At 40.4% G+C, this 288,358-nt stretch overlaps 7 protein-coding genes and 1 long non-coding RNA gene across 18 annotated transcripts; 6 read left to right on the top strand and 2 right to left on the bottom strand.

Annotated features, from left to right (window-relative positions):
• The first annotated feature begins 121,482 nt into the window (after positions 1–121,482).
• On the top strand, positions 121,483–128,545 carry LOC130564548 (uncharacterized). 6 transcript variants are annotated; one of them, XM_057350676.1, is made up of 10 exons: positions 121,522–121,684; positions 122,324–122,362; positions 122,463–122,602; positions 122,677–122,896; positions 123,771–123,933; positions 124,022–124,076; positions 125,965–126,042; positions 126,463–126,543; positions 126,938–127,018; positions 127,595–128,545. In XM_057350676.1, exons 1-10 carry the CDS (start codon positions 121,570–121,572, stop codon positions 127,712–127,714), a joined length of 1,092 nt encoding a protein of 363 aa, XP_057206659.1. In that variant the 5' UTR covers positions 121,522–121,569; the 3' UTR covers positions 127,715–128,545. The 6 variants fall into 6 exon arrangements, with proteins under 6 accessions (XP_057206658.1, XP_057206661.1, XP_057206657.1 ...); XM_057350675.1 differs by having other exon boundaries at positions 121,483–121,684; positions 122,680–122,896; positions 126,938–127,712; XM_057350674.1 differs by having other exon boundaries at positions 121,521–121,684; positions 126,938–127,712.
• Positions 128,546–128,701: 156 nt separating this feature from the next.
• On the top strand, positions 128,702–141,597 carry scn2b (sodium channel, voltage-gated, type II, beta). Of its 2 annotated transcripts, XM_057350680.1 has the most exons (6): positions 128,704–128,927; positions 137,288–137,454; positions 137,542–137,752; positions 137,937–138,132; positions 138,220–138,287; positions 138,523–141,597. In XM_057350680.1, exons 1-5 carry the CDS (start codon positions 128,846–128,848, stop codon positions 138,227–138,229), a joined length of 666 nt encoding a protein of 221 aa, XP_057206663.1. In that variant the 5' UTR covers positions 128,704–128,845; the 3' UTR covers positions 138,230–138,287; positions 138,523–141,597. The 2 variants fall into 2 exon arrangements, with proteins under 2 accessions (XP_057206664.1, XP_057206663.1); XM_057350681.1 differs by lacking the exons at positions 138,220–138,287; positions 138,523–141,597 and having other exon boundaries at positions 128,702–128,927; positions 137,937–138,136.
• Positions 141,598–154,281: 12,684 nt separating this feature from the next.
• scn4ba (sodium channel, voltage-gated, type IV, beta a) lies at positions 154,282–178,901 on the top strand. Of its 2 annotated transcripts, XM_057350871.1 has the most exons (5): positions 154,282–154,814; positions 168,033–168,196; positions 172,459–172,678; positions 176,328–176,457; positions 177,602–178,901. In XM_057350871.1, the coding sequence occupies exons 1-5, from the start codon at positions 154,721–154,723 to the stop codon at positions 177,693–177,695; spliced, it is 702 nt and encodes a 233-aa protein (XP_057206854.1). In that variant the 5' UTR covers positions 154,282–154,720; the 3' UTR covers positions 177,696–178,901. The 2 variants fall into 2 exon arrangements, with proteins under 2 accessions (XP_057206854.1, XP_057206855.1); XM_057350872.1 differs by lacking the exons at positions 176,328–176,457; positions 177,602–178,901 and adding an exon at positions 175,157–175,272.
• A 3,395-nt stretch (positions 178,902–182,296) lies between these two features.
• tmprss4a (transmembrane serine protease 4a) lies at positions 182,297–199,679 on the bottom strand. 2 transcript variants are annotated; one of them, XM_057350869.1, is made up of 13 exons: positions 199,586–199,679; positions 192,008–192,062; positions 191,732–191,872; positions 190,866–191,018; positions 190,410–190,539; positions 188,952–189,065; positions 188,714–188,751; positions 188,249–188,414; positions 187,193–187,362; positions 185,129–185,224; positions 184,888–185,030; positions 184,616–184,765; positions 182,297–184,510 (listed from the first exon to the last, which is right to left on the bottom strand). In XM_057350869.1, exons 3-13 carry the CDS (start codon positions 191,841–191,843, stop codon positions 184,499–184,501), a joined length of 1,284 nt encoding a protein of 427 aa, XP_057206852.1. In that variant the 5' UTR covers positions 191,844–191,872; positions 192,008–192,062; positions 199,586–199,679; the 3' UTR covers positions 182,297–184,498. The 2 variants fall into 2 exon arrangements, with proteins under 2 accessions (XP_057206852.1, XP_057206851.1); XM_057350868.1 differs by lacking the exon at positions 199,586–199,679 and adding an exon at positions 196,817–197,169.
• Positions 199,680–204,268: 4,589 nt separating this feature from the next.
• LOC130564974 (uncharacterized) lies at positions 204,269–213,073 on the top strand. Of its 2 annotated transcripts, none has more exons than XR_008964315.1 (4): positions 204,269–204,411; positions 210,699–210,827; positions 210,950–210,977; positions 211,691–213,072. It is a non-coding gene; the product is annotated as an uncharacterized LOC130564974 (long non-coding RNA). The 2 variants fall into 2 exon arrangements; XR_008964316.1 differs by lacking the exon at positions 204,269–204,411 and adding an exon at positions 209,097–210,537 and having other exon boundaries at positions 211,691–213,073.
• Positions 213,074–217,195: 4,122 nt separating this feature from the next.
• On the bottom strand, positions 217,196–222,691 carry il10ra (interleukin 10 receptor, alpha). Its single transcript, XM_057351088.1, has 7 exons — positions 222,173–222,691; positions 220,854–220,968; positions 220,589–220,761; positions 220,362–220,504; positions 220,016–220,169; positions 219,807–219,919; positions 217,196–218,877 (listed from the first exon to the last, which is right to left on the bottom strand). Exons 1-7 carry the CDS (start codon positions 222,234–222,236, stop codon positions 218,029–218,031), a joined length of 1,611 nt encoding a protein of 536 aa, XP_057207071.1. The 5' UTR covers positions 222,237–222,691; the 3' UTR covers positions 217,196–218,028.
• Positions 222,692–235,858: 13,167 nt separating this feature from the next.
• Positions 235,859–250,661, top strand: tmprss13a (transmembrane serine protease 13a). Its single transcript, XM_057351920.1, has 13 exons — positions 235,859–236,025; positions 238,485–238,650; positions 239,434–239,547; positions 239,645–239,845; positions 239,969–240,095; positions 243,143–243,238; positions 243,357–243,400; positions 243,608–243,770; positions 244,486–244,655; positions 244,756–244,854; positions 244,976–245,118; positions 249,756–249,911; positions 250,052–250,661. The coding sequence occupies exons 1-13, from the start codon at positions 236,008–236,010 to the stop codon at positions 250,064–250,066; spliced, it is 1,512 nt and encodes a 503-aa protein (XP_057207903.1). The 5' UTR covers positions 235,859–236,007; the 3' UTR covers positions 250,067–250,661.
• A 236-nt stretch (positions 250,662–250,897) lies between these two features.
• fxyd6 (FXYD domain containing ion transport regulator 6) lies at positions 250,898–273,325 on the top strand. 2 transcript variants are annotated; one of them, XM_057351406.1, is made up of 10 exons: positions 250,898–251,247; positions 252,356–252,439; positions 261,420–261,473; positions 267,627–267,650; positions 267,792–267,821; positions 269,442–269,516; positions 269,964–270,000; positions 270,125–270,174; positions 271,322–271,359; positions 271,443–273,325. In XM_057351406.1, exons 3-9 carry the CDS (start codon positions 261,425–261,427, stop codon positions 271,348–271,350), a joined length of 294 nt encoding a protein of 97 aa, XP_057207389.1. In that variant the 5' UTR covers positions 250,898–251,247; positions 252,356–252,439; positions 261,420–261,424; the 3' UTR covers positions 271,351–271,359; positions 271,443–273,325. The 2 variants fall into 2 exon arrangements, with proteins under 2 accessions (XP_057207389.1, XP_057207388.1); XM_057351405.1 differs by lacking the exon at positions 252,356–252,439 and having other exon boundaries at positions 250,902–251,247.
• Positions 273,326–288,358: the final 15,033 nt, after the last annotated feature.

The raw sequence follows: 288,358 nt of genomic DNA, 5'->3' as shown, positions 1-288,358 counted from the left end.
CAAAAATGCACTAGCAGTTTAAACTCTGGGTCATTTTTCGGATTTCCGTCTGAATTTGGCCAATTTTAAATGCACACCATATCCGCATAGAGTGGTGTAAATACAAAATGTTGGTGTCATATTCCAGGAAACCCCTCCAAATTTCATAAAACACTGCTGAAAGTGATAAACATTATTGTATGTGTTGTCAGTCCTATGAAAAATTCTCAACAAATAGAGGAAAAGGTCTATCACGTGGTATTCAATTATTTTTCTAAAGCAACTCAAGTGTACTTTTTTCATAATTTCCACCTGAATTTGGCATACCCAATTTTAAACAGACCCCATCCATAAAAATGGAATATGTTTTGCGTAATTTCACAGTAAACCTCTCAAAATTGCATGTAACACAGCTGAAAGTGCATGTAAGTGTAATGGTGGGATGCAGTTATTAGCTTAGATATTCTATGGATGTGTTGTTTGTTAACAAATATCAATTTCATACATCATAATTCATTCGACTTGCATGTTAAAATATCAATAAATCCAACTGGAGATTTATATTCTGTAGAATAAGAGCTTTCATTTGTAATATAATTTTAACATGTTGGACATATTTGAGCGTTATGAAAAATGTTCATGATCATAAACATACATGATTTTACAGGGGCTATGACATGGGGATATGATTTTCAGCCTAAATAAGTTATTTTATGTACGATAAATGCCAAAATGGTGCACTGAAACTAGAGACTCTAAGCTTTCAAATGATACCACATATGATATGTAGAGTTACAGAAATGAATGTAAACATTAAGGGGAATACTTTTATGACGTAATTTTGAGTTTAACAATGTAAAATAAATGGCAACCCTACACAAAATATGTATGTGAATGTAAAATAAATGGCAACCCAACACATAATATTTATTTTCACAGCAACCACATGAGAAGCTTCGAAAATGTTTAATAAAAAACATGGTTACTAATGTAGCAAATGAACCATTTTGCTACAGTAACCTTATACAGTAGTTTGGTTATTAGTACAAAAACCATGGTATTTGTACTAAAAATGTTAACATCTTATTTTGAACACAACAAATGACATCCACGCAGCATGTGTTCTGTGTTACACTTCCAGACAAAGATGAAAAATAAATAACAGCCATTTCCCATTGATCATCCGGTGTATCTCTAACTGTGCAAGCATCATAAAGGTCATGGGTTCAACTCCCACAGGGTGATATATAATTATAATTTCAATGCACTGTAAAACACTTTGGATAAAAGTGTTGCCAAATGCATAAATGAAGTGTAAAGTAAAAAAACAGAATATCACCTAACAAGACTGACAAGGTTGGAGAAATGTGAATTTTTTCAATTGTCAGGTAAAATTATATTTAAGAGCATCTGGGCTTTGGTCGGTTTGGCTTATTTGTTAAAGTTTGGCATTCATCCAAGCAGCTAAATTAGCTCTCAAGATGGAAATTCCCTATGTTTACCTTATTTAAATACTGGAAAGCACACTAGTGTCACACATTATTTGTTATTATATTTAATAACAATTACTGAATATATTTAATTAATTTTTTCCACCTTTATAATTTCACATGTAATTACAATCTCATCACATTAGAGTAGCACCAAACACTCTAGAGTCATGAGACTCAGAAGTCGCTGACAAGCTGCCATAATCATCTACGTTTGTGGTTAACAAGCCATAAACAGGCTTTAGAAATGTATGTGCACCCAAAAGCAATTTAACAGGGTTAGTAGCCTGCACACACAATGTGTAATAAAAGACATTATTTACCCCCTGAACACATGAGAGTGGCTGAGCTGATAATGATCTTGATTTGCATTTGCATATATTGTACATTAAAGTGCATTGAATGATATAAATTGGAATAAACTTCCATTTATTCTTGAGTGATGAATATCATTACTAGCTCATTCCTAGAAGGGGCCAATGGTCACTGAACATATACGATTTTTGGAAATAAAAATAATAATATTTGTATTTTTAAAAAGAAATGCCAACCATGCAAGGCATTTTCACGTAGTCCAGTCACGTTTACTAGAACTTTGTTCATAACCTGTATGACGTTCTTTCTTTTGCAGAACACAAAAGAATTTTGAAGAACGTTGGTAACCAAACAACATTGACCCCATTGACTTCCATTGTATGGACACAAAGCCACTGAGACATGTCTCAAATTATCTTCTTTTGTGGTTCACAGAAGAAAGAGTCATGTAAGTTTGTAATGACATGAGGGTGAATAAACGATGGCAAAATATTTATTTTTGGATAACCTACCCCTTTAATACATGGCACAACTAAAAAAGAAATTGTTCATATCAAGAATTTAGAATTAAGATAGTGAAAAAGCTGGCACACTATATTGTCTCGTTAATTAAAGAAATTAAACTGAACACCTGATTTCATTTTTTGGGGGGGGGGAATTGGAAGGTTGTGGAATGCAATTTCTGGATGTTTATGTTCAACAGAGTTTACTTCCAACTCTGATCAAACACACTGAATCAGCTAAGTTCTTTAGGGTTATGTGAAAATTACAGCCATGTGTGAGCAGGTTTGGAATTAAACCCTGCAGGAAGGAAGACATTAAGGAGATGAGCTTAAAATTGAGAAAAGATTCAGTGTACTAAACTATAACGTTTATCATTGCATGCTGTGTACTGTATACTTCACAGTTTTTATAATTATATACCTGTATCATACACAACCGCGTGCAGTATACAGTATTAGTAGTATGCTCTGTAGTAGTACGCTCTGTGGTAGTAATTCCAACTCCGTGGCTGCAGTGACATTTTTGCTTCGGCAGGAAACACCGCTGCAGCAGGCTGGACTATCTTCTCGGAAATGCTCTTTTTGTAAGGCATTTTACATTAAAGAGTTTTAAACCCATTATGCAAATAGACGGCACAAATTAAGTACGCTTGCACAAGTCAGTTCCTCCCTACACACATCTACAGAAAGAAACACGGCCTTATACTGCAAGAAATGGATGACGGAACTAAAAAACACAACCAGAGGGGCAGACAAGTCATTTTGCAAAATTGGACCCTCTTTGATGACTTTTTGCAGCCTAACTCCATAGTTAGCTGCAGATTGCTGGTATTCAAAGACTGTGCAGATTCATATTAGAGGCCATATTACTGGAAGGTTGAATTAAATTAATTCTTTTGTCCTACTGAATATTTCATCTATACTTTGGTTGAGGGAACAAAAGTGGCTTCAGATACAATTGCACACATTGGCAATGTCAATGTTGTCCAAATGTAGACCTTTATAGCTTTAAGCGCAGCAACAGATAAGAAAATTATAACACTTTCGCCTCAAGACGACAGAAACAACACAGCATTCCTCTGCTTAAGAAATGCCCAACCGGCCACCTCAAACCAGTTTGTTCAGACCCAACTTGCTCTTACGCCCTGAGAGAAGCTTTTGAGCTTGCTTTAAAAGCCAAGATTGCAAGAAGTTCAAAGTGACCAAACAATGGTCAATTTATGTGCTGTGCCTAAAGCCATAGTGCAAGAACAGAACAGCAGATAAATAAAATGCAACAGTGCCCAGATGCAGCAAATGCGCCGCTCTTTGAGGCAGTCCACCGCGGGAAAGGCTTTGAAGTGCAATGTTGAGATCATGCTACCAAAACCCAATTTATCCAACACATTCAATGCCAGTGAGGCAATGGGAGTCTGGGCATGGAGGCCAGAGTTGTTAAAGCATTGCAGAGGAATCAAGGAATCGCATAATCAACCTGATATTTTCACATCTGATGAAAGGCCAGATGTGTGACTGGAATGAATAGTTAACCAGAGGGAATGGAGAAATTAGCAAGTACAACCATGGTTGCAGGTTAATGCAAATGGATTTGACATGTTTGTGCACAAAAAGTTAGTATGCAAGCATCGATTGGCACAGCAATTACTGGACAGCAATCCAAATAAATGTCACAAACATGCACAAACAGGCTTCAAGATGTTTTCTACAAAGCATGGATTTGAGGCTTGCTGGTTACCACCACCACAGCTCGGAAAAATATCTTGTGAAATATCAGTCAGAGACTTACATTTCTAGGCGAAGGAAATTAAAATTTTATCTTGCATTCAAGGCTGTGGTGAATAACAGATTTAATTTATCAAGTCGAAAAAGACTCTGTGCTACTGAAAAATCTAACTGGACGTAATAAAATGAATCAACTAAATACGCTGTTCAAAACTGAGCTGAGCTAAAATTTTGTCCTCAAGTATTGTCTTTTTGAGGACCAATAAGCAAATATAGCTGCAAGTTGCATTTAGCAGAAACAAGTGAGTATTGAAAGTGAGAAAGCACTTAGTGAGGACTCAAATTGAGTTTTTAGTTATGTACAAACAGTACAATCGTTAGAAAAGTTTCCTGGTCACATCACTGTTTTACTCATCTTTTATACATAATACCATATTGTATCAACTTTCAAGTCAACTTTGAGGGAATTTTGTCACTTATGAAGAGAAGACCTTCTTCAAATTTTAAATATGATGCTTAATCAAGGTAGTGGGTTTTGAATGTTTTGAGTATTGTAAATTTACCCACTAGTTGCTAAGCAACCCTCACCCCATCCATGCCAAAATGACTTAAAATGCAATTAGCCAGAGACCCTTCATAGATGAAAAGTTTGGTGAGTTTCCACCACCGGCAGGCACGTGCAGAGATAGGGCTCAACCTGTGCAGAGCACATGCCCTTTTTGCCCTTATACTCCGTGCCCTTTTATGGTGGTGTATTTTTTTCATTAAATCAGTGCTATAGGTCACCCTTTACGTCTGTCTGCCTGTTTTATAAATATTTGGCCAATGAAAGGTTAAAATGAGCTTGTGACTAAATCTTGTTGGATATACGCTCAAACTGTCAGTAAAACCTCATGGCTCCACCCCCCTCTGTCTTGACTGAACTGCAGTTCTTTCCACAGCAGCTGAACGGCTTGCAAGGGTAATGTTGTCATTAAATAAAGGTCTTGTTGTTTGAGCAAGTACAGCGTTTTCTTACCGCAAGAAACATTATGTCTAAAATGTTAATTTTTATGTATTTGAGGTCTGAGACATTTGGAACTGGAGAGAGAGGGCTAGCATTTGCGTACACAATAGCCTGTACACACAGTAGCATTTCATCTTTTATCAATTAGATTTTGGCCAAATGTATTTTACAACAGGAAAACTGAGCACCCATATACAACAACGTTGTAACCTGTTGATTAAAACGGTGATGTTGGTGTTTTTATGACGACGGACAAAAAGCACATTTGCACACATTCGCTGGTCAAAAACACTGTAACGTTAACTGCATTTGAGTTTGACGCAAAGCCACTGAGTGATCCTCTTCACCTTGGTAAAATATATCTAAGACATTTATTTTTTAATTTATGATTGATGATAAACTTCATTTATTAATAAATCGTATTGTATGATCGCATGGTTAATTCATGTTCACGCTGTAAAAACTTGGATTTGGAAGCCGCTTGAAACCAGCTTTTTTATATGTAACGTTAATCAAAACTTGTAATATGTACAATTTCACCATATGATGGGTTTTCACAGATGGCATCACCTTTTCAGAATAACGCTTTAAAAATATTTAACGCAATTTTCTCTCATCCTTCTAGCGTTACATTATACAATCACACTCTTATTCATGTAATAAGCCTTTAAACCATTTATGCGTGATTTTAAACGGTTGCTTTGACGCGTACAATATAGAGACAGCTAGCTGCGACACAATGCAACGCTACAACGGTCCGGTCTGGTGTAGCCTATACTGTACACTGTCATGATTCTGCCTCATCATGTCATGTCTTTCTTGATCTTGTGGCAGAGTCATGACAGGATCCCTTGTTTAATGTGGAGAGAGGCATTTTGACCCTTATGCGTTCCATATGCTCTCTCCGATCTCGTCACTGTTCCCGCCCTCTTGTCTCTTCATTATTGATTGTTAATTAGTTCATGCCCCGCACATGTCCCCTCTTGATTTTCTCCCTATATAATGTCCTTGTGTCTCTTGTCCTGTGTTCGTTCGTACTGGTTATTCAGCGTGTTCGCACTGTCTGTACTTTCGTATTGTATGCCTTGCCTTGTTAGCCGTCTTGCTGTCATGTCATGTCCTGTCCTTGCCTTGGTGTGATTTAGTTTGGTTCCTGTATTCCCGTAAGTCTTGTTAGCCAGTTCCTTTGTTTTTCCCGAACGTGGGAAGTGTTAATTTTCTGTTTTGTTATTTTGTCCTTTCCTTGTTTGATCCCTATTGTGGGTCTTTGTTTGGTATATTTTTTGTCAAATAAATCCTGGTTCTGTTAACCCTTTACTGTTCCCTTGCACTTGGGTTCTTCCGCCCCCACACCCTGACAGAACACCTTATATATACACGGGCTAAAGGATGATTCACTGATCTCTGTCAGAATGTGTCAGACAGCGCACCAGTATTACGTTCGTTCATGAATGAACAAACATACACAAGATTATGCCTTTAAGCACATTTTGTTTAGTATTTTTGTAAGCACAAAGCAAATTGGGGAACGGATCAGATCTGCGCAGAGCGTCAGCTCTTAAAGGGGCCACATTCTTAAACTTGCTGCTGTGACTCCTGTCACTAATGATAATCTAAGAACAAAAGAAAAGAAGAAATGAATGTGTTTTTTGTAGCTTTCATGAGTAGTCTTCTGTATTTAATTTAGAATTTAGCAGTAAAGACTGTAAAGTGTTTGAGAACTTCAATCAATTTCTATATATGTTCTACCTGTTAGACTCTCTGTTATTAACAGTGAGTAAATCTAAAGCTTTTGAGACTATTATTTTGTTTGATTTAATTTGTCATAAAGTTGTGACCAATAAAGGGCGGGGTGCCCTTTTTCAGTTTCAGCACATGCCCCTCAAATGTTCTGTGCACGGCCCTAATCACCGGGATACAAAGTTCTAACTGTTAAATGAAAATTAAAAGTAAATATTAAAAAGCAATGATTTAAAGCGATGAGACAAACAAATGTTAAACTAGGTGTGAATACAATCGGTTAACTTGCCCTTTATGTGAAACCTGGTCGAAGCTTATTAATAGTTTAAGCTGGGGAAAATAAAGCATTTTTTCATGGAAGAAAATAATCAAATGCAGACTAGAACATGATATTAAAGCACAGTAAAATGTCACATTTATGCTAATGAGAACTTCAGAGACCAATTACTGTAAAATCTCTCTCGTGGGGGAAAACAGTGGTCATGCACATGAGAGATGCTTCCCTCTTAGTAAAACAGTAGATATCTATAATATATTAAACTAACCTCTCATTCTCTTCAAGCTGATAAAACATTTTGACACTATACATTCAATAATGATCATATTAATGTAAAAATGCACTCAGCTGACTTTGACTGAGATATATGATTGGCATATTACACCGCAAAAATACATTAAACTATTATTTATCCCTCAAATGATTATTAAATGTATAAATAAATGCATTCAAATGTCCACTACATCTACTTTTACCCTGGTGATTTTTGTTATTTGTTTGTCACTTTTCCTCTCACAAAAATGAACCATGTTTTTATTACAGTAACCATAGTTAAACTACAGTATTTATAGCAGAACTATGGTAATACAAATAGTACAATCTGCCAAAGAACAGCGCAGTTTCTCATTCACTTCTATTTTATGGTAAAGAGTATTTTGTATAAAAAAAGAAAGTCGAATGGTCTTGAAATTTATAATTTCACCCTCATGTCTTTCTAAGCCTGCATGACTTCCTTTATTCTGCAGAACACAAAAGAAGATATTTTTAAGAATGTTGGTAACCAAACAACATTGACCCCCATAGACTTCCATTGCATGAACTCAAAACCCCAGATACATTTCTCAAAATAACTTATTTTGCATTCCAAAGAAGAAAGAGTCATATATATCATGGGTCAGAAGGACTCAGATGCAGGAAAGTATGGGGAAAAGGTTTATTCACAAAATTAACCCCACACAACAAAACCCCACGTGCAGTTGTAGTGACAACACACGGGACAACAGCCGGGAGGAAAAAAACAAAACACAGGTACAGAGCGTAACAATATAAAGGTTTTAAACGACGTGAATGAATATCAGAACTACCCTATAAACTTTGAAAGACATTAGTTTTAGGCAGGGCCGGATTATCCAATGGGCCTTATGGGCACAGGCCCATGCGTGCTCGGGGCCCAGGTAAGGGGAAGAAAATTTCACATAACAGCGTTTCCGCTATATTCATTCTGCTGTGTGCTTCTCTGCCCCGCGCACATGGAGGTGCGCACACAAAACAGTGTTTCTAACTTAGGAAGTCTGTCTCTTGATTTAGTCACTTTTACGAGAACTCTAGCGGCTTTTGTTCAGAAGAAGCGCATAGAAACAAATCTAGCGACGTCTTGGATAAACCTTAGCTTTCATTCAGTGGGAAAATGTCGCCAGTGCTGCCCCGCGAGCGCGAGGTCTCTCTTTCCCGGCGCAGGGATCCCTTCTCTCGGCGTCACTCTGTACTGTGAGCGGCAGGAAGAAGCAGCACAGTATGACAGGTGACCCGTGAATAAAATGAGTACGAAACAGCGTTTCCAACAACCTGTCACTGTTATCGACTGTTTGGATATATAAATATGAAAAAGTTTGTCAGTAAATATGCACATGGTTACCAGACAGAGGCTGTATGAGAGAATATAGCCAAAATCACCGCTTTTTATGCTGAGTTGTTATGCCATGAGTCTGAACTGACAACAGAAACTGAAAATATGTCAATGAGAACGGCGTTATTGTTGAAAACATAATCTATGAGTTGAAATACCCTCGCGGTTGTCTTGTATCTTAAAAGGTCATCATTTTTTTACATTCACGTTTCCTTGCAAATTATGAATATTATATTGATATAATGTTGATCAGGCCTAACTGCCTTACTTTACCAATATTTAGCCTTCATTATTAGGAAATCCGCAGTGCTTTTACATACATTGCAAAATGTTTACATACACACAAATATGATAATGCCGTAATATATTGGCTAAAGAAGTATACTTACTGTATAATAGCCTACTCGTTAATGCCGTCTACTGTAACACATTACACGCTTACATAAGAACGTGAGTCAGAGGTGCTTGCTAAATAAAGTTGAACAAATAGACAAATTACTCTTATAGTATACGTATTCATTGACAAAGATGAAAATATTTGAGAATTGCACTTAAGACCTTTCTATAATTTATCTCAAGAAAGTTCTTATATTTTCTCTTGAGAACAGTTTTGCATGTCCTGCATGTTTGTGTGTGAATTATGGAAGAATCTGATAGAACTGAATTGATAGAGGTGGTAGTGTGTGCTGCTTGCATATGCCAGTGAGTTACAGTATGCAGGGAAAGGTCTTAATATTGTTGTTGCTGGTCCAGAAAAGCATTGTTGCAATCATGTGGCGTAAATCCTGTATGATGGAGGATGTGTACAGGTGTTGATATAGTCCTTCAGGTTGTGATCATAGTTTGTAACTTGTCAATGTAATCCTGTAAAAGATAGAGGTGTTTCATACACATAGTACCCTATAGGCTAATTTAAAACTTTATTGTGCACACATGTGTGTATGGGGGGGTCCATAAGACACTTGTGCCCAGGGGCCTCTGAATTCTTAATCCGGGCCTTGTGTTAGGCATTTTAAATGGTAATATTAGCATATTTATCAGAGCAGGCATGTGACATCAAACATTTGCAGTTCTCCTCTCGCAATTGAATGATCATCCAAACATTGTTAATTGCACCCAGTTTTACTAGAGCGAAACAGGAAACAATCTGTTGTCATGATGTCAACGACACATTTCTCATTCAGCCGCCGACTTCCAATTTATGAGGTAAATCAGAGTTTACAAACCACAAGAACGCAAAGCATCACACTGCTCATCTGATCAGCCGTAACTACAAACACTGCATCTTCAAAATTTCCCCTGACGTCCTATAATGCAGATCTTTATTGGCATTTTCAAGTCTTGTAAATAATGTTAACATTTATGATCTCCAGGTCCTTTGATACGTCTCATCTAAACCGAGTACAGGAAATGTTCCACGCGTCGCCTTGCCTATGACTGTAATTCAATAAATGCCTGGGTTTATAAGTCGACTAGTGAGATTCGTTCTCCTTGGATTGCGTGAAAAGCCGCCCCGGGAGAGCGGCAGACTAGCTCAAGGCCTGGATTAGACTGCGAGTAAATCACGCTGATATGGGCTGAGAAAGTGAATCTACATCGTCTGACAGGGGACATCAATCACCGCAGTGATTCGCGGCTTGTTTGCTAACACACATAACCAGAGCCACCCCGCAAAAGTGCATTATCCCAACTCTGCAAATCTGTGACAGTACAATCCATATGCTGGGGGTGGAGAAAGGTGTACATCCAATAGATAAACTACACTGGCAGACAGCTGCCATGTTGACTTAGCCCGAGGCTTTTAGTCTTCAATGTGCCGCTTTGAAGTGACAAATATTGAGCTATTGTCTTGGACTTTGTGACTGGTCTTAAAATTAAAACTTTAAGAAAAAAATGTTCAAATTGATAGTTTTGTTTATTCACATGAACTTGTTTTAGTGGATGATTCATTGAAGGATTTATGCTAATCAGGTGCAAAGAAAACAACGCTGAATGTGATTTTCACAGCACAATTCCCTTTTCTCGCAGGCTGGCTTTGAGTGCTTGGCGGTGGAAGACGCAGCAGGAGACAGGAATCTGGCAAACTTCACCAGGTCAGTACACCATCGCTCTACCGCAGTAATTCAGACACCTGGATCGGCTCTTTAAAATGCTGAACGTGCATTTAGACTACAAAGCACATTTGGATATAATCTTGGTAAAATTGCTCGACTGATTTGATCATCATTTGATAAATTGCTTCGGCCAACAAAATGAACACAAACAACAAACAAAATTTTTGTTGAACGCCTAATTTTCATGAGGAGTAACACAATGTTAACTACATCAGGCAGATATCACTAAGAACCCCCCCCACAAAAAAAGAAATGTATGTTTAGATCTAACCAATCAAAAGGATTAAAATGTTTTTGTCTACTTTGACAACACACTATGTAATCATTTAAAAGTACAGTGTTTTTTTCCATTTCCTGAAAAACAGTGAATTTGAATAGGTTTCGGGACAGCGATGATGGACCCCTATAAAGGTCCCCCACCTCTCAGCCCACCAGCTACGGCCCTGAGCTTAGAGTCGTAACTGTTTAGTGCATATTTCTTAAATGTCATACTCATAAGCCCTTGCAGTGAAGAGTAGGATGAGTTTTATATGACAGGAAAGCATTGCTTGTATATTTGCAGCACGAGAAAGCTCAAGACGCAGCGGGATCAGAGAGACACGCGGACGCGGTTTGAGATGATTTTCGCAGGGGTTCTGTCGCTCAGAATTCACGAGATTGGATCATTCTTCATTCCTCTCACGTTTCGAAAAATGCGAAAAGATTGATTGCAAGAGAGGCAAGCAACCTTTTGGCGGCCAGCACAAATAGCTACGAATTACAGAGTGGTGTGTAAACGAGAGGAGAGAGATGAAGAGAGGGTTGTGTGTGTGTGTGTGTGTGTGTGTGTGTGTGTGTGTGTGTGTGTGTGTGTGTGTGTGCGTGCGTGTGTGTGTGTGCGTGTGTGTGTGTGTGAGAGAGAGAGAGAGAGAGGGTGGACAAAAACAGAAAAACAACGAGGCTTCTGTGTAGAAAATCTGTAAATAAAACTAAATAAACAATATAGATAATTCTGTGTGACATGTATAATATTTTATCATTATCGTACGAAAACATTTACCCTGCAAGATATGTATTATGAATAATAGAACTATCAAATTTGTGAAGTGTGAAATACATTATTCATGAAGAATTTCTTTAAACAAAGATCCTTGAAGTGTTTGCACAGAGCTTTTGATAAAAAATGGCCTAATGATGTGTATTTACACAATAGCTTCAATAATATCAGTGGAAAGCTGAAAGATTTGTAAGTAAATGATTGCAGATAAATGTAAATGTAAAGATCAAGTTTAACAGCACAAAAAAACTAGTAAAGTGCTGTATTAAAGTGTACATAACATGAGATCATGAAAATGACATTTCATGCGGTGTGTAATGTTGCCGTGTTTGAAAGTAAGCAGTCTGCCAAGTTGTAAATCCAAAGGGTGAATGAATAACAAAGTTACTGGCTTGGACAACAGGGAGTCGACTCTGAATCACAAAAAGGAGTCGTCCCTAGTCCGATTCGTGAACCGCAGCACATTTACATCCCTACATACAGTCCCCGCCTACGTTTTGCTAGGACTGCCCACGAAAACTTCACTCTTCTCCCCCAAACACTGTAGCTCATGAGCTTCATTCGCGGTAGACCAATCACAGCAGACTAGACCATCTGACCAATCACATCAGACTAGGTTAGCGGAAAGGAGGGGATTAGACAGATGAATCGCGGAACGAATCATTGGAGAGTCAGTCAAGAAGTAAGGTAAGAATAACTGCCTATTATAACGAAATAATAGTATTTTTACAACTTCTATGTACATAAACTTGTTGTTGGACACTCCATAAACCAAAGTAGGACCTTAAAATTCCCTAGTTATGTACACTTTAAAGTCATAGAAAACATACTTGAGAAATCGAGAGACAAACATTTCTCTTTCAAGTAAATGATAGAACAACTTTGGAAACATGTTACTAAGAGTTTTCTTTTTTTTTAAACTCTTTCTTATAAATAAATTTAAATTCAATATAAAATTATTTCGCAATGCTAAATTTACAACTTCACTGTGAAAATAAACAACATAAACACAAATGCTATGTGGCCCAAACCTAACTTGCTGTAAACCTCCTCAAAGAATCAATAACTGTAGTTTTAATTTAATTTAATACAATTATTATACAATAAAATATTTATATAAATTAATAGTACTGTAAATTAAATCTAAAATAAATTGTTATATTATAACCAAACACAAACTGGAAGTTAACATGGGGCCAGGCACGTGCGTGTCATGAAACCATCTAGAGAATTGTGTTAGCAGCACAAAATGTTCTGGGTTTTAATCCCAAGGCACACAAATATTGATAAAAGAAATGTAGAACTTCAATGTATTGTCGATAAAAGCATCACAAATGTATAATTTTAAATTTAATATTGCAATAACTCTAAAATAAGAGTAGACAAAACGTCTCGGTTACGTTTGTAACCTCGGTTCCCTGATGGAGGGAACGAGACGTTGTGTCGAACCGACAGATGGGGTTCGTCCTTGAGAACCAATCGCTTCCGACTTCTCTTAGAAAAGGCCAATGAAAATTGGCGAATGAAATTTGCATGCCGGACTCCGCCCGTTATATCCGGGTATAAAAGGGAGACGGCATGCCTCATTCATTCACCTTAGTTCTGAGGAGCCTGAGACCTCTCATGACTGCTGCAGTGGACAGCACGTGTTGTGGCAAGAGGACACAACATCTCGTTCCCTCCATCAGGGAACCGAGGTTACAAACGTAACCGAGACGTTCCCTTTCTGTCGGTCGAACCGACAGATGGGGTTCCAATGGAAAACGCCATAAGACGGTGCCCTGTCACAATCTCAACGAAGCGACGGTGACTGGCCTGGGCGTGTCAGCCGTGAACGCTAAAGCGAAATTGTAACCTACCAGTGGGTAGGTAGGGGGTCCCAGAGCTTTCTAGAAAGGTGGGAAGGCCCCTACCTTCGGCCTCACAGGCGGCGGCCTTGTTTCTCTAACAGCGAGAAGCCGCCCGAAACCGTAAGGCCACTGGGTAAGCGCTCAAGTGGGGGATGCGCTACAGAGACCACTTCCTAACGCAGGGAGGAGACTAGTGGAGATACCAACATGGTCTCACCGATGGGGGAGAACTCATGGGAAGAAAGTGCGGACTGAAGGAGTTAACCGCGAGGTGGAGGTCCACCTAAGGAGGTCATGGGTTACCAAGGTGGGAACCAGCATAAGGATACATCAGACGGAACCGCCCTGCTGGGGGGTTGCAACGTCTGGTAGCACTAGGTCCGGTTAGAGCATGTTGCGAATAACTCAGGTGATACCCGGCCTAAGGGGCAGGGCTGCTCTGCCCAGCCCGCCCACAGGAGGTGCTTACTAGTGATGGATGGAGTGCCTGTTCTTCACCCAGTGGGGGAAGAAGGGAGGCTAGTTAGTACGCTGACCCCCTTAGGAGAAAGGGGGGGGATGTACTGTCACAGGCGTACACCCTACCGGTCGCCGGTCTTGCCTGATGCTTGCAAGACTCGAGCTGACTGGTTTTACGCAGAGGCTGTACGACCTCGCGAAGGTGATGGGTGTAGCCCAACCCGCAGCTCTGCAAATGTCTGCCAGAGAGGCGCCTCGAGCCAGTGCCCACGAGGAGGCTGTACTCCGTGTGGAGAGAGCTCTCACCCAGTGGGTGTAGTCGATCTTAGGACAGGTACGCCATCTACGACACCCATGATCCAGTGCGTCAATCTCTGTTTGAGACAGCCCTCCCTGCTGATCTCCAAAACAGACAAAGAGCTGCTCAGAGCTACTGTGGCTCTGTGTGCGGTCCAAGCAGAGGCGCAATGCTCGTACTGGACACAACACGGATGAGGTTGGGTCTTCCTCCCCGGTGGGGAGCGCCTGTAAGTTCACCACCTGGTGTCTCGGGGGAGTGGTGGGAACTTTGGGCACGTAGCCGGGCCGGGGTCTCAGGATAGTGTGAGAATAACCGGGCCCGAGTTCTAGGCAATCTGTGGACACGGAGAATGCTTGTAGGTCCGCTACCCTCTTGAGCGTCCTCCCGAGAGCCGTCTTCATCGTGAAGTGAGAAAGAGCGGCATCTCCGAGGGGCTCCAGGACCGCATCAAGGTCGTAAGAGGGTACAGAGCGCGGGTGATGTCCTTCCCGCGCCCCTAGGAACCAAATGATCAGGTTGTGCTGTCCTAGAGACTACCAGCAACTGGGTCGTGATGAGCGGCAACAGCGGCTACATACACATTCAGTGTGGAAGGGGAGAGATTATTCTCGAGTCTCTGGAAGGACCGCATCCACTCGATCAAGCAACTCCGCGGGTCTTCTCTCGAGAAAGCACCAGGATGAGAAGAGGCACCACTAGGCGCATCGTCACCTAGTGGCCAGGGCCCTAGCCTGAGTAGTGGTCTAAACCGCCGCAGGGGTTTGGCCACTCAGGATCTTCTCGCTCCGTCCAGAGGCCAGACATGGAGGTTCCAGAGGTCTAGCCCGTGATGCCATAAAGTGCCCTTCCCCTGGGAAAGCAGGTCCTTTGTCAGGGGAATTGGCCAGGGGGGAGGTGTCGTCAAGAGCATTAGCTCCGAGAACCAAGTCCGGTTGGGCCAGTATGGCGCAACTAGTACACTTGATGCTCCTCTTCCCTGACCTTGCACAGGGTCTGTGCAGTGAGGCTCACTGGGGGAAGACGTACATCCGCTTGTTCCACGGCCAGCTGTGCGCTAGAGCCTCCGTGCCGAGGCAGGGAGTACCTTAGCGGCAATGGGTGGTGTCCAGGGAGGCGAAGGGGTCTACCTGAGCCCGCCCTGACTGTCCCAAATGAGCTGGCTACGCGGGGGTGGAGTCGCCACTCTCCGCGAGGCGTAACTGACGAGAGAGCACATCGGCTGTCTGGTTCAGGTCACCTGGGATATGTGTGGCCCTGCGGACTCCACAGGAGGAGGCGTCGGGCGAGTCGTGTTAGCTGCCATAAGCGAACTCCACCCTGGCGGTTAAAAACGCTACGGCAATTGTGCAGTCCGACCGGACCAGCACGTGCTCGTTCTGCACAAGAGGTTGTAACCCCTTCAGTGCGGGTAGCACATCCAACAACTCTAGGCAATTGAATGCCTGCGCAGGCGGGGGCCCGTCCATCGCCCTGACACTGCGTGCCCGTTGCACACGGCACCCCAACCCTGCAGGGAGGCGTCTGTCGACCCCGACGCGTCTCGCCTGCCCGAGAGGGACCCCCGTCCGTATAAAAGGTCATTGAAGACCAAGGGGTTAGGGTGCGTCGGCAGAAAAGCGTAATCACCATCCGCCTGCTGCCGGTGTGCCACGCTCTCCAGGGAACTCGACTCTGTAGCCAGTGTTGGAGCGGTCTCATGTGCATCAACCTGAGGGGTATCACCACCGTCGAGGATGCCATGTACCCAGGAGCCTCCTCCCGCTGACTGCTTGAAAAATTCCAGGCAGTACAACACTGACTGAGCGCAATCGCGCTGAATGGAGACAGAGTTGAGTTCCATACCAAAAAAGAGTATGCTCTGCACAGAGGAGAGCTTGCTCCCTTTTGGTTGACCTGTGGTCCCAATCGATCTAGGTGCCGGAGCACTAGGTCCCTGTGTGTACATAACAGATCTCACAAGTGTGTCAAATGAGCCAGTCGTCGAGATAGTTTAGTACCCGCACACCTCTCTTCCTGAGGGGAGTGAGGGCGGCTTCCACGATCTTCGTGAATACTCGTGGGGACAGGGACAGACCGAAGGGGAGGACTCTGTACTAATATGCCTGACCCTCGAAAGCGAACCGTAGGAACGGGCGATGACGAGGGAGAAGAGACATGAGAGTAAGCGTTCTTCAGGTCGATTGCCATGAATCCATCTTGACATCTGACAGATGCCAGGATGCGCTTATGCGTAAGCATCCTGAACGGCAGCTTGAGTAGGTGCCTGTTCAGGGTACGCAGATCTAGCGACCCCCGCTCTTTTGGTGACGATGAAGTACGGGCTGTAAAACCCGTTGAACATCTCGGCTAGAGGGACGAGCACGATCGCTTCCTCACCAGAGGGGTGGCGACCTCGGCCCGAAGCACGGGGCATCCTTGCCTCTGCTGAGGTTAAGAGGATGCCCCGAAACTTGGGCGGGCGTCCGGGGAGTGGATCGCGTAGCCGAGACGGACCGTATTCCGTAGTCACCGTGACCGTTTGGGAAGCTCTTGACAGGCTCCTAGGGACCGACAGGGAGGCTAGGGGTACGTTCTGCTTCATCGACCTCCCGGGGGTGGTTCGATGGCTGGCAGTACGGATCCCTCGCCATGGGGGGGACCCCCGGGGAGGAGATCGGCTCTGCAGTTTTACCTGTCTGGCGAAGATGTAGCACAACGCACCATCGAATGAGAGTGCTTGGGCTGATGATTATCATCGACATTGGGTCTCGCCGCAACGTCGAGTTGCCAAACACCGTCGTGCAGAGGGTGAGAGCGGCTGTGATAATACCCAGACGATATGTGGCACAAAGCACCGTCGATTGAGAGTTCTTAGGCTGCTGATTATCCTCGACATTGGGTCTCGCCGTGACGCAACGTCGAGTTGCCGAACACCGTCGTGTAGAGGGTGAGAGCGGCTGATATAAACGCCCAGAGAGGGAGAAAAACTTTAGAAAGGTATTCTCGAACTCCCTGGGGTCTTCCCATGAGGGCCGCATTGGCTTTCGCCGCGGCTGCTGATGGGGTGGTGGGAAGCAGACGGTGCATGGGATCTCGGCGGTCGAGTCGCGGCTGGGGAGGACATACGTGATATCCTCTATCTGCTCCCTAACTGTCGAACCTGACAGTATCACCAAACAGCCCCCCCTTGCGAGATGGGTGCATCGAGAAAGCGGACTTTCTCAGAGTTACTCACCTGTGCAAGGTTCAGCCAGAGGTGTCTCTCCTGGACCATAAGTGTGGACATCGCCCGACCCAGGGCCCGCGCGATCACCTTGTTCGCCCGAGAGCGAGGTCGGTGAAGCCGCGGAGTTCCTGCATAAGCTCTGGGTCAGTCTTACCCTCGTGGAACTCTCTCCGCGCATTGGCCTGCAGGATGGCCATAGCATGGAGAGAGGGGACAGCTTGGCCCGCAGCAGAGTAAGCTCTCGACACCTCAGATGCCGAAAAGCCTACGTGCTTTGGACGGGAGTTTAGGTCGAGCCCCTTGGGGACATCGACGTATCCTCTAGCTGCCCCACCATCGAGGGAAGAAAGGGTGATGGAACTAGTTGACGTGTACGCGCCGAAGGGGGCGTTCCAGGTCATACTAGGTTCCTCATGCACTTCCGGGGGAACACGTCACTGAGGGCGAGTGCGGCTTGGAGCCGCTCTCTAGCCCGAAGTACCGTGTATCCAGCCGCGAGCGTTGGGAGAGGCAGTGCGGTGCACCGCAACCCAAAGCCGGCGGCCCGGGAAAGCATGGCTGACATTTCGACATCCGCTTCTTCCTGATCTCGACCCCCCGAGGGAGGGAGCTTCAAGGAATCGTCGGAGTCTGATGCCAGTAAGTCACCCTCCGATGCTGCAACAGACACCTCATCATCACGTACCGTGTCCGATACGTAATTGAGGAATAAGACGGCGGATCGTCTTATGGGGAATGGTCAGACGAGTAAAGCGAGGTGCGAACGGTCCGCGAGCCAGTGTCTGTCGGATTAGCGCTCACAGTAATCCTCATATCACCCTCGCTGCTCGCCGTAGTTGGCGGCAGGGCCTTAGTCCTGCCGTCATGGAATGGGAAGCAGACAAGGTGGTGGCTGAGTCCCGTTGGAACACAGCCACCCGTGACGCAACGTCTGAATCGTCAGCCGCCCGCAGTGCGGGCAGGACGTATCCACAATATCTGCCCCAGCGTACTGGAAGCAGATATCGTGTCCGTCCCCCTCATCGATGAGTGTGTTGTACCCAAGAGAACAGCGGGACATGCCACGCTGGAGAAATTTGCTCTTTTAGAGAAAAAACTCGAACACTTCTGGAACCGCCGAGACGCCCAGGGGAAGTCGCTGCAGGAAGGGACAGTCCGCTGCACCACGTCGTAGAGCCGGCAGTCTTGTAGTGAAGTCTGTTGATCACAAGCGAAGGCTCCGAAGAACAAAAGGTGAATGAATGAGGCATGCCGTCTCCCTTTTATACCCGGATATCCGGGGGCGGAGTCCGGCATGCAAATTTCATTCGCCAATTTTCATTGGCCTTTTCTAGAGAAGTCGGAAGCGATTGGTTCTCAAGGACGAACCCCATCTGTCGGTTCGACACAACGTCGAGAGACCGACAGAAAGGGAACTGCTTTACCCCACAGCACAACCAGTCAAAGCTCTCAAAAAAATGCATGTTCCCATAAGGAAGGAGAGAGTATTCGTGCGATGGTCTGTGATTAGGATACGCTCTAATCCCTGTCGGTTAACAGCGCTGGAGGGAAAATTCAAATCTGCTGGATTTACAGCCCCCTTTAGACCCTCCGGCTTCTCCTGAATGTTGGGACAAGCAAAGAATAAGCGATTTAACTCATCTTACATCAATTTACTTGCAAATGCAATTCAGACTGTGGGAATGAGAAGGCAGGCAGCTGACATCTGTCCTCCGATAGGTGACGTTCGTTGATGTCCCATCCATTCGATTAACATGCTGAATGTGTGCGGTCGATTCCGTTCTCGTGTCCCCAGCGACTGTGCTTTACAGGTGAAGTGCTTCAGTGTGCCATGGTCTGAATGGAGCGTACCATCTTACCTTCAGGGGCAAAATCTCTTCAAGTGGAGATTAAGATCGGAACGATAGCCTCTGGCGAGTGGTTTCAAAAACCTTACATCACACTTTAAGTTCACCCAAAAGAGAAAAATCTATCGTCATTTACTTACTCTCTTGTCATTTCAAACCGGTATGTCTTTCTTTCTTCCGCAGAACAAAAAAGAAGATATTTAGAAAAATGCCGCTACCCATTGACTTGCATTGGTTTTGTGTTCAAACAATAGAAATGAATGGGTGCCGGCGCTGTTCGGATACCAACTGTCTTCCAAATATCTATAACCAGAAACATATCCAGAAGTCGAGAGCCTGGATCACGGTGGGGGAGCAATGCAGAAGTCCCAGATTTGTGCATCATCATCCCCAAGCTAGCATCCAGAAGCATCCTGAAAGCTGGGGAATGGGCACATTTCAACATTGGCCAACTTGTAAATGTAAATGTAAATGTATTTCCTTTCAAATCGAGGCAAAAAAACGAAACATACGAACATGCACTATAAAGACCATTAACACTATTAGAGGGTGCAGTTCATTCTTAGCAAATGAATTAGCTTGTGTCTACAGTTCTTGTGCTGCAGTTATATAAGAATCAGCTTGATTATTATGTATCTTCCTGTAATGTATGTGATATAACACACACAAGCGAATGAGCTGAGCCCCGCGACATGGGACAGTGGTGCATACAAATGAATACATCGATATAAGTAAGGAAACTGAAATCGAATACATATGGCTTGGTAAATTGGTCGGAGGCTGGTCTGGGGATGTCTACATTAAAAATGACCTGTAAGCAAAATCCGTAAAAGATGAGGAAAATAAAATGCAATTGGCTCCTATGTCCTATGAAACATTCATCTAGGGCATGCATACGTTCCTTTTCATACGTGAACCAAAATAGCATTTTCAGATTTCTTAAATCAAATCATAAAGATGTTTAATGCTTTTACAGCCAGTGGTAATCACAAAAACAACATTCAGATATCGTACCCGTGTAAAAATGTACACGCCTAAAACGTGCATGACTAGACAATTTAACCCGCCATCGCTGACAATTCTCCCGTATTTAGGAGTTAATTACATACCCTGCACAGAAATGCATGACATTAGAAATCTTTTTCAGCTCATAATGAAAGAATGAGAACACAAAAATGGAGGGAACGTCGGCAGCTTCCTGAACGCTATATTCTCCTTTCGCACACTGTAATCCAAGCTTAATTATCCGTCTTTTAATTTTGTGCAGCTGTTTGGCATTCATACTTGTGCTGTCAATTTTATCAGTGGATCTCATCTGATGCGCATTGTATTTCAGGTATCTGCATGATAATGCAAGGTTTTGATATCACTTTTTTTATGTAATATGCATAGAAAACAGAAAAAAGAAAACTACATACAAAAGGTAACATTTTCTACTAAAATGCTGCTTCTCTGTAAATACAAGCCCTTGTTTACCCAAAATGATCATTGAAGGCCATAAAGGCCTATTTGTACCAAAAACACAAAAACTATAACTAAAACTATAACAATAACTATATTGGTTTCCACACCAACAATTACGTCATGCTTATATTACATTTTTAATCTAGAAGCCCTTTAAATTGAAATGGATTTTGATTGGCTGTCTATGTTTTATCGTTCATCAGCTGGGAAAAAAACGCTCTGAAAGTGATACCAACAATATCACTCGTCTGTATCGTGGTATAGTTGGGTACACCGCTTTTTTTATTTAGAAAAAAATAAACATTCTCTACAGTTATAGCTATTGTTTATGTTGTGTTAGGCCCAAGACAGCGTGAGACATAATAAGTTACAAAGTATGGATGTGGAAAAATACACAAGTACGGGATGCGTAACAGGATTAAATTAAAGATGCGAAGATACAAGCAGATAAGGAGGAGATGGGGATGGAGGTGGGTTTTAAGTGCAACACGATTAAGCAGCTGATAAGGAGCAAAGAAATGCAACTTAAATAGGATGCAGTCTAGTGTGTGTTGTATGACCATTGGTTAACGCTGATTAGCTGTACCTGATGTGATCAGCTGATGCAAGCTGAACTCATGTGACCTCCCAGAACTAACGCTACGCTTGATTTCTGTCGGGACCACTGTCATCAATTATTTACGATAGCATATATTTAGTTTAGTTAGAATGAAACTGTTCTGGGCAAACTCTATGAAGGTAAATTCGTGCCAAAAAGATTTGCATGCGCAGGATAACATTTGTAAAAGCGTACGTGACATTGCAAGCATAAAATAAATTCGCATTCACAAACAAGTTTATTATAGTATAGTGTAAATCAAGCTGCAAGCGAAAGAAAACAAGTTTTGCAGCATTGTATCATTTTTCGTGAGCGTAATTCATGTGTTGTGAAACGGCAACTTCATATTACATCAAATAATTATGATCTGTATTCTTCTGACCTCTGTTTTTTTCCACGCTTACACCTTGACACGTTTTTTGCTCTGAAATATGGCCAAAAGCATTGAGAGTCTGTAAACAGAGGTGTGCGTGCAAAAACAATGGTGTTATGAACTGCAAAACGGATTCATCGTGCAGAACCTGTCTTTGAGTATGTAAAATAAATCTGTTGCAAACATCTTGCCTACGCAGGCGAAAACTGTTTCTTGCAATAAACCGATGTGTACGGTTCCGTCTCGCTTGTAGCTGCGCTTACACTTATGGCACGATTCTCTCACTAATTTGAGTTTGCAAGCGTGAAGGGGGAGGCGGGGCTACATTCTTGTGACCAATCAAATGAGGTTACTGATGACTCATCGTTTTCTCTTATCTGATTGGTTCAATAACGCGTCAGTCAAGTAGACATCAGACACTTTAATGCATGCACCCAGACGATCATAGATATCTAATACTTAATATATACGATTCATTAATCATTTAGCTGATTGACATGTGTTGATACTGAATTCTTAGCTGGTGTCTTGGAAAGAAAACGTCTTGGTTACGGATGTAACCTCAGTTCCCTGATGGAGGGAACGAGATGGGGTTCGTCCCTGAGAACCAATCGCTTCCGACTTCGTAGAAAAGGCCAATGAAATTGGCCAATGAAATTTGCATGCCGGACTCCGCGCCTGGATATCCGGGTATAAAAGGGAGACGGCATGCTTCATTCATTCACCTTTGTTCTGAGGAGCCTGTGACCTCTCACGACTGCTGCAGTGGGCAGCACGTGTTGTGGCAAGAAGGACACAACGTCTCGTTCCCTCCATCAGGGAACTGAGGTTACATCCGTACCCAAGATGTTCCCTTTCTGTCGGTCTCTCAACGTTGTGTCGAGCCGACAGATGGGGTTCCTATTGAAAATGCCACAACAATGTGCCCTGTCACAATCTCTAGCGAAGCGACGGTGACTGGCCTGGGCGTGTCAGCCGTGAGCGCTACCGCGAAATTGTAACCTACCAGTGAGTAGCTAGGGGGTCCCAGAGCTTTTCTTGAAAGGTGGGAAGGCCCCTGCCTTCGGCCTCATAGGCGGCGGCCTTGTTTCTCTAACAGCGAGAAGCCGCCCGGTACCGTAAGGCCACTGGGTAAGCGCTACTTCCTCAAATGGGGGATGCACTACAGAGACCACTTCCTACCGTAGGGAGGAGTTTAGTGGAGATACCAACATGGTCTCGCCGTTAGGGGAGAACTCATGGGAGGAATGTGCGGACTGAAGGAGTTAACCGCAAGGTGGAGGTCCACCTAGGGAAGGTCATGGGTAGCCAAGGTGGGAACCAATCATGAGGATACATCGGACAGAACCGCCCTGCTGGGGGGTTACCACGTCCGATAGCACTAGGGCTGTGCAAAAATATCGATACATGTAACTATCGCAATATATATTTTTTCCGATAGTGTATTGATAGTGATACCTCTACTATCGATAATTTTTATTTAAATAATGTCATATACATACGGTCAAAAGTAAGTGGAAGTGAGCATGGCGAAAAATATAAGAATGCTTGGAGCTCTCAGAGCTGATGTGTGGGTGTGCTTTGCTTTTCAAAATAAGTCATGGAGTAATGAGTTATATCAAATAATGCTGTTTGTAGGCTGTTTGTAAGTCATGACACAAGTCACTTAGCTATAGCTACTGCAGTGCATTAGACAAAAAGTTTATTAAGAAAAGTAACAATGACATTTATTGTGCTTTCACGGATGTGACACCAGCACATTTACAGCACGGATGAACCAGGGGTTTTATACTGCCCATGTTCAGTGTTTTAACTGTAATGCACCACAACAGCCAAGTGACTTGCGTGAGCCACCTTATTCCCCTGTGCTACCCACTTGAGGGGCGCAATCCACAGTTTGAGAACCCAAACCTCTGATCTAAAGGTCCATGCATCGCACATCATGGCCACTCTGCAGTGGTAAGGGATGTTTTTACACTTATCCTTACAGAAAACTCCCGGTGGTGCACATCATGTTGTATTTCTAGCTCTACTTTTTACATTTTCTATTTAAAGTATTGCAATTTATCGCAAATGTGTATCGTATCGAAATACATAGCAATATATTGTATCGTGACCGATCTATCGTGATATGTATCGTATCGGGAGGCACATGCCAATACACAGCCCTAGATAGCACTAGGTCCGGTTAGAGCTATGTTGTGGATAACTCAGTTGGTACCCGGCCTAAGGGGCAGGGCTGCTCTGCCCAGCCCCCCCGCAGGAGGTGCTTGCTTAGTGATGGATGGAGTGCCTGTTCTTCACCCAGTGGGGGAAGAAGGGAGGCTAGTTTAGTACGCAGACCCCCCTAGAAGAAAGGGGGGGAAGGTACTGTCATAGGCATACACCCTACCGGCCTCCGGTCTAGCCTGATGCCTGCAAGACTTGAGCTGATACCGGTTTACGCGGAGGCTGTAGGACCTCGCGAAGGTGATGGGTGTAGCCCAACCCGCAGCTCTGCAGATGTCTGCCAGAGAGGCGCCTCGAGCCAGTGCCCACGAGGAGGCTATGCTCCGTGTGGAGAGAACTCTCACCCAGTGGGCGCAAGCAATCTTAGGACAGGTACGCCGTAGTGACGGCATCCATGATCCAGTGCGCCAATCTCTGTTTGAGACAGCCCTCCCTGCTGATCTCCAAAACAGACAAAGAGCTGCTCAGAGCTCCTGCGGCTCTGCGTGCGGTCCAAGCAGAGGCGCAATGCGCATACTGGACACAACACGGATGGGGTTGGGTCTTTCTCCCCGGTGAAGAGCACCTGTAAGTTCACCACCTGGTGTGCAGGGGGAGTGGTGGGAACTTTGGGCACGTAGCCGGGCCGGGGTCTCAGGATAGCGTGAGAATCACCAGGCCCGAGTTCTAGGCAATCTGTGGACACGGAGAATGCTTGTTGGTCCTCTACCCTCTTGAGCGCCATCTGGAGAGCAGTCTTCATCGTGAGGTGAGAAAGAGCGGCATCTCCGAGGGGCTCCAGTACTGCATCAAGGTCGCAAGAGGGTACGGAGCGTGGGTGAGGCGGTAGCCTTCCCGTGCCCCTTAGAAACCAAATTATCAGGTTGTGCTGTCCTAGAGACTTACCAGCAAATGGGTCGTGATGAGCGGCAAAAGCGGCCACGTACACGTTCAGTGTGGAAGGGGAGAGATTACTCTCAAGTTTCTAGAAGGACAGCACGTTCCCGATCGAGCAACTCCGCGGGTCTTCTCTTCGAGAAGAGCACCAGGATGAGAAGAGGCACCACTTACAGGCGTATAGCCGCCTAGTGGCCAGGGTCCCGTCCAGGGGCCAGACATGGAGGTTCCAGAGGTCTGGCCTGGGATGCCATAACGTGCCCTTCCCCTGGGAAAGCAGGTCCTTCATCAGGGGAATCGGCCAGGGGGGAGCTGTTGTCAAGAGCATTAGCTCCGAGAACCAAGTCCAGTTGGGCCAGTATGGTGCAACTAGTACACTTGATGTTCCTCTTCCCTGACCTTGCACAGGGTCTAATGAGGCTCACTGGGGGGGAAGGCGTACTTCCGCTTGTCCCATGGCCAGCTGTGCTCTTGAGCATCCGTGCCGAGGGGGGCCTCAGACGGGAGTACCCTAGCGGGCAATGGGTGGTGTCCAGGGAGGCAAACAGGTCTACCTGAGCCCGCCCGAACTGTACCCAATGAGCTGGACTGCGCGGGGTTGGAGTCGCCACTCTCCGCGAGGCGTCAACTGACGAGAGAGCGCATCGGCTGTCTGGTTCAGATCGCCTGGGATATGTGTGGCTCGCAGGGATCTGCTCACCTGCGGACTCCACAGGAGGTGGCGTCGGGCGAGTCTTGTTAGCTGCCGTGAGCGAACGCCACCCTGGTGGTTGATATACGCTATGGCAGTTGTGCTGTCTGACCGGACCAGCACGTGCTTGTCCTGCAAGTAGCACATCCAACAACTCTAGGCAGTTGATATGCCTGCGCAGGCTGGGGCCCGTCCATCGCCCCGACACTGCGTGCCCGTTGCACACGGCACCCCAACCCTGCAGGGAGGTGTCTGTCGTCACCACGACGCGCCTCGTTACCTGCGCGAGAGGGACCCCCGTCCGTAGAAAGGTCATTGAAGACCAGGGGGTTAGGGTGCGTCGGCAGAGAGGCGTAATCACCATCTGCCTGCTGCCGGTGTGCCACGCTCTCCAGGGAACTTGACTCTGTAGCCAGTGTTGGAGCGGTCTCATGTGCATCAACCCGAGGGGTATCACCACCGCCGAGGATGCCATGTGCCCAGGAGGCTCTGAATTTGTTTCAGGGGACCCGCTGACTGCTTGAAATATTCCAGGCAGTTCAACACTGACTGAGCGCAGTCGCGCTGTAATGGAGACAGATTTGAGTTCCATACCAAGAAAGAGGATGCTCTGCACAGGGGAGAGCTTGCTCTTTTCTCGGTTGACCTGTGGTCCCAATCGATCTAGGTGCCGAAGCAATAGGTCCCTGTGTGTACATAACAGACCTCGCGAGTGTGTCAAATGAGCCAGTCATCGAGATAGTTTAGTACCCACACACCTCTCTCCCTGAGGGGAGTGAGGGCGGCTTCTACAATCTTCGTGAAGACTCGTGGGGACAGGGACAGCAGGAAAGGGAGGACTCTGTAGGAACGGGTGATGACGAGGGAGAATCGACACATGAAAGTAAGCGTCCTTCAGGTTGATTGCCATGAACCAATCTTGACATCTGGTAGATGCCAGTATGCGCTTCTGCGTGAGCATCCTGAACGGCAGATTGAGTAGGTGCCTGTTCAGGGTACACAGATCTAGCAACCCCCCTTTTTGGGGACGATGAAGTACGGGCTGTAAAGTCCGTTGAACATCTCGGCTAGAGGGACGAGCACGATCACTTCCTCTCCAGAGGGGTGGCGACCTCGGCCCGAAGCACGGGAGCATCCTTGCCTTTGACTGAGGTTTGAGAGGATGCCCCAAATCTTGGGCGGGCGTCTGGGGAGTTGGACCGCTTAGCCGAGATGGATCGTATCCCATAGTCACCGTGACGGTTTGGGAAGCCTTGTCAGGCTCCCAGGGACCGATCCAGGGAGGCTAGGGGTACGTTCTGCTTCATCGACCTCCCGGGGGGTGGTTCGATGGCCGGCAGTGCGGATCCCTCGCCGTAGGGGGGCCCCCGGAGAGGAGATCGGCTCTGCTGTTTTACCTGCCTGGCGATGATGTAGCACAACGCACCATCGATTGAGAGTGCTTAAGCTGATGATTATCCTCGACATTGGGTCTCGCCTCAACGTTGAGTTGCCGAACACCGTCGTGTAGAGGGTGAGAGCGGCTGTGATAATACCCAGACAATGTTGTAGCACAACGCACCGTCGATTGAGAGTGCTTAGGCTGCTGATTATCCTCGACATTGGGTCTCGCCGTGACGCAACGTCGAGTTGCCGAACACCATCGTGTAGAGGGTGAGAGTGGCTGTGATAAACACCCAGAGAGAGAGAGAAAACTCTTAGAAGTGGGCTGTTGGGACGGGGTAGGAACCGTCCCGGATCGACCAACCAGCGATGGAATGGCTGGGGTCGGGCCCAAAGGTATTCTCGATCTCCCTGGGGTCTTCCCATGAGGGCCGCTTCGGCTTCTGCCACGGCTGCTGACGGGGTGGTGGTCTCCTCTTCGATGCGTGGGGGGTGCCGAAACCGGAAGGCGTCGAAGAGGACCAGGGCTGCTGGGAAGCAGACTGTGCATGGGATCTCGACGGCCAGAGGGCGGCCGAATCGCGGCGGGGGAGTATATGCTTGATATCCTCTGTCTGCTTCTTTACCGTCGAGAACTGCGGCTCGACAGTATCACCGAAGAGCCCCCCCCTTGCGACATGGGTGCGTTGAGAAAGCGGACTTTCTCGACATTACTCATCTGTGCAAGTTTCAGCCAGAGGTGTCTCTCCTGAACCACAAGTGTGGACATCGCCCGACCCAGGGCCCGCTCGGTCACCTTGGTCGCACGTAGAGCGAGGTCGGTGACGGTGCGGAGTTCCTGCATAAGCGCTGGGTCGGTCTTACCCTCGTGGAGCTCTCTCAACGCCTTGGCCTGAGGGACCTGCAGGATTACCATAGCGTGGAGAGAGGTGACAGCTTGGCCTGCAGCAGAGTAAGCTCTCGACACCTAAGATGCCGAAAAACCTACATGCTTTGGACGGGAGTCTAGGTCGAGCCCCTGGAGGACATCGACGTATCCTCTAGCTGCCCCACCATCGAGGGAAGAAAGGGCGATGGAACTAGTTGACATGCATGCGCCGAAAGGGGGCATTCCAGGTCGTACTAAGTTCCTCATGCACTTCCGGGAAAACACGGCACTGGGGGCGAGTGCGGCTTGGAGCCGCTCTCAAACCAGAGGTACCATGTATCCAGAAGCGAGCCTTGGGAGAGGCAGTGCGGTGCACTGCAACCCAATGCCGGCGGCCCGTGAAAGCACGGCTGACAAGCAAGGGCTTCCCCAGCGTACTGGAAGCAGACCTCGTGTCCGTCCCCCTCCTCCAATGAGTGTGTTGCACCCACAAGAACAGCAGGACATGCCACCCTGGAGAAATTTGCTCTTTTAGAGAAAAAAACTTGAACACTTCTAGAACTGCCGAGACGCCCAGGGGAAGTCGCCGCAGGAAAGGACAGTCCGCTGCACCACCTCGTAGAACCGGCAGTTTTGTAGTTGCTATCTTGTAGCGAAGTCTGTTGATCATGAGCGAAGGCTCCGAAGAATAAAAGGTGAATGAATGAGGAACGCCGTCTCCCTTTTATACCCGGATATCCAGGGGCGGAGTCTGTCATGCAAATTTCATTCGCCAATTTCATTGGCCTTTTCTAAGAAGTCGGAAGCGTTTGGTTCTCAGGGACGAACCCCATCTGTCGGCTCCACACAACGCCGAGAGACCGACAGAAGGGAATCTTGTTTAAAATGTAATAATAATAATAATACTTTATTCTTATATAGTGCCTTTAAAGTGGCTTCTCAAGGCACTTTACATAAAAGCAAATGATAATACAACACACACACACAAAAAATGCAATAAAACAATTAAATACATAAAAGTCAGTAAAAAGCCAACCTAAAAAAGTACGTTTTTAGATAAGATTTAAAAATATTTAAATTCTGTGCGTCTCTGATATGAGGAGGCAGAGCATTCCAAAGTCTAGGAGCATAGGCAAAGCTCTGTCCCCTACACAACGTAACCGTGTCTGTGGGACTACCAATAGACCTGCTTGGGAGGAGCGTAGATGACGCTTAGGTGTGTATAAAGTTAAGAGTGCAGACAGATACTGAGGGGCCAGACCATGCAGTGCCTTATATGTGATCATGAGTACTTTAAAGTCAACTTGGAACCTTACCTGGATCCAGTGCAGAGACTTTAGAATTGGTGTGATATGCTCATTTCTCCTCACTCCGGTCAGGATCCTAGCAGCTGAATTTTGCACATATTGCAATTTGTTAAGTGTGGTTTTTGGAACCCCAGCAAGAAGGGCATTGCAATAGTCAATACGGGAGAAAACGAAAGTATTTATAAGCCTTTCAGTCACAGAAAGGGATAACATAGAACGGAGTCTAGCAATATTTCTGAGATGAAAGTAAGAGTTCTTTACGGTGTACTGACCACGAGAGACAAATGACAAGCTTGAATCAAATATTACTCCTAGATTTTTTAATTTGGCTTGTAGTTCCAAAACAGAGCCATCAACGTTTAAGAGTAGTGAACCAGCTTTACGAAGCTGATGGGAGGTGCCAATAAGCAAAACCTCAGTCTTATCACTATTAAGACACAAAAAGTTTTGGGACAGCCATGATTTTATCTCAGACATACAATGTGTTAAAAAAGGAACATCCCAATTTTGACTAGGCTTACAGTGAATGTAAATCTGAGTATCGTCTGCATAAAAGTGATAATTAAACCCAAGTGATCTTAAAAGCAATCCCAGTGGAAATATGTAAATGCTAAAAAGTAAGGGACCTAAAATTGAACCTTGAGGAACACCAGTACAGACAAAACCAGTCTCAGACCGGCTACCACGCATACATACGAACTGTTGACGATCGGAGAGGTAAGATCAAAACCATGTTAAGACAGTCCCAGAAACACCAAAGACAGTTTCCAGACGTTGGAGTAAAAGGTTGTGGTTGACCGTTTCAAAAGCAGCACTAGATCCAAAAGGATAAGAATAGAAAGAGAACCAGAATCAGAGGCTATTAACAGATCATTGGAGCCCTTGACCAAGGCTGTCTCAGTACTATGACATTTTTGAAATCCAGACTGAAGGGGCTCGAATAGGTTATTTAGTGTAAGATGACTGTGTAGCTGCAAAGCCACAACACGTTCAAGAATTTTCGCGAGAAAAGGAAGATTTGATGTAGGACGATAATTATTTAAATTATCCAAATGAACATTATGCTTTTTTTTAACCGGTGTTACAACAGCAGTTTTCAATGCTGCTGGTACAACACCAGAACGCAAGGAATCATTAACAATACTGAGAACAGCAGGGCACAATGAATCCAAACAAGATTTAAACAAGCTCGTAGGGAGAGGATCAAGCAAGCAAGTGGTGACTTTCATACATGATACCTCCCTAGTGAGCAGCTCAGAGTCAATTTGAGAGAAGGTAGAAAAGAATGTGCCAGAGAAACTAGATAAGCATAATGTAGAATAGGATACTGGTGTAGCATGAATAAATTTGTAAACATTGTCAATCTTAGAACCAAAAAAATGCAGAAAATCATTACACAAATGATTTGAGACAGGTAGAGAGGTGCCAACATTGACTTTGAGGAGTCTATTTATAGTTTTAAAGACATACACAGTCTAGGATTACTCTGATTGAAATCTATGATATGAGAGAAATAAGCAGATCTTGCAGACTCAATTGCAGCTCTATATTCCCGCAGGTGGTCTTTCCAAGACTGATAGAAAACATTCAGGCCTGAGTCACGCCACTTGCGTTCCAATTTACGGCAAGATGCTTTCTTAGAACGCAGGTCATCATTATACCAGGAGGCAGAACGAGCGAAAGAGACACTGCGGGACTTTAGGGGGGAAAAATAATCCAAATTAGATGCAAGAACAGTATTCAGCTGTAATATTTTGTCGTCAAGAGAAGCCAATTGAAGATCACTAAGAGAGGAAACAACAGATTCTGCAAAATCTGAGGGATTGATTGATTTCCATTTGCGAAAATTAACAGTGTGTGAAGATGATATACGAAGAAGAGGACGTTCCAGGTTAAAGAAAATTGCAAGATAATCAGATAGACCAATGTCAACAGGAGACAGCTGTGACACAATTTCATTGTTTGCAATGACAAGGTCTAATGTATGACCTTTGTCGTGTGTAGGGCCGCTACTAAACTGTTTGAGATTAAAACAGTCTAATAAAAATAGGAAGTCCTTTGTCATCATACAGTCATTTGTGTCAATGTGTATGTTGAAATCCCCTAGAATGAGGATTCTCTTGAACTTAAAACACAGCATTGACAACAAGTCAGCAAACTCCGACATGAAAGCATCATTTGCCTTTGGTGGTCGATAGACGGTAGCGATGGTGATAGCCTTAGGAGCGAAAATGTTCAGAACAAGGCACTCAAATGATGAGAACTGCGGTACACACGCAGCGCTGATGTTAAATTGCAGATTGAAAACCACAATAATTCCCCCACCTCGACCAGAAAGTCGCGGTAGATCAAACAGTCCGTACCCCCCAGGAGTAAAAGGTTAAAGAGGAGTCCATCATTTTGTTTATGCCATGTTTCAGTTAAAAACAATAAGTCTAGTTTTCGATCAATAACAATGTCCGATAAAAGCAGGGCCTTGTTGTTTACTGAACGTGCATTGAACAACGCAACATTTACGGGGCTCTGGGACACCACAGAAGGCAACTCCGATCGAACAAGTGATGAAAGATTACTAAGGACTGCACCTGTATGTGACGCTCTTTTAGTCTGTTGGCGGCTCATAGGCATGTCGTGAGAGGAAAGGCAGTAACTGCGGCCTTTCTTTGCCTCAGCAGGCCAGCGTTTTTGACAGAGTTCATAGACATCTTTTTGTAGCTTGTAATTCTGTTTTAAGTTGAGTAGCTGATGTGCGGTGTACCTTAAAGCCATGCTACGTGAGTCCAGGATCCCAGCAGTTTCAAAACAGTGAAGATTTATAGTGCTGCAGCAGGGTGTACTCCACCGAATTGGCTCCAGAGTCCTCCAGAGAACACAGGCAGATAAAAACAATAATCCAAAAAGTGTGGAATAGTCTCGCAACATTGCTAAAGCGAAGACAGCTGAAGATAGGAGGTTTTAAAACCCCGTGTCAACAAAAATACAAACAAACGGTGAATGGAGCGGCAGCCAGAGCGCGCCAGCGTACCCAAATGTATTGAATGTATTGAATTATCAGTGCTATAAATTCTATACATCACGTAAATCTGCTTAAACCATGAACTATAATTATACAATCTACAATTAAAACAGTTAATACCAAGTTTCTAGGTCTCGCGTTTATGCAGTGCTTCTTCCCAACAATACCAGAAGCCAAAATTTGATTTGGGTGACTCAAGTTCTCAACACGTTTTTATATTTTTAAACTATTTGTGCAGGAAATTTATAAAATGTGCATAGCTAATATGCATAGTATGCTAAATCATGGGAAAACCTAAACTCCAATAAGTCTTAATCAATTGGTTGTGGACTAAGCAGGTGGGACAGTCGCAAATGAAGCCTATCCAATACAGCATCCATCATCAAATCCTTAAGAGACAATTAAAATTACAGCGTAAATTCTCATACATTTGGAATTAACAGTTTTAATTATAGATTGTAGCATCAGTTCAATTGTTTAAGCACATTTGCATGATGTACAGAATTTCTATCCTTATGAAATTACCATGTTTTTGTAGTAGCAACCATGGTGTTAGGATTACCATTGGCAAACCCATAGTTTTACTGTGGTTAAACAATGTGTTTTTAATTTTCGTAAGGGTATGTAGTAGTAACTCAACACATGTCAGTCAGGTTAATGTTTAAAGAATCGTGTACAAATGAGATATCTATGATCGTTTGGGTGCATGCATTAAAGTGTCTGATGCGTTATTGAACCAATCAGATAAGAGAAAACGTCTTGGTTACGGATGTAACCTCGGTTCCCTGATGGAGGGAACGAGACGTTGTGTCGAACCGACAGAATGGGGTTTGTCTTGAGAACCTATCATCTTCTGAGTATTTAGAAAAGGCCAATGAAAATTGGCAAATGAAATTTGCATGCCGGGCTCCTCCCAGGATGTCCGGGTATAAGAGGGAAGCCGGCGTGCTCATTCATTCACCTTTGGTCTGAGGAGCCTAAAGCATCCTCCCCCGACCGCTAGGGTGGGCGGCCAATGTTGTGGCATGAGGGACACAACGTCGCGTTCCATCCATCAGGGAACCGAGGTTACATCCGTAACCAAGACGTTCCCTTTCTGTCGGTCTCTCGACGTTGTGTCGAACCGACAGAATGGGGTTCCTATGGAAAACGCCACAGCACTGAGCCGCATCACAATCTCTGTGGAGCGACGTTGACTGGCCTGGGCGAGTCAGACGAACACGCTACGCGAAATTATGACCTTCCAGTGGAGAGGAAGGGGGACCCAGAGCTTTACACAAAAGTTGGGAAGCCCCTAACACCGGCCGTCACGGGCGGAGGCCTAGTTCTCTAAATGGCGAGAAGCCGCCCGGCACCGTACGGGCCACTGGGTAAGCATTATTCCCCCCTGGGGGAAAAACGCTGCAGAGGTCACTACCTACCGTAGGGAGGAATTAGTGGAGACACCACATGGTCTCACCATCAGGGGAGAACTCATGGGAAGGATGTGCGGACTGCAGGAGTTAACCGCAAGGTGGGAGTCCACCTGGGGAGGTCATGGGTTGCCAAGGTGGGAAGCATTCATGAGGATACATCAGACGGAACAGCCCACGGAGAGGGGGTTACCACGTCTGGAGCACTAGGTCCGGTTAGAGCTATCTGGGAGATAACTCAACTGTTCCCCGGCCTAAGGGGGCAGGGCTGCTCTGCCCAGCCTGTCCCCTGGAACGGTGCTTAGTGATGGAGTTAGTGATGGAGCTTAGTGCCTGTTCTTTACCCGAGGGGAAAGAAGTGAGGCGGGATCGCCACTGCTCCCCCCAGAGGGGGAAGGGCTTCCGCAGGCGTACGCCCAACGGCTGCCGGTCCTACCTGTTGCCCTGCAGGACGCGGGCTGACACCGGTTCAACGTGGAGGTTGTAGAACCTCGCGAAGGTATTGGGCGTAGCCCAACCCGCAGCTCTGCAGATGTCTGCCAGAGAGGCGCCCTGAGCCAGTGCCCACGAGGAGGCGACACCCCGAGTGGAATGCGCCTTAACTCCTAAGGGGCATGGGCTATCTTGCGACCGGTATGCCAAGGATATGGCATCCACGATCCAGTGCTCCAGTCTCTGTTTGGAGACAGCTCTCCCCTTCTGCTGACCTCCAAAACAGACAAAGAGCTGCTCAGAGCTTCTGAAGCTCTGCGTGTGGTCCAAGTAGAGGCGCAGTGCGCGTACTGGACACAACACGGATGGGGTTGGGTCTTCCTCCCCGTTGGGGAGCGCCTGCAAGTTCACCACCTGGTCCCGGAAGGGAGTGGTGGGAACCTTGGGCACGTAGCTGGGCCGTGGTCTCAGGATAACGTGAGAGTCTCCAGCCCCGAATTCTAGGCAACCCGAGGACACAGAGAATGCTTGTAGGTCCCCTACCCTCTTGAAGGAGGCGAGCGCTACCAGGAGGGCCGTCTTTATCGACAGGCGAGAAAGATCGGCCTCTCCTAGGGGCTCGAAGGGGGGCCTCTGGAGGCCCTCCAGGACCACTTCGAGGTCCAAAGAGGGTACGGGGCGCGGGAGAAGCGGATTCAACCGCTCAGGAACCTGGTGACCAGGTCGTGCTGTCCTAGAGAATTACCAGCAACTGGATTGTGATGTGCGGCTATAGCGGCAACATACACCTTCAGTGTGGAAGGGGAGAGGTTCTTCTCAAGTCTCTCCTGGAGAAAGGACAGTACGTACCTGATCGAGCATCTCTGTGGGTCTTCTCCGTGAGAAGAGCACCAGGACAAGAAGATGCGCCACTTGAAGGCATACAATCTCCTAGTGGCCGGGGCCCTAGCCTGTGTGAGGGTCTCTACCACCGCCGGGGGTAGGTCGCTCAGGATCTCCTCGTCCCATCCAGGGGCCAGACATGGAGGTCCCAGAGGTCTGGCCTGGGATGCCAAAACGTGCCCTTCCCCTGAGAACGGAGGTCCTTCCTCAGGGGAATCGGCCAGGGGGGAGTTGTTGTCAGGCGCACCAGCTCTGAGAACCAAGTCCGGTTGGGCCAATAGGGTGCAACTAGTAGCACTTGATGCTCCTCTTCCCTGACCTTGCACAGGGTCTGTGCAATGAGGCTCACTGGGGGGGAAGGCGTACTTCCTCTTGTCCCGCGGCCAGCTGTGCGCAAGGGCATCCGTACCAAGGGGACTGTCGAATAGGGAGTACCAAAGCGGACAATGGGTGGATATGAGCTGAACCGCGTGAGGGTGGAGTCGCCACTCTCCGCGAGGTGACCACTGACGAGAGAGCCGGTCTGCTGTCTGGTTCAGGTCGCCCGGGATGTGTATGGCTCGCAGGGAGCTGATCACCTGCTGACTCCACAGGAGGAGGCTTCGGGCGAGTCGTGTTAGCTGCCGTGAACGAACGCCACCCTGGTGGTTGATATACGCCACGGCAGCTGTGCTGTCCGACTGGACCAGCACGTGCCTGCCCTGCACGAAGGGTTGGAACCTCTTCAGTGCAAGTAGCACAGCCCACAACTCTAGGCAGTTGATATGCCAACGCAGGCGTGGGCCCGTCCACCGCCCCGACACTGCGTGCCCGTTGCACACAGCACCCCAGCCCTGAAGGGAGGCATCTGTCGTTACCACGACGTATCTTGATACCTGCCCTAGGGGGACCCCTCCCGTAGGAAGGCCATAGACGACCAAGGGGTCAGGGTGCGCCGGCAGAAAGGCGTGATGACCATACGCTGCTGCCGGTGTGCCACGCTCTCCAAGGAACTCGACTCTGTAGCCAGTGTTGGTCGCATGTGCATCAACCCGAGGGGCCCACCCCCGCCGAGGATGCCATGTGCCCCAGGAGCCTCTGAAATTGTTTCAGGGAGACCGCCGGCTGCCTGAAATGCTTCAGGCAGTGTAACGCTGACCGGGCGCGCTCTGTAGTCAGTCACGCTGTCATGGAGACGGATTCGAGTTCCATACCGAGAAAGGAGATGCTCTGCGCGGGGGAGAGCTTGCTCTTTTCCCAGTTGACCTGTAGTCCCAACCGATCTAGGTGCCGGAGCACCAGGTCCCTGTGTGTACACAACAGATCTCGCAAGTGAGCCGAGATGAGCCAGTCATCGAGATAGTAGAGTACCCGCACACCTTCTTCCCTGAGGGGAAAGAGGGCGGCTTCCACGACCTTCGTGAAGACTCGTGGAGACAGGGACAGACCGAAGGGGAGGACCCTGTACTGATATGGCCATCCCTCGAATGCGAACCGCAGGAACGGCCAGTGTTGAGGAAGGATCGAGACATGAAAGTACGCGTCCATCGGGTCGATTGCCATGAACCAGTCCTGACGCCTGACGGACGTCAGGATGCGCTTCTACGTGACCATCCTGAAAGGCAGCTTGTGTAGGTGTCTGTTCAGAACACACAGATCCAAGATAGGGCGCAACCCTCCACCTTTCTTGGGGACAATGAAGTAAGGGCTGTAGAACCCGCTGAACATCTCGGCCGGTGGGACGGGCTTGATCGCTCCCTTCACGAGAAGGGAGGAGACCTCCGCTCGCAGTACGGGGGCATCTCTGCCTCTGACTGAGGTAAAAAGGACGCCCCGGAACTTGGGCGGACGTGTAGCGAACTGAATCGCGTAGCCGAGACGGATCGTCTTCCTCAGCCAGCCTGACAGTCTGGGAAGCTGAGACCAAGCTCCCAGAAACCGACACATGGGACTAGAGGTTTGATCTGCTTCATCGCCCCCGCGGAGGGTGGTTCGATGGCTAGCAGTACGGATTCCTTGCCGGGGGAGGACCCCCGGGGAGGAGATCGGCTCTGCTGTTTTTCCTGCCTGGCGATTGTCCAGCTCAAAGCACTGTCTGTCTGAGAGTGCTGAAGGCTGGTGTTTATACTCGACCTTGCGCTTTGCCGTGACGCAACGTCGAGTTGCCGTCCACCGCCGACCAGAGGGTGGGAATGGCTGTGAAAACCCAGAGAGAGAGGAAGCTCTTTTTGTGAGGAAGTGGGCGCTGGCCCCCCAGGGTCCCAGGGGGGCCAGCTGATGGTAGGGCCCCAGGGGGGACCAGCTGATGGTAGGACGGGGCAGGAACCGTCCCTATCTGATCCAGCGATAGAGTGGCTGGGATCGGGCCCAGTGGTAGTCTCAATCTCCCTGGGGTCTCTCCGTCAGGGCCGCTTCTGCTTCGGGATCTCGAAGGCCTGACGGCGGCCGAGTCACGGCGGGGCAGGATGTGTCTGATTGCCTCCGTCTGCTTCTTCACCGTCGAGAACTGCTGAGAGAAATCCTCAACGGTGTCACCAAACAGCCCTCCCTGCGAGATGGGGGCGTCGAGAAAGCGAACCTTCTCGGCGTCCCGCATCTGCGCAAGGTTGAGCCAGAGGTGCCTCTCTTGGACCACCATGGTGGACATCGCCCGACCGAAGGCCCATGCCGTCACCTTAGTCGCCCGTAGAGCGAGATCGGTGGCGGTACGGAGTTCCTGCATTACCGTTGGGTCGGTCTTGCCCTCGTGGAGCTCCTTCAACGCCTTGGCCTGATGGACCTGCAGGATGGCCATGGCGTGGAGGGAGGAGGCGGCCTGACCCGCAGCCATGTAAGCCTTTGACACCAGAGATGCCGAAAACTTACACACCCTGGATGGGAGTCTAGGCCGAGCCCTCCAGGTGGCCGCTGTCTGCGGGCACAGGTGCACCGCGACAGCACGCTCCACCTGGGGGATCTCGACATAGCCCCTGGCCGCCCCACCATCGAGGGAAGTAAGGGCGACTGAGCCTTTCTGATTGGAACGGGCTGAGAGGGGCGCGTTCCAAGTCTTACTCAGCTCCTCATGCACCTCCGGGAAGAACGGGACCGGAGATGGGCACGGCTTGGAGCCGCGCTCAGACCTCAGGTACCACGTATCCAACCGTGAGCGCTGGGGTAAAGGCGGTGCTGTGCACTGCAGCCCAATGCTCACGGCGGCCCGGAAAAGCATGGTTGACATCTCAACGTCCGCTTCTTCCTGGGCTCGACCCCCCTGGGGAGGGAGCAACGAGGAATCGTCGGGGTCGGATGCCAAAAGATCGCCCTCCGATGCTGTGATCGACATCTCATCTTCGTCACGCACTTCCGAGTACGTGGCGGAGGAACAAGACGGGGTAGGACCGTCTTTTAAGGGATTGTATTATGTACAAAATTGGCTACCCCTACATCAGCTCTCACTATCATGATCGCATACAATTAAAGGACTTACCAACTATGCGATTTACCTGAACACACTTTTTAAATATGTATAACTCGCGACATCCATGAACTCGGCAGAGAACTTCCTCCGTATATAGCGCCTCGTATATTAAATGTACGGTGTGAGAAATGTATCCCCTTACTTCTCAGTGTGATGAATGAGGTACGGTTTATGGGAACTGCTTGAAATGACTCGCGGCAACTTGAGAGCCCTGTTGATGAGTTTAAGCGAGCAGAGCGCAAACAGCAAGCACTTGACGAGAAACGCGGAGAATGAAAGTGTCACCCAAAGTTCGCAATGGTGGATCCGCACGGTACGCGGCTATCATGATTGTCTAGTTCATTTTCAAGGGATGATATGCGGTAAGCGGCAAAATGCGGGCAATTTCGTTGGCGGAGCGGATGCGGTACGCAAGCAGTGCTCGTGCATCCAAAATCTTGCACTTCCACGGGCATGGCACATTGTGGCAGGCGCAGCTGAAGATAAACTTTTATCTTTCTGTGAGCACCACGGTAGTCATATCTTAACGCGAGCTTTACTGCGTTCTCCTTTGTTTCCAAAGCGCCTTGACTTTGCGCTCTCCTGGTGTCTGTCGTTGCTAAGCAACCATGGGCTACCGTAGCCGTTGAGACGAGGAGGTATAAACAAAGGATATTTGGATTATATGCACTGAAAATACCTTGCAATAACTCTGCTACTAGATTTAGTTATGCTGTGATCATCTGTGTCTCCATCTTCATTGAGCTTTCTATATTGGCTGGTTGGTTGTGTCACATGACCTGCGGTGCGCTTGCGGCTTTCTGAAAAGTTGAGATTTTTTCATCTATTTCCATGCGGCTGCCACGCGTCTACATTTAAAATAACGAATATATGCGCGGAAAAGACGCGAAATGTGAATCGGGCCTAATGCCGGCTTCACACAGCATGCGTATGCAGAGCGTGAGCAGCGCGTGAGCAGTACGTAGGCAGAGCAGGAGCAGCACGTCGCCATTTTCCTTGTACACCTGCAGCATTAGCAGCATGCAGCTAAATGACGGCTTTTGTATAGCAGACTGTATAAAAACTGTTTTGTGGGTCATATAAAACTTTCCGTTTTTCCACCTCCACAATGAGACGCGTGTCATCCCTTCTTCATATATGTGACCCTAGATCACAAAACCAGTCTTAAGTAGCACGGGAACATTTTTAGTAAAAGACAAAAATACATTGTGTGGGTCAAGATTATCGATTTTTCTTTTATGCCAAAAATCATTAGGATATTAAGTAAAGATCATGTTCCATGAAGATATTTTGTAAATTTCCTACCTTAAATATATAAAAACTTTATTTTTGTGAGTGGATGGTCTGCCACAGTGCCTCTGATTAACAACTTCAAAGGCAATTTTCTCAATATTTTGATTTTTTTGCATTCTCAGATTCCAGAGTTTTAAACGGTTGTATCTCACCCAGATATTGTCCTATTCTAACAACTCATACATCAATAGAACGTTTATTTATTCAGCTTTCAGATTATGTAAAAATCTCAATTTCGAAAAATTCACCCATAAGACTGGTTTTGTTGTCCAGGGTCACATATAGTTTAACACTTGCTTTTGAGGTTTAAGCAAACGGGGAATAACCAATTAAGAAATGTAATGTGATCATCACTGCACGTCTTTGGTCAAATGTAACTTTTAGTGTATATTCATGTGTATTTTGGCCAGAATCAGTTCACTGTCGCTTTAATTGAGCATGAGCAGCACAGCAAAAATAGATTCGGCGCCGAAATGATCACTGCACTGCTGCTTATGCACCGCTTCTGCTCCACGAGCTATGAATGCTCTCATCTGTTAACATGTGCGCCTGCTCACGCTCTGCTTACTGTGCATTCAGACCGCTGCCGTCGAGAGCGTCAAAGTAGCCGGAAGTCGTTCATTTTCAATGTGAGCCGGCAGCGAGCAGCGGCGCGGCGCATCTTGGCCATTGAGGGCATCAAGGAGAGTTGAAATTAGTGATGAGTCGTTCTTGAACGATTCGTTCATTTTGAACGAATCTTTAATGTGACTCGGGAAGAACGAGTCATCTCAGGGAGTGATTCGTTCAGTCGCGCATGACCAATATTCTATGGGTCCTGTACTGGAATTAGTAAATTAACTAATTTCTCTGTCCAAAGCTGACGTGACAAAAGAATGTCACGTGACAAAAGAATGAACGACTCAAACCCGAAGACTCGGGAGGTGAACTAATCAATTCTCTTTCCGGCTCTGATTGCATTGGTTAAGCGTACGGGGCTGTCACGTGATGAACGAACGGCTCAAACCCGAAGACTCGAGAGGTGAACTAATCAATTCTCTTTCCGGCTCTGACTGCATTGGTAAAACGTACAGGGCTGTCACGTGATGAACGAACGACTCAAACCCGAAGACTCGGAAGGTGAACTAACCAATTCTCTTTCCGGCTCTGATTCCATTGGTAAAGTGTACAGGGCTGTCACATGATGAATGAACGACTCAAAGCCGAAGACTTGAGAGGTGAACAAAAAAATTCTCTTTCCGGCTCTGACTGCATTGTTAAAGCGTACAGGGCTGTCACGTGATGAACGAACGACTCAAACCCGAAGACTCGGAAGGTGAACTAATCAATTCTCTTTCCGGCTCTGACTGCATTGGTTAAACGTACGGGGCTGTCACGTGATGAACGAACGACTCAAACCCGAAGACTCGGAAGGTGAACTAATCAATTCTCTTTCCGGCTTTGACTGCATTGGTAAAGCGCACAGGGCTGTCAGCACGTGATGAACGAACGGCTCAAACCCGAAGACTCGAGAGGTGAACTAATCAATTCTCTTTCCGGCTCTGACTGCATTGGTTTAGCTTACGACGCTGTCACGTGATGAACGAACGATTCAAACCCGAAGACTCGAGAGGTGAACTAATCAATTCTCTTTCCGGCTCTGACTGCATTACGAAGCTTACGAAGCTGTCACGTCATGAACAAACGAGTCAAACCCAAGGACTTGTCAGATAAGAGGTGTGGTGAGCTAATCATAGACTAAAGACCCAGGTAAACAATGAATTAATCTTTTCTGTTTCTTATAGCATTATAGTTTTGTATTGTTTGTAATGTGATCAACGTTTGCATAAGTAGTAGATGTGTTAGGAAAGTAACATGTAACATTTTAATTATATTTTCCTAAAATGAACGAAATGAACGATATGACTCGAAAAAAGATTTGTTCCTTTTGCTGTATAAGACTCAAAGGTCTGTCAGTAAAATGATCCGAACTTCCCATCACTAGTTGAAATCAGGTCAACTTTATGGTAATGAGCTATGACGCGGTTCGGCGGCAACCAATCGGAACGTAGAAGTCAACCGCTTGAGAGGATTCCAGAGAATGCAGCCCTGTAAAAGTTGGTCTACGTCAGAGCGCCAGAGCGTCCACGAATCTTTCTACAGCGCTGTTGGCAGGGCGGCGCTCTCGACGGCGGCGGTCTGAACGCACAGTTACACGTGCTGTGTGGAGCCGGCGTAACCCCTAGTTTATGGCGTTCCATACGGTTCTAAAAAATGACTTTGCAGCACACACTCGTCTCACTGAACGTCTCACTCCACGTCTTAACTGTTTTTGTATTCTGCTATTTATTGCATTGAATTCAAGACGCAGACGAGACGTTGACGTAACGCAGACGTCACGTAAATCACGTGTGGCCGTGAAGCGTCTATGCAGACGTCACGCGTCATTCACGTGTAGCAGTGAAGTTATTTGTTTTCAGTTTTGCTAACACGTATTGTAACACGCTACTCTACACGGCTTAATGCAGAGTGTCTATGGCGTTCCATACGGTTCAAAAATATGACTTTGCAGCACACACTCGTCTCACTGAACGTGACGTCTGCGTCTGTCCTAGGAACTAATGTTTATGTGTTGTTTCCTTTGACATTCTGTTAATTGTGTTGCGCACTGGCAAGGATCAGCTGTCAATCTTAGTTTATGCTGTTTGTTATGCTTTGTGTAATGTGTTTGTGCAATACATTTAAGTTCAGAACCATTTTATATCTCATTATTATATGTTGTGCATGTTATTGCTGCTTTCTGATGTTTATATGGTTCTGATGCGATCGATTATTGCTGCTGAGTTTTCTGATATAATCATTGAAAACGTACATCATTGTCCATGCTGTAGCGTTGCATTCCTAGGGAATTATGTAATTGCTTACAGCAAAATTATTCAGCGCACTACTATATTATTGTTAACTCCATTGTGACTTTTGATTTGTTTGATTTGTTTACATGCAATTGTTTTGTTTTTAGCATTTGTTTTTTTCTGCAAAGCTCAGCTTTAGCATCTTTATCTTATCAAACATTATTTTACTTGTTGTTTAATGTGTATGCATTTGCAAGGTTTTACTAGGTTATTGGCAGATGTCATATTATTGTATTTGTGTTTATTGTAGTCATTGTGTTGAATATAAGTCGTGGCCTCATGGTTAGCGATTCGGGCTCGTGACCAGAAGGTCGCTGGTTCGATTCTTAGGGCCGGTGGTTACCGCCTGACATCTGCCTTTTTATGTAACTGATTTAAAGATATACTATAAGATGTATAGCTTGCATGTACTGTAAATCGCTTTGGATGAAAGAGTTTGCCAAATGCGTAAATGTAAATAAGTTAGGACCAGTCTAACAGAAAAAAAATTATGACTAACTTGTAAGACCAGTCTGAGCAGTTTATGCAACCTACACAAGTCTTGAAGAACGCTGAAGATCAAATTAAATAGTATCAAATTAAATAGTATGCTGTAATTATGGTTATAGGTAACATAAACTGCACAAAAACTGCACTACTGCGTGGATAAAATAAACCTTCAACAGTGGGCCAGTGAGATGTTTAAAGTTCTGCCTTTGACACGGCTTGGGGCCATCATTTATGGAATGAGACTGATTTTGACAATTTATGGTCCCTCTTGTTATTGTAGTCTCCCTTAGAATATATCACAGGTTTGTAAAAAAGGCGTTGTGTGCTTAAATTGGAAAGTTTACTGTTTTTTATTTGGTGCTGGAGGTAGGGCTGACGGTAAGTTTTTGTTTCTTACCGCGGTGAAGACGCAACAAATCATGCGGTTTGGCGGTTAATCGCACCCAACAACACACCTCCACAAATATACCATTTATAATATTTTTTTTCAGAGTGCAACATAAAAGAGGGTTTTTCTCCGCAGAAGCTGCAGAAAGAACAACAGGGTAACAATATAAACGCACTTGAAACTTGAATAATTTATCGTTTTTAACAGCAAATTATCATTAATATTATATAACTATTAATTAGGCTACATTTATAAAAACAACCTTTTTCAAAGCGCAACACAAAAAGGGAATATCGGGCTAGCCTGTAGTACAAGTGTTCGGCTGTTGTACAACTACTGGTCCGCTTTAGTGAATCGCAAGGTCTTAGTGTTTCGTGCGAGGAAAACCAACATGGTCCGTGTATCATCTGATCATTTGACTATTCCATTGAATATAACAAACGGAAAAATTACAAAATAGTCGATATTTCGTTTTTCCGGTTTTCTGTATGCACAAAAAACAAAACGATGTTTTTCTTCTTATTTCATCTTGAAACGGGAAATCCAATAAATAAATAAACCAAAACGAAATAACGACCCTAATTACTGTTTTTCTCATTTTTGGGTGATGTTGCACGGATTTCTCCGAGCGCGGCAGCGCGCCTGAGCTCTTCACGAATCTCGCGATCGATCAGTTATCATTTACAATGGCTTCACTCGAGCTGTACATGTTTCATATTCATCAAATGTTTTTAAATAATATGACATATCACGAGATATCGGAAAAGAGGCCGCATGCTCTCTGGGGAACACTGCAACATTATTATGGTCCCTCCGTGAGGTACCCGCTCTGGCATGTTACCTAAACAGTAGCCTAAACTGATGTAATGTAGTGCAAATGACTACATAAAAACCTCACAGTTTCAACACAAACTGAACATCTTTTATTAATTACTCTATAGCAGGACAGTAGTTTTAGCTGGGGGAACCTAATGAACTCGGTTGAGTGAGGTTACGGGGGGAGGGGCTGTTCGCATCACATAACTTATAAATTACAAAAGTAATTTATGGATTTACACATTTGCTGCTGCAAGCCAGCTGTGGCTACTTAATTGTTTACTTAAATGTCACATATTCAAAGCAATAATGCTAACAAACTTCGACTGTAAGCTCTGGAAAGTATTGTATGTGAACGTTAGGCATTGTTCAATATATATTTTTGAAATATTTTCCACAGTCATGTCCTCCTCTCTCAGTGTGACTCTTTTAGTGGGAGTGAAAAGTACAAACAAAGCATATGCAAATGCATTCATTTCCATTTCGAGCTTCGCAAGTTCACATGCAATTGATCCCGGTAAGCGGCTGTACATTGCGCATGCGCAAAGCGTGCGCGCGTAGAAGACCCTGGGAAATCACCCCAAAATGAAAAAACTATAATTAGGGTCGTTATTTCGTTTTGGTTTATTTATTTATTGGATTTCCCTTTTAAGGCTGAAATAAGAAGAAAAACATCGTTTTTTTATTTTTGTGCATACAGAAAAACGGAAAAACGAAATATCGACTGTTTTTTTCTTTTTCCGTTTGTTATATTGAATGGAACAATCAAATGATCAGATGATACACGAACCTACACGGTCCGGACCAATTTAATTTAAATAAACGAATATTCGTTTTTTTATTAGCTCAAATATTCGAATATGAAATTATTGAAAAATGCCCATATCCCTAAAGTTTATTTAATTGTGTTTGTTATTGTATTCATTGCTAAACTGATCCATTTTTGTTAACACATAAGTTAAAAGATTAGTAGAGAGGTGGGTGCCAATTTATTTTCTTTTGTTCTTGTTTTCTCCTGTTAGTAAGGAAGGTAGGGTATTTTGCTGTATTTTGGTTCTTTTTTATTGTGTTAGTCTAGTTAGTTACTTTCCCTACTAGGTAGAGTGTCTTTTGTTTATTATTTTGGCTTAACCCCCCTCTTGAAGCTTGAAACCCTTCAATAATTTTGTTAATAAAATAACTATTTTGCTTCCTTTGACATTTTAGTTTTTTTCAGATCTTTTTTTTAATTGAGTGATCTTAAGTCTTGCAGCTGACACACACACACAACACCATTTTTATTCTGTCACGTGCCTCCTTTTGAACCCTAGACTTATGGCGGTCCTAACAGGTACAGTGCCAGTGTCTGCATGGGAGAGGTGGCAGCAACGCAGAAGAAGGTAATGTCATGCGATCTTCTGAAAAGTATTAATTGTGTTAAGTTATATTTTTTATGTTAAATAACCTCAAGTTAAAAGCCTTAAATATAAAGAGGCATTTAGTTGCTAGTTTAAATAAAATCTTAATTTAAGATCAGTAAAATTCATGCGAACATGTATTTATTACTTGGCGGTGTGTTTATTGCTTTAACTAACAGTGGCAAACAGAAAGTATACAATTATTTTCTGTTAATAATTGTTTACATAGGTGCATGTCAGACTTACATTAACGTTAACAGCCAGTCGGGGGCGCTTGATAGCGCTTCACTAAACTCACGGAGGTGGAGCTGGACTAAATCAAGCTCCGTCCGTTTTGCGCTGCAGACGCAGACGTCACGTTTAGCAGGCGCAGACGTCACGTTCATGCAGAGGAATGAGTGAAGTGGCAGACGCAGACGTCACGTTTGGCAGACGCAGACGTCACGTTTGGCAGACGCAGACGTCACGTTCAGTGAGACGAGTGTGTGCTGCAAAGTCATATTTTTGAACCGTATGGAACGTCACGTTCAGTGAGACGAGTGTGTGCTGCAAAGTCATATTTTTGAACCGTATGGAACGCCATACTAGTTCACACTGCACGCATGAGCAGAGCGAGAGCAGCACGTATTTTTTTCACCGTGCATGTTATCAAATAAGTGCTTTCATACCGGGAGCAGGAGCAGCGCGTCAGCGTCAAGCAGGAGCGTCGCGTGAGCAGCACTGATGTGATGGTTTCGGCGCCGAGTCTATTTTTGCTGCGCAGCTCAAGCTCAGTTAAAGTGACAGCACACTTTAGATGGACAAATATAAATTGTTGCACAATAAAAGTGCTCAGAATGCACAGAATAAGCAACCCTGTTGTTGTTGTTTTTTGCAAGACTAGGAGTACGTTGCCGTTTATTCAAATAACAGACGTTGGCCGATGCAAAGAATTGTGGGTTATCTCTATCAACGAAGGATACAGCTCATGTGTCCTCCGAATTCCTGTCAAAGAAGGTCGCATTTGAAGGGTGCTTCCGGAGAGTCCTACCTGATTTTATAAAACGAGACAGCCTTGATGACGTAGCAGGCTTCAAATGAGACCTCTGGAGGACGCAGCCTTACGAAATGAGACACAGCCATAGACTCTAACGACATCCCGAGTTATTTTTGAACTCACGTGACCTGCCAGAACTAAGCTACGCTTGATGTGGACAAATGTGTGGGGCATTAAGAGCCACGCTAGCTAGCGGCCCTTATGTTCCGAAATTCCCTCAAAAATAATTGACTAACAGATGCAAAGCCATCTCCATGTGACGGAAGTTCAAAGATTTCACTGAAGGCTACTCACAAACACTGTATAGAGATGACTGACAGCAGGACTGCGCTGTTGAGATTACAAAATGACTCAGGCCATTTGGGGCGACTGTCACCAGCAACTAAAGCAGAGAGTGTGCAACGGGTTGTGGCATTTTCCGGAAAGTCCTGAGTCTTCAGCGCCATCAAAGGATGTTAGGTTAGTGTCTAATGAAAGATTTAAGAAATTAACTGTGACAAGTCAAAAATCACCAGCGTTTAGCGGCTTTTTTGGGGGTCTTCACGTGTTGACAGATAGGGTCTGTCGTATGATGTAAAGACCAGTGGGAATTTGTCCCTGTTAGTATTATCTATCATGTCATAGCAAATATTTGAATGAGGAGAAACTCTGTCTAAACTGTTGGCAGGTTTTTAAATCTATAAAAAACATTATTTACTTTATCGTTTATGAAAGAAGCTTATACTTAAGATAAATGTGGGGCAGAATTTGAATGCTTAATGCAGTAATAAATTATTGATTAAACCAAGTGATATATTACCAAGGATATTTTAGAGACAGCAAATTAGTGAATAAACTGGTAAAAAGCAAATCTTTGATGCAATCCAGGGACACAAAATAAAATAAATATAATATGTTGTCATTTAAACCCCGACTAATGAGAAGTAATTAGGGTTTTTTGTAATTTCATAAAGTATTCATGTTCATAACCACCAAATTACCACATCCAAAAAAAGACCTCCAACTTACAGTTTTCAGGAAGTCAGTTGAGCAGAGTCATATTACAATGAATGAACATCCGTAAAACATGCACACACACGCACACGCACGCACGCACACACAATAACAATACCACCAGCCAAAAGAATGTATGTTCCAGTACAGAATATGTTTTTGGTTTAATTAAAATTCTAAGTTTAAACCTATAAATCTTTATTTGAGGGGGGGCGCAAAGTGATGCACTCTACACAAAGGGGGCCTTACAATGAAAAAGGTTGAGAACCACTGCTGTAGAGGACGTTAAGTGGGTTTCTCAGTCCTTCATCAACCGGGACCCTGACAACATTCCCGCTACTGCAAACCCTATCCCAAAATGTCTAATATTATCCCTAAAACATGAAAAAAGCAAAAAGCTTTTTAAAAACAAATGTATCTCCATCCCTAAAAGTAAACCCACACACTCAACTAGACACAGTCATTCTTTGAGAGTCGGGTGACAGTGGTTTTGAGGATAACAGTGAGTGCTGTCAAAGAGATGGACAGCATCCTCCACCTAATGTGACCTTATCATCTCACTAGCAGGCAGCTAGTCAAGACTGCCGGAGCCATGCGCTAAGGCGAGACCTCTCCTGATGGAGTCATGTTTAAAGAAAGCAGAGTTCACTTAGATCACATCAGTCTTCCGTGTGTTAAGTGCATGTTAAATAAGCTGTTTGGCAGACTGTAAGGGTCAGAATGGAAAAGAGCACGTAAAATGGATATGAAGAGCCCATTGATGGCAGGGTCAAAGGAGTCTATCCCAGCATCTTGGGAGAAGGTAAACCCCGGATAGATTGCAAGTCCATCATAGGGGCACATCCCTTTCAATTCAAGTGTAGAAAGCAAAGTAAATTGGCCACGCCCGCTGTTGTTGGAACTGGAATGGCAGAACTGTACTGAAATTTAATGTCACCACGAAATCTAAACTGACCATTTTTGACCAATTATAATAAATGTTTTTTTATCTGTTTGGTTTCAAATATCTTCTTTTGTGTTCAACAAAGGTATTCTGAACGGTGCACCAGTCCTACCTGATGTGTTATTTTTGTTACTTAAAATTTAAATAAAATGAATAAAAAACAAGGATTGAATATAGCGGCGCACTGAGGTCAGTATCGGCAGAATGGATTGCTATCTATGTGTGTTTCGGACTATGACTCAGACTATGAGTAACAGCTACCAGCCGTTTATGGACAGCTGAAGTCATCAAACAAACCCAAGGCCTGTGCTGGGCTCCCAGGGAAATGTCACAAGACTCATCTCTATATGCCTCACTGTTTACACACCCAATCACGTACAGAGGAAACAGGAGATCTTCCTTGTGTTGATATTTTATCAACTTTTCTGCACTAGTGGTTAAAATGTCCTACCTGAAGCTCTATCATTTTACCAACACAGAGTCAACAATCCATCTTGCCACTATTATTTCACACGTGGATACAAGAAAAATGAGTGACCTACAAAATCTTCCACCTACAAGCAAAAACGTGTCTAAAGACAGTATAACAAAATTATAAGTAAAATGCATTTTTCTATGTTTTGCACTGTAGTTAAAAAAACAAACATTAGTGCTGTTTAGCAAGCCTTAAAGAGATATTTCAACCAAAAAAAATAAAATTCTGTCATCATTTACTCACCCTCTTGTCATTTTAAACCTTTATGACTCTCTTCCTTCTGGAGAACACAGAAGAAGATATTTTTAAAAATGTTGGTAACCGAACAGCACCGGCTCCCATTCACTTCTATTGTATGGACACAAAACCAATGCAAGTGAATGGGGGCCAGTTACCAACACTCTTCAAATTATCTTCTTTTGTGTTCTGCAGAAGAAAGAAAGCCATTCAGGTTTGAAATAAGAAGAGGGTGAGTAAATGATGACAGCATTCTCATTTTTGGGTGAACTATGACTTTAACTTAATGCTCTGTAAAGACTTCATTGTTCATTCGCTCATACTCACGCCCACCCCATTTTACCCAGCCCAGCCCTAGAGAAAGCATTTGCTTCATCCCTTTCGCTCATGGCACATGTCACCACCGACTACGTTAGCAGTCAGATACGGTTTGCTTTAAAGAGTCTGCTTTGATAACCGATGTCACAGAGGCTGTCTCCAGCATCTCTGCCTGCTCTTAGACTATGCCCTTCATTTCCCACAGTTATATTTCCAATCATTTCCTCTTCCTGCTACACAGACCCAGCGGGGAGCTCATGCTGTACCACTGGGAACGCCTTAATGAAAAAGCCTGATTTGAGTGTTTTCATTTAAAAGCACTGATTTCTTATGGGACGTCTATAAAATGTTTTTAATAATCCAGTCCAGCATTTCATCAATATAAAAAGACTGTTTAGAATTTAGTCAAACAGTTAAAGCGTTAGTTTACCCCAAAATGAAAATTCTGTCATCATTTACTCACTGTCAAGTTGTTCCAAACCTGTAAAACTTTGTTGCTATGCTGAACACCTACAAAAAAAGATATTTAGAAGAATGTTTGTAAACAAGCAGTCACTATTGACTACCATAGTAGGAAAAAAATAACTATGTTAGTCAATGTAGCCCCAGAATTCTTTAGTTCCCCAAATTCTTTAAAATGTATTTTTGCGTGTAATACATAAAGAAATGTATACAAGTTCGGAAGAACTTGAGGGTGAGTAAATAACAGCATTTGCGTTTTTGGGTGAACTGTCCCTTTAACACTGGTTAACTTGTGGTGTATATTTGGTTTAGAACAACTAGAGACTCAACATGTGACTCAACAAGTACAAAAACAGAGTTCATACGTAGGTGGACTGGCCACAAAAAGAACAAAAATCACACAAAATCTGCAAAGTATTGATGTGAAAAAGTTGTACTGATGGTCATCGATGACCTCCCCAAGTGCATGTTTGTGGGTTTAGTTTTAACATTTCAAGGGTTCTGTAAAAACTCAATGATGCACCATGTCCTTGCCTACACAGCCTTATCATTTTTGAATGTGGGAAAGTATTTGTCATCTACCTGAATGCTAATAAACAATACACTGGAGTTTGATGATTTTTTTAAACCCAGGTATAGCACTTTCCCTTTCTGTCGGTCTCTCGACGTTGTGTCAAACCGACAGATGGGGTTCGTCCCTGAGAACCAATCGCTTCCGACTTCTTAGAAAAGGCCAATGAAAATTGGCGAATGAAATTTGCATGCCGGACTCCGCCCCCGGATATCCGGGTATAAAAGGGGGACGGCGTGCGTCATTCATTCACCTTTTGTTCTTCGGAGCCTTCGCTCATGATCAACAGACTTCGCTACAAGACTGCCGGCTCTACGACGTGGTGCAGCGGACTGTCCCTTCCTGCAGCGACTTCCCCTGGGCGTCTCGGCGGTTCCAGAAGTGTTCGAGTTTTTTCTCTAAAAGAACAAATTTCTCCAGCGTGGCATGTCCCACTGTTCTCATGGGTGCAACACACTCATCGAGGAGGAGGACGGACACGATGTCTGCTTCCAATACGCTGGGGCAGATGTTGTGGATACGTCCTGCCCGCACTGCGGGCGGCTGACGATTCAGACGTTGCGTCACGGGTGGCTGTGTTCCCACGGGACTCAGCCACCACCTCGTCTGCTTCCCGTTCCGTGACGGCAGGACTACGGCCCTGCCGACCGCTACGGCGAGCAGCGAGGGTGATATGAGGATTACTGTGAGCGCTAATCCGTCAGCCAATGGCTCGCGGACCGTTCGCACCTCGTCTTGCTCGTCTGACCGTTCCCCATGAGACGGTCCGCCGTCTTATTCCTCAATCACGTATCGGACACGGTACGTGATGATGAGATGTCTGTTGCAGCATCGGAGGGTGACTTACTGGCATCAGACTCCGACGATTCCTTGAAGCTCCCTCCCTCGGGGGGTCGAGATCAGGAAGAAGCGGACGTCGAAATGTCAGCCATGCTTTCCCGGGCCGCCGGCATTGGGTTGCGGTGCACCGCACTGCCTCTCCCAACACTCGCGGCTGGATACACGGTACATCGGGCTTGAGAGCGGCTCCAAGCCGCACTCGCCCCCAGTGCCATGTTCCCCTGGAAGTGCATGAGGAACCTAGTACGACCTGGAATGCCCCCTTCGGTGCGGACACGTCAACTAGTTCCATCACCCTTTCTTCCCTCGATGGTGGGGCATCTAGAGGATACGTCGATGTCCCCCAGGGGCTCGACCTAGACTCCCATCCAAAGCACGTAGGCTTTTCGGCATCTGAGGTGTCGAGAGCTTACTCTGCTGCGGGCCAAGCTGTCCCCTCTCTCCACGCTATGGCCTTCCTGCAGGCCAATGTGCGGAGAGAGCTCCACGAGGGTAAGACCGACCCAGCGCTTATGCAGGAACTCCGCGGCTTCACCGACCTCGCTCTCGGGCGACCAAGGTGATCGCGCGGGCCCTGGATCAGGCGATGTCCACACTTGTGTCCAGGAGAGACACCTCTGGCTGAACATTGCACAGGTTAGTAATACTGAGAAAGTCCTCTTTCTCAATGCACCCATCTCGCAAGGAGGGGCTGTTTGGTGATACTGTCGAGTTCGACAGTTAGGGAGCAGACAGAGGATATCAAGTATGTCCTCCCCAGCCGCGACTCGACCGCCCTCTGGCCGCCGAGATCCCGTGCACCATCTGCTTCCCAGCAGCCCTGGTCCTCTTCGAGACATCGAAGGTGACTCTCATGTCTCAATTCTCCCTCGTCATCGCCCGTTCCTACGGTTCGCTTTCAAGGGTCAGGCATATTAGTACAGAGTCCTCCCCTTCGGTCTGTCCCTGTCCCACGAGTCTTCACGAAGATCGTGGAAGCTGCTCTCACTCCCCTCAGGGAGAGAGGTGTGCGGGTACTAAACTATCTCGACGACTGGCTCATTTGACACACTCGTGAGATCTGTTATGTACACACATGGACCTAGTGCTTCGGCACCTAGATCGATTGGGACCACAGGTCAACCGAAAAAGATCAAGCTCTCCTCTGTGCGTAGCATCCTCTTTTTTGGTATGGAACTCAACTCTGTCTCCATTACAGCGCGACTGCGCTCAGTCAGTGTTGAACTGCCTGGAATATTTCAAGCAGTCATCGGGAAGAGGCTCCTGGGCACATGGCATCCTCGACGGTGGTGATACCCCTCGGGTTGATGCACATGAGACCGCTCCAACACTGGCTACAGAGTCGAGTTCCCTGGAGAGCGTGGCACACCGGCAGCAGGCGGATGGTGATTACGCTTTTCTGCCGATGCACCCTAACCCCTTGGTCTTCAATGACCTTTCTACGGACGGGGGTCCCTCTCGGGCAGGTCGAGACGCGTCAGGGTCGCAGACGCCTCCCTGCAGGGTTGGGGTGCCGTGTGCAACTGGCACGCAGTGTCGGGGCGATGGACGGGCCCCTGCCTGCGCAGGCGTATGAAATTGCCTAGAGTTGTTGGATGTGCTACCCGCACTGAAGGGGTTACAACCTCTCGTGCAGAACAAGCACGTGCTGGTCCGGTCGGACAGCACAATTGCCACGTGCTAACACGACTCGCCCGACGCCTCCTCCTGTGGAATCCGCAGGTGAGCAGATCCCTGCGAGCCACACATATCCCAGGTGACCTGAACCAGACAGCCGATGTGCTCTCTCGTCAGTTGACGCCTCGCGGAGAGTGGCAACTCCACCCCCGCGCAGCCAGCTCATTGGGTACAGTCCGGGCGGGCTCAGGTAGACCTGAGCCTCCCTGGACACCACCCATTTCCCTCTAAGGTACTCCCTGCCTCGGCACGGATGCTCTAGCGGACAGCTGGCCATGGAACAAACGGATGTACGTATTTCCCCCAGTGCGCCTCATTGCACAGACCCTGTGCAAGGTCAGGGAAGAGGAGCATCAAGTGTACTAGTTGCGCTATACTGGCCCAACCGGACTTGGTTCTCGGAGCTAATGCTCTTGACGACAGCTCCCTCCTGGCCGATTCCCCTGACGAAGGACCTGCTTTCCCAGGGGAAGGGCACGTTATGGCATCACGGGCTAGACCTCTGGAACCTCCATATCTGGCCCCTGGACGGAACGAGGAGATCCTGAGTGGCCTAACCCCTGCGGCGGTTAAGACCACTACTCAGGCTAGGGCCCTGGCCACTAAGCGACTATACGCCTATAGTGGTGCCTCTTCTCATCCTGGTGATCTTCTCAAAGAGAAGACCCGCGAAGTTGCTTGATCAAGTGGGTGCGGTCCTCCCAGAGACTCGAGAATAATCTCTCCCCTTCCACACTGAACGTGTATGTAGCCGCTGTTGCCGCTCATCTCGACCCAGTTGCTGGTAGTCTCTAGGACAGCACAACCTGATCATTTGGTTCCTAAGGGGCGTGGGAAGGCTACCACCTCACCCACGCTCCGTACCCTCTTACTACCTTGATGCGGTCCTGGAGCCCCCTCGGAGATGCTGCTCTTTCTCACTTTCGATGAAGACGGCTCTCGGGAGGACGCTCAAGAGGGTAGCGGACCTACAAGCATTCTCCGTGTCCACAGATTGCCTAGAACTCGGGCCCGGTCATTCTCACGCTATCTTGAGACCCCGGCCCGGCTACGTGCCCAAAGTTCCCACCACTCCCCCGAGACACCAGGTGGTGAACTTACAGGCGCTCCCCACCGGGGAGGAAGACCCAACCCCATCCGTGTTGTGTCCAGTACGCGCATTGCACCTCTGCTTGGACCGCACGCAGAGCCGCAGAAGCTCTGAGCAGCTCTTTGTCTGTTTTGGAGATCAGCAGGGAGGGCTGTCTCAAACAGAGATTGGCGCATTGGATCATGGACGCCGTCACTATGGCGTACCTGTCCTAGTTCGCCTACGCCCACTGGGTGAGAGCTCTCTCCACACGGAGTACAGCCTCCTCGTGGGCACTGGCTCGAGGCACCTCTCTGGCAGACATCTGCAGAGCTGCGGGTTGGGCTACACCCATCACCTTCGCGAGGTCCTACAGCCTCCACGTAAAACCGGTATCGGCTCGAGTTTTGCAGGCATCAGGCAAGACCGGCGGCCGGTAGGGTGTACGCCTATGACAGTACCTTCCCCCCTTTCTCCTAAGGGGGTCTGCGTACTACTAGCCTCCCTTCTTCCCCCACTGGGTGAAGAACAGGCACTCCATCCATCACTAGCAAGCACCTCCTGCGGGCGGGCTGGGCAGAGCAGCCCTGCCCCTTAGGCCGGGTATCTCCGGAGTTATTCGCAACATAGCTCTAACCGGACCTAGTGCTACCAGACGTTGCAACCCCCCAGTAGGGCGGTTCCGTCTGATGTATCCTCATGCTGGTTCCCACCTTGGTAACCCATGACCTCCTTAGGTGGACCTCCACCTCGCGGTTAACTCCTTCAATCCGCACTTTCTTCCCATGAGCTCTCCCCTATCGGTGAGACCATGTTGGTATCTCCACTAGACTCCTCCCTGCGGTAGGAAGTGGTCTCTGTAGCGCATCCTCCACTTGAGGAAGTAGCGCTTACCCAGTGGCCTTACGATTCCGGGCAGCTTCTCGCTGTTAGAGAAACAAGGCCGCCGCCTGTGAGGCCGAAGGTGGGGGCCTTCCCACCTTTCAAGAAAGCTCTGGGACCCCCTACCTACCCACTGTTAGGTTACAATTTCGTGGTAGCGCTCACGGCTGACACGCCCAGGCCAGTCACCGTCGCTTCGCTAGAGATTGTGACAGGGCACAGTGTTATGGCGTTTTCCATAGGAACCCCATCTGTCGGTTCGACACAACGTCGAGAGACCGACAGAAAGGGAACGTCTCGGTTACGGATGTAACCTCGGTTCCCTGATGGAGGGAACGAGACGTTGTGTCCTCCTTGCCACAACACGTGCTGTCCACTGCAGCAGTCGTGAGAGGTCTCAGGCTCCTCAGAACTGAGGTCAATGAATGAGGCACACCGTCTCCCTTTTATACCCGGATATCTGGGGGCGGAGTCCGGCATGCAAATTTCATTCGCCAATTTTCATTGGCCTTTTCTAAGAAGTCGGAAGCGATTGGTTCTCAGGGACGAACCCCATCTGTCGGTTCGACACAACGTCTCGTTCCCTCCATCAGGGAACCGAGGTTACATCCGTAACCGAGACGTTTTTAACATACAAAGGGATGCATAAATGTTTTAATGCAACATTTAAATGAAACATGGGCATCCTGTTTCATTTTTAGCTGTCGGCAGCACACAATAAAAGTCTTAATGGATGTGTCAATACATCTCTGATCTGATGCATCATTGATGAATTGTCTCCATGACCTGAGGGATGGATACAAGGGCATCACAAGTATCGTCCTATTTATGAGGATAATAAGGGTGCTGCATCCAAGATCAATAATAAAGACAAATAAATGAGTTTAATAACATTCATTTACTTTGATAGACAGCAGGTTATTGTTAGCACTGAAGAGTAAGGGAGGAAAGGTTATACGTTTTCCTGGAGGAACGCAACAAAGTCTGCGGTGACCAACTCTATAACACAGTATTAGCATTTTTGGTGGATAAGTATTCAATAAAAAAGCTAATTATGACTCAACAGCTGTTCAATTTGCAATTGATTGATTTAATTACTCCTTTCAGTGAATCCCCATCTTTTAACATGTGGTGGTCTTATTCACTTTCCCCATGTGGAAAATTAGCAAACACTTAAAGCTGGAATTCTAAAGCATATGCAGTGATCCATGATTAATTTGAATTTAGACTTTGTTTTCACCCAACAGATAGTCTGTTCTACATTCAATTTGTGTTTTGAAAGGTCATAGGTTTAGTAAAAAGTTAACATCAGAGCACTTATTTTCTAGGACAATCATCGGCAAATAAGTTTTAAGATTTTCTGTTTATTCTTCTGCGTTCATTTTATTTTTCAGTATGAACCACAAAACAGAGAGGTACTGTATGGTGTTGCCCTTCATCAGCTGAAATAGCCTATAAATATTCAGACCCAAAAAAACTAAAACACAAACAGTTTGATATGAGGAGTCCTATATCATTTCTGAAATCAAATCGTTTTACCTTGAGCTGAAGTTTAGGAAGCTGGTTATGATAGAAATATATTCAGTGAATAGTTCTATTTGCAAACAACAACAATAAACCTGCCCAAAAATATATTTAAAACAATAAACCATCATAAAAACAAAACAAAACAAAAAAACAGTAATGCCTAGTTTTACAGACAAGGCTTAAAGTCATAGTTCACCCAAAAATTAAAATTCTGTCATCATTTACTCACCCTCAGATTGTTCCAAACCTATACAAATGTCTTTGTTCTGCTAAACACAAATGAAGATATTTAGAAGAATGTAGGGCTGAAACGATTCCTACAGTACACACGGAGCACTGCGTTTCCCCACGGACCATTATTACTGACGCACAGCCCGCTAAACTCTGGACATGTTATGTAAACACATAAAATGCTGCAGAATGAATTACAGAAAAATATACAGAGGGCAGAGGTTTTTATTTCTGCTCTGACAACCGCAAGACTGCGACAAACACTGTGCGTGTTAGAATGGTGAGAGAACATTGTGCTTGGTATGTTCGTTATCTTTAAAGCTAACTTTTAGGACTTCAGCCGGCAAAGTTGATCCTGTCTGACTAGCGCGTGTCCCATAACATTTACAATACCTATTATGTCCAAAGGCTGAAAGCAGTCTTTGTGGCTGTTTAAACGCATGCGCGCCTACTGACAGGGCTGTACAGTTCGACATATACTGTATTTATTTACCAGTGCAGCACGCATGCGATACAGTTTGGCAGGTGCACTTGTTTGTGTGAAGAGAGTTTGTCGTTGTCCTTGTTTCTGTGTGACGTTAATCAATGGAGAACATCTATTTTACTAAGTTTTAGTCTATTTTGCGAGTGAAACTTGTTTTCCGGCTGCATTGAGTCCATATAACTAAATGTGGATGCCGAATCCTGTTTTTAAAACAGCGTGTCTGAGTGAATTAACTGCAGTTTAACATGCTACACGGTTATGCTCATGGATTTTTCTGCATCGGGGCTGTATGAGGACATGAACACGAACTTAATTTCCAGTGTTGCTCTGAGAGTTTATTTCACAAACATTTTACTGTTTGAGTGAAGCTATCGTCAAACACACACTAAAAAATAAGTGTCTTCTGACGACCTGCCAAAATAAAAGTCTGGTTAACTACATTATTTTTGTGTGGACAAATATATTACTATTTAATAGTAAAAAAATACAAAACAGAACTTTGACAAATTAAAACTAATGTAGGTCAACTAAATGCATCATATAAGCTGAAGTTAGTTGTTTACCTTTGAAATGAGTCTTTCTATTTTATTTATGTTTCTTATTTATATATTTGTATTATATTGCATTTTGAATGTAATATGTATGCACTAAATGGGTTTAGTTTTCACAGATGAATGTAGGCAATTTCAGCAATAAAATCTCAATTTTTCTAAAAAGGAAACAAATTAGTTGTTCATTTTAAGAGACCTGTCTTATTTTCTCTTGCGTATTTATTTAGTATTGCTCTTTAATAAAGGAAAAGTACTTATTATCCAACTACTCGATTAATCGATGAAAAATTCAGTAAAATACTCGATTACTAAAATAATCGATAGCCACAGCCCTAGAAGAATGTCAGTAACCGTTTTGGGCAAACTATCCCTTTAAGGCTAGTCCAAAGAGTAAGCTGTATTAACTGAAAACAACTTGCCATGACATATCTTAAAATATGTCAGTGCCACTGTCTCAAGATGTATACCAGAAACATCTTTGAATTTTTATAAAAGCGACTTCAATATCCTAATTTAACTGGGACATAGTCCAGACTTAAGCTAAGCCTTGTCTTTGAAACCGGGCCTAAGAGTATTTGTCTCGCGAGTCTTGAGATTTCTGGTGTCTTGAGACACCAATATTATGCTAACTGCACACACACTTCAAGCCTGTGTTTAAAAGAGGCGATGATCATCAGGTTAAAAAGAGAAATAGTCTATACATACCAAGAGGACTTTATTACATTTGATATTTCCATCTGGAAAACCTCAATTTAAGTTTTTGCTGTGCTGTATTTCCACAGACATCTAAACAGACAGCAGTGCATTAAGAAGTTATGTATTTTTTGCTGTGTAAGGTAGCGAGGCCTTAATGCTGCCATGCATTGATTGGTGAGACATATGTATTATGGTCAATGAATGGAATCAGACAATAACAGTAAAAGCTTTAAGATGAAATTAATAAAGACAGACCTTGGCAGGCTGAGAGAGAGAAGGAGATATGAATAGAAGGAGAGAGCATGAGAAATACCAGACAACGAGGTCGCCCACTGAATGCGTGACTGTCCTTGAAACAAACAGAGGATGGTGATAAGACATTGAGAAATGCAAGAGGAAAACATTGAGATGGAATTGAAAAGCCCAAAACTGTATGGAAAAGAAACCAGTTGCAGTAGATGCAGCAATATTTAAAGGAATAAAACCAAAAGGAACAATTCTATTACTAATTACATTATTTATTATAATAATAATAATTAGTGATACTTTTGAAAAAAGCTCACTATTAGTATTGCCTCATACTTATTAGTGATGCTTTGGAAAAAAGCTCACTATACGCCAGGGCTAGTCAACTGGCGGACCGCGGGCCAAATGCGGCCTGCCAATCATCTTTTCCTGGCCCGCCTTAACATTTCAAATAAGTGGAGAGACTTTTAAGAACGGTGTGCTTTAAATGCACGTCCCCCTGAGACGCCACATCTTTAAGAGTCCAAAACGCTGCTACATTCAAAACGAAAGTAATTCCCGCGGCTCATAATGTTTTACGTCTTATAAAGCGATTTGATCGCTCAGTCCAAGAAACTTAATGTTATTTACAACGTTATAATCAGCAATGCATTGCACAGCCACAGGCAATCGGTTTGCGCACGCGATAGGTCGCGTTCTAAAACGCGTTTTGTGCCCTTGAAAGTAGGCTAACTGTAGGAAGGGTACACCACGTGAACGGTTGTCTCAGATAAGGGGAAACGGTGTTGTTTTTATTACTGTTTATAAGACGCTAATTTAACGTCACAAGGGGCAGGGATTACTTTTGAGTTGAATGTATTTGCGTTTTTTACTTTTATTGATTTAACTTTAATTAATTCAACCAAATATCTTCAGAAATATCTTCTTGAAAAAAACAATGCCACCCACATCTCGATGTACTGGAGGACTGTGGGTGAGTAAATTAGTAGCAATTGTTGGGTAAAGTAACGCATTAAGGAATATAAAATACAATTAAAAAGACAATATCCCTTTTAATTTAATATCATGAAAAGGCACAAATACTGGATGCAAATTATTTGTGTGCATGTTTTAATATATGGCCTATAAGTAACAGCAACAAAAACAGTATAAAAGGAACGAAATGCAATAAAAAACAGAAAAACTAAATAACAGAAGAAATGAGAATATGGTAAAAAACTGGCCCGCATCCTATTTATACTTTTGGAATCTGGCCCTCAAAGAAAAGTAGTTGAAGACCCCTGCTATACGCCCTGTGCACTAGCGTAGCGACGAACTTCCACTGTCGCCAGAAGTCAGGATGTCAGTTTCTGGTTTGCTCTTGCACCACACAAAATGTCAGTGTTTACAAGATGTCTTAAAGGTCTGCCAAAAATAAGCATTACCGTTGTAAACTATACAAGCAAGCGGGACAAAGAATTCAAGCTCTACATATCGAGTTATATCCACAACTACGAGGATAAGTAGTTAGTGATGCTTTGAAAAAGCATAACTATTGTTATTCGAACATGCATACTTCTTATAATTAGTGATGCTTTGAAAAAGCATAACTATTGTTATTCGAACATACATACTTCTTATAATTAGTGATGCTTTGAAAAAGCATAACTATTGTTATTCGAACATGCATACTTCTTATAATTATTCTTGTTCCGCCAAAAGTTTGGGACGATACTTGTCCCGCAGCTTTTGACGTAGACCCATGAATGAATACATCACATCGACGGGCCTATTCGGGATTGGTGTGCTATGACTTTTATAAGCGATTGGGTGGGGCAAAATTTCCGTATACTTATAATGGCACCCATAGACTCCCATTCAAAACCTAGATACCTATATATTCACACGTTATTTTTCGCTTTGGACCCATGAATGACTACATCAAATCGAGCGGCCCATTGAGGAATGGTGTGTGATGAGTTTTGGAAGCGATCGGGTGGAGGGGGTGCGATAGGGGGGCGAATAAAAACCGGAAAAATACCATTGACTTAACATTGCGCCCAAATTTGACGGTTCGTAGCTCCGAGTGAGGATATCGTAGAAACATGAAAATAATACACGATTTGAAGAGGCTATCAGGCTCTGTAAGAACATCACTCACAATGGGGTGTAAGTTGTCCCCCTGGGGTGTAAGAGCCTCACAAAATTCCTTTCTACATTGATGACATGAGACATCCACGGTTTGCCACGAAAGCATCACTCACAGTTTCTTTAGAAAATGTACTATCTTTATTATTCTTGTTCCGCCACTTTTTCGGCACGCTACTTGTCCCGCAGCTTTTGTCATAGACCCATTAATAAGGGCTTAAATCGAGTGGCCCATTGAGGAATGTTGTGCTATGACTTTTAGAAGCGATCGGGTGGGGGGTGTTCGATAGGGGGGGGCGAAGAAAAACCCGAAAAATCCCATTGACTTAACATTGCGCCGAACTTTGACGGGTTGTAGCTCCGAGTGAGGATTTCGTAGAAACGTGCGGGTTACCACATTTCAAGAGGCTATCAGGCTCTGTAACAACATACATCACAATGGGGTGTAAGAGCCACCCAAAATTTCCCATTGACAGGAAACATGCCTATATAAGGATTAAAACTGTCCCGTGTTGAATATCTTCGCACTACAACCACTTAGAGAAAATGGGGTGGGTTCATTTTACTCAGGCAACCAATCAGTGTCACATGATCGTCATGAAGCTATTAAGCCACGCCCATAGCAACCATTTACAGCAACCTAGCAACCGATCCCTTAGACTCCCATTATAAAAAGTCCAGGTGGATATCTTTGCAACACAGTATCGTAGAGACAAGGGGGTGGGCTCATTTTACTCAGGCAACCAATCAGTGTCCCAGGAAGTTCATTACGCTACGAAGCCACGCCCATAGCAACAAAACATGTTAACTTAGCAACCGTTTAACAAGACTTACAGTGAGGGAAATAATTATTTGATCCCATGCTGATTTTGTAAGTTTGCCTGCTTACAAAGAAATGAAGGGTCTATAATTTTTATGGTGGGTTTATTTTAACTGATAGACACAGAATATTTTAAAAAATCAGGGAAAAAATGTTATATAAAGGTTATACATTGATTTGCATTTCAATCAGTGAAATAAATATTTGATCCCCTACCAACTATCAAGAATTCTGGCTCCACAGATTGGTTATGTGCCTATATGGACCACAGATTAGTCCTGTCACTTTAAGAAAGTACTCCTAAGTCAGTTTGTTATGTATATAAAAGATGCCTGCCAACATAATCTGTATCTTCCATTTTAACCTCTCCACCACCATGGTCAAGACCAAAAAGGTTTTAAAGGATGTCAGGGACAAGATTGTAGACCTGCACAAACCTTGAATAGGCTACAGACAGAAGCTTGGTGAGAAGGAGACAACTGTTTCTGCGATTATTTGGAAATAGAAGAAATACAAAATAACTATCAAATTCCCTTGGTCTGGAGCTCCCTGCAAGATTTCCCCAATGGAGTAAAGATGATCATGAGAAAGGTTAAAGATCAGCCCAGAACTACATGGAAGAAGCTTGTTAATGATTTAAAGACAGTTGGGACCACAGTTAGCAAGCAAACCATTGGTAACACGATATGCCACAATATATTGAAATCCTGAAGCACCTGCAAGGTCCTCCTGCCCAAGAAGGCCCGCCTGGCTCGTCTGAAGTTTGACAATGAACATCAAAATGATTCAGAAAAGGCTTTGGCGAAAGTGCTGGCACTGCTGTGAGACCAAAATTGACTCCTGTTTTTGGAGGGAGAGAAATGCTGACTATGACCCCAAGAACACCATCCCTACAGAGAAGCACAGTGTTGGAAACAATATTATTTAGGGCTTTTTCTCTGCTACGGGTATACAGGATGACTTCACCGCATTGAGGGGCTGAGGTACGGGCCAGTGTACCGTAATATCTTGGACGAGAACCTCCTCCCCTTAACTACATCACTGAAGATGGGTCGTGGATGTGCCTTTAACATGACAAAGACCCAAAACATATTGCCAAGACAACCAAATAGTGGCTTAAGGAGAAGCACATTAAATGTCCTAGCCAGTCTCTAGACCCTAGTCCTATACATCTGTGAAGGAGGCTAAAACTCCAATTTGCTGAGCAACAGCCAAGAACCCTTAAAGATTGACAGAGGAGTGGAGTAAAATGTATCCTGACACATGTGCAAACCTGGTGACCAACTATCAAAAATGTCTTACCTCTGTGCTTGCCAACAAGGGTTTCTCCACCAAGTACAAAGTTATTTTTTTTCGGGAATCAAATACTTATTTCACTAACTGAAATGCAAATAAATTTATAATCTTCATTTAACATTTTTTCGCCTGATTTTTTTTTTACATTTACATTTATGCATTTGGCAGACGCTTTGGATAAGCGACTTACATTGCATTATCCTATACATTTGTTTCTAAGTATGTGCAATCCCCTGGGATCGAATCCACGACCATGGTGTTGTTAGCGCCATGCTCTTAACATTGATCTACAGGAAAGCTAACAATTTTAATATTCTGTCTCTATCAGTTAAAATAAACCCTCCATAAAAATTATAGACCCTTCATTTCTTTATTAGCAGGCAAACTTACAAAATCAGGGGATCAAATAATTATTTCCCTCACTGTATATCTCTTCATAAGAACAACGTAGAGACATGGGGGTTGGTTCGTTTCACTTGTGGCTTGAAGCATCATCAATTGGCATCTGCCAAGCCACGCCCATAGCAACCAAACAGGTTAGCCTAGCAACCGTTTAGCAAAACCTATATCTCTGCATCTGAACATCATAGAGACACGGGAGTTGGTTCATTTCACTCGTGGCTTAGAGTATTATCAATTGGCAGATGCCAAGCTACGCCCATAGCAACCAAACACACTAGCCTAGCAACCGTTTAGCAATATGTATATCTCTGCATTAGAACATCGTAGAGACAAAGGGGTTGGTTAGATTCTTCGTGGCTTAAAGTGTTATCACCCTAGTGCCCAGTTCCGTGGTTTGCCACAAAGCATCACTCACATTTTCTTCAGAAAATGTACCTATCTAATTTAGTATTATTATTTATATTAACTGTTACTAGCTAATTGGTATGGATTTTGTGTCATTCCATTTGTACGTTTTAATAAATTCTGCTTTCGCCCCAAAACACATGGAGTCCACATGAAAACAACAACAATAATAATTTATCATCATTAACATCATCAATAACAACACATCATCAACAACATCAATAATATTATGTTATTAATATGCTATTATTATTTTTATTATTATTAACTGCTACTAGCTAATTGGTATGGATTTGTGTCATTACATATGTACGTTTTAATACAGTCCACATGACTAAATACATAATAGCTACTGTATTATATGAACAATAGCTTTGAGTTATTGTTCACATAACCTTTCTCCAAACCCAAATTTAAAAAATGGAGTTTGAAACTTTAATAGTGTGTTATGTGTATGATTATGAACTGCTATCTTTGAGATCCGTAGAATAAAAATACAGCATACGGGTTTGAAATGACATTAGTGTGAGTAAATGGTGACAGAATTTTCATTTCTGGATGAAAAACTCCTTCAGGGAAATACCATTTTTTAATCTGCGTCACTAAAAGCATGTGAACAATAAACCAAACTCTCATCTCATATCGAGCTTCAACATTTGATGGAGAGTTTCAGGGGAATAGCTGGCCATAACGGTACAATGCTCTTCATGATTCCTTTCACAATCTCACACTCTTTTCAAATATATATCAGTCAATCCATCTGGTAAATTATTACTATTGATAGTGGTAGGCTCATACTGTACTAGCGCACGAAACTGACAAGAATCGTTGGGGGGCCCATAGCCGCCAATGAGAGAAAAAATCTCACTCTTCACACTCGAAAAAGCATCATAGAAGTCGGTCAATTTTTATGAAAGCTGTTTAAGTGAGCCAATCCCAGAACCATATAATTTGCTGTCAAAAAACCACAGCCATTACGTTTAATTGACAGTTGGTGGAGTTGGTGTGGCTGTCTTGAAAATCATCATGCCATGGCCCAGAAGTCAAACAAAACAAAAACACTGTTATATAATCTCTGACAGAGTCAGGACATTACACAAAACTACCTATTTGCACCTACAGTATATCATATGTGATCCTGGACCACAAAACCAGTCAGCACGGGTATATTTGTATCAATAGCCAACAATACATTAAATGGTTCAAAATAATCAAAAATCATTAGGATATTAAGTAACGATCATGTTCCATGAAGATAGTTTATAAATTTCCTACCGTACATATATCAAAACGTTATTTTAGCGAAATAATGCAGCAAAATCGCTAACAAAAATGGCCGGAAACACGCCTACAAACTTCACTCGCTGATGCCCGCTGTAATAATCCCTGCCTGTGTCTTCCCATTCATGTTGGACTTTTAGTTTGTATGCGTCAGTTCCTGTTTTCTGTTTAGTTTTGTAGTCCGTTGTAGTTCTGTTTCTCATTGGTTGTGTATTCATTAGTCTCAGGTGTTTCTAGTTTACTCTTGTTATCCATTGTATTTAAACCCTGCTGTTTCAAGTGTCTTTTGTTGATCGTTGTTAATGCACATGTTTGGTTTGTGTTTGGATTCACTCGTGGCCGTTTATGTTAAGCCTTGTTCTTGTATTAGCGTGTCTTCATGTTTCCTTGGATTTACCTTACCCGTGGATTAAATTAAATAGACTTTCTACCTGTACATGGATCCGCTCTTCTGTTTTCCCGACGCAAATCATAACGCCGGCTCTTTGAGAATTACCCACTCAAGTTTGGTATCTAATTAAAGTTAAGAATTTAGAAGTTCTGCTTTCGGGTTCATTTCCTCACCACAACGGCATTACAGCGGTAAGCCAATAGAAAGCGTTAAAACAACCCTGTTTCTGCTTAGCAACAGCCTGCTACAGCGCCTCTGATGCACAACTTTAAAAGACGATTTTCTCAGTATTTTTTGCACCCTCAGATTGCAGATTTTCGAATAGTTGTATCTCGGCCAAATATTGTCCTATCCTAACAAACCATACATCACCTTTTTTATTCAGCTTTCAGGTTATGTATAAATCTCAATTTAAAAAAATGACCCTTATGACTGGTTTTGTGGTCCAGGGTCATTTTGAAACAATTGGAAATCTTAAAAATGTCCCTAACTAACCCTACCCTATTCAATCCCCCAATCCAATGTTAGGATGCCCATGCATGTGCAGAATCATATTTTAGAATAAGCATTATTTTACCATGGTACTCAAAAAGACAGAACTTCTAGTCTAAACACACCAGATTGACAGAATGTAATATCCCCTCTCTCTGGATTTACCATTTCATACTAATGTAGCTACAGGAAAATATCAATTTCTTTTTCTCTCTCTCAATTGTCTCTTCTGCATAAATCTTTTTCTTTTCCTAATCCCACGCTCTGTTTCTTGGCAATCGCAGAGATCTGTCTGTTCTTGGTCAAAGCTTCTAAACACTGGCATTAGAACCACAGATTATACATCATGACCATTCAGGGGCTTATGTTTACTAATGGCATTATATGGATAAGGAATTTACTAATGTTCCTACCAGGGTTCTGTTTACATTCAATTATGTGATACGTTTTACCGCCAGCAATAATTATAATCCAAAATGTGGCGCTGGCCGTTCTCCTCATCACAGTGGGGGTTTACGCTGTTTCAAACATAACATAGCTTATGTAGGCCTATCTGTGATGGGAAAACGTTCAGTGTGCGATGGGATAATCGTCAGGATAGCAACAACTCCATTATTTAGTGATCGCTCTTTAATAACTCATGAGACTTTACTTTTTATTTCAATTTGAATTGCAGATTTTAGGATAAACAAATCTGAGCACAGTTTGAGACATTGTTGAGATTTCTCAGGGAGGCGAGTTTACTGGAAAAAAGCGTGATGCAGTACTCATGCTTTTTTATAATGGTGGATGTAATGGCAGTTTATAAATCATATTATTCAGAAACTCCTACTGGCCATGTTGAGCTCATTGTACCTTATGTTTTCTGTCATGGCATCGTGACCCTGTCTTTGAATTTGCATCGGGAGTCAGCAGGAGTTCTTGCCAGTGGGCAGGCATTTGTTTTCCAGCAGAATGATGGCTTTAGTACACATGAGGAACGAATGGTATACAGTAAACCTCGGCAGCATGCAGACAGCTACGACAGGATTCATCTGACATGGTGATGCGAGAAAGAAAACGGATGAGAGGACAAAAAATGCTGAAAGCTTGATTTGGATGGTTTTGAACACAGGATTTAGAACACAACCATTTTTTATTTGATTTAATTTAACAAATACAACATTTTATGGATAAGTATTTTTTATTATTCAAAAAATAAATAAATAAAAGCATCTGCCTAATGAGTAAATGTGTAAAGTGTAAATGTATGAAGTTCAGCATCATTTTACATATGGGTGGAAAAAAAATGCAATAATTTAGGATTATCAGTTATAGGTAACTTGGTTATGGGAATGTTTTCCCATCAGTTGAAATCTAATTTTGGCACATGTGAGAATTATTGCAAACCACCACAAAAGTAATGAAGTACAGTATCACCCGGAGACTGACAGACACTATGGGGGACATGACTGTTTTTACACCATTAATGACTATATGTAAGCAGCACAAATGTGTAAATGGAGACAGGCACAGATTCGTTTCTCACCTGCGTCAGCTCAGCTGTGCTGACATCCTCTCCACTCACACATGTGCCTCCCATCAACACAACACTAGACAAAGAACAAATACCATTACAGCAAAGTCGTTGTGAGGTTTTTCTCACAATCACACACCTACAGTTGAGCTCAAAATTATTAATATAGGTAAATAATATCAAAGAAGTCTGTATAAAATAAATAAATCTGTATCATTAAGATTTTGGAGCTTTTCTTTTTTTTTAATCACAAAAATCAAACTTTTCATTAGAGAATAAGAATTTTAATGGGGAGGAGAATCTCATTATGAAATAAATGTTTTTTTCTCTAATACACATTGCTTATAATTATGTCATACCCTTTTATTTAATACTTTTTGCAACCTTCTTTTTGCCAAGATAAGAGCTCTGAGTCTTCACCTATAATGCCTGATGAGTTTAGAGAACACCTGACAAGATGAGAGAACATTCCTTCATACAGAATCACTCCAGACCCTTCAGATATCTGCTCCATGTTGATGCTTCTCCTCTTCAGTTCTCCACACTCATTTTCTATAGGGTTTGGATCAGGGAACTGGGATGACCATGGCAGAAGCTTTGTCTTGTGCTCAGTGACCCATTTTGTTTTGATTTTGATGTTTGTTTTTAGACCGTTGTACCCTGTGTGCACCAAACCAATTTTGAGTGTTTGCTGCTATTTTTTTAGTTTTGTCAGAAACATTTGAAAAGTAACGAACACAACTGGAATTTCAAACAGGATTTGTTCTTTGGTCAAATGAAACAAAAAGAAAAGCTTTTTAGCAGAAAAATCTGTAAATCTGTTTTTTTGGACATTTTTTTGTAAAATTACGCTTTTTTACAGTAATGCTATTTTCTTTAAGATTTGTTGAAACTTTGCATAGAACGTATGGTTAATAATAACATATTGTTTGATGAATCCCTTTATTTAATTTCCTCACTTTTATATTATAACTTGCTTTGCACAAAAGCCCTGAAGCTCTACAAATGCCTAAATGTAAATGTTTCCACATTTTATTTAAAGACATGAGAGAACATGAGGAACAAGACGAGAACATGACCCAGACCGGACTTGAACTCTGTCTCCCGTAATCACCACAGCTCAATACAGTGGACCGCCTGTGCTCACCGCAAGGTCAATATTCGGCTATTTTTCTCCACAACAAATGAGTAGATCTGCAAGCTCTTTCTTCTACTGGAACAGAGGGCAATGAGTTGGCGCCCAGACTCAAACCCACATCCTGTGTGGTGAGCATCATTTCTCGTCAGCACTGTGTCGCGGATATTGCGTGTTATGGTTTGGACCACAGTGTTTTATTTGTGATGTAACAAATGTCAGTGCTATTTTTTTATTTATTTTGTTTTCCACTTTAAAATTTACTTAGGCCAGTTAGTGACCTGAAATTAAAGCAGAATGTCACTACTTACAAATGATGAACTAACACCAGCACATTAACATGAATGTCATTTCACAAATGACACGCACATTTCTGGAGGTCTTTTATCACTGTCACTTTACTCTCCTCAGATCAATGTTAGTTTTTTCACACAAAAACATGTTTGCACTGTGTAATGAGAGGGTTTGTATTGCTAATAGCATGTTTAACAACAGCATTATAGCAATAGCATAATAGTCATTGAGCATTCATAAGAAAACGCAGGGCATATGAAGACTATAATATAGGGTCGGACTGCCTGCTGTCATAATATGAGCTTGTCATTTTATTCCAAAACTCACTGTCATGACATAGACTTCTAAACATTCTCTGTCAACATAGTATCTTACAGATCAATTTAGACTTTGCAGGCAGTGAGGAAAATAAAACATTCACTACACATTTTATCTCAGTGATGCATATCTAAATGAAACACAATGTATTTTTGACCGAGACATGGAGGCTGAAGGTAAAGTTCATCCTTGGACACTTTTCAACACCAATGGTAACTTTTTCATTATTTGCTGTCTTAAAGCAATATTTCACCCAAAAACACAATTTCCCCATGTTTTACTCACCCTCAAAGCATCCTATTTATATATGACTTTCTTCTTTCAGAATAATGCAGTCGGAGTTGTGATATCACGTACTCTTTTACTTTCAAGCTTAGAATGGGAGTGAAATGTGGACAATGTTTTGAAGTTCCAAAAAACGCATCCATCGATCGAATTGTTTTACATTTACATTTACATTTATTCATTAGCAAACGCTTTTATCCAAAGCGACTTACAAGTTGGGTAAACAATGGAAGCAATTGGGTGAGCATTAGGACAACAAAAAGCATAAGTGCAATAAAACATGTCTCACAAAGCCTACTACCTTGTACAGAGCTAAGTTTTTTAAAGATTTTTTTAATATAGATAGATAGATAGATAGATAGATAGATAGATAGATAGATAGATAGATAGATAGATAGATAGATAGATAGATAGATAGATAGATAGATAGATAGATAGATAGATAGATAGATAGATAGATAGATAGATAGATAGATAGATAGATAGATAGATTTTAGTAGAAAGATAGTAGATAGATAGAGTAGAAAGATATAGAAGTCAGAAATGATCGGTCAGGTGCTGACGGAAGAGATGTGTTTTCAGCCGATTCTTAAAGATGGCCACAGAATCTGCTGATCTTGTAGCAGCAGGCAGATCATTCCACAAATGTGGAACCGATCCAGAGAAGGTTCGTGAGAGCGATTTTTTACCTTTTTGGGATGGCACCACAAGACATTGTTCGTTTGCAGAGCATAAGGATCTGACGGGTACATAAGTCTGCATTAGTGAGTGAAGATGGGGGGTGCCAAACCAGTGGTGGTCTTGTAGGCCAGAAGCGGAGTCTTGAATTTGATGCGAGCAACTATAAGGAGCCAATGTAACTTAATGAAGAGAGGGGTGACGTGTGCTCTCTTCGGTTCATTGAAGACCACTCTTGCTGCTGCATTCTGGATCATCTGTAGAGGTTTTGTTGTGCAAGCAGGAAGTCCAGCTAGTAGCGCATCGCAATAGTCCAGTCTGGACAGAACAAGAGCCTGGACTAGGACCTGCGTAGCATGCTCTGATAGGAAAGGCCTAATTTTCCTGATATTGTAGTGGATGAATCTACAGGACCGAGTGGTGTTGGCAACCTGATCTGTGAAGTTTAGCTGATCATCGATCACCACTCCCAGGTTTCTGGCCGTTCTGGAAGATGTTATGGTTGATGAGCCCAGTTGAATGGAGAAGTTGTGATGGATCCTAGGGTGGGACGGGATTACAAGCAGTTCTGTTTTTGCAAGGTTCAGCTGCAAGTGATGGTCGGTTTGTGTGACAGTGTTATTAATGATAATGTCTTGCGTTATCCCTCGGCTACGCATGAACCAGAGGGTTGTTGCTTGGGCAAATGAGTTTCTGGTGACGAACACTGCATATTTTGAATTTGTTCACCAGACTCCTTTACGCTGCCACGTTCGTCACCGAAAAAATGTAAATCATATACAAATAGGATGCCTTGAGGGTGAGTAAAACATGGGGAAATTGTGTTTTTTGGGTGAAATATCTTAAGGGGGGGATAAGGCTATTTCATGCATTCTGACTTCTTTACAATGTTAAACATGCTGGCTTCTCATGCTTAACATGGTCAACTTGTCAAAAAACGAGTTGGGTGTATGATGTAGTATTTATGTGCTCGATACACTCCACCAGGGTTCATACAGGTTTCTGAACGTTTTTTTTCCAACAAGAATTCCGGTTACGTAACAAGCACGCCTCCTGAAGCTTGACTGTTTTCGGAAATAATCGTACAGCTGTATCTGTTTTTTTTAAATGTGATCAAACTAAAGACTCTTTGAAGATATAAAGTATGCAATACTACTCTATAGGTACTCAGGATTAATATGAGATTGGCAGAAACTGTGTGTTACATCCGCTTTAACATTCACTGGTATTATATTATAAACTCTGCATTATGTACAAGTAGCCAAGAAAATATATTTTTGGCTGCTGGTTGATATTAACAATTAACTCACACACAACCTCGGTCACAGGCAGTTAAATTATTAAAATCAAATTAACTGCCTCAATTTATGCGCAGTTAACTCTTGTCAGTTCTGATCTCTGCGGGGCTGTCAGTTTTATTCATAATCTAATATCTGTGTCACGGTTTCCCTCTGTCTCTCCATGTGTTCTCCCCATGGACTTCATCACCCACACTCCTCCACGCTCCCGCACCTGTGTCTCGTCAGTATTCACCACAGCTATCAGCGATTACCTCATCACCCAAGCTCCGTCGCCGTAATAAATGGCGTGGACGCCGCGGGTCACCCTAGCCGGCGCCTCGACGCTCACCCGAGCCAACGCCTCAATGCTCATCCGAGCCTCCCACATCCGAACTCGCCAAGCTGGATAAGATATTGCGAGAGTTCGACCCCCTGTTTGTTAAAGGGGACCCACAGTAGTACCAATTGAGCTGCTTAAAGGGGACCCTTCCAAGTCGTCAGAGCCTTCTTCCAAGTCCCCGCTGGTCCCGTCCGGCCCTTCCAAGTAGCTTGAATCTCCCAAGCCTTCAGAGCCTCCCAAGTCTTCACTAGAATTGTTTGGGGGGCTCCCTCCGGCCAAAACCAGGCCTTCCGATCGGGAGTACAGTCCTGGATGCTTCCCGTCCTGTCTTGTGTTCCCTGCTACAGCCTCCAGGACACCCACCCCCCCTCCCCCAGTTGTTACGGTATAGACGCGAGGATGCGCCTCCTGGAGGGGGGATGATGTCACAGTTTCCCTCTGTCTCTCCCCGTGTATTCCCCTTGGACTTCATCACCCACGCTCCTCCATGCTCCCGCAACTGTGTCTCGTCAGTAATCACCACAGCTATCAGCGATTCCCTCATCACCCGGACCTTCTATATATTCTCACTGTGCTCTTGTATCCCTTGTCTAGTCTTACATGTTATGTTTAATGTTAACCTATTCGTATAGTGATATTCTCCCGGTCTTGTTTCCTTTTATCGTAACATGCATACTTTCGTCTGTGTTTCCTGGGATATTCGATGACAATCTGTGTTTTTTATGGGCTGATGTTCATTTCCTGTGGTTGCTGAAAAATCTCTTTACAACCTCTTACATACTGAAAATTGAAGTGATCTTATTATCTCAGTTCTTTTAGTCTGAATTCCTCCTTGATACCTGGGGGTATAGCCAATATTTTCATAACAATGTTTGTTGACATCCTGATAGCATCAATAAGTGGTCTAAATAATAATAAAAAATTAGGAGGCATGGCTTCGGAGAGAACACTAAAACAAGGCTGGAATATTTATCTTTACACACTTTCAATGCTTTAAAGGTCCAGTTTGTGAAATTTCCAGCAAATATGAGCAATATGTATTAAAGTAAGCAGCAATATTAATTAAAAAGTATTTTTGGCTCGCCCATATATTTAACACCCTTTAAAGGGGACATGCAATGGTGTTTCATTTATTCTGACTTCTTTACAATATTAAACGTGCTGTCTTCTCATGCTTGACATGGTCAACTTGTCAAAAACGACTTGGACATGTGATGTGGTATTTCTGTGCTAGATACACTCCCCCAGCATTTTGGAAAGATTTTTTGAACATGAAAATCTGTTTCATAACAACTTTTCTTAGTCCCTTATTGGGCAGTTCTCCCAGAAAAGCACGCCCTCGACAAGGCAAAATAAATAGCCAACCCACGGGTCAACCTGCTTACCATCAAGATTGGCTGCGCCGTGGACCTGTAGCTGCAGCTCGTTACTCTTGCGATATTGAGAGAAGTTGAGGTGTGTTTGTTTGTTCATGGCATTTCAGTGATGGATTATACAAAACGGTAGATATAACATTGGATTTGGAGATCATTTTAAAGTGATAGATGGCACGGTCCCAGCGCTAAAAGATGCCGGACATGAACCGCACGCGGTAAGTGAAACTGAGTCATATGTCTGTGTTTTGTTGGCAATGGGTGTGCACGTGCTTTAGTTCCACCCCCCGCATGTGTCGTATGTTGTCGGAAATAAGCCTACAGCTGTATCTGTCTTTTATAAATGTGATCAAACTAAAGACTATTGGTAGATATGGTATATATTTGAAGTGTGCGATACTATTCTGTAAGTACTCAAGATTAACATGAGATATGCAGAAACTGTCTGAGTTATGGCCACTTTAACGCAGTGAAGTGATAAAGTTCTGTCTCTTTTAGCCGGTTATTTGCCACTCCTGCTTTTGACAAATCTAAAGTCAAACCCAGCAGCTCACAGCACAGGTGTGAAGCAGGGGGAAGTAAAAGGGGACTGCCTGCCAGAGCGTGAACCGAGGGATCATCCATCTGCTCTCTGTCTGAGTCACTGCTTACACCAGCACCGGCTGCTGTTCTCCAACTCTCAAGGGTGATTATGGGAAATGAAGTCTTCGACAGCTCCTGGTTCCCGGGGGCTTTTGGCCCCGGAGTTGCACTTTTAGTTGTTTGTGCAGCTCACCTCGTGACTCGGAATCACTCAAGCGATGTTCTGGAGGTGCTAAAGCCTACCTCTCGCTGTCTGATGATGTTTGTTGTGTCTGTGTAATATATCCATTTTTTATTTTTAAAAATTGACAGAGATTCTAACCAAAAAAGTTCAGATTTAAACATAAATGTGTTTATACACTGTACATATGAGTTAGCTACAAAACCAAATGAGATCAATGTTAAAAATTCAGATTCTCTCCTCTAATCACAGTCTCCCCGGAGATTCGATCTAAAGAGGCTTTACATGAAGCAAGCACAAAAACTCAAGGCTCAAGCTTTTCGTTCAACATTCAAAACTCAGCCCATGTGGTGAGCCGGGCACGCAAGATATTGATTTCTCATTTAAATTCCTCTGGTCGAAATGAGTCCGGAAATGAAGACAAATCAATATCATAGATTGCTTATCTTTTTTTCAGGCCATCGCTCCGGCAAGACAATGAGTGGCAGAAAGGAGGGAGCGGGTGCGTGTTCAAAGATGTAACTATTTATGATCAAGCACTCAAACCGAGGCGTGTCGATAAATTTGATCCGGAGAGAGCTCTATCCGTCAGTCGCTGTGAATACGGCGCAGCAGGATGGGCCACCGCTGGCTGACTCCATCTTTGATCCACATTTCCACTGAGACTCAGACACTAACTCTCGAGTCGTGACTAAGCCCCTGGGGTGACCATCCGCCAGGGGCTTCTCCGCCTGCAGGGTATTTAAAGCAACATTGTCTGGCTTGCAAGTGAAGAATTGACACATACACAAACAAGTTCTCTTCCAAAACCTGTTAAGCTATCGTGTTGCCTTCTGGTTTAGGCAAATGCATTCTTATGTGTCTCCTATAAATAATGTCATGACTGTTCTATGGAGTTTCTTAGACTCAACATTGCAAGATCAGTCCATTTATAATCAACAAAAATCTCCACAATGTATTCATGCCTATGTAGTGGGACGAACAGCGTGGGTTGCCTATTAACTAGTTCCCGAGCTTGTTGTACGGTTCGTCCAATCACATGTCCCACCGGAACGTATAACAGGGGAACGTTCAGGCATTCTTGTGTGCCTGCGTATCGCTGTGCCCCTTGTCCGAGGGCCGTCCCTTCCGGGTGTAAAGTCCTGCTTCCGGGCGTAAAGTCCTGCTTCCGGGCGTAAAGTCCTTTGTTGCTTTGATTAAATGGCTAGCATTGATGCATGCTCGTGTGTGTGTGTAATTCATATCTTTACTGTCACTACAGTAGTTGGCTTACAACTACGCAACGCATCTCCGACTATTGATGCTGTTCTCTGGCTCGCCACACCGTTAGCTGCTGTGGAATGTGCGATTGTGGTTCAACCTAAAGGTATGTGTTAGTACGGTAGCTTGGACTGTGTTTAAGTGTGTGCCGTGGTTTTAATGTTTTCCTCCTCACAGTCCTGTGTTGTGGCGTCATGATGCCTCATTGGAAGAGCCTGTATGTTGTGCTGGCCTCTTGTAGAAGCGGGTCATTTTTGTTCCTTTTTTGTTTCAAATTGTTGTTTAACTTGTTTACTTTATTTACTTAAGTTTCTTTTGTTACAGGAGCTGAGGCCCAGGGCAGGCAGCTAGCTTTGCGTGGTGGTGGTCCTTATCTCACTGAGTGCTGTGGATTGATGCTTGACCCTACTGTGTGTGTGTGCGTGGTGTGACGTGCACCTGGTGATACGATTTTGTGATATAGAAGTGTCATACTTAGTCTCTGGTAAACCTTGCTCTCCTGTTTAAGCTGTGTGCGTGATGTGTGCTTCTTGGGTTGATGCTATGTAGCCTTTTTAAACATATTTGTTAATTGTGCCTAATAAAGTTTTGTATTTTCCGATATCCACGTCTTGGAACCCATTCTTCACACTAGTGAACCTGTGTGCTCCCTTTTTGATTCATTTAGTTCCCTGGTAACAGGGTGGCGTAGTCTGCTACATTGATCTTGTTAGTGTTCCCATACCACTTCGTCACACCTATATCTGAGTGATCCAGTTTCATCCCCTCTGAGTTGCGGAGAACAACGTTATACACCACCTTCAAAAAGAAAGATGGCGGTAATAAAAAACACTTTAACTATGCTTTCACAATACTATCAGACCCACTCAGCAGCATGGTGAAGAGAGCCGCTTAAAACAACCGTCTGCAACATGCTCACAGAGCACCTGTTACATCTCAATCCTTCGAGAGCTCCATCTGGAATATACTGGTGTGTTTGCATTCAACTGATTTGCATGTTAATGCATATTCATACATTATACATTATTATCTGCCTCATTATGCATCATCACTGATTAAGAAGTAATTTCTCCTCTCTCAGCGTTTTGTGTCCTTTGTAATGCATTACGTCAACTTTAAACTACCCATTTTTAATATAAATATTGAGCTTTAAAGGGATAGTTCACCCAAAAATGAAAATTCTGTCATTTACTCGCCCTCAAGTTGTTCCAAATCTGTATCAATTTCTTTATTCTGTTGAAAACAAAAGAAGATATTTTTAAGAATGTAGGAAAGCAAACAGTCCATTCCAATGCATTCATTATTAAGTCCCATATATTAGTATATAAAAACTAATATATGTTAATAATAATAAACTGTGATAAAAAATCAAGGTTATCACATAAAAAAACATTTTAACTTTTCCCAAATGTACAAATATTACTGTTGTATTGTTTAAAAGTGAATATAAACTTGTTTTCTTTGCAGTATTTGAGGTCTAAAAAATACTAATCTTTTCTATTATTTTGACCTGTTTCTCCAGTTTTCATTTTCTGTAAATAAATGGAAATAGAAACAATATTTTTATCTCATATTTGGGAGAAATATTGTTAGTAGTTCACAGAATGAAACAAAACATAATTTTAACCTAAACAAATACCTATAAATAGTCAATTTTAAAAACAGAAAAATGGTCTGTGAAATGGTCTCTTAATTTTTTCCGCGGCTGTACTAAACAGGTGGGGCGAGTATGGGTGTGTTGAAGACACGTATCCAAGCGCCTCAGGGTCCCCTTGTGGATAGATTTTCCTGATGCCTGTGTGGAGATGACAAACAGCCAGCCGCTCAAGTATGTGGGCATGTTTCTTCAATCCCTTTTCTCATAAGTAAGGCATCATTATATATCAAGAGCTCTTTGCAGCAGATTCTCACTCACTGTGGGGCCCTTTTCTTCCAAGCTAGTATCTTTCCGTAGTTTATTACCTCATCTCTACCAGTCGCCACATTCAAAACCTTATCTGCGCTCTCATCATTACCGCCCTTGTCCTCATCCTGCCTCCCACGCATACTTTATGTCCCGATTTATTTACCTATTTATTCTGTGACCGCGGCGCTACTGGAACCTCGAGGCATCTCCCGTGCAAAGTGCGACGAATAGATCTCGCATGAGTTGTCAGCAAGTTGTACTTCTTGCATAGCCAGGCACTTTTTTACGCCTTAATCTCGACCATCACCGGACGGAGAAAGTCTATTATTTGGCCTGTAAAATATACTGTATGTCAGGCGCCATTACAGTATCTGCTGAAACTGCTGGCCAAGGCGATCACAACAGATGCGGGGGGAAGTAAATCCTCTCACACGGGCAGAAACGATACAGAGGGTTTCGTACGTTGAGAAAAGAGTTGGCCAGTGCAGGCGAACGTTTGCAGTTTTTTTAAACAGATTAAGACCTCTTCATTTTTATCCTTCTTTTCTATGCATAATGCTTCAGCAGTTCACGCATCCTTTTTCTGTCTTTTCTTTTAGATGGGAGATCGATCTGTTGTGTTTTTGGATGTATTCTTAAAAAAAGAGGGAGAAGAATGGAGAGAATGGTGTTGGTGAGTCACAGGCTGTCAGGGGGCTCTATTGTCCATACGGGGGTCCTGGGTGCCATTGTAACCAGCTTTCAAAATCAGCAGGCCTGGATTTCAACCAGTACAATACACTGGCATTGAAAAGGCAAGACATAGATGAATTTACACCATAATGTAATTATCTCATTGGTGTATTTTCACACCAGCCTTTTGCTACATTGTATGTAAAGCGCAAATCTGTCTTCTCATCCTGATGCAGCCAGCTGAACACAGAGACATCAGTGCTTATATAATAAACCCAGTCAACAGATTGAAATAAAGAGAAGGCTCTACAGAATATCTCACAATAGGGGAATTAGTGCCGTGTTTACCAAAATGGCAGGTAGGTTGGGCATTATCTTTGTCTGATTATCATACCCGTGATGTGCGGGGTGGGTGGTTTGTGATGTAGTGTAAATAGGGCACCCCTCTGTTATAAACCTTTTTAAATATTTCAATTACTTTATATCTAACATAACATGATTTTCATGTCAAATTCTTACATGTAAATCAATATATTTATTAAGAACAACAATACAGGCTGTTTAATGCACCTCTGAACGGTATCATTTTAATTTCAATTTTGCATGAAAAAATTTTTCATGTCAGACATGAAATACTGTCATGGTCAACAGGAAAGAACCCAGATGCAGGCGGCAGTTGCGGAGTTAACAGAAAGACAAGATTTATTAAAAATGCAAAACAGGAAACAAAACAAAAACCCTCGATGGGGGACAAACACAATAACCAAAATGCTTTTCAAAAAGACAAAGAAAAACTTCCTGCTATGGGGCAAAACAGAAACTAAGGCAAAACTAAATAAACTCACTCTTCAGGAACAAATGCAAGGACGAGGCAAGACAAGGATGCATGAACATGAGGTAACACCAACACAGCAACATAAGCATGACGCACAGGTACAGGGTACAACAGACGAGCAACAAGACAATGAAACATGAGGACTATTTAAAGGGTACACAAACGAGGGATAATAACACAGGGCAGGTGAGGAACATAAGACACGGCAGGAAAGCAATACGAGAAACGAGAGGGGCGGGGCCAATGACAAGACCGGAGAGGACGCATATTATGTCAATAATGATGATAATCTGTTCCTCTCCACACAAAACCAAAGGCTTTGTCATGACTCTGCCACAAGACCAAGAAAACCATGACAAGGTAAGGCAGAGTCATGACAGAAGCCCCCCCTTTAATGAGCACCTCCAGGTGCTCACCAAGGGGTAGACTGACGTGAGAAGACAGACTGTGTGACAGACAAGATCCAAACACACATTGAAAACATAACTAAGGGCAAACATGACACAATGACCACAGGATTGGGGTGAGACAACAAAAATAACAAACATGGGAGGGGGGAGGGTCAAAACAAGGGTTCATGGGGGGCAGTCCAAAAGGGGGAAGTCCAAAAGGGGAAGTCCAAAGGGGTTGGGAATCGGGGGAATAGTCTTAGTCCCTGGGGGTGCTCGCATGTGTGGAGTCCCAGGAGACTTAGCGGCCGACTTGGCTGCCGGCTGGAAACGGCTAGGGGCCGGATGAACTGCCGGCTGCGGTGCCGGCTGAGTCACCGGCTGGAAGGCCGGCTGGAACGCCGGCTGGAAGGCCGGTTGCTGCACCGGCTTGGACGCCGGCTGCTGCACCAGACTGGACAACAGCTGGACTGGACTGGACACCGGCTGCACCGGACTGGACACCAGACTGGACACCGGACTGGACACCGGACTGGATACCGGCTGGGACGCCGGCTGCTGCATCTGCTGGGAAGAGGCCCGCGCTGCCCACCACTGCCTCTTCTTCTTCAGCCGAGCCACCTGCCAGGAGGTCGGCTGAAGGAAAGAGGCAAACGGCACGGCTGGCTCCGGCTGGGACTCCTCGGACGTGGACCCCCGGGATGCTCGACTCCCCCGCTTGCCAGTGAGGCTCGTGGACAGTGGAGAGACTGCAGAGGGTGAAGAGGATGGCGTGGCGGTGCCCACAACCCTGATCTGCAGGGAACCACCCTCCGGGATCGTGACCAGCAGAGATGGGTAGCTGGTATATGTTGAGACCGTGGACTCCGATCGCTCCATGGCGGACAGCCACACGGCGTCGAAGTCCAGCTGCCTCAACGCCCTCATCTCCGTCCTCGAGAGTGGATTCCTGAGACAGGAGTTGAACAGTACAGCAAGCTCCTCCTCCCCAAAGACGCCATTCTCGGCGACGTCCAGGAACCTCTCCACATATTCGTCCACGCTCTTGCTCCCCTGGCGAAGTCCGCAGAGGAGGCGAGCTAGGTGGGACCGTCCAGTGTTCATGCTGCCTACTGGGTACTTTTGTGGCTCGTCCATTCTGTCATGGTCAACAGGAAAGAACCCAAATGCAGGTGACAGTTACGGGGTTAACAGAAAGACAAGATTTATTAAAAATGCAAAACAGGAAACAAAACAAAAACCCTCGTTGGGGGACAAACACAATAACCAAAATGCTTTTCAAAAAGACAAAGAAAAACCTCCGCTATGGGGCAAAACAGAAACTAAGGCAAAACTAAATAAACTCACTCTTCAGGAAACAAATGCAAGGACGAGGCAAGACAAGGACGCATGAACATGAGGTAACACCAACACAGTAACATAAGCATGACGCACAGGTACAGGGTACAACAGACGAGCAACAAGACAATGAAACATGAGGACTATTTAAAGGGTACACAAACGAGGGATAATAACACAGGGCAGGTGAGGAACATAAGACACGGCAGGAAAGCAATACGAGAAACGAGAGGGGCGGGGCCAATGACAAGACTGGAGAGGACGCATATTATGTCAATAATGACGATAATCTGTTCCTCTCCACACAAAACCAAACGCTTTGTCATGACTCTGCCACAAGACCAAGAAAACCATGACAAGATAAGGCAGAGTCATGACAAAATACATCTAAACGCGGTTTAAAAAAGTACGAGCAGTTTGTCCCTTCATGCGTCCCGTAGTTCGGTTGTTTTAACTTGGTTTATTAGTTAGCAGCATGTTTTTATTATTTATTTACATGGATGGATGGATTTACCCGTGTTTGCATATTGCAGTTATTATTTACAAGAACTGATTATGGGAAATATTAGAAATAAACTCTATTTTAACTGTTTTTATTCAGAGTTGTCTGCAGAACACAACACTCTTTTCATAACACGTTTAAAAAGTGTAACATGAACAGCTAATAAGACATAGAAAACATTACTTCTGCAGATCAAGCTGTAATGTAATGTTAGACTCTACAAGCAAAAGATCTGGATGGAACGATCTGTCGTCTCCAGTGAGTGGACACAGGCTGTGAGGAGCGGGTGTTAAATGGAAAACGCGGAGTGGAATATGCGGACCTTTAGCGGTGTAAAGAGAACGTTTTTAGCGGGATGTGAATACTCTCTACGCCACTTCGGCTACCGTTCAGTTTCACCTACCGTTAGACAGCCCTATGTCTGATAATTCCAATTTTGCTCATTTTGGTCACAATTTAGTCTATTTTTACGTATTTTGAGAATGGAGTCATACATCTTGAAGAATAAAATCATAACATTACCATATAGAAGTAGTAATATGTTAAATGCACTACATGTCATCTAATTGACTACATTACTGAAAAATAAAACAAATATTTGCTGATTTTCAGCCTATATATTTTGATTATACTGTATATGATAGCATCATTGTGAAATAAAATTACTCATCCCATAATAGAAAATCCCAGTCATACCACCAAACCTTAGTGACAGGTATAAATAAAATATTCAGAAGTGAATTCCCAAGCACAGTAAATTCAGGGCATAGCTGGGAGTACTGGAGCCTAATTTCATGCTCTTCACTCTTACACACTTTCAAGTGTGTGTGTGTGTGGACTTGGTTTGTGTATGTTAGTGGGGACCTAAACCTGAATGCACACCAACTCATTGGGACTCGTGTCACTGTGGGGATCAAAATTGAGGTCCCCACGGGCACAAAAGCTTATAAATTGTACAGAACAATAATTTTTGAAAATCTAAAAATGCAAAAAGTTTTCTACAATCTTTAGGTTTAGGGGTAGGGTTAGGGGATAAAATATACAGTTTGTACAGTGTACAACTCATTACGCCAATGGACTGTCCCCACGGAGATAATAAAACATACATGTGTGCGCGTGTGTGTGCGTGCGCGCGTGTGTGTGTGTATATAAGACAGGAAAAGCAGACAACCACCTGTCACCATTCTGAGGTTTTCATTTCCCACATTTCGATATCTCTACATCAGGAGGTAGTTGGAACTAGCTGTGCTCCTAGGAAAGTGTTGTCAGATTTTCTTGAACAACAACCAAAAAGCAGTAAAACATTTCTGGCTGCAGATGTTTAATAAAGAGACTCAACCCTCCAGTAGCATCAATTTATGTACTTGTAAACTATAAGCCTTGCTGTAATACCTTCACCAGCTAGCGCTCATCCCCCCCTGCTGCTTTTGTGTCGATGTTTTTGAAAGGAAGCACAGACATCTGTCTTTTGTCTGCTCGTGTCTGTAAGTGGATGTAAAAATGTACAACAAAAGTTGCGATGATGAGAAGCTACAGTGTAAGCTACAGAGCACAACTATGCAGAGTGAGCTACAGACCACAACTGTGTGTGTGTGTGTGTGTGTGTGCGCGTGCGTGCGTGCGTGCGTGTGCGTGCGTGCGTGCGTGTGTGCGTGCGCGTGCGTGTGTGAGGCAGCGAGAGAGGAAGAAGCAGACAGACAGATTCTATAAAAGGAATTTTCTGTGCAGTCCAGCATAATGCCCCAGATCTGGGCTGCTGTGTGGTCAAAGGAAGATAGACACATCAGAAAATCTCAGTGTGCTATTGAGTGCAGCTTGAAAACCATCAGTGGCACCTGCCAGCTCTCCACACAGGTGTTAAGCATTGGCCACTGATGTGAGAATGCATTCAACTACTGTACATGCAGTAACCAAGAAAAGGCTTACTATATATCAGGCATACATACACACACATGACCCAGTCTGTGAAAACCCAGGTGAAGTCATTTTTTTATTTACATTATGTAGGATGATTTAATGTATAAAACAGTAAAGAACATCCTGTAACCTTGATATCTTTAATATTGACTGATTAAGGTCAAAGATCATAGTGCGATTAATGGTTAAAATCAATATATAATGTTAATAATATCCATTTATAATAATTTTTAATAATAATGTTATATAATGTTATAAATATTACTATTACTACTACTACTATATTAACACATTAAATTAGAACAATATGGCCCCCCACTACAAAATCATGTATGTAACCAATTATGTATAAATTATGGTTTTATGATAAAAATGTTCCATCTTTTATTAGGGGTATATTGGTTTCATAGACCGATGCACACACTTGAGATCAGAGCTATCCTTGACATGACGCTGAATGGTCTGTGTGCTACTTATCCAGTGTGTGACCGCTTCAGACACTTTAATAGTGTTTCAACCCCGTCACACTAAAAACTGATGCAATATGTGGCAGCATGACAAATGAACTCTTATGCCATGATGTGTGATTTCTTGCATTCAATTTAAAAGAAGTACAGTTAACAACAAATGAATATAAAAAAATGTTTAAATAAAATTATAATCTGACCACACCCGCAGTTCAATTTTAATATCACCTTTACTGTAATGTAAAATGTGTTCAGTTTTTTTAACGTGCCTAATCAAAGCAATTCATTACAACATTGTGATGTTACATAATGCAATAATAAACTCACGCCAGTGCTGAATATTCAGCAAACCACAGCAATAGCCCAAATTATAACAATCACTGAACAAGCTCGAACATTATCCTCAATTATTTCCACCGTCAACATGCTGTTAACAGAATTGATTACTGATCGCAACCTCTACTTCTCACAATGCAAATTACAATAGGCGGGTGAAAGCTAATTTTCTAAATATGCCTCACAAACAATATTCAATGACGAATCATTTGGCGGCTGCTGCAAATAGCGTCTATTCATTCTTTACTTTTCTTTAAATTAATTTACTTTTTCAGCCAGGCACAAAGATGAACAGCCCTCTTGGTACTCTGAGGCTCCATAATGATTCATAATCATGTGCGTCTCATCCTGGGACCGGAGGAAGTGGGTCAGCAGAGATCAGGGACTGTGTTCGCCATACAAGTAATTTAAGATTTAATCTATATTCTGCTCCTACCCGTGCAGTCGAGAGTCGTTGCTCGAGATAATTTTGCAAACGCAAGCGGAAAACAGTTGCATCACAGGGACACAGAGAGCTCCCATAGGGTTTTATTTACAGACAGTACATCACTTCGTCTATTAAAATACCTATGATATCAGCCAAATGCAGATAATGTACATTCAGCATTGCCGCAGATTTTCTTTCCTGACCTCTCGATCTGACCTTCAACGGTTTACTCTGACTCATCATTTTTGCATGGAGGTTTAAGTTGTACTACAATGCCACAAGATCAAAATACAAACGGGAATGTGTTTCGGATTTAGAAGCTCTATTATGTAACATGTGAAATCTACACAGTAATGCTAATCTAAATATTTGCCCAAACTCACGATGAGAAACATGAGAAAAGCTAGGTGTATATTTATATACACTGTATTACCGGCTAATACAGTGTATATAAAAAAACATAATTTGTCTCTTAATAGTTCACTGCACCCTCTCCATTTACCTTCCTCATCATTACAGTCGACCTGTGGTTTTAGTCGAGTTCTATAGAGGAAATGTGTAAACATAATTTGTGGTGTTTGATAAGGCAAACATTACTTTTGCTATGACTCGTGCTATTAAACCTTGTCACATAACTCACCCTGGACTGTGTGTGTGCTATAAACATTAATGGTACTTCATGGAGCTTAGTGGAAAGAGGCATGTCATCACTTTCTGTGATCTGAAGTAATCTGAATAATTGTCATTAAAGTGATAGTTCACTTCAAATTCTGTCATTATTTATTCATCTTTTGACTTTCTTCTGTAGAACACAAAAGAAGATATTTTGAGAAATGTCAGATTGATTTGTGTCCATTAAATAGAAGTCAATAGGAGTCATATCAATATCTCATTTTGTGCTTTGCAGAAGTAAAGAAAGACATTCAGATTTGAAATGGCATGAGTGTGAGTAAATGATGCAAGAAATTACTTTCATTTTGGGGTGAAATTTTTTTCCTTTAAAGCATTTTTTCTGCTTCTTAAAGGCACAGTATTTGATTTTTTTTAGGAGAAACCAGGGCAGACACTGCACCATTGACAACCCCCTCTTCATGCATTGAGGAGACACGTTACAGTTGAAGATCAGGTATCACAAGCAGTTTCTGCCAATCTCATATTAATCTTGAGTACCTATACAGTTGTATTGCATACGTCGTATCTTCGAAGAGTATTTAGTTTGATCAAATTTATAAAAGATAGATACAGCTGTACGATTATTTCTGGAAAGACACGAGCTGCTGGAGGCAGGTGGTGGGACGGAACTACAGCACGAGCACACAACACATCATCGAATTAATCTCTTAGTTTTTTTTACATTGTGCACGTACACGCCAATTGCCAACAAAACACAGACATATGACTTAGTTTAACTTAAGCCCTATTTGCACGGGATTAATATTATCTGAGGACCTTGTGTGATTTAGAAATGACCTCCCCACATCTGTATTTCATGTGGCGCATTCGCACAGGATAAGTGAAGCTTATATAAGTGATATAAGTGATCATATAAGTGATTTTTACTCAAATTTACGGATTTATTTCCTGGATATGATGGCAAGGCTTTGCTTATAGTTTGTATAGCCTATAGTTGTATGGTGTATAATGATATATGACCGTACCTGTCAGCATTTGAGACTCTCGTAACATTTGAGACCCGCGATCGCGAACCGGACCGAATGTCTCAAATGTTACGAGAGTTTCCATGAGAAATAACAAAACGGGAGACTCCCAGCCAAAACGACAGTGTTTGCAGGTATGGATATGACCCAGCACCCGAAATAATATCAAAACACTTCAACACAGCCTCCATTATTCGCAACCGGTGGGTAAAACCTTGAAAAATTATATATGAGCCTGCCAAATAACAGAGATGCCGATTCGCACGGGGCTAATATTATCACAAGACCTCGGTGTTCATCAAAATATGGTAGGTAATTTGCGGGGGAATTTTTACTTTACAAATTACAGACATGGCCGATTCGCACAGGATTAAGATCACAGACAACCTCTGCAATTCATACAAATGACTAGAGGTCCCCAGTGTAGCGGTTTTAGCTAACGTTATTATATTGATGAGCAAAGCTCACCAAATATGGTTCTCCACCAGATCTTTCAAGATCACATCCATGAAATGAGTTATTTAAAACATCAATTTCAGTCAAGGAATTAGTTTAGCTCAAAGGAAAATACGTATAATAATCGTGGTTAAATATACATATTTTACAGTCTCTGATTAGTAATATAAAGCATAACAATACTTGCATGCATTCGTCCAGCGAATGCCTCAATGATATTATATACTTTACAATCTCATGGCCATAAGTAACGTGACTTTACCAAACAGGATTTAGAGCAAAGGTAGCGAATCGAAACACAGTAGAAGGGACCAAGCTTGTGAGCTTGAATACAGAAAACTCATCACAAATGAATATATATGGTTGTTTATTAAACTCTACTCTACATGGTAAACAAAACAATGACGATCGCATAAAACAAACAAATACATGAAACACAAATGCGCTAGGAAGCGAGGAGAGAGAAAGAGAGAGAGAGAGAGAGAGAGAGAGAGAGAGGGCATGGCAGCGATTTCTGAACACCAATAAAAATCATCTTTAACAAAGAGGCACAGACTTAACGCAGCTATTCTATAAATAGAAAAGGATACTTTCAAGCTCTGTGCTGGACCGATATCCGTATGCGTGTGTAGAGATGGAATTGTTCAAAAGGTTTCAGAAGGCAGTCCTGCAGAAAGTTGTGGGCCTCGTGATCGGCCGCATGGCCTAGCCACGTGGCAGCAGAGTCCATTGTTCCTTCTTCTCCCGCAGTGGGGGGGAGAGGGCAGTATCCGAAGAGACGCCATGAAACAAGTTTTAGCGCAGAAGAGAACAGAGGAAGAGGCGTCTTTCCAGAGCAGGCTTGATATTTAACCTCATGAGAGGGCATGCCCACCTGAGTTTGAATCGACCAATCAAGAGTTGAGCAGGGAAGAGGTTCTTTGTCCACCCCACCGCTAATTTGCATCTTTATGACCTCCTGGCAACTTTACAAAATATCATTCCAAATTATAACATAATGAAAAGAAAGTGTCCTATGGTCACACAATGTATATAACCAAGGAGGAATTGTAAAGACAAACATTTATATATCAAATATGCTAAGGTTTGAAGTGCATCAAGACATGATTCATTCGGCGGTACGAATACAAACAAAGCCTGCATTAACTTGCCTATTTAACGATTACAGATTATTTAAAAATGGCAAGAGCAACAACATATAACCTAGATATTTAGACATATTTATAGAAAAGGACAATTGACAACACTCCAAAGAAGCAAATCAGATGGGGGCCTTGGGGGTTTGCGCTCCTTTAGCTTCTCGTTATCCTAGTTATATTAAAAACCCAATTGTACTTTCCTCTTTGAAAATTTGGAAACAATTCAGGCAAAATTTCAAACTTTCAACACCCATCCCATTAAGCCCTATTTGCAACAACCATCTCTTTCCCCCCTCTAATGCAGACACAGCTTTCACTTTGTGGAGGGAGAGAGGTCTGATTCATTTTTCGGATTTATATTCAAAGGGCGTATTTCTCCGTGTTAAATATAATTTACCCCAATCTCATATGTTTCGATACTTCCAAGCACGGAATTATGCTCGCACACACTTTACTTCTTTCCCTCAATCTCCAATGGGATCTCTTACTATGGAGGTACTCTCTTTTCCAATGGCTTGTAGTAGGATTTTAATATTATTTGACCTCATATCTTCTTCAAACATGTCCTCCCTGGTGAGGGTTAAGAAGAGTTGGGAAAGGGAGCTTGGCTTTGATTTGACAGATGAGTGGTGGAGGGAGGCACTGATCAGGGTCAATTCTACATCTTCTTGTGCTCGTCTTAGTTTAATCCAATTCAAGGTTCTCCATAAGACTCATTTCACAAAAAAACAAACTTAGTAGGCTATTTCCAGGCACAAATGATATCTGTGATAGATGTGGGTTATCTCCAGCAGACCATGTTCATTTGTTTTTTTCTTGTCCCAGATTAGTCCATTTCTGGTCATGTTTTTTAAATCGTTAAATGACGCCTTTAATACCGAGCTAGAACCCTGCCCACTGATATCCATCTTTGGGGTACCTCATACTCCAACTAGTCTCACTAAGAAAAACTTGGATGTTGTTGCTTTCGCCTCGCTCATAGCCCGCAGACACATTCTACTGCATTGGAAAAGCCCAAACGCTCCTTCCACTACTTCTTGGTTAAGCGATTTAATGTCTTTTCTGTCATTGGAAAAAGTTAAATATTGCCTAAGAGGCTCAGCAGCCAATTTTTATGAAAGATGGCAACCCCTCATCATATATGTAAACAGCTTCACCTCTCTGGACCCCAACTGAATCAATCTGATGCATCCAATATAATTTTATGTTATCAGACCTTTTAGTGAGCACACTATTGTACTATTGTTTTTACTATTATTGTTGATTTTTCTTCTTCGCCTCTCTTTGTGTATTGTTCTATTCCTTTTATTTGTTCTCTGTATTTAATATTTGTCGCCACCAACTGGTTGATTACCTGTGCATTTTATCCTTGCTTAATTGTTTGTTTATTTTTTTGTTTTCTCTCCCTGTATGTTCTTGGGAGATGTTATTTTTCTGTTATTTTTTTGTTCTAATGTACCATGGAAAAGGAAAGAGTGGAAAACAGCCGTGGAATAACTGTATATCTTGTATTAATGCTTGCGAAATGCTGGTCTCCAATAAAAAAATATATACAAAAAATAAATAAAAGGACAATTGAATCACAAGTTCCTATTTGTCAGAGAAGTTTCTCTGGTTAGCCTCATATGTTAAGTTTCACATGAGACAGAGAGAATTCTCCCCTCTGCTTTGAAGCTTAGGGGTCATAAAATATCCCACAGAGAAACAAAAGGGGGTTGATGGCTCTTTCTGTGAGAGCACCAACTCAAGTCCAGACCCCTGGAGCTAGGTTTTGACTCTGGTCTTTTGAGGTTGATATCAAGAAACCAGGAGAAAGGGGGTTGGAGGGGGTTGATGGCTCTTCTTTCAATGACTCCGACCATTTGGCTTATGCTAAATTCTCTACACCAGGTAATACTAATCCCGTGCGAATAGGGCTTCACCGCGTGCAGTTCATGTCTGGCATCTTTTAGCACTGGGACCGCGCCATCTATAAGTTTCAAACGATCTCAAAATCCAGCATTATATCCACCGTTTATATAACATCCATCACTGAAATGTCGTGAACAAAAACACACCTCAAACTTCTCTCCCTATCGCAAGAGTAATGAGCTGCAGCTGCAGGTCCAAAGCGCAGCCAATATATAAGCGGGTCTTCCTATGTGCGTCGTCTGGCTCGTGGGGGGGAGGGTATTTCTTTCGCCTTGCCGTGCTTTTCCGGGAGAATTGACCGATAAAAGGAATAGGATCTCTATTACGAAACAGGGATCCAGACTTATAAAAAACTTTCCGAAACAAGTTGGAGTGCTGGGGGAGTGTATCAAGCACAGAAATAGTACGTGATACGTCCAACTCGTTTTTTAACAAGTTGACCATGTTAAGCATGAGAAGCCAGCACGTTTAACAGTGTAAAGAAGTCAGAATGCATGACATAGCATGATACCCCATCTTTAAAATTGTAAATGACGCTGGATTCAAACATTGTTGGAAACATTCAGAATAATCCAAAGAAACAAATGCAACACTTGCTAATGTTTTTGGATATTTCAATGCAAAAATCGTACATATTGTGCTTTTAAACCAGCAGATGTCGCCAAGCGTGCAATGTTTTACAAACTTCACAACAGTAAATAGTTGTGCAAACCAACTGTTTTGAGATGCTTGAGATCACTACCCACAACACCGAGGCAGAGTGTCAACTCTGTTACAGTCTATTGCAAAACTTTAGTTTTGTATTAGAGCTCCATTCATGTAAACCCTCTTTGCTGTTTATATTTGTCACTGTTACTACGCCCCCCTTTCTCTATGTGCTCGTGCATGTTCTCACCTCCAGTCGTATGTTGTGTGCGAGCGAGTGGGCGTTGTAGAGGAACTCAAGAGGTTTGGGACACGTTCTCACTCTCTTTTCAACTCCGTCTTTATCTCTTTGGACTGTGAAAGCAAATCGCCTCGCTTTAAACCTCCCTCTATTCACAGCTTCCAGAGTGTAGGCAGAAGAAAAAGGGAGGAGGAATAAAAGCTTCTCAGGATGGCCTTCAGTTATGGAGAACTTACTAAGCGAGGACAAGAAAAGAAAAAGATGAATATAGCTGTCATGATCACAGGCCAATAGAAAGCTATCTTGCACTTCTGCTGACATTTTCTTCAAACTGCCAGGCCGATCGGGGATTATTGTCACAATAAGAAACTCTCGGGTAGGTCAGAGTATTTCTAAGAGTGTTTCAATACAAATATCCGACCGCACACCGTGAGGGTGAATTTATAACATCTGCCACAGATATAAGTACTACGGTTATCAGAAGCCAAATCCAAACTGGAGATCATAAAATTCCAGATTGCTTTTTTTATATGCAACAAAAGTAAATGTGAATTGGGGCTGTTCAGCTCCAGAAATGTTGTCAATATAATTTTTTAGGCAATTTAGCGGCATCAAGAGGTGAGGTTGCGAATTGCAACCAACAGCTTACTCCATCCCTCCCTTACGAAGCACTACGGTGGCTGACACAGGACTAGGATGTTGTCACATTTTGGCTTCTTTGCTGAAGGAGATAACGTATTTATGAAACACGCTCTGTAGAGCAGTTTGTCCATTTAAGGCTACTGTAGAAACAACATGGTGAATTCCATGCAAGCAGACCCGCGCTGTATGTAGATAGAAATAGCTCATTCTAAGGTAATAAAAACATAACGCTTCATTATGTAAGGCCTTTATACACCTCTGATGACATAGTTATGTATGTTATATTGCATTTCTGTGAATAGATCCTCCAAAAAATTACACAAAGGACCTTTAATGGTATTTTATTGTTGACAATGTTTTTTTGAAAACTTGCAGTTAGCCGAGGTTCTCATTGCATCCTAATGTTGGGCATGAAGTGGGCGAGAGCTGCTTCCAAAAAAAAAGAAGTAGGAATCAACAGCAGCTGGTCTTCCTGATTGGATAATCTGTGTATCGTTGGTCCGGGCGGCCTGCAATATGGTAGCAATTTCATCGCTAAGTATGCATTTACTGCACAATGGCACTCAAGTTAAATAAGGGAAAGACATAAAGGTTATTGTTCAGATCTAATGACGTAAGTGGACATAAACATCAATTACAAATCATCCCCACAGGTGAAAAGCCTCTCGTTTTCAAAAAAACTGCAGCATTTACATCTTTTGTTACATCATAATTCCGTATAGTGTTGTTTTCAGGGTCGTTGGAAGAAATCAGGGCAGTTGAGTTTTATGTCAGTGGTTCAGAAGTGGAAATGAGTTCCATCAGCTTGTTTTTTGGTCCTCAGAGCCCTTCTGATGCCAACAGTCACCAAGAAACTGCCACTTCCTCTTCGAGTCATTCAACTCGAGCGGTATTGCATCTCTCACTCCATCTCTGTCAGACAATCTCCCGTAAACACTTCACCCCGATTGCCGGCGGAATGCTGCGAGATCATTTGCTGAAACACCAAATGTGCAGGATTGAAGGAATAGTTCACCACAACAAAATCCTGTCTTATCTTAGTCACCCTTGTGAAGCTCTGAACTCAGGTTTTAAAAAGTGAAACATGAAAAGATGACAATTTCACATTTCAAACGAGTCGATGCCCCTAGTGGCTAATGCTTGTACCACAAATGTTTTTCATGTGTTTAATGTGCCTTGGTTAAAAAAACGTTGACACTAAAATTATAAAGGAAAAATATTTTTAATATGACAAAAAAACTTGTTTACTTATGTTTTCCATCTTGTTCTGGAGAACATGGAGTGCTGCCTCAAACTGGCTGTCGATATTTTCTTGAGCCACCATTGTAATCAGCAAAAACTACAATGCATTTGCTAAACAAGGATTACATTTTAAGAAAAGGTTTCTTGTCTAGATTCTTACAATGTATAACAGACAATTTTTACCTTTTGTCATTCACATCAGGAGAAAAGCCAGCAGGTGTAGACAAAAACAGCCTTCTGCCACCTTAGAAATGTTCCCAAATTATGAAATATTCTATGTGTTGCTGACGCAGAAAAGCCTATTCATGCATTTGTGACCTCAAGACTTGACTACTGTAATGCACTACTCAGTGGTTGTCCTGCATCATCAATAAACAAACTACAGTTAGTTCAGAATGCAGCTGCCAGAGTTCTTACCAGGTCCAGAAAATACGATCACATAACCCCAATGTTATCAACCCTTCACTGGTTACCCATTAAGTATCGTATTGACTTATAAGTTCTTTTAATTACTTATAAAGCCTTAAACGGTTTAGCCCCTACCTACTTAACAGAGCTTCTATCACATTACAATCCATCACGCTCTCTAAGATCTCAAAACTCCAGACTTTTGATAACACAAAGAACTAAATCCACCAAAGGGGGTAGAGCTTTCTCATACGTAGCACCTAAACTCTGGAATAGCCTCCCCGATACTATTCGAGGGTCAGACACACTCTCCCAATTTAAATATAGATTAAAGACACATCTTTTCAGCAAAGCATTCACTTAATGCAAAATATGCTCAAAGTCACTGAGTGCAGCTGTGACACGTCAGAGGACCTGGCCCTCCCGGCTGAGACTGGTTTCTCCAGTTTTTTTTCCTCCATTAATTTATCATTGGAGTTTGGGTTCCTCGCCACAGGCAGTGTTGGCTTGCTAACCGGGAGACTGCATTTATTAGATATTATTTACTAGAATGATCTTGCTTGTTCTATAAACACCATGCACTGTGCTGTGTTTTACCTTTTCTGTGTTTTTCTTATTTTCTCCTGTAAAGCTGCTTTGGAACAATGCACATTGTGAAAAGCGCTGTATGAATAGAATAAAATTGAATTGAATTGAACTGTAGAGCGACACACATATGAGTAATATTTTCATTTTTGGATATTTCTTCAATTCTCATCTTGAGGTCTGAAAAAATGCAGTTCACATATTTGGCAAATCAAGGACAGTTTTAATTTTGTACCTCTATAAAAAGCAAGCACATTTCACATGTAAGAGAAGAACGTTATAATGCCCAAAGGGGAAACAGACAAATGGATGAAAATTATGCTTCTTAACAGGAACACGGTTGCGCTCACATTTCAGTGGCGAGTACTCTGATTCATTTCTCTTGCTTATTCCTGTCTCCACTCTTCGGCCCACGGATCTCAATGCTGTAGGACTAACTGCCTGCCCCCACTTAGCAAAAGAAAAACATTCTTCTTAACCCTCGGCTGTTCAGAAGCAGACAGAGAGGACATTGCTCCTGTGTGATGCTAAAATTCGGCCACTTACTGTGTTGTTTGGCATGTTAGTGTCAGTGTACTTACTAGTTATAATGTCAGAAAAAGTCTATGAAATGAAATGAAACCGCTCCTACAGTGCATTATAATCATGTTACATAATGAAGTAAGCTGAGGAATAAAGAATCAGTTCACCCAAATTTAAGTGTTTCTCTTATAAAGTTGTTGTGTATCTGTAATGGGATATTTCAGGCAAGAAATTAAATTTCCCCATGTTTTAATAACCCTCAAGACATCCAAACTGAATATGACTTTCTTCTTGAAGAATAATGCAGTCGAAGTTATAATACCACGTATCATTTTACTTCCAAGCTGTAGAATGGGTGTCGACTTTTTGAAGCTCCAAAAAGTGCATCCATCGATCAAAGAACTGCTCGACACGGCTCCGTGGTCTTAGCAAAGGTCTTGTGAAGCAAATCGATGCGTTTGTTTAAGACAAATATCCATATTGACAGTGTTATTAACGTTGATGTCTAGCTTCCGTTATCCCTCGGATGCGCATGAACCAGAGGCTTGTTTTCCCGGCAAATGACAGTGATGAAAGCTCCTGCACAGACGATATGGTGTCATGGCACACCTCTATTAGGAAAAAGTCAGAAATAAACAATGTCAGGACACCAGGAGGTAAGTCCACTGTGCACACGGGATCCGTCTAGAGAATGGCACCAAGGCCCGACGTCTCACAGGATCCGTGGAAGTGCGATGAGGTGGAGTCCGGCGGGGAGATCACTCGACCCGAACCACCGCAGGTGAAAGTCTTTAGCCCCGCCGAACAACTGAATGGTGTCCGTGGGAGTGGTGTCCGGTGAGTGGGGAGAGGAAGGTCCGGGGCACCGACGGTGGAAGCTGGAAGAAGTAAACAGAGAACGGACAGTGGAAACTGGAAGTACAGCGGGAAAACAAAAAACGTCAGGTGAACTTAGAAGCTAGAGACAAAACTAGGACTGAGGATTAGCTAAGACTGAGACTAAGAATACAACTGCTAGCGACTAGCAAGAGGTAACATCTAGACTGGCATAAACATGCAACGGTCGGACACAGGACGAGAGAACGAGAGGGATAATAAAGGGGAGCTGATAAGTGGGGGAATTAGGCAGCAGGTGTGTAAATCGAACAGATGGGAAACAGGTGTGAGTGATCAGTGCGGGGAGAACCCTGAGAGGGAAACACGAGGACGGGGTGATGACGTAGACAATGCGTGTGAGGAGACAGAATGATAACCACACACGTTACAAATAACAAACACACCCTCCGTGGCAGATGACGCACAGACAAGACCGGGATCATAACAATATGGCATCCTCTTGGAGCAAAATGAAAAATGCCACATTCGTCACCGGGACTTATGACATGCCTGCGTCATTTGCCAGAAAAACAAGCCTCATGTTCACGCACATTCGAGGGATGAAGCAAAGGGTGAGTAAAACATGGGAAATATTGTTTCTTGCATGAAATATCCCTTTAAAAGACGGCTACGTTGGCATCACTACACAAGAGGATCAATAAATATTAAGAGCAGACAAAACTGTAATCAATGTTTGCATTATATTCTCCAAGCACAAGAATTACCATAAGATGTTATACGAAAGCTCGCACAATCCTCATTACAAGTGAGATCTAGTTGCAAAAACAAAGCCTTGAAACTGATCGTTCACGAGATGACATTGACTCTTCACACACATTCGTTCCCTGACACAAACACATCTCCAATTCTAACGCCTCAGTACATTTCAGTCTTGACAGGGATCTGTGAAAGAATCATGTCAAGATGTTAACGCAGCTGTAAATTACATAAGGGTGAAGCAAGGGCAGAACATGCTAATACGCTAGTTCTTGGCAAAGAATTGTCTCCCCTCATCCTTTATCAGCCATGTTCAACGTGACACATGAAGTCCAAACAGGAAGTTCGCATCTCTCGCAGTCGCAACACATAAATTGGCGACGTGTCGCCCTCGCTGCGCTTGTAATGCAAATCCCAGGGCCGAGAGATAAGAGACTGTCCCACTAGATAACGCTAGCTCAATTTGCACTGTGCAGAATAGACCAGAGATGGATTCAGTCTCATTGGCCGCCTATCAGCATAAAGAGCTCTTGCAATCAGAGGTTTCTTTCATGTCTGGTGCATGTATGCCTTTATCTGTGTTTGATATATCAGATCCCCTAAAAGCAATGAAGATACTGAAAACATCTTCATACTATGAATCAAAGGTGACAATGGTGAAATAGTTTCTCTTATTGCAGTGTGATGTGCACAGACAACTATAAATAAGCCATTAGAGTTGACAAGAGTGTAAACACCTTGGCCCTATGGTGCTTTCACTACAGCTTAGTTTGTTTGAGTGGTCTTGACATGTGAACGTCTGGCTGAGCCAATAAAACTTTTATGGCTCAGAGATTGCTCTATTAAAGCTCAGTAGGTTTGATGGAGTTCTCAGCTGTGTTTCATTTACAGTAGGTATAAACTTAGTCGTGTGTTTCTTCTAAACATGCTTCAACATAATAAAAGCAGAAACAAATGAGACTACATGTTACAATGCAATAAGGACAGGGAGCTATAAAATGAAGTTAGATTGTACATGGTTAAATAATGTTATTTTTGGTAAATTTGATGTGAAATCTTTAATATAGATTTTTGATTGAGCTCAAGTGACATCTCTTCTGAAACTCTAAATGGAAACATCTGTGAATATTCTGGGTCTTTTTTCTCAAGAGAAATATTTGAGACGCAGGTGACTACATCAACACTTTCCATTTGCTCTATTTAATCTCAATGATGCCTTTGAGAAACAATTAAGAAATTAAAGAGATATTTGATGACAATTGACATATGAAAATACTTCTTTTTTGCCTTTTTGGAAAAACAAAACAAAAACAAAACAGTAAAATGCATCTTGTTGATTCAATTGACCCTTCGCAAAACCCCGCCCCTCTTCGTTCCTGTTGTTATGTCCGACAAGATTTCGGTACAAGCCATGCACTCCCAGTGTAAATTTGTGCACTCAATGGGGCAATAGTGAAGAATTTCTGGAAAATTACATGCTGATTTCAGAGAGAGAGGTCTGCAATATGCATTCGAGGGAACATTCAGGATTTGAGATAACTAACAATAATTATACCTATATTTGTGTCCACAATAGCAGATGATAACTTTACATTAATTCTAAACTCGCGTGATGCAGTAGGCTACTATACTGTCACACAAATGGATGTATACTGTATAGCTAACCTAAATGTGGTGTATTAAGTTACTCCGAAATTCGTAGTAATGAAAATTTTAGAGAGACAGAGTAACTTCGGGCAGAGTTTTGGTCGGCCGTGATCCTTCTTTGTGAAAACGAAAGTAAACTGTTAGTTCAGTACAGAAAAGAATAACAGTCCATCGGTGTCTTAACCTTTATTTGTGTTAAATACAACAAACACAGTACAGCTGTTGCTTTACGACTTCATTGCTGAAAACGTCTTTCCTTTAAAATCACAGAAAATGCTGCTCTCTGAAGGCGCACTCATCACTTCACAGGGACGCAAAGCATATCTTTTCAGCTTTCTCATACTTGTAGTATGTATGTAATATATCAATAAGTAGTATATTCTGCCTTAAAACACCACTTCCCGAAAGCTCCTGTCTGTAATTCGTGCATTAAAGATCGGGTAACATGCGCAGTTTCTGCCAATCTCATATTAATCTTGAATGCCTATACAGTAGAATTGCATACGTCGTATCTTCGAAGAGTATTTAGTTTGATCACATTTATAAAAGAGAGATACAGCTGTACGATTATTTCCGGAAAAACATGAGCTGCTAGAGGTGGGACTAGTGGGTAAAGTGGGATGGAGCTACAGCACGGGCAAGCAACACATCATCGCATTAATCTCTTCGTGTTTTGTACATTATGCACGTACACCCCGATTGCCAACAAAACAGATGCAGCGCAGTCCATCTTGACCCAATGCAGATAACCTTGATGGTAAGCGGGTCTCGCTCGTCGGTTGGCTCGTGGGTGGGCTTTTTCACATTCACCTTGCCGTGTTTTGGCTAATAAAAGGAATAGGATCCCTGTGACAATAAAGGGATCTAGAATTAGAAATAACTTTCCGAAACAAGTTGGAGTGCTGGGGGAGTTTATCAAGTACAGAAATACTACGTCGTACGTCCAACTCGCTTTTAACAAGTTGACCATGTTAAGCATGAGAAGCCAGCACGTTTAACAGTGTAAAGAAGTCAGAATACATGACGTAGCATGTTACCTCCACTTTAATGATCTCGTATCTTGTATCTGTATTGGTTTAGTTGTGATGTGAACTCCGCTATTCTCCTTCATTTAGAATGTCTTTTTAAAAGTTAAAACATAATTATTGTTTATCGTTATAGAGTGAACGTCCATTAAACCTGGGTATATATCTCTCCGTTTACTTTTACAATAATTAAAACTCAATTTTTTCATATTAATCACCACAGCTCTACTACGCCAAGTTTGTTGTACTGGTTCGTTTGTCGGACAAAATGGCGGTCAGTCACGGGGGCACATGATATCGGCGTTATGATTGGTCAGATCGCTTGTCAATCAAACTGCTTGCAAAGGGTCAATTAATTATACACATGATATTGTAAACATCTTAATATTAAAACATAAGCCACAATAATCGAAGATTGAGGTTATGAATACATAGGAATGCACTCTTACAGAGATAAAATAGTGCAAGACTGCATTAAATACAGTTCTGTATTTAATCCTTCTCAATGACAGTTCCAGCAAAAGCAACCAATGACAATGTGACAGAGTTGAGTCTGGAAATAATAATAAATCTTCATGCAAATAAGCAGTGAGACGACAATTCCTACCACCAGTGAAAGTACAGACAGTGTTCTGCTAAATATAACAGTCCAATACAGCATTCAATTCATATCAACAGAGACTTCATTGATTTCATCGCCATCATTGTCAACTGTTTAACAAGCTCAACGTCAAGTTTAGTTCATTACTGCATCGAATCATTCACATTTCCTTAAAGCTTCAGCCAAAAATGACTTTTCCAAATGGCTCGGCTTTTCAAGTGCTCTCTGCAATAAACCAGCTTCTGTGAGCTGTATCAATATTAATTCATTCCGCTTCTTGACCTTACCAGGGGCTCATTACTGGACAAGCGGGGTCAGTCTGCGTTTGGCGAGTCTGGTCACGGAGCGGTTGGTCTCTAATGAACTGGATGCAGTTCAAACAGGCCCACACAATATCACAGGCCTGGCCCATTATCTTTCTGCCAATGGCACTAACAGGGGTGCCAGTTGTCTGTAGAGCTGCCCTCGGCTGCATGAATAGGGTAAATGTACTGTAGAATATAAAACATACATACAGATAACATGTGTAGTGGAGTCAAGGCTGTAGGTAAACACTCTACATCAAGCTACAGAATAAAAATGCAATATTATGTGGACTAGACATTTTATACCTTTGTTCGGTATTACTGTACACCAGGGTAGTGAAGATGCACTGTAGTGTTGCAGGCATGTCAAATCACCATGAAGAAAAATGTACCTTTATCTTTTCCTTTGACTGGATAAAATAACACTCAGTTTATGCTGCGTAAGCGTCATACTATGGCAAGCCAATGGTGTCACAATTACGCTATAGATTAAACGCGTGTATGTCCGAACGGCGTTTTAAACAATATTTGCGCCGCAAAATACGGCCTTGCGATTACAAGCGGCATAAAAAACGTGCGAAAAGCCATCTATAGCGCCATATTTAACGACGTTTTAAGGCGCCCCGAAAAGCACCGCCTTTTGCGCTGCTGTCTTGCCATTTAATGCTGTAAAAATGCTGATTTGGTTGCACAGAGCGCGTTTTGCCTGTTGTATAATGAGCCCCTCCCACTGATTTCCACAGCCAGTAAATATGCAGTGTTCTCACCCAATCACTGATGAACTGAGCCAGACCAGACCAATTTACCACTGATCTTGTATGAATGCCTTTGAATTTACAGGATATTATTATGTGCGCAGTGTTACCTCTGCTAACATTAAACATATCATAGCTTGCTTTCTAAAGGAACGACTTTTTCTTTTTGGAAATGTAAAGTTAAACGAGTGGTCAGCAATCATAGCATTCCAACCCCATTGTATGTATCCATGCTTATTACATATTGCCCAGTTAATTGCTTACGTGAAAAGCAAAAAACTAATGGATGATTTTATTAGCTAATTTCCAACGCCAGAAATCATTCCTGGTATAGCCTAAGGAAGGTTAGCCAGAGTTAAAAGTAAAAATGTTTCTTGAAACCAGTGTACGCTGCATTCTCTTTAAAGGTGCTTATGCGGTTGTCTCTGCAAGCTCTTGCTGTTAACCTACTGGTTAGCTCGGTTGGCTCACAATTGCATGTTGTGTCATTTGCTGATTCGAGTCTCGCTTGGATTACTGGCTGATTTTTACATTGTTGGTCTTGTTATGTTTATCTGTAGGCAGGGTATTTTTTATTTATATTTCAGCATTTAATGCACGGTCAATGTATAAAGAAAGTCAGGAATAAGAGCTCTTTTTCCACAACAAATTTAAATTATATTCTAGGTTTCTTCATCTCTAACCCCAGACAGTCCAGACAGCCTCGCCAACAGCCTTTAAATAATCACCTCAATGCACATCATTATCTGCGCACTTAAATTTCAATAGCATGCGCCCACTCACATTACCTACGGGACATATTCACACCAATTCCTTCACATTACAGTATAACACAGCCTTGCCCTTTACCTCCTTGAAGAGACTGGCGCTATACCGTACTGCGGCGCAAATACTGTTTAAAACGCTGTGAAATACAGCGTTCGGATATAAACGCGTTTAATCTATAGCGTAATTGTGACACCATCGGCACTGTCGGTACACGATCCGGGATGCCTGCACGATCCGTTCTGCGCATGCGCATAATGACGTAGTAAACGACGTCACGGTTTCCCTACACTATTGGTATCAAGCATGCGATGAAACACTTGACGGCCAGACGGCACAACTGGCGGCATATTTTTGTAGGCTACATTGTGTTTTTCATTTAACAGTTCATGGCGGGTCTATTTTGATGTTTTAAAATGTAGCTTACGCTATGCATTACGATGTGTTTACGTGGTTGCCAATCCAAAATAATAAAGGAGTTGTTACATGAACATACACGATTTTGGTTACATGTGGAATAAAGTCTGAGTCTTGAGAGTCTGTCACTGCAAACCTTCAGTTTCCTCCATACTCCCCTTTGCGATTCATTGCTGCATGGCATTAGGCCTACTTAACTTGCTGTGTTTCGATCTGAGGTCAGTAGTATTGTCAAAGACGGTTTTTATTAAAAGCTGCTAATATTAGGTAACTTCAAATCGACTCATTTTGTATTAGTATGGGTCTATATATAGGCTAATATATCTATCTATATAATCTAAATGAGGAATAATCCCTTCAATGGTGTTTACAGAACACAATAAGGAACATAATATGCATTTCTGCCTAGACTATCTGCACTTACATGAAGAAAGAACTACAAACAAGTCTGGGGAAACGTTACAGAGTATTTCAACGCATAGTGTGCACACAGAAGTGACATGAGACCAGAGGTGGACAGTAGTGAAAGTCGCGGTACAAAGGTGCTCAAGCGTGGAACAGATCGTGCAGTGTCGCCGCTAAACAGAATTATCTACTACGTCATTATGCGCATGCGCGGACGGATCGTGCAAGCATCCCGGATCGTGTACCGACAGGCGCCATCATACGCACGCGCAGTCGCGCACTCGTGTGCTCTGACGTAAACAGTCTCACGTGGAGAAGAATGGGGGAGGGCGGAGCGTAAAATATGAGTTTTGTCACGCCAACTCTCATTTACGTGTTTATGAATATCACATAGAAATAAATAGCCGAACTAAAGCGCCAAAATTGCATGGATTTTATTGCCATTTGCATTCATGACAGTTGAAGAGTAAGCTTGGTCGGCTAGCTATGCTAACTTTGCATCTCGTAATTTAACAAATAAAATACAGCAATCCATATAGTTAATAATGGCAGTGTGGCAGAACAATTATTTTGATTTGAAGTTGGAGATGAAACGCAACACAATCGTATCTTACCACAGAGTGCTGCGTTTAAATGTCTATTAAAGTGATTAAGCCAAGCGGCATTGGCGCGACAAGACCGTTAGGTGGCAGTCATGTCACAATCACTGATTCGGCAGCTGTAAAGAACATGAGACGCGGCTGCTTGTGTCAGGATGAAAGGGCCATTTATCACTTTACCTTATGTTACAAATACATTCGACAGCTAAAGGAGTACTGTATGAGAACCCCAGACTCAACTCTGTGCATTTACACAACACTGCAAACAAATTAATTTTGATTGATGTTATTTAAAAGCCAAGGCTGGTGCATTACAGTATTGGCCTACTGTACTGTGTACTGTATGTGATTAACGCAGCGGCTTCCTACCAGTCGGCATTGGATCGATACCCGCTTGGGCAGGCGAAGTTTATTTTTCAAAAATGAAATTGTAGTATTATAAGAATACATGCATATGCTTAGAACAAAGTATATTATTCAATTCGTATTCTATCTTTAAGCTGCAGTAATTATAAAGAAAACCAGTGTAAGCCAAAATGTAGCAATACTTAGGCTATGTATTAGTTCTTTTTTATTTAATCAACATGAAGAGAAAAAAAAGAATATAAAACTCATCAAGCAGTATCAGTGTTTATTACGCGTATTCCATCAATTTGTCTGTTTAATTATTTTACTTTACAATTAATAGAAACATGCAGTTTAATTTCAATATAGCTAGATCTATAGAAGATATTTATTTCTTGGCCTTTATTTGTTTGTGGCCTACAACAGCCACAAATAAGCATACAATTATTATAACCGCTCTGTGGACGTGTAAATTTGCATCTAAGGCAGTCGAGTAATTATTGTTCTTTAAACACATACAGTACAATACATTTGACCGCATTCCATATCACTTCGCCACTTACAGAAAATTGTAACTACAAAAATTTAAGGCTGTTGCCTACAGTCCAGCACATGGTCTGTGCTTGATCTGCCATTTTTAACGTCAAACTTTTTATAATTAATGGAAATATGCAGTTTAATTTCAGACACGCTACACATCACATAAAACCTCATTTGGGAATAGTGTATATTAATGGTAGACTGCATGATTTAGATAAATCTGACTTTAGGACTGAGTTTAACAATCAAATTCACTGTGTTTCTAAAGATGACGAATCTTGTCATCTTTTTTCTTTTTGTTACTTACTGACGTGCGGATAGTATCTGCGGCAGTGGCGGAGCCAGAGGGGGGTCCAAGGTGGCACTGAACACCCCTGACATCCAATTGGCCACCCTGGGTGCCACCCCAAAATTTGATTTGCTACTTATGTTGATTGACATCTGATTTCACCTTTCGTTGAACAACACTTTATTATTTTGACGTTTGGGGCCCATGCTTGCACGTGACGTCACCGCACACGAAATTCAAGCGAGTCTAGTTGAGAATGAGAACGGAAAAAAGTTGTGCTATAGATTGTACATTGCGAAATCTGAGATTTATTTTTAAAGACTGACGAAAGAGAGAAAAAAATCAAACGCTGCAATTTTCTAAACAAATGGAATATTCAAAAGTACCCGCTTGCTTGCTAGCCATTTCAAGTCCGACCCAGCCCGGTACGTTTTTTTGTTGAACCATACCATTATAGTGTTATCTACCTACTTTCTAACGTTAAACTTTTAAATGTTTCGTAAATGTAAAGTTTTCCCAGCGTTTTCTAACCTTAGATAAATATAAACAGTGTTGGGAGAGATCCTCTATTTCTTTTAACATTCTAAGCAGGTGTACTTCATACAAACTTTTTGAAGGAAGAAATAAGTTTCCCTCTTTAGCCTTGGCTTTAGGATTCCTAAACAACTTTTCATTGTGTAAGTTTATGTTAGGCTCCATTAACAGATAGTAAATCGGTTCCCAACATAACATACATTGATTACGTCAGGGTCGGAAATTAACAGAGGCTTTGGAAAAAATGACAACAAGGTGAACAAATCTGCTCTCCAAGTTCAAGACAAAAGAGGACAAATAGTCCATGCATAATAAAAAACTAGCTATGACGGTCGCAATCTAAATAAGATTTAGGTGAAAATGAACGAATGTGGATGACCGCTTTGCTCTGCTACAGCTTTGAGCATTACAGCCAATCAAGTTCAGGGTATGAATATTCTGACCAATCAGAGGCGTTTAAATGATTCACCGGTGAAGAAGAGCTGTGCTGAAGTGCGTCACGCTCAAAAAGTTTATCATTAACCACGTACAGATACGATGTAAGAAAGAGATTCATTAGTCAGACTCTTTACTGTATTACCTGAAGCCATTGAGTGTTTTAGTGATGTTGGATGTTCTTTGTTTGTTTTCTACATATTTCCCGTTTGAATAACTGCGTTTTATGGTCCTTAGAGAATCAAAACAGCAATAAAACAGCAATACAATAATTCATAAACGCTTCTCGGCTTGTTTTGTAGCGTGTAAAGCGTGTGACAGGTGTTCATGTATCCTAATATCTGAAAGTAATAATCAAGATGACAACATCAAGGGCAATAATCAGCATCAATGATTTTTTTTAATCTTGCAGTCCTATGGAATGAGTTTATGTTTTATCAGATATATGCTGCTCTGATCCACATCAGTTTAAAGACACCTCTGGCGCTGCTTTGTTTCTGTTTAAATTAAAAAAGTTATCAGGGTTAAGCTATGTTTTCAATATTTTCATTATTTATATTTTATTGTTTATTTCATCTACATACATTTAGAAGTAAATTATCACTTGTACCTCTTATCAGCAATCCTAGGATTTAATTTTTTATAATTTGATGCCAGGTCAGGGTTAAACACAAATTTTCTGTCATGGTCTGTGGACCCCCTGAAGTAGCCTTGGCCACCCCGTATATAAAACTCTATCTCTGCCACTGATCTGCGGGACAATTCTCTTTACATGTTTGACCATGCAGTACAATAAACAGTTCTTACACAAATACATTGAGTATTTAATTTTATTGACTTCTTAAATTGCTAAGAATTATTACTTTGTTGCAGTTGGACAATATATTACATAGCAATGGCTTCAAATAATAGGGAAAGAGAGTCTATTTGAATGGAGAAGTTCGTTAAGGCGATCCCTTATCGCCTTCCAGTCACGGGATGTGAGGTCATGAAATTCCTACCAACCATTTATTCAATTGTTTGCCGCAGGTTTTTAGGTAAGGTATTTTTCAGAGTTTACAGAACCTACCCAGTCTTGGTAAATGTTGTGTGGAATTAGATTCTTAAACAAAAGCGCAGCAGAGCGTTCTGGCCTCGCTGAATCTAGGTACAGTTTTTTTCTCTTATAAAGTAAACCTTTATTTAACGTATCTTTGTTGGTTCAACCCACTCTTAATCTTTAGGTGTCCTCACATGCTTTGTTCTAGCCACTTCACAACTTTCACACTGATAGGCCAGTTGGGTGTCGGGCCTGTATCTCCCCAGATGTGAATCACACAAAGTTAAGAGCAAGTTAAATCTGTATCTTTTTTCATGTAAATATGTGGGCTGGAATGTTTTTTAAAACTTGTTTGTAACTAGCTGTTAATGACGCAGCTAAACCTTGTCTGTGAAACCGGGTCTTAGAATAAAAAAGTTATGCATGAGATCTATGATGATTTTTTTATAAATTAGCATGGGTCTCTTAAACATAAATGTATGTACAGCAAGTAAACTGGGCATCTTTAGCTTAATCATCACCATTACATGTGTTCACTTCACTTACTAAAATCTAGTATGGAGTAAAATATGTTTTATCATATTTAATTAAACACCTGACAAATTAACAATAAGTTGTACTTTCTGTTTATTTCTTATTATTGGTTGATATTTGAAAAAGTTATTAAACTTATTTTTTACACTATAACACTGATCATCACCGTGATACTACCGTCTACCGTAATAAAAGCTTCATCAATTACCGCCACATAAAAATGTACTAAACAAGCCTGATGTAGACCTATCTTTCTGACATGACTTTAATACTGCTCCTTTTTAATAGGCTGTGTTATTGAATGCTTTTCACATTTTTATGGAAATACAGTCCTAAATCAGACTATGAAATATCAGAAGTACTACCGTTTTAAGCAGTCAATTTCCCCCGAATATGAGGGTGCCATATACGAGTCGATGTCAATAGCACATGCTGTTCAGTGTTGCTCAATTTGACACAGTCTCTTATTTGAAATCTCTTGGCAAATCCACGATCAGAGTTCAAGTCAGAGACTTGTGGTCGGAAAAAAGACCAAAACATTGAATGTGAAGCATCTGAGCTTATGAGTCTTTTATACTTCACTTCATAGTGACCCTTTTGGCAATTACATTTTACACAACAGTACCGAGCGAACAGAGAATCAAAGAAAGGGGGGAGACAGGGGACCAGAAAAATGTTGCAAGCTGGATTCAAACCTGCATCATCCACATGAGCACCAACGCACAGAGGAGCTTATGTGGACCTGTAAAGCTCTGCTCTATGTGTCCCGTTCGGAACTCAAACAGATGGAGGAGACTTCCGACACTGACGAAAGGTGGTTTCCCGACCAACAGAATGCGATGGCAAACAAACGGTTGGTAACCCTGCGTCAAATCTCCCATGCCGGACCGATCGTCGGGTTGAAGGCCGCTCGTCGTGGATGCGAGTAAAGCCGAAACAGCAGCAAACTGTTTTACTCTGGAAAGCTTTTAGGAATAGAGACAAGTGGTCTTTTGGACTCGCTCATAAAGGCAGTCTGTGCCAAGAATGCGGTACCGTGACCTGAGGACTTTTCCATCTCTTCAAATGCGGTAACTGTCATATTTTAACTAGAACAGTTATACTTGCATTTTGTTAAAAAATAAATACTCATATTACATTTAGTGGTTTCTGTAATACCGCTGTGGCTTCAAAGAACGATTCATGTAATGACCATAGACTAAAACAGGTAATGACTATATTTTAAGAAACAGATACAGATCACTTTCTCTCGTGCCCCACACTCCCCATTCTTCTTAAAGCGTTCACGCCCATTTTAGTTGCATTTTTCAAAACGAAAGTGAGGTAGACTGTAGCTGAAAAATACAGCTCTTCTTTCCATTATGGTATTTATTCATTCATTATTTCGTATGTAATTTTTACTGTATACTTACATTTGTTAATTTAGTGACGCATCAGTTACGCACTCGCGGTGAGTTGTGGGTAATACTAGCCGTTAAGAGTGTGCATCATTCTGCACTTCAAATTTCTACCGGAAGTAGTAGACCATCCGGGAATCTTTGGAATACTCTTTTCAACATACTACGATTTGGGACACACCAATTCTACTTTCAAATACTATTACGATGGATATTATGCTGATTGGAACACAGCAACAGTTCCAGGAAATGCCAGTGGTCATATTCTATTGCTGTTCTTCAAACCTTTTCAGGTATTTTTATGATAATAAAGTATATTTATAATGATGTTTGACGAGTGTTGCTTTTTCAAATGCACGTTATAAACGATTCACGTAATGATTTTAGATCGAGCAATACTTCCTACTGATTAAATTACTTTTAAAAAAAATAATTCCACACAGTTTTATAAGGTAAAATTTAATTAAAAAACAACTTAACACAAAAATTAAGAAAATCCTACTAGTTATTTTTTTTCAGTGTACTTTTACTCAAGTACCTGTACATTTCTAAGAAAAAAATGTACTTTGTTACACTGGGTGACATCCCTATCATTATTTAGATGCATTATGAAATGCAAAGTTTGTTTCACAGGTGTGTTCGGTATTCGCAAATGAATCCTTCCAGTCGATTCTTTAAGAACTGAGTAAACAGTAGGCAAACTGGTCTAAAATTGTTCAAATGAGTTTGAATCATTCAGGTCAATGCACTGAATCCTCTGAAGCAGTTTCTTACTCGTAAAAGAAAATATGTACCTCATGCAATGCTTTCTTGTTCTTTGTGTTCATATGAACCTTCTATCTTTTGAAAACAAACCTAAAACTGCATCCTGATTTTTGCCTGTGCGTGTGTGCGTGTGTGTGTGTGCGTGTGTGTGTGTGTGTGTGTGTGTGTGTGTGTGTGTGTGTGTGTGTGTGTGTGTGTGTGTGTTGGCTGTTGGCTGTGGGCATTGAGTAAGGTTCGTGTGGGCGGATGTTGTTCCCGCACACCCCGGCAGAGGTGTAAAGAGTACCTGAAAACCATACTTAAGTAAAAGTACAGATACCTTGCAGTGAAAATTACTCCATTACAAGATACAAGACACCAATTCCAAAACGACTTGAGTAAAAGTCTTCGAGTATCTGATTTGAACAGTACTTGAGTATTTTACTCATACTGAATGTAGGCTCAAAGAAGCACTAGTCCTCAACATGTCAGTGGAAAAACTAGAAACAGTCGATTTGTGAGGAGAGCAATCCATTTATTTTCTTAAATCATAATAAGACTGAACACCTCAAAATTGCAACAAATCATGGCCGACACATAACCTACGTCATTACAAACACCCAAGTCTCATTTAAGCTCAAGTGCTCATAAGTAAACCAAACTCCTTCAAAAAGGTCTCTTCAATATAACGGATAAATAAAGTAATGTTAAGTAAAATCAAAAAGTCAAAGCCTTTTTGCACTGGACATGCTGGTTTGGGCCTCATGGCCAGCTGCAGTCATGTCCTCATTTCACATACACTGTTAGCCCTACCTGCCATTTCTACAGTAATATATTGGCAACACTGTTGCCTGCTAGTTACTGTAGGTGTTTTACAGTAAACTACTGCAATGGCTGTTTGAAGATACATTATAAAGAATCTATTAACGCACTTAAGTCACACAGTCTTAGATGAACAAGTGTAAATAACAGATGAACACAATAAATCTGTCAAGATTTCACCAGAGGAGAATTAAACACAAACATCAATAACATCTTCACATATTACAGACACCACTTTCACTTTATTTCTGTCATCTGTGTAAGATCTTATTGAGATTGAACTCAGTTCATAGTGGTTCAATTTGTTTTAAGTCACCATTATGGCGATCAGTGTTTGCTTTGGTTGGACTCTTTGACTTTCTTGTAGCTTTAAAATGTACACTTATACAATAACACTGAAAGGGACTTTACAGGAACCGCAACTTTATGTTTGCTTAGTAACTGAAGATACATCTGAAAGAATTCAATCATTAAATAATAATAATATAGCATTTAAGATTTATTAAGATATGTTTGGTAAAGTGATTACATGTTATAATGGAAAGATCTCTGTCAGAAAATCTTTCTTTGCAATTGAGACACAGTTAGACACTTGACATACAAACCTCATCAATGGTGACAAACAATCATGAATGAGTTTTGTACTATGTACCCAGCATGCATTGCAGCATGAAGCTGTTCAGTTGATTGTCACCATTGTTGAGATTCATATGTGATTGTTCATTTCTCTGTGTCCGACTCATTCTATAGGTTAATATTTTGTCTATATAGTGTGAGAGCACTTTTGAAAATTGAAATACTATACATTCTTTTTACTGGTTTACATCACTTCATGGCAATAGTCCCACCACATGGTCAAATTTTGAGCAAACATGTTTAGAGCACATTTAGGAAGAGTTAGTTTTAAAAATAAGAGCTTTTATAGATGTGTGACCTACAGTAACTAGCTGGCAACAGTGTTGCCAATATATTACTGTAGAAATAGCGGGTAAGGGCTAACCGTGTGTAAACCGCCAGCGATTTACATCTACCTGATACTGCACTCATATTCATATAAAGAAGCCATGTTGACAAGTTTTTGTAAGTTAGGGCAAAATCCACAAGATTGTAGTACCTTCATTGCCCTGTAAATGGCTATATTAATTATAAGATAGGTGCCATGCAAAATGTAATGTGTAATTGCATTAGTCATTACAAATGTAGTGGAGTAAAGAGTACATATACTTGTTCAAAAATGTAGTTAAGTAGAGAGTAAAAGTTGCTAATATCTTTAATACTCAGTACAACTACAAAGTAGCCAAAAAGATACTTAAGTAAAGTAACTAAGTACATTTACTCCAATACTTTACACCACTGCACCCCGGTGCAACACGATCTCACCATTTAACTTGGCAATACCACAATCAACCCTTCCAAAACAGCGAGGAAACTCGGAGTCATATTTGATGAACAGCTGTTCTTCAATGATCACATTGCAAAGACAATGCGGTCATGCCGATATGCCTTATTCAACATTAGAAAGGTTAGACCCTATCTCACTGAGCATGCGGCACAACTCCTTGTCCAGGCCCTGGTAATCTCAAAGTTGGACTACAACCACATCTCTCACAACATTCAAAAAACTACTTAAAACCCATCTCTTCTGTGAATACTTGACAGACAAATGAGTTAAAAAAATACCTAACCCTCTCTCTCTCTCTCTCTCTCAGCAGGTAGTGGTCTGGCTTTTGTTGAAACTAGTAACTTTGTATTAGCACCTATTGTATTATTGCTCCTGTATGACATAGCTCCTTGAACTCTCTGTAAATCGCTTCGGATAAAAGCGTCTGCTAACTGACTAAATGTAAATGTGTGTGTGTGCATGTATAAAGATATAGATATATATAAACTGTCAAGACACAGCTACAAATGCTCGCAGAAATCTACACTTGATCACATTGTAAAAACAGAAGGGAATATGCTGGGTGTCTATTAAAGACAGCAACAAAAGTTGGAAATCCAGTACATTTTCATCTGGACTCGAGTCTTCCCAGCCTGGTTATAAAGAATGTTTTTGCCCAAAGAAGAAAGGAGGAAAAGACAAGTAGACAAAAATGTAAAAAACAAACCTATAACACAAATAAGATTAAGTATTTAAAACATGTATTTTTAAAATCATTTGTTATTTTTTTTAAACATTCAAGGTTTAATTGATTCGTTTGTATGTAAATTAATACAGTTTGAAAAGATCTGGAGAAATAAGAAAAGCAGGAAAAAACAAAACTAACTGAACTAATAAAAAACTGAAACATTATGGGGCAGTTTCCCGGACAGGGATTAGCTTAATCCAGGACTAGGTTTTATTTTAATTAGGATATTCAAGTCGTTTTAAAAAACATACGTTACAAAAAAACATTACAGTGTGCATCTTGAGACAAAACAATCGCATTGATATATTTTAAGATATGTCAGTGCAGGTTGTTTTTAATCAAGACACCTCTCACATTAAATTAGTATGGGACTAGTTTTAAACCCTGTCCAGGAAACCGCCCCTAAATGTTAACGCAAGTCACATGTTGGAACGTAAACAAACAGATTCAAACAGATGTCATACTGTCTCATAAAACAATAAGCTTACATACACACGATTCCATAAAATGAGCTACATTTGATCAATTCTCCAACATCTGACTGACAAATTATTCACCACAAATGATTAACATCAGTTTCCCAGTTGAAATAAGGGCAAGGTCTCTGTGGACATTTGCAGTACTGCTCATGCCTCATTAAAGAGAGCCGTTTAAAATGTTCTCCTGGTGGTTCATCCTCCCACCCAAGGAAACGAAAACAAGAGCGTGACATAAAACCGCACGTTATGCCAATCCGGTCAGGAGAGTTATACAGTCCAGGCATTAAAACATGCAGATCAAAACTTTAATGACATTAGCAGTCAACAAAACTGAAAACCATTGAATGCAATGGTCACTACAAATACTAGCATCTTTATGCTTGGCATTAACTCTGTATTCCTTTTGAAGACCTTAAGGGAGTGTTGGTCATAAGCCCAGACATGCTGGTAATGAGCATCACTGGCTGAAATCGAGCAGATCTCATTTTTTCTAAAGGTCACTGTCAGCCTCAAAATGCTGGGCTGGATGAGAATGTTATGTTCCAAATCCATCCCCTCTCTCGCTCCCTCCTACAGCGCTGTGCTCTCAGGCGGATGTCAGATGTCTTTCAAAACGCCACTTTCTGACAGGAGGCCAGTGTGCCGCAGGAAGCAGCTTTCAAAGTGATGGGCCCCGGGCGCCGGAACTTTGGCCTGATTCGGCCCTTGAAAGAGCGGCAGATGAGGATGAAAGATGAGTGCTAATACCATAATACACAAAATCGTGATTGCTTTGTTTCCAAAGTGAGGCCTGATATGACTCAAAGATATTTCATTTGGCAAATGAAGCTCTGACAGTTTCTTCAGACGAATTCTGTAGGTTTCAAGTTTTGTGAGGTTTGTCAGTTGTGTTAATACACGCATGAAGGAAGAGAAAAAGTCTTCTGCAATCAGAAGTCAAGGATTTCAATGTAAACCTGTACAATGTTAATCAAAATTCTTACTTTTTAGATAAGCAATACATATTTCTATGCTTGCGGTATATCAACAATTGTCTATTTGAGGAATTTTACTAGAAAAAAGTGGATATTTAAATTAAACAATTGACAATTACAGTAAAGATGATGGTGATGATATTGCTGCCGCTGATGATGGTAGTGATAATATTGGCGATAATGAAAATTATGTTATTGATTATGGTGATGATAAGGATTGTATCAATGAATATGACAATAAAGTTGAAGATATTGATAAGGCGGTACTGATGATTACAATAATGATTGCAGTAATGACCAGTGTTGAGTGTAACTAGTTACTAAGTAATAAGTTACTGTAATTTAATTACTTTTCCCTTTAAAAAGTAAAGTAAAGGATTACTCTTATTTTTCAGTAATTTAATTACAGTTACTTCTGATGTAATTGAACTAAATACTGTGTAATATATTCAATAGTGGAAACGACATCCAAATTATAAGTCTACTTTAAAATGTATGCTTTCCTTCTCACATTTGTGTACTTTGGTCAGTTAATTGTAGTTAATTAATGTAGTTATATATTATTTATTTGAATGAATGAAATAAGTTGTTTCATGTCTATCCTTGAATCAATTCTTGTCAATGTTGATATAGGATATAGAAAGTAATTAGTAATAAGTTATTAAATACTTTTTGGGGAGAGTAATTTGTAAAGAAATCTAATTACACTATTGAATATGTAATTAGTAACTAGTAATCAATTACTTTTTTTAGAGTAACTTACACAACACCGGTAATGACAACATTGATGATGATGGCAGTGGTGGTGATGATATTGATGAAGATCATGATGACAATGATAGTGGTAATGATGATCATGGAAATGATGACAGTTATGTTAATGATAATCATAATGACCATTGCGGTAATGACAACGATGAGGAAAATAAAAAAACAGCAATACTTTACTGACCAACAGCACATAGTAGTAGCCTGAAAAAACTCTAGGGCAACTAATTTATAATCTTGTCACAAAATTAAATCTAATTAAATTTAATTACGACCGTTTTGGCATTCTAGAATCTCTCACAAAAGCCAAATCATGCAACGAAAATTAGATGCGCTATTCTATTCTTCGCTTCGCCAGCTGATTTCATGAGAATCTACAAAACGCTTTAATTTGTTTATTGTTTTATCCCCATTATTATCGTGTCGGTCTGTGCTCTCAGGTAGGGTTATTGTCAGAGATATTTCAGAAAGGGCTGCTGTCACATCATCTACAGAGCTCCGTTTGTCTTCGCAGAATTGACCAGCCCTCCATGGTTCCCATATCTCACGCTTTTTTAGCAGCGCTGTTGACCAGCGGTTTTCTCCTCCTGAGCCCCATCCTACACTTACCAAATTTCACAAAAATATTTTTGGTGTTCCGCTGTGGCTTTAAGGATATCATTAACTCTGCAGGGTTTCGGCAGTGAAGGGTCACCAACAGGGATGATGGGCATCTACTTTTAAAGCATAGCAGCTTGACCTTGAAATAATGTCTGTTTTATTGTTGGAGATGAGTCCGTACAAGTATATTGCCTTATTTTTGGATTGTGCTTGGGCCGGACTAATGCACTCAGACAATAGATGTATTTTTCATTGAAAATGTATGCAAGCTGTGTGTGTACACTATATCCTCAGATAGTGTGCACAAACATGGGAAAACAACCACACACAGACCAGAACACTTGCGCACGGAATGAAGTTCTGTTCAAAACCTGTTGGCTCCCTTGCTTTCTAACACACAGGCAGCTTTCTTCAAAGGTAGCATTGTGACTCAATTGGAACCTCATTTGGAGTACTCTACATAGGGAGAAACACCATCATTTTCAAAACTGTTGTGTTAAAAACAACAATCTCTGTGTCTAGTTAATTTATTTACCACAAAACAAACACGAAATGACTCATAATGTCTTTTTAAAAACACATAATGTGAGAGTGCATTATTAAATGAAATAAATATTAGTCATGCCTTGTCCACAACCTAAAACGATAAGGTTTCTTGAGAATGAGAAAGTTCTCTGTTCATCAGAAATAGAACAAAGAAATGTATACAGATTTGGAACAACTCGAATGTGAGTAAATGATGACAGAATTTTCATTTTTGGGTGAAGTATCCCTTTAAAGGCATTTTACAAAGCATTTACAAAGCCTCGCCTTCATTGAAAGCTACAATATATACATTAGGAAGCATTCTTAATATATTCAGGAAGAACGTGGAATTATTGTGTTTTGCACAAATTTACAGAGTCTGTGCCAGCTCTATAATGTACATGTTGTCATCAAAGCAAAAGGGTTTGATGCTTTCCATTCAATTGTTAGGCAGAAAATACAATTTGTAGAAATGCAAAATTGAAGCACTTGAGTACTTTTGGACTGTTGGACCTCACTGTTTTTATTAACAAAATGTTTTAACAAATATTATAACATCAAAAGCATTATAAAATATTCTGAGATACATGTTTATCCCATTGAACTGACTCTGTTAGACATTAAGATCCATGGCAGGGAATGTGTGCATGTCAACATTACATATCCATCATTAACCTTCATTGATCAAGACTGCATGTAGATCACTGAACATCCAATAGATTCTACCAGGATTATACCGGAAAAACCGTACACAGATAGTATTTTCTGTAAGGATAATGCCTACATGACTGTGAAGAGAGTGTCTGTGTTATATAAACATTTGCCTGAGTAATCTGTTTGTTGTCTGTCAACAATCCTTTAATCTCATGCCCTTCCTATGTTTGTGTCCGCGTGCGTGTTAGATATATGAACAGAGAAATAGGGTAAAAGAGAGTTCAAGTGGACAGACACGAAGAAAGATTTTGAGAGATAAAGTTTCACTGAGAAAATTAAGAACAGTGTCATATTTCCCATTCTGGAGATTATCTGTAAAACCAACACAAGCCGATCTGTCACTTGAATTTTTATGTCAAGTGAGGAGTAAATAAACCAGTTTTCTCATTCATTTTTATTTGCTTGTTTGTTTTCTTGTTTTAAATATTAATTTTATTTATTATTTGCGTTATTTATTATATCCATTAAATGGTTTATTATGAGATACATGCAATGGTTCAAACAACCAAGTGTGGATTTTTTAAAACGGATTTCCAATTTTATATTTTGGGGCTGGTACTTTAAGGCAATTCATTATTAAAAACACAATTATTGTATGCCCTTTAGTCCGTGTATGTGTGTGTTTATATATATATATATATATATATATATTGAAATAAAGTTTATTTCTTACCATCAGAGGAACTTCATCTTCAAGAACCATGTTTGTGTTTTTGTGAGTCTGATGTAACCACAGCCCCTGCGAATACACGCAACAAGCCTCCAAACCACATTTACATACTGCAGTCTGGTAACGTGAACGATTCTTATAGTATACAATCTTGCATTATTCACATATTCATATATGCAACATTATGCAGTAATATAATTCAGTTGATCCTAGTATTTACATCGACGGCCACTATAAGTTTTACACATGACGCAGGCCTGAGGAATACCTATTGATGAAGTAATAATAATATCCTATAAAACATGTCCACTGATTATTTACATGGCTGTGGTTTACGGTCTCGCACTAATCTCCCTGTGAGATAATCGAGCCCTCCTTTGATTCGGCCTCCAAGGTGAGGTGTGGACAAAGTGCCCATCAGCAATTTCCTCCTCTCATCGATTCTCCTGTTGTTCACTAAAGCTCTGGAGGCTTGTTACATCTGGCCCAGGATCAGTTCACCTGGCATGCGTCGCACATACAAATGCAGCTGAGCGCTACAAAGTGGACCAGATTTGAACATCCAGGGCAATCGAGAAAAGAGGTCTCCTGATCGGGCGTGTGGGGACGTGTGCTTTTGCTAATCCTTTTATAACTCTTCATCACTGTGAAAAGCCTGGTGGAATATTCATGGAGTAATTAGAGGAATGCTAATTAATTCCTTATAAATTATTAACAAATTGCTGACACACGTGCTAACATCTGTTTGTCTTGGGGTTGCAGGTTGGGTTTAGGTATTTAGTGGTGCTGCACTGCATTCTAGTGGCTGAGGATGGTATTGCAACACATGCATAAAAAGTAAATATCTTCTTTAAAAAAAATCTAGTGGTTAACATACATAAAACAAGGAACCATAAATCCTAATTTCCCAAAGGTCTGTATCGTCCTGAATTGGTTTATTCTGGGACAATGAGGTATATGCTATATTATGGGTGTTGTAATATACTAATTGTAATAAACTCTTCATATATACATGTTATCAGAAAGACGAAGCTCACTTTCTCAAAAAAAAAAAAAACATTTCCAAGAATTTTAAATCAGGGCTGCCTGTCAAATCTGAAAATATAATAACTGCAGTACCTTATTCCATGGTGGTAAACCTTCATCCACAGTGACTTAACATCCCTTCAGATGTGATTATGAATTTGCTCATCTCTTCTAAGATCAAACATCTTATTCCTGCTATACACCAATTAGTATTGGAGTAATGAGCGTTTGTCTTGAGTGCTAAAAATGTGTCTTTGCATATTGTCAAGGGCGTCAGAAGCATTTAGTTCATATTTATTGTGGGCGTTTGGTTTTATCAATGTAAGACTCACAGCTCTCAATTTAAAATCATGACGCGTAGTGAAATGTCTAAATCTTACAAAATAGTACCTATCAGGTCTTAGCTGCTCAAAATTACAAGAGTAATTCAAATTCATTTTTTACTAACCAGTCTTATCTTTTAAATTGTGGTGAATATTTTAGGGTTGGGTATGATTAAGTGGATAAGGGGAGATGGAGAGGAACCCAGCTGATTCATACAAGCTGCATATGAAAGTACAGCAAATTCCTAGGCTGCATGCTGTTACAACCATCAAGTTACACATGGTTCAGTGATGAATAAAGTGTGTATAGTGTTCTCTTATAGGTTTCACAGCAAAAAAACAATTTCTATAGCACTTTGGCACCATATACCAGGAGATCAAGATGTTTCGACTAACTACAGTATTTTTGATGATACAACAGCGGACATGATGTTCTAACCGAAGGTTATGGTGGAGGTCAGGCCATGCTGACATCATAGTCAGCAGGAGCACAGAAAGTCACTGACTGCTTAGATGGGATTATACTACCCATATCCACAAGTAGAGTTTATGGTACAATATGTCAAGTAGTTGGAGACAGCTTGGGGATGCATTCGATCCTTGGTTTCACAGAATCGTTCAGTGGCAATTACTTCTGCCGTTTATGTTTGACAGAGAAAGCAGATGCCCAGTTTATTTACAATGAGGATGATGTTAGGGTAATTTTGCGTGATCGTACAATTTATGAACAGCACTGCAGTGAGTTGGAAACTGACCCTCAACTCAAGTCAACACATGGCCTGAAAAGACACTCAACAGCCTGCAGTTTTTCATGTCTGCCACAACTACGCTCTAGATGTGATGCATGATCTCCTAGGAGTTGCTCAATTTGAAATGAAACTACTGTTTGATACCTTTCAGAAAAGTTTGTCACGCACTGTGAGTTGCTCTCTAGGATATATTCATATGACTATTGGTATTTAGAGAGAAAAAATCGTCCTACCAAAGTGAATTTAGAGCATAGTGGAAACAGCATAGGTCTCTATTCAGGCCCTCTGTCTTATCAAAAACGTTCCATTACTGTTTGGCGATGTTGTACCACTTGGGGATAAGCATTGGTATTTGCTTTTGCTCTTACGTCAGATTCTCAATCTGGTTTTGTCCCCGTCTATTTCTTAAGGAATGACTGTTCTCCTCAAGTACTTAATTATTGAGCACCATGAATTGTTTAAAGAATTGTACCCACATAAGAACCTGCTGCCCAAACATCATTTTATGATCCATTATCCGGCCTGCATTCGAAAAATTGGTCCGTTAGTGCACATGTGGTGCATGAGGTTTGAGGCAAAACATAAAGTTTTCAAGAATACACAAGAATTTCAAAAATATTACCAAATCTTTGGCAAAACGTCATCATATGTCAATAGGCTATCTTTGGGAAACAACACCATTGACTCAAATTGAATGTGGGCCTATGAAAACATTGTGTTGGGATGATATTGTGGGTGGCGAAAAGTTTGCAGAAGTGCTACAAAATCCCATAGAGACAGTAATGCATTCCATGACTGGGTTAAAATAGATGGGACAGAATACAGACAAGACCTCATTGTACGCAATGAAATTAAGGATGAAATTCCTGTTTTTAGTCAGATTCGGAAAATACTTTTAATTAACAACACTGTGTATTTTATTGTTGATAAGCTTTTCACTGAACATTTCTCAGAGCATCATCGTGCATTTAAAGTACAGAGAGACTATGGGTGGGGCGAACTTATTAAAGCTAATGCTCTAAGGTTCTACAGACCGTTTGATCTTCAGTGTGGGTCAGATGGTGAATATATTGTTCCTTCATTTGTGTTGGTTTGAGATGTTTATTTGTTAAAAATAAAAGATCAAACTGAGACAGTATGTTGGCTCTTCTTTAATTGATTTGTACATGTATTTACTTTATCATAATTATAGATTAAATTCAATTACCTTAATCAGGACATGTATAAACACTAAACTAGTGTCCACTAAACTCGCATAGTGTTAAACTATTGACACATTATAGTGTAGTTTCAGCACTTATTTGGTGTAAATGGAGCCTTCATGGAATGAAAAAGCACACTAGTGGTGTTAAAACTGAACACTCCAAGTGTTTTTATTACACTGTGCTAGACACTTTTTAAAATGTTAATTTAACTCGATTTAGTGTGGACCTATATAACCCCCCCAAAAAGTGTTGATTTTCACACTGCTGGTGTGAATTTAACAATCGGAAATTTGCTGTGCTCGTCAAAGTTTTTCTCAGTTATATAAAGAAGAGATGTTCCTGTGGAGTCGTGAGCTCAGTTGCTGAGCAACCACCTTCTCCAGAGATAAAACACAGATGTGAAATAGACTGATAATTAAACAAACAACAAGGATCTGCTTTCTTAATTGGGTGTTAAATGTCTGCAATTTCACAGACTCCTGGCATGCGACTTGGCAGAAAACATTGAGATTTTTACATTTACCAACTTTGCGTAATGATTCTTTACAGGTGCAGGATAAAATAGATACGAACATTTCTTTGCTATCAGTGTGTCAAGCTGTCAGAGAAAGCAACACAGACTGCTACTGTAAACTGAGGAGAGATCCTGACTCTCAATGACTGCATGGCTCCTTGAAAGTCTGGTTGTTGAACGACACACAAACCCACAGTATTGTTTAAAACGATTCTGAAAAGGCATCTAGTTACATTCTGTGATTTGTACAAATGTAAAAAAATAAGAAAAATAATAGCTATCACACACACAACATCTTTAATGTCTAGTGAAAAAACCAGTACCCTAGGAAAAATTAAAAGTATAATACAACCTCTGGTTGGGTCACAGTAAGCAGACAATTATAAATGCTATGTTTGGTAACAAAACACAAAGTTTTGTATTCAGTTTTTGCCTGTTGTACGGTTGTCTTTGCATTACAACACTTACAGTCTTTGTGCAGCAGAGGGCGCTATAACGTTTCTTATATTCTGATATAATCTTCAACAAAACTGCGAGTTTGGCGTGACTGTTAGTAGCTATTAGTCTGAAAGCATAAAATGAAGGTTGTGCCAGACAGGGCCGTGCAGACACCTTTAAAGGGGCAGGTGCTCAAAGTATAAAATATTTGCGAGACATTCCTTGCTGATATTCGTAGAGGCGTCTGTATTGATAGCAGCCAATGCTGTGATGCAGTTTTGAAAAAGAAACTGAACAGAAAAGACCACTTTAATGTTTAAAAGGTTCAAAATATTTTCTTTGGATCCATTAATAACTCTGGGATTAGAAATTGACGTGTGCTATTGTCCAAACTTTAGGATTTTTCCTCTCATATGTACAGAATAATAAAGAAAAGCTGTTAACTCTGTGTAGGACATGGTCACTATTGGAAATAAACATGGCCCCTGTATCATGACGTATTATATTGTAAGATTGTAGGCAACAGGCTTTAAAACACTGTGGGCTGACATAACTTACAGGGAGCAGCTGATTTTGAGAGGGTTGCTGGGGATGTTGCTGCTCATACTGGAGGTCATCTGAGACTATGGAAAGTAAAACGAACATGGGACATATATTAGCTGATCAAACAACAGTTATGTGACCATGACAAGATGTAAAGATTGCTGACAGTGTGTGCAAAGAAATAATAAGAAGATGCATCGCTTACAGAGGCTGCTACACACCAAGAGCTGCAGGTAAAGCACGTAAAACGTGCGTGCGTGCGTGCGTGCGTGCGTGTGTGTGTGTGATGATATTGAAACTGGAATGCTGAAACCAAATACAAATAACCCCCAACACTCTGCACTTTGGTGTCAAGTCAGGTATATTATTCATTTTATATTGACATTGACATTTATTTCCAGAGGGATATTATTGAGTTTACAGGCTATGGTGTTTTTTTTCTATTGTTTTTGTTGTTGTTGTAGGAACAAACATATTTTTGTCATATTAAAAATAAAATTCTATTCTAATCCTGTTCTGAATTTATTCATTTTTAAATGATAAAGACAATAAAAATAGTAGGCCTGTTGATATAATTCGGAGGATGAAAGAATCAGAATAAACATGTTTTACAAGTGCTGTGATAATTATTTTGAAGGCACTCTATGCTTCTTAAATAAATACTGTAGTAATAATAACTTTTCTCCCCCAAACAGCAAGAACGATTGATGTGAACATGCGAACGCTATCTACCCTGAACGTATCAGATCGTCCCGAACTCCCTGATGAGGTCGTCAGGTCATCACGTGGTCATTTTATTTTAAATATATATTATTATTAATTAATTTTACTTATAGTTAGATTGGGAAGGCCTTCGTAAAAGGGCCTTTAATTACAAAAAAATGCCTCTAGTCTGCACGTGCCAGACCTGTTTGCAATTTGCTCTCACACGCAACACATTCAATGAACACTGCCATTGTTGCATTTTAGCATGAATTGTAGAATCACATAGATGAAAATGCCAGCTCATTTAAACTTATTTGTATTACATGTGTTCAGTGACAAATGATGAATCTGATGAAAAATTCAACCATTAAACACTTCGAGATTCAGATCGCTGACGAAGCACTATTTCAACTGGATAACAGCAAGTTCTAAAATATTATAATTGCACACAAGGGGGCGGTAGAGACCCGTATTTCAATAAAAAGCAAGCATGGTATTTTCTTTTCCAAGCTCAATTAAAACCAGACTTACTTAGACTTTTCAAATACCTCTTTATTACTGTCTGACATATTTCATTGTTTTAAACTATAAGGGACGAAATTCACAGGTCCTGTATAAAGGATAGTACATGCAAAAAAATGAAAATGCTGTCATCATTTACACACCCTCTTGTCATTTCAAACCTGTGTGACTTTCTTTCTTCTACTAAACACAAAAGACATTTTAAAGGAAGTTGGTAGCCGAACAGCACTGGCCCCCATTCACTTCTATGTGGACACAAAACCAATGCAAGTCAATGGGTGCCGGTTTACAACCTTTTCAACATATGTTCTTTTCTATTCTGTGTGAGAATGAAAGTCATACAGGTTTTAAATGGCAAGAGGGTGAGTAAATGATGATATCATTTTCATTTGTGGGATAGTGAACTCTCATTTTAAATGTATTATTTATAGTTTAGTTTAGTTCATTTTGTGTGGTTCTTTTAGATTCAGATCAGTTGAGTTTGTATGTTGTTTTATAGGAACCATTGAATCTAAAAGCACATTTTCTATTTGGGTATCATTCAAATTCTAAATAATTTTATAAATAAAGTTTGGGTGGACTTGACGTCTTTTGAGACTTCTAAAATGTTGTTATTCTTCAATGTCTAATGTAAAATGCATTTTTTTTATGTCCTTCTTCAGGAGTGTCATGCTTATTTTTCTCTATCTTCCTTAATTTTGTCAGTCTAACTAAAAAACAACTAAAATGAAAACAGACAGCTGCATTTACAGCACTGATAAACCTTTTATCTTTCAGCAGAATTTAGCTTGTGGTCATTTGTGTATAAGAATATGCATGAATGTAAAAACGCATTATGTGTTGGAGCGCATCACGTGTAGTATGTGAGGATGTGGTTGCAGTGTTTCAGATACAGATAACCAACCACTCAGAAGTGTGTCAGAAAGCACATCACAATGCTCATTAGACAATGGAGTAAATAATGTTTAAGTTATACTACCCTTTGTTCCTTATATGTCAAGTGATGTGGTACCTTTTCACAGCAATATTCATTTTCACAGGTAAGCCTACGCTGATTTTTATTTATTATTATTATTACGTGAGCAGGTATTATTTATTAGTTAGTTATTTCATTAAATGTCCACCCTTTCTGATGGACAGCGTATGAAACCCATGCTTGTGTGATGACAAGCCCAGACCAGAGGGTTGATGTTGGAACAGATGTCTGTTTGCTGTGTAATTTCACTCAATGTCCTGGACAACTGGACCCCAGCTCTCTTAATGTGGAATGGGAATTCAAGGTAGATATATTTTAGCACCATTTTCCTCAAACATTTGTCATAAATGCTAATATTGTTTTCTCATTTTATAAAAGCAGGGTATCTCATTTCAGCCTAAAATAATCCTCTACCAAATTGGGAATCGGACCGCATCAACTCCTGGTCACCATGTGCTGCTTCAGGGAAATGTGAAGCTGGGGAGTTTTGATATTGTTCTCCATTCAGTGACACATGAGAACAATGGAACTTACATGTGCAGACTGCGGCGTGATGGCATTTTCTACAAGAATAATACACAGCTTATTGTCCACTCAGGTAATAAAGTTTAGTTTGTGTTTACTTTTTTATTTGTTTGCTTGTTTACTTTTTGTAGTGATTGTAAGTTTATCTCAAATATTGAAAAAAGTTACTTTCATGTAATGGATAGGCTGCACTTTCTGTGTCATTCTGTGTACAACCAATGTAAAACAATTAAAATGCTATTTCATCAAATACCTTTTAATAGTAATTCAAAACTATATTTATGAACTTGGCAGCACAGGCAAACACTAATATAGGCATCCAAGTAGAAGCCTGTTCAATGTAAATTAGTTGCAAAAGTCAACATTTTTTGAATGGGGAAGTAAAAAAAAGAAAAAATGCATTCATATGCATTGAAATGTTTTTCAACAAACATAACTCGTCTAAACACATTCTTTCTAACTCGAAAATATTAATTACCTTTAAAGGATGTTTAAAAATACATATTTCTAAGCGTATTTTGTCTTTGAGCCACACAGTAAATTGTCCAGTAAAATGGATTATGTGAGGTGCATGAGATACAAATATTGTAAAACAATTGTATAGTAAGTACTAATATTAGATATCAATTCCTATATTTAACCACATTTAGCTGCCCAAGATCAGAGTAATGTCAAGTAATGCCCCTTTTCATGGTTTCAAGTCTGTTTTCATGCTACATGTTAAACTAGCCACACGATACACAATAATTGCTCTTTTAGTTTCACCAATTTTCTGTATGTCTCTTGGTGTCATACCCGTTTAAATAAATAATTCACTCAAAAATGAACATATTGTTTACTTAATCATTGTGCTATAGTTTACTAAAACTATTGTAAACATACTTTGTTTTATATAAGTAATCTGAAGAGTTCCAACCTTAGTTCCTCTCCTCTTCTGAATTCTTTAGCCCCACTGACCAGAAGAAACACTCCAGGTGTTGACAACGTGGAGACCCATCCTCCCTGGTGGGTGGCAGTGGTTTCGGTGGCTGGAATTGTGCTTCTCATTGGTACAGTATTTTTGGGGAGGAGAACTTGCAGGTCCCCCCACCAGAGAAAGGATATCTTAAGGTACCATGTCATTGTAAACACACACTTTGCAGATACAGTATAGCAGGGGGCAGTTTTATCTTATTTTTGATCTACACTTTTCATCTAGGCAAAATATAGCAGAGGTTGAAACCAGAGGTCAGACTGCTGACATCAGATACAAGGTAACATATCTGTGAAACTTTCACACATCTGCTCTCATTTCCGCTCTTAGTTTCTTGTCTGTATTTGGTTACATGCTCATTTAAATTTTATTAGCGGTGATGTTCAGTACTGACATGTTCACGTCTAGAAACCGTTATGTGGGCTTTAAGTATGACATGTAGTGCAGGTTGGTCACCCGTGACAAAGTTATGTATTTATTTTAGGGCTGTCAAAATTAACGCGTTAATAACAAACGCAAATTCCTTTTAACGGCACTCATTTTATTAACGTGCGATTAACGCAGCGCGCATTTTCTGTTTGAACCTTGGCCTTGCCCGTAGTTTGAGAAAGTAAACGATGCAGCAGCAAACAGAAATGGAGAAATAAATAGGTCTTCTGAACGTAAAATTCATATATAAAACGATGTCTGATGGTTCTGTCGACAAGACTAAAGTGATCTGCATTTATTGTCGATGTGAATTAAGCTATCACCGCAGCACGTCGAGTTTAAAAGATCACTTGAAGCGAAGCATACAACTGACGCAGAGAGCTCTCCTCCTCGCGGCAGACCACACTAGATTGTTTTCAGCAGAGACGGATGGACAACTCCACAAGCAACAGACTCACCACATCGATAGCTAAATGGGTGGCTACAGCATGTAGGCCAGTTAATGTAGTGGAGGACGAGGGTCTACTTGAAATTATTCGCATCGCATCTAACGATTACACATATGAACTACCTTCGAGAGCCACTGTTACAAGCAAGATTCACGACTCTTACGAAGAGGAGAAAGCGAAAGTCGAGGAGGCGATAAGACAGACAAACACGGTTGCGCTCACCAGAGATTACTGGACTTCCCTCAGTAACCATAGCTATGGGGGTCATGGCTCATTATTTTGACACACACTGGAAACTACAGTCGTACGCTTTGACCGTCATGAAGACAGACGAGAGGCACTATGCTGACGTTTGCGCTGAGCACTTTCTGCAGGTAGCCAGACAGTGGAATATTGAATTCAAAATTAGCCCACTGACCACCGATAGTGCACGCAACATGATTGCCGCGGCCAGGCAGCTTCCGTTCGAGCATATGCCTTGCATTGCACACAGCCTCCACCGAGCTATCACAGTTGCGAAAATGTAAACATGCTTGTGTAAGTAAATAGCTCAGTGCAGAGAAAGAAGTAATGGGAACCTGTGTTTTTCCAGTTTTTTTTCATGTGTTTAATAGACATGTACAAGTTCTTTGAAAAACATCTATGACCTTTGAAACATGTCTAGTCTCCATGCTCTATGTTGAGTATGGTTTCAATAATAATAAACAATATACATTTGCATAAAGCATCAATATTTGTCCATGCCCATGTTGATTAGAGTATTAAAAACTTGAAAAGTATTAATTTAAGGTACATTTATAATGGATAAAAATGTGCGATTAAGTTGCAATTAATCACGAGTTAACTCATTACAATCATGCGATTAATCGCGATTAAATATTTTAATCGATTGACAGCCCTAATTTATTTATAACTGTGAATTAAAAAAGTCCTTTTAGAGTTTCCAGTTTGGACTGTAGTTTTTAATAATAAAACACAATATTAAATCATTATTAAATGGCACTCTGACTTGATTCATTTAACACCAAGGTATGTTATTTAACGCCAAGGTATGTTCAAAACTAATAACAACAACAGGTGTATTCTTTGATAACTGGCTGTCTGTACATTATTTACATGTTACGTGCAAATATGTGCCCAGTTTGGTGAGTTTTTAATCATTTTAATACATGCCAGGCTTATTTTCCATTCTACTTTATATTAATATTTGGACAACAAAATCCCATGTTTCTAATTTGAAATATGACCAAAGTTTAATTTCATGATTGTTTTACATGTTTCATAATACAGGTCACAAACCATTCCATGCCTGTGGTTGACATGGGGACTCAACCCAGCACCCCAAATGCAGACAATGTTTACGCTATGGTATGTAAAACATTTGGTAATTTGTGAATACAAGACCCTACCAGTACAACTTATAATATTTATTTTGTATATATGAAAGAAGTAGTTAAGCCCAAAATAAGCCCCCATTGACTTTCCATAGTCATTTTTATTCCTATATGGAAAGTCAATGGGGGTTTATTTTAAAGTGAACTACTCCTTTAACTGTTTAATATCTACTGGTCACTTTTTAATCTGTTTAGGGCTTTCAAATTCATTTTATTACTTTATTGTAATATTTGCAGAACAGAACCCAAATATCCGTTTAGATTTTTTAAGGAAACAATACTATGTCTGTAGGCCAAACAATTTAGGAACTTCTACCAATTTAAGAGTTTCCTTTTTTCAGCCTCATGCTCATGACAGGGCTTAGTCATATTTGTTTTGTGCTTTACAATCCAGGTCACAAACAGTTATCTGCCTATTGTTGACATGGACAATCAGGCAAGCGCTCTAAATGCAGAAAACATCTATGTTACTATGGTATGTAAGATTTTCACAAGACAGACTGTAAATACATCATTAGCCATTCCATTTCCAGTATTTTACATATTTTCTTCTGCTGAGCACAGACAATATTCTCTAGAGAAATTTCCCCTCGCTCGCTGTAGGTCCATGCAATGCAGCGAAATGTGAATTTAATAAAATGGTCACACAGCCTTCATAAAAGTAATACATTTGACTCAATTAGATTAAAAAATATATTCTTTAAGTGAAACAACAGCTTTAAGACAACAATTAATATTTGACATTTCTGTAGTAAAATTGCATGCCCTCCAAATATAAGTGATCAGGATTTGGAGCTATTTCATTGTGAATTAGGTTTGTTCTTATAAAAGGGGTGCAGCTTAATCAAGTTTGTTTTGTGTTTTATTAGGTTACTAACAATTCTTTGCCTGTGGGAAAAATGGCCAGTAAATCCAGCACTCAAAATGCAGACAACATATATGTTACAATGGTATGTAAAACAGTAATGGTTCTCCTTTTATGGAAGGACTCACACATCAGTTCTTTTATAGTGACAAATAGCATCATTCACCCAAATTTTTTTACAGTAGTTCAAAATTCTGTCATCATTCACTCGCCCTTAAGTTGTTCCAAAACTGTATAACATTCTTTGTTTTGTTGAACACAGCAGAACAATAAATGAAGAATGTGGCAAACTAAACATTTCTGGGGCACCATTGACTACCAAAGTAGTCTTTTTTCTCTACTATTGAAGTCAATGGTGCCCCAAAACAGTTTGGATACAAACAATCTTCCAAATATCTTTCTTTTGTGTTCAGCAGAATGACGAAATTTCATTCTTGCTTATTCAAAGAAGATATTTTGAGATATTTAAAGTTCAGAAGAGAGTCAGATTTGGAATGACATGAGGATGAGTAAATGATTAAAAAGAGGCATTTTGGGGTGAATTATGATGTCCATGTGTCTAATACAAACCTCTATGCATATGCAAACTGGATTACGACCATTGAGTTGATGTTACATATCAAATAACAAAATATGTATGTGTTTGTGTGTACGGAACTAGCATGGTTCCCCATTCACAACAAATGCTGCCGGCAAGCCAAACCGGAACCGACGTCTTACCTCTGACTGGAAGCCTGATGACGAGGAACCTGTATCTGCCCATTGCCATCAATTTATATAGTATTGCTTAGTGTAAGACTAAATTACAGATGAGTCACACACAGAAACTTTTTTATGCATAGACAGTAAAAGCAAATTGCTCTTGTGAGATGTAGCAAAAGTATGCTAGCAACATTAGCACACATACTTAAGAATGACTTCAAGGCACTAGAAAAAATAGTCACAACTGCATTCAAAAAAAATCATAAAGAAAATAGAGGTAATTTATAAATTAGTCATATGTTACCCATATGTTGCTTATCACAGTGTATTGGCAGCCTCAGTTTTCTGGCATTCATAAAATAAACCACATAATGGATGGTATCCTTCTGCTGTATGGTTTTACCACACATTAAAACATGAATAATGCAAATCATTCATTTATTTTTGTAAGTACCGTTCTCTGCATCGTGATATCATTATTATTCAGCTGTCTTGGTGTCCTTTTTCATCATTTGTCAGATGTCAACAGTGGTCAGTGCTGTTTAGTTTTTGTGCATCTTTGGGCATCTTCAGCCACTCGACCTTACCTCTTTATCATCTCACCAGCATGAAATTGCTACTTGTTCCAACACGGTTTCTCTTTGTGAATAGGTTACCGAAGAAACCCAACTGCTGTCTTAGTTTTATTATGTGGGCGCTTGTATTTGCAGTAATGTAGCATTATTTTTTACAGGTTTACAATAAAACACCCACCACCACCTGTATCTTTTCCTTTAGCTCTGCTCTTTCCACTGCACTTTGATGTACACTGGAGAGAAGATGGGGAGAGGCTTCATCTGTTTTTGGTTTAGCTGCAACGGCCGCATGGAATTTTCTTTCCTCCTGAATGAAGAAGGAAATTCAGTTTAGATGCATGATGACGTTTACACCTGTAATGTGACACTTTAGGTGTTGATTTTTGAAAAGATTATATAAAAATCAAATAGGGTGGTTCATTTTAACCCTTAAAAATCCATGCACAATTTACAAACCGCAACCGTAATATCAACCAGTTCATCCTCTACAGACACTGCCAGCCATACCGTAGCACAAAACAAAAACACATTCCGCTCTTTTTCTATGATTGTAACAGAGAAATAGATCTCAGGCGTTGTTAGTTTAGTTTTATTCTGTATTATTATTATTTTGTAGTTTAGCGTCAGGGACGAAAATGCCCATTTTATTGCAGTCTGGGAGAATGCAGTGGGTGGAAGCTTTGAAGTTATCCTGTGTAGCGTTGGTGATGTTTTGGGGTAAGTACACAAAAATCGCTTCTGTTATGGACAAAAATAACACAAATACAATTATTTCGTTAAAATGATCAACCATTTTCTGTGTTTGTGTGTGAGGGGGAATGAGAGGGTGCGTTGTGTAGGCTATTGACGTGCGTGCGGATCATAACGCGTGAAGTTCAACCTGAGAATCGATGTCATAAATAGGCTTGATTTAAAATAATATACACCAACCAGTCAAACAGATGTTTACGCAATCTCTTCTGGTTTCTTGGACGCAAACAACCTTTGCTATTATCTCGCAAATGCTCTAAAATCAGAAGTGTGTCAAACACCATGGTGTGTGGTTATGCTGACGGCCTTAACACACAGAAAAAAATACTACAGGTTCCCTGTCCCCTGTCAGTTACAGGATATTAAAACCCTGTGTGATGTCTTTTGTATAGTGAGCATCATCAGCAACATTACTGTGCCGATGCTGTTGACATTGGGTGAGCGCCATAAAACGCCATTTAAAGGGGTCATGTCATGCTTTTATTCTCCATAAGGTCATTAAAGAATTACATTACATGTGGACATTTCTATAATATTTATAAAGTGTTTTCATCAGTCTTAATTTAGTCATACTAGACAGATTTTTGTGCTTTTGTGTTCTTTTCATGTAAATGCCCACTGAGGTGAACTACTGTAACATATTTGCATAAGAACTATCATTGTTCCCTTCAAAGTTAATTAAGAAAAACGAAACAATGTGGTAACACTTTACAGAGGTATTTATAATTAATAAATACATTTATTAAGCATTTATAACATGTGAGATAAAAATGGCTCACTATTTGGCAGGTATTTCGTTAGAATCCCTTTTTATTTACACAGTTATAACTGTAAATGACGTATTTGTAACATTTACAATGTGTAAATGACTTATTAATCAATAATGAACACATTTACAAATGCTTTATAAAGCGAACCTTAATGTTAAGCGTTACCAATAATAGAACCACATCAGCATTTAGCCATGAAATAATGTACACATGCTTATGTATATGTACATTATATGCATTTCTGTATCAATATGTTCAATATTATATCAATTTTTACCTATTATTATATTAGGTCTTATGTTTATTTAAGAACACATAACAAAAATATTAATTACTCCATTTTAACTAACATAAACTAACAATGAGCAATACATTTACTCTTTGTTCCTGTAAAAATCTGCATTTACCAATATTTTTTTTTACCAAAAGTACCTGTTAACATCAGTTAATGCACAGTGTACATACACAATAGTAAAACTTTTTACATCCAGATAAGTTGAATCGGCTAATACATTAAAGAGGCAAAGCCTATTAAAACCACAGTCAGAAAGATGGAGCGTTTACTACATGCTGGTCTGCATCTACAAAAACTGCTGTGCGGTTTGTATTGTACATTTGGAATAAAGGAATTCTGGTGTAAATACAATGTAGTTTTTCTACACGGCCACTAGAGGGCGTAGAAAACATAATTTCAGTAATGCTTCAGTAGTGGGGGAAAATGACATGAAATGATTTAACCAAATGTCGTCCATGCAATCTAATAAGACATAATACATAATATAGCCATATTTAAGATGGGATCTAAACCTATTAAAAATATTAGAAATTGTATGATTAATTAATTCAACATTGCATGCTCAGTTGTCATGTGGATGCCTGTAGTTCAAGGCACTGAAGCGATCATCTCACCCTCTTTTTGTTTTTCGGCCACGATTCAAGATTTAAGTGGGCACAGCCACTGCTAGAGACTAGCTCGTCTCATCATTGGCCTATTAGATTACCACTGGATGCTTAATGGTTCAAAGACTGAGAATGGTTTCAGATAGACAAATAGGCCTAGATCCTAGCTTATAGATCTGCCTAACCATCTACGTTAACTACGTGTGTGCGTGAGCCCTCTACCAATGAGTTTGGTGTGGTGTGCATGCGCGCGTAGATAGCTCCGTGCTAACAGTGTATTCTCACATATTTCTGGATTTGTGCCGCACTATACGCATGTCGGGTCCTGATCCCACTGTCGGAGTTTACTTCGCGATAACAGTCACGTGATTGGAATGAATGATTTACTAGTTTAACGCTCCAAGTACTCACTGGGTCTCAAAGCACATCCGCTATCATTCACCACCACTTCTCTTTTATCACTCTTTTGTGGTATTAGCTTCTTCGTCGCATATCAGCACAAATGTCATTGTTTATCTTTCGTTTTGTCATGTAAGCTGTGCACAGACGAGCATCTATGCTTCTATTGGCTGTGACAGAACCCCTCTTAAACGACGAGGAAAACGTAAACATGTTAGGGCGCGTCCACATGGAGATGCGTTTAGCTGTATACGTAAATATTTTGTATCGTATAGGCATTTCGTCCAGACAGATCCAGCTTTTGGGAGCTTGAAACCGCTATTTCTTGAAACCGGGTCTGCTACATCACGTAACAGCAACAATAACAACAATGGCGGAGTACATGCTAGGTTTCTTCGCATCCACCAAGTCATCTTCTCCGTTTTTAGTGTATCTCTGTGGTAGAATTACAGCGCCACATACTGGTCTGGCATGTATACTACATCGTTTTGAGTCTGTTTTAGTGGTTTTGTTGTGTACACAGATATTTCTTGAGACGACTTCGTGTTTACGGATTTTTTTAGAATGAGGAAAAAGATTGGATAGGGAAGGCTCTGGCTCTTTCTGTCGGGTCGTTGTGAATTTGCACTTTGCATTTTATTTGCACTTCCTGTCTTCACTTCCTATAAATAAGGAAATTAGGCATGCAAACACGCCCCTTCCACTTTTCAGAGAATAAAAATAAAATAGATGGAAAGTGGTCAACGCTGGAGATGATCTATCATTCGTTGCGTGTTACTTTACATACATTGCTCCGAGGACCTAAATCTGCTCTTATATTTCCCCACCAGTGTGTTTTAAAAAATTGTCAGTCGGTGCCAGCGTTGTTGATTATTTTCACAGAATATTTTCTAATAGCTACACTCTTATAAATAAAGGTGCTTAAAAGGTTCTTCACAGCGATGCCATAGAATAACCACTTTTGGTTCCACAAAGAACCATTCAGTCAAAAGGTTCCTTAAAGAACCATCTCTTTCTATTTTTATAATCTGAAGAACCTTTATTTCGCCTTTGGGGAAACAGAAAGGTTCTTCAGATGTTAAAGCAACACTATGTAGTTTTTCGACCTAAAAATAATGTCTCAAAAATTATTTCAGTGGTAGAACAATGGACGAATTATACTGACGCTGCTGCCTGTGCAGCCTCCTAGCGGCTAAAACCACACCCTGTAAATTTAGTTTTTCGGGTCGGTACACAAATGGTTCCAAACGACGTTTCTGCATTCGCCGGTTTCATCAGCTAACTAAACAAATAACATGTGTTGCGCTGCCCATGGGGAAGCTTATACAGCGACATTATTTACAACACTGGTAACAGACAATTGCGCTTATTAACCACATTGGTATAGCAAAAGTTGCTTTAAAGGTTCTTTATGGAACCAAGAGATTCTTCTATGGCATCGAAGAACCTTTTGAAGCACCTTTTTTTAAGAGTGTATATAATATATCAAATGCGGTGCACTACTGTATGACAGTAAAAGCATGGAAAGCTGGAAGACATGTTAGGAGGTGATCCATTGTGTTTTAAATGATTGAAAGTTCCATCAATGTCTGGGAAAGAGTTAAAAAAGTTGCTAGCCAGCACCATCATTTTTATCAGGTTTTTTTATTTTATTTTGTCTGGCACCCAGAATATTTTGCAGCATGAATACATAAACATCTAATATAAAGGAAAAAAGTGTTGTTTTTGTCAACAACTGAATGTGGAAAGATAAGAGTTGTATTTATGGAAACATTTCAAACAATAAACTGAGAATTGTAATTTTATCACAGACTTTGTACAGCTCAGATTCAGAACAAGTATTGATTTTGGATCCATAGATGTGCTGCATTGTTTCAGAATATGCGTAACAGCGCCCCCTATCGTAAAACAGTGGCAACATGGAAATCCAACATTGTTTGAAAAGCGAAGACATTTAAAAAAGACAGATTGAAAAAATCGGGGAATATTGCCAGGGAAGCATTGTGTCATAAATGACAGAAAAGCTTGTCAGTGGTGAGGAAATAGTTAAAATGCCCCCCAAAATGTGCTTTACTACACCTTCTGTATGAATATATCCCCATTACAGCAAGTTTCATTTGTATATCACCGAATTATTACTGCCAATGTCAGAAAAAAATAAAATAAACACCTTGCCTGATTTCAACTCACATTTAAACACTGACCTTTGTTAACAATGCACACCATATTACAGTCCTCAATTTATTGTGGCATGTGTTTGCTGAAATAAACAATGGCTGCGCGGGGTTCCATTTTGCGCTGCTGTAAAGTTAGTGATGCATCTGAGCACGTCATGCCCTTGAATGGCATACACAATGTACCTTTTTCACAACACTCCTTTAATGTAACCTTCAGAGAAGCAAAAAACAAAAAGAGGACACAGACGTTGCAGGGAGGGTGTAGGGATGAGGTTTGTCAGGGATTGTTGTGAGAGAGAGAGGTAGAGCTACACTGCAGTATTTTATGCCTACAGCACGCTTCGCAGGGATTATTGGTATTCATAGACATCAGATTGGTACAGAGCTGTCGTCTGGGACCCCCTTGTACTGCTTTTGTCAGACCCCTGTTTTCATGCTCATATAAACCCAAATGTCATGTTGCATAGTTCGCAGATGCTTAAGATTCGTATTGTTAGTAGCTGTTTAAGGGTTCAGCCCATGCAGCTATAAAGTGCATGAGATATGTGAAAGATTTTAAGAGTGTCTGCAGTGTCGTAGAGAGCAGTGAACTAAATATACATGAAGGTTAAAGGGTGGGTGAGGCTGATATTGACGTAGTGACGGCATTGAGTAACACACCCGGCTGAGTGCTGACTCTGCATGTGTGTGTGTGTGTGTGTGTGTGTGTTTCTGCTGAACGTGCATGCGTCTATGTGTGTGTAAATTTCACTCACATTGAAAGACAGAATGCAGTGACCTGATGCAGAGCTGCGTGTGTGTATTATACACGATATATGTAGCTCTCCATGTAGATAGGTATCGTAGTATTAAAGTCGACTTGCAAAACAAGTATAAAAAATACTACTAATAATAGTAAAGTGACACTCTGGATTTAACCAACTGAAAACTGTAATAGTAAAAAATCATTTGAAATAAATACAATACATGCAGTTTGCACGTGTGCGCATATGTTGCAATGTCGAGCAGCTGTAGTTCTTGCTCTCTATCCACGAGGACACCTGATTTTTCTTAAGGGAGGGTGTCAGACTAAACTGCAGCACTTTGAGGGACGGTGGGTGTGTGGAGGGGGGGAGGGCTGTGACGAAGTTGCTGTTACTGCTGCAGAGAGCCGGCCGATAAACCATCACTGCAGCAGCAGTGGGAACTTGTCCAGAAACAAAAAAACTCCAGACTGCAGAGGAATGAAATGGTGCAGAGCTGGAGAACACACACTCACTTTACCATAAAAAACACGCACACGCACGCACACACACACACACATATTCAACTGTGTTGTCTTTTCATCTAAACATTTGTGCGTCATGCTTATGATTGTGAATGTATAGATCCTCGGCATGAAATAAAAAAATATTTTCTCCTAATACACATCCTAGTTTTATTGTGTACCTTTCCGTACTTGTTATTACATATATACAGATATCTTTGCGATCTTTAAAAACAATGTTGGGTTTTCCTCTTACATCATCTTTGCCAAAAAGCTGAAGTGAATAACTAAACAATAGCCAAATAGCTACCTTTCTGTTTTAGAGGAAATAAGAGAAAACAATGATTATACCCCAAAACCGGGATGCATCAAGATAAAAATTAACTTGACTTCATGGTGTGGGTGTGTGGTGTTTCAGGAGCAGGTTGGTGCTTAACTACAAACTTTTTGCCCTTCAATCAGTTCTCAAAGAACAAAAGTCCTGCCCTACATTTTTTCTTCATGAAATTCCTGCTTTGGTGGGAAATACATTCATTTTTTACCTAAAATGATTTATGGAACTAAATTTCCTGTTAAACAATCAAGACCCATCATCTCCCTGCAACTACATAAATAAACATTATGCGGCCCAAACATAAGTTCTTCAAACATAACACAACTTCTGGTAGACCTCAGGAAAGAGTCAATAACTGTTGAGTAGTTTTAATGCAATTTAAAACAATTAATATACATTAAAATATATGAATCAAAAAGAGACAAACGTTCTTTTCACAAATAAAATCCCATATAGCAGTAAATTTGATTAGAGTAAATAAAAGCCTTTTACTAAAAAATTGTCAAGCTCTAATACCTTTTTATTTTTCAGAAAAGATTTGTTAATTTTTGCATAATTTTAGACATTTCCTGCAATTTTTTAAAGAAGTAATTGACTTGCATTTTCATAATAACAATGATCAAGAACCCCAATAAATTCAAATGTAGCCTATTTTTCATCGGAGGCATAGGCCTGGCCCAAAGTTAACTTCCAGTTTATGTTTGTTTATCGGTCTGGGCTGCGTTTCCTGATAACGATGGATCTTGGCACTTAAGAGCGTTTTCTACAAGCCAGTTTGCGAACGTTCGTCATCGTTTCACGTGTGTTTCCCAAACATGCACTTAACAATACTGCATATAGCAGTACTTTAAGTGTTTGTCAGGTGCTGAAATGTCACCTTACACAATGGCTCGTTTTTGTAGCACGCGCTTGTTTTCGGAATGTTTAGGCTAATTATTGTGACCCGATGTACATGTGGTAGGCGAATATTGTTTAATGTTGTTAAACATATTTTTTGTGCAACATGGACAAATACTTGTTCTACTTGTAGATACATGACTTACAGTATCTACTGTAATTGTGCAATGTATTCTGCACGTTCCAGGGAAAGTAAAAAGTTAAAATAAAAAGTAAAAAATGCTGTCTATGTGTTTGTTGAACCACATTTTATTACACTTTTGGGTGGTGTTTATGTGGCAATTTCGAGTTAAGTTTTTATTAGGGCCTATGTATTATCTAGCTTACACATGTCCAAACAAAATGTTTATTGTACACATACATTACCAGCACTTTATTAGCCTAATAATAAGCACAAAGTGTGGCCATTATGAATATGAACCTTTCAATTAGAGAACGATAAAGGGAAGAGCTAATCAATCCAATTTCTCGGCAAATCAGGCATTCAGTTTCTTTAAGTATTGCCTGCTGAAGTTGTTGGAACATATGATAGGCCGTGTCTGATATATAAGCTTTGTAACAGCCTGAAAACCTTTAATCACATAGTTCCTCTAAATAATTAGAGGATAGTTCACAATAGTCTCAAAGAGGAAATCATGGCTGCACTAAACAGCAGCAGGAGAAAGACAAAGACACTGACAACCAGTTATATTATTATTATATTATGAATGTTCAGTTATTTATTTTTTATTGTACTGTATTTTTTATTTATTTTGTTTAGTAATAAAAAATTAAACAAACAAAAAAAGGAAATAAATAAAAACATGATGTCACACATAGGAGTGTTTAAGATTACGCGCAATTCTCCGGTTGTCCTGCAGGTGACCTCATAAATCTGCCTTCTTACGATGCACTTAAGGATTTACGATTACTCCAGAGCACCCATAGATCTACGATGATTTTCAAGTGCTACTTAAATTACGAACCTTTTGGGAAACGGTACATAAGTCTTAGATGATTCGTACTATTGGTTTTACGATGCACTTAGCCTTACGATGCTTTTGGGAAACTCAACCCTGGCTAGTGGCTAAAAATAATAATAATAAAACTATTTATATATTATTTAATTTATATTAATAAATGTTTATATTAATATTTCATTGTATAATAATTGTATTAAATAAACCATTTGTTTAATTTTATTGTATGTTAATTTTATAAATAAACAATGTAGGTCGTGTAACGTGTCACATTTAAGTTTAGCCAAGTAATGTTTTTTTCTACTGCTAACCAAAAATAATACTGGTTATTACCTTACCTGGCTAGCATACCTTTAACTTTGCTCATGTAATTTACTTGTTATTTCTTTTGCTTGTTATCAGAAATAATCTACAGTGAATGTATTTTTAACTTCGCGGATGTGTACGGGAGTTAAGTTTGGGCCACGAAAGCGCACATGCGGAGTAACATTTGTTTATGTTGTTGCTTTGAAACCGTCTATACATGGGCCTTAAAATCAAGACATTTTGTATTTAAAGTACTGTAGATAACACATGCAATGTACAGTCAAGTCCGTCACCAAACATATGGTTGGAATTAAACCTGTATATCTTCATATCTCATAGCCTGTCCAGCCTCTTCCATGGATGTGTTAGTGCCACAACAGATCAACGCTCTCAACGGCACTAAGATCAAAATTCCCTGTTCCTTCACATCATGCTACAAACTGGACACCAGCAAGTTTGCCATGAACTGGACCTATCAAGAGACAAGCAACAGCACAGAAGAGATGGTGAGAAGAAAAAAGGCTATCCAAAAACTGTAACTTAATCTTACCAATCAAAATCATAATCTTAATCAAAATGTTGTATTCTTCAAGTTTATGACTTACAAGAACAAGATAACACCCCTGAAGTCCAGCCGATTTGGAGACCGGGTCGTGTTTACTGGAAATTTGGAGAAGAACGATCTGTCCATAACTATCTTAGATGTGCAGCTAACCGATGAAGGAATCTACAACTGTTATGTGCGCAACCCCCCAGACCGCATTCTGGGTCACGGTGCAATCCAGTTCTTTGTGCTTACTGAATGTAAGACTTGAACATGTAAAAACTGTAAAACAAGGTTTTCTAGCATTTAAGCTCACTTAAGCTCAATGTTATAAACAGCTTCTTGCTTATGTGCATCTATAATTTTCTATTTCATTTCTAATTCTTTCTTTATTATACATTAAACTACATGCCAGTCCGTCTATCTTCCTGTTTCTATGTGCAGTGCCTCCTCCGAGAGACTCGACCATCGCTGTTGCCATTGGAGCATCTGTGGGAGGCATTCTTGCTTTGCTGATTCTGTCTATGGTGGTGGTGAAGTGCATTCGCAGACATAAGAACCAGGAGCTGATCTCAGACGAGCAGAAGATGGAGGAAGAGGGCAAAGTAGATGGAGAAGGAGGGACAGAAGAAGCCACAAAGTAAGAAAGTCTGTGCATCTGTTTGTCTGTCCTTTCTTGGGTGTTTCTTTTCTGTTAACTGTCTGTTCACTTTGAATTCTGAAACAGACAGCCCTAACCCAGCTGCTACATCCTGAAGGTCTAAGGGTTGGTGGAGCCCTATCATTCTCATTCTGGTAAAACATAGCTTAATTCAAATTTTGATGTACGAAACTATTTTCTTTTAACAGAGGATACATATATTTAACATCTCGTGGGCGAAATAGTGACAAAATGTATAATTTGGAGATATTATCGTGTACCTGGAGTTAGTCATAATTACCGTTGTATCAGTGGTAAGCACTGGTGGTTGAGTTTCCTGTAAACCGTAAACACATTATCACAGTTTTCTGTCTTTGTTATGCTTTACAGAAATGTATGAATCTCCTGCCTGAAGATGCTATGTCAATCGTGTTTGACTCTTCGTCCTGTAACCCATCTAACATTCCAAAGGCTTGATTTTCTTGTACAGCCATCAAACATGTCATATTACTGTGGGAAGATCCCTGTCACAGTATCAGGTGTCCAGTCACCAATGAAAAATTACACAGGGTTGCAAATTGCCTCTTTCACTCAATATGCCAGGTTAAGATGTAACAGCATTTTTCCCTTCAACTACTGCCAGTGGATTAGCCATCCAGTATTTATGCTGAGCATTTTTATAGCGAGTTTACAAAAAGTGTTATTAAAATGGACAAAGCACGCAAAATTCTCTTAAAAACTGCCAAAGTATTTTACCCTTATGATGTTTGTAAGTTTTGACAATTTCTTGAAAAATCGTTGCAACCTGGTCTCATAGGAAATACGTACCTTTGAACACTTTTTGCAGCACCACAAAATACGGACCATCAGGAACATATTGCAACCCGGTATCACAATTTCCAACAACAGTAACGTTAACAACACCATATTATATTATATTGCAGTGTAATGATTTTGAATTTAATCAGACGTCGCATTTTGTGTATGTTTATTATTTCATGTGCACGAATTAGTCATATTCAAGCATGTAACCCGACCTCGCCCCTTATCCTAACAGTTTATATATTACACAATATAAAACACAACAAGTAACTGGAAGAAACAGCTACATATGCTGTTTATTCAAAAAGTGCAATTATTCTATGTGTTCCGAGGCCAAAGTATAAACCCAAAAGCGATCCCCACTCCGTCCGCCGAAAAACTCTGATCCAGAGCGGCTGCGCGCAGTGACAGAATTAAAAAATTGCAGCCGGAACGTCGTTAGATACGTTATGAAACACCATTGGCTGTCCCGCTCCAGTTGCATCACGTACTAACCTTGAGCGTACACTTAAAAAAAAAGACGCAACTGAGCGTATTCCTGGAGCGCGATCGTCAGCGATTAAAACCTGCTATGCTCACACAACGATATCGTACGGCTTTAGAAGACTCGAAACGCAACGCGACCTTTTTGTAATGCTTTTATACTGTAATGCTTTTGGTCAGTGTTTGCAATAAATACCCGTGTCTGACTTCTACTTCACTGTTGCGTGTTTATGTGGTTGGGAAGTGGGTAGTTTAAGGTTAGGGTAGGAGTGGTGTTAGGTGCTCAAAAATATCTATTAAATTACAAATAATAAGTATTTGTAAAATCATTTCAGAGGCAAATCGTGACACTGACTTGCATTCTCTAGCGGACCATTAGCGCCCCCAGTGGACTTTTGTGTCTCAAAACTAGCAATATGTACCTGATGGTACGTATTTTGTGGCGTTGCAAAAAGTGTACAGAGGTACGTATTTCCTATGAGACCAGGTTGGAAAAAGCACTGCCCTCAACTTTCTCTCAACTTTCTGTTTGTGCGTGTGTGTGCATGTGTGCCTTGTCATTGTGCTAGCTTTCTCCTATTGCGTCTGAATGTTATTACTTTTTCATAATCTAGCGGGTGAAACAGCACAAGATTTAACAGTTTTATGTCTGGAACATGTTCAATGTTCCTAAACTGCATTTTGCTAGTTTTAAAATAAGCTAGAGCATGTCGTGCATCAAAACATATACAATCATTGCATGCCAAATTTCTTTACATGTGACACTGCAACGTGATCCCTCAGTTTGCACAATATACAAAAAATTGCTTTCACACATAAATATTGTCATGTTAGGTGCAAAGTGTGAAAAATGAAACGTTCGGGTGGATTCTTGTGTTTATAGATAAAACCAAAAAACCTAAAGAGAAATGGTATTGCTTATATTGACTGTGTTTGATATGTTTGTTGTAGTGTGAAATTTAAAACATGTTGATTTATTTTATCGAGATACGTATTAGATGTAACATTAGAATCGCACTTCATCTGATAATCAAATTTCACAATCAAATCAATAATAAATAGAATCAAAAAATAATAATAATCTGCTGTAAAAGAAGGAAGACATTTTTTAAATGTAATAAGAAATTTGTGCAAATGATTAAGTCAATGGGCCCTATTTTAACGATCTAAGCGCATGGTCTAAAGCGCACAGCGCAGGTGCACTCAGGGCGTGTCCGAATCCACTTTTGCTAGTTTAACGATGGGAAAACTGTCGGCACGCCCGGGCGCATGGTCTAAACGGGTTGTCCCGATTCCCTTAATGAGTAATGGGTGTTTTTTGGGTGTAACGTGGAGTAAACCAATCAGAGTCTCATCTCTCATTCCCTTTAAGAGCCAGTTGCGCTCGCGCCATGGCAGATTCGCTACTTACACGGCGGAATTTGCAAGAGCAAAGACTGGGTGCTTCTCCAGAGAGGAAACGCATCTGCTCGCGCGCTTTAACCTCACGCACGAGCAGATGCGTTTCCTCCACCATACAGGACAATCTTTATGTAGGCTACACAATAATAATCTTTTCCATTGTAATCCATTTATTTTTTTACATTTGGCATGTCTGTGTGCTGCTGCGCTTCCCTCTGTGTAATAAGTACAGTGAAAGTACATTGTGGACCTGACCAGAGGCACATTTTCTACTAACGCGCTCTTTAAATAACAAAAAAAATTGCGCCGTTGACTTTAGACTTTAGATCAGGTATGAGTTGGTCTATGGCGCAGTCTATTTCCAGTTCCTCAAAATAGCAACGCGCCTACAATGCGCCTGAAAACATCTCTTTTTTAGACCAGCACGCCCATGGGTGCACAAATGACCGCAAATGCATTTGCCATTTAAACAATGCGGCGCAGGACAGGAAAATGCGAACTGTGTTGGGCTGAACACTTGCGCTGCAGCTTGTGCCGCTTTGCGCCGGGTGTATGATAGGGCCCAATGTGTTAATATAGTGTATGAAATGTATACTGTAGGCCCAAAGTGAATATTTAAGCAAAATAAATACATTCAATGTATGAGTAACAAAGATTGCATTAGATACAAAAAAAGAAGTTTAGTATCGTTGCAGACTTTCCAAAATCTTGTCCCTCCATATATTTTTTATTTTAAATAAATCATTATTATTCACTGTGTTTGTTGTTGGGTTTTGTAAATATCTAACCAATAAAACTTATTCAAAAGTGCTTGTCAACTTTGACAACACAGTGTTTAATCATTTAAAAAGTACATGGTTTTTACATGTCCTGAAAAAAATGGACAAACAAGGTTTCGTAAGGACAGCGATGATGTGCTATTTTCACTTTCTTTCAATTGCTGGTCCTAAAATATATCTTTTTTTATTTAACTTGCTGAATTCAGGTCTCTGTGAGTAATAGCAGAATAACTGCAGGCATGGGCGTAAATTCCGGGGTGGGGCGGAGGGGACACGTCCCCCCCATCCGAGGGTTGTTCCCCGCAAAAATCTTTAAAAATCGCACTGTCTATTGTGAAAAATATATTCATGTATAAGAAAAAATACGAATGCAAAAAAATGCGTTTTAACTTTAGAAACAGTTGAGTTCCCCCCTCCCCTGCCTCACAGTGGTTTGGCCCACTGCCTGCTTTCCCCGTTCTCACCTACGCTACTCATTAGTCAGGTATGCTGCTCAGTTCATGTTGAACTCCAGTAAGTAGGCTATTTTATTCACTTTAAATGAAGTGATTCTCTTTAATGTAGTTGATGCTGATTTATTAATAAATTAGTTGTGGCAAAAAATGCTGATTATTGACGTATTTTTCCATGAATCTGCTATGTTAGCGATTAAAACATTACTTAGCTAGTTAACTAGCTTGTTGCATAGTGTGTCACACACTGCAATTAACATGACGAAGCCGTTTCCCATGCATTGTTTTATTTGTGGCGACCTGGCATGATGTTAACATTAACGGCCACCGATTATCCACCGATCCTTGCCATTCAGCTCCCGTGTCACACACAGTCGCGCAGTCATGATCCCGGTCTTGTCTAGGTGTTATCTGGCACGGGGGTGTGTTTTGTTTTTGTCGCGCACGTGTGCTCCGTTGTTCGACGGTAAGCCACGCGCTCGTGTCTGCGTCATTCACCCCGCCCCTGTGTTTCCCCATCAGGGCTTTTCCCGCACCGGTGGTTCATCACTTCATCACTCTAGCACCTGTAGCTCATTTCCCTTTTAGTATTGCTCATTCCCCTAATTTATCTCGCACCTGCAGTCCATTCCCACTCTTTAGGTTTCTCTTTATCATCCCTTTCGTTCCCTCATCTTGTGTCTGACCGTTGCGTTCTGTTAGCCAGTTCAGACTGCCCTAGGTCTAGTGAGTCTAGCCTAATAACCCTAGTCTTGTCTTCCCACAGCACCTTGCTCTTGGAATCTTCTCGGCTAGTTATTTTGTGTTTTCTGCTGCCCTGTCCTCGTTATCTCTCCATTTAACCCCTCTCTAGTTCTCGTTGGTGTCCCGGACTGCTCTCAACTCTACCACCAGGCACCGTCTGATCGGACTAAGGATTGCACCCCTTTCGGGGACCGTTAACTTCTCTCACGCTGTGAGTCTTCGGGTCGAGAGCTCTCCCCGTATCCTGACCGCTACTCGTTTCTTCCCTGCAGATCTTATTAGACTCTTGGCCAAGGACTTCACCTCTACGGCGGGTTGTGTAGTTCCCGCAGTTCACAGGATCGTCAGTGGTGCCTAAGTTTTGAACTATTATTGTGTGCTCTGATTTAATAAATCTGTCATTTACCCCGCACTTGAGTTTGGTCCTTGTCTGCCATGACAGAACGGTCAGACCAACAACACGACTCAGCGGGGTCGGACTCTCTAAGATCCGCTCTCCAGCAGCAGGGAATCATGCCTGGACAGCAGGCGGCCCGCCTCACCGCTGCCGCCCAGGAGGTTGACGCCCTCCACGGACAAATGGCATGTTTGCGTCTCCAGGTAGCCGAACTTCTCCGCGGGGCAGCCAATTCTAGGGAGCCTGCCACCTCTCCTACTCGCGGGTGTCCCATTGAACCTGAGCCCTATGCCAACACCACACTTCTCTACAATGGAGACCCCAACTCCTGCAGGGCTTTTCTTTCACAGTGCGCCCTGGTCTTTACACTGCAGCCTCGTCGGAACGCCGTCGAGGAGGTGAGAGTGGCGTTTGTACTAACCTTACTGACGGGACGAGCTCGCGAGTGGGGAGTTGCGTCTGGGAAGCTCATGATCCCTGTTGCCGCTCCTTCCGGGACTTCCTCACAGAGATGACGAGTCTTTTTGACAGATCGGCTCAAGGGGACGAGGCGGCCGCTCAGCTCTTCCACCTCTCTCAGGGGAGAGGCACTGTAACGGACTATTCCATCCGGTTCAAGACATTAGCAGCCTCCTGTGATTGGAATGCGGGGGCTCTGCGCTCTCGGTTCCTCGACTGTCTTAACACCGGCATCGCGGACGAGATCGCTGCATTGGATCATCCCCGAGATCTAGAGAACCTCACCAATCTTTGTCTACGGATTGAGAGTCGTATCAATGCCCGGCGACTCCGGGACGTCGACCGGGATGTCAACCGGGACGCCAACCGAGACACCAGCTTTCCAGGTACCACCCACAGTTCACCACCGGAGGCAGAACCAATGCAGCTCGGTCGTTCACGTCTAACTCCGATCCAGAAACAGCAGCGCCTCCTTCAAGCACTGTGTTTTTACTGTGGCAAGGCTGATCACCTGGTGGCACAATGTCTGTTGAAAGCCAACGCCCACCCGTAGAGCGCAGAGTCCGGGTGGGCGCCATCTCTGCATCCTCTCCTGTTTCTAGCACCCAGCTGCCATTCCGCCTCTCCTTCGGCAATGCTACCCACTCTGGTCTAGCTCTTGTGGACTCTGGCACCGAGGGGAATTTCCTTGACGTCTCCGAGGCTCGGAGATAGAAGATTCCGGCCACCCCTCTGCATCGCCCCATCTCAGTCTTGACGTTGGCGGGACAACCCTTCTCCACTATTACTTACGTCACCCCTCAGAAGCCTTTTCCTTTCTGGTAATCACTGTGAGAGAATTAAGTTGTACATCCTCGATTCCTCCAATAATCCTATCATATTAGGGCATCCTTGGTTGTCACAGCATATTCCTCACATAAATTGGGTTAACAATTCTGTTTCAGCGTGGAGCCCTTTTTGTCATGTGTCTTGTCTTGGTCCTGCTCCCTCTCCTGTTTCTGTTTCTCCTGTGTTTCAGGTCGACGCCGCTGATTTGACCGGGGTCCCGGAGGAATACCTTCGGTCCGTAGTCAGCAAGTCACGGGCCACCTCCCTTCCTCTGCATCGCCCCTACGACTGCGCCATCGACCTCCTCCCACGCACTTCTCCGCCCAAGGGTTGCCTGTATTCCCTTTCCGGTCCAGAAAGAGAGGCTATGGACAAGTATCATGGGTCATTGCAAACTGGGCTCTTTCGTCACTCATCCTCGCTGACCGGTGGAGGCTTCTTCTTCGTGCAGAAGAAGGACGGCTCCCTGTGCCCCTGTATTGATTACAGAGGGTTGAACGAAATTACGGTAAAGAATAAGTTTTACCCCTTACCGCTTATGTCGTCAGTCTTCGAACTGTTACAGGGAGCACGGGTCTTTACTAAACTAGACCTACACAACGCCTATCATCTGGTCCGTATCCGCGAGGGGGATGAGTGGAAGATGGCATTTAATACACCATCGGGACATTATGAATACTTGGTACTTCCGTTTGGTTTGACCAACGCTCCTGCCATCTTCCAGGGTCTCGTCAATGACATGTTGGGAGACATGATTAATCGTTTCGTCTTTGTGTATCTGGATGATATTCTCATTTTTCCCCATCTCTCCAGGAACACACCCGACACGTTCGAGAGGTCCTCCAGCGCCTACTTGAGAATCAACTCTTTGTAAAGGCGGAGAAGTGCGACTTCCACTCCAATACCATTTCGTTCCTTTGCCACATTATTTCCCCCCGAGGCATTGAACCCGACCGCACTAAGATAAAAGCCGTTGCCGAATGGCCCGTTCCCGACTCTCGTAAAGCATTGCAACGGTTCCTGGGGTTCGCCAATTTCTACAGGCGATTTATCCGTGGATTGGGCCAGGTGGCCACGCCGCTCACAGCATTGACTTCCACCAAGGTCCCGTTCATATGTAATCCCCACGCACAGGTAGCCTTTAATAAACTCAAGTCCCGTTTTGTCTCTGCTCCTGTGCCATGTTTTCCAGATCATGAACGTTTATTGTTGAGGTCGATGCTTCCGATATCGGGATAGGCGTGGTTTTATCCCACACGTGCGCATACCGGTGACAATTTAGTGACTTTGGCACTATATTTAGCGAATTTCAGACCCCTTTTGTCCACAAAAGGTGCACAGCGTTCATTCATTTGGAAAAGGTCGTTGCATCTATTTTGTGCAGTGTGTGCGCGGCGGATAAGATAAACATTCAGTTGACTGAAACTTAGGCAACTCATCAACGAGTACAACACAGAATTTAAGCACCTGCCACTGTTACTGACTGTTTGGGTAGATGATCATGAACATTGATGGCTTGATTCTAAACAACTTAAAAAAACATTGCAATAAATAGTTTGTAGAAAAATCTACTTTTTCATTGAACCAGAGAGAAACTTTAAAAGTAACCATAATGAGTCAGTTTCCATGCTACAATAATGATAGTAGCAAGGCTTTCCTCTGTGTTCACATATCTTTATTAGTAAAATTTTTACTGTATTATTTGTGTCCCCTTCAAAAATTGCTCTTGAGAAATTTTATGTTTATTGTCCCCCCTACTGTTAAATGAAATTTACGCCCATGACTGCAGGTGTGGTTTATAACTTTAACTTTAGACAAACTACACTAACATTTGACAAAATATTCAAGTACATTTTTGTTTTAATTTTCAATTGACTATTATTGTTTTAAAAACACAAATTTAAATAGCTAAACAAAGGCTCAGGAGGAACATACTAAGCTATTTCCTGTTTTTCCGGCAATACTCCATCTTGTTAGTCCACCTCTAAGCCTTGTTACCTGCCCTATACAATCTTCTAAGTTAGTATTTCTATAGGAAGGTAAATAAGAGATGGAGTTAAGTTTATTTTAGAAAACAAAACATTTTTTGCAGATTGCAAGCCAAAATTACCCTTTTTTGCTAATGCACACTTCTAATTTTGTTATCTAATGTAATGTCTCTTACACTGGGTCTTTTTAGTGTCCAGATAGTTTTGGGGGGCACTGTAAGAAATATTGCTAAAAAGATCAAGGATGCACATGAAATGCTAAGAAAGCACAAATAATGAAAACACTAATCTAGGCGAATTTCTAATTATGAAACACAAATGGAAAATGCAAACATTATTGATTACCACATTAAATTCACTCAGACTAATAATAATCATCTCCTATTTTTGTTTGGAACATATTGGCAATGTATTTTGATCGTGGTACAAACTGTGAACTCAGTTTTGGTGTGTTATAAGTTATCACATTCTAGGTGTTTTAAAAATTATTTCAGATCCCATACAATCTGCTACATCTAAGCATTCGTTCAGCCATCATCCACAGGGTTACAGTATCATATTCCAGCAAATGTGAGAATGTTTTAAATAATTTATGAACAAATTACTATATTCTGTCTATATACTGTATGAAGTAGCAATATATGCTAAGTCTCATATAAAACGTTCTGTATGTTTAAACATAAGCAGGCCAGTATTATAAAGATGTGGGTTAGAACACTTACTGTACATTGAGCTCAGTAGCAAATCGTTTTTCTTTGTGCTGCCAAAAAAGAATAGTGAATATACAGTATAGTGCTAAGTTGTGTCATTCACGATTTTGTTGTTTTTGTTTCCAATATTGGTTTTATTTCAACACCTGATCATTCCTTTGATTTGCTATAAAGGCCAAAAGCCTGGAGCAACAGTCATTTTCTGCCCAATTTTTGCTCAGTCCAATCCTGGTTTATGTTAAAAAATAACTAAGCCACACCATTTGTTCTAGTAATGTGAATGATGGCTCATATCATATGACTTACTGAGAAGAAGGGTGCACATAGCCCGCCATGAGATAACATCCTAAAGACTAACATCGTAAATGTGATCATACTGATCATACTCTTGGAGGTTGGCTCTTTTGGCCTTAGTCAGCAAGCAGCTATTCAAACACCCTAGTAACAGATAAGTCATGGCTTAGCAACCAGCCAGAGCACCATAGCAACCAATTTTATAGAACTTTGTAGAGTCATATGGGTGGGATCTTTCGATCCTGAAGGCCTACAGTGGCCATATCTCAGCAATACAAGATCATGGAGATGTGTTGAGGGCTCTTAAGACTGGGCAGTTTACTTTGGGCCATTATGAGCATTATGAAAATATCATAGAGACATGGTCTCAAGCACCACTTACATTTTTTATTAAAATTGCATTTCAATATTTGTAATATTTATGTTGACAACTTCATATACTAACATGTACTGAACATACTGTAAGCACGTAATGCCATGGTAATATCATGTGTTTTGTACATGGTAGCCAAAACACCATGGTACTTCAACAGTATTTGTTTGTGAAGGAATGTATTCCTTATTAATTTTGTTTGATGTGTTATGGATTTTAAAATGCTATGACATTTACTTGTGCACCATTATTGATTTTGTCAAATTATGTTATTAATATGAAACAAAACCATTATTGTGATTATGTATCCAAATCCAATTAAATTTACACACAGTTCTTTTGTACACATGTGCATGGGGATTGTGAATTTCTGACATTATTTATCACGGTTCACAGTTTTGCAGTTGCGTCTATATTTGAGTAATGTAAGCAAAACTGCAGACCCATTCAAGTTTGTTCACCCCTAAACAATATACAAAACCATTAGCATGGTTTGTGAAATTTAGTTATACATTTTAATGGCTGGTACTTTATTGGAATCATCTTCATCTCTGAATATCTTCTACAGAATATGACAATGATTGTGATAATGACACACTATGGTTACAATGTAATGGTAAGCATGATGTTGGGTCAAGAAAACAAACATCACTTTGCACTGCCAGGAGCCTGATGTTATATTGAAAATGAAATGTATACTGACAGAAATATGTTGTAACCATGAAAATTATACTGGTATATTGTTTTGCCTTGATGTTTTCTTTTACTTATTTGCATATTCATTTTTACACACGAGCTCATGCAAACATAATGTTCCTATGGACATAAAGAACAGCAGCGTGTCAGCGAGGCTGGTTGGAATGGTTTGGGGACCAGTTTTTCATCATGCATGCCTCTGTTTCAGTGTTTAAAACATATGCTTGCACTGCACCATAGTTATGAGCTGCCTCGTTGATCGCTTTTTTCAATAAAAGTCAAGAAACAATGCATTTGTCTCTGTTCCCCTTTTAAAGCAGTTGTCTTAAATATTAGTTTTTTTTTCATCCTGAAAATGAGATTTAATATTTAAAGGAACAGTTCAACCAAAATTGATAGCAAAGTTTACTCAAAATTGTAATGTTATGTTATAGAGCCAGAGATTCCCCTTTGTTTCACAGAAGAATGTTAAACGTTTTAAAAACAATTTGAGGATGAAATGAAAAATGAAAGTTGCCATTTTTGTGTGAACTATTTTTTTTCACTATCTTATTTAAATAAAGTAATTTTATCCACAGGTACGTATGTTGTTACTTATAGTTATGAAGTGGCTAATAAACTGGCAGCTTATTAATGTGTATAAATGCAGAATTTCACAAATATAAAATTAGATTTAGCTATTTTATACTTTATACAAGTCTATGAATGTTTAACAATGCAAGGAGGTTCGGAGCAGGTATGTTTTAGAGGAGAGCTGACAGAGGTGGTTCAGAGGCCGGTGTCTCTGCAGTGTGATCAACAGCTACTGCTGGAAAAAAATTGCTACACAAGCAAAACTAAAGGTGACTCACGCATGCGAAAATACACCATAGATATTCATCAAAGTGCCAAACTGCACCTGAACACATGCGGTCCGTGCTTTAAACCTGTAAAGAATCAACACACTAAACTGTAAAGCTGTTAAGTTGCTATCAAATCCGAGCTCTATCGTGACAAACTATGATATGACATAGCGTTTGAGTGTATGTGTCGATTCTGTACTAATAGCACAATTAAAATAAATGCGTAGGGAAAAGTTTGAGAGTATCATATTTGAAGGATTTTTTACAGGTTGTGCTGATTCACAGTTTGATTCAGAGGGGATTCACCATCACAGTGAGTAGGTGGGACAGCAGGTGTAATTTTAAACATCTGCTGTCTCCTTTTTCTTGTGATTTGACTTTGTCCCCTTGTTAGGAACATTTTTTCACAGTCATATAAAATCCTGCTCTTATTGTGATTTGCTATGAAGCGAGTATTGTCTGTGTAAAGAATCTAAATATTAAACTTTAAACTTTCTCCTCTATTTAAGCAATGGTTTATGGATTTTTGCTTCTCCTGGCCTAATGATTACATGACAGGTAACATACTGTACAAGAGTAAAGTGCAGAAAAAAAATGCTAACTTTCTAAACTTTCTAAGATTTTAACTAATTAAGTTTATAGTATTTTGTTAGGGTAAGGTAAGGTATAGTGTTTTATCAGTTGAAGGACATATTTCTTTCACAGCCGTAGTTGAAAAAACAACGCATTTTACTGTATAAAAAAATTAAACAAATCACATTTTGAACAAAACAATTATTTTTAAAATCTTTTTTTAAGATAGATTTCACAGTTCCTCTTAAAATGTGAATAATTTAACGTTTATATTTTTAAGTGTTGTCAATATAAGGTATCATTTGTTTATTTATTAACGCAGTAAATATGCTTTTGTATATTTGTAAATACGTTTTTATACTGTATGTCAACCTATTGTTCACATTTATCTCATTGGCTCACCTTTTTGCAATTGTATCCCCTTAAAACATTTTAAGTTTCAATTTCTCAATGATTTTACTACTGTAAGTTTGTCATTGTTACATTCCTCCAAAAGAAACCTTGTTACACTTTGCCAGTGTAAAAACGTGCTACACTATCTTCTATTATGCTTATTATAATCATTAAATCGGCCTATGTGTCTTGTGTTAATATCTTATTTAGCCAGTTTACTTTCAGTAAAAAAAACACTTCATTCATACATTTCATCACACAATGAACCTGTCTGCATTTAGGTAAACCACAAAGTTATTTTAGATAGTAACAGACCCTCAAGGTTACAAAAACACATTTTGGCGGTGAGCTGAGCTGTGTAAATGCATACTGTACAAACACAAACATGGTAAGAGATGTTTACTTACCCTCATTTGAGCAAAACGGTGACGCAAATAAATGACTGAAACTGAATATTACTGAAAGTTTGAAGTGAAATTCTCACCCTGCCCTACCCGTTCTCAGGCCTTCGTTTCGCTGTGCGGTCCTCATTAAAAAAAGTTAAAACCATCAAGAAATGTCAATCAGGCAGGTGTGCATCCTTCTCCGCAGTCTTGTAGTTCCTGGGACGCTGAAGATCTGAAGAACCGCAGCGTTCGACCCTGATTCTCGGAGAGTGTGCGAGAGAGATTTGGAGAGAGAAAGACAGAGGAAGATTGTAAGGTCACTGTTAAGCACTTGAAATGCAGAGACTGTCTCTCTCCCTCTCTATCTCACTGTTCGTCCCATCTCCTTCCCTCCTTCACCCCTCCCCTCCGCTCTTCTCCCTCCGGCTAAGTTTTGCAACATCACGCTCCCCTCGCTGGTGCAGTCCAGGAGAGTCTAGCGTCCTGCAGCCGTCTCAGGTGTTTAACTGGCACAGCTGTTTGATGGGCATTCTTGCGCCTGACGTCTTATAAAATGTTCCTGGTCCGTGCATATCAGTTGTTAGATGCGGTGATTCAGCTTGAGGCGTCTCGAATATAAATTTCAAGTGAAGTGTGCACAAATCAAGGCTTTTGAAGCACCAAATTAGCTTAGCAGTCCTTTAGACGTGAACCTTTAGTTGTGTTTTCTCCCCAAAACTGTAGCCAAACTCTATCTGGTTGTAATTCCTTCTTCTTTTCCCATTCATTCTGTGAGTCTCACTTGTCCAGTCTCTTTCTCTCTCTCTTACTGGTTCTATATATATAGATTGCATTATGGGGATTGCTTTCTCTCTTTCACAACCCCACCCTCACACACATGCTGTGATATGCTATCCCAAGGTCACATTGTCCTGAGTGTGTAGATGTGTGTGACCACAGGAGGTTGATATTGAGTGCTATCCTATAAATCACAATGCCCTACACTGACATTTTGTCAGTCGGACAGCCATATGTGTGTCTGTGCGAATGTCTCTGCTTGGATCAGATGTCTGTCAAACAGCTGTTGTCTCGCTTTGGTCTCACTTCATGCCTCCGTATCGAGCGATGGGACTGCTCATCTGGAAATTTTCCCCGATCAGCTTTACACAGCCTTTCAATTGGCAACCAGATAGAAAGAGGTGCACTTAGCTGGAACCTATAGGATCATACTTCACCAATGAAGTCTCTAAGGAGATTTTGTTCAAATGCATTTGCATTCCGCTTCGTTCTCGAAACATTCCTAAATATATCTCATTTGCATAGTTCACTTTCAAGGACACTTGACTCATTATGCTATCAGGTGAGAGCTACATTTTGAAAAAGACGGTGGATATTGAAGAGGTCATAGTTGTTATGAGGAGGACCAGGTAGACTGCAATAGATGAACCAAAGTGGCCATGGACTGTGTACCAGAATGGCCAGTTGTCAAAGTCTATAAAACTCTGACCGCAAGAGTCCCGTAACACTCACCTGTATATTCAGTTTACAGATACTCGTGCCTGATTCAGCGGTCAATTGAATTGTTGGGAGACAAGAAAAATCAAATTATCCGTTAGCTAGCCTGTTTCGAGTCAAACCTTTTTTCGTCTTAATTGGGTTCACTTTGCAGTTGCATTTAACCAGAAAGAGAGTATCTGACGACAAGCATTGAGCTTTTATATGGACTTTGAGGTCGGTGAAATGTGATATTGATACGATAAAAAAGCTGCCGCGTATGCCGAATGATTAAATTTTGCATTCTAACTAGATACATAAAGCCAGCCAATCAGATTGGAAATGCTTGGGACATCATAATGTTCATTAGGCTAAGATAACTCGCCATGTGCTTAACAATATGGTTTTAATAGTCTCAGCCTTAGACATCATGACCACGGACTGTTGGCTGAATGTCTTATGTATACGGCACACTTAACTGGAAACACTTCAGCCGATTTTAAGTCGTCCTCTGATTGGTTGAATTCTACAGGATTTCTGGTAGATGTGAGTGTTGCGTTTTTTAACGGTTGTCTCAAAACAACTCAAAACTGTCTGATCGAAGAAGTAAGCTGTCGTGTTTAAATTGGTTGCAATAAGAATTCATCACGATCGACTAAACACTAAATTCCTAACAGTATGCTAGGTTCACAGCACAAACCCATAAACGTTGTTGTTGTTGTTAACTTTTGACATGTTCGTGAATGTACACCGGTCTGTTACTGTGGGGACTTTCCACTCCTCTAAACATGACTCAGCACAAAATGAAACGTGATTGTTTGATTTGCCTTTCAGTCATATGACTTCTTGGGCGGTCCTTGGCAATTCAAAGCTTTAAAGGTTCCCAGACTTTTAGTATGGTGATCTGGCTACGCGAGACTAGTTTCTTAATGCATCTAAGTCCTGGACATTTAATCATTTTTCGGCTGAAGTAAGCAACAGCCATTAAACTAACCGTTCAAATTTTTACAAGCGTAAAGCCAAGGCCACAAAGGAAATCTAAATTGTTCAGATGCATTATTGGAGAGGTTAAAACGGCATCATAAATTATGCACATAATGTATTTGATATTCCGAATGAGCTCAGACGCCACACAGGCTTCAGCAAATGTCAATTACTTCACGTATCTTGAATATTTGGAGTTTTGTGTAGGGTTCCATCCGGCGTCAGTTCCTGGAAGCTTAATCATTGATTCAGTCCCGCGTTGTTGGAATCTGAGATAGCTTCACTCTTGTATTTCTGTTTACTTTGGGCTTGGCACGGCTCCAAGTAGAGAATCAGACACGGAGGAAATAGGTAGACACCCATAGGACAGAAAAATCACTAAGGATATCTCATTAATATCTCAATTTCTTCTCCTAGACATGCAGGTGTAAGAATCTAAATAGAGATCTAAGTCTCCTACTTTTCAGAATGAAAAAGAGGAGCATTAAGGATTTTCTTTCTTTTTACAATATTTATTAATTTTATTTGTTTCAAAACATTTATTAATTTCAAAATATTATTTATTTATTTCAATTGATTATTTATTTTTTTCTTTCAAAATAAATATTTATTTATTTCAAAATGTAAAAACATTTTATGTCCAGGTCCAAAGTCACAGATTTTTACTCTGGGCTTCCACTTTCCACTGGGCATTTTGTAACTCTTGGTGGTGTTCTTGCCTTGTTCCCCAGCTACACAAGAGTATTTTCCCCTAATATTTTCCCTGAGCAGTGCAGCTAAATTATAGAAGAAGGCAGTAAATATATAATGTCGAGGACAGAACTGAATGAAGACGTAAGAAAAGAGAAAGACAGAGATGGTCCCATATCAGACATGTGTTATACGAAAGGACCCTTGAAGGGTACATACCTCTCTTGAAGGTTTTATGATCTCCACAGATGTGATTAGTCGTAAAGACAACCCCCCCCCCAACACACACACACACACACACACACCCATCCCCGCCTCACAAACACTCGTGCCCTCCCTCACTCCACTCGGTCTATCTCTCTCCCTCTCGCTCGTCCCGTGCCTCTGCAGTGGTTCATTCTCTCCTGCGCCGGCTGCCGACACACACGCCACCCACCCTCTCCACCCCTCCTCTGGCTACTCATCCCAGCATGCTGCACGTAATCAGGGGTAAGACCGACAGCCTCTGCCTATAAATAAATGCAGCGTTTCCTGCGTATGCACACACGCTGAGTGACTATCAGCAAGCCACTGCCGGCAACTGGGAGTCACAGATCACAGGAACAACGACGCATCACATGCTCAGGTCCTCTACAGTTCACTCTGGTCCAGGACACACTGCGGAGGAGATTCAGGAGACAAGGAGGCACTCTTGCAAGACTTGCCAACGCTCTTGATTTTTTTTTGTCCCGGGTGACCCCTGCAACAACTCGTACCCATCCCACCCAAGACACCAACACATTTATCCAAAGACAGACGGTCAAGTGAGCAGACAGTCTGACATGGAGTTGCAACAAGGTAGAAGATCCTTCCAGCACAGGTGTGCACGAACCGGCGATGCATTGCATGCAGGTCTGGTCATCACACTTTTGATTGGTAAGAGTCTTTTAATAATACCTACTGTTTGCTCTGCTTGTTTACTTCTACCCTTTCGTAGTTACATGGGTGCCAAAATGCTGCAGTTTTGCATTGCTTGCACAAACTGAGGGGACCAAACAAGCAGGGTTATTTACTTGTTGCTGTGTCAGGTCACTTCGTTTAAGGTCTCTGTCTTTGGTGAAGTTACGGTTTGGTTAATTTAGGAGGGAAGATTGCATTAGGAAGTCAATGGGTAAGTGTGTATCAAACCCCTTGACTTTAATCTTTAAAATTCTATGACTGATCAGATTAATGCATGTCAACTGTAATTCAGACATGAATAAGCAATGCTTTTAATCAATCAATATTCAGTCACTCCCCAAGCTATATTCACAGGACTGTTAAAAATAGGGCCGTAACCACGATAGACTCTGAGGGGGAACACATCCCACCCAATATGCAAATTAGTGGCCAAATAATATGGGTTTTCTAATGACTACATCATAAAGTTTCACACTCAGTTCACTTGTAAGGATGAATATTTCATAATATCCTGTCTTATAAACTTGATTTTTTACTTTTCCATCCCCTTCACTGTAATATCTTATGCACCCCGTGAGACACCAAAACAAATATTGTGTTTGCTTCATCTGCAGTTTGCTGTTTATAGAATGCGCGGTTGCGTGCTTCGAGTGTCTTTATGATGTATTGGGTCGTGCGACTCTCGAGTATCACTGCACAGCAGCTATGCTGAGCTCAACACTTCGCTGAATTTTGCCTTTGAATTACATTACTTCTTTTTGAGCAGGTGGGCATTTTTCTTTCAAGCCAGAACTCCCCCCCTCACAACCCTCCTTTTCTTGAAGGTGAAATAGAGGCCGTTAAACTAGGTCATTTTTCCCCTCCCTTCGCTTTCTTCTTCAAAGCTTGAACTCAGAGGGTTAATATGCATCCTCTGCAGAGGTCCAAATGGGCACGTTTGATATATTGCTTTATGTTTCAATGTTGTGGGTGATAATGATGTCACACAGGATTGACTGTGATGTCATTGATGATTAGTCCATGAGGTCCCATGATGGTTTATGTTGGTTAGCGTTGGTCCAGGTCTACCTGCCTTTCCAGTTCATAAAAATACTGTATGTTTGTATTGCTGATTTAAAAAAGAGGCATTTTCCCAAAAGAGAGAGACTGGGCATTTTAAAACAGCAATTGTGTTAAAAGTTTATTTTGTCAACTTTTAGGAGTACTTCAGCATTGCAGATGATCTGACAGCTAACAGACCAACCACAATTTTTTAAACATCGTTAAGTCTTTAAATCAATACGTAAACTCCACAATCATTCTTTAATTTTAACCTTACTGTATTACAAACTTAAAAATGAAGAGTTTGTTTCTTACATACACGGTAAAAACTCCTGTAAAAAATAGAAATTTTCTGCCAGGAAAATAACAGTTTTTACATATATAATTGATTGCATGTTTTGTCTGGTAATTTTGCAATATTTTTCTGTGATTTGACAGTTTTTCACCGTATTTCAAAAATATGTGAAAATTATTTTTTTTACATTATGTTTGAATATCATTAAATTATAACAGTTAAATTACAGTTTTCTACTGTGTTATCCTGGTGTCAAAAATGGCTCTGCCCTCAACAAGTATTTAGCATTGTATTACCACCAAATGGACACTACATGCTATTATATTACTACTTACACTCATTAAACACATAAAGAGGACACAGTCTGTCTCCTGTGCAATCTGTGGTCAAATAGAGGAGTGGGTAAGAATAGTCCTCTATAAATAGTCCAAGAGCACATATGTAATGTCATGGCATGCGGAGCGTGTGAGGAACACTTGTGGTATCTCTTCTACCATCACCTCATGGTGGTAAGGACACACATGCCTGAAATCTTCCTCTCTGATACTCCACTGAATGATAGGATTTTGCTACAGTACAGGCCACTTTTTAAAGAGACAGTTCACTCAAAAATGAGAATTTGGTCACCATTTACTATAATGGTGTCATACTGCTAAATAATTCTCTAAATAATGTTCTCCATAATTTCAAAAGAGTTCATAAATTGTAATATTTATTTTTTCAAACATTTCAAGTCTATTGAACATTATTATTGTTTCATTTCAAGTGTTAATATTGATTTCTAAGCATTCATTTCTCCTTTCCTGCTGCATAGCTACTTTCCAGAATTGTTTATATTTGTTTTGTTTTTCTAGAGTTTCTCCTCTTTGCAGTCATTTTATCTCACTCTTTGTAAAGCTGCTATAAAGCAATATTTATTGTGAAAGTTGCTGCAGTACATATTGAAAATGTATCTTCAGGCTTACACATCCAAAATTACTATAAGTGTATCAACTTATTTACGTTTGAAAACATGTTGTCTTTATAAAACCACAGTATTTATATAACATATGTAGTCTTATCCTCCTGTTACTGTATGTGCAAATTTAGCAGTGATTTAACCCCACACATGTTTAATGAATTACTCAAATTTAAATGATTAGCTTTTTAACTCACATTTTACCAGCCTAAAATAAATAACTAAATAAAATATTAGGAAACCATAACTTTTTTATTTGTACTATATGCGTATATTATATTGCTGAATTTTCTGAATTGAGATCCCGCAGAAACCACAAGAAGCCGATGATGCTCATAGATGCAAATAGGTAGACACATTTTAAAAAAATATTCAAAAATAATAAAATGTGCACCATTCAAGCTATGGTTGCCATTATGTTTTGCAAAAGAAAGAAAGTCACACAGGTTTAAACAACACAAGTAAACAGTGTTGTGACAGAATTTTAATATCTGGTTGAACAGTTATTAACTAAGTACAGATCATTTCAGTGCAGGCATATTTTGTAATGGTAGTTGTTAGTCATTATTTAAAATACTTTATTATTTTTACTTTGCATGAACTGCAGTTTTAGTGATTTCTTTATTCAGTCTAAGAAGTATTTACACTACCCAGATATCCAAAACATTGTCAAAATGGATGCCAAGTGGTCTGAGGGAATTAGATTCAACCCAACAGTAAGAGCTCTGTGCGCTAAAGTTTGGGCACAATATGCTGATGTCACAGGCTTTTTCTGAACATTGTGTTCACAATTCGCTCTCTCTGTCTGTGTCTATCTCACTTCTCTGTCTGTATTTTCTGATCTCCATAGATTCCATTATGAATTTAATATCCCTAGTAAAAAACAATTAATTTAAAATGCATTTATTTCATGCTAAGTATTGTTTAAATGTACTAACATATTTACTTTTATGACATACTGATAAAAAATATAATTAATGTTATTTGGAGAACTATTTATACACAATGCACATTTCTTACATTAAGCCTGTGCTTGAATAAAAATGTGTTCTTATGTCACTTTTGATAAGGATTTTATGATTTTTTAATAAAATCAATCTTTCAATGCAATATATTTAAAGTGTACCTGAAGCATACTTGCAACAGTTCCACTTTAGCACAATCAAATACACTTAAATGTATCTTTAGTTGGACTACAGCACTATTTCTGCACAATTAAAGTATATTAAGTACGAAATTAGTTGTTCCAATTTAGCAGACTTCAAGTATACCAATTTAGTATACCACAAATACAATCGCAGTGTATTTTCATTAAGTATATAAGATGTAAATGGATTTGCAGTATACTTAGCATGAAATAAATGTATTTCAAATACATTTTAGTATATTTATTTTTCACTAGGGATGTTAAGCCATAACATTAAAAATCAAGTTTAACATTGTAATGAAATCCAATCAAGTGCTTGTGTGTATTGGAGACCACTTCAAAAAGGATGCCCATACAATGTATACTGTGGTATTCTCAAAGCCACTTAAATTGTATTGTTCTATTTCCGTGAGCTTTTTCAATCATAATTAAACTTTGACCCATTTAGCAAGATCTTCTTGGCGTAGCAGTTGTGCTACATTTTTTGGCATTCACTTCCTGACATTCCAATACTTATAGTCAAGGGATTGACTTGTCAGTGCTGTAGATAATGAGATATGTTAGCTGCCTGTAAATTGATGGCCTGAATAAGAGAAAGAGACTAGAGATACTTATGAGGGGCAGAATAATGGGAGAGAGGGGGATTGTTTTCTTTAATTAGTTTTCTTCTCGAGAGTGTTACTGAATGGGAGGGTGGGCGTTGGTTTAAGGGGAAGTTATTATGTGAATCAGATCTATGACAGAATAATGTGATTTCCCTTCAAGTATGTGACTTGTAATCTCATAAAGCCTAATGTTTTATATTGTTCTTCAGATTCTAGACTGTAGATCGTATAACTCTTTCTGTGAGTTATACGATCAGAAGTTTTTATTATAAAAACGTTTTATTTATTTTTGTTTAATACGATTATAAACTTTGTTAATCTGAGCCTGCGTGACTAGGTCTTTGTTCACACTCCAAAACTTGGAAGTGAAAGACACATTAAAACTTCATTCTTAACATATGATGCAGGTATACATAACCAAACTTTTGGTAAATACAGAACTTTACAAAATAGGAATAAGCACTCAGAACCGGAGTGACAAAGGTTTTAGTTTGTACACAACCTATCCACCAAATCCATAAAACTCTTGAAACAATCCGCACCATCTGCCTGCAGGTCATCCATCAATAAATATGGAAAACCACTTGACAAAGTGGCTTGTGGTGAACATGATCAGATCAACGTCTTCCCCACTGCAATGCTGCAGTCAGTACATTAAGTATGAAAAGGGCTGACGCATTAATGTAAGCGATAGCCCCGCCCTCTTTTCCTGTAGACTGCACTCATCGAGCCTCTCAGGGGGAATTAGGAGGAATGGAAGGAGATAGTGCATAGAGGTACAAATAGGCGCTTACGAGATGGATGTGGGCTAAAAGAGGAACACAATGAAAGAAAAACAAGAAATGTTTTATAAGAGGATATCACTGAAAGCGGGTTAAAACTATGACCTGAAACTCTCAAAAAAGTCCAAAACAATGTTATTTTTACACAAAAAAGGCTCAACCTTAAGGAGCTGAAAGGAACGGTTCACCCCAAAATAAAAATACTGTCTACATTTATTCACCCTCAAGTTGTTCTAAATCTGTGTACATTTCTTTGTTCAGATGAACACAGAGAAAGATATTTGGAAGAATGCTTGTAACCAAAAAGTTCTTGGCCACCATTGACTATCATAGTAGAGAAAAATACAATGGTAGACAAAAGTGCCCCAGTACTGTTTAATGCCCTGCATTCTTCAAAACATCTTCTTTTGTGTTCAACAGAACACAGACATTTATAAAGCAATGGGGTCAAATGGTGGTCAATAGGGTCCTGTTTGGCTTCAATTATTCTTTCAAATATCTTTCTCTGTGTTCATCAGAACAAAGACATTTATACAGATTTAGAACATCTTGAGGGTGAATAAATGATGACAGAATTTTCCTTTTTTGAGTGAACTGTTCCTTTAATATTATGAAATTTTACTTTCTAATCATTTTTATGAGTTTTGCAACCCTGTAAAATAAGTAAATGCAACCTACAAATGCAAAATACGATTATTTACTTCACATCATGCTGTAAAAGACATAAATCCAGCATCTGATGAGTAGTGCTGAGCAGTGCTGAAAAAAGGCAAATCACAGCTGACCTCGCCTGGAGGTAAAAGTGAACTCATCCTGAAACAGTCCTGTCAGCAAGAAGGAAAATGCAGGATTGAGAAGATAAATTATTAACTGACATTCATTTATTCTTCTGAAGAGATGGCAACTCATGGCAACTCGCGGGAAAATGCTAAATACATTTGTGTCTCATGACACTTTTTTGATAAAATGAAACTATTATATGGCTTATATACAATAATAACACAAGAGTTATATGGGTGTTCCCAGTCCTATGTTGCCCTGCAGGAAGCCTTTTTAGGAGGCAGCAGGAGGGGGAGACGTTGGAGTTTTCCCTGGCCCTGCTGGCTCTCCTGGAGAAAGTTAGGCAGAAATCACCTAATGCCATGTCAGATGCAGAGACTTTGTTGAGAGATCAGTTTGTAGAGTATGTGGCATATAGTTGCCTTCGTCGTAAACTTAAACAATTTGTTCGGCGGCAGCCTATTATGTTTTTCAAGGTGCGCAGTGAAGCCATCCGTTGGGAGCAGGAAGGGATGCCGGGTGGCACACGAGGTAGGAGTTTATCTGTTCCCTTATTCCCTTATAACTCCCTAGGATTATGGAGTTATAGTTCTACCGTTAAGGGCGAGCTTAGAGAAATGCTAAAGTCTCAACAGGAGCAGTTGAATCTGCTCTCCCAGAGTATTTCGCGGTTGCAAGCTACCAACTCTCGTCCGCGTAATCAATATTTTCGTAGTGTGCCCATTATTTGCAGGCGTGGTCAAAAACCAGGCCATTTTGCAAAGGACTGTGAGGGGGAAGCGTTTCGTCATGAGTGCCTTTGCACCCTGGTGTTGATTCAGTGGCCGCTGTGAGCAGGCAGCAACGATCTGATGAAAACTAGATCCCGCCATGCTGAAGAGCCACAGCTCGGCTGGGGTGATAACTGGCTCCAATGGTTATAATCCGTCTAGCTCAACATCCAATTTAATGTCTTCGTGCCCTCATCTCAATGTTTTAATTGGCGGCGTGTCAGTCCCCTGTTTGATTGATACCGGTTCGATGGTATCAACCATTACTGTCATGGTTCTGCCCCATCGTGTCTTGCTTTTCTTGATCTTGTGGCAGAGCCATGGTAGAACCTCTTGTTTCATGTGGAGAGAGGCGTTTTGGCCCTTTTGGCTTGCCATACTCTCTCCAGGTCTTGTCATTGTTCCTGCCCTGTTGTTCCCTCTTTAGTGCTCGTTATTAGTTCATGCCCCGCTCCTGTTACCTCTTGATTTATCCCCTTTATAATGCCCTTGTGTTTTCTATCCCGTGCTGGTTCATTGTGTGTGTGTGTCACTCGTTGCTTGTGGTGAGTTCAGGTCTTGTCAGTGTAGTCTAGTCTTTTGTAGTTATGTCATATGTTATCTTTAGTCTTGTTAGGTTTAGTTAGTCCGTGTTCCTGTTACCTGTCATGTTATACCCTTATTTGTTATTTTAACCCCACTTGGGTCTTTGTTTTGTAGTTATAATTAAAGTCTGTTGTTACCCACTGTCTGCACTTGGGTCCTCTATCCGTGTCTCACCTCCCTGTTCCATGACACATTACAGAGAGCTGTTTTGTTCAGTATTTTGAGCCGTGGAGTCAAGACCGATTGAGGTCATGTTCTTGGTTGCAGTTGAGAGCTGCAAATGGGCTTTCTATCCCGTATATGGGTTATATACAATTGGACGTCGAGCTTTGTTGAAGAGTAGTGCCGCAATGCGGGGTGTTGGTGGTCAGGGATCCTCCTGGTGGTTTGCGCTCTTTGCCCCAGGTGTGTTGGGAATGAACGTACTTGGGCGATGCTACCAGGAGCTCTTTGGCCAACATGGCCCTGCTTTGTTTAGTTTCCCTTAGGTTGTTGATGCGCCATGTTCTGTTTTCCAAGCTTTGCAGTATTGTCATCAAGGTGGTCAATGTATCGAGCGTACGACCAGAGTAAATTTGCGCAGTCCTCGGGCATGTCGGGTTCCGGGTGGTACTATTAAGTTTGTTGCAGCCACTTGTGCAGAACAGTTAGTAGGTAGTACAGTGTTGTTTGAGCCCACTGAATCTGGGTTTCCTGAGAGTTTATTAGCCTCCCCTGCTTTGGTGAGAGTTGTTGGAGGCACCGCATATGTGCCGGTGGTTAATGCAGGCAATTCTGATGTCCTGCTTTCCCCCCGTAGGGTGTTAGGCACACTAGTGAGGGTGCACGTGGGTTGCCCACCAGCGGGTGTCACTGAAGTTAGACCGGTTGTAGTGAGTGCTGGATCTCAAGCAGTTAGTTCCACCGTGTCTGAACAGATTGCAGTGTTGGATTTGACAGTGTTGTCAGCAACCGAGCAAAGTGAGGTTAGAGCCTTACTTAAGAAGCACTGTACTGTGTTTGCCGAGGGCAATGGCGACTTGGGGTGCACAAATCTTATCTCCCATGAAATCCCATTGTTAGACGATGTTCCTGTGCGGCAACGACATCTCCGCATACCTCCCTCAGAGTATTAGCATTAATCAATTGCTGGAGTCTCAGGTAATCAGGGAAAGTTGTAGTCCGTACGCTTCCCCGATTGTACTGGTTAAGAAGAAAGTTGAATGTCAAGACTAGACAGGGTGCGTTTCCATTACCCCGTATTGAAGAGTCGCTGGATGCGTTGACAGGGGCCTGTTGGTTCTCTACCCTGGATCTAGCTAGTGGGTACAATCAGGTCCCTGTCACAGAAGGGGACAAGCCGAAGACTGCTTTTTGCACACCATTCGGTTTGTTTAAATTTAATCAAATGCCGTTTGGGTTGTGCACCGCCCCCGCTACCTTCCAGCGACTCATGGAGAGGCTATTTGGAGACCAACAATGTCAGGCATTACTTTTATATCTAGATGATATTGTGGTGTTCTCCACTGTTCTGTTGCTCAGCATTTAGAGAGATTGGAGGTTGTTTGAAGTCGTCTTGAACGGGAGGGTTTGAAGGCCAAGTTGGAGAAGTGCTCTTTCCTCCAACGGGAGGAAACTGAGTACTGTGGATTGATGCTTAACCCTACCATGTGCATGTGTTGTGACCTGTGCACCTGGTGATATGATTTTGTGATATAGATGTTCCATACTCAGTTCCATACTCATATACAGGCCTTTTTTTAAATATATTTATTAATTATATTAAATAAAGTTTTGTATTTTCCTATATCCACATTTTGGAACTCATTCTTTACACTAATGAACCTGTGTGCTCCCTTTGTGGTTCATTTAGTTCCCTGGTAACAGGGTGGCGTAGTCTGCTACATTGATCTTTTTTAGTGCTCCCATACCACATCGTCACACTAGTTTCCGCCCGACGCAGTTCTCATTTTTCCGCCCTGCTCTGCATTGTTTAAATAGCAAATGCATTTGCGCTCATTTGTGCGCCCATGGGCGTGTTTGTCTAAGAAAAGGCTGTGCTCGGGGGCATTGTTGGCGCGTTGCTATTTTGAGGAGCTGAAAATAGACTGAGCCATATACCAACTCAAACCTGGTCTAAAGTCAATGGCGCAATATTGTTTTAGTTATTCAAAGAGCGCATTAGGAATATGCGCCTATAGGCAGGTGCACAGCAATCGTACATTCCGCTTATTACACACAGAGGGACACGCAGCAGCACACAATACTGTAGTGCCAAATATTATAAATAAATGGATTACAATGTAAAATATTATTATTGTGGACATGAAAATCCGGCTTGTCCTGTAGACGGTCTGCTTGCGCGCTTTAACTTCTCGCACGAGCAGACGCGTTTTCTTTCTGGAGAAGTGTCTGCTCTTCCGAATTCCGCCGTGTAAATAGCGAATCCGCTATGGCGCGAGCGCAACTGAATGAGAGATGAGACTCTGATCTTACAAAACACCCATTACTCAATAAGAGAATCGGGACAACCCATCTAGACCATGCGCCCGGGCGCGCTGACCGCTTTCCCATCGTTAAATTGGCAAAAGTGGATTCGAACATGCCCTGAGTGCACCTGCGCCGTGCACTTTAAACCATGCGCTTAGATCGCATGATCTAGCATGGCCCAGAGTCTCTTTACAAATGAAAAAGCACCGCAGGGCCAGCTGTGGCCAACTGCCTGTGGACGAAAGCAATAAACAACATGGACTGGCGAAAATGTATTGTTCAACAAAACAGATATATAGAGAGAGACAGAGAAAGAGAGAGGTATTACATTGATGTATTCTTAAAATAAGAATATAATTCTGCAGCGACATAATTAAAGACTGTAGGATTTAATAATTCACTTGAGGGATTAATCCAAACACAATGGCAAAGGAAATTATGAAATGGGATGGAGAGACCGCAATGAGGTAACAGTTTAATTACAACAGCTTGTACATTAGGTGCACTAAATCATTCCTATACTGTACACACAGGTAGTCATGCCTTTTAAATGGACAATTCATTCCAACATTCATCTTTATCTTCATTTAACATGTTACAGAATGCTGCCAAGTGTAACCGGTCCTACTCGCCCCGGTCTGCGCGGGCCTCGAACCGGCGACGGTCCGGATGGGAGACGGGCGCTCTAACGAGGAGGCTAAAGACCGCAGTAAACCTCACTCCCCGACCAACAGAGACTCTCTAGCGACAGACGCTAGAGCGTCTCTGTTGGTCGGGGAGTGAGGTTTACACACTGCACAGCTCTTCACTAGCTGGCCTCCGTTACACAAGCTCCAAAAATGACCAAATAAAATAAATAAACTTCAAATCAAGCTCTCTATAAAAGCTTCAAAATCTCATATGCATATTCAAATAAATATTCACTCTAAATGAGATTTTGCAAGATATATTAGTGAATATAAAAATAAACAAATTAATAAATAATGCTGACCATGTTATTTTTCTCAGACAACCATTTGATCTTAAGTACCTGGTACTGTGAAAGTATAAGACATTATTTTCAGTCTTTTCTCTATTAGCTTTGCTGTTTTCTAAGTAGGAGAGACATCCTTTGGACACAATCTGATCCACATTTCTGAATGTTTTGCTTTGGTGTGATGTGCTGGGTTTAGATTAATTACCAAAATCACTGGGCTGTTACATCACTCATTGTTTACCATTATAGTGGTGAAGAACAATGAAACTGGATTCCTCTCTTCTGCTCTGTTTTAACTGAAGGTTCAATATTTTGTGAGCCATAATGCATTTTCCAAATTTGTGTTGTGAAATAACCAATAGTAAGAGCAGAAAAAGGAAACATTTATGCATTTGACAATTGCTTTTGGTCCTAAACAACTGTGCATAGAAGCTACTTTAATGCTTTTACCTGCTTGCATAATGCTCAACATTATGTAACATTAACATTAAGAGTAGACATCAGGGTCAAAAAATTGATTGTCTTAAAAAGAAATGACTTTAAAAGTGGTGATTGAGAGGAAGGGAGGCATGAGAGAGAAAGAGCAAAAGAAAAAAGCCCCCATCAGCTGTCCATCTGACAGCATCATTTACTCATCAGTTCTGCGTGTGTTTGTGATGTGAGCTCTCAGCTTTAGAGTGGCCTCATTGATGAATAAGAGTCATATTGGCTGCTCATCCATCTCTGAGAGAAGCTTCAGGAATCAACAGCAGGAGAGACACGTGACCTTGGTGAGGATGCTGATGGTGTTGTTCTTGAGCTCCCAACAACCAGCGTCTTTTACAGTATACTGTCCTGCAGTGCTGCTTGATCTCAGCCTGCTTGTTCTAAACTTTACTAATCACTTTTTCGAGCATCATAGCTTTGTTATCATATCACAAAATTATCACTTTGGATTATGGTGTCTTCTGAAATAAGGGGAACAAGACATTAGACAGTAGCTGTGTAGCATACAGTATCTTACTGCTATAGATATATAGCCTAGCTATTATGTTTCATGCTAATTTAAAAATAATCCAGATGACTTCAAATGTCTTCTGAAGTGAAATGTCTGTGAGGAAAATGATAAATATTTGGTTTATATGGCACAAATTCTAATGAAAAGAAGTATATCCACGTGCTGGATTCAAATATGGCAGCACTTCGATAACTTCTAATCTCATTGGTTCTCAAATGTCTTGTGACAAGTCTCGCTAGACACATTGTGTTTACCACTATCTACAATATCAATATCATGCACACACACACACAGTGAAATCAAATATTGCGATGGGACGAGTGGGTTTAAAAATAGTCAGTCATGACCCTCAGACACATGCTCAATATCAGATCAGGGGTTAGAATACAGCTTACCCTTTAAATCTATCTCATCACACATAGTTTTGTGTTTTTTCTATTGCGATTTGGCACACAACAAGTTGGTCTGTTGGCTTGTTATAGTTTAAAGCACAAATATCCTCTTTTCTGCTCCTTGTTTCTATAACTTTTGTGTTTATGTCTACAACAGCCTCTAGCACTGACTGACCACTTGAGCTGTTTTGATAATGATAGCCGGTTCTCAGATGTGTTGTGAAAAATCACAACTGATAAGACATTATTCAACAAGTGCTGTGAACATAATGAGTCACAGATGACTGCACTTTCTCTTTCTCTCTCTGGAGAATGTTTTTGTTCGTTATAGTTTAAACTGTGTTTTGGGAATATTGTCAAAAGTTTTTAATAAATTGATATGTAAAAATGCAAACAATCATACAATAAAACACATTTATTTTATAATTTACAAATTTTATAACATTTATAAATTATTTCACCCACCGTTTGCCATTATCCTGCATACATTATAAGTTAGTTTATTTATGTCTCTTATACGTGTCGCTGTCAATCATTTTGTGTCAATCTTACTAATAAATGTTGTTTTTGCATTTTCTAGAGAAACTATTTTTCATTGTTCATTTGATCTAATAATACTCTTGAAGAATTATTTATTCCCTTTGAAGAGGTTTTCTAACACCTTGTCTACATCAGACGCAACAGGCCTGTGTAGACAAATTTTTTAATTATAATGAGTTCTAATGCCTTTTGTCGTGTCGCGTCATGCCTGCCGCGTCCGGTGTAGACACGGTGTAAGATGTTTGTTTTATTTTTTAAGTTAATTTAAGGGTGAAGAAAAGAAATGTCAATAGGTTATTGATATTTTTAATTGGACAAGCTAAAATGGCAATTTATGTAACACGAATGAAGAAAGTTGAGAAGGTCATTAATATTTAGATCTGTATGTTTTTTTGGTATGTTTTTTTAAATGTTTTGGTCAGAGGACTATCTTTGGAACATAAATATGATTTCATTGGCAATATACAATATTTGGGTATATGATGAGAAAATTTGTCCCATTGTTGAAGGAAATGCTGTTTTTTTTCCTGAGAAACTCATGTATTCTCTTTTTTTTCTGTTTGGTTTTTCGTTATTGGAAAAAAAGTTTTACAGAATTTTTCTGTTATTGTTTTACAGTTTTTCCACGAATAATGTCAAAACGGTCATTTTTAGGAATACGGGCAAATAACGTAAAATCACACCAAAAGACTGAAAATTTGCGAGAAAAATTGGGAAAACATGTAATTTTACAAAGAAAAAAATATTATTTTACGGTTTATTTTTTCGCCCCAGCTGCTAGAAATTTTCATTTTTCTTACAGGATTTTTTACAGTGTATTCTAACCCTAAATCTCTCTCTCTCTCTCTGTATGTTAGGAGTGTGGTATGCCCAGGCATTGGAGGTGACTACAGGGAAGGTTAATTTTGTGGAAGTTTTGAATGGAAGTTCTGTGCTCTTACCCTGCACTTACTCAAGTTGCATCGGGATTAAAAATCTGTACTTTAACTGGCATTTCAACGACAATGGAACAAAGATTCCGGTGAGACCCCCAATGTATCTCTCAACTGGTTTTACAAAACACTAAAACACATTAGGGCTGTGTATTGGCAAGTGCCTCCCAATACGATACATATCACGATAGATGGGTCACGATACAATATATTGCTATGTATTTCGATATGATACACATTTGCGATATATTGCAATACTTTAAATAGAAAATGTAAAAAGTAGAGCTAGAAACACAACATGCTGTGCACCACCTGGGGTTTTCTGTAAGGATAAGGCCGTGATGTGCGATGCATGGACCTTTAGATCAGAGGTTTGGGTTCCCAAACTGTAGATTGCACCGCTCAAGTGGATAGCACAGGGGAATAAGGTGGTGACGCAAGTCACTTCGCTGCTGTGGTGCATTACAGTTAAAACAATGAACATGGTCAGTATAAAACCCCTGGCTCCCCTTCAGTCGGTCTCTCGACGTTGTGTTGAGAGACAGACTGGGGTTTGATCTTGACAACCTATCATCTCCGAGAGGAATTTTAAAACGCAAATGGGCTTGGCGAATGGCACACGCATGCCAGTTCCCGCCCCGTGCATACGTGTATAAAAGGGAGATGGCGGCGGCAATTCACTCATTCTTTGTTCTTCGGATCCTGCGTGGCATATGATTGTCAAGCGGTTATCTCTTCACTGCTGGATTTACGACGCAGAACAGCAGACTTCTCCCTGCTGATAGCGGACTTTCCCTGAGCATCTCGGCAGCAAGCTACAGACCTAAAAGAGCAAATTTCTCACAGTTGCGAGCATGTCCTTGGGTGTGACAGACTCATCCCTGAGTCAGACAGGCATGACACCTGCGTCACATGCTTGGGGGTCAAGCATGTTGAGGCAGGATTTGTCGATCCGGCATGTTCTGTCTGTGAGAGCATGGCGATCAAGGTGTTGCTGTCACGGCTGGCTACGTTCTTTGTGAGCGCTGCCGCCACCCCGTCTGCTTCCCAGGCGAGTTCAACTGCCGCTTCGGCGAGGTCGACCGCTTCGGCGAGCAGCGGGGGTGATTTGGGGGTTCCTATGGATGTTGCTCCGTCAGCTTCGGCTTCGCAGACCACCCACACCCCAGCACGCTCACCTGGCTCGTCCCCTGTGCCATTCTTCCCGGAGGTGCATGAGGAGCTCACTAAGTCCTGGAATGCACCATTCTCGGTGCTTTCCTGGCTAGCGGGCTTGGGGGCTGTTACTTCCCTGGATGGTGGGGCGGTCAAAGGCTATGTCGACATCCCCCAGGTGGAGCGTGCAGTCGCTGTGCACCTGTGCCCACAGACAGCTGCCACCTGGAGGGGTCGACCTAGACTTCCGTCCAAGGCTTGTAAGCTTTCTTCAACACTCGTGTCGAAGGCTTACAATGCTGCAGGACAAGCCGCTTCCACCCTCCACGCTATGGCGGTCCTTCAGGTTTTTCAGGCTAAAGCCCTGAAAGACCTGGATGATGGGAAGGCCGACCCAACTCGCATGAGCGAGTTACGCACGGCCACTGACCTCGCGCTTCGGGCAACGAAGGCCACGGCACGTGCCTTTGGTCGGTCGATGTCCACACTCGTGGTCCAAGAGAGGCATCTGTGGGTCAATCTTGCTCAGATGGGCAACACCCAGAAGGCCCGCCTTCTGGATGAGCCCATCTCGCAAGCTGGGCTGTTTGGTGACACATAGAGGATGTGTCACAACAATTCTCCGCAGTGCAGAAGCAGACTGCAGATCCTTCCGCGACGTGACCACCTATCGGTCGTCACGGTCCCGAGCGCAGCCTACTTCCCAGCAGCCCCGCCCCCCCAACGGTGGCTCCTCCGGTTCCAGGGCCCTACCAGACGACGGCCCACCCGAGACGCAGACCCCCGCGGAGGAAGGCATCTGCCCCCCCATCAGCAGGCCGCTGAGAAGACCTCTAAGTGGCCCTGACGGGAAGAACCCAGGGAAGTCAACATCGGGCCCGACCCCGGCCATACCAGCGCCCACGGGTTGGAGAGGGACGTTGCCTCCGTCAAGTCCCCACATTCTCACAGAAAGAGAGTTTTTCACTGGGTTTTCTTCCTCCACAGCACCCTCGACTCAACGGTGTCTTGGGCGGACCAAGCTGCTGGCCGCAACCTCCACCGGACATTGCGTCAGTCAGTGACAACAAGCAGGGAAGTCAACAGAGCCGTCGACCTCCTCGGGGTTCCGCCCCGTGCGAGGTGACCGCTCTGTCAGTCACCGAACCAGCCTCCCACAGCAAGGGGAAGCAGATCGTCCCTCTGGTTCCACTGTCACGGTTCTTGGGCGCTTTGCAAGAGTGCACCAGCCCATCATGCTGGCTAGAGAGGATGATCCGTCTCGGTAATGCAATCCAGTTCGCCAGGCGCCCGCTCAAGTTTCGGGGCATTCTCCACACCTCGGTTCGAGGGGAGGACGCTCCCGTCCTTCTGGTGAAAGGTGCGATCAAACTTGTCCTTCTAACCGAGATGTCTTCCGGGTTTTACAGCCCGTACTTCATATTGCCCAAAAAAGGTGGGGGGCTGCGCCCCATTCTGGATCTGCACCTCCTGAACAAGCACCTACACAAGCTGCCGTTCAGGATGCTGACGCAGAAGCGAATCTTGGGCTCAGTTCATCACCAAGATTGCTTCGTGGCAATCGACTTGAAGGACGTGTACTTTCACATCTCCATCCTCCCTGGGCACCGACCGTTCCTGCAGTTCGCATTCGAGGGAAGAGCGTATCAGTACAAGGTATTGCCCTTTGGTTTGGCCCTGTCTCCTCGGGTTATTACCAAACTCATAGAGGCTGCCTTGGCGCCCCTCAGGGAGCAAGGCGTGCGGACACTCAACTATCTCGACGACTGGCTTATCTTGGCACACTCGCGAGATGTGTTGTGTGCGCACAGGGACCTCATGCTCCAGCACCTAGACCGTCCGGGCTTACGGGTTAACCGAGAAAAGAGCAAGCTCTCCCCAGCACAGAGCTCCTCTTATCTCGGTATGGAACTAGACTCTGTCCGTATGTCAGCGCGTCTCACCAACGAGTGTGCGCATGTATCCTCCCCTTGTGGTAGGATGTGGCCTCCATAACACACTCTTCAACGAGGAGAGCAGTGTTTCCCCAGTGTTCTTATGGCGCTGGACGGCGTCTCTCAAATAGAGACGAACGCCACCTCCCATGATGGCCGTCGGTACAAACCTCTCAGAATGCTTCTAGTGCTGATCCCACTGGAAGATTACGTCTCGCAGTAGCGCTCACTTGTGACTCGCTAGTCCAGTCAGTGTCGCTCAGCTTGAGGTCGTGATACGGCTCAGCGCCGTGGCATGTAAAGATAGGTCCCCAGTCTGTCTCTCAACACAACATCGAGAGACCGACTGAAGGGGAACATCTCGGTTTCATGCCACAACGCTTGGCCGACCCGCTGCAGCGACCGTGAGATACCGCTCAGGATCCTCAGCCCAAAAGATGAGTGAATGGCCGCCGCCATCTCCCTTTTATACCCGTATGCACGGGGCGGGGACTGGCATGCGTGTGCCGATTCGCTAAGCCCAATTTAAAATTCCTCTCGGAGATGATAGGTTCTCAAGATCAAATCCCAGTCTGTCTCTCTACAGATCCATTAAAGCACAATAAATGTCATTGTTACTTTTTGGAATAAACTTTTTGTCTAATGCACTGCAGTAGTCAAGTGACTTAGTGGGTCATGACTTGTGAAGCTTACAAACATCATTTATTTTATATAACTCATTACTCCATGACTTATTTTTAAAACCAAAGCATGCCCACACATCAGCTCTGAGGCCTCGAAGCGTTCTTATATTTTTTCGCCATGCTCGCTTCCACTTACTTTTGGCTGTAAAAAAATGTCACTATCGAAAAATAGAAAATTGCGATAGTTGCATGTATCAATATTTTTGCACAGCCCTAAAACACATTATACTGTATTTCATAACAGTAACATACAAAACAGGAAATTCTTTCCAAAACGCATTTGGGTACTGAAGCCATGCAGGCATATAGCTACTTTTTGACATTTTTGCTATTATTTTATCCAGCTTATCCCAAAGTTTTAGTGGTTTTTCACTCAGGTGTCCTTGTAACCACATGTCTAGTACATGACATTAACTATTGCTTGCACAAGTTTGTGCTATATTTCTTTAAAATTATTTTGTTATGTAGACTAATCTATTGACATATGTACTGTAGCTCAAATTTATAAGTATGGCTTAAGTGTGCAGATTCTATTATGGGGTCACTGAAAGTGATGCTGTCTATAATTTTTCTCATCAGCTTTGTGAAGCGCTCATTCCAGCTGAAGGTATAGAACCAAACGTGAAGATCGATCACGAGCGGGTGGAGTTTGTTGGTTCCAGTAAGCGAAGTAACATCTCCATCCTTCTGCACAATGTAACCTTTGAGGACCAGGGAGAATACATCTGCTTCGCCCGGAACTACAAGGAGAAGGATCGCAACCATAGTGCCACCTTCACTCTTTTTGTAGTGGATAAATGTCAGTATGCACACATGGATCTACAATAGAAAATTAAAATGTTGAATCTCCTCTTTCATCTCTAGACACTTCCAACGTAAAGATGCCAATCAGAAACAAAATAGAAGATTAGATTACACTTTACAGTGTAATTATACATTTAAGTACTGATTAATAAAAATTAATTACATGTACTTACTGTTGGGTTAGTATTAGGGTGTGGTTTAGGGGTAGTTACATGTAATCATGCATGATTTATAGTAAATACGATAGTAAATGCATGTAACAAGTGTAACAAGGGCACCGTAAAATAAAGTGTTACCGAATATTATTGTTTAGACTTTTCCCCATTAATTTATTTAGATCTTTAGGCAATATACGGGTCGTTCAACTAATCAAGAGACCATTATAATAATCTTTTTCATTTCAGAAATGCATGTCAGGAAGCCAAAGCAGTATTTAGGTGCTCATCAGATTCCCGTAAAAAAAACTGAAATTTTCTGGCAGCTGTGGCGCCAGAAATAAACCGTAAAATAACTTATTCCTGTAAAATTACATTTCCCCCTTTGTTCTTGTAAATTTGCGGTATTTATCTGTACATTTTACATTATACGAAAAAAAACAGTGTTTTTTACACTGTGGGTCATTCTCACAAAACCATTTAAAAATCATGGCAGTGATGCCTTTAAATATACAATATATAATTCCGTAACACGAAAATGATCATAATAAAGACTATTGTGTTTACCTTGTGCAAAGAATAATTTTAGTCTGCTAATAAATGACAAAATGTAAATGTACCATATAATGAATTATTTTTTGTATTTTGTTGCATTTTCTGCTGAAAATCAAATTACAGTAACACATTCAGATGTCTGAGTGCATAATATGTTGTAATTTAAACAGAGTAAAATATAAATAGTTGGATGTTATAATTCAAATAACTAGAGGTTCTACTGGATGTTCTCAAATGACAAAAAAAAACATTGACAGAATAATCATGTACAATAAAAATGAAGAAATGCTGGAAAGAGGAAAGGATTTCATGATGGAAATGAATGTTTTAAACATGCCAGACCTTGTTTTTAATGCCTAAAAAGGAAATGTTAAGCAAGTATTTAAAAAATATGTTTGACTTCACCCGAATAATGAATAATGACAAATGAAGCGAAGCAAAGAACAACATAAAGCAGCATTAAAACACAATGTTGGTTTGAGTTAGGAAATACAGTATCTGATGTACACTGTAAAAAATGAAAAGTTGACTTAACTTAAAATTTCAAGGCAACTCGCTGCACAGCTTTTTTGAGTTTACTCAACTTTTGGCCAAGTATTTCACCTAACTGAATTATCTGAGTAATGTCACGTGACTGTCAATTGAAATAAATAGTTGAACCAACTTAAAATAAAAATGCAACAATCAAGTTTCTGAGTTCACTCAAATACGGACTTAGTTGGCCCAACTCAAAAGATTATGTTTTATATAAAATTAATATATAATTGTTTTATTATTATTTACACACTCTTAATACTCAATTCTACTTAATAGATATGTTATATACACACTCTGCTTATGTAACTGCTTAAGCTGTTTGTGTTTTAAACATTTAGTGGACTCCCTGTGTCATTTACTTCAGAGCTCAACACTGAGCACATGAGCCTCAATCATGGTAACAATCATCAAACATCATTAAACATCATAGTTAAAAAGGAACTCTAAATACCAAAGGTAACTTACAATGACAACAAAAACAAAAAATATAGCAAATTGAAAATTCTGCAATGCATGCTGGGAACTTTCAAACACTAGAATTGTTTTTTGAGATTACACAGTTTGGCAAGTTGGTCAAACTTCTTGACGCGCTTTGGACAATCACTTAGATATCTAAGTACAGTCAACAAAAGAATCTTTGTTGGTACCACATTTAGACTCATTTTGTTCAGCATACTCAAAATAATACTCTTCCTCTTCTACTAAAAAACTTTGTTCAAATTACTTTGTTACCTTTGTTGGGTGAACAATTTGAAGTTGTATTTTTTACAGTGGGGTTTTAGCTAACGTTATTATATTGATGAGCAAAGCTCACCAAATATGGTTTTCCACCAGATCTTTCAAGATCATATCCATGAAATGAGTTATTTAAAACATCAATTTCAGTCAAGGAATTAATTTAGTTTAGTTTAGTGATCAAATATACATATTTTAAGGTCTCTGATTAGTAATATAAAGCATAACAAATACTTGTATGCATTCGTCCAGCGAATGCCTCAATGATATTATATACTTTACATTATCTCATGGCCATAAGTAACGTGACTTTACCAAACAGGATTTAGAGCAAAGGAAGCGAATCGAAACACAGTAGAAGGGACCAAGTTTGTGAGCGTGAATACAGAAAACCCATCACAAATGAATATATATGGTTGTTTATTAAACTCTACTCTACATGATAACAACCACGTGGCAGTAGAAGTCACTTGTTCCATCCTTTCCCCCAGGGGGGGAGGGCAGTCTCCGAAGAGACGAGAGGAAGAGACGAAGCCGGAAGAGCAGAGAAGCGTGGACTTCAGAGCAGGCTCGATATTTAAACTCACGAGAGGGCAGGGCCACCTGAGTTTGAATCGACTAATCAGAGTTGAGCAGGGAAGAGGTTCTTTGTCCACTCAACAGCTAATTTGCATCTTTATGACCTCCTGGCAACTTTACAAAATACCGGGAAAATCACATGGGGCAGGTGAGGGGAATGAAACACAAATGGAAAGCTAACGGAGAAACAAGGTGGCGGGGCCAAGAGACGAGACACCGGAGAGAATGCATGACACGTCAAAACAAAACAATGCCATGCTCTTCTCCACATTAAACACGTGGGTCTGTCATGATCCTGCCACAAGACTCGAAAATCATGACAAGAAGAGGCAGGACCATGACAGAACCCCCCCTTAAAGAACGCCCCCAGGCGTTTCCAAGGGGGCACACCAACGTGACAAGACCGACAGACATGAGGACAGACACCATAAACATAGAACAGAACAAACTAGGGGCAGAGCTGACATGACAACGAAGGGGTTGGGGTTTGACAACAAAATAAACATAAATGGGCGGGGAGGGGGAGGAATGGGCAGGTCGAACTTGGGAACACTAGGCTTGGGCGGGACAGGAGGTGGGGACTTAGGAGGGGCTGGGGCATGCTTCCTAGAGCGGGGAGGAGGGGTAGGGCGCCTGGACCGAGTTGCCGGCTGGACCGCAGAGGAAGAGCCCTTCCGGCTCTTCTTCTTCTTAGAACGGGCCTCGAGACTTGTGGCAGGTTGGAGTGAAGTGGCAGGGAGTGTGGGAGGCTCCTGGATGGACGAATCGGATGCAGACTCCCACGACTCCCTCCTGCCGCACTTGCCACGAAGCCCGGTGGCCAGAGCAGGGTCTGCAGGGCGTGGAATGGATGGTGCCGAGTCCTTCAGGGTCACCATGGCCAGGGAACAATCCTCCGGGATTGTGGCCAAATGGGGCAGAGACTTGGCTGTAGGTGAGGTCCTGGACTCGTCCCGGTTAACCAGGAACCTCACCATATCGCGGAAGCCCTGGGGATTCAGCAATCGGGTCTCACTCAGGAATGTTACAATATGACATGCTGTATGACATATCCCGTATCTTGCTGTTGTCTTGTCTTTGCAGTAAAAGTAGTGGACAACACATTGACGCTCATCATTGTGTCTGTGCTGGGAGGCGTCATAGGTCTGATCGTCCTCATCATGGTTATTAAAGCTGTGGTCGTGGCTGTTCTCACCAAGGTCCAGGAGAAGAAGTAAGTCACAGAGTTTCTGATTTTTCCCATTTAAAAACAATTCAATTGTTCATTTATTCTAGTCATAAAGTACATTATCTTAATTTTATTGGGTGAAATATTAAACTCAACGTTTTAAAAGATGGTTTTACCTTTTTCACAATATCACAACCACTTGAATTTAAGGGTGAAATTTATATTTTTTAACTACTTTCCCATTATTGTCATTTCTTTGTATCCTATTCCACTGCTTAACTCTACACATAAAACTGTACATTTATCATATTTTCTTTCATGTTTTGATTTTAAAAGCAGTTATATGGACCCCTAGTGAGCATGCTGACAACATGCACTAGGCACAAGACATAAAAATAATCCAATGGCAAGAAAAGGTTCTTCACAGTTTGTTAACATTATATGAAGCATTGTGGTTTAGCTGAGAATAACGTGGTGATACACATAATCAGGAAGAGGTCAACTGGATTGTTTTTTGTGTGTGTGTGTTATTCCAAGCACATACAGTAATGTAACATTTCACATGCCACAATCATGAATCAATGCCTTACTATAAGCAAAACTGCATGGGACATAGAACAAATTAAGACCAACAGTGTCCAACAAAGTGAAAGAATCTGCGGTCATCTTCTAGTCTTATTTCTGATAAACTGTGATGTCACGCTAACGGAATAGAGCCACAGTGGTCTGGTGACTTTGACAGGAGCCCAGTGATAGCAAAATAAATGTCAATAACACAGCATTCTGAGTGATGGTGATGAATTTTCAATCAGACAAGTCTGACATCTCCAGAACATGACTGTGCCATTCAGGAGAACTTAAAGCACAGTTCACATAAACATCCTTACCCCAGATGTTGCACAGTGAATACAAAATGTCTCTGGAAATGCTTTTTACAATATGAATATAAACAAGATTTGTAAACCACTATGTGAGTTTGAGAGAATGTCATTTATTTGTTTGTTTGTTTGTTTGTTGGTTGGTGAATTATGCTTCAGAGCATTTAAAAGATTCTGGAATGACACCTGCAACCGATTTTGCAAGCGGTGTATTACTCAAAGTATATGTTTCATAGACCCTCAAAGTGTCACGTTGTAGCTTCAAATATGTATTTTCTCATTTTTTCCCATCTTTTCTCTTTATCTTCCAGTAAAGAATGCCTTGTGAGCTCTACAGGGAACGACAACACAGAAAATGGCCTCCCTGCCTCCAAAGCAGACACCAAAGCGACACCAAAGGCATGAAAAGAACTATGTATGTGTACATATATGAGCACACGTATATATGTACACATGCATACATACATGTAACAGATCGAACGAAAGTCATAACAATGGACAGTTTGTTCTTATTATCTTATAAAAAATGCTACATATAAATATGTTAAAAAATATATACTATATTTTAGATTGTGCTTGAGGAAAAATATGAGATGCCATGTGCTGGATCATACACCCTGACCTGAAAAAAATAACTGTACAGAAAGCATTGATTGATTGATGTTGCATTGGTGTGCCTCCATTCTGCTCTGACTTACCTGTGACACACACACACAAACTGCCTTGTACACACTGCCATATCTGTTCAATGCTTCACAGCACAAGAACCACGTAACCGAATGTTTGCGAAAACTTCCAGTGTGACCTTATACACCTTCACACTGCATTCCAGACAATCCCGAGTCGACACAAAACGCTTTTGTGGAGGAATAACAGACACATAAAAGCAGAAAATAACCACCGGTGCCTCATAGAATTGGAAAATGTTTACCACAAACCCAAGCAGCTAACACACAGATTTTTAACCACTCCCACTAATTTTACAAGTGATTATTAGGTCATAAAGAGCAGGATGTGAGGGCACCATCAAGCCAGAAATATACTCTACACAACTATTACACATACATATGCAATGCAAGAGCTTGGTTCTGTTTTACATAATGTGCATTGCTGTTGCAGTAACGAACCTTTGTACTCCAGGGGCGATAGAGGGAAAGTTATTGCTCTGCCATCAGAGTGATAAAAATTATTGTAAAAGTTGACTGTGCCATAACTGAAAATATAGCACATGCTTGCGTTTTGCATTTGATTCTGACGTATGTCAAAATGCAGTCACACAGGACTGTGAGCTTGAAGCATTTGCGTCTGTGTGTTTGCGTAGAGTATAAGTCCTACTGTTGTTTGAAGGTAAAAGACTTTCCACCGATGCAGATATAAGGGGTATACTGTATATATCCAGGATCCAGTCCTGCGCTGTATTGTTTTCTTTTGATGTGAATTTTATTTTCTGCTTTAGATAAAACACAGGTGCCTGTAAACGCTTTAAGCTTCACATGCTTCCTGGGAGCCTTCAAATGCTATCGAAATAACTTAATTAAACGACGCTCACGTAAAATGCAAAAAAATAAAAAACAACAACAAAAAAATCTTCAACACAAAAATATACAAAAAGATAACCCCCAGAAACCAACTCCCTGTAGAAAAAGAATGCTGCTGCTTTTAACAATTATAACCAATAACTTTTCTTAAACGCATGTGAACAATTTTATACATCTAGTGTATGTTTCCATTTCTCCAGACTGTGTTTTTCTGTCTTTTCTGACGTGATCCGGACTTCACTATCAGTGCTTGTATGCAATGCCACTCTTGCTAGTACGTCTTGTATGTGTTTAACATACAGTGTAGTTCATCGGTAAAGAATATTGTGCCGTCCAAATGTCACAGCTAGGGCACCAACCAGATTCGTATCAGATCTCAACGTTGTTTAATTTTGACTTGGCATCTGAATTAGCAAGCTAGCATATAACTTCTGTGTGCTTAGCTGCACTTAAAAAAGACACTAACTACTCCTTACAGATGCAATGCTAAGGATAATTGTTTCATCATACTACAGAAAATACAACAGTAATGACTTGCGATAAGGGTTTTACTACAAATAAAAAAACTAAAATGGTAAATTCCCTTGTTTCAGCAGAAGCTAACTAGCATTTAGCCTAAAACTCTCATAGGCTACTTGGAGTAATGACCAGCTTGATGCTAATTCGAATAATTTTTGCAAATATAAAAGGAATTTAGTTTATCAAAACAGGTCAATATTTACAATATTACAATTATTTAGGACTCAAGTGCCATAAAACAGAACAGTTGGAGGAACATGGATAATTCACTTTTGCGTCTGTCATATTGTGTAAACGCACGCCTCCTCCTATCATTCAAAACGCACGCCTCCTCCTGTCATTCAAATCCATGTTGCCAAATCAGGTAACTGTAAATGTTAATGTATTGACAACTTCATAACATGCAATGAATGTCACTTTGCAATTACACCGCAAAAAATGCAACAAAACCCTCACTAGTCTTCCCGCCATAACCCAAAGATGAATGTACGTGGTGGTTAAAGTTATGGCATAGCAAGAGGGATTGTTTCTGGGCACTTTATTCATGTACATACAGTAAACGTAACTGTGTTTAGAATGCTATTATAATTCTAGGGCGAAAAGCGATGCAGGGATTTTGCACAGGATATTTGAATATACTGCTGAATGCCTGTGGTGGTGTTACTGGGATATGAAATATATGATATCATATGAACAGGAATAGATAGTTTGAATGTGTGCACATATTTAGAAGTCTTCCAAAACACTTGACTCTCTTTTAGAAATCAGGGGCTTCAGCAATCTCAACAGTTTGGGATGCTATTGACAGAGCAGCATGACATCTTTTATTTGTGTGATCGACGTTTGTTAATCTGAATCAAATAAAATAATCTGAATAAAATAAAAAAATGTTTGTCACAGTTAAATTTGAGTTCCAATCATAAACAAAACAGGTTTGAAGCAATATGTAGGTATATCATGACATTTTACTTTCAGGTGAACTATTCCTTTAAATGGTGTCCATGAATTGGAGAAAAGGTTTAATGCTGCTCTGTGTGTCAGGTGCACTGTACAGATGTATTGTAGGTCATGTGGTTCGTGTTCAGTGTCCTGTCTGTTGTTGAGAATCCAGCTGTTGTCATCTTTTTGCTCGATCTGAATGTCTGGAGGCAGTGTTGGTGTCTCCATCACTTGCTCTCTCTCTTTCTGACACTAACACACAGCAGCTAGTCAGTTTTTAGGAGATCTCACTTGGCCTTTTGAATTCATTTATGGTTAACTTTTTTAACAATTTTGTGCTACTTGCAGCTTTGTTGCCTTTTGTGATTCGCAGTGGGGTTTTTTTAACTGACACATAAAGAAAGAGATTATGTAGAGCATCAATACTGTGAAAACAAAAGAAAGACAAATGTAATAAATAAGAAATAGGCATGTGGGCTTAAAATAGTGGACTGTTGTATGGAAAATAAGCAACGTGAACTGATCTTCATCAGATTTCTTTAGTATTATTATTATATTGCCTTTTCTTGTTCTGAAGTTTGAACTATTTTGCTATTCCATTTTTTGTGGTTTTACACAGATTTTCTACTTTGCTTTAGGATATTTATTGATTTGGTGTGGTGTGTAGCTGTTTAGCCATCTAGATGTGTGGTTTCTTGATAAGAGAGGTAAGGTTACTGTATGTCTGCAGGAATGGCTGGGATTCAATGGCTGGGAAATCTGGGATCGGTTAGTAATGTCTGCGCATTAAAAGCAGGCTGCATATCTGTGCATTACACACATTCGCAGGTCTCTAATGTGTTTCTCTGTGGATCCGTGCACTTGAAGGGAAATCGTAAGGACATTTAAAGAGACATGTCTCATTTAACAAAAACACATTCACGCTCAAGCAGTGCCGGACTTAGTGATTTGGGGGCCCTAAGCAATTTCAGGCATGGGGGCCCCAACAGTCGTACTATGCCCCCTTTTAAAACCCTTATTTTGCCATCTCGTTCTCAAAACGTTTTTCTCTACATTTTTAAATAAACTGTAAGTCACATCTTACTGTCTGTAAATAATTTGTCTCGAGGTGAAATAAAAACGAATTCACAAATAAAAAAACTAAATTCACAAACAAACTATTTACAACATCTGTTTACACTTTCATATTATTTTTGTGGTCTTGAGACCTTTCATGCATTTTTAGAAGACACATTTCTACAGTTTTTATACCCATCTCCACTGAACAGATTGGACCAGTCACCAAAGATTCGACAACAAAAGCAAACTACACTATCATTTTTTACACTGTACACTGTGACAACGGCACATTGTCATTTTCCGGGGCCGGGAGAAAACATACCTCTGTGTCTAGGCTACTGTGCCAGAGAGGTACTGCAGCTGCTGTGGGAGCAGCACTGATTGTGTTAGCCATCAGTGGAGTTTGTGTGAAACAAGTTTTGGAAGTTTGGCCACATTCTGGGGGAGGCAAATTCACGCAGATGTAGTAATAACGATACATTTTAATGATTGTATCTTCCTGACCATACGAAATATGATAGAAAACGTATATGTTATACATGCTATATATAAACTTCTGGGTATTTGTTGGAGGCCCCCTGGTTTCCTGGGGCCCTAAGCGGCTGCTTACCTCGCTTATTGGTTACGTCCGCCCCTGCGTAAAACGCTGTCTCACTTATTACAATGCATGCAACATTTACAGCTAGTAGAATAAATATTTACAGCTGCATTTTGATCTTGGTTAAAAAAAGTATATATATACAGTATATTAGACTTATGTGGTATACTTCAAATGTGCTTTATATGCACATGTCTTTTCTCTGTATTTTGCAGTGAGAATTTGCTCTTCTTACAAAAAGACATTTTCCAATGTCACAAAACCTCTTGCACTGTTTTAAGATTCTTGTACTATATTGATTGGAGAGTTTACCGATCTGAAAATCTGATCCTATTCAGGCACAGAATTTTTACTTTTTAAACGTTGGCTCAGAAAATATTGACTCTAAACTGGATTTCACTGCCTGGATGACTAACTCATTCTCACTGCCAAGCCAAGAGAGTATCAACACATTCCAAGACACTCTGTCTCCCTCTGGTGGATTTTAACACGTACGACCATTTTTAAAAGATCAAGTATTCCAGTCACATTTGCTGTGTTCAGAATTAGCATACTGCATACTATACAGGACACACTGAACGACGGCAACATTTTGAAAATTGTGATTCGAAATTGAATCCATAAAAAGATCAAATACCCATCAGTGCAGAACGTTCCCTTCATTTTAATTCACTTCCATTCCGTTTTTGAGAAAGGATCAGAGAAAGGAATTTGAATAATGCCCGAGCTGCTAGATTTTGATCACCGGCTCCGACCGAGCACTTTAAAAGCTTACAAGCACAGACATCACGTACTCAGAAAAAATGAACAAAAGATCATGTATGTACAGCTGTTTGTCTTTAAATTTCCCTTTGTACCAACATCTGTCATATTCCCTTCTCATTACTATGCACCTCAGTAGATTTCTCTGGATTGTATAGAATAAACTAATCAATATATCAAAAACAACATATAAAATAAAGGTTTGCATAAAAATATTACTTGTTTGTTGTCTTTTGTTTACTATAGGGAGTCAAATTTGTTATCCATTGGGAAGTTAATAGTGAGAGACGAAACTTACTGTTTACCCCTTTTATTATAATAAATCAACATGACCAACAGAACAAAATGTGTACAATATTTACAAAGAAATAACCTTAACTTTTACAAAGAGGGTAAATTCATCTTATCAAAAGCTTCCGTCAACACTCTATTTACACACATTTACCATACATCACAAAACAATGTCCATAAATTAACAAAATCAAAGTATACAAAACCATGTATATTTTTAATTCAAATAAAAACATACATTTTCTGATCTTTTTAACAAATATTGAAAGCTATTTGAGTTTCACAACCCAATGCGAATAATTTAATACTAATCCACAATAGTTCAGGTAACATGATTCAATGACCATGCCCACAGCAGCTAAATATGGTGTCACTCCTGTTTCGAGTGTTTAATCCCGTATTCTGTTCTCACAAAATGTGATTATTTCCAAATGTGGCATTCCACAACTAAAGTCACTCCTGAAGAATTCAAAGTGAGAACTGATTTTCATTAAAACAGCATATGAACATAAGTGTAAAAATCCCATTAAAAAAAGTTTCATGTTTGTCTTGTAAATTTTCTGCAATTTAAAGTTTTTCTTTACCGTATTTCAAAAATAAGTGAAAATCTGTAAAAACAGTGAAATTCTGTACATTTTCAAGTTTTTTTACAGTAGGCCTATACATGAAAAATCTGAAAAATAACATTTTTCCACAGTTTTCTTGAGAATTTGCAGTCTTTTCTGTAATTTAATGCTTTTCACCGTATTTCAAAAATACGTGAAAAATCTGTAAAAACAGTAAAATTCTGTAAAAACATTTTTTTTACAGTTTTGTGCTACATACATTAAAACAGTTATCTGTCTACCATACATTAATTTGAAAAATCTTGTAACCGTATAAGGAATCATAGCAACTTCAGGTGTGATTCCTATGTTTCGCGCACTCAAACATGGTTTGCAGTTGTCATGCCCAAAACTGCAATATGCACAGTATGAGGTCTCTATATCACATACCACAAAACAATCCATGATTACGTTTCTCAAGACCTCAAATGCATCACATAGACGCTCTACTGCATTTTAAAGGCACCGATGTATTTTTTTGGCAGAGCAAAACAGCTCAAGGATTTGACATCTTCGAGACAAAACAGCACTCTCTTGTGGCTGTTGAATGCATTTTACTGTGATTCAAACTGACAAAAGTGCATTGGTGCAGTCCACAGAAAGAGTGACTGTTCATTAATGTTCATTAACAGTATTTAGTGTGCATATGAATACATTATTTATAACGTTGTGCAAAATTATTCTAATGGCACCTTCAATTGTTTCACAAGACCCTGAGTGCAGACCACAGATTCTCACAACAATTCCTTGAGGTTTCCAAAGATTAAATTAGATTTTGAATTCCAAGTTTTAAACCATATACTGTACGTATAGTGCACGTTTTTTCTCTTTTTGCGTACTGATGATCTCTGGGAATCCATGTTGTGGGTTTGTCCGAGTGTGTCCTTTTTCCCAAACTCATGGAAACTCCTGAAAGCATTGGACAAGCATTAATATTCCCAGTCCTATGGCTACATAGACATTCAAGTGCAATACTGTTTTTCCAATAACACCTCAAGTTTCTCAAAGTCTTACCTGCATGACTGAGTGGACCCAGTCGATCATCTGGTCCATGTTGGTATAAACACCAGGACGATTTGCCCTGGCACAGCCCACACCCCAGCTCACCACCCCCACCAACATCCAACGCCCAGATGAATATACCAAAGGACCACCACTATCACCCTGAGAGAGAGAGAGAGAATTCAAGAGGTTATTGTTTAATACCACAATAACGCTTATCAGTTAGGCACATCATTTAACCGTACAGAGAAAACGAGAAGACTGTCCTCTCCTGGCACACATACCTGGCACGCATCTACATTGCCCTCTAGATAACCCGCACAGATCATCCTGAGACTTATGCTAGATCCATACACTGTGGAACTTGAACACTGTGCACTGTCTATGAGAGGGATCTGAGCCTTCTGTAGGTTTGAAGACAAACTACCTGCAGAAAAACATCCAGATAAGGTTAAAGACTTGATGAAAGTGAATTTGATATTGAGGATGTATGAGGATTCCGTGATAAGAAGGGATAAAGCGAACCTTTTTCCTTCACATGTCCCCAGCCAGTTACAACTAAGTTGTCTCCTGCTTGGAGGCCGAGGTCCTGAGGAGGAAGGCACACGGGCCTACGGGTTTCTGAATATAATGAAAATAAACATTACATTTACAGGTACAATTGAAGTGTTTTTAATTGTACACAAGTTGTTGCGTTGAACTTAAATATACGATTAAAGACTGTATATTTTATCCAAAACTGCTACAGTATGCAGTTACTACAATGCACAGTGCATTTAAGCAATACATTTTATCAGTATGTGTGATTTTATGTACTTTATGTACATAAACATTTTATGTTTGATATGTACTTTAAATAAAAAGTATAAAAGAAGTGTATACAATGTGGTGTAATTGTGTTTATTATAATTATTATTATTAATGATATTATTTTTTATGAAACTTTTAATTCATTAAAAAAATAAAAAGTATACAAGTGTATGAAATAAGGCGTGATAGTGTTTTTTTAGATGTTGTTTTTTATTAAACATTTTAATTAATTTTTGTCAATAATAATAAAAAGCATAAAAGAAGTGTATAAAAGGTGGTGTAATGGTGTTTATCTATGTTTATCTATTGTTATTTAAAAAACAGAATAACACAACATCCAGTTTTTAAATTCAAGCTAAATCAGACTCATTCTATCAAATATTTTTTTACATGTAACTCTTCTTCAAAACATGTAAAACATTCGAATTGTGCTGTGTAAAAAATGAACATGAACTTGTTTTAGTGCAGTGTAGAAGGTTTGTTATTTTGAACATTTCGTTGTTGCAAAAAATAAAATTAATTTGGAATTTGGGAGAAATTTTGTCACTATGTTACAGAATAAAACAAAAATGATCTTTTTAGAATTAGAAAAAGTAAATAATAATAATAATAAAATATTTTTCCAGTGCTATATAATCCAAAACTATTATTATATTATACATGTGACTTTTATGACATCATATTACAAAAACTTTTACACAAGCAATTTCTTTTCATTCTAAAATCTTGATGCTGAAAAACAAAAATCTATGAACATGTTGTGCATTAAAAATATTTACATAAAATATTAAAGGGGTGGTGCGATGGTGTGTCATGCATTCTGACTTCTTTACAATGTTAAACGTGCTGTCTTCTCATGCTTAACATGGTCAACTTTTCAAAAAACGAGTTGGGCGTGTTACGTAGTATTTCTGTGCTCGATACACTCCCCCAGCGATCATACGGGTTTCGGAAAGTTTTTTCGAACATATAAAACTGTTTCGTAACAATTTTTATTAGTCCCTTATTGGACAATTCTCCCGGAAAAGCACGCGGCACACCCACACGGCAGCAAGGAGAGTAGAAGGAGCACGCGCAGACGTCACTTTCACTTGTGTGCATGAGAGAGAGAGCATACGTTCGCGAAGTTCAGGTGTTTGTTTGTTCACTGCATTTGGGTGATGAATGTTATATAAACGGTGGATATAACGCTGGATTTGGAGATCGTTTGAAACTGATATATGGAGCCGTCCCAGCGCTAAAAGATGCCGGACATGAACCGCATGCGGTGAGTGAAACTGGTGTCTGTGTTTTGTTGGCAATGGGTGCGCACGTGCTTTAGTTCAGCCTACCCCTCCCCCCCCCGCACGCGCCGTATGCTTTCGGAAATAATCGTACAGCTGTATCTCTCTTTTAGAAATGTGATCAAACTAAATACTCTTCGAAGATATGAAGTATGCAATACTACTCTATAGGTACTCAAGATTAATATGAGATTGGCAGAAACCGCGTGTGTTAGGGCCGCTTTAATAAGGCAACAATAATATAAGCTGTCTCTAATGTAATTAAAGGCATAACAACTTCAGTGCTTGCCTCCAGTCTCAACAGAAAATGAATGTCTCAAAAATGAGAGTAACGCAGGAAAAACATATTGAATTTCTGGCTGACAGGAATGTTTTTATGTGGCGTGGTGAATGTCATCGTGTCAAAGGAAAGTCATTCATTCTTACTTTCCACCTTACTTCAAGCATCTTAATTTATAATCAGCAAGTCATGTGCATGCACGTATGGATCACGTACCTCCAACAGTAATAGGAGCTTGAAGTCTTATCATGGCGATGTCATAGTCATTCCGTGATGAGGTGTAATCTCTGTTGAGGATGATCTTGTCCACAGCAGAAGCCCCAGAAGAGGCCAGATATGTGATTCCAGAGACCACCCTCCATCTGCCCAGATCCTTCTTCCCCTCGCTAAAAAACACAGAAGCAAAGTTGCATTTTTACACACTTGTATGTTTTAATAATTGTAACTTCATTAAATTGTAGCTTTGATTGATTAACTGAGTTTTGAGGCAGCAACTTCTTTGAGACCCGATGAATCATTTTCTTTGTCTGATTCCTTTAAATGAATCAACTTACACAAATCTGACTGAACAGTTCGTTCTCTGATCTAGTCTAATTCAACTCACTGACTCGATTAGCAAAAAAAGAAGTGTTGCTTGAATGCACTGTAACTCACTTTATAAACAAAGCATCTTACACGAATGCATTCATGTAATGTAATGGCTCATGTTTTGAACAAGATGAATGACAATTCTCAGGCAGCGAGATTCTTAAACCGGGTGAACTTGTTTTAGTCAAGTAATACTTTCGGTGTTTCTGAAATAGTGAACGATAACAACTGACTCATATTGTCACTCTTTCTCACATGGAGCACAGACGTGACTGCTTTTTGTGTCTTGTTATACCTTTCATAGCATGCGCTATGAACAACGGCGCTGTGAAAGAGCATTAGTTGTTATGAACTTGATTTTTATCCATCTATTGAAAAAGAGTTGACAAAAGCTTGAATGAATGAATAAATGAAATGAGTTTCAATAACACCCCGTCACATTGTTGGAAAACAATTTGTTACATTGTATTGTGTTCATATTTTTAGTTCATAAAGTTGATGATTATACTATAAATAGGACAGTAAAGGTCAATGTCTATGTTGGTTACAGCCCTGTTGACACCTAAAAACTTGGCATAGTACACACTTGCACACAGCTCCTTGGCAGACTGATCTATGGACTGAACTGAGCATTTCAGATAAGAGAGACATACAAAAATATCCATATATATTTTCTGTACCCACCCATTGAAGCAGTGGGCAGCAGTGACCACCCAGCGTGGAGACACCAGTGATCCTCCACACGTGTGCTGACCGCTGTGCTGCAGGCTGATCTGCCAGGGCCAGTTCTCAATGATCGCATTCTGTCCCCCAACAATCCGGTCCTGGCTTGTGCTCACGCCACAGTCAGCTGGAAATAAAACAAGAATCGTTAAAAGAGTCATTCAATTTAAGAAAAAGAGGCCGACGTAAAATGTGTCCCATACGCAATTAAAAATCTCTGTCTTTTGAGTGTAATGTTTATTTTAACAAAACATGTTTTGGCATGTCACATTGTTCATTCTGACTCACTGCACGACATTCTGCATGACTGACTGTGTGAGTTATTTGATGTTTTATCTTTAGTGTTGTGTTTGTTTGTGTTTGTTGGGTTATTGAGTCATCCGCTAATAGGTTGTTGATTTAGGACGGTGTAGACCAAGTAATTACCTGAGCATGCCAACGTGACAACTGTACTGCATACCGTGCTGAGGATGAGGAAAAAGAGAAAGTTTTATTTCCTCATGCACAAACACGATAACGGCTCCAGTGCATTTTTAAATAAAGTGAAAAAAACATGTCATTTTTTATTTAAAATGAACATCACTTCATTGTCTAATGCAATGATATTTGTTAACGTGTCTCTGGATGTTTCTTGGGATCACTGTATATACATATATGTACTTACTGATCTGAAACAGTGGAGTGAAAAGTCTGTTGTTTACTTGAGCCCACAATGCAGAAAGATCTCTTTAAATCAGAGTTTAAAAGTCCTGTTTGCACTGTGCTGTACGATGGTGTACTAAGAACAGAAACAAGACAAAAGTTTGCATTTCAAATATCCTATAATCCAAAATTTGCAATTTGATCTAAATTAACTGAATTACAGACCCCATGAAATGGAATTTGAGTTCACGTGACATCTTTAAACATAAAATTGAAACAGAAAGTTTTAGGACATAGGCTTGTTTTGAAGGTCCAGTGTGTGAAATTTAGCAGCATCTAGTGGTGAGTTTGTGAATTGCAACCAAAGGCTCACTCCACCGAAGCACTATGGGTGACACAGAACTAAGATGTTGTCACATTTTTACTTATTTTCTCGAAGGAGAAAATGTATTTACAAAACGTTCTTTGTAGAGCAGTTTAGGGCTACTGCAGAAACAACATGGCGAATTCCATGTAAGGGGAACCATGGTCAGGGCTGTGCAGTGCACATAAATGTTGCACGTGCTACGAAAAAATCGGTCTGTGCTAAGAATAAATTTGTGTAGCACGTGTGTGATGCAGTTTTGAACGGTAGACAGAGCCGCTTGTTTGTGTGAAGTACGTTTGTCGTTGTGCTTGTTCGTGTGTGAGGTTAACTAATGGCGCATTTTCGTTTATATTTAGTTTTTGCGATTAAAACTTGTTTTCCAGCTGCATTGAGTCCATTTATCTAGACAAGATCTGTTTGAGTGAACCGTCAAACACACTGAACCCCAAGCGTCTTTGCGACGACCCGCCAAAACAAAAGTCAGCTTAATTTGAACCAGATGAATTTTTTTTTACTTGTAGTACATTTATAAACTGTAGTAAACACTATAGTATACTTTAATATTTACTATAGTAAGGTTAAACAATACTGTGGTACCCAAGAATTTCACTATAATGAAATAAGTATTACATAATAAATACTACAGTATACTACTGTTTTTTTATGGACAAATGTATTTACTATTGTATAGCAATACATTGAAAATACAGAACTGCCTATTTATGTAATGAACTGCACTTTTTATACTACAACTATTTGGCCTGTGCTACAAAACGTTAAGCCTCTGTAGCACCGGTGCTATGTGCAAAAAAGGTTAATGTACAGCCCTGCCCATGGTGTATGTAGATAAAAATAGCTCATTCTAGGATAATAAACATAGCACTTCAAGTAATTCTGTCAATAGATCCTTTGAAAAATTACACATTGGCCTTAATGTTTTTGTCATGCCCAACAGAGCCATTGCATTTTACAATTACGTTAGTAATTTTACAATTAAATTAAATGTATATCAGTATATGTGTTTTCTGAGATTAAATCAATGACCTTTGCATTGCAAACTTTGACTTCTTGGGGTCTTTAAAGTCTGCATTATGTATTCAGGCTGAAACTTACACTGTGTATCCCAGAATTTGGCACGCGGTCTCTGCGTGTTCTTGGCTGAATCCCTGTGCACATACACTTCTCCAGTTATTGTTAACAGGGTTGTAAACCTGTAGCACATTACGAGATGAGATCAGCCGTACTATGGAAAGGAAACAAAGACAACAATTGAAAACTTTTTCATCACACTACACTGTATACTGTGTATACTGTAATTATCGATAAATATACATTTTACTACATATAAATGTAAAACATATTAAAGGCAGCGAAAACATTTTCGAATAATATGAAAATTTACATTTACATAGGAAAATGACAAGTTAAAGAAAAAGTGCAGGTCAGGCGATTAAGTTTTGTTTATCTCTTAACTGGATGTGCGTATCTTTACATGCATGTCTCTGGGGCGGGGAATGTAGGCGTGTGTGCACGTGCATATCTGCATGCGTGTTATTACAGGTGACTTACAGGGGAATGTGGAGTTGGTTCCAAACTTCGTGACACAGGCTGACTCATCTTCTGCTCCGCTGCAGTCCTCTTTACCATCGCAAGCCTTCTCCACAGGAATGAACTTAACCGACTTGGAGCAAAAGTAATACTTGCTTTCGATCAGCTGCTTGACTGTGCCACGATGGATGATTTAGACAAAGAAACAAGAAAAAAGATCCGCAACTGAGTTCAGACAAATCTTTTTGTGTTTCATCAGTCATAATAGCAAAAGGGCTGTCACAATATACTGGTATTGACAACAGCTGTAATATTAATAACTCTGATCATTGGTTTTGTATTAAAACATACATGATACAATTGTAAATAATTCAGTGCCAGTGTTTGGTTGGCACATTAACATAGTAGGTGGTGGTTTTATGCTGTTTAATGTTTTGCCTTTAGAGCATCAATGGTTACAAACTTTAGATTGACCAAAAATGAGAAAACAAAAATGAAAGAATTTGACTGATAGCATCATGTATTCATTTTATTTTAAGAGATATCACAATAAACTAAAGTGATTTTTTTAATTTTTGCCTCGTGTAGTGAAAATATATAATATAGTATATGATATTGTGACTGCCCTATAGATCAACTAAAATAATTTCGCTAAAGGAACGAACTAACAAATGATTTGTTTATGATTTATGCCTTTAGCTTCAAGCAATAGTTCCAAACGGTTCCTCCATAAAACACGAACGTTAAAATGTTTGTGTTATTTGTTTTAAATAACAGCAGGCTTGACACAAGGGTGAATAAATAACACATTTTATAACACATGTAATTTTCTGTGTGATCTAGACATTCACAGTCATATAATAGAGGTGGGTGTCATGATAACTTACTAAAGTAAGCAGCCACAGCCAGGATGGCCAGTATGACCAAAACTATCAGGATTATAATAATGATCTTTCTTATGGAGATCCTTTTCCCCTTCTCGGCCTTTGGAGCTGTCATGGCTTTTCTGTGTTTTCCCGGACGTGGCACTATAGAGGAAAATAGGGAAGGGAACTGGTCTGGTTTATTTCTCGTAAGACACCCACTGGAATATCGGGTATTACAATGACACGTGTTTACGATACACGTCTTATACAATAGACCAACAAGCCAGGATACTGTACCTTGCTGCGTTGGGTTCAAAGGTCTTGTATTCTCTTCAGGCACCTGAGTTTGACCCTGAGAATAAGAAAAAGAGAAGGAAGTAAAGACAGAGAGATGAGAACAAAGAGAGAGGGAAAGTGTGAGACAATTCTGTTGTTTCCATTAACACATATGCCCTGTGGCTTTCTGACTCAACTGTACATTTCTGTATCACTTTCGGTGTGACATGGGATTTTTTTCAAACAGTTCTTTGCAAACTCTTCCTGGTAAACTGTCCTACTGTTCATTTTAAGTCTAAAGTTACATGGCGAGCCGTAAGAAAAACTTTGATTTAAATGTGATAGAAAAGTGTAAGAGACACATGGAACATAATATGTTTCCACTCGCTTTTCAAACTGTTGATCTCTTCTGTCCATGACATTATCATTAAAGCATAAGAAGGCCCCACTAACGCAAAAAATAAGATATATACTATTTTGTGTTTGACTAGAATAAAAACATTTATATATTTTTAATCGTATCTGCGGAAACAAACAGAACATGTTTAACATTTTGAACAAGAATAGGTTACAACATGAAATGCTGTACTATTCAGCTCTATTTACTGTACAGGTCACTATGCAAATGTTTGGTATTTTGTGGTATTGACCGTGCTGGGATAATGTGAAACAAGAGATTTTGCACAAACTTTTGAGTTCATGCATTATTAAGTGCCACCTGTGCACGTCATGAAAGCACATCCTAAACAAAGACATTTGAGAATGTAGGCATGTTTTTAAATGTGCATTTTCACTTTAATGCTAGTAATATGCCTGAATACTAAATGCAAAAGAGATTTTCACTGGTGGTGTCTGATTTTTATGACAAATATGACATTATTATACGTATGAATTTATTACATACTGTATATTTTTAATAGTGTAGTCTTAGTCTTTCCAGCTGTTGATCTGGTCTGGTTATGTCAATCGGTGATATGGAAAATTAAATGAGTCCCATGGTTGCCATGCATAGAGACCAGTGCCCTTATGACTAAGCATCTACACTTCTCTTGTGTATCTATGCAAAGCCATCCGTCTGTCTGATTTAATTTTCATATGCACCTGGTAAACCAGAGGTTTGCTGGTTGACTTCATCGAAAATATCGTTACAACACATTTAATGCGTTGGTGTTTTTCAGATAATGTAGAAGGTGGCTTTTTCGTTGTATTTTAAACGTCTTTTAAGCACCTGGACACAGATTTGCACATGAACCACATTTACAAGTAAACATTGACTAAATTCTAAGTAACTATTGTTCTTAGTTGGTATACCGAATACGTATAAGTATTCTGAGTCTATTGCATTCATGTCATTGTGACATGTTTGAAATCACTCTCCGGACTATGAGACTATATAAAACGAAACCTAATGTAAGCCTGCTTGTCAAACAGAGACTAACACTTACTATCTGTCAAACGATGATTCCAGGCAGTTCAGTCACCCACTCAAATAACACACAAAACACCAGCCAAAACAAACAACCATGTCCAAACATATACACAAACATGAATGCTGAGCGCTACAGGTTTAGCTACTTTACTGTGGTCTTCACAATGACATCTTTTGTATCGGTGAAGATTAATGTGTTAGCCATATCCACCTAAACAAAGCCTTTATATTTAAGTCTTTATAACTGATATATTTGTCAACAGAACAGCCATTACATTTTTATTTTATGAAGTTTGAATTAAGATATAACTGATCAGTTGTGTTAACACATACAAGGTCATTTTTATAACATAATTGAGCTCTATTGAACCAATGTATGAATAAAGTTTGATCACTACAGTTTGTGATTTTCTACATGCATGCATGATGAATAATTCATTACTTTAGGTCACATTTTAACAGAAAATTGCTCACTTGATTAAAAACAATATCACTGCATGTAATGAGGAAAGCAGATTTTTCTTAATGGTATAATATATGTCAATCATGACTCTTTAACTGCAAAGAGGTGTCATTGGGTGTCACCAATAATTCATTCTGACCAGGTGCATATTTTTACCTGCCAACATGAACTACTTTTAAGAATGTGGTGTGACAGGCTATGAATCTGTGAGCTTGTACTGGTGCATATGTACAGTACAACAAACTATACACTGTAGCTATGTCCTTGTCTACTCACATAAAAGAAGTTATGCTAACACAAAACAACCAGTATACATGAGCTGCATCCATCATGTGAAACTGTTCCACAGCGTCATCGGATATTAGAGCCGGGTTTTGGGGTGTGTTTGTTTAAAAGTTAGTGAACCATTGTGACACACCTCATATTGCCCTTTTTCAAAGAAGATCATAATTAATAATGTCTTGAACCACAAGGCATTTAAACAATGCCCTGAGGACACAATGCATTTTGTGGGTATAATGTTGTAGTTTTAATAGTAAACAAACTATTCCTTATTGGGTGTATAATTTATAGGCAAATTTGCTTGTTACCCATTGTTTTTTATTTGTTTTGTGTGGTTTATGAATACTTTTAGTTTTATTATATATTATGTATTTCATACATATTTTTATATACATTTTATTTAACATTTGTATAATGTTCATGTTTTGTTACTCAGCCAATGTTCACGGGTCTGGTCGACCCACAGCATTATCACATTCATGAAAAAAGATGCTATTTAAAAAATGTACACTGTAAAAAACTTTAATTTTAAAATCTGTAATATGGGTAAAAGCAACATTATCTTAGAAATATAAATTGTTGAGGTGGAAAAATATATATTGTTTAATTAATGTTAGGCTATAATGGGTCTCATAGACCTGAACACTGTACAGGGGTTAATCTGTTGAATTTTTATATTGGTTTAATATTTATGGTTGGAAAAAACGTTACAAAATTAAGCTATATTTACAATTCACAAATGTTGGTAACCGGGTGACAGAAACTGCCAAATTTGACCTCCTGAGATTGACAATCAACATGTTCTGAAAGTTAAGCCCCTGTTTCGCATCCTCTCCATGGAAAGTGTATTTACACACGTTGAGATAATGAAATTGGAACCTGTAGTTCCCCTTTGCAAATACTGAAACCATATAATCAGTGCCATAGTGACAGAGAGAATTAGAGATTAAACAGAGAACCTGAAAGTGGAACGTCATCTAAATGAATCATTATCACATGAGGAGATCAGGGCGATCACCCAGTGCAAAATAACACATGCACAGCAAAATCGCCAGTGTTAAAAAAGCTCAAATTAACACTCACAGTGTATATATAATCGAAGTGTGGATTATATATACACTGTGAGAGTTAATTTGACCTTTTTTAACACTGCCGATTTTGCTGTGTGGGAGTTTAAGAAGAGACAGATACCTGGAGGAAAGGATAGAAACATTTCAAGCATCACAAATCTTAATTGTATATGAACCATATTGTGTTGATGCACAGACCATAAGATTTCAAACCAGACAGGGAGGGAAACAAAATAAAGACAATCTTGTAAAACAGGATCATCATGGCCTAAGATTGACTGTTGACTAGATGCTATGTCACTATATCAAACAATGTCCAATGCCATGTAGAAAAATGAGGAATAGTTGAAGGTTTGATCAATAACAAGCTGGCCCTTCCAGTATATCTGGATCTATGAGAATACTCACAGAAAAGTGTCAAAAAAGACAAAATATTTATTTAAAAAAATGTATCCAGCATAAAACAAAATTTCAGTGCAAATTTTGGTTGATTCTAGTTCGTGTCATTTACATTTATTTGGCAGACGCTTTTAACCAAAAATGACTTGCAGGTAATTGAAGGTAAACATTTTTATCAGTATGTGTGTGTGGGAACTGAACTCGAGACCTTTGAACTGCAGCACAATGTGCCATCAACTAAGCCACAGGAACACCATTGCAAGACTGGTTTGACAGAAAACTACACCAGTGCAGCTGAGCCCGTGTTGACTGTTTGCCATTTTAAGTGCTGTTAGAATCAAACCGCTCAAGACCAGAAAAGACTTGCTGACTACATCTGACTGACCCAAATTTCCTTCAGGTGAGATCAAAGGTGACTGATGCCAAATCGGATTAAATACACGGACCAACCCAGACAATAAAACTGGAGTTCAGCTTTTGTTAATAACATCTCTGTTAGCAGGAATACAGATCTCATCCGGATCTTTCGCAGGAACCTGTTTTTAGATCTATTCAAATGGCTTAAATGCAAAGTAGGCCATGAAACAATGCTTTAGTAGTAATGACAAAGAATACAAGTTTCGCAAAAGATTAAGTTTGTAATACTAAAAACACTGTTTAGAAGTAAAACAGCACATGACAGTGATTGATAAAGATGTGCTGGCCTTGCAATCTTCAACACAAAAATCCAGTTTTGTTCGTTTAAAATGTGAAAGTCATGTGGAAAGCTAATAGCCTATATACAGTAGTAACACTAACAACCAAACCAAACTGCAACCAGTGCTCACCATGTATTCATGAAAAGATGAGATTTGACTTTTGGGTAATACTGTATGCGTTATATGAGTTTCAAGCTAAATTAAGATTTTAAAATATAAAGCAAATGATCAGCAGAAGGTGCAATTCAAAGGAATAACTTTTTGCGCAATATAATGTATTCAGTACAGCCTATACGGAAAACATGCCAATTGGTCCATTCTTCCACCGCAATTACCACTCCTTTACCTACTATAAACATCCGAATTTGTTTTCGAAGATACAAAAACACTTGTGTTTTTTACATGCATTTGCTTGGAAACCAGCTCGAGGATGCCCCTTTTTCTCATGTTACGCCAATCAAAGCAAGCAAAACATCTGGTCACACTCACCTTCATTGTTTTGTTGTTGTTGTTGACGTGTTCTTGCACTCTGCTGGTCGTAGTGCCCACAGCAGATTGGGCAGTGGAGACCACACGAGCCACTTTATGCCTACAGGAACACACCTAACTATCTGATCTCTTTCCTCAGTATTTCTTTAAACAACCACTGCTACCTGATCTACCTGAGCTCTGTTTCAAACTCGCTCTGCTAGACTGTGTTTAAAAGGTTCTGCCCAGCTGACTTCAGTTCTGTGTAGATTTGTTTGGAGCGTATCAGCCCCCGTCCCAAATCCTCACCTATGTAACCCTACACCTCCGCCCGTCTACCTAGATCCTCCCTCTTCTCTCTTGCATTCACTTCCTCCTCATGATGTCTGGGAGGGGTTACAAATGGACATGGGATGATGCAGACGTTGACACCTCATACACCTCATCAGTTTTACATATCCCGGATCTACTGTTTCTATGAACCTCTGACTGTTAGTTTATCTGCATTATGCATAGTGTTATTCGGGTTTTCAAACGAGGACAGCTCACAAAATGTGATGTGTCACCGAGTTAAGTGGATTTGGAAATTACAGATTTTCACCATAAACGATACGTCACTTTTTATCCACTTTTTCTGTTTTGTTCTTAACAGACGACACTATATTTTACAATATTAAATAAATATTAAATAAATAGATCAATCTTAGGCTTTTGGACTTTTTAGAGTCTGCTTGATGTTGATGACTGTCAAATCGTGTTCAAATTTGATTCGCTTCATTTCATGTCAGTTCAGTTCAGTCCAGTTCCATTATTGTCATAGCTTAATGCAATAAAATTTGTTGCTTGGCTTTTAGCTATTTGGGTCATTACTGCCTTGACAACCTGTTAGTACTGGTGCATGTTTCCAAAACTTGACAGCTTTCGGTCTTCTACTATTTCAAATGAGGAGTAAAGATACTCAACAAAACTATCCACGAGTTTGCTATTATACACAGCCGGAAATTCACAAAGCACACGTTCGTGTACTGTATGTTATTTTTCTCCTTTTTCCAAAAACTGAAACCACCTGAACTCGATTGTTAGATTAAACCTAGCACTGGTCACGCAATGCAAAATCAGCCAAAGAATGAATCATTCACAGCTCCTATAACCTAGTCAATCTGATCTAGAAAACTGTTGTAAAGTTCACTTTGACAACTCTGGTGCATTGCTTCTTTAACACCTTCACACATCCCTTTGTGCAAAACAAATCATCCAGTTGATATTAAAGGAATAGTTCACCTTCAAAGCCTTCATTTATTCACCGTGTTGTCATTTTAAACCTGTGTGATTTTCTTTCTTTTGCAGAACACAAAAGTAGATATTTTGTTGCTAACCAAAAACCGTTGGTCCCCATTGACTTCTATTGTATCGACACAAAACCAACAGTTACCAACATTTTTCAAAATATCTTCTTTGGGGTTCTGTGTGAACTATTCCTTTAACTTCTCTCTAATATAGAGATAAACCTAAAAAATAAATTGTATGTCCATTAGGTTACAATGGACACCATGACTGAAGCGTCATACATTTGTGTGTTTTACAGGACCTAAACAGTACATAAAGAACTGACTGTGACGTTGCGGGAATGTCATCATGTTTCTGTTTAGGCTCAGGTCAGAATTTGACCTCTGTGGTTGATGAGCGTGACCCCATGATACTCTTTTTGGACACTGTCAGTGACAAGTGAAACTCAATGACAAGACTTTTCTTTAACCGAGAGAGCAGAGAGTTATTTACCGTGGCTTTAACAGCTCATTGAAGCCATGTTCATTACAAAACGTGTTTATCTGCCACTATTATGATGTAGAGATACTAACATTCCACGTGAGCTAATGACTCACTCTGTTTTTATATTTCAAATTAGTCTAAAATTGAACTAGAATGTGAAAAACAAGGTGACAAAACTAGTATGAATGCTGCTTGGTTGCCTATATATATATTTATTACACGGCTCAGTCACGACAATCCATTATAAATATGTCTTTTAATAACATGTATGACATTATATTTACGAATTATTAAACCAATTTGCCTGTTCGTGACGTTTGAACGCCGTTTCTTACTTTAAAACTGAAAGTAAAGGGCTTTTCCTCACAGAAGGTCTGCATTCGGTAAAAATGAGCTAATAAAATATTTCAAATTCACATTTTATGTCCAGTTTTTTTCTCATGTGGGAAGTAGCCGTGTAATAAGCAGGATAATGTACAAGCACTCGGCTGTTATCACGAAATAAGCCCCTTCATACCTTACATAACTGGAATGTTGAAACTAATGAATGTTATTAATGCTAATATATTATTGATTTTTGACCTTTACGGAAGAATGCATGTTTTTGGATTATATCTGACTGATCATTTATCACATCAGATTGTCTCACATGACACCATTTCGGAGGTTTCAATATTTCAAAATTTTTCTTTTTGTGTTTCCTGTTTCTTTAACAAGCCCATGCTGGTAAACACTGTACATACATCCTTCCGGAAGCACATAGACGCACCTTTTAATGAAAGTCTAAAGGAAGTTTTTAGCGTAATAATTGTTGTGATGTTGATCTATTAAAAGGCTCACAAGGCAACAAGAAATCCAGTCTACTACATTTTAATAATGTGATAATAATTTGACTTTTTTTCTAGAATTCATCACAAATACATAAAAACACTGGATTTTTTTAACTAAGACTGTTTTTGTTTAAAATAAGATCTATATGTTAATATTAATTATCATACTCAAAAAAAGTTTGTAACTTACTGGTTTATAGAAATCGCATGACTTTTATTCCAAAAGGGTTCTAAGCCGAATTAAAACAGCAAGTTGTGTTGCATCCTGGATCTTTCACTCTCTGTGTCTTACATCCTTTGTGGTCTTTGAGGGAGGCAGTCTTTCATTTGTAGAGCAAACATACACCTTAAATCCACACCTGTGTACGACCCCTGACTCTTTCTCTCTATTTGTCAGGAACTGTGACGTGTTTTTTAACAGGAAGTTTTTTTATCATCCTTTACAGAAATTACCTTGTATGAAATCAGATATAAGGAAGTGTTAATGGTTATCTAAGTTTGTGTGTGTGGTGAATTACTGTCAACTCATGTCTTGATATATGATATACAGGAAAATGTGCTCACTTTACTTTGCTGTATTGCACAGTATACGTGTGGGAGGAGTTACCTGTTTACAGGTACTGTACGCTGGATGTGTTACATTTAAATAAGAACAAAAACAATCACAGGCCAGAGACCTCCAAGAGGGAGGGTCTTAGCAAGCGGGTGTTTCAAATTTGTAACAGACTTATTTTCCTAAAAGTTTGTCCAAGATTTATTTATGTAGGCTATGTGTACATACGTTTGTGCATATAGGACAACGTTCAAGTTTTAAATGTAAGCGCCCTCTATAGCGATTGTTATGAAAATGACCCATGCCGTTTTGTGCAGTCAGATAAAGATGCATTTATATTGCATTTGTAAAAGTATTAATGGTTTAAAAAAAATATGATTTCAAAGATGTTTTAAGAGCACCTAACCCCAATCCCTCCCCTTACCCTAAACCTATAATCACTTGTCAGCCATTAAACACAACAGAGGAGTAAAAGTAGTCACATACAGTATGTATATATTCCATTAAATGAACAAAACAGTATAAACGTATTACAAACAAGTCGCGTTGCAAACCTTCTGAACTGAAGCCATAGGATAACTTTATACAAGGAATTCCAGGAACGGACATCAACACATATGTGACCCTGGACAACAAAACCAGTCTTATGGGTCAATTTTTCGAAATTGAGATTTTTACATAATCTGAAAGCTGAATAAATAAACTTTCTATAGATATGAGTTGTTAAAATAGGACAATATCTGGCTGAGATACAACCGTTTAAAACTCTGGAATCTGAGAGCACAAAAAAATCAAAATATTGAGAAAATTGCCTTTGAAGTTGTTAATCAGGGGCACTGTGGCAGACCATCCACTCACAAAAATAAAGTTTTTATATATTTAAGGTAGGAAATTTACAAAATATCTTCATGGAACATGATCTTTACTTAATATCCTAATGATTTTTGGCATAAAAGAAAAATCGATAATTTTGACCCACACAATGTATTTTTGTCTTTTACTAAGAATGTTCCCGTGCTACTTAAGACTGGTTTTGTGATCCAGGGTCACATATTTAAACAAACCTGGGCTGCGTTCAGCCCCGACAAAACGTTGCAAAACGTTTTTTAAACGGAAACGGTGGTGCGGTTGAACACCCTGTTGTGATGACGCAAGACTTGAACTATGACAGCTGAGAAGGCCATTCTTTGTGTTCTTTTTGAAGAATTTTCAGAGCCTGATGAAATCGGTATAAATACGTGTTGAATACTGCAAAATACATATCTTCTAATATCTTCAATTGTTGCGTATACCGAGCTGCAGCGGACACATAACGACTTTAGTTCGGACCCATTGTGCGAGCTGTCTCTTTAATACCGCGTGGGTTATCATGTTGCTGCTGATTGGGCTGACATTCTTGACACACCCACCAAACAAGAGAAAACGTATCTCAAACCTTGTTGCACACCGTTTCCAGGAAATGTGTGGTTCAACCCGGAAACCGTAGCAAAAGTTGCGCACCGTTTTGAGCTTGAACATGCCCCAGAACATTAGAAAGACGTAATTGGTAACGAGAGCCAATGATATTTCACTATTAAGGCTGACCTAACTTGGCGCCAGATTTGAAAATAGGGAAACAGCACATTTTTTTCATTCTTCGTTTGTTGCTAGTGTGAATGTAATAATGAATACATTGTAATCCTCTATGTGTGTATTGTTTGTAATGTTCTTGAATAAAACCATAAAAAAACACAGCAGAAACCGGAAGACAGCAGATGGTGATCGTTTTCGCGTCTGTTCCTTATATAAATTAGGGATGGGGAATTCGGGCCGATACTATGGAAGCATATTGGTTGCTATTTTCAATTTGAAATGCAATCCGCAAAATGGCAATGCAGTATGTCAAATGACAATGCAATTGTGTATTTAAATATACATTTGAAATAACACATGTGCAACATTAAGTGCGAAATAAAAAATAAAATTATATCATTTACATTTGTCAGTTTCTACACTAGTTTTAACATGTTATTTAAATGGATATTTTTAACGCTCTTTAAGTTGCAAAATTAAAATGAAAATGCATTCCCAGCATTGATTATATATGTTTAAGATAGTCAAGCAAAACTGTAGCAAAATGAAAATTCTACTGTTATTTTCCCTAAATAAATTAACATTAACAGGTTGAACATTTGGGATTGCATTTTCATTTACACACAGCGCGTTGGGTGTTGCAATATTCAATGTGGACTTGAAAATGTATTACGAGCTGGCCACACCCCCTCTCCGGTACAGTGTCATTGCGTGAAGGCGGAGCCTAAAATACTAAATATTTTAACCTTTTAATCTATGACATAAAACACACCAGTTATAACCCACTTGTGATTTTTAAAGCTTTATCGAGTCTTAAAAACAGTGGTTGCAAAAACGTTGCTAAAATCGACTACATCCTTTGGCGGGTACATTAAATGTCATCACGCATAAAAATCTCACAAATAATAGGCACAAATCCTTAAAAGTGTGTCATTTGGGACACATCTTATAATGTTCAAACAGGATGCAGGTGTGACTGTCAAAATTTAGGAGAGTGCGCCCTCATACCCAGATAGCACAATCCATCTGGTTTACGTCTATTTGACGTCTGCATTTACATCCGCAAGACATCTGCAATACATAGTTTGCTCATCTGCAATACGTCTCAGAGACGTTTGAACGTCTGTAATACATCTGCTAAAGATCTGGAGATCTGCTGCGTAAAAACATCTGCTAAACATCTTAGAAAGAGCAGCTTTACATCCATTCTAAATCATACACATCTTACAGACATCTTCTAGATGTCTATATGACGTCTGACAGCAGACATCTCTGAGACGTATTGCAGATGAGCAAACTATGTATTGTAGATGTCTTGCAGATGTAAATGCAGACGTCAAATAGACGTAAACCAGATGTATGTGTGCGATCAGGGTATGGTTGGAGTCAGAAGTAGCAGCCTGAGGTGTGACACTAATGCTCAAACTTAATCTATGTCCTGAAGTAATGTTATGTTTTCCGAAAACACAAGATCAATTACATGCCTTCTAATATATGTCAGTTTAGCAGTATTTATTCTATAATGCCTCTCTCATCCTCCCTTTATTTCGTTTGAGCATTTTAAACAGGTTTTAAGAGAAAAATCCCCATGAGTGGCACGTGACAGCTTGTGGTTTTTGACTTCTTGTCTGTGTGTTCAAAACATTCTCAGAATTTGCACTGAACGTTACATCCACGCACCTGCTTGTGTGTCCAACGCCTTCTTTTTTTCGTGAAATCTACACAGTACTGTATGTAAACAAACAGAAACAGGTGCACGAGGGGAAGTCCCATCATGGGAATATCCTTCCTTAATAAACAGACACCTCGTCCTTTATTGATCTTCCTCCACACACCACATTTGACCTACTACACTTTAGTGAAGAAAACATATGTAGGTCTGATCTGTAAATTCACCTGAGGTCCTTCTATATTTCAGTGTGTGTGGTATGAGCAGCATCCTTTAATACAGTTTTCATCCAGTTCATGTCTATCATTTTAAATTCTGTTTCACTTTGATACTGCGTTATTTAAAGGCAAGCAAATACTGTAGATGCCTAAAGATAAACCTACCCTAAGAAATAATGAGCTAAATGGTGTAATGCTGTAAATAACTCAGTTGAACACCAGAGGGCACAACACATCAGTGTTTTCAACTGCTTCAGTTCTACAAACTGCTACAGGCCTGCCTACTACTAGCAAATGATTCATAGCAAAACAAGTGACATTAAACAATCCACTGTAGGTGGACTGATTTCAAATAATTCACATTTACCAGAAAGTTTATTTCATTTTGAAAATGTATCCTATATATTTATGCAATCCCCCTTTTCAGGGCATGACCCCCCAACACTAATATAAGCTGTATAGCCAATATATAGTGTATAATCTAAATATGTGATCAAACTATAAAACAGTGATAATATAGAAAGGTGAGAAAAGCATTTAAATAAACACTACAAAAAGAGGGTGGGCCAACCCTGTTGAAAAAAACCAGCATATGCTGGTTTGGTATGTTTTTATGCTGGTTTGCGCTGGTTTAAGATGGTCATGTGCTGGTTTAAGCTGGTTATGTGCTGGTTTAAGATGGTCCTTAGCTTGGTCATGTGCTGGTCCTAGCTGGTTTAAGATGGTCAAACCTCCATCAAAACATACCTAACCCAGCTGGATTTTTTGACAGGGAAGTCTTGCCAAAAAATAAGAATGCAAGGGAATGAAGATAGACCAGTTTGAAAAAAAAACGTCCTCTGTCCCCAGTCCACAGATTTACAGAAAGCTATAGAAGTGAGTCAGTGGCATAGAAACACAATATCATCGTCTCAAGAAAAGTATTTTAGCACAAATTAATAAAAGCTTGATTACACTTCATCTAAGAAAATCCAGCTGTACATTTCTGAAGAAGGGCATCATGGGTAAGAAAGTGGCTATAGCTGTTTACAAGAAAGCTCTTTTAATCTTAACATCTTCAAAAACGTTCAAGGTTTAGCGTTTGGTGCACTATATTAGTATGTTGCTTTATTTCTTAAAATAAATTTCTACTTTTTGTATTTGCATAGTGTCAGGCACTTTGTCCTTATTGTGTCAACACATATTTTGTATTTAATTGACTTAAACAACATCAATGTTGTATAACAAGCCCCATGTAAAGCTAAGATGCTAGCATATGTAGCAAAGAAAACAATGGACCTGTTTACGTCATAAGATTGAGGAATTCATGAGTTTCCAACAAACGAAACCATTAGTGCTTTGTCAGACTTAGTAAAACGAGTGGAAATATTTTATTTTAATACATTTTAAGACTGCAACTGCGAACGTTGCATCAGTAAATTGTAATGTGGCAGAAACATAATAGCCATATCTATTTGACTTCATTAAAACCTATGTAATTTGGTATTTAGCCTGTAATCAATATTTTGCTATAGACCGTTTTATGACTGGACTGCAGTTAAGTTCCGGTTTGTGTTTGGCTAGTGTCTAATAATATAACTATTTATATTTAATTTAATTTATATTATTATTGTGTTGTTTAATAAGTGTATTAAATAAATGAATTGTTGAATTTTGTTGTATATGTTATTTCATTAAATAAACAATTTGTTGAATGGGTCCTGTAGTTTGGTCGCATTTAAACAAACCGTATGGTACACTGACATCTAGCGGTTTGAGCTTGGTATCGCAGTCTAAATTCAAAATACCGGAGAGGCAAGTTTAGCCAAGGAACCGTTCTTCTCGGTTTCTTTTGCTTGTTTTCAGGAATAATCTACAGGCACTCTATTGTTTGCGAATGTGTACCGGAAGTTAAGGGCAGTCCATGAATGTGCGCATGCACAGTAACGTTTGTTTATGTTGTCATTTTGAAACCATCTATAGCAAAATGTAGTGAAATGGAGGAATAATTCCAGTTTTGGTGTCAGAAAAAAATAAAGTTAAACTTGAGCCATATTTACGCTACAAAAGTGGCACAAAGATGGACCTGAAGTGGCATTTTGTTGTATTTACACAAATTCTTCTCAGAGGTGCAATATGCAACATGAATTGCCACTGCAAAATAATGTTATGAGACTGATGTTTCAACATGAAACTATATGAAATATGATTTTGAAATATCAGCTCTATTTTGATAACAACAAAGTTGAAGGATGTTTTAATTATGCAGTTGATTTACACAGAACCAATGCAGGATTGATAGTTAGTCATGGTTAAGATGGGTCAGAGCTGCATAATTTAGTCCTTATTTTATGCCGAATTGCAGCGTTACCCAGAATTTTTTGCAGGCACAGACCAAGCCCCTGAACGTGTAAAGATACTTATAGATCCATTTTGGCAAATAATACCTGAGTTAGAGTGCCAGTTTACAAGACATTGGTATCATTTTTGTATTCTTATAGCTTTAAAGTGGAAATGAATTGTCAAGTTAACATTATTTGGGCAGTTGTGGCCTAATGGTTAGAGAGTTGGACTCGTGACCAGAAGGTTGCTGGTTTGATCCCCAGGGTCGGCGGGTAACAACTGAGGTGCCCTTGAGCAAGGCACCTTACCCCTACTTGCTCCCTGGGCGCTGCAGTGATAGCTGCCCACTGCTCCGGGGGTACGTGTGTTCACCACTTGCTGTGCGTGTGTTCACTACTCTCTGGATGGGTTAAATGCAGAGGTCACATTTTGTTGCCTTGTACATGTGCAATGACAATAAAGTTGAATCTAATCTAATTATTTATTAAATTGGTTTCCACTTCAATCAAAAATGATATAGTAAACCAGATTAGTGTGACCGTTTAAAAAAAAAGGATACCTTTGTATAGGTTTTGTAGCAAGGGCACCGCCATCGTGCAGTACCGCTGACGGTGACGTCACCAGGTTGGTTGGCTTCCCCGAGTTCATCAGACACAATGGGAGAGACACTGTTAAATACAGGACAGTGGAGGACATATAGGGAAAGATAACAGTTGAGACCATGAAACAATAGGTTACTTTCGTAAGTAAGTCGAGTGGAGAGATCCACCTATGGGAACGGCTAGACAGACAGAAGCGTGCAGCCAACGCCAGGTAAGGCCCCACCCCCTTACCTGAGAGCATATAAGGTCTGCCTGCGCTGCTGTTCTTCAGTAAGTATATTCGCTTCTTGTGCAGCAAGCGGGGCAAAGCTGGTGGATCTCTCCACTCAATGTTTCAGAGAACCGTGTTTACGAAAGTAACCTATTGTTCTCTTTCATCATTTCGTGTTTGAGATCCACCTATGGGAGAGACATGGACAGCTCCCCGATTGCCCAATACACTCACAGTGAAGTTCTGAAAGCCAGAAAAAAGGACGGTCACCCCCAAGGGGGCGGTGCTTGATGCATCCCATAATCATGCACCTGGCAACCCTTAACGCAGACACATAGCCTCTGTGCACATGCAGGACAGGCAACATGTATGAGGCACACACATGTAATTAACCCAGCAACACATATATAACACCCAGACAGGAATGTGAATGCATGCTTGGTGACATGAAAGTGCATGGCCCACTGGCCCGTTCAACCTTCGTTACTACAACAATGTGTAAACAGAAGGTAAAGGGATATAAGAAGAGGGAGCTATGAAGACCCCACTCCTAAAACAGAATGTGCTACCGAGGTTTTGGTGACATCCAATCGGTAGTAACGCACAAATGTATGGGAGAAGCCCAGCTGGCAGCAGAGCAGATGTCCTGCAGTGATACTCCCCTGAACAAAGCCCAAGAGGCAGCTAAGCCTCTCGTGGAATGAGCTCTGATGGCTCCTGGGGGCAGCACTCCCTTTGATTCATATGCCAAGGCTATAGCGTTCACAAGCCAATGTGAGAGGCGCTGCTTATATATGGGACTCCCCTTGTGAGGGGGCGCCCATGAAATAAAGAGCTGATCGCTTTTCTGGAAAACACTGGTCCTGGACATATATGCGTGTAATGCACGAACAGGACACATAGCATTCAGCCTCTGATCCTCTGCAGAGGAAAAAGGTGGAGGGTGAAAAGCGGACAGCTCCAACACCTCCAAAGTGAACGCAGGGAAACACTTAGGCATAAAAGCCGGGTTAGACTTAAGAAAAACCTTCTCTCCACTCAGAGAGAATATAGTGCACGAAGAATGTACTGAGAGTGCATGTAGCTCACTGTCACGTTTAGCTGATGCCAACGCGAAGAGCAAAGCTGTTGAAGGACAACAGCTTCAAGGAAATACCTCCCAGGGACTCAAAAGGATATTGAGACAAGGCCTCCAGCACCAAGGAGAGGTCCCATTCAGGGACGGTTCTCCTGATGACTGGCAAGGAGCAAGGGTCACCCTTCATAAATCTGCGGATTAAAGGATTCTGCCCGACTGTTGAGCCCTCAAAACTCACATGACAGGCAGAAATAGCTGCCAGGTAAATCTTAATTGTGGAAAAAGACCTGCCTTTATCCATAAGGTCCTGTAAGAAATAACAAAATATCAGGAACTGAGCACTGATATGATGTGAGACCGCGCCCATCACACCACCCTTCAAACACTTACCACTTACAACCATATAAGGACTGTGTAGATATGGCCCTGGCATTTTGTATAGTAGCAACCACACGCGGGTGAAGCCCAAGTGCGTTTAAGTTTGTCCTCTCACAGGCCAGGCCCAGAGAGCCACCCTGTCCGGGTGTGGGTGATAAATCTCCCCGTTCACCTGAGACAATAGGTCTGTGCAGAGGGGGAGGCGCCACGGCTGGGCATATAACAGAGGGATTATCTCTGCCAGCCATGGTGCTTTGGGCCACCTGGGAGCTATTAGAAGGAGTGACAGGCCCTTCTCTCTCACTCTGGCCAGTGAGGGAATTATCAGGCACAGAGGAGGAAAAGCATACAGCAGCACCTTGGGCCATGGGTGGGCCAGTGCGTCCACCCCGAGGGGCGCGTCCAAGTCCTTTAGCGAGAAGAACATAGGACAATGATAGTTTTCACGCGAGGCGAATAGATCTACGGTTGCCCGACCGAATCTCCTCCATATCATGCCCACTATCTGAGGGTGGAGGCGCCAATCTCCGTAAAGTGGGTTCCCCCTCGATAGAGGGTCCGCACCTCTGTTCAGGATGCGCATCACTGCTACAGAGCGGCCGAGATCGCGTATCGGGCTGAAATGTAGTAACAAAACCCATTTCATGAATGCTCTCATTCTCACGAGTCCCAGAGGCAAAACCTGGATAGCTCAAGCCATAAGACCCTGCAATCTGAGGCATGTGCGATATTGCACTCTCGCCCCATCTCTGAACTGCGATACACAGCTCATTAAAGAGAGAACGTACTCCTGGGAGAGACGTGCTCGCATGGAGACCGAGCTAAACTCCAAGACCAGGAAAATCACACTCTGACTGGGTGTAAACTTGCTTTTCTTTACATTCACCCTGATCCCGAGAGATGTGATGTGTGTAAGCACACTGCAGGTGTCCCACAGCACTTTCTCTTCCGATTCGGCCACGATGAGCCAATCATCCATGTATGTCAAAATCCGCTGACATGACATTCTTAGGGGAGCCAAGCCTGCCTCCGAACACAGACAAAAAGTCCGAGGGCTGAGTGAGAGCCCGAAAGGAAGAACAGTGAATTCGTAACACATGCTAGATAGGCGAAATGAAGAAACTTCCTGTGTGGCGGTCGTTCTATTTTATGGCACAGGCCAGAGTGCTGTGGGTTAACATTCTGAAATTGTATTTCTTCAAATGTTTGTTCAACACTTGGAGGTCCAAGATGGGGCGGAGAGAGCCATCCTTCTTTGGGACCAGGAAATAACGGGAATAAAACCCTTGATTTATCAGGCTGGGAGGCACCACCTGAATCGCTCCCTTCATTAAGAGAGAAGAGATTTCTTCTTTCAGAATGTGAGCAGAGCTCTCCTCCGTGTGAATTAATAATTGTTCGCATCACCCACTCCAGAATCCTCGCATACGTTGGCTCTTTTGCGATGCAATGGCGGACAGACTAGGGGCGACATGCGTGGATTTAGAAAGAGGTTTTCTCTCTGCAGAGAAACGTACTCTCCCTGAGACTAATTCATTAGATTTGTTTGTTTCATTGTGTTTTTTGTGTGTTTTGTGTTGGGGAACACCGGGGCCGAAGCCTTTATTAGTTGGGTGAGGGGAACGATGTGTGTGCTGTGTGGTGACACTGCTTGAGCACACTTCCTCGCAACCAACCCCCTGAACGTGGGGGGAAAGAACACAGCGTCCACTGAAGTGCCCGCAAGCTTGGACAGCCTGATGAGCATTGCGGAGGATGAGGTCGTTGACCGTAAGGATCTCCTTCCACAACGTTGGCGAGGGGGATCCTTTGTCCTACTGCTGCCCCAAATCCTCCAAAATGTCCACCTGGTAAGCGGAAAGCAGGGACAAAACATTAAGAACCCTGACAGCCAAGGTCGAGGATTTATAAGTGGCTTGATGAACGGAGGCAGAAAAATGGTCCATTTTGCCAGGCAAGATCGGCTTCGGGGGGACGAGCAGCCCGCCCTGGACAGGGTTGAGATGCCTGGCGATCCATGTCTTTCGCCTCCAGACCCGCGAGACCATGTTTGAGGTTCAGCGGGTCGCTCCAGTAGTGCCTCACGTACTTCGCGCAAGCTGGAGCTGGAGTTGTTTCCTCGAGCCGGGAGGGGGTCCCAGCACTTTCTGAAAGAGAACATGGAAACTGTAAAGCCACGGGATTATCAGAGGAAATATTTACAGTTAGAAAACGAGAAATTAATATGCTTAATAATTAATCATGCTTTTATTCAAATATGTCTATGTTGGTAAACTTCTATAAAAGACACACCCCTTTTCAATTTTTATTAATTTCTCATTTTATAACTGTAAATATTTCCTCTGATAATCCCGTGGCTTTACAGTTTCCATGTTTCACGGTCTCAACTGTTATCTTTCCCTATATGTCCTCCACTGTCCTGTATTTAATGAACTCGGGGAAGCCAACCAACCCGGTGACGTCACCGTCAAGTGGTACTGCAAGATGGCGGCCCCCTTGCTACAAAACCTATAAAAGGCATCCTTTTTTCTTTTAAAAGGTCACACTAATCTGGTTTACTATATCATTTTTGATTGAAGTGGAAACCTATTTAATAAACAATGTTAACTTGACTGGTTGGTTCATTTCCACTTTAAATATTGAGGTATAGTATATAACATTGGATGTGTTAATCTAAAGTATTGTGCTGAACTCTTTTAGATGACAGAGCTACATCAGTGTTGATCGGGATAGCCGTAGCGTTCTCCATTTTAGGGCTGTTCCTACTGATCTGTTTGGTGCAGATCTGTTGCAAAAAACTTGATTGCTGCAAAAAACTTAAACTAAAAAGTGAGTAACCTACCAGCATCAGTACATTTTCTTGACCTACTGTATAACAGACACTTGCGTTTATTGTATTGTTTTGTAAACAATGAGGAAAATCATGTTGTTCTCCCATTTTCTCTTGACAGACCCTTCGATAAAAGACAAAATTTTGAAGTAAGTAAACTGGAATCAATTGTTTTTTCAGGCTACTGCGTGCTTTGAATAAAATGATGTAAATTTGTAACATACTGTAAGGCATTCATTGGGCAACATTGTGATCCATTTGGACATACAGCATTTGTCATATTGTCATTTATATTTCATGGTGATGTCATTAATCCATAATGCTGTTACATCAAAGTTTGGTTACACATTTGGTTACACCAAAAATGAAAATTTCTGTCATCATTTACTCCTCCTTGTGTTGTTTCCAAATCTGTATAAATATATTTGTTCTGATGAACACGGAGAAATATTTTTGGATGAATGCCAAACAGTTCTTGGACCCCATCGACTACCACAGTAGTAAAAATTACTTAATTTTTTTTGTTGTTCAATTGAACACAAAATAAGATATTTAAAAGAGTGTAGGACAGCAAACAGTTCTGGGGTCACTTTTGACTACCATTGTCATTTTTCCTACTATGGTGGTAAATAAGTGTTTAGTTACAAGCATTCTTCCAAATATATTTCTTTGTGTTCAACCAAACAAATATATTTATACATGTTTAAACTCGAGGGTGAGTAAATGATGACAGATTTTTTTTTTTTCGGGTGAACTGTCCCTGTAAGCTTTGTATCTGTAAAGTAAAATGGAAAGCTAGACCCAATATTGTCCACACATGTTATGTTTGGTATTTTTATTTTTTGTGTATGTCCCTCTACAGGAAAGTGAATGTGAAGAAACCTCCATTCTCAATTAGCAGCATCGTTGACAAGAAATAACGGCAAGCACTCTGTGCAGCCGTTGCGTCAATCATTCCTCCATTACTGTAAATAGTGTAAATACAACCTGAAAGCCCATTTAATCTTTCTTTAGAACACTTCTAACTCTATTTCTGTTCGTGCTAACGTGAAAGCACCTGTCAGTTTACTTATTTTCTTTATTTAACTTCTCTGAAATGTGTGAATCACACCGAAAGGTAAAAGTGAGAATTGCAGAGACGTGGTATGATTCATAACCGTGCTGAGCTATAGATCACTTTCTCACAGTCTGGGAAGAGCAGCACACACTGCTATGGTTACCGAGATGGCTTCTCTTGTTTTCTGAAAGGTACTTTTATCCTGTTTTTCACTGTTTTCAAATTCACCGCAGATGTACAGAAAAGACATTTTCTCAAGCCTGTTTCTCATAAAAGAACTTTAAAGGTCATCAGACATCGATGAAAAGAAATCTAAATACACTGTGGTTCCAGAGCACATAATCTCCATGGTGATTTCTTATTGGTCAGATATGAGGAAGTGTTTACAAGTGATCAATTTCCTGTTAAGTGACTGAAATGAAACCACGATTTCAGATCAAAAGGTGTCAAGTACATGTAAATGGACTCACAATTACACAACTTTGGTCTGTTATTGTGTAGTATAAGTGTGGAGGGAGTGTGTTGTGTTTACAGTAAATTACCTATGCAATATATATATTTTCAAGTTGGAATACAACATAAAAAGTTTAAAAAATATATTTAATTTGGCCATTCTCTCAAGTAGTTGCTATGAATGCTACACTGTAAAAACGTTTTAAAGAATTTTTCATGTATAATGTAAAAAACTGTAATTTTATGTAATTTTACTATTTGTTTTACAGATTTTACATGTATTTTTAAATACAGTAAAAAAACATCGAAAATGTACATGAAATATGGGAAAACATAATAATAAAAAATGTTATTTTACAGTTTATTTCTGGCGCCCGAGCTGTCAGAAATGTGTTGATTTTTACAGCGTTTTTTTTTTTACTGTTTATTTATGAAAATACGGTAAAAAAATGTAAAATTACAGAAAAGACTGCAAATTTACAAGAAAAACCGGGAAAACATGAAATCTTACAGGAAAACTGTTATTTCACAGTTTATTTCTAGAACCCCAGCTGCCAAAAATCCTATTTTTAGCTCTTTTTTACAGTGTTGGTTGTTCTTCCAGCCACCATACCTTAAAAAGCAATTATTTTGCAAAATGCATATCTTTGTCTACAAAACTGATGTAACCACAATTTAAGGTCAAAAGATTTTTTAGATCAAGGAGAAGTGTCTGAACTATTGACTGGTTGTGTAAATTGAGACATAATGTACAACATATATATAATTTTCTATTAATTTTAGTGACTGGTCATTAAAAACTATTGGCATTGTACATTTCAGGTAGACCTTGTTGATTATACTGGCCACATATTGTTGTTTAAAAATGGAGAATATGACAAAGACTTTAGATTTATGTGCTGTTTGTGTCTTCTGGTGTCTGTCTTGTTTTCCATTAGAATCAATTCATGAGAATGCGCACTACTAAACCACAAACCAAACTGATTTTTATTAGCTGTTAAACATCTCACGCGACCATCTCTAGCACCCGGTTAGTTGTTTCCTGAGTTGACACACAGACACAAAGCGTATGGACGTGGTCTGTACAGACAGACAACAGCTAACAGGATCACCAGCCTGTTTCCCTCAACCGCAGAAACCCACTCTCCCCCGGATTATTAACAGTTTGACTCATACCCACATATGTGTGCCAGGGTTGAGCACACTTATTTGCACGTCACAGTGACTTGCATTACCAGTATATAGAAAATTCGGTCATATTTTATTGATGATAAAAAAAAAATTCCAACATGATCTTGCTGGAAATCTGTAGGAACATGAGAAAGATACTTTCTGAATGCTTTGCCCTGAACAGCGGGCTTAGATGGAAGCACCCCAAAAATTGGCACCACTGTGCTTTTAATTTCAGATCCCTTTTGATGTCCGGTTGGCAAGCTGCTACATTTGCAAAGAAATGCATTTTTAAAGGTTGCTAAAAGGTTATTTTCAGGTTGTATTGTTTATTAAATAAACGTTTGCATCGACTGAACCTTTCTGTTGCACAAAAGGGTCTTTGCAGTGGAAAAGTGTACTGCAGACTTAAAGGTGCTATTTGTAATTTTATGGAGGATATATTGACAGAGATGCAATATAATATACATAACTATGTCTTCAGAGGTGTATAAAAACCTTACATAATGTTTTTATTACCTTAGAATGAGCTATTTCTATCTACATATGCCGCAATTCCCCTTACATGGAATTCTCCATGTTGTTTACAGTAGCCCTAAACGGACAAACTGCTCTACAGAGCACACTTCGTAAATACGTTATCTCCTTCGCCAAAGTAGAGAAAACATGATGACATCTTAGTTCTGTGTGAGCCGCTAAATTTCACACACTGGACCTTTAAGAACGAAGCTCTTTTAAGAATGGTTGACTAAAGACGAAGCTCCACAATGTAATTTGTGTTTGTCTTCAGATTAAAAACGGCAGGTCGAAACAAAACAGTTGTCCGTGTACGACTCCTGCATCATGGGTAGTTTAGCACTACAATATTTGATTTGTTTACAACAACAACAAAGATTTTAATTCCCGAAATTGAGTGAGCTAGTGATGTTTCCCCACAATGTTTTTGGAATGTGTGCCATAGATTGTTGGTGATTGGGGGACGTGAATGAAACACTTCTGCATCCTTTAAAAGAGGCTAAGTGAAAGACATGAAACAAACGCTGCCTGGATATTACAGGATATTACAAATTGAGATGGCTTTTAATGGCACCTGATGACGTAACAGCTGAGATGTGTGGCCTTATTTTAGTTTGAGAAGAACCCGCTGTTGTGAAATTCTATAATTCATAAATCTTTATTTAACCTCCTAAATAACTTAAAACCTAAAATATAAGTAAATTTGTAACAAAATAGTGTTACATTTATCGTGGCTTATGAACCTCTTTGGTCCGTGTATATTTTGGTCATTTGTTTTTCAGTTTGAAATTGAACAAACGGGAGTGAGAAAACGATGATTTTTCATTTTTAACTTCAGGGGTAAAAAACTAATACACAGCTTGAAAAATCGATTTCTAGTGTCTAGTATTCTAGTCCAGTATCTCGTGCAGATTTAATAATGGAGAGCTAGAAAGATGCTGATGCGAACTACATTAATATTTGTGATATAAAGATTTATATCAAATGCGCTAGGTTGCACAGAAGAAAGTCCAGAAAACAATCTGCCCTGTACGGTTTGTGGACGGTTGTTTACTGAGAGCAATATAACATACTTTAAGAATCCCCACTGTACAGCAGCGGAGACTATTTATTCGGAACCGAGCGACAACTGAAGACGTCGCTTACTGACCTTTGATTGGCCAATCAGCGGAAGGGGGCGTTTCATACCGCCCACATGTCAAGTTGTTTATTCGTTTTTTATCCGTGAAGTTGAAAACGAAAAATCAAGTCGAATTCTCGTTTTTCGTTTTTTTGGATGAACGAAATACGAAGATGGCGCCGTTACTCTCTCCCGTTTGTTCAAGTTCAAACTGAAAAACAAATGACCAAAAGATACACAGACCCTCTTTCAGCCCAAGACAGAAATGTACAAACCTATTGAGGCACGTCTAAACCACAATCACAAGCTTTACCCACCACATCCTCTCAGGCACATTTATGAGCTGAGCGCCAAGCCGTTTGTGTCACAACATTCTCCAGAAATGACCTCACAGTGTTGCATCTACACTCTGCGTGTGCGTTCTGTCATGGCTGGTTTGTCTGATGACTTAGTATTAATGCTAAAACTTGATAAAAGCATGGAGGTGCATCCTTACTTTATTTCATATCTATGTTTTGGACAAACCCTGAAATGATAACGTATGATTGAAATCTCTCCATTCAATGTCTGTGCAACGCTATCTGCGGGGGTGCTGGGAAACCACTGCGAATGATGACGAATGAGATAGCGCTACAGTTTGCATGGGAGGAATGACAAGTCAGGCCGCAGAAACGCCTTTTTTTTCCACTTTTCTTCTAAGATGTAGGTATCTTTTCTTTACATATTGAAATGCCTGAGAAATCTGCTGCTGAAAAAATCCCAGTAGATTGTTTAGATCTAATCTATGTAACATTTTCTCTCTTTATTCTCATTGCTGTCATCCAAAATGACTAACTTAATACATTTTTCTCATTCTTGTGTAATTACATATAATACATGCAGATGTGCAACAGCAAGGTGATGGGTTCAATTCCTATGGGAATGCACAAATGCATGCGTAGAATATAAACCTGGAGAGTTGTACTCATAACTATGACATATCTATGTCTTCAGAGGTGTACAAAGACCTTGCATAATGAAGCGTTGTGTTTTTATTACCTGAAAATGAGCTATTTCTATCTAGTCCTACATACACCACAGGTCCCTTTACATGGAATTCACCATGTTGTTTCTACAGTAGCCCTAAATGGACAAACTGCTCTACAGAGCGTGTTTCGTAAATACATTATCTTCTTCAGCAAAGAAGTGAAAACGTGACGACATCTTTGTCCCGTGTCAGCCACCATAGTGCTTTGAAAGGGAGGGGTGGATTGAGCCGTTCGTTCCAGTTCGCAACCTCAGTGCTAGATGCCACTAAATTCATACACGGGACCTTCAAACCAGTCAGTCATTTTGAATAAATATAATGTCATGAATAGATACAATGACTGAGAACTAAAATGACACAATAACTGTGTACTTTATCTTGGAGTGCACAGCCCGGAATCTCCGTCACGCATTTCTCCGTACATTTCCACCATCATTGCGTAACCCTCCTCATAACTGTGTCGATGTGTTCAGTCAGGAAACTCTGTGTTGATATGGGTAAAAAAGTACTGTGTGTTTCCTTCTCTATCTGAAGATGGAGGTCAAAGATGTGGCCGAGTTTCACTCTCATTCTTGCCAAACGACTCAATGTCACATAATGTTCTGAGTCTATGGAAGTACTGCGTAAACATTTGTGCAAGTTCTAAATCTGGATGGCTAGATTTACATCTACACTTTCAGTGTGTAAAATCGCTCATGGGTTGCTCATCTTTATTGATATTGAAATAACGTTTGTTAAAAAGCACTGAGGGGTTCATATGAGGTCCTTCTAATGTGCCGTCCAAGGAAGTTGCATGTCATGTCATGTCAACCTGTGTACTCTCACAGGGTCTTGTGGGTTTTCGAAGAGGAAGAGCAGGTCTTTCCTGTCTCATTTGCATATGTTTTATAGAATAGGAAGTACATTCTTCATTTGATTATGTTTGTGTGTGTGTTTTGTGAAGTCCCTGCCATTCTTTAAATTACAATTTAAACGTATTGGATGATAACACAGAAAACATTTTGCACACAGAAAATGTACAAAATCTGGTTTTTTTTATTAAAATATAATTTTTGTCACATATGACACAATTCAACATATTAACCCAAAAATTTTAATTCTGTCATCAATTCTGCCTCATCTCATTTTTAAACCTGTATGACTTTCTTTCGTCTGCAAAACACAAAAGAAGATATTTTGAAGAAAGTTGGTAGCCAAACAGTGCCGGTACCCTATCATTTCTTTTGCATAGACACAAAACCAATGCAAGTCAATGGGTGCCGCCGCTGTTCGGTTACCACCATTCTTCAAAATATCTTCTTTGTGTTCTGCAGAAGAAAGAAAGTCATGCAGCTTTGAAACGACAAGAGGATGAGTAAATGATGACATACTTTTCATTTTTGGGTGAAATATCCCTTTAAGTCAATAAATAAATAGACCAAATGCAAAATACAAGTGTGTGCAAATCTGCATCAAATCAACACCAGAACGAAACACAATCAACTGAATTATTGGTGGGTGAGATACGCGGGATTGAGATCACGATCTGATGTTGAAAGCTGGCAGTGACATTTGATTTAACCACCAACAGTTTTGGTTTACTCATTTTCAAGCTGTAGCAGCCACATTCAGGTCATATCTCACATTTTATCAGGGAAACATTGGTGTAATGTTATTCTCAAATTTCTCCGGTAGGGCATTAACAAAATGACCCGATGTGTACAGCAATCATCGAACGATGCCCCAGAGATCTTTCTGCTGTATCTGTAAACATTGCTTACAGTATGAATGTAAGTTGCAGGAAACAAGGAAGAGCAGGTATGTATAATGTCCATACCACATCCGTTTTGCTTGCTTACGCGTACATTAAACATTTGCTCACGTGAATGTCAGTTCTACATCTCCTAATGTAAGAGGCGAAGTGTCCAACTGCTGATTTTGTCCATGAAATAAGGGAAAGGAAATCAAAAGAGCAGATGATTCACAGTCCGACTGAGGATTCAACTCGTCTAACACAATCACTTCCTTCTCAGAGTTTTTCAGATAGCTAGGTCTGTCGTTGTTTTCCGTTGTAAAAGTGCAATTGGTTTTCTCATGAGACGCTGAAGCACAGTCTGTCGCTACGAGCTTCCTAGTTTTACACCACATGCACATTTCGAAGTCTGAACACAAGCATGTCACATGACCGGACCTGTAGCCACCACTCGGGCTCACCATATTACTGTCTACATCACAAGGTACGGTTATTTCCCCTTGTTCATCCGCAGAAGGGCTCTGACTCCGATATCCATCTCCGACGACCACTACCTCGCAAAGGAGTCCGCTGTCCGCCCCTTTGAGACTGTCGGAACCATCCCGGTTCCCCATTCCCAAACCGCTGTCCTCTCCGCGCTCGCCGCCGCTCATTCCTCCGTCCAGAGAAGGAAGTTCTTCCATGCTTCTTCTTCCACCGTCCTCAGATCCCGTCAGGCTTCCACAGCCGCTGTCGTCCTCTACTGTCTGCGTATCCGATCCTCTGAGCTTTATCGAGTCCTGCTGGCCGACACTCACGCCGCTGTCTGTACTCTCTCTCCTCTCTTTATCTTCCTCAGGGAATAATGTTGTATTGTCAGGCGCATTAGTCTTTTCTTCTGTTTTGTTGCTCATCAGCAGCCACCCCTTGTCAGTGATGGTCTCAATGTGGACGGATCCTATGTTCATGGGGTGCCATCCGTTCACAGCAGATTTCTGGTGGACGGTAACATAACATTTTGTCACAATTCAACGTATTAAAGTGATAGTTCACCAAAAACTTTAAATTCTGTCGTCATTTATTCACCCACTTGTCATTTCAAACATGTATGACTTTCTTTCTTCCGCAGAACACAAAAGAAGATATTTGGAAGATTGTTGGTAACCAGTGGCGGTACCCATTGACTTGCATTGGTTTTGTGTCTGTACAATAGAAGTGAATGGGTATACCGTTGTTGTTCGGTTACCAACATTTTTCAAAATATATTTTTTTGTGTTCTGCAGAAGAAACAAAGTCATACAGGTTTAAAATGACATGATGGTGAGTAAATGATTAAAACATTTTTCATTTTTGGATGAACTTTCCATTTGAGATTATGGCCTTTTAAAACCTTTCATCAGAACCAGCTTCACTTTTCTTAGTCATCCTCCAAATGTGTTTAAGTTTAACCAAAGGGTCGTGGTAACCACGCTCACACAAAAAAAGCATTCACACTCAGCATTTTTAGTACAGTTTACCATATTAAATATTGACATGTCCCACTAATGTTCAACAACCAAAAAGTTTCTAAACACCTAGTCTAGTCTATTGGACTTTCTCTGTTGTTTTGCTATTTTAAACCTGACAAATTCCTGTGTGGTTTTGACACGGTATGACTTTAACTGTAAGCTTTAACCTATAACTTTGTCCTGATCATGCTAGAGCACATGCATACGTAAGATTAAGATATCAAAAAGTCCCCAGCATTTCCCCTTCTGCATTTGTTCCTCGAAAGGAGAACCGATATTTCTGCCACTGTTAGCGCTGAGGCGTCAAAACCCTGAGCCATCTGACTTTATTCCTTTTTATAAACCCTGAAACTGGCTTTCTATACTTTTAGTTTTGATGAAACTGCTTTGATATAAAAATCAGCAGGATGACTCACCAGAGCTGCAGGCATTTTACCAGGACGCCTCAGGAAGAAACAGATGGCAAACATGAAGAATGACACAGTTCCAACTACACCAAGAGTTACTATGGAGATCACCAGTGACCTGTCTGTCAAACAAGAGGAAACCAAATGCAATGGTTAACATTTCTCTCACAAATAAAATTTTAATGACATACAAGAATATTAATATTATCTATACATACCTGCTGATGTATATATGCAATGCTGTAATGAGGAGTTCCTAACATCTGCGGATACCATCTCCACTGTCACATTGACACAATATTCCTGCAAGAAGTGTAATGAACTAAACTCAACCTCACCATCTTCATCCTCGTCTTCAATTTGTGTTATAGCCTAAATTAAAGAAAACATACAGTAGTTTTAGATTAATGAATCAGTTTCCGTTATAATAAATCACTCAAATACTAATTTTACCAGTCATTTGACCGAAACTCACTTAAACTTTCAATTGCAATATCATCACATTAGGGAACAGAGTAGAAACACATTTACTGTAATGTGGCCGAGTGTAAATGAAAACTCTACCTGACTATCTCCTTTGGGGTACAGAGTGACTGTGTAACGTGGGCCAAAGTCAAAAAGCTTCGCCAGAAACTGCTTCCTGAAATTCGTAACCTTCACTGATTTAGTGGTGGAAGACAGGTGGAACTCTGGAGCTAACAATTTGACTAAAACATGAAAGTACATTAAAAGTTAAGACAACTGTAAGGTGAAATAAATCACACTGGGTTCTGTGTCCATCAAAAACTTACAGTTCACTAAACGAATTCTTCGGTTACTCGACCAGGAAAAGCTGCTATTGCCTTGAAACAGTCCAACCTTTACTTTTACTTCTTCTGGTAGGGATATAAGGTTCCCGAGATAACATGTAGTTTCTTTAGTCATGTTACAGTCTGGCACGATGTGCCATTCAGTATGCACATATCTAACAAAGAAATGAGAAGAGAAATACTTTAGCTTTAGAAATGAAAAATGGATGAATTATGTGTTTTGATGAAAGAAACCTTTTCTGCTTACTTTGACTGCTGGACTTGATAAAGGGCATTTGGAGGAGCTCCATCAGGGGGATCCCAGAACACAGTTGCATTTCCTTCCCATATTTCATAGTTTACTTCTATTTTCTGATCTGCACCTGTTATGACAAGAGAGAAATGACAAGAATTATTTCCAAACTTTCCCAGTGTATGTAGGCATGTTCTTCACTTCCCATTTGAGATGTTAGTTGTTTGTTCTGTACAGTATTTTAGATGTAATATAATATAATATAATATAGTATAATATAATACAATATAATTAAGGATGTAAAACGATTAATCACGATTAATTGCATCCAGAATGAAATTTTGTGTTTACATAATATATGTTTGTGTAGTACGTTGCATATTCATTTTGTCTTTATAAACACATACACATACTGTATACATATTTAGGAAATATGTATTTATTTAGTTGTAATTATTTAAATTATATAAACATCTTTATTTTTTCTTAAATATAAACATGTGGTATGTGTATGACAGTGTGTTTATAAATACAAATTAATATGCACAGTACACATACATATATTATGTAAACACAAACTTTTATTCTGGAGACGATTAATCGTTTGACAGCCCATAACATAACATAACATAACAGTTTCTTGTCACGGTAGCTTATAAAATCATCCAAATTAACTGGTTTTATTAAAGACAAACTTATTATTATTTGTGAGTGAAACCTGATTTCTAATCTTTTTTGCTCGGTAAGATTTGGGGGTGTTTGATACAGAAACACTGCTCACAGGGGACATCCAATATTAACCTGGAATTTACATTGATCACGTCACTGTTTTGACCGAAACTGCCTTTACATTGAAACTCCCATTTGCCTTATCAATATTATTAGAATAATAGTAAGTTCTTTGAAAGTAAATAACACAAATGACAGCGGTGGGTTAAAAGTTCATTTTACCATACATTTAAGAAAGTGGCTTTAGGCAACAGAAATGCCTTTTGTGATGTTTTCTTTAACATTATATTGGAGTTCCCACGTATTGGTTGTTTCCTTTACTATCTACCCCAAATCATACATGTTAAAAAAAAGGTATATTTTCATTAAAAATCATATTTAAAGAATCTACTCAAAACCGAAAGGTTTTAAAAATCACAAGAAAGATAAGATAAAGTCTACTACTTTTCAAATGCGGATGTATTGAGTATAAGGTAAAATAATCTAACATTGCAGACATTCAAATTCAGCATATTTAATAAAAAAACAATAAATTAAATTCCCTTTATAACATTTTGTTATAAGTAATACATAACTGCAGTATTCTACACATATTTTTCTCTTACCTGCTGCATAAAGCCCAATCTGTGTCCACATGACCAGCACACAAATCCATGAGGTGAAATCCATATTTATATCAATGTATAAGCAGCATATCCAACAACGAATCCAGCTCCCATTCCCCACACAATACTCCAAAGAACCAAATACTTGATAATAATGAATAAATAATCGTAACAGTCTTTAACCAGCTCAGCGTTCAGTTACTCTTCTAATACTGTATGTCGCTCTGTCGTCCCCCCTCTCTCTCTTTCTCTTTCTCTCTCTCTCTTTGTCTCTCATGTGAATGTGTGGTTGAGTGGTTAACTCTATGTATCAGCACAGCAACTTCCCCTTACTCTGTTTTGCTTCTCTCCTCCGTCATAGCTGATATTTCCCCAACTCAAAGATAGCAACATGTTTTTTTTTCTCATTTGTGGTTATGTACGTACTGATGTGGTAGAAGTCGATCTTGAAGTTCAAAAAATCTCTCAGACAAAGAAGGTTCAGGAGTCAAGGAGTTAACTTTATTTGATCAGGTCAAACAAAGGAGATGTCCCAAGTCATCTGAAAACTTAGTGTTTTCCTGCCTGTAGTTATAGTGAAACTTAGGAAAGGAGGTGCTTTCCTAAACCAATCAGGATATTCCCTTTACCTTTTATTTTTTATTATCCAATCATTCTCGTCTGCCACTATTATTTTCTAGGCAACAAGGGTTGTATCTAATAGTGGAATGTTGACCTTTTCTTAGTTTTTAAAAATAAGTTTTCCTGTTGGTACCAGTTTTCAGGCCACAAAGTGAACTACATGTTCAACCTTTTGAACTTTATCTAGGTCAGGCCTTAAACAGATCTCAAAGACATCACTGAATTTTATATTGCTGAAATCTGGTCTATACTTGGTTAAAACGATTAAAAATATACTTATATGTTCAAACAACACTCAATCAATGCTTAAGTATACTGATTATGTCATTAAATCATTAAGTCATCTTCATATATTCACTTGTATAATAGTTATTGGTCTGATTATTAACACATCTATGGTAATATCATTCCTATGAATACTTCTTATAAGTGGGATGTACAACAGAGCCCAAAAGTGCATATATGCACAAAATGACACAAAATGATCAGAATTATGCACAATAGTACCTTCAAAGTGTGCAAACTGTGGCTGCGTGAACAATAGCGTAAACACAGAACTAGTGGAAAATCTCAAATGTAAAAGTATAAATCCATTGACACATTTTATTTATTCTAAGCATAGCTGGGAAATACCAATGCACTACTGTAGATGTTGGCATTGCTAAAATATTGCATTGCTCAATTAGAAGTCAACACAATTGAAATATATATGAACAGTGTGTATTACATACTGTATGTATGTGACCCAGTATGTGAAAAACCAGAAAAAGTATTTTTGCTGTTTTCACGTACTACACTGTAAACAATTTCCCCGTAAATTTACAGTAAAGTACTGGCAGCAGTGGTTCCAGCCATTTACTGTAATTTTACAGGATTTGTAACCGTTTTTTCATACAGTTGTGCTGTAATTCCACAGTAAAGTACTGGCAGCTATTTACCGCAATTGTACAGTTTAAGTACAGTTTTCTGTTTTACGGCTGTACTGTAATTTCACAGTAAAGTACTGGCAGCAGTGGTTCCAGCCATTTACTGTAATTTTACAGGTNAGTTTAAGTACAGTTTTCTGTTTTACGGCTGTACTGTAATTTCACAGTAAAGTACTGGCAGCAGTGGTTCCAGCCATTTACTGTAATTTTACAGGTTTGCAGCTGTTTTTCATTTTACATTTGTGCTGTAATTCCACAGTAAAGTACTGGCAGCGATTTACCGTAATTGTACAGTTTTCAGTTTTACGGCTGTACTGTAATTTCACAGTAATGACTATGTTATTTTATATTTACTCTACTGCCCAGATAGCAAATACATACCTTATTTCTCCCAGAAATGGGCCATAATGCCACCACAACTATCTAACTCACCCACAACTGGCCCAATATATAATAATGTATTGAATAATTGGAAAAAACACAGAAACCAAGCAAATGCAAGTATTGTGTTTAATTGATGCTGACAATAAAATCGACTCAAATGAAGCAAAAATAAATATAATGTCAAACGAGGTGCCAAAAAACAATCACACTAACATTTAGACAACAGAAAAAAGCAACAAAAACAAAGTCACACAATACAACAGAAACATAAAAATACAATGGAAACTATGCAACAAATAATGTCAAACAATAAACTAAAAGCAACACATACTGTAAATAGTAACACAATGCAAAAAACACAGCAACAATAAACTAAGCACTAAATTCATATATTAAGGATCAAATTAAAACAATTTAAAAGATTTAGTGCATAAAACATTTTATAACAGAAACCAATAAACGAACTGAATGAATAAACAAGAGAAATTAAAGACAAAAGGTATGTTTACAGATGTGCAAATATGTATTAGACAAATAAGTTACAAACAACACTGTAAAAGATGAAAACAGTTAGATGATAGAAACGAATGTACGATCGTTTTAATGATATACATTTTTATATAATATAATATAATATCATATAAATATTGGCCTTCTTAAAATTAGTTGTTGTATTCCTCATTTGATATAAATTGGTTTTGATGTGTCTGCTAAGGGTTTTCATGATAGTAATAATAGTATCATATTATACGATATTATTATTGGCAGTTTTTGTTGCTTTTAACTTTGTGGCTAACCAAAACCGACCCAGATCTTAACCGAATTACGTTCTTTTTATGGCAAGCCTAACTCAAGCCAGGATGTAGCCAAATTAATGCTTGGTTTTTTGTTTCTTCTGGCTGACCAGACTCACGCCAAAAGCGAGCCTAATTCTGTTAATTCTGTTGACAGAAGGGCCAAATTTAAATCAGATTTGGCCTAGAATTTGTTGTTGTCAGGGAAGAGACGAGCTGTGATGTGATCTTGATTACCGCGCTGTTTTGAAAAAGTGGGATGTGTTAAAAATCCCCACCCCCACATGCTGCTTTTCACAGCACAAGACGGGTGTACAGTTTTTTTTAGGCACCAACGGGTGTACAGTTAAATGCTGCAAATTTACAGAAAGGGATTAATCTATGGGCCTTGGTCTGTTAATATACAGGATTAAACTGTCTATTGAAATAACAGTTTTTTACTGTTGGAAATTGCCAGTTTTTTAACAGCAATTTTTTTGCAGTGTAGGTCACATATAATGACATATTTGCTAATCTTCATGTGCATGCATCTGGTATATCTGAAGATTTATTCAACACGTCACGTTTACACTTTGGTCTGATGAACCTCACTTTTGAACCCACAACGCTTTAACACATCTATAGTTCGCAGATTTCCCCGTAGAGAAAACCAGCTTCAGGCACATGCGATTCTTAGAAGAAATGAGCTGTCAAGCACAAAAAATACTAAAATAAACAACTGTGTGTAATTTTATTCTTTTGAGGTTTAATTTCTTTGTTCTTTTCCTTGTATTATAACATGATAGGCTGGTTTGCTTAAATGATACTGGTTGACTTCATCATCAAGAAAGCAAACTAAAAAGAATTTTACATTTAATCCACTGTGTGCCTGTTTATGTTTGCACTTCTCACTTTCCCATTCGCTAAAGAACTGAAATCTATCATTTTTTCATGTGTGGTAACCGAGTTATTCTTCTCGCTCATAATGGCATGCGTAAACAGGCCTAGAAACCCACTTCCAGTGAAACTTATGCAAGGATCAGTTCCCCATGACTACTTATATGAAACTTCACTTTATAAAAAGTAACTGTTGTTTCAAGATCAGCAGTTTTACAAGAGGATTTTCACACACCTGCTGAGCTAAGGCTAGATCACATGAAACTAGACATATAACTCTCTCAAGTCTTGTTCTGGTTTTCAGTGAAAAATGTATTTAGCAGACAGAACTATGACACAGCCTTACTGTAGATTCTGGAAGCTTCCTTGTAGCTTTTGTAGCGCATGGGTTCATTTTCAGTTTCCACGAATTCACCACTTGTAACAAAGTGTTTTGTGAATGCACCGGATAAAACAACATCTAGTGTATGAAATGTAGTGGCTTCTAGTGGTGAGGTTGTGAATTGCAACCAACGGCTCCTAGCACCACGGTGGCTGACACAGGACTTAGATGTCATCACGCTTTTGCTTCTTTGCCAAAGGAGATAATGAATTTCCAAAACACGATATGTGGAGCAGTTTGTCCGTTTAGGGCTACTGTACTGTAGAAACAACATGGTGAATTCTATTTAAGGGGATCCGCGGTGTATGTAGATAGAAATTGCTCATTCTAAGGTAATAAAAACATAAAGCTTCATTATGTAAGGTCTTTATACACGTATTTATGACATATTTATGTACACTCACCTAAAGGATTATTAGGAACACCTGTTCAATTTCTCATTAATGCAATTATCTAATCAACCAATCACATGGCAGTTGCTTCAATGCATTTAGGGGTGTGGTCCTGGTCAAGACAATCTCCTGAACTCCAAACTGAATGTCAGAATGGGAAAGAAAGGTGATTTAAGCAATTTTGAGCGTGGCATGGTTGTTGGTGCCAGACGGGCCGGTCTGAGTATTTCACAATCTGCTCAGTTACTGGGATTTTCACGCACAACCATTTCTAGGGTTTACAAAGAATGGTGTGAAAAGGGAAAAACATCCAGTATGCGGCAGTCCTGTGGGCGAAAATGCCTTGTTGATGCTAGAGGTCAGAGGAGAATGGGCCGACTGATTCAAGCTGATAGAAGAGCAACTTTGACTGAAATAACCACTCGTTACAACCGAGGTATGCAGCAAAGCATTTGTGAAGCCACAACACGCACAACCTTGAGGCAGATGGGCTACAACAGCAGAAGACCCCACCGGGTACCACTCATCTCCACTACAAATAGGAAAAAGAGGCTACAATTTGCACGAGCTCACCAAAATTGGACAGTTGAAGACTGGAAAAATGTTGCCTGGTCTGATGAGTCTCGATTTCTGTTGAGACATTCAAATGGTAGAGTCAGAATTTGGCGTAAACAGAATGAGAACATGGATCCATCATGCCTTGTTACCACTGTGCAGGCTGGTGGTGGTGGTGTAATGGTGTGGGGGATGTTTTCTTGGCACACTTTAGGCCCCTTAGTGCCAATTGGGCATCGTTTAAATGCCACGGCCTACCTGAGCATTGTTTCTGACCATGTCCATCCCTTTATGACCACCATGTACCCATCCTCTAATGGCTACTTCCAGCAGGATAATGCACCATGTCACAAAGCTCGAATCATTTCAAATTGGTTTCTTGAACATGACAATGAGTTCACTGTACTAGAATGGCCCCCACAGTCACCAGATCTCAACCCGATAGAACATCTTTGGGATGTGGTGGAACGGGAGCTTCGTGCCCTGGATGTGCATCCCACAAATCTCCATCAACTGCAAGATGCTATCCTATCAATATGGGCCAACATTTCTAAAGAATGCTTTCAGCACCTTGTTGAATCAATGCCACGTAGAATTAAGGCAGTTCTGAAGGCGAAAGGGGGTCAAACACCGTATTAGTATGGTGTTCCTAATAATCCTTTAGGTGAGTGTATATTATATTGCATTTCTATTAAATTACATTTTGGAACTTTATTCGTGCAATATCAATATATACGGTGCAGCTAAACATTAAAGATATTAGATCATGATTCTGGTGTCCTTGACTTGACCTTGAACGAATTCAGGTGTATTGATGATCAGTAAAGAATATATCTGAAACTGAATGAATAAATGTTTTTTTTTTGTGTGTCATATGTGTGGCTGTAGGTAGATAAACAGAGGCTACAGTATGCATGTTCAGACACCTCTTTCAAACCACATTTAAACTTTGTATTCACATACAAACTTGCATTTTTGCAACTAGGCTATACTGTATGTGATTTAATATGACCCGAGAATGTAAATAGGGCAAACATCCTGAGATGAATCACAGTACAGTAAATTGTAGATACACATTAGCCAAAATATTTAGGGCAGGTATATTTTTAGACACAGAATTCATGAACACTACAGAAGCTCATATTGAGATCAGTACCTAGCTTGTGTTGCCATGGCTGTCTGTGAGGTCACGGATCAAACAAAAAATAAAACCCCCACAAAAAGGTTGAATGTCACAAATAACACTTTTTCCTGCTAAATTCTGCAGCATTTATGAAAAATATATATTTACAAATGTCATAATTACACTTTAATATGGCAGTTTTTAAATAGCAGGTCAGTTGTATTAAAAAAGTTAAAATCAGAGTAAAAGTGCAAGAATAGTGAAGAACAGCCAGACCTACACTTGTATTGTGATTTATATGTGACTTGCATTATTATAAAATTACTTTTAATACCCAATACTGTGCTGCACTTTTTTACTTCTGCTTATAAGGGGCTTTCTACGGAGACCGGGAGGGGACATGCTCGTTTTACTTAGTTTTGTTGTGGCCACGAGATATTACCTCGTGGGAACGTGATAATATGTTGTGGCCACCAGATGTTACCTCGTGGGAACGCGATATTATGTTGTGGCAACGAGATCAGCTTGTTGAGGTAACGACATCCTTATGTTGTGGCCACGCCATGTGAAGTCGTTCCCTCAAGATCCTATGGTGAGGGAACGACTTCCTTTCTCGTGGCCACGACTTTGTATGTTGAGGGAACGACATCCTTATCTCGTGGCCCTGACTTCGTATGTTGAGGGAACGACTTCCTTATCTTGTGGCCACGACTTAGTATGTTGAGGGAACGACATCCTTATCTTGTGGCCACGACTTAAATGCGTGCGCGTCTATTAGCGCTAACTATCAGAAATAGATAGGACTATAATAATATTTATTTTTAATTAAGATATAGCGCTGAACTAATTAAAAAACACACATTCGTTTCCTTTTAGTCGTTTCTATTTTTTCCTGTGATAAATTAATAGGTTTAATTGCGATATGGCTGGGCTGCACGATTAAGTCAAAAGCATATTTTTTACATTATTCCCCTTGATATTGTAATTGTAATTATTAATGATGATTCGTCTTTACATTTTATAATGATTTCAAGGCTCCAATTTCGGCGCGGGATTGCGCATAATTTAAATCGCCTTAATAATGCGAGAAGTTCCGGCACAAGTGTTGGCCTATTTGCTTAATCTCGGATCAAATAATGAAATAAACATACTGACGAGAACGAAATGAAATCAACATGTGAAACAGTCTGTCTTTATTCTAGAATTTAATTATACAATCTCCGTACCAGCCTTCTCTGTCTTTAGGTCAAACTGGCCCATATTGCTTATACTGCGCTTCTGGAGCACTCCATCTTGTCCGAAAAGCAAAGTATGAAGTTATAAGCCTATTTCATACAGAGATCTCGGAAAATGAACTATCGGAAATAGTTCACGCATAATGTGTCCCAGGATTTGTCTCGGGATGTCATATTATCACGCAAAATGTGTTGCAGGATCGTTCGATTTTGGTTCACACTGCCAGTGATTTTCTGGAATGTGTGCGTGCGTTCACACACATATCGTAAAGTTCCAGCAAATATATAACATGTAATGTACTGTGTTACGTGCAATTTTTTTGTGAACGGTTAGGGCTGTCATGGTGAATGAAATTTACTTGCGGTGGTTTAGGTGGCTCAATAGCCACTTTCCTTATATTTAGTTCCAAATATAGGCCCAAATAAGATTTATTGTTGGGTTATTATTATGTTGTATATATTGTTGCTTTTTAAATGTTAAATAAAGTACTTTATATTTATATATTTATTGGTAATTGCAGAACAACTAAGTACAATAAGAACAGCGCTTTTCTAAGATAATGATTAAGCCCAGCCAGCTTATATATAAGATAAATATGAAAAAAAAAAATTAAAGCAAATTGTTGTTCAGTGCATTTTTAAAGTGCCTTAATTCAATATATTATGAACGCAACGGAGTCTTAAGGAAGTAAAAATTAGACCGTATTTTTGCAACTGCAATATACAGCAGGGCGATTTAAATTATGCGCAATCCCGCGCCGAAATTGGAGCCTTGAAATCATTATAAAATGTAAAGACGAATCATCATTAATAATTACAATTACAATATCAAGGGGAATAATGTAAAAAATATGCTTTTGACTTAATCGTGCAGCCCAGCCATATCACAATTAAACCTATTAATTTATCGCAGGAAAAAATAGAAACGACTAAAAAGGAAACGAATGTGTGTTTTTTAATTAGTTCAGCGCTATATCTTAATTAAAAATAAATATTATTATAGTCCTATCTATTTCTGATAGTTAGCGCTAATAGACGCGCACGCATTTAAGTCGTGGCCACAAGATAAGGATGTCGTTCCCTCAACATACTAAGTCGTGGCCACAAGATAAGGAAGTCGTTCCCTCAACATACGAAGTCGTGGCCACGAGATAAGGATGTCGTTCCCTCAACATACAAAGTCGTGGCCACGAGAAAGGAAGTCGTTCCCTCACCATAGGATCTTGAGGGAACGACTTCACATGGCGTGGCCACAACATAAGGATGTCGTTACCTCAACAAGCTGATCTCGTTGCCACAACATAATATCGCGTTCCCACGAGGTAACATCTCGTGGCCACAACATATTATCACGTTCCCACGAGGTAATATCTCGTGGCCACAACAAAACTAAGTGAAACGAGCATGTCCCCTCCCGGTCTCCGTAGCTTTCATGTGGTTTGATTTTCATTTTTTTTTACTGATGTTTTTTGTCAAGTCTTGGGGGCTTTTCTTGTGTCACTGCTAAATTTCAATATTACGTAACAGTTTGTCTTGCCAAATCTTTAAACTAATCCAATAGTTAACAAAAACAGGTGTACGTATTTCTAATCTAAATGTTAATTGAACATTATGGCCCGGTTTCACAGACACAGCTTAGCTTAAGCCAGGACTATGCCTTAGTTGAATTAAGATATTTATGTCGCTTTTATGAAAATGCCTTAGAAGAATACATTACTGGTGTGCATCTTGAGATGAAACAATGGCACTGATATATTTTAAGATGTTTCTGGGCAAGTTATATTCAGTTAAGACAGGTCACACATTCCTTTTTAGTCTGAGACTAGCCTTAAGCCTTGTCTGTGAAACCGGGCCTATATGTGATAATGGCAACCAAATGTATATTACAGGCTAAAATAAATGATACAGTATAAAACAAGTTGATGATGTTTAAATCTGTGTAATATTAACAGTTTTTAGCTAGACTTGTGGACACTTTTACATCCCATAAGGCCGCAGGAGCTGAGCAGTCTCCAAATTGAAAAAGTGTTTCAAAGAACATGAGATGGTTTTGGATAGTTCCACCTACTGGTCATAAGTGGAATAAAACTGCAGAATCATGGCTATGTAAAATGATGCTTAATTACAGTTTTTTTACAATTGCTATGACGATTTTTCCAATACTTTTAACAATTTTCCTAAACTCTTATCACAGTTATCAAAACATCTGGCTTTAGGCTACACAATTAACACATTTCTTGTTGCTTTGACAAAAAATTCATACATTTAACACACATTTTAAATGTTTTAACTTCTTTAACACACAAGCTCAACCAAGACCAAAACAATGTATTTTTACTGCCAAATTTACAAATGCTTTCACACTGCATGTCAGAACAGATAACATCACGTTCTAAACCTATACCTATAACATTATATAAACTAAAGTCAAAGTGAACAGCTGTTCATATTGTGAATTACAACACCACCAATATATTACCTGTATTTTATTCTATTGCTAGTGTGAAACAGCAAATTGAAGTTATGCAAATATATAAATCCCAGCCATAGTCTATATTTATGCCTGCTATCATAAACATGTAAAGTGAGGGACAGAACATTACCGTAAGATGAACCCCCTTCCTAAAATACATATCCATCTATCATTTTTTATGTGTTAAGAAACATTTACATTTTATTAGATAAATAGTGAATGTGATATTACTGTATAAAGAAAACATATTGTTTCCAAACTTACAAATATTGTTGGAGGTATATAACCCTGAAGAGACATTTCAATATGTATTTGTATTATAATACGTAACTTTCACTTTGAGTGTGGAAAAAATGAAATATTTACTAGAAATATACAAATATAAACAATTCTGAAAGTTTAGCATGTAGCAAAAAAGGCCCTTGGGGGATCCCGGCCCTAGTTTGAAAATCCCTGTCATAGGCTATCATACAGAGAGGCTGGTGAATGAATATAGACAAATCTCAGATGGGACACAGTGGCATTTATTGTCCACATTTTCCGAGAAACCAACAGGTAGGATAATGTATAAGGGCAGACATGACACATATAAAATAATGCAGTTTTGCCAATTATGTGTTTTAGGTGTGTTGCTGTGTTAAAGGAGTAGTTCACTTTCAAAATACATTTTCATGATAATTTACTCACCCCCATGTCATCCGAGATGTTTCTTTAGTCGAAAAGAAATTAAGGTTTTTGATAAAAACATTCCAGGATTTTTCTCCATATAGTGGCCTTCGATGGACTCCAAATGGTTGAAGGTCAAAACTACAGTTTTAGTGCAGCTTCAAAGGGCTTTAAACGATACCAGACAATGAATAATAGTTCTATCTAACAAAACGATCTGTCATTTTCTAAAAAAATAAAATGTATATGCTTTTTAAACACAAATGCTCGCCTTGCTCTGTTCTGAGATGCGCGTTCATGACTTCACGTAATACGCAATTACCTTGAAAACTTGCACGTTCAACTTGTAAACACTGACTCGGTACTTCCGCCTACGTCAAGCGTGACCTTTTCAACGTAATTAAGTATTACGTGAAATCATGAATGACTAAGCTCCATCTTGTCCTGTCGCCCTGACTCCTACACCTACACTCCTCAGACCCTCGACTGTCACGTTTCCATTAAGTTTTGTTCCATGTTTTCCGTCAGCCTGTATTCTATTATTAGTTTCTATCATTGTTAATTAGTCCCGCACCTGTTTCTGTTTGCCTTGATTATGTTCCCCTCTGTATTTAAACCCAGTGTCACTGGTAAGTGCCATGTCACTTACACACTGATTTGGTGTAACTGGTTATGTCAAAACATGGGGTTGTCTTCCTTCTCTGTGTTGACACAACTGTGATACAGGGCATTGATGGGCTATTTTAAATGAGACTGGAATTTGAAAGTAATGTTTATGTAATTCATAATAAAACACAGATCAGGCAACAAAGAAGAGGCCATAAAAAGTGTAGAAAACAAGCTAACATGTCATAGGCAGACTCTCTTCAGTATTTGAAGAGAGTCACGGTGAGTTTGGGGGTGGTGTCTCGACAACACAAGGTCAGAACAGCCTGTTGTGTGTGAAGCACAAATATGAGATTGTTGGCCTGGAGATGTGCATTGACTCTGGGGGTGGAGGTAATGGTTGTTCCAAAGAAATGTGGATACCAAGAAAATGCAGCAATTCAATGAATAAAAAATAAAATCTATGAATTTATGCTGTGTACATAAGGATTTTTAACTAGAGATCAATAAAATCTCATATTTAATTTTAAATAGGTCCTGTGGTTAAAAGCTGACCCCCTTTTCATAGCATGGTGAACAACTTTTAGATTATTTAGATTAAGAAATGGTAATTTTCCACATCGTTATAGTATGTGCATTGTAAACCCTCGCTGTGTTTTATATGGTAAATAAATGCAAATAACTGTGTATATGTGCAAACAATATATAAATAATGGGAAATTTCTGTGATGTCCCTTATACAGCAAATACCTTCTGTAAATATCAAGCCATGTAAATGTAAATATAGGCACAAAAGTTTCTGAGAACACTGTTCAAATGACACGATGGTGCGAACTAAAACTTTAATTCGGTAATGTTTGGTAGTGGTTGATAAATTTTTAATCTTGGGAAAAGCTAGCTCATAAATGTTTACTCTTTTTGTCCGCCTCTCTTGACTGCCATGAAAAAGTAACAACTGAAAATATATATCACTTTTTATCTTTTTGTTTATGTTATCTTATGCCCCTTTTCTGAGAACACCATTGTCATCAGCTTGTGTGTGTGCGTGCGTGCGTGCGTGCGTGCATGTGTGTGCGTGTGTGTGTGCGTGTGTGTGTGTGTGTGTGTGTGTAGTCCTAGTGTTGAATGTATATACAATTTTGGAATCATTCTTTCCACTCAAGTCACTTGGATCCTATATTGTTTCAAGGTGTTTTTGTTACTTTTTTTGTTGATGTAAAAAGTGACCAGTCTGTACTATTTTGTAAGCTAATAGTGCCATATTTAAACACCATGTTAAACATGTTGACAAAAAATGATACATGTAGCAGTACCTCTGTGTGTTTGTCTTGACCAGAGATGCTAAAGGTAACTTGTGTGACATTAAATAGCTGTGAAGTGCTACCTGTGGTGGCGATAAATGTCAAGTTTGCACTGCCTTGTCATCTTGTCTTTGTGAAGAGCCAGCTGAGCATCTCACACTGCTCATTGCCGTCATACAGCTGCCTCTTTGATAACCAAGTTGTGTAACCACCAGTGACTTTGCATGTTGTCTTCCTTATACAGTACAGTGATCCTAATCAAAAGCCTGAAATTAGGATTTTCGTTTTTCATTTGAGCACTTTTAACACATTAACAATCATCTTTACTTGCTGATACTTTTAAAATATTTCTTATAATATTTTTTCAGATTTAAAAAAATGTAATATAAGGCTTTCAATAAACTGAAATAAAACCTCCTTATTTGGACCAGTGGAGAGCAGAACTAGTCTAACTTTGGGGATCCTGATTTGTTGAAGTCTCAACACAATCTCACAGGAATTCATAACTATTTTAAGAGGTGGCTACTTTGTATAAATTTGGACCATCTTATTCATACGTTTTAGTATGATTTGCTTTAGCGACAGTGACTGTTTAGGGGTGGGGTTAGGGGAGAGGCTTCAGTGTTTCAGGCTATTATATGAGAAGTGAATATATTTCATTTATTCCTTTTGTATTTTTCTAATAATTATAAGGTTTTGTGTGATTCTCTTCGGATGAATTCAAAATAGCCACCTGGTAAACGGTTATGGATTCCTGTTAGATGCATTCTGGTAACATGGACACTTTCACACACAAATTCACACTCAAAATTGTACATTTTATAATCTGATATTTCAGGATAAACACGAGGTCATTAAAATATATATTATTGTACATTACATGCATTATTCTTGCATGTTTGGAGTAAGGATACAGTAGCAAGGATACAACTCCTGTGACAACTTGCCCCAGGCTCCCCATGTGACAGTACAATCAAAATATAACCCAACTTGTACGCATACAGCTCATCTTTGAATATATCTACTGAAAGATTATGGTTGAACCGAAGATTAACAGTCTGACAGTATTTTCTTCAACCAGACAAACCATTATTATACCAACTAGTCCAGTCCTGATTCATCAATGTGAACTTGATATGAACTTGATCATCATTTCATTCATTAGCATGATACATACAATATGTAGATTTGTAGATTTGTAGAACACAGCTGTTTTATGCAACATTCAGGAAAGTAATGCGAGTCTATTTTAAACTCATTGTTTTCATGTAAGCCAGACGGGAGGTGAGAGGGCAGCATGCACTACCTTTGTCTTGTGAAACTGGTCTGACAGGTAGATATGAAACTGGCTATAACAAATGGCTAAGAAGCAGGAGAAGAGACAGTCTTGAGTGTCTCCTGAACAGCAGGTCAGGAATAGGCTCATGTCTCCTTTGTGACAGTAGAGGCAGGTAGAAATCCCACCAATACACACTTTGGATTTGACTAGTCCTCACTTGTAATGGCAGAAAATAACACGGTAAGTCCTCACAGAATTTTTGCTCGAGAACATATGTATTATTTTTTCCTTGCAATTTACATGTGAATGCTGAGTGAATATGTTTTTCCCATGTACATAAATGCATTTGGCAGATGTTTTTTTTAATGTGAGTCACTGTATATTTAAGGGTTTGCTTTTAATATCAATCAATGCATTTTCTGACTCTCTTGACCATGGCTTTGCAAATTGACGGCTTATATTGATGGCTAAAATACAGTGAAGATCTACATATTGTGATATAAAGTACATCCAGTACATCATAGTTTTATTTTCTTGTTTAGATTTTCTTTTGTTTTGAAGCTAGGGTGACAAGTTTAACAAACCAGTTCCCCCACATACTGAACTACAGCATTGTCATGCTTGTTACTTCAGTACCCACACTCAAAAGAAATGTGAGATCTTAACTGCTAAACATTACTCACTTATCAGTTTTGGCAAACCGATAGTGTCTTTGTTTAAGAAATAGCATGATGGTGCAGCTTTTCAAACACCAGTTGGGTAGGGTAGTTGGTTTATTGAGTACTTGAATATCACTATAATTATTCAACATGTCAAACAGAAACCCACTATTCATTTTGGAGTGAAACTTTACAGGTTTTAAATTGTCGTTGTTCATTGAAGATTGTGAGTTGGCATTGTAGATCGGGTGCAGCAGTTATATTTTACCCATTTCCACTCAAGTTGGTTAAATGAGTATCCAATGACATTTACGCATTTGGTAGACGATTTTATCCAAAGCGACTTACATTGCATTGTATTATACATTTATTTCTGACTATGTGCAATCCCCTGGGATCAAACCCATGACCTTGGCATTGCTAGTGCCATGCTCTAACCACTGAGCCACAGGAAAGCTGTGAAACACTAATGAGAGATTTGTAGATAGAAAACACCACACAGAGTGTTTTAGCTAAAAGAATCACCCGCGTTACCAATGGATTGTCAAGCAATTTACAATGTAACATGTACTGTATATAAGTCAATAATTAGGAAATATTTAACCACTGAAAACCACAACTGACCAATTAAAGTTATTTTTTTATTTTACTCTACTGAAATGAAGAGGTAAAACATTCAAAAACGAAAGAGAAAGAGGCCATTGAATTTAATATTTTAATGCTGCCCTTCACAATTCATTGTCACATGACAGAATAGAAAGAATCTGGTCCAGCTGTGGAGTTTCCAAAGATATATTGAGTTTATCTGAGTCTGGAGGAACAACACTTACTGCTATACACCAGGAAGTATTAGAACAATTTCTCTCACACACAATAGAAAAGCATACAATACAAAGAAACAAAAAATAAATTCTTGTAAGGATGGAAATCTAATAGCTATAGAAAAAGGCAATGCTTTCTTCAATGATTGATCATTAGGATTGCTTACACTTCCTTGAGGTAATCGTGGATTATAGATCAGTATGTCACAAGAAGACTGCATCTATTCGCAAGCTTTATAAATGGACTTTCCACAAAACAAACTTTCCCAGAAGACAGTGCCCACCCCACGTAGCCCCGGTGCTGTCTGTTTTTCTCTCACCAATAAGGACGATAATGGGGTTAGACAAAAAAATCAATAGTATGAATATAAGCAAGACAAGAAAATGAACCAAACATGACCACAACCAAGCAGCACCAATGGCCTTTTATAGGCAAACTGTTACATATTGCCTACACTGTAAAAAAACTGTAATATTGCGGCAGCTGGGGTGCCAGAAAAAAATTCGAAATAAACTTTTTTGTTATGCAAAATTACATGTTTTTCATGTAATTTTAAACCTGATCTGTAAATTTTGTCTGTTTGTTTTTACAGCATTTCTGAAGTATGTGAAAATTCTGTAAAATAAACCAGTAGAATTTTTTTTTTACAGTGTAGACTGTTAAATAATGACTTAAACACTGGTGGAGTATGTCTCTTTAAATGCTACATATGATTACAATTTAGTCCCGTCACAAAATGAAAAAGCATGCTGGCTGCGAAAACATAATACATTCCTCTGAGATAAGAGCTTGAGATCTTTATCACACATAACTGACATTCTCACAACCTGTTCCCAAAACCTGTGTGACATTTTCGTATACCTTCATTCAATTATATTATTCACTTTTGTGGGTGTCTCTTCTTAAATCTTATTTGTGGTTGATAATTTATTTCATTTATAGCATGGGTGAATTTGTTGTTTTTTATTTATCTTTCTTAAATATATTTTTTATGTGCTTTAACAAAATGGCAAAAATCAAAACAAATAATAAATTTAAAATATTCATTTTTATAACAAATAAAAAGGCATTTGTTTAATAATGCTCATGTACATGACATTGTTATTTCAATAGAACTCTAAAAATATAAAACCGACGTCAGTTGGCCAAAAATGTCAAATATTATTCAAGAAACATATGCTAGACCTACTTAACTCCTTGTTTTTTTTAACTTTCCAGAAGGACCCTCCTCCTCCATACTCCTCTCTTGAGCCACAGCCTCCTCTCATGACTTATGATCAGGTGGTTCATGAGAGTTATGGCACAACCCATAGGACTGTACCATACTATGTTCCGAGGGATCCAACACAAGTAGCTGCCATCATTGTTACACAGGAGACTGTGTGTAAGTATACTGAATCTCTGCTGAAACCAGTACGTTTTATGCACCAAACACAAGATGCTCATCTTGGTAACTGGAGCTAATAGTGTTTAGACTTCCATTGTCTAAATACAGAATTACGGATAATTTATATCATCATTAGGCTACTTTGCTAATGATCAATTGGGTTGTCCAAAATGATAAAAATCTCATTTTAAAATCTTATTCAGAACATTTTTAATACATTTCTTTAAACATTTTATTTGAGTACTTGCATCTTTACTGTAAAATGTAACAATACAGTAGATTAGGCCTGGATATATTATTGTATTTTTCCCATTTAATAGTCTGTTTATCTCATGAAATGTCACCCAGACATAAAAAACTTTAAGCAAAGTTTATTATAAATTTACATTCATTTGTTTTTTTTGGCAGAAGCAACTTGAAAACATAGGGGCGGTTTCCCAGACAGGGTTTAAGCCTAGTCTCAGACTAACTTAAATGTGAGAGATGCCTTGATCGAAAACAACTTCCACTGACATATCTTAAAATATATCACTGTGATTGTTTTGTCTCAAGATACACACAGTAATATTTTTTTTGTGAAGTATGTTTTTTAAAACAACTTAATTATCCTAATTTAACTAAGGCCTAGTCCTGGCTTAAGCTAATCCTTGTCTGGGAAACCGCCCCATATAGTTTACTAAAACAGCTGTAATAAAAAAACAATATACGTATATATAAAAAATGAAATGATTAATAAATATCCAGGAATAATAAATACATTTTGTCACACATTTCCATTAGTGCATGCCAGTAGCAAGAAGCGGCAGTCCTATGGACGGAGTACCAAGTGTCTCATTGGATGGGCAATTGTTCTTTTGGTGCTTGCTGCCATTGGGTTGGCCATCTGGCTCGGAGGTAAGCGAATGTCTTTAAAGAATGCATTTTTTTAATTTATCACTATCAGAACAAACCACCAACTGTCTGTGGGTAAACCCCATCAACTCTCAATCAGTGCGAAATGGACCCAGGGTGGAGTCAGACTCAGAGTCAAACCCCCATGAGTCCAACGACCATGAATTAGACGAAAATGATTCAGGCGAACATGAATCAGACGATGACGACGAGAAGAATCACATGAAGACCTGCTCCAACTTTACTGTAGAGTGTGACGCCATCGAAGACTGCCAACAGGCCAGCGATGAGACCAACTGCGGTGAGCATTCACACAGGCCTGCTGCCTGCACAGGCTGATCATCAGATGGAAGAAATAGAATTGTGTTCGGGAAAAAAAAATATTTGTCTCATTTAATTGTTTAAAATTCATCTGTGTTTTCAGTGCGATTTGGCCAAGGTGGAGTTTTACAAGTCAGAACAGCTCAGGACGAACAATTCCTCCCTGTGTGTTATCCGGGCATGGATAAAAGTTACGCTGACCAGATATGTGTACAGCTGGGTTTCAGGAGGTAAACACCTTGTGTATGCTAAATTCGTCTTTATGTAACCTTTGTCCCTCTAGTGGTAAAAGCATAAAACCGCAAATTAACCAGTGAGAAACATTTCAGTCAACTACGGTAATTACTGTAGGTGACTGGAGTTTCTTGTTGAGGAATCTGAAGGTTTGACCCGTGTGTGCTCATGGTTACAGATCATAGTCATAGAACAAATGGTAATAACAACAACTAAACTCTATTCCCAAAAATAAATAGTAAAACATGGTTAATGAAAAGAATAAAAAAAACGATGTTATATTTTTTACGAACAGGTTGGCATGTTTCGTTGTTGCTTTGACTTATTTAAAACATGATTGCTAGTTATATTAGACAAGGTATCAGACCTTTATACCTGACTTGAAATTAATTTAACAAGCTATTTTAGGCGAACTGTAAGTAAAAAAAGTGAAAAGTTATCTTGGTTTTAATATTGTTCTGATTTTGGAGTCACTGACCACATTTACATGGACGTCAGGAATCAAATTATTTGCCTTATTCTGAGTAAACTGATATTACGATTAAGGTGTTTACATGAGTTGCTTTAAGAATATACCTTTCATGTCCCCGTTTTACATGTTACACTACATAGTTTGATTAATGGCATACGTCATTACATCCCTAACGTCCCTGTTCGACGTTCCCTCCATAATATCATGTACATGCATCAACAAACAGTTCGTCTTCGCCATGGTACCACATACAGTTTTTGGTGTTTCATTTATTTTCTAGAATTGTTGGCATCTTTCTTGTTTCCTGTTCGGACCAAAAATGTGCTTTCTTGCTTGAAGTCATGTCGTTTGCCGTGAAACGAAACGGCTGTCCACTGCCGTGCGTGTGTGTAACCTGTCGCAAAGTGCCGTGAAAGTTCATACACGACGGTTGTCGGTACACGATCCGGGATGCCTGCACGATCCGTTCTGCGCATGCGCATAATGACGTAGTAAAAACGTCACGGTTTCCCTACACTATTGGTATCAAGCATGCGATGAAACACTTGACGGCCAGACGGCACAACTGGCGGTATATTTTTGTAGGCTACATTGTGTTTTTCATTTAACAGTTCATGGCGGGTCTATTTTGATGTTTTAAAATGTAGCTTATGCTATGCATTACGATGTGTTTACGTGGTTGCCAATCCAAAATAATAAAGGAGTTGTTACATGAACATACACGATTTTGGTTACATGTGGAATAAAGTCTGAGTCTTGAGAGTCTGTCACTGCAAACCTTCAGTTTTCTCCATACTCCCCTTTGCGATTCATTGCTGCATGGCATTAGGCCTACTTAACTTGCTGTGTTTCGATCTGAGGTCAGTAGTATTGTCAAAGACGGTTTTTATTAAAAGCTGCTAATATTAGTTAACTTTAAATCGACTCTTTTTGTATTAGTATGGGTCTATATATAGGCTAATATATCTATCTATATAATCTAAATGAGGAATAATCCCTTCAATGGTGTTTACGGAACACAATAAGGAACATAATATGCATTTCTGCCTAGACTATCTGCACTTACATGAAGAAAGAACTACAAACAAGTCTGGGGAAACGTTACAGAGTATTTCAACGCATAGTGTGCACACAGAAGTGACATGAGACCAGAGGTGGACAGTAGTAAAAGTCGCGGTACAAAGGTGCTCAAGCGTGGAACAGAGAAGTGTCGTCGCTAAACATAATTATCTACTACGTCATTATGCGCATGCGCGGACAGATCGTGCAGGCATCCCGGATCGTGTACCGACAGTTCCCTCACGGCCCTCGTCCCGCTCTGCTTGTCGCAAACGTCTTGCAGACAAATTTTAGCTAACGACAAGATCAAAGCTAGAGAAAGGATACAAATTCTTCGTTGAACAGTACCTGTTTGATTATGAAGGTAAGTGTTTTCTTTTCTTTTTGTGTTAGCGAAGGTGCTAGGATAAGTAGGAATACGTGTTCTGTCAGTTTTTTTTCTCACTATTGTTAAATTCCAGCGCGACGTCAAAACGGAAGTTCTGCTTCTTCTTCTTCTTGTTTGTTGCAAGACGGATGTTATGATACACTGCTTTGCGAAAAGGCGGAAGTTAAGTGACGTCATTGTGAAAAGAGCTTATTAAGGTGTGTACATGTCTATACTGCACTTCGATAATGCGACTAAAATAGGAGTACTCCACCCGTCTTAATTCGATTTGTGTTTGCTACGATTATGAGTTTAGACGGATTAAACTAATCAAAAAGCTCTGTTTACATGGTCCATTCTTAATCAGAGTATTGTCTTAATCCTGTTAATATCGGACTATTGTTGTCCATGTAAACGTGGTCACTGTGAGAAGTCAAGCTGATATTGATTCATCCTTTAGTGCCATTGTTGTTTGTTTCTTTCTTTCTTTCCCTTTTCACTTGCAGACTTTTCTGGGTTTTCCAAGGGTTTTTTTTATTTTTACGGAGAAATAAATCCCAGATGTTTGCTTTATTATTTTTATTTTTTACCTTCAGTTCTTTATTTACTGGCATAGACTACTGCAACATAAATCCAACCTTGCAATCAAAAATTTTGATTTTTTTTAGGCTTACCATAGTAAATCAGATAAACAAGACAATTTACTTGCTCAGTTGTAAGATGTAGTTCATTCATTGTCTAAAAATATTTTCTTAAAAATATATATTATTTAATTTACTTTTAATGCATCAGAACGTTCTAATTAAATTTTACCCATGCACAAATGCACTTACTAAACAGTGCATTTGAAAAAACAGACTAACTCAAGTTTTTAAAAATCTTCATGTTTTTTTATTGTGCATTTCAATTAATATCAATCAAAGCAGTTGGGTTGTTTTGGTTAAGTAATAATGACTCAAACAAATACAGCTAACTAATACAATAAAACACAATTAAAACAAGATAACACAATAAAAGACATGATTTTTGAAAATGCAACAATTTAAAAAAAGGTCCTATCAGTTTAAACTCTCCACTTGTTAATCAATAACTAGCCTGTATGTTAACAATTTTGGTAACTGATGCCTTTTGTTTTTATCTCTCAGAGCCTATGCATTAGGTCTAGTGGAGACCAAGACTTCCACGGTCCTTTCTTTAAAACCTAGAGAAGACAAACTTATACAGGGTCTGGTCAGTGTCAGGTAAGAAAACAATGGATCATACAAGACCAATGAATAACACTGTTGAAGAGCATAACAACTTTGCTAATTTTCTAAGTTTTATTACATTTTGCTCTTTTGTAATGTTTGTTTTGTGTAGTTCGAGCTGTCCAAATGAAAGAGCCATCTCACTTGAGTGCACTGGTAAGAGCAGCAGTCAATAATGATGAACCTTTTAATATCTGATATATTATGAAACATTTCAAAGTTAAATTGATGTAAATACTAAACATTAGACATTTAAGGTGTTTGTTTACAGTGTGCAAACTGAGATTTTACAAAAACCTGAAGAGTGACCACAGTCAAGTATGAACATTGTGTAACATATTGACTAAAATCTTTTTTTTCCAGATTGTGGCCAGCAAAAGCTTTCCTCCAGGATTATAGGGGGCAGTGTTTCTAATGATGGCCAGTGGCCTTGGCAGGTTAGCCTGCATTTCAACAGTGGACATGTTTGTGGTGGAGTATTCATCTCTCAGGACTTTGTGTTGTCAGCTGCTCATTGCGTCCAACAGTTCGTATTAACTCATTCAATACATACCTGAATTTATTTGTCTGATGTTTAAAGTAACTTTAAGCTCTTTATGTAATGTTACCTGCAAATCGAAGCTGTTACATTGTTAGCGCCATAAAATAACAGTTAAATTACAGAACGATTTGTGTATACTTCATTTTTTGCTACAATGCGGAAACTGCAACAGGCGGTTTTAAAGCGATAGTTCACACAAAAATGAAAATTCTGTCATCATATACTCACCCTCAGGTTGTTCCAAACCTGTATAAATGTCTTTGTTCAGATGAACACAAAGGAAGATATTTGTAAGAATGTCAGTAACCAAACTGATCTCATCCCCCATTTACAGCCATAGTAGGGAAAAAAATACTATGGGAGTCAATGGTGGATGAGATCACTTTGGTTACTGACATACTTCCAAATATCTTCCTTTGTGTTCATCTGAACAAAGACATTTATACAGGTTTGGAACAATCTTATGGTGAGGAAATGATGACAGAACCTTCATTTCTGGGTGAACTTTCCCTTTAACTCTTGTGTGGCGTTTGGGACCTATTTTCAAGTTTTACTACAAAAATTATGCATTTAGTTATTTTCTTTTCATTCTTTTCTCTATGTATTGAAGATAAAAAATGCCAATGGAAAAAATGTTAATTTTTTTAATGAATGAGATATGTGTAAAGTGGTCATGATGTTACATTTCTTTTGATGACAGATCAATGATAAATTCCGGAGGCTGGCGTGTATATGCTGGATCGGTTTCCCAGAATACTCTCAAGACCGCCTACAGTGTGAAAAAGATTATACTGCATGAGAGTTACAATGATCAAAATAATGACTACGACATTGCCTTGCTGAAACTCAGCAGCCCTGTGGAATTCTCTAGTGAGTCTGCATCCATCTAGCATAATAATTCATTGTATGTGTGTATTTGTATTTAAGTGTGTGTGGACACGCTAATTTATGATTTCTCATTTTCATCAAGATACTGTGCAGCCTGTTTGCCTTCCTACCTTTGACCAGAACTTTTCTGAAGATCTAGAGTGCTGGATATCTGGCTTCGGGACAACAGAAGAAGGAGGAGGTGAAGAGAGCTTGTATATAGAAATTAAATGGGTGAAAGAAAAGCAATGTGAAAGATTTAGTACATCCTGATTTGAGTTCATCACGGTGTTTATAAATAACTGTTTTTTTATTTCCATCAGCTTATGCCTCTACAAAACTCATGAGTGTATCAGTGAACATCATTGACACACGTGTGTGCAACAGCAGCAGGGTATATAGAGGAGCCATCTCCAACAACATGATATGTGCTGGTGATCTGAATGGAGGCCGGGACTCCTGTCAGGTGAGTCAGCCACATCGTTGGCCTCATGCAAACTACATGCAAAGTCATGTTCACTGGTCATATCTTGCCCAAAGCCTCTTTTGTGTCCTGATATTTTTTTTTTTCAGTGGGCTAGATATAGTGCTGCTACATGCTGTTTGGCCATATGTTCAGGGGCGTAGCTACATGGTGGCCATGGGTGGCCACGGCTACCCCTGAATGATGGATGGCCAACTATCTGGCCACCTCTGTTGTGCGAAGCAGTTTTAAGATGCGTGTCGGAGTTTACGAAGTGCTGCGCAGATCATTTAGCGTATGCACTGAAAGTAACGCAAGAATATCACTCTCGCGTTAATATGATGTCATACGCTTACGCACTGACGCAAACAGTCTGAGCACTATTAGCTGAACAGCTGCTAACCTCTTCGCTTCGTGACAGTGTACTGTCTGCGTATCATGGAAGTTCATCGCAAGCAGAAGGCTCAGGGTAGGGTTGCACCAGCCGTTTGTAAGTTCTTTCTTAAACGTGAACGTAAAGTCCACACTAGAGGCTTAGTAACTACTACTAGCTAGTTTGTAACTAAATCTGCATGTTATTCGGTTGCACCATTTGGTCTTAAGGCAGAACGTAGCTAAAGTAATGCGTAGAGTCTCCGTAAAGTAATGCGTAGTCGCATAATATGACGTTTACCTTCAACAGTCCAATAGCAGCCTGTAAATTCGTGAGAAAAAGTTTCGTTGAAATGTTATGAATTTCAAAACATTCTAGATTTAAACTTATTTTACCTCACATAATAACGGTAAAAACGGTATATAGAATACTACATTTCATGAATAACATATTTAAAAGTAGATTAATAAACAAATGCTGTTTAAAACAATACAGCCTACTTAATGCAATAATAAATGACATGCAATATGGGTGATTTCATTTTACTGCCAACCGCCAATTAAATAAAAAGAAGATTATTTCATTTTGACGTGCACAACACAGGCAGATATACACACACGGAGGCGCGCTAGGACGGTTCGTGTTAGAGCAGTCAAAAATTAAATGTCATCACATAATGTTCTCTATTTTAAAAGGTAAGTGAATGTAAATGTCATCATTATCATGTGTGTAAATCATTGAAGAATGTCGAGTGAAGCAAGAGCTTATTCCGTTAGTTCAGAGAGTATGCTATTTTATTCCTACAGTTATTCCTGATAGGAGGCTTCCGTAGATATTTATGTAACATTATGCTTCAACTAAGTTGAAAGTATAAAACTATTTTGTAGGCCGTAAGCTGTAACTTAGTGCCCGTTTAAGTCAAAACTACAGTAGGCTAAATTGTAACTTATTACTGTGCGTTCAGACCGCCGCCGTCGAGAGCGTCAAAAATCGCTCTGGCCGCCCTGCCAACAACGCTGTAGAAAGAGTCTTGGGCGCGCTGACGCTCTGACGTAGATCGAAATCGTATCTTGTATTTAAAGGGGCCGCAAGCAAACAAGCGTGTTGATCTTGTGCAGACTGACCACAAGAAATTGATCGGTGGAAAGAACTTTATTGTAGTTACATGTTTGCTAACGAAATAAACCAATTAAAAGCCATTTGTGTGGTGTGGCTTTTGTGTTCATGGTTAAGTGCTAGTCTAATTTCAACATCATAGCAGACATTTACTAGCCTTGGTCTTTAATTAACATCAATATGTGTGCAACCTACCTACATTACAAACTCTCCTGGTGTAACGTTAGCTTTAATGCAGTTGGTCAAAGCAGAAATATTCTGCAGCAGTAACACTGTTTTGCATGCTCTAGTGCTCAAGTTAGCATGAAATTCCCGCTTATTTACAGAAAATGTATAACGTTATTGCACATCATCAGCAACTCACCAGGAACACAAACAATCTCAGACACCTTGGTCCACGCATCATTTTTTTTTAATCTATGTCCCTGTACGCAAACAGGGACGCATCGTATAGGATTGAGAAACCCGCCACAGCAATTATCAACTTCTCCTCCATTTTGCTTGGGAACTAATGTGGTCGGAACCAAAGTTTACAGGGCTGCTTTCTCTGGAATCATCTCAAGCGATGGACTTCTACGTTCCGATTGGTTGCCGCCGAACCGCGTCATAGCTCATTACCATAAAGTTGACCTGATTTCAACTCTCCTTGACGCCCTCAACGGCCAAGACGCGCCGCGCCGCTGCTCGCCGCCGGCTCACATTGAAAATGAATGACTTCCGGCCACTTTGACGCTCTTGATGGCGGCGGTCTGAACGCACAGTTACGCACAGCTGCAGCCGATGTAATGAAATCAGTCTTGTTTAACTGGATTTCATTCATTAATTATATTTTTGCGAAAGTTTAAATTGGGGTACTGCAATGTTTATTTTCTATAAAAAATGCTAACTTACTGCAAATGATAGCTAGCAAATTATTTTAAAATAATGTTAGCACATGAAAGCATTGCAAATAAATTGTTTACTTTACGTTCTTCGTGTATGTTTTTGACCAGCAAACTATGTGTAATGAAGAATTGGTACAAATTACAGTAGAAGTTAAAGAATTTCTGTCTGTAAGGATTTTTTGGTCACCCTAATAAAATCACTGGGTCTTACCTGGCCACCTCTAAAAAAAGTTCTGGCTACGCCACTGCATATGTTACTGGCAAATATGTGCATACAGCTCTCTACAGGGACGTTGCAATTGTGCAAAGTGGACTTCCCGAGGGCAGTTGGTGTCTTAAAGGCATAGTTCACTTAAAAATACAAATTCTATTATTTGTTCACCCTCATGTTGTTCAAAACGTACATAGGCCTATGACTTTTTTTCCTGTGAAACATGAAAGAAGATATTTTGAGAAATGTGGTTCTGTGTCAATTCAATGGAAGTCAATGGGATTGCATTGCATGAATTCTGATTTGCGACAACATTTTGAGGGGTTGGGGCATGTGGTTTGAGACATATTTGCAGTGTATTTAAAGGTCCAATGTGTAATTTCTTTGGAGGATCTGTTGATAGAAATGCAATCATTTGTCATGTTTTTTTCTATACAGTAGCCCTAAACGGACAAACTGCTCATAGAGAGTGTTTCATAAATGCATTATCTCTTTCGGCAAGAAGCGAAAATGTGATGACATCTTTGTTCTGTGTCAGCCACCATAGTGCTTCAAAAGGGAGGGAAGGTGGAATGAGCCGTTGGCTGCAATTCACAACCTCACCACGCTGCTAAATTCCATACACTGGACCTTTAAAGGGGTGATATGACACGGCTAAGACTAATATTATCGTTTGTTTTAGGTGTAATGCAATGTGTATACACGATTTAAGGTTCAAAAACGCTGTATTTTCCACATACCGTGCATGTTTGTATCTCCTCTTTGCCCCGCCTCCCTGAAACGCGCAGATTTTTTTACAAAGCTCATCGCTCTGAAAATTGAGGTGTGCTATGATTGGCCAGTTAACCAGTGCGTAGTGATTGGTCGAATACTGCAAGCATGTGACTGAAATGTAATGCTTCTTACCATATTTGGAACATCAGGATCCAACGCAATTGTACTGACAGGTACTGTATGCCCACCTTACTTGTGTATACATTTGGGCGGTCTTAGTCAACTCATACCACGAACTGACGTAGATGTGTGGGGGTGTGGTTACACGAGGCATTTCAGCCAGCTCTGGGTGAGCATTCGCTTTTAGATAGAATGCATCTTTTGTTCCGACACTTTCATTTTTGCAATTTTACGTCTAATACATGCATGGGCCACTTATAACACACCAAAGACACAGAAAAACACGTGTTCACGACCCCTTTAAATCTCTTAAAAAATACTTAATTTTAAATGTCAATTATTTATACATTTATATTTAGGAAAATCATAATGGAAATTTATATTTTCCTTATTTAAATGTATTAAGTCATAATACTGTATGTAACCTGTAATCTGTGGCAAACGACTTTCCAAATAAACAAATCTTTTGAAATGATGAAAACTTTTACAGATAGTCCCTGCTGTGTGTGTAGGAGGCAGTTAACACTGTGTAGAGAACCTGTGATTTGTAAATCAGCTCATGTTTTCACTTAAGGAAAGATAAAGTCATTTCCTTTAAAATGAATAGCTGGTATTACAAACATCTTATCCATATACAATGTTTGGTGTAAAAAATAGTGAATGAAGACATTACTTAAAGGGACAGTTCACCCAAAAAAATGAAAATTCTGTCATCATTTACTCACCATCAGATTGTTCCAAACCTGCATAAATTTCATTGTTCTGAGGAAGATGTTTGGAAGAATGTCAGTAACCAAACAGATCTCATCCCCCATCCACTGCCATAGTAGGGAAAATAAATACTATGGGAGTCAATGGGGGATGAAATCTGTTTGGTTACTACTTATTCTTCCAAATATTTTCCTTTGTGTCTAGCAGAACAAAGAAATTTATACAGGTTGAGAAAATGACGACAAAATCAAAAATTTTAGGTGAACTGTCCCTTTAAGTTGAAACAAGGTTCCTAGACCACAAGTTAAAATTATTGTTCATAATTTTACTTGAAATATTAATTTTATTTGGTAATTGATTCAGTATTATAAAATAAATATAAAAAAATCTTTCATAGTTCACAATGATTTGATTTTCCATTTGCTTTCTCTGTCCTTGTCTCTGCTTTCAGGGGGACAGTGGAGGTCCGCTGGTCTGTAAGGCACTAAATAATCGCTGGTATCTGGCAGGGATTACGAGTTGGGGGGCAGGCTGTGGACAAAAACTTAAACCAGGAGTATATAGCAGAGTGACCAGCCTTCTACCCTGGATCTACAGCAAGATGCAGGTGAGCTTGCATTGAGCATGGTGCCACTCCATATAAACCCAATCCATTGTCATGTGTGTGTTATTCCTTTAAAATCTGTTTTTAACGGAGTACCATAAAGCAGTCTTTTCACTTGACTATTTCTCACCTTATTTCATCAGCAAGAGAAGCCCTGATGCCTCTCTTCTGCTTCTGGTGTGTCCATGCTTGAGGATCTGAACAATGATGGTGGACACACAGCAGTACAATACTTGAAAAATGCGGTGGATTGAACATGAAGGACATACTAATGCACTTTGACATGGAACAGTGTTGCAATACTGCAGACACAATCGGTCATACAATAGACCTCAATAGACCTCATTTGATGATGCTGTTCCTACATTCGGCTATGATAATATATGAAAAACAAACTACCATGCAGGGCAGAGCTGCAGATGTGGCCCTGTGGTTCTCTACTGTGACTATTATTTCCATTATCTACCTTCTGTCTTTTCTTTGAATTTATACTGTAAATCCATTGAATAATGTTGAATCTGGGCCTTTGCTGCTTCTTTAAATGAATATGCTGCTTGCACTGATTTTTACAACACAAGTTTATTTTGAGTATTGTGTATGATTATATTGCACTGTTCTAAAAATCTGTATTTTTAACCAAATGGGTCTTTGAACTCAGATGGCTTTCTGTGAAGGATCTTAACTTAATTATTTTACATAAAAAACTCATATCTTTTTATATCTTTGCATATAGTTTCTTTATAAATCATGTCAAAAAAGATAGAGTTGGATCTTTATTTATGTTTTGTATGTCGGTTTTCAAACCACTTCTTTAAAATGTGTAAAACGTGTGAATGTTTAGAAAGCAACATGTTGAGTTAATGTATGTAATGTATGTTTTTCTCTTTTAAAGGGTAATTTTAAAAGCCTTAAAACCTAGACCTCGAAGAAGTGATAATATACAGTATATCCTACGACCATAATGGCAAATCAAGCGGCACGAGCAGGTATCACGTCCGGTGTCTTTCACTGCGCGCGAGGCAGGGCGGGAACCGACAGAGCGTGAGAAGACACAGGGGCGCGTGCGACAGGAGAAGGGGAGGATACTGAGACAAGCCAACGTCAATATTTTTATAGCCGAAAAAGAGAGAAGGTGAACATCGTTGGCTGAAATACAGCATCTAGCTCTTATAAACGGAAATCCGTAACTTTTATTACGTTTGAAAACGCCAAACAAATAACCCACAGAATAGAATAAAGGTTGAGGACTTTACAGGCGCGCGGATTAATAGGAAGCAGCTTTTGCCCCTCTGTTGTTCAGTCACTTGTTTTACAACTACCATTAAGGAGACGAAACAAGGTAAGAGTATGAAGTCACTCTTTATGCCTAGTCTAAAACATCTAGGGCGTGTGCTGTTGTTCTTCATGCTTTGCATGTTGCATAGTGACATTTTTCTTTGCTTATAGGTATTTTGGGCTGACGTGCGTCAGTTGCTTTAACGCCAATGACATCATCATTTATCATTTCACAGTGTAATGCAAACACACTGATGTGTATTTTTTCAATTTTATTTAAAAAAAATATATATTATGGAATTTACGTTTAGCAAAAGTTGAGAGTCCTGAATTTATAACAAGACTGTCCAGCTATTTGACGGATTTAAAAATAATTAGATGAATGTATGGAGTGGTGTGTTGAAAACAATGTTTAAGGAGGGTGTGTCCGAATTGCTTTGTGGTGTCTTTAAAGTGCATGGCGCCTAAAAAAACGAAATATGCGAATATGTCTGAGCAACTTCTTCATCTGACCAGATTCAATCGGCGGTAAAATGACGGCGCTAGCCGACTAGACTTTAATTACCGAGAACAATATGTAGAAGTGCAAGGAAATGAGCTTTTAGTATGCATGCTCGAGGAGCTCCACAGGTTGGGAGGGGTGATGTGAAGACCACGCACAACAGGTAGTGCGTAATCCTTACACATTAGGACACATAATGTCTTTAAACCGAGTGCATATTAATTTTCTTTGATATTGTTCCTTATAATTGTTATGTCAAACGATGACATCCGACCATTCTTTTCGGTTTCTAGGCTACCGTCGCTATCTCATACAAAGCTACAGGCAGCTTTTTGTAATAATAATCGTAATCACCTGACGGAAACAGTTGCCATAGCAATATTTCTGCACCCTGGTAGAGGCGCGCCAATGAAAGCTTTGTTGTCATGGATACAATTTACCCTCGTTGTGGTTGTGATGATAGGCTTAAGGGGCTCACTATAAACAGGCGTAGAGGACCCATTACTCACATTATTCAATGAAGGAATTCATTCTCAAGTCTGTTATTAAAACTGTGGATTTAAAAAAAAGTATAAGCGAAGGAAAATGGTTTGACCTGATCATGCCTATCAAATATCCAATCCATATGCATTGTTTTGCAACATATCTGTTATGTATTCATGGGTTTCAGACACGTGACCTTTTTGGAGTGGGAGCCATCTTGGGGACCTCTGTGTTACAGAGCCTAGGACTTCAGATCCGAGGCCACAGTTTTGTAATTATTTCACTCTGTTTATCAAATCCTGTCCATAGATTAATAAACCATACCCACGAGTTTCCAATCCGTGCCCTCAGTTTTGTAAATAGTACCATTTTTAATCCGTACCACAAATACATAAACTGTGCAAACGCTTTCACCATCCATTCCCACAGTTCCCAGTTTTGCAAAACTATTTTTATTTTTGCCTCTAAATTTAAAAATGTCATTCATTACAGTTATAGGAATTGATTATAGAAATGAGAGTTTATAGAAACTATATTAAATAAATGTTTATTATTCTGTTTATAATTATAATGTCAATATTAAGTAAAGAAACATATATATATTTATATTAATTCCTTGTTTATTAATGAAAACCATTTGTTAATGGTATGGGCATTTCGCCTTATTTTCATGAAATTTTATCATCAATAAATAATAAAAACACGCACGAGTTATTGTACGTGAGCTCCACGTGAGAAACTTTGAAGCGCATCCCTGCATTTAGCAGATGCATGAACTGTTTTCTGTCCACTGGCTTTTAGATTTTCTGTTATTTATTGTAACATTGATTAGGCTTTATTTGCAATCATGTTATTCTCCACACAGCAAAGTCCATGTGAAATTAAATATATTAAAAAGAAATATTTTTTAATATTGGAATAGAAAAACATAACGTTACACAAAAACACACTCATTTCCTTTAAAGTCACCATGAAACAGAAGTTGAGATTGACTTCTTTTCCGTATCATGACCTGTATCCGAAATTAGAAAAAAAATGTAGGGCGGGGCTTTATTTTGCCCTTCCCTTTTTGATTGGTTTGTTGTAAATTGGGCCTGGAAGGGAGGCCTAAAAATGCCTGGCCATTGGACAGTCAGTATAGTCCTACCTCTTTTTGTTGCTAACTTCATGTGGTGAAGAGTTGTTGTTGAGAGGGGTAGAGGAGCTTAACGTTTTTGACTAAAGATTACATGTGCAAATGATTTTTTTTTTAAATAATGGTGTGCACGGATTAATCATTAATAATCACTGCAACACTGCAAAACACTTAGAATTTTTCCTGTTTGATTGCATGGAGAATTTAAGGCCGTGATTATGGCAAAAATCATGATTAGCCAATTTATTACTTTTCTTGATATTATTGATATTAGATTAGATTTTTCTTTGAAGTCTGTTAAAAATGTTTCTTAACTTTCTGTAAAGTAAATGAATGCTTTATGTTTACATAAACATCCAAAACAAACTGGTCCTGAAATATGTCATTACATTTGTAAGGAATCAAAAGCGTGAGGACGGTTTATGAATTTATTTGTTGGTACAGATTTCAGAAATTAACCGAGGGAACGGCTAACAAAACTGTGGCCACGGATTTGCAGGGCATGTTTTTTCCTCCAACAAGGACCTCGCAGGTCCCTACTACGAGGATATTGTAAAGCATGAACCCATTTCTTTGAGATTTGCTGTTATCACAGATAGACAATGTTGCTGTACGGTCCTACATATGGCGGCTGCACTGCTGTGTGACGTCACGTGAAACCCATGAATACTTGAATTTTTGTCATCCACTTCCCCAAATACATTTCAGCATCGTGCCTGTATCTCGCTTTTCAAACAAAAGAGTTCCAATTTAACTGATCCAAATGGAATCTGATTGTATGTTTTTTGTTATGAAAACATGTGAATATATGCCATTCTAAAAGCTGGGCCAATCTAAAAGATTTTTTAAATCTTTAAAGACTTTCAAACATGACAATAAAACTACAAACAGGACAATACATTTTTTTAGTATTTAACAGTTTTTTCCTTTAGTGTGTGAAGTGCCACTGTTTGATCGTGACATGACATCTCTTGCGGTCAAACGTGACTTCACAGTAAACAAACCTATCGAAAGATCTGCGAGGGCCTCGAACCGGCGTCCAACCAATCACAGCGCTGAAGGTTTACGTCAAATTATTTCGTGGAGGAATTAAAAACTGCTGGCATCATATTCATGAACATTACATAGCGTTTTAAATGGCTGGTGTAACAGAAATAAAGCTATTTTAAACTATTTACGAGTTGTGATGGAAGCGGTCCTGATGTGCTCCACAAGAAAATTGGACAAGATAATCCAAGACGACCGGGACATTACCTTGTTGTAATGGGTAAAATTTGGTCTGATTATCTTGCAGTGTGTGCCATCCTTTAGACATATACAGTGGGGGAAATAATTATTTGATCCCCTGCTGATTTTGTAAGTTTGCCTGCTTACAAAGAAATGAAGGGTCTATCATTTTTATGGTAGGTTTATTTTAACTGATAGAGACAGAATATTAAAAAAAGACAGAATATTAAAAAAATCAGGGGAAACATTTTTATATAAAGGTTATGAATTGATTTGCATTTCAGTCAGTGAAATAAGTATTCTATATTATAGGCTGGAAAAAATATGTGTATGTGTTATCCAATCAACACTAAATACTGAGCTCCACTCAACATATTTTCCGAAGCATCACTTCTCCACAGGTTCTGTCCCAGGTGCTGTTTAAAGGGCCAAGACATGTGCAAAAAGAGAGAGATAATGAAATTGAGAGAGAGACACTGTTCCAATTCTGGCAGTGTAAACACTTAAGTACTTCTCTTACACCTAGTCATGAGAGCTCTCAGCCATTGCCAGGAGCTGCTGATGATAATATTTGTATTAATTCACAGAGCGAGTCATATCAATGGGGTCATATTTTCTCAGTTTCTCACATATGGTCTACCATCAACTGACGCAGAATCAGCGGACGAAATCATTTAAACAAAAAAATACCACACATCTTCTTTGTATACCATTGTTTGTTTGCAACGGGTATTTATCAGTATAAAAACCTGAAATTTATATGACAGTTGGTGGGAATAAATTATGTTTTGCCTCGTTTTAAAGCCATTTTGATTAAGTTGTACTCATTCTTTTGTCCTCCGGGAAATGTAGGAAATGTTCCTGACAACACAGTCACAATTGACTTTAAGGGTGAATTATATGGCTCTGCAACTGGCTGAGGAATTAATTGTGTTGCTCTCTTCTGAAAATTCTGATGGGGTCACGTAAACTGTTTTGGTTATTAAAGCCATTGAAGACTCATCTTCAAGAATCCTTGAGTTCATAAAATCATTGCTGCTTATTAGCCACTAAAAGGTATAGACAACTTTTTGCATCTGTAGCTGGCACCAACAGATGCCAGCGAACTCTAGCATGAACTACATGATCTTATTCATATACCAGGGATGATTTTAAAGCATTAAAGGGATAGTTCACACAAGAATGTTAATTCTATCATCATTTATTCACCCTCGTGTCATTTTTAAAGTGAATGACAACTGCTGCAGGACACAAAGATATTTTGAATATTTTGAAGAAAGTTAGTAACCAAACAACATTGGACCCCATTGACTATAGTATAGATGCAAAACCACTGAGACATTTCTCAAAATATCTTATTTTGTGTTGCACAGAAAAAAAGAGTCTTCATGTTTTGAATAACATGAGAGTGAATAAATGATGACAGAATTTTTATTTTGGGAGAACTATCCCTTTAAGGCATGATTTTATGAAGTGGGACGAGTCCCTGGAACTTTGGTCTTGGAAGGACATTACTTTTAAACAAACGTTTTGCTGCCCCTAAACCGAAATGCTTGAGTGTTCAAGCCTCGACCCCAGCCATAAGAAAATGTTAAGGGGTAACAGTGCAACGTTACTCCTGTATCAACAAATGTGTTCTTGTTAAGATCAATCATTTTACAGACGTCAGTTGAGAGTAATAATTGTCTCTCAAAAAAACGGATGTAGAACTAGAAATGTGGTTGAAATACCTATCCATCATGGTCTTGCTTCATCTGCCATTGCATTTTAGATTTACTGTACATCTTTTGCCTTTATTGCAATTCCACTATAAATCACAAGTGAATATTTGTGATAAATAAAGGTAAAAAACGCAAAATTGTAGTACATTCAAAATTGTAATTCATTAATATACCAACTAATTTAATGCTGAGTTTGGAAAATCTGTCCAATACTTCCTATGCAGGTTTTATTTTAGAAAAAGATGTAAGAAAAAGACGTTCCACAAAAACTACAGTACTAGGCGAATGTTTGTGAATTGAAATTGAATATTAAATGAGTAAATTAAATTAAATTCATAAACAGTTGATATGGTATATGTATTCCCACCCCCACACACACTTTTTCTCAGACTGTTCACGCAGCCCTAAGCAAAATGTACTCATTTGTATCAGTCAGAGGATTAAACAAGTTTAATACAGTCTTCTTTGCTCATTCCATATACTGCACTCCTGATTCTCCGTCGGGCATTGAGTTATGTCCATTAGCAGCACAGCAGTGGCTTAGATTGGGTGACATGCTGATAAGCCTGAAGCTCTTAAAACGGACCAAGATAAGAGCGATATTCATCAAGCTACACTGTGTTAACTTTATCTCAAACAAGCTAGTCAGAGCTGAGCAATCTGGCCATCCTGATATGGGATGAGCTCTAAGGAAGAACACACAGGAGGTTATCCAAGCTGATGCTTTTTCCCCAGACTGACTGGAATGTCAGAGCTATTACAGGAAGACATGGGATAAGATTTCCTAAATTTATTTAATTTCCTTTTGGTTCTGGTGCATTTCCTCTGCATTCCTCAGGCACATCATTGTGTTAATAGTGAAACATTGATATTTGAGATATGGGCTGTAAAAAAAAAGAATTGTCATTTTAAACAGAACCACCAGACACTTGTGCAAAATATTTCTCAAATACCATGTCTGAAAGATGAAACTATTATGTCAGTGTCAGGCAGAACAGGATATTTTAATTTGAATAAAAAAGAAAAATACACAGGTAAGGCAGGTATTGTTACATGTGGATAGGCAGGCAAACAGGGAGTGGATCCAAGTGCAGTAAAATATCCATTTAATAAAGTCCACAGAGTGACATACATCCACAAAGAATAATAAGTCCATAAACACACGACGAATCACGAGAGCATAGCATACAACAATCGACACTAGACAAAGGAAACACTGGGATATATACAGTATATACTGTATATAGGTGTGTCTTGTTAGCCCTCTTTAGTTTGTGTGTATATATATATACTGTATATATCAGGACATTTGGCTTTGAACAGTTGAGCGCAGGTGTTTGGCATTTTCTGAAAATAACATTACAATTTTTCTTTAGTTTGTTGATCTTCACAGACACTTCACTGCTAACCAGAATGTGCTTAATCCCTGACATGTGATGGCACCTGCTTTGAAATTATGACTTCTCCAAGACATGAAAGCAGTGATGCTGTTTTGTGTACATCAGTCATTTTTTTTCCAATCCAAGAAGTTCAATTCTGAAGTTTTCATATAGGCACTCTAAAAATGTTGGGTTGTTGCAACCCAGACGTGGGTCAAAACATAGACAAACCTAACTAAAACTATGTATTCCAGGTTAATATAACTGGAATAATTTGTCTGTATTTTACCAACCCATGGGTTGTCCATGCAGATTTTCATTCAAACAACTCACAATCATTTAAAAATGTATAATTTTTTAAAAGTAGACTTTCCTTGAATCAAACCTGTGGTGATGCTAATGCAATGTTCTCCATTTCCACATATTGTTGTAATGGGTAGAGTTTCATTCATTTTGAAACTGAGCTCCAAGACAGTGTTAATCTTAAACTATTGCTTCTATGAGACACACTCAGTTTCTTGAAACACTCGGAGAAGAAGAATAAGTGTCCTGCCTTTGGTCAAGGGCAGTTAATCTACTTTAATCTTGTGTCATTTTTCTGTCAATGGCTTTTCAGTGCCTAAAGTTCTAGCAAATGGCACCACTATGACCGAGTCCCTAAAAGCTGTTCAAGGGATTGTGGGGCCGCAGGACTGGTGACTGAATCCAGAAGTATCTTGCATTACACTGTACAAATGACACTGCACAGACATAAACTGTCAGAAAGCCAAAGAGTAAAGGGATTTTGACAGTTGATTTGGAAGACTTTGTTCGACTGTATGAATGAAAGATTTAAGATTTAGTGGGATCTGATGATGTAAAATCTGAAGGGAACAATAAATGTTAATATGCAAAAGATGATGTCATTGGTTTTGTTTTGTGCTTTAATTTTGTACTTAGACCCTTAAAATTCTGTCATCATTTACTCACCCTCTTGTCATTTTAAACCTGCATGACTTTCTTCCGCAGAACACAAAAGATATTTTGAAGAATGTTGGTAACCAAACACCGGCGACACCCATTCCCTTGCACTGGTTTTGTGTCTATACAATAGAAGTGAATGGGTGATGGTGCTGTTCGAACATTCTTCAAAATATCTGCTTTTGTATTATGTGGAAGAAAGAAAGTCATAGGCTACAGGTTTGAAATGACACCATCACTTTATCTAGCAGTTTGGATTGTGGTATGAAAATGTTGTGGCAAACATTTAACGTAAGTAACCTAAATTTCACAGCGGTATCTGTTGCTTTCGTCAACGAAAATTATGACGAAATATGGTCGTCAACGAACCTTTATCACGTGACGCAACGTAAATGCTGGTCATGTGACGATGACTATAATTAAATGTATACTGTAAACCCAAACAGTACAACTAACTTATAATGGAAAGTACTTGGTACTCAAAATGTGCCAAAAGTTGAACTAACTAATATTTTTGAGTTCATTCAACCTCTGTCAGAGATTTAAGTTAACAGTAAATATTTTTTTGAGTTTTTACAACTACGCTAAAGTTTAGAGCTTAGGGGACTTGAAAAAATGGATGCAACCCTACTCTAATATTTTAATTTCAAACATATGCCCTCTAGTGCCGGTTTTTACCTAAATGTGACGTAATCGCTGAACGTGCACCACTCAGATGCTTTCACTCAGATACCCAGAGTCCCAGACGTTCGCACTCGCAGGGCATGGCATTTGGATTCGACATCAGTTAGAGACTCGGACTTGTAACCCAAACGTCGCCGGTTCGAGCCTCAGTACCAGCAGGGATTGTAGGTGGGGGGGAGTCAAGGATTAGTGCTCTCCTCCACCTTCAATACCACGGCTGAGGTGAGACCCTTGAGCAAGGCACCGATCCCCCGAACTGCTCCCCGGGTGCCACAGAAATGGCTGCTCACTTGTCTGGGTGTGTGTTCATGGTGTGTGTGTGCACTTGGGTGGGTTAAATGCAAAGCACTAATTCCGAGTATGGAATACAATACTTGGCCACACGTCACTTCACTTTCACTTTTTCAGCTGTTTAAAATAATGTTGCAGACTAAGTAAAGTTGTGAGTACTCAAAACTTTGAGTTGCATTAAATTAAGATGAACCAAACACTAAATATATATTTTGATTTAAATTAATGTTTATTTAAAATTTACAGTTACTCAAATAACTAGCTATATGCTCACTGATGATATTTAAGTTTGCAAACTTAAAAAAATAGAGGCAATCAGTTGCCTCAAATTTTTTGAGTTAGTAGAACATATCCAGGTTTGCAGTGTATAATGCAATATTGTTGACGAATAAAAACGAGACTAAATGTGGTTTACAAAATAAAAATTATGCTAAAATGTCTCTTCATTTTCGTTGACCAAAACGAGACGAGACGAAATGTTATAATGTTATTTCGTCTGATGCTTTAACCTAGATGCGGAGCGGAATCCTGTTATTTAAATGTCATCTGGCTGTTCTGCGTGTCTGAGTGAATTATGTGCACAGTTGAACATACAACATGAGTGATGGTTGAGGATGTATCTGCGTCTGCTCGTTATGAGGACATGAACACATGAACTTCATCTCCAGAGTTGCTCTGAGGGTTTATTTTACGAGCGTTTACTGCTTGAGTGAAGCTATCGGCAAACACAAAAACCGAAGCGTCTTCCCAAAGACCCGTCAAAATAAAAGTCCCGTTAAATTGAACACTCAGACAAAAAATACTTTAGTGAACTATAATAACTTTAAACCTATCTAGCTCCAGTGCTATGTGCAAAAAAAGTCTGCATTCATTTACTGCATTCTGTATGCTACTACATGGCACTGAGGGCAGTCACTCTTTCCTGTTGGTTCTTTGCATTGCTGGCAAATGTAACCTTCCAGTTGACTTGCGAAATCACTTCCATTTGTTTTATTAATAAAGGATATTGGAAGTAAAATCGGTCTGAGTTATGACAAATACATTGATTTTAATAGTCACACAGCAAGAAAAGGAAAATTTGTATAGGAAAAAGATGCATCAAGAATCGTTTTATCATCGCATCGCAGCCCTCTGAATAAATTCAATAATCAGACGTCTTCCGTGTCTGGAATGGATGTATTCTGAGTTTATAAGGTAACAATAATATAATAAGATAACCTTGTTTGAAATGGGTTTTATACTACTAGGTACTTAAACTATATTGACTGGGTTAAATAGAATTGCATTACTAAAAAGAGACTAAAATACAATTTTCATTGACTAAAACTAGACTCGAATGTCATCAGTTTTCGTCGACTAAAACTAGACGAAAATAGTCATGCATAATTCTGACTAAAATAAGACTAAAATGCTCAGACTTTTAGTCGACTGAAACTTGACTAGACTAAAAAGAGTATGAACGTGACTAAAACTAATAAAAACTAAAATGACAGCTTGACACAAAGACTAGATTAAAACTAAAATTAAAACAGGCCGCCAAAAACAACACTAGTCGTATCATACTATGACAAAAGACGTTTGTTTATCCAGGGACTCTGGGACCTGCTTTCAAAAACACAAGATCCATATCTATGATTTACGAGGCAGCAGAGAGGCTAAATTTAGCATCATGTCAAACTGTTTGACAGCATTTGGGCAGGTACAAAGCGATCTGTCAGTCAAGGTCAGAATTTCAGCGTGATTCTGAATATTATGTTGCGTGATCTTTTTAGTTTTTATGAACGTGGTAAGCATGTAACCCACTAACACCAATTCTCACTCTATTTACGATCTCTTGCTTTCTCCCCATTGCAGTTGCCATGGAAACTGTTCTGGTCTTCCTTTTTTCCCTCCTAGTCTATGTGGCGGGTAAGTGCATCTTTACATCTGTCTCCAGGCTCCTTGTGTTTACTAGGATTGGAAAGAACTGGAAAGAGATAGGGAGAAAGTGATGACATGAAACATTACTTCTAGTCTGGAGGTTTTCTACCTGGGAATTTGACCAGTGACCTCTTCTAACGATATATATATATATATATTGTTCAGACACATCTAAAGGTCTTTGTTTGCATTTGTTGTGCATTCATGCTATTTCATTTCTGTGCATTGCTGTGCAATTTGTCTGCGAAATGAGAGCATCCATTTTAATTCCCATCCATCTCAGTCCTCCGAGAGGCTCCGCCTCCACACATTTAGGCCACATGAATACCAGCCAGCACATGTGCACTAGATTAATTGAGATCTCTACAATGCTAACAAATGCATCTCACTCCTCTGTCAGTAAACCAGTCAGCCCACTGCTGAGTGCATCACTAACTGTCAGACTCGGATGGCTTGCATCCTGTTATTTTATAATATTTATTATTTAATTTTTATTTTCCTTCCCTATTTATTCATTTGTTCCATTATGTTACTCTGACCTTGCCATGTTACTTTTGATTTCTCTCTCTTATGTGAAGATGAACACAGCTTAGCATGTATGCTGTATTGAGAATATACTCAATGAATCATGAAATGTAGAGAATAGAAATTTTCATGACCTCTAATGCTTTTAAATGAACAGCAGATTATGTCAATGTCAATAATGTTCTCTTAAAGGGATAGTTCACACAAAAAGAAAATTCTGTAATCATTTAGTCACCCTCTTGTCATTTCAAACGGTTTTCTTTCTTCTGCAGAACCGAACTATGGCGGTACCCATTAGCTTGTATTGGTATTGGTTTTGTGTCCATACAATAGAAGTGAATGGGTATCGCTGTTGTTCGATTACTAACATTCTTCAAAATATCTTCTTTTGTGTTCTGCAGTAGAGAGAATGTCATACAGGTTTGAAATGACAAGAGGATGAGTAAATGATGACAGAATTTAAATTTTTGGGTGAACTATCCCTTTAAGACTGGGCCTAATAGCCTAAAGTAAGGTACACACAGAGCCGACGGTCGATACTTCACTCGTACTGTGTAGCAAGACGCTATGGGAAAACTCCTTTTTCTCTGATGACTGAAGCTTTTTAATAACATAGTGAATACTGCACAGCCATTGGTTCGTGCAAAATAAAACTTTGAACCAACAACAGCGAAGCTGCACGGACCTATGGCAATGGAGCCTGCCAAACTGGGCGAGGCTTATGGCTATATAAGCACACACATCGCTGCAGTGTCCTCAGATCTCTTCCTCTGCCGCTCTCACTTCGGTTGACGGCACAGAGGACAAAGGTTACGAGAGGCTGCCTCCCCTTGATGAGTCAGTGGCCGCACATCTGTGTCCCCCCACGGCCATTGGATGGATGGCGAAAGTGACCCACCCATCTAAGCCGTGCAAGATGACTTCGGCCCTCGCTGGACACTCATTCTCGTCCGCCGGCCAACTGGCTTCAGCGCTTCACTCCATGGCGGTACTCCAGGTCTACCAGGCCAAACTCCTCCAGGGAATGGATGAGTCTGGAACCGACCCCGCGTCCTTTGGAGAGCTGCGGAGCACAACCGATCTCGCACTAAGCGCCACCAAGGCCACGGCCCAGGCGATAGGCAGATCCATGGCCAGTCTTGTGGTGCTCGAGCGCCACTTATGGCTGATGCTCACGGATATCAAGGAGACTGACAAAATCCCCTTCCTCGACACTCCAATCTCTGCCATGGGCCTCTTCGGACCCGAGGTGGAGGGCTTCGCAGAACGCTTCACGGCGGCGCAGAAATCTTCGCAGGCCATGAAACACTTCCTGATGAAAAGACCTGGCTCTAGGTCCTCGTCCGCTCGCCCGAAGCCAGCGCCGACTCAGCAGCCGGTGAAAGTCTCACCCCCTGCTACACAGACGGTGGCGAGAGCGGAGACTCATCAGCGCTCTCGCTCGGGTAAACACTTCCCTCACCCTCAGCGCCAGGGACCCTGGCGGAAGACCTCGCTGGACCCTGCACCTCAGGCGCCGCCCTGAGACTCAAGTGAGGAAGAGGAAGGGACCAGGTCTTGCTCAAGTGAGCTGGACCTCCTTCCAAATGAGCTCTTTTGTGCGCCCAAGCGCCCCGTTCAATTCCGGGTGCCGGTGGAAATGTGTTTTTCTACCTTGTTGTGAATGTTTGGCCCGTTCTAGCGCCCACACAACCAACTGCTGTTATAGCGCAAAATGTAATAAAACACAAACATTTTCAGAAAAAGAGCAACCTTCCTCTTCCACTTACCACGGGAGTCTAGCCCCCACTGGGCTGTGTGCCTCCCCAAAGCATTCAACCCCTTGCCACACGGGCCAAGGCCTGGCAGGCCATCCCCGGGGTATCGGATTGGGTTCTGGGTATTATATCACGAGGCTATACACTCCAGTTCGCTCACAGGCCCCCGCGGTTTCGCGAGGTGATCCCCACCCGAGTGCAGAACACACATGCGCATCTTCTACGCACCAAGGTGAGAAACTTACCGTGAAAAGGAGCCATAGATCTGGTTCCTCCAGATCAAACCAAGTCGGGCTTCTACAGCCACTACTTACTCGTACCCAAAAAGGATGGCGGTCTCTGCCCCATCCTCAATCTCAGACATCTGAACTGCGCCCTTATGAAACAGTGTTTCAGAATGATTACCCTGAAACAGATCCTCTCGCAAATATGCCCAGGGGACTGGTTTTTCTCCCTGGATCTGAAAGACGCGTACTTCCACATCCAGCTAGCCCCCATCACATACGATTCTTGAGGTTCGCCTGCGAAAGAGTTGCATATCAATACACGGTCCTTCCGTTCAGGCTGTCCCTGGCTCCTCGCACTTTCACAAAGTGCATGGAAGCGGCTCTATCCCCTCTCAGGCAGAAGGGAATCCGCGTTCTAAACTACCTTGACGACTGGCTTGTTCTAGCACAGTCAGAGGACGAGCTACGGTTCCACAGGTCCCTTCTCCTCAGCCATCTAGAATGCCTGGGACTCAGGATCAACTTTGTCAAGAGTGCTCTGTCTCACAGCCAACGGATCTCGTCCCTGGGAGCGGTTTTTGATTCGACCCGGATGACGGCCAGAATTGCACCAGAACGTGCACTGGCTATTCGTCAGCTCGCGGCCTCTTTAAAATTGGGAACTTCACTCCCCCTCAAGGCGTTTCAGAAAATGCTGGGTCTCATGGCCTCCACGTCTCAGGTACTGCAGTTAGGCATCCTTTGCATGCAGCCGCAGATCTTCGGCAAGGCAGATGTCGAATTCTTTGCCTCAGAAGACAACGCTCATTGCCCAACTTACTTTTCGAAGGGCAGGGACGCCTTGGCCCACAACTGACCCAACCGGCTCCTCTATGCTTTCCCCTTGATCGCTCTCATACCGCAGATGATCAGGCGGATCAGAGAACAGGCGCACAAGGAACTGTTCGTAGCCCCACTCTGGAAAAACCAGCCCTGGGTTGCGAAACTGTCTTGGCTGCTTGTAGCAGCTCCGTGGCCTATTCCCCTGAGACGGGACCTCCTCTTTCAGGCAGACAACATGATTTGGCACCCCCAGCCCGAGCTGTGGGCTCTGCATCTTTGGCCTCTCGATGGGAGCCTACGGACCTCCCAGAGAGTGTCATGAACACTATCTCTCAGGCTAGAGCTCCATCCACAAGATGGCTCTATACCCTCAAGTGATCTGTCTTTTCCGCCTGGTGTGCAGCCCGCAGCAAAGACCCAGAATCCTGCGACATACCGTTGATACTGTCCTTCCTGCAAGAGCTGTTGGATCTAAGGTCTATGTCCCATGCCCCATAGCAGGCCAAACGGTGGGTAAGAACAACCTTGTTGCTCGTTTCTGGAAGGGATCCAGGCAGCTCTGCCCTCCTCGCCCCCTCACTTTTCCCACATGGGATCTGCCCACAGTGTTGAGAGCTCTGAAGATCTCTCCCTTTGAGCCTCTGCAGTCTGTGGACCTCCGTCCCCTAATGCTTAAAACCGCTCTGCTTCTAGCGCTGGCATCGGTTAAATGTATGGGCAATTTACAGGCGCTCTCTGTGAGCCCCTCCTGTCTTGAATTTGGGCTTGATGACTCTAGGGTGGTCCTCAAACCAAGGCATGGCTACGTACCTAAGGTTCTCTCTACCCCATTTAGACCACAGGTAAGTGACGCTTTCTGCGCTCCCCTCCTCCGAGCAGGACACGGGGCTTCAGGTGGTGGGAACAGCTCTTTGTTTGCTTCGGTGACCGCACCAAAGGGTCCTGGTCACGAAGCAGAGACTTTCTAAATGGATAGTTGAGGCTATTACGCTAGCATATTCTTCCATGGGCCTTCAATGCCCCATGGGAGTTAGAGCCCACTCTACTAGAGGTGTCGCCTCTTCATGGGCATGGTCTAGCGGTGTGTCCATAGCAGAGATTTGTGCGGCAGCCTGCTGGGCTTCGCCTTCCACATTTACCAGATTCTATAGTCTGGACATCCCGGCCTTGCAGGCTCAGGTCCTCTCTGCTTAACGGGCTCACACTATCTCGCCGGACTGACGGTTGCTTTCCAACCGCACTGGCACCAAGCACACTGTCATTGGGATGATTAACCGGACTAGGCCACCTCTTAGCTTGGCCCCATCCACTCCTGCAGGGCTCCCCTGCTCCATACCTGGCCCCCGAGCCCTTGCTCCAGGGTAAACATTGTTTATCGTTCCTCTTGTAGCACGGCAGGATTATATTGGTTCCCCATAGCATCCTGCTACGCAGTACGAGTGAAGTATCGATAGGGAACATACTTGGTTACTAACGTAACCTCGGTTTCTTGAGATACGGGAACGAGTACTGCGTTCCTGGCTGTGCTTACAAGCTGCAGCTGGTCGTTGCTTCAGTCGAAGTAACCTGAGGACACTGCGGCGATGTGTCTGCTTTTATAGCCATTCAAAGTTTTACTTAGCACAAACCAATGGCCGTGCAGTATTCACTGCGTTATTAAAAAGCTTCAGTCATCGGAGAAAAAGGAGTTTTCCCATAGCGTCCTGCTACGCAGTACTCGTTCCCATATCTCAGGGAACAGAGATTACGTTAGTAACCGAGTACGTTATTGAGCATTGTCTGTCTTAGTTTTTCTGGTGTGTTCCGCGCCGTTGTCTAAAGTCTGTCCCCGTCTCCCTTTTTTTGGCCAATTTAACATGTTGAATCGGCAGCGGAGCATTTTGATTGGCTGCATCTGTCATACCAATATGATGTGAACTTTTATAGCTAAAATAAAGGCAGTCTGGAATGAGTTTGTGTTGTAATGTTAAAACAAAAAATAAACTTTAGCTTGCCTGTCTCCCAGACATAGTGTAATCATTACAGTCCCATACGGAGATACAATCCTGGTAGTTTGTATTTTGACTCGGTATGATTGGACTAAGTTCCTTCAGCATGTGGAACACACCAGACATATCGTAAATATGTCTGTGGTGAGCGAGATGTGTGAATCTAGTAAGCAAACTTGTTTATGTTTTGTGTCCCAGCTGATACTAGCTCTTCCGATTTCCGTTTTGACCGGTTTCCCTACCAACTACTGTCACCTGCTGATACGGAAAGTAATTCCTCTCACGCAGGAGCAGAGCGAACGTGCTACTTTGCCGTCTGGTTGTGACCATCGGCATGATGTGTCAGGGCAATTTTGGACCCAGACGCAGTCAAGGTCAGCCGACCTCACAGTCTGTCTTTCGTCTGCGATAGTTTGTCACGTCAGCTTGGTGTGTATCTAACTTAAGAGTTAGAGTCTTGTGTTTTAAACATTCTTTATTTTTAATGTTCATGACCTTAACTGAACTGGCTAAATCACTGTGATGTATCACAGCTCGATTTTCTAGTATTACAGTGTACATAGTGTAAACAAAGCAGTATAAGTTTTCCCTCCTACAGCCATTGATTTAGTCTAATGGATATCTTTGGATTTGTTTGTACAAATTGCATTGAGCCTGTCAATACAACCCTGTTATCATATCTGTATCATTTTTTGCCCATATTGTGTGTTACTAAAATCAAACTGAATAGCATAATATTGCATTAATGGGAGTACTCTTATTCCACTTACTGAACCCAATGGTTCCACACTGTTTCATTTTGTCTGTATTTATCCATTTTAGCTATGTCTGACAGTGATGCCAAGGGTAAGCATACCAGACACACATCAATTTTTCACTTTAAACACCTCACAAATTCTTTTTTGTTCTTGTGCTGAAAAAGACAAAAAATGTATTGATATGTATATTATTGTTAATATTGTCTTATTTCACTTTTGTCTTCATTAGATGGAAAAGAAAAGGACCCATTTGTATACGGTAAATATCACTGCTTTCACGCATCAATATTTTCTCACACACAACAAGCAGGATTATGTAAGTTTAAATGAGACACGCATCTCAAATGACAGGCAGTCCAGGGGAGTGAAACATAATTGCTAACCAATAACTCTTATCAGCTTAGTTAACACCGCCCCTGAGGATTAGATACATGCCGGGTGATAGTTGGACACTTGTACCTTTACATAATTGATCCCTGAGAGGATATTCAGGAGACATTTAACTTGAGCTGGTGCATGTACTTAGGAAAGAGCTGCATTATTCAAATATTTTATTAAAATTTCCTCTAAATAGAAAAAATCTAAATCCGAAATTTTACTTGTAAAATTCAGTGATGTATTTGAAATGCACTACGCCAGCAATTTCTTTCTTTCTGGATCATCTTTCTGGATCATAAATGTCAGTGACGTCCTATCAAAAACAGAAGATCATTCTTGAGATTGCGACAGGAGATCAGTCATGCTGTCATGAAGAATAAGCTTCTGCCTCTAGAAAGGTTCTAAAAAGCCACTTTAAAGCCAGACGCTACAAAATCACACCGTGCAAACTGAGCATCCAGACATGAAGGGTCAGTTGTCAGTAAAGTGACCAGAACGCCTTTAACACAGACAGAACTCCAGAGCTCTATGGCTGCCTAGACACCAACAACTTCTGGCTTTTTAATAACTAGAGACAGGCCACTTCTGAACAAGTCATGCCTGCACTGTAAAAAAACTGAAATTTTCTGTAAACTGGAAAAACAGAAATATACCGTAAAATATTTTTTTCCCTGTAAATTACTGGATATAAGAATATATATTAAATTGTTTTCCCAATTTTTCTTGTAAATTTGTTGTCTTTTTCTGTAATTTTATAGTTTTTGACCGTATTTCAAAAGTAAACTGTAAAAAAAGAAATCTTGTTAAAAAAAGACATTTTCTGGCAGGTGGGGCACCAGAAATAAACTGTAAAATAATGGGTTTTCCCTGTATTATTACATCTCCCCTGGTTTTCTTGTAAATTTGCTGTCTTTTTCTGTAATTTTACGTTGTTTAACTGTATTTCAAAAAATACATAAAAATCTGTAAAAAAAAACTGTAAAATTTCGTTTTTTATTTATTATACATAAAGCTGAAATTGAGCTTTATGAAAAGAGGTGCAAGGCACATTTCTTACCCAGTTCATAGCTTAGTGTTTAAAGTTACAAGTATGACCAAGATTTAATAAAAACTTTCATTCTTTCTCTTTCCAAAATCCGATTAGATGGACATATGTTATATACATTCATTTCAATAGCTACTCTTCAATGTACTCTTACTGTATGCCAAAATTGATGTCCCTTGTGTTTCGTTGTGTATTTTTTAAGTATGTAATTCTATATTTGACCTCAAAAGATGTTTTGAGCCTGTTGGAGTGTACAGTATTTGTTGAATTTATTGTGCTAATAAAATGAAAAGATATCTTGAATTCTTTAAAGAAACAAAATGTGGAATGTAATTTAATGGACATTAAATGCTTTTTAAACACACTGTAGAGCATTTGTATAAGCTTGGACCTTTTTAGATATTCCCAAAATGCATTTATGTCCAGCCATTCATAACCCTCTTTCTTTCTAACCAGACTATGAGAGTTTAAGGATTGGGGGTCTTGCATTTGCCGTTGTCCTCTTTGCCCTGGGAGTGCTTCTCATTCTCAGTAAGAAACATATTTCTACCTATTAAACTAATTCATTCACTTGCATGCTTTGAACCTGAATGATCTGTTCAATAATATAGATGCATATGCCATGTTTTGTGTGAACAATTCCATGCAGGTCTGAAGCAGACCACCACACGTATTCAGTCATATCTTCTCATTGATCGGCTCATTGTCTTTATTTACAAGCTGAATGACACAAAAATGACTATTAAACAAAGGAGAATCAGAGCACAATGTCTCAAACTAGACTCCCTCGCATGAGTTATCCGTTATCAAGATGAAGTTTCAATAGGGCTTCAGTATTGCGTTTTTCTATTCACACTGTTTACAAATTCATTAGGCATCATGTAAAATAGTTACGAATTCGTGTGAGGCTGGGTCGTATGGGTTAGAGAATATGTTGGGTGTATATGGGTCACACTGTTCTTTCTTTGCACTCTGCAGGCCGCAGATGCCGCTGCAGTATCAACCAAAAGCCCAGGTCAGTAATATTCAACAGATAGAATCTGACTGCTGTAGTTATGTGTGTTGCTTAGGACAAATATTGTGAATGAATGAATGAGGCATTTATGTGAAATCACACGTCATTCTTTATACATTATCAGAGCCCCAGGAGATGAGGAGGCTCAAGCTGAAAACCTCATGGTCTCCAAAGGTAATGCATCTCCTGCATCTTATTTGTATTGTCCAGTCTCGTCGTCACTGTTGCATTTTTTGAAGCCATTGTGTATACATAGATGCTTCATTGACTGCTCTGGCCCATTTTCCTGTTCCAAAAATCCCCATTTACAAATTTAAGGAGATTTTGATATATTACATTTAGAATACATTAAGGGTCTCTGTCTTTTTCATGTATGAAAGAGACTTGTTTCCCATATAATTTTTGGGGTATATGGAGTGTAAAAAGCTCAACATCTCAAAACTGCTCAGAATGCACATAGAACCTTATCATTCTGAGGACTTATCAAAAGCAAAAGTTTATCTTTTGCCAAAACACAGCTTGACTTCCTTATAACAAGAACAAGTCTAACTAGAACAATTTTCCAAGTCTAACTATTGAAAATAATCAGAGATAGATCTTCTTTCTGTTCAACTCAAACCAATACAATAGGATAAAAAATGTAAATGTTATCGTGCTTAAAAGCAGTTTTACAAAATATAAAAGTTTCAGCTACTTTTCCATTTAGAGCTGTTTCAAAGGGAGAAGGCGTTTGAATGGCCTCTAATCTCTCTCGAGCATTGAGCGCCATCGATGCCCCAGACTGAAAGTGGTTGTAAAGTGTTGTAGCAAATTGCAGTCTGTTGAAACAAAAATGACGGCACAAAATGGAAGTGCAGTCTGCTTGGCTGTTTTTGCCTTGTTGGCTCAACCAATGCTGATCTGTGTGTCTGACAAATGACAGATGGAACTTGAACCTTGCTTGTAAACAAACATTATTATTCCAGTTCTCTTTGGTCCTGCTAGTGAAAGAGAAATCATGTACTTCATTTTTAAAACTAAAATGTGAAAATCTAAAATATTTTGTATACAGTATTTACAGTATTTATTATATGTATAGACAACAGATAAAAATTCTTTACATTATGATAAATCTAGGCACACATTTGTGGAAATATACATCAAATAAACATTTACAGTAACATAAATATGATCAAATTGAATGTCAAAAAATGAGATCAATACATCTTCTAATGTCTAATGAAAGATAGAAAACAAATTGCACATCTTTCGACCAAATATGCATTTAGTTTACGAATATAATCTGAATGCATTCCCTTTGTTGTTCTTTTCTCCTATAAAGCTAAGGAGACCCCTAAAGCAGAAAACTGAGACATCCAGGTAATGAATATGAGCGATAGAATAAGAAATGAAGGGTTGAGTGGTTTGCTGTATTAAGTAATGTGTCATTTGTTTCTTCTCAGTGTCGTTGAAAACATAGCTGTGGCTGAACGACTTCATTGATGTTGACGATGACGATGAAACTAATACAGACCATGGCTATGAGAGGACCGTGAGGAGATGAAGATGTAGGGGGAGGAGACTGTGATTTGGGTTATTAATGGGCCAGTGTCTTGTACGTAGACCTCTAGTCCTGTCACGTGACCAGTAACTGTATCCGTCTTTCTGTCCGTGAACCTTTTGCGACAGTTTGTCTTGAGTAAGTTGTTTTAGTAAAACTAGCCACTTCCTGTAGATCATTCTTAACCTTTTCGGCTCCTCCCCAGCTGAACTTGTGTGTGTGCTTTAAAGGGATAGTTCACCCAAAAATGACAATTCTGCATCGAAATGTTTATTTTTGGAAGATCTATCCCTTTACCAATTTCGTTTCAACGTATTTAACAGCAACTGTTACTGTTATCGGTGGTGTGACCACTTGTTATTATCATTTGTGTCCCACCTGCTGTTTTCTCTCTTGTAGATTGTATAGATTATATGCAGACATATTTAAATTTACATACGTATTTAATATAAGTATGAATTCATACGTGATGCAGAAAATATATTTGAATATATCGTGTATGCATATACTGTATGTGTGTGTGTGTGTGCGTGTGTGTGCATGAGCCCACATTCATGTGAATCAGTGGGTGTGGTCTTTCTCCTCCTGACAATCTTACAACCGCTGTACCCAGACCAAGCACAAAAACAGAACCGTATCACCACTGTACCACAGGGGGCGCCAATCCATTGTCCTCTTTTCAGCTGCAACACTGCCGGCCTCTACGCCCTCATTCGGACCCACAGTATAGGCTAAACGTCTGCTGTGTGAGAACAGACTCGGACAGCATGACCGAAAGAGCAATTCACCTCACCATAGTGCCACTAACCTGTGTCCTCTACCTTTTATGACCATGTTTATTGTAGATTGTGCATTTATTGTCTTGAAGAGATAGTTCGCCCCAAAATGAAATACTTCGCTCAGCTTAATGTCATTCCAGAATTAGAAAGAAATGGGTTTCTTTTGTGTAAACAAGTGCCAATGTGTGTCAATGCATGAAGAATGTGAAAATGCTGTTTTGAAGGGATAGTTTACCCAATATATATATTTTTAATTCTGTTATCATTTACTCACCCTCTTGTCATTTCAAACCTGTATGACTTTCCTTCTTCCGCAGAACACAAAATAAGATATTTTGAAGAATGTTGTTAACCGCCACCCATTGACTTGCATTGGTTGTGTGTTCATATAATAGAAGTGAATGGGTGCTGGCACTGTTTGCCAACTTTCTTTTGCAGAGCACAAAAGAAGATATTTTGAAGAAAGAAAGTCATACAGGTTTGACAAGAGGATGAGTAAATGATGACAGAATTTTCATTTTTGGGTGAACAATCCCTTTAACAAGAAAGTGAATGGGGACTGGGTCTTTAAAGCGCCTAAACATACATCTTCTGAAGCCATATGACACAACGTTGGTTAGATAACCTTTGGGTTTGGATTAACATGAGAATGAGTAAATTTTTGTGTGGACTAGCGCTTTAAAATCACTCGCACCAATATTCAATGGAACCAAAATGTCGACCTCTAAGGAGAGCAACATTTGCTTTTGTGTGTTTGAGTACGTGTGTGAGTGTGTGTTGTGCCACACATCACTTAGTGTAATAAACTCATGAGAGTTGTAGAAATGTAGGTCAGTTTGTAAAGAGAAGTGTTCCACAGAATATTAAACACATTTAGTCGACAGTCTAATGTTACAGATGCTTTGCTATTACAGACGAATGTGAAACACATCCGTCTCATCTCTGTGCAGCCGCTCTGTATGGACGCTCTTTGTGCTTCTAAATAAATTAAGTCTCTGTCTGACACAGGCATCAACGTGTGGGTAATTTTTTTCTTCATCGATGCGCGTGAACAGAGACACCAAGTGTCAGGCAGTCTCTTTTTCGTTCTCACCCTTGTTATAAAGGTCATATATCACCTGCTCTCTTCAATACGTCAAGTAACATTTTATTTACAAGTATCTAGGCTCCGGTTATACATCAGTTTGATCGATTTGACACTGTCATACCAACTCTCCCACGCTGTAAAGGGAAAAAGAGGATTTGAAGTCAATTACAGAGGAACGAAAGCTCTCAGGTGTCCTTCGCTTATATTTCAAAGTCAAGAAACAATATGGCCACCATTAGTCCCGGAACGAAGCATTTTATACTGTGATGTAACTGGAGTTCCCTTGGGCAATGATTCCAAAGGTTGGGCTGGATGGTATTTTATCACCGTTTGAAGGCCGCTGTTTATAGGCTAATAAATGTGTTTCAAAGAACGGTGGAGCGGCCAGATTTACGAATGCTCTGTGAAGCGGGGAGGGGTGGACGCATGAAATTCACCTGGGCGCTAAAGACACTCTCACATTAGCCAGGACCTCTGGAGGAAGAGGAGCTTTCTCTTACAGGTGAGCTGAGATCATTCCTCTCTACTAGAAGACCTGTTATTGTCATTTTGCAGATATTATGGGTTTTGCTGAATGCACAGATTTGAGCAGAACAAGCATTTCATTGGATCACTGTTGATTTAAAGCTGAGGTCACTTGGAACACGGCTGGCTTGTGTGATGATTGTGATAAGTGGCTTAGCCCTCATGTTATATTGAAATTGATTTCCTGAATCTGTCACACTTTCCTGATTTATGTGTCAAAAAATCTCTTAATATATCTTCTTTTAATATGTTATTCTGACCTAAACCAAATCAACAGATAATATTGAAACGTTCAACTATGGATTTTTTAAAATAAAATATGCATGCACTTTTAGCAGGGTGTTAAATCTCAGATGATAACTTAGTTTCTGTTTGCGGTCAATTTTATCTTCGTGAGGTATGAAAGAAATACATTTGTTGAAAAATATAATAAAAAATCCAAATGGACAGATTTCGGGGGTACACTGGTACAGTGTGATTTTTATCATTTTTATATACATGGGATTCCAAACAAAATCAATATTTGTAGAAAAGTATTATGCTGAAATTGTATGTAACACATTATAATTTCTATTTTCACTTATATTTACATAATACTTATGTTTCATTAATAATTGCTGGTGGAATTGTAACAGGTTACAGCAAGCAAGACAGGCTGTTGGTTCTATCCAAGCACAAAATAGGCATAAAGCTATCGCTACACACATAAAAATAACGTTCCTAAAATGTTCCTTCTCAAGCTGTATGGTTCTAAAAAGAAATTCACAGAAGTACAGAACCTTGCTGTTGCTTGAAAGGTTCTACAAACTATAAAAAGGTTCAAAAAAGCTTTGACTTCAAGGGATAGTTCACTTAAAAGGAAAATGATGTCATAATTTACTCACCCTGTTGTCATTTAAAACCTGTGTGATGTTCTTTCTTTTGCAAAACACAAAAGAAGATATTTTGAAAAATGGTGCTTACCAAAAAAAACGTTGGTCTCCTTTGACTTGTATTGGACACAAAATCAATGCAAGTCAATGGGGACCAACAGTTTTTGGTAACCAACATTTTTCAAAATATATTCTTTTGTGTTCTGCAGAAGAAAGTCATACAGGTTTGAGATGACAAGAGGGCGTGTAAATAATGACATTTTCATTTTGAATGTGAACTATTCCATTAAATGTATCAACAACAAATGGTTCTCCTGTGGCATTGTTGTGAATAACTCTATAGAACCTATTTTTAAGATAGGATTGTGCTCTCAAAAAGAAAGGTATGCATGGGGGTTGTTCTCTGTAATAAGTGAAATATAGGTCAGTTTGGACATTTGTTTAACCCTAACCCTAAATAATGAATTACATATAATAGACTAAGTCAAATGAATTACAATTAGCAAATTCAAAGAGCTCCACAAAATATTTCACATGTACATTATTTATACAACTACGTTATACATACCTACATGAAAACATAGCAAATGAACTCTCTAAAATAAAATGTTACCAAATATATTCCATTTTTTTCATCCAGAAGTACCAGCATACATACACACTTCATTGTAAAGAATGTGTTCAAGTTTTGAAGTTATCTTGGGGTCTCTCAATGCCCAAACAGAACATAAAGATTAACAACGTGAACATACTTGTTAGTCTGACAAGATCTTGTGAATGTGAAATCGAAAAGTCAACTGCCCCGAGTCCATATGAGTCATTTTCTGATCAAAGCAACGTGAGTTAATCATTACAGTCAGAGATATGAATGAAAAGTCAACACATTGGATGAATACAAGCACTTACCTTAAGAAAACGTGCAAAAATGTTTTGATGTTACTTTATAACTTGTTCAGATCAGTGAATTGCATTCTGATTGGTTTAATACCACTTAGTGTCTAAATGGATGCTTAAACGTCTTGAGAATACAACATTTTGTTTTGTGAAATATGTAAATGTTTCTCTATGGCATCATTTTTGATTGTGACTGAAATCGTCTTGGTTACGGATGTAACCTCAGTTCCCTTTCTGTCGGTCTCTCGACGTTGTGTCGAGCCGACAGATGGGGTTCGCTCTTGAGAACCTATCAACTTCTGACTAGTTTAGAAAAGGCCAATGAAATTGGCGAATGAAATTTGCATGCCGGACTCCGCACCCGGATATCCGGGTATAAAAGGGAGACGGCGTGCTGCATTCATTCACCTTTTGGTCTGAGGAGCGTGAGCATCCCTCGACCGCTGCGGCGGGCGGCCAGCATTGTGGCAAGAAGGACACAACGTCTCGTTCCCTCCATCAGGGAACTGAGGTTACATCCGTAACCAAGACGTTCCCTTTCTGTCGGTCTCTCAACGTTGTGTCGAGCCGACAGATGGGGTTCCTATGGAAAACGCCACAGCACTGTGCCGCATCACAATCTCCAGTGGAGAGACATTGACTGGCCTGGGTGAGTCATACGTGAGCGCTAGCGCAGAATTGTAACCGTCCAGTGGAGAGGTAGGGGGTCCCAGAGCTTTTGAAGAAAAGGTGGGAAGCCCCTGCCACCGGCCGTCACGGCGGAGGCCTTGGTTCTCTAACAGCGAGAAGCCCGGCACCGTAAGGGCCACTGGGTAAGCATTAATCCCCCCCCAAAAAAACGCTACAGAGACCACTATCCTGCCGTCGGGAGGAATTAGTGGAGACACCACATGGTCTCACCAGTCAGGGGAGAACTCATGAGAAAACGTGCGGACTGAAGCAGTTAACCGCAAGGTGGAGGTCCACCTAGAGAGGTCATGGGTTGCTGAGGTGGGAACCATTCATGAGGATACATCAGACGGAACCGCCCACGGGGGGGGGGTTACCATGTCTGGAGCACTAGGTCCGGTTAGAGCTATGTGATAGATAACTCAACTGTTCCCCGGCCTAAGGGGCAAGGTTGCTCTGCCCAGCTTGCCCTAGGAAGGTGCTTAGTGATGGATGACATGAGGAGTGTGCCTCACTCCTAACGGGCAGGGGCGATCTTGAGATCGGTATGCCGTAGCGACGGCATCCACGATCCAGTGCACCAGCCTCTGTTTGGAGACAGCCCTCCCCTTCTGCTGACCTCCAGAACAGACAAAGAGCTGCTCAGAGCTTCTGAAGCTCTGTGTGCGGTCCAAGTAGAGGCGCAGTGTGCGTACTGGACACAACACGGATGGGGTTGGGTCTTCCTCCCCGGTGCAGGTTCACCACCTGGTCTCTCGGGAGAGTGGTGGGAGCTTTGGGCACGTAGCCGGTACGGGGTCTCAGGATAACGTGAGAATCACCGGGCCAGAGTTCTAGGCAATCTGTGGACACGGAAGGTGCTTGTAGGTCCCCTATCCTCTTGGAGGTGAGTGCCATCAGGAGAGCCGTCTTTATCGTGAGGTGAGAAAGAGTGGTAGCTCCGAGGGGCTCGAAGGGGGGGGCCTCTTGAGGCCCGCCACCTATCGCAAGAGGGTATGGAGTGCGGATGAGGCGGTCGCCTTCTCGCACCCCTTAGGAACCTAATGACCAGGTCATGCTGTCCCCGAGGCTTCGCATGTACTGGGTCGTGATGAGCGGCCGTAGCGGCTACATACACTCCCAGTGTGGAGGGGGGAGAGGTTACTCTCCAGTCTCTCTTGAGGAAGGGACAGCACGTTCCCGATCGAGCAACTCCGCGGGTCTTCACCCTGAGAAGAGCACCAGGACGAGAGGAGGCGCCACTTATGGGCGTATAGCCGCCTAGTGGCCGAGGCCCTAGCCTGAGTGATGTCCCAACTACCGCAGGGGGTGGGCCACTCAGGATCTCCTCATCCCGTCCAGACATGGAGGTTCCAGGGGTCTGCCTGGGATGCCGTAATGTGCCCCTTCCCCTGGGAAAGCAGGTCCTTCGTCAGGGGGAGTGGCCAGGGGGGAGTTGTTGTCAAGAGCCTTAGCTCTGAGAACCAAGTCCGGTTGGGCCAGTAAGGTGCAACTAGTACCACTTGATGCTCCTCTTCCCTGACCTTGCACAGGGTCTGTGCAATGAGGCTCACTGGGGGGAAGGCGTACCTCCGCTTCTCCCACGGCCAGCTGTGCGCAAGGGCATCCGTGCCGAGGGGTGCCTTGGTCAGGGAGTACCAAAGAGGACAATGGGTGGAGTCCGGGGAGGCAAACAGGTTCACCTGTGCCTGGCCAAACTGCTCCCAAATGAGCTGGACTGAGCGGGGATGGAGTCGCCATTCTCCGCGAGGCATCGACTGATGAGAGAGCGCATCGGCTGTCTGGTTCAGGACGCCTGGGATGTGTGTGGCTCGCATGGAGCTGATCACCTGCTGACTCCAGAGGAGGAGGCGTCGGGCGAGTCGTGTTAGCTGCCGTGAGCGAATGCCACCCTGACGATTGATATACGCCACGGCAGCTGTGCTGTCCGACCGGACCAGCACGTGCTTGTCCTGCACGAGAGGTTGTAGCCTCCTCAGTGCAAGTAGCACAGAAAACAGCTCTAGGCAGTTGATATGCCAACGCAGGCGGTGGCCCGTCCACTGCCCCGACACTGCGTGCCCCTTGCACACGGCACCCCAACCCTGCAGCGAGGCATCCGTTGTCACCACGACGTGCCTTGATCCCTGCCCTAGGGGGACACCTGTCCGCAAGAAGGTCATGGGAGACCAGGGGGTTAGGGTGCGTTGGCAGAAAGGTGTGATGACCATACGCCTGCTGCCGGTGTGCCACGCTCTCCAAGGAACCTGACTCTGTAGCCAGTGTTGGAGTAGTCACATGTGCATCGACCTGAGGGGGACCACCCCCGCCGAGGATGCCATGTATCCCAGGAGCCTCTGAAATGTTTCAGGGGGACCGCTGACTGCTTGAAAAGCTTCAGGCAGTTCAACACTTCATGGAGACAGAGTCGAGTTCCATACCGAAAAAGAGGATGCTCTGCACAGGGGAGAGCTTGCTCTTTTCCCAGTTGACCTGTAGCCCCAACCGATTTAGTTGCCGGAGAAGACCAGGTCCCTGTGTGTACACAACATATCTCGCGAATGTGCCAAGATAGCCAGTCGTCGAGTACCCGCACACCTCTTTCCCTGAGTGGAAGGAGGGCGGCTTCCACGATCTTCATGAAGACACGTGGAGACAGGGACAGACCGAAGGGGAGGACCCTGTACTGATATGCCCGCCCCTCGAAAGCGAACCGCAGGAACGGCCGATGATGAGGGAGGATCGAGACATGAAAGTACACGTCCTTCAGGTCGATTGCGATGAACCAATCCTCACATCTGACAAACGTCAGGATGCGCCTCTGCGTGATCATCCTGAACGGCAGCTTGTGTAGGGGCTTGTTCAGGACATGCAGATCTAGGATGGGGCGCAGCCCCCCGCCTTTCTTTGGGACAATGAAGCACGAGCTGTAGAACCTGTTGAACATCTCAGCTGGTGGGACGGGCTCGATTCTCCCTTCGCCAGAAGGGTGGCGACCTTGGCCCGAAGCACGGGCGCATCCTTGCCTCTGCTGAGGTAGAGAGGATGCCCCGAAACTTGCCCGTCTGGCGAACTGGATCGCGTAGCCGAGACGGATTGTACTCCCTAGCCAACCTGACGGCCTGGGAAGCCAAAGCCAGGCTCCCAGGAACCGAGACAGGGGTACTACGGATTTGATCTGCTTCATCGTCCCCCACGGGGGGTGGTTTGATGGCCAGTAATACGGATCCCTTGCCGGGGGAGGGCCCCCGGGGAGGAGATCGGCTGTGCTGTTTTTCCTGCCTGGCGTTTATGCAGCTCAACACACTGTCTGACTGAGAGTGCTGAGGGCTGGTGTGTATACTCAACGTTGCGTTTCGCCATGGCGCAAAGTCGAGTTGCCGTCCACTGTCGTGCCGAGAGTGGGAGCGGCTGTAATGACCCAGAGAGAGAGGAAACTCTTTTTGTGAGTAAGTGGGCGCCAGAGGGGGCCAGCAGATAGTGAGACGGGGCAGGAACCGTCCCTATTCGATCCCCCAGCGATGTAGCTGGGGTCGGGCCTGATGGTAAGCTTGATCTCCCTGGGGTCTTCCCATGGGGGTTGCTTCTGCTTTCACCGTGGCTGCTGATGGGGCGATGGTCTCCTCTTCGATGTCTCTTCCGGGGGGGCCACCTGAGTGGGGGGCGTCAGAGCCGGAGGGCGTCGAAGAGGACCAGGGCTGCTGGGAAGCAGACGGTGCACGGGACTCAACGGCCGATGGCGGCCGAGTCGCGGCGGGGGAGGATATGCTTGATATCCTCTGTCTGCTTCTTTACTGTTGAGAACTGCGGTTCGACAGTATCACCAAACAGCCACCCCTTGCGAGATGGGTGCGTCGAGAAAGCGGACCTTCTCGGCGTTACTCATCTGTGCAAGGTTCGGCCAGAGGTCTCTCTCATGGACCACAAGTGTGGACATCGCCCGACCCAGGGCCCGCGTGGTCACCTTGGTCGCCTGTAGAGTGAGGTCGGTGGCGGTGCGGAGTTCCTGCATAAGCACTGGGTCGGTCTTACCCTCGTGGAGCTCTCTCAACACCTTGGCCTGGCAGGATTTATAGCGTGGAGAGAGGAGGCAGCTTGGTCCGCCGCAATGTAAGCTCTCGACACCAGAGATGCCGAGACCCCACATGCTTAGGACGGGAGTCTAGGTCGAGCCCCCCTGGTGGCCGCCGCCTGCGGGCATGAGTGCTCCGCGGCAGCATACTCCACCTGTGGGACATCGACGTATCCTCTAGCTGTCTCACCCTCGAGGGAAGAGAGTGTGACAGAACTTTGTTTGACGTGAAACGTGCCGGAAAGGGGGCGTTCCAGGTCTTACTAAGTTCATCATGCACATCTGGAAAACACGGCACTGGGGGCGGGCGCGGTTTGGAGCCGCGCTCAAACCTGAGGCGCCATGTAGCCAGCCGCGAGCGCTGGAAGAGGCAGTGCCGGCATTGCAACCCAACACTCACGGCGGCCCGGGAAAGCATGGATAACACTTCGACTTCCGCTTCTTCCTGGGCTCGACCCCCCGAGGGAGCCCAAGGAATCGTCGGAGTCGGATGGCAGTACGTCACCCCCCGATGCTGCAAGAGACATCTCATCATCACGCATCATGTCCGAATACGTGGTTGAGGAACAAGACGGTGGGACCGTCTCCTGGGGAACAGTCAGACGAGCGAGACGAGGTGCGAACAGTCCGTGAGCCAGCGGCTGGCGGATTAATGCTCACAATAGTCCTCATATCACCCTCGCTGCTTGCCGTAGCGGGCGGCAGGGCCGTAGTCCTGCTGTCACGGAACTGCTGTCATCCGCCCACAGTGCGGGCAGGACGTATCCACAAAGTCTGCCCCAGCGCACTGGAAGCAGACATCGTGTCCGTCGCCCTCCTCAATGAGTGTGTTGCACCCATGAGAACAGCGGGACAAGCCACGCTGGAGAAATTTGCTCTTTTAGAGAAAAAACTCGAACACTTCTGGAACTGCCGAGACGCCCAGGGGAAAGTCGCTGCAGGAAGGGACAGTCCGCTGCACCACGATTCCAGCAGTAATTCGGCGTAGAGATTGAAGTCTCGAAGTTGATCAGTGTGAAGGTTCCGAAGAACAAAAGGTGAATGAATGCAGCACGCCGTCTCACTTTTATACCCGGATATCCGGGGGCGGAGTCCGGCATGCAAATTTCATTCGCCAATTTCATTGGCCTTTTCTAAACTAGTCAGAAGTTGATAGGTTCTCAAGAGCGAACCCTATCTGTCGGCTCGACACAACGTCGAGAGACCGACAGAAAGGGAACTATATTTTAGTCTCTGAGCAATAAATATTAAAAAAAATCTATTTTTTATATAGCTTTGTCCTCATATTTATTCAACAGATTTATTATTCCAAACTTTCCTGTGTGAAAATAATGGCATCTTTGCCATTTTAGGACTGTCAACTGATTTCATAAACAATGAATAATTCTACATAACAATTAGTACTAGTTTTTTGTGTTGGCAGCAGTGACTTAAACAATACGTGGTTTGATTTTAATGCCTACTTATGATTCTAATTTCCAGTTTAACCATTCTGCCCTGTGACCCACAGAGAAAGTAACCATGTCCCCTGGAGCAGGTGCGTCTCATTGTGAAGGATTGTTTGTGTTATCTGTCTATAGTGTGCACTCTGAAATTTCTATGGAAATCATATGGACCCAGAAATCCATGCTGTATAGGCTATATAAATACAGCAAACAGTTCAAAACAAGTACAATACTATGTTAACATATTGATACAGAACTTTTGGCTGACAGTCATGATATCAAAATCAAACGTTTTTTTAATAGCTATAGAGGTATCAAAATGATTTGTTACAAATATGTTGTGTAAGGACACCTTGTCTCATGGGGTTTTCATTGTTATTATCCCACATTAGGCTAACATATTTTTTCACTAGGTTATTCAGGCATTGTTTTCTATTAAGCTGCATTGAAAGCATAAGCATTCTGAAAAGAGCTGTAAAAATAACACTGACTTGGTTTTGAAATACACTTCAATAGATTTTAATTGGTTGTTTGACTGCATGTTTAATAGCGCAGGCATTAATAATCAGGCTTGTGCATATTATTGTGCACATATATTGTGTTTGGCTGTAAATACGATAAATGCATTATAGGCTATATTATACCACATAAACATAAAGCTCTGAGACTCTCTATATTCTCCAGGCCCTACAGTAGACCCAGATGCTGATTTTTTCTATGGTAAGACATAGCAACCCTTTACCTGAATGATTCATTAATATTGGAGATGTATGTGTTGAGTTAAAGATTCTTTGATTCACAGACTATGGGACTCTCCGCATTGGTGGTCTGGTCTTTGCTGGGGTAATTGTGCTACTGTCTGTCTTTCTTCTGACAGGTGTGTGTCTAAACAGAGTGTGTTTGTATGTGTAGTATAAGTCATAGTAAATCACTGATGTGTAATGAATGTCTTCTAGGTAACCGCTTGCGTCGGTGCGGTAAACCTAAGGTATGTGCCCTTAACGTCGAGTGACATCTAGTGGTCAAAATATTACTTGAAACATAGAGACTCGAAATAGCCTACTAAGACAGTAGGCTAATGTTTACAGTTTGCACAGTATAAAACTCTTCATGTCTATGGAAAGTGCCCACATAAGAAACCTTAAATGCTTCTGTTTGTCTTAGGGAAAGCCAGGGGATGGAGAAAACTGATGGCACACATCTGTGTTGGATGACTGGAAAAGTGAACATCCAGTGAATTAAGAAAAGTATATAAGCTGCCTATTATATTCAACCTTCAACCATTCCTCTCTACTACGAACAAAACTTTTGTGAATGTTTTTTATTTTTAAAATGTTTGGGATGGATAATGTCACCAATAAAATGTAGTTTTAAAGTTTTGTTGCGAAAGTTTTTCATCTATCGTGTTATTTCATTCTATAGAAATGATTCTAAAACTGTTAATGAATAATAATAATAATAATATGACAAACCTATCTAAATGTGAAAGAAAAACGAAGTGCATTGCCTATCTTAAACACCAGAGGGAAGCAAACCACAACTATTACTATCAAACCTTTAAATTCCCTTCAAAGACTTTACTGAGAAGTTGAAAAGATTCATGGGCAGTCTTTATTTGAGATGAATGTAGAGCTGAAACCAAATGTGAAAGGTATTTCATTAGTCATGTTACATTCATGTTACAATCATACATGTAGGCGTACATGTATATCTTTAGTTAAACTTTCTACGCATAAAAACTAGGGCTGGGAATCGATTCCAAAAAGAATTGATTCCTCGATTCCAAGGCGTCTTCTCTTACTCTCTACCGATGAGCTCAATATGTGCCTGAAGAGAGTTGCATGAATATAAAGCACAGTCACAACATAATTACTTGGACTGTTTAAAGCTGTTAGAGCTGGACAGAACTCTTTCAACACCTTCTGCACTCAGCCTGCGTGCTTTCGTATAACATTAAATGAGAAGACGAGAAAGAGCAATAGCAAAAACGTGTGTAAGTGAGTCAATAAAGAGAAATAGAGCTACTTAGTACCTGATCTCTAGAGATCTGTCTGTCATTTACATTTACAGAATATGCACAGTAATACAATTTACTGATAATCGATCAGTCTATCTATATTCCCCAAGTATTTTTGTGTACACTGCTGAATAACTTAAAAATAGTTAATAGTAATTTGACCTGTGCTTTGTTTTGAAAACAGCTAGTAAATTAGATTATTAATGATATTATTAATGATACATTGGAATTACAGGACAAGATCGACATATTTGATTAAGGTTTTTGTTACAAAAACAATAATAATAAATGTAAAAAGTGACCGCTTAGAAAAGTTTATTGCATTAATGTGTATATTTTTAATAATACATAAAAATCTGTAGTAAAACAGGGAATTGAGCATGAATCGAAAACAGCAGCTAGGAATCGATTCTTTTGATTCCCGCAGGAATTGGATTCGACACAAAAAAAATCAGAATCGAATAGCTCTAATAAAAACTAAAGTTTCCACTCATTTTCTTATTATATGGTGTTTTGCTTCAGTAGAGTTCCAGGAAGCACCATACGGTTTGTTTGATTTGAGCAAACAAGTTTTTTTCACATCTGCATATTTATTAACCCAGGAACTATAATTTACCAAGATATAGACTACAGATTAACAAAGAGGCTAAATGGATGTATGTCTGCTTTTGTGCTTAAATCTGTTACAAATCTGCCTTGACCAAGTTTCCACCTGCTTTTTCCATACGGGATGGTTTACATCGTCCTCTGAGCAAGGAAAAATACATAAACAAGAGTTATATAAAAGCAAAAAGAAAAGTTTAAGAATGAACAAAAAAATATGTATGAGAATGGTAAGCCATTTTGTTGTTAAATATATGTATAGCCTACATTTCCACAAAAAAAGATTTAAATATACAAACAATAAATGTACATAGCTATTATCAGATAGCAGCACATATTTGGGAAAAAAAGTGATATCACTGGTTATTCTAATAGCTGTTCTTTTTTTCGACTTCGTAAGTCATATTGTCTGTAAATGACAAAAACTTGTCTGTAATTGATGTAAACGCGTCAGAGAGCGTGTTTGCGTCAGTATATTTAGAGCACGTCTTACATTATTCATGAGAAGGCGTGGCCTCATAATGGCGCAGGCAAACATCGCAGAGGATTCAGACAATCATGGGATGGACATGGAAACGAAAAAAAATGCGGTTAGTTTAAAATCACTCAGAAGAATGAGTCACCACAGTCTGAATCACCTCGTAGCACGTGCAAACGTTACTGTTCGTAGTTTATTTAGTGCTCCAAACTTAAACAGCACCATAAAGGAGCGAATATCAACTGTACTTTCTTCAAATTAAATAAATTTGTGCAAATAACGTGATGTAGGCTATACAGTGCGTCTGATTATGAACACAATTATTATACAAATATGACACTAATAAACGTCCCATCCAACATTGTTTGTAAAAAATATGAAGTAGGCCTACTTTCTCATGTTTGAGACCAGGGCTGGACTCAGAAAAAAGCTGCGCTGGCATCTTTTGGCCCACATTGGCCCTCCACTATTTTTGTCGATGGGGGGGGGGGGGTGGAATGCATTTGTGTCTTTTGCATCCGCGTTGCGTCCATTCGCATTTATAATACGTCCGTCTGAGCGGCCAATGCGTCCGTTCCGGCCCCAAACGATAGCGGCCCACCGGAAAAACAGCCGGAACTCCAGGGTGTTCTTCTTCTTGTTTTGGTTTTAAGGCGGGTTGCGAACCGGCCAGGGTGCTTTCTGTAATCACACAAATATAATGTTATTTTCTGCGTCTGCTTGCTAAAAGTTACTTTGTGACTTATCTCACTGCATTCTTTTACGTGACAAACTGTAGTTTATCAACAACTGCAAGTTAGTTTGGCTGTTGGCAGTAGAATATAAAGAAAGCAAGAACTGGAGTTGAGCCAGCGCTTATGAAGTTTGAGATATTGTTCTACAAGATGACAAAGAGCATTAATCACTGCTCCAGGCTTTAGCTTAATTATGCTTGAATAAATAAGTCATTAAAGGCAGGGACAGGGCCTGTCAGATGAGCTGGTGAGCAGCAGTGCTCTGCCAAGGACTGTGTGTTCTGCTCATTTCATCTTCATTTTGCATTAAGGTGCAAGAGAATTGCTCTTTCTCTGATGCCTTGACAGACTGAATGAACTTTAGGTTTACTTTTAGAATGAGATTTTAAAATAAATGTTAATAAATAAAATGAATAGGCTATGTTTTTTATTATAATATTATATTATTATAATATGAAAGCCTGTTGTTAGAATGACGATGTGGAGACTTGTTCATATAGTTTATTTAATAACTGGGACTTGTATTAACAGTAAGCCTTCCTTATAAATGCCAATAAAAATTTATAAAAATATATCTTTAAATAATAATCTTTCCAGGCCACATATGCTTGCGTCAGCTTGTTCAGCATCTCTAAGCCTTTAATGTGCTACAGTGTGTGATAAAATCACAGTGAGCTTTCAGTGTAATGTGTAAACAGAAGCTTGCTTACAGGTGTACTTAATGGTGAGAGGGTCAGTACGTCTGGGTTCCCACACGTGGAGGAGTGTTTAGGGTATACATGATTGCACTGGGTCTTGTTGCAGTCGGTCAGCATTTTAACCCACCTACTTAGAGCTAAGGACATACTGGTTAAACTTGTTGTGAAAATAAATCTGCTTGTTTGACATTGTTCATTTGGAGGGGGGTGAGTGTAGCATGGGAATAAAGATACAATCTAGACTATTGGGCTTGGATGGAAACTTGTCCCTTCGAAAAGTCCAGACAGCACTCACACTTGACTGAAGCCCACATGACCAACCTGTGGAGTGGTTTTGTGGTTTGAAGTTGCCTAAGAAGTGCTTACTTGGAAAGGAAGCAACATTCTGACAGATTTGTAATGAAACCCATCATAGTGTGTTTTGTTTTTATGTGTTTATTTCTAAGTGACTAAAACCCTGAATATCTATTCAATGTTTGATTTCACAATCCTGGCAAATGCATTGATTATTTCATCCTCAAATGGCATGTTGTATCAACCCTGTACCTTGTAAACATGATTTTTTTTAAGTTGATGCTTTGGTGCAGTCAGGTGCAGTCACGCTAGACTATTTGAGGGTGTGAAATTATTTATATTTAACATTTGTTCCTTCTTTATATTGAGCCAGGGAATCAACCTGTGACATTTCCATTGTCTCTTAGTCATGTACTGTATACAGTATCTTGTCATCATACAAATTTGCAATTCATACCCAAGTTCAGTTTGCATTTGCAGTGTCCCGCCATCACATGGGTATAGGGAATCTCTGGGTAGATAGCAAATCAATTTGGTTTCATTTAACAGGTTTTCCTTTCAGTCTCTGAACGGTTCACTCTGATTCGTTTCACAATGAAAATCAATTCAAAATATTTTTTTCAATTTAGTTTGATGCACATTTCAGTTTAACTACTCAACTTGAAGGACTTTACTAAAATATGACAAACTGTGCATTGCACTGGAAGTGTTTTTATTATGATTATTAGTGTTGCACAGAAAGGAAAATTCGACACACTTTACTAAATTCTGAAACTGTAAATTCTGAATTAGCTTTTGTTCTGTATCATTATAAACTAAATTTGTTATAAGTTACTGTCAATAATTAACAATGTTGAAAACATATTTACACTAATATCTGTCAGTGAATGTGAACAATAATATCCTTCAAGTAGTGGAAACCTAGATTTGAACAATTATAAATTATCATTATTTACATTGAATTGAATTCATTAATTTGGAAGAGTGTGAGAGGTGCACTTGAGTCATTTTTAATTTATTTTTATATAAAGTTATTTTAAAACATTGCATTGAATTGCAATAGTGAATGAAATGCAGAAGTTTAGAGTGACTGGATTTGTGTGTAAATAGATTACAGTTTCTAGTTTTGTGCGCAGTATGCATCAGACCGTCATTCAACTGCCTTTGGTTTTCAGGTGCAGTGTTGGGTGTAACTAGTTACTAAGTAATTATTTACTGTAATTTAATTACTTTTCCCTTGAAAAGGTAAAGTAAGGGATTACTCTTATTTTTTCTGTAATTTAATTACAGTTACTTTTGATGTAATTAAACTAAATACTTTGTGTAATGTATGTGTGTGCAATAGTGGAATTGACATCAAAATTCAAAGTCTAACTTTAAAATACGTGCTTTAATGTATTATTCTCACATTTGTAATGCTTTGGTCAGTTAATAAGAGTACTTTATGTAGTTTAATATTATTTATTTGAATGAATTAAAAGAGCCATTTCATGTCTATCCTTCCATCACTTAACTAATCAAGGTTGATATAGGATATAGAAAGTAATTAATAATAAGTAACTAAATACTTTTTGGAGAGAGTAATTTGTACAGTAATCTAATTACACTATTGAATATGTAATTAGTAACTAGTAATTAATTACTTTTTCAGAGTAACTTACCCAACACTGTT

This window comes from Triplophysa rosa, linkage group LG14 (assembly GCF_024868665.1).
Source record: "Triplophysa rosa linkage group LG14, Trosa_1v2, whole genome shotgun sequence".
Lineage (NCBI taxonomy): Eukaryota > Metazoa > Chordata > Actinopteri > Cypriniformes > Nemacheilidae > Triplophysa > Triplophysa rosa.
This window is presented reverse-complemented; position numbering and strand designations above follow the sequence as displayed.

Coding starts and splice junctions, on each gene's coding strand:
- tmprss13a (XM_057351920.1), top strand. Junction 243,401..243,607: donor CATCTCACTTGAGTGCACTG/GTAAGAGCAGCA, acceptor TTTTTTTTCCAG/ATTGTGGCCAGCAAAAGCTT. Junction 244,656..244,755: donor CAGCCCTGTGGAATTCTCTA/GTGAGTCTGCAT, acceptor ATTTTCATCAAG/ATACTGTGCAGCCTGTTTGC.
- fxyd6 (XM_057351406.1), top strand. CDS start 261,425: ATGGAAACTGTTCTGGTCTTCCTTTTTTCCCTCCTAGTCTATGTGGCG. Junction 261,474..267,626: donor CCTCCTAGTCTATGTGGCGG/GTAAGTGCATCT, acceptor TATCCATTTTAG/CTATGTCTGACAGTGATGCC. Junction 267,651..267,791: donor GTCTGACAGTGATGCCAAGG/GTAAGCATACCA, acceptor TGTCTTCATTAG/ATGGAAAAGAAAAGGACCCA.
- scn4ba (XM_057350871.1), top strand. CDS start 154,721: ATGGAGTTGCAACAAGGTAGAAGATCCTTCCAGCACAGGTGTGCACGA. Junction 168,197..172,458: donor ACAATGGAACAAAGATTCCG/GTGAGACCCCCA, acceptor TTTTCTCATCAG/CTTTGTGAAGCGCTCATTCC. Junction 176,458..177,601: donor ACCAAGGTCCAGGAGAAGAA/GTAAGTCACAGA, acceptor TTTATCTTCCAG/TAAAGAATGCCTTGTGAGCT.
- il10ra (XM_057351088.1), bottom strand. CDS start 222,236: ATGGATTTCACCTCATGGATTTGTGTGCTGGTCATGTGGACACAGATT. Junction 220,762..220,853: donor TATCAAGTCCAGCAGTCAAA/GTAAGCAGAAAA, acceptor TTTCTTTGTTAG/ATATGTGCATACTGAATGGC. Junction 220,505..220,588: donor AAGAATTCGTTTAGTGAACT/GTAAGTTTTTGA, acceptor TTCATGTTTTAG/TCAAATTGTTAGCTCCAGAG.
- scn2b (XM_057350680.1), top strand. CDS start 128,846: ATGCCCATTTTATTGCAGTCTGGGAGAATGCAGTGGGTGGAAGCTTTG. Junction 137,455..137,541: donor GCAACAGCACAGAAGAGATG/GTGAGAAGAAAA, acceptor GTATTCTTCAAG/TTTATGACTTACAAGAACAA. Junction 137,753..137,936: donor GTTCTTTGTGCTTACTGAAT/GTAAGACTTGAA, acceptor TTCTATGTGCAG/TGCCTCCTCCGAGAGACTCG.
- tmprss4a (XM_057350868.1), bottom strand. Junction 190,540..190,865: donor AACCAACTCCACATTCCCCT/GTAAGTCACCTG, acceptor TCCTTTCCATAG/TACGGCTGATCTCATCTCGT. Junction 189,066..190,409: donor CAAATTCTGGGATACACAGT/GTAAGTTTCAGC, acceptor TTCTGTTCTTAG/TACACCATCGTACAGCACAG.
- LOC130564548 (XM_057350674.1), top strand. CDS start 121,570: ATGTGGACACAAAACCAATGCAAGTCAATGGGTGCCGGTTTACAACCT. Junction 122,897..123,770: donor ACAGCTTATTGTCCACTCAG/GTAATAAAGTTT, acceptor TGAATTCTTTAG/CCCCACTGACCAGAAGAAAC. Junction 124,077..125,964: donor CTGCTGACATCAGATACAAG/GTAACATATCTG, acceptor TTCATAATACAG/GTCACAAACCATTCCATGCC.